At 33.2% G+C, this 282,857-nt stretch overlaps 29 protein-coding genes, 6 long non-coding RNA genes, 2 other non-coding genes and 4 pseudogenes across 74 annotated transcripts; 15 read left to right on the top strand and 26 right to left on the bottom strand.

The window, feature by feature from the left end:
* The first annotated feature begins 56 nt into the window (after positions 1-56).
* Positions 57-1,455, top strand: LOC129874723 (uncharacterized). The gene is made up of 2 exons (XR_008762948.1): positions 57-120; positions 1,295-1,455. It is a non-coding gene; the product is annotated as an uncharacterized LOC129874723 (long non-coding RNA).
* A 4,956-nt stretch (positions 1,456-6,411) lies between these two features.
* Positions 6,412-6,735, top strand: LOC129872794 (cyclin-dependent protein kinase inhibitor SMR6-like). The gene has a single exon (XM_055947676.1). It carries the CDS (start codon positions 6,412-6,414, stop codon positions 6,733-6,735), a length of 324 nt encoding a protein of 107 aa, XP_055803651.1.
* Positions 6,736-11,802: 5,067 nt separating this feature from the next.
* LOC129872793 (katanin p60 ATPase-containing subunit A1-like) lies at positions 11,803-17,183 on the bottom strand (annotated as a pseudogene).
* Positions 17,184-18,673: 1,490 nt separating this feature from the next.
* LOC129874693 (F-box/LRR-repeat protein 4) lies at positions 18,674-20,527 on the bottom strand. The gene has a single exon (XM_055950016.1). It carries the CDS (start codon positions 20,348-20,350, stop codon positions 18,974-18,976), a length of 1,377 nt encoding a protein of 458 aa, XP_055805991.1. The 5' UTR covers positions 20,351-20,527; the 3' UTR covers positions 18,674-18,973.
* A 5,792-nt stretch (positions 20,528-26,319) lies between these two features.
* Positions 26,320-32,539, bottom strand: LOC129875216 (uncharacterized). 10 transcript variants are annotated; one of them, XR_008763105.1, is made up of 6 exons: positions 31,548-32,539; positions 31,341-31,389; positions 31,035-31,189; positions 29,428-30,839; positions 29,004-29,043; positions 28,286-28,877 (listed from the first exon to the last, which is right to left on the bottom strand). It is a non-coding gene; the product is annotated as an uncharacterized LOC129875216 (long non-coding RNA). The 10 variants fall into 10 exon arrangements; XR_008763103.1 differs by adding an exon at positions 26,320-26,720 and having other exon boundaries at positions 28,817-28,877; positions 31,035-32,539; XR_008763099.1 differs by having other exon boundaries at positions 28,285-28,421; positions 28,817-28,877; positions 31,035-32,539.
* Positions 32,540-32,632: 93 nt separating this feature from the next.
* On the bottom strand, positions 32,633-37,008 carry LOC129874060 (uncharacterized). 5 transcript variants are annotated; one of them, XR_008762829.1, is made up of 6 exons: positions 36,829-37,008; positions 35,076-35,168; positions 34,078-34,262; positions 33,184-33,298; positions 32,949-33,008; positions 32,633-32,839 (listed from the first exon to the last, which is right to left on the bottom strand). It is a non-coding gene; the product is annotated as an uncharacterized LOC129874060 (long non-coding RNA). The 5 variants fall into 5 exon arrangements; XR_008762828.1 differs by lacking the exon at positions 36,829-37,008 and adding an exon at positions 36,270-36,810 and having other exon boundaries at positions 35,076-35,220; XR_008762831.1 differs by lacking the exon at positions 36,829-37,008 and adding an exon at positions 36,270-36,810.
* A 5,325-nt stretch (positions 37,009-42,333) lies between these two features.
* On the top strand, positions 42,334-45,951 carry LOC129873827 (heterogeneous nuclear ribonucleoprotein 1). The gene is made up of 6 exons (XM_055949016.1): positions 42,334-42,636; positions 43,669-43,709; positions 43,805-43,968; positions 44,093-44,195; positions 44,291-44,460; positions 45,237-45,951. The coding sequence occupies exons 1-6, from the start codon at positions 42,488-42,490 to the stop codon at positions 45,759-45,761; spliced, it is 1,152 nt and encodes a 383-aa protein (XP_055804991.1). The 5' UTR covers positions 42,334-42,487; the 3' UTR covers positions 45,762-45,951.
* A 6,461-nt stretch (positions 45,952-52,412) lies between these two features.
* On the bottom strand, positions 52,413-60,017 carry LOC129873180 (nuclear pore complex protein NUP98A-like). Of its 8 annotated transcripts, none has more exons than XM_055948217.1 (12): positions 59,915-60,017; positions 59,059-59,184; positions 57,662-57,883; positions 56,306-56,581; positions 55,927-56,139; positions 55,179-55,825; positions 54,933-55,020; positions 54,778-54,838; positions 54,408-54,543; positions 53,812-53,934; positions 53,454-53,589; positions 52,413-53,053 (listed from the first exon to the last, which is right to left on the bottom strand). In XM_055948217.1, the coding sequence occupies exons 1-12, from the start codon at positions 59,946-59,948 to the stop codon at positions 52,509-52,511; spliced, it is 2,607 nt and encodes an 868-aa protein (XP_055804192.1). In that variant the 5' UTR covers positions 59,949-60,017; the 3' UTR covers positions 52,413-52,508. The 8 variants fall into 8 exon arrangements, with proteins under 8 accessions (XP_055804192.1, XP_055804188.1, XP_055804190.1 ...); XM_055948213.1 differs by having other exon boundaries at positions 55,918-56,139; positions 59,915-60,016; XM_055948215.1 differs by having other exon boundaries at positions 53,812-53,928; positions 55,918-56,139; positions 59,915-60,016.
* A 12,498-nt stretch (positions 60,018-72,515) lies between these two features.
* On the bottom strand, positions 72,516-77,336 carry LOC129874425 (nuclear pore complex protein NUP98B-like; annotated as a pseudogene).
* A 14,615-nt stretch (positions 77,337-91,951) lies between these two features.
* On the bottom strand, positions 91,952-97,129 carry LOC129874423 (nuclear pore complex protein NUP98B-like; annotated as a pseudogene).
* A 96-nt stretch (positions 97,130-97,225) lies between these two features.
* LOC129874426 (uncharacterized) lies at positions 97,226-105,423 on the bottom strand. Its single transcript, XR_008762883.1, has 11 exons — positions 105,048-105,423; positions 103,298-103,474; positions 102,322-102,373; positions 102,168-102,215; positions 101,404-101,465; positions 100,673-100,776; positions 100,348-100,477; positions 98,966-99,311; positions 98,249-98,360; positions 97,787-98,151; positions 97,226-97,655 (listed from the first exon to the last, which is right to left on the bottom strand). It is a non-coding gene; the product is annotated as an uncharacterized LOC129874426 (long non-coding RNA).
* Positions 105,424-107,774: 2,351 nt separating this feature from the next.
* Positions 107,775-111,742, bottom strand: LOC129874427 (uncharacterized). 2 transcript variants are annotated; one of them, XR_008762885.1, is made up of 8 exons: positions 111,068-111,742; positions 110,820-110,987; positions 110,394-110,672; positions 110,041-110,317; positions 109,543-109,602; positions 109,100-109,318; positions 108,296-108,721; positions 107,775-108,028 (listed from the first exon to the last, which is right to left on the bottom strand). It is a non-coding gene; the product is annotated as an uncharacterized LOC129874427 (long non-coding RNA). The 2 variants fall into 2 exon arrangements; XR_008762884.1 differs by lacking the exons at positions 107,775-108,028; positions 108,296-108,721 and having other exon boundaries at positions 108,731-109,318; positions 111,068-111,740.
* A 2,494-nt stretch (positions 111,743-114,236) lies between these two features.
* Positions 114,237-115,313, bottom strand: LOC129872792 (nuclear pore complex protein NUP98A-like; annotated as a pseudogene).
* A 1,753-nt stretch (positions 115,314-117,066) lies between these two features.
* Positions 117,067-118,082, bottom strand: LOC129873036 (18.1 kDa class I heat shock protein-like). Its single transcript, XM_055948025.1, has 2 exons — positions 117,921-118,082; positions 117,067-117,367 (listed from the first exon to the last, which is right to left on the bottom strand). Exons 1-2 carry the CDS (start codon positions 118,042-118,044, stop codon positions 117,072-117,074), a joined length of 420 nt encoding a protein of 139 aa, XP_055804000.1. The 5' UTR covers positions 118,045-118,082; the 3' UTR covers positions 117,067-117,071.
* Positions 118,083-119,617: 1,535 nt separating this feature from the next.
* LOC129873035 (zinc finger protein CONSTANS-LIKE 7) lies at positions 119,618-123,066 on the bottom strand. The gene is made up of 4 exons (XM_055948024.1): positions 122,515-123,066; positions 121,958-122,279; positions 120,323-120,541; positions 119,618-120,018 (listed from the first exon to the last, which is right to left on the bottom strand). The coding sequence occupies exons 1-4, from the start codon at positions 122,937-122,939 to the stop codon at positions 119,995-119,997; spliced, it is 990 nt and encodes a 329-aa protein (XP_055803999.1). The 5' UTR covers positions 122,940-123,066; the 3' UTR covers positions 119,618-119,994.
* Positions 123,067-127,242: 4,176 nt separating this feature from the next.
* Positions 127,243-129,149, top strand: LOC129873034 (probable pectate lyase P18). Its single transcript, XM_055948023.1, has 4 exons — positions 127,243-127,381; positions 127,459-127,823; positions 127,917-128,437; positions 128,628-129,149. Exons 1-4 carry the CDS (start codon positions 127,284-127,286, stop codon positions 128,850-128,852), a joined length of 1,209 nt encoding a protein of 402 aa, XP_055803998.1. The 5' UTR covers positions 127,243-127,283; the 3' UTR covers positions 128,853-129,149.
* Positions 129,150-140,411: 11,262 nt separating this feature from the next.
* LOC129874802 (uncharacterized) lies at positions 140,412-141,339 on the bottom strand. Its single transcript, XM_055950162.1, has one exon. It carries the CDS (start codon positions 141,162-141,164, stop codon positions 140,742-140,744), a length of 423 nt encoding a protein of 140 aa, XP_055806137.1. The 5' UTR covers positions 141,165-141,339; the 3' UTR covers positions 140,412-140,741.
* Positions 141,266-141,337, bottom strand: TRNAT-UGU (transfer RNA threonine (anticodon UGU)). Its single transcript has one exon. It is a non-coding gene; the product is annotated as a tRNA-Thr (tRNA).
* A 532-nt stretch (positions 141,340-141,871) lies between the features above and the next one.
* Positions 141,872-143,564, bottom strand: LOC129873279 (uncharacterized). The gene is made up of 3 exons (XM_055948343.1): positions 143,170-143,564; positions 142,787-143,036; positions 141,872-142,321 (listed from the first exon to the last, which is right to left on the bottom strand). The coding sequence occupies exons 1-3, from the start codon at positions 143,463-143,465 to the stop codon at positions 141,998-142,000; spliced, it is 870 nt and encodes a 289-aa protein (XP_055804318.1). The 5' UTR covers positions 143,466-143,564; the 3' UTR covers positions 141,872-141,997.
* Positions 143,565-148,869: 5,305 nt separating this feature from the next.
* LOC129872791 (cytochrome P450 724B1) lies at positions 148,870-151,462 on the top strand. The gene is made up of 9 exons (XM_055947675.1): positions 148,870-148,970; positions 149,291-149,618; positions 149,734-149,886; positions 149,960-150,217; positions 150,310-150,396; positions 150,472-150,550; positions 150,808-150,916; positions 151,026-151,166; positions 151,363-151,462. Exons 1-9 carry the CDS (start codon positions 148,879-148,881, stop codon positions 151,460-151,462), a joined length of 1,347 nt encoding a protein of 448 aa, XP_055803650.1. The 5' UTR covers positions 148,870-148,878.
* Positions 151,463-152,047: 585 nt separating this feature from the next.
* LOC129872466 (ras-related protein RABB1b) lies at positions 152,048-157,170 on the top strand. Of its 2 annotated transcripts, XM_055947451.1 has the most exons (7): positions 152,048-152,131; positions 152,412-152,493; positions 152,598-152,737; positions 154,716-154,798; positions 156,139-156,343; positions 156,446-156,514; positions 156,860-157,170. In XM_055947451.1, exons 2-7 carry the CDS (start codon positions 152,448-152,450, stop codon positions 156,950-156,952), a joined length of 636 nt encoding a protein of 211 aa, XP_055803426.1. In that variant the 5' UTR covers positions 152,048-152,131; positions 152,412-152,447; the 3' UTR covers positions 156,953-157,170. The 2 variants fall into 2 exon arrangements, with proteins under 2 accessions (XP_055803426.1, XP_055803425.1); XM_055947450.1 differs by lacking the exon at positions 152,048-152,131 and having other exon boundaries at positions 152,198-152,493.
* A 2,810-nt stretch (positions 157,171-159,980) lies between these two features.
* LOC129873472 (uncharacterized) lies at positions 159,981-160,857 on the bottom strand. Of its 3 annotated transcripts, none has more exons than XM_055948575.1 (2): positions 160,606-160,857; positions 159,981-160,506 (listed from the first exon to the last, which is right to left on the bottom strand). In XM_055948575.1, the coding sequence occupies exon 2, from the start codon at positions 160,502-160,504 to the stop codon at positions 160,058-160,060; it is 447 nt and encodes a 148-aa protein (XP_055804550.1). In that variant the 5' UTR covers positions 160,505-160,506; positions 160,606-160,857; the 3' UTR covers positions 159,981-160,057. The 3 variants fall into 3 exon arrangements, with proteins under 3 accessions (XP_055804550.1, XP_055804548.1, XP_055804549.1); XM_055948573.1 differs by having other exon boundaries at positions 160,647-160,855; XM_055948574.1 differs by having other exon boundaries at positions 160,667-160,855.
* Positions 160,858-162,130: 1,273 nt separating this feature from the next.
* LOC129873529 (E3 ubiquitin-protein ligase RGLG2-like) lies at positions 162,131-166,637 on the bottom strand. Of its 2 annotated transcripts, XM_055948643.1 has the most exons (12): positions 166,389-166,637; positions 165,569-165,945; positions 164,549-164,633; positions 164,316-164,456; positions 164,100-164,213; positions 163,918-164,015; positions 163,651-163,730; positions 163,422-163,527; positions 163,201-163,328; positions 162,817-163,081; positions 162,636-162,692; positions 162,131-162,541 (listed from the first exon to the last, which is right to left on the bottom strand). In XM_055948643.1, exons 2-12 carry the CDS (start codon positions 165,863-165,865, stop codon positions 162,461-162,463), a joined length of 1,452 nt encoding a protein of 483 aa, XP_055804618.1. In that variant the 5' UTR covers positions 165,866-165,945; positions 166,389-166,637; the 3' UTR covers positions 162,131-162,460. The 2 variants fall into 2 exon arrangements, with proteins under 2 accessions (XP_055804618.1, XP_055804617.1); XM_055948642.1 differs by lacking the exon at positions 166,389-166,637 and having other exon boundaries at positions 165,569-166,243.
* Positions 166,638-170,919: 4,282 nt separating this feature from the next.
* Positions 170,920-173,820, bottom strand: LOC129874717 (uncharacterized). Its single transcript, XM_055950050.1, has 5 exons — positions 173,493-173,820; positions 172,641-172,738; positions 172,222-172,530; positions 171,450-171,498; positions 170,920-171,270 (listed from the first exon to the last, which is right to left on the bottom strand). The coding sequence occupies exons 1-5, from the start codon at positions 173,747-173,749 to the stop codon at positions 171,192-171,194; spliced, it is 792 nt and encodes a 263-aa protein (XP_055806025.1). The 5' UTR covers positions 173,750-173,820; the 3' UTR covers positions 170,920-171,191.
* A 5,225-nt stretch (positions 173,821-179,045) lies between these two features.
* LOC129873669 (GDSL esterase/lipase At5g14450) lies at positions 179,046-180,933 on the top strand. The gene is made up of 5 exons (XM_055948805.1): positions 179,046-179,500; positions 179,599-179,808; positions 179,874-180,031; positions 180,201-180,474; positions 180,592-180,933. The coding sequence occupies exons 1-5, from the start codon at positions 179,263-179,265 to the stop codon at positions 180,846-180,848; spliced, it is 1,137 nt and encodes a 378-aa protein (XP_055804780.1). The 5' UTR covers positions 179,046-179,262; the 3' UTR covers positions 180,849-180,933.
* Positions 180,934-181,066: 133 nt separating this feature from the next.
* On the bottom strand, positions 181,067-185,469 carry LOC129873670 (SAGA-associated factor 29 homolog A). 2 transcript variants are annotated; one of them, XM_055948806.1, is made up of 9 exons: positions 185,132-185,469; positions 184,169-184,262; positions 183,870-183,946; positions 183,145-183,254; positions 182,971-183,056; positions 182,822-182,875; positions 181,810-181,960; positions 181,654-181,667; positions 181,067-181,440 (listed from the first exon to the last, which is right to left on the bottom strand). In XM_055948806.1, the coding sequence occupies exons 1-9, from the start codon at positions 185,247-185,249 to the stop codon at positions 181,338-181,340; spliced, it is 807 nt and encodes a 268-aa protein (XP_055804781.1). In that variant the 5' UTR covers positions 185,250-185,469; the 3' UTR covers positions 181,067-181,337. The 2 variants fall into 2 exon arrangements, with proteins under 2 accessions (XP_055804781.1, XP_055804782.1); XM_055948807.1 differs by having other exon boundaries at positions 183,145-183,251.
* Positions 185,470-189,634: 4,165 nt separating this feature from the next.
* LOC129874400 (uncharacterized) lies at positions 189,635-194,699 on the top strand. 5 transcript variants are annotated; one of them, XM_055949686.1, is made up of 15 exons: positions 189,635-189,813; positions 190,008-190,141; positions 190,247-190,358; positions 190,598-190,750; positions 190,949-191,053; positions 191,814-191,897; positions 192,689-192,804; positions 192,890-192,991; positions 193,076-193,189; positions 193,288-193,344; positions 193,435-193,501; positions 193,696-193,749; positions 193,834-193,908; positions 193,976-194,024; positions 194,390-194,699. In XM_055949686.1, the coding sequence occupies exons 2-15, from the start codon at positions 190,122-190,124 to the stop codon at positions 194,404-194,406; spliced, it is 1,125 nt and encodes a 374-aa protein (XP_055805661.1). In that variant the 5' UTR covers positions 189,635-189,813; positions 190,008-190,121; the 3' UTR covers positions 194,407-194,699. The 5 variants fall into 5 exon arrangements, with proteins under 5 accessions (XP_055805661.1, XP_055805659.1, XP_055805658.1 ...); XM_055949683.1 differs by having other exon boundaries at positions 189,638-189,813; positions 193,468-193,501; positions 193,989-194,024; XM_055949685.1 differs by having other exon boundaries at positions 189,639-189,813; positions 190,655-190,750; positions 193,989-194,024.
* Positions 194,700-196,312: 1,613 nt separating this feature from the next.
* LOC129874848 (uncharacterized) lies at positions 196,313-201,285 on the top strand. 3 transcript variants are annotated; one of them, XM_055950221.1, is made up of 15 exons: positions 196,313-196,496; positions 196,776-196,893; positions 197,028-197,139; positions 197,262-197,402; positions 197,566-197,670; positions 198,355-198,438; positions 199,294-199,409; positions 199,499-199,600; positions 199,681-199,794; positions 199,898-199,954; positions 200,080-200,146; positions 200,353-200,406; positions 200,490-200,564; positions 200,653-200,688; positions 201,000-201,285. In XM_055950221.1, exons 2-15 carry the CDS (start codon positions 196,871-196,873, stop codon positions 201,135-201,137), a joined length of 1,224 nt encoding a protein of 407 aa, XP_055806196.1. In that variant the 5' UTR covers positions 196,313-196,496; positions 196,776-196,870; the 3' UTR covers positions 201,138-201,285. The 3 variants fall into 3 exon arrangements, with proteins under 3 accessions (XP_055806196.1, XP_055806197.1, XP_055806198.1); XM_055950222.1 differs by having other exon boundaries at positions 196,314-196,496; positions 201,024-201,285; XM_055950223.1 differs by lacking the exon at positions 196,313-196,496 and having other exon boundaries at positions 196,776-196,889.
* Positions 201,286-201,364: 79 nt separating this feature from the next.
* Positions 201,365-206,747, bottom strand: LOC129874847 (uncharacterized). Of its 2 annotated transcripts, XM_055950219.1 has the most exons (9): positions 205,665-206,747; positions 204,996-205,051; positions 204,135-204,217; positions 203,893-203,971; positions 203,532-203,642; positions 202,895-203,004; positions 202,322-202,405; positions 202,125-202,162; positions 201,365-201,770 (listed from the first exon to the last, which is right to left on the bottom strand). In XM_055950219.1, the coding sequence occupies exons 1-9, from the start codon at positions 206,647-206,649 to the stop codon at positions 201,700-201,702; spliced, it is 1,617 nt and encodes a 538-aa protein (XP_055806194.1). In that variant the 5' UTR covers positions 206,650-206,747; the 3' UTR covers positions 201,365-201,699. The 2 variants fall into 2 exon arrangements, with proteins under 2 accessions (XP_055806194.1, XP_055806195.1); XM_055950220.1 differs by lacking the exons at positions 201,365-201,770; positions 202,125-202,162; positions 202,322-202,405 and adding an exon at positions 202,514-202,641.
* A 1,900-nt stretch (positions 206,748-208,647) lies between these two features.
* LOC129872285 (uncharacterized) lies at positions 208,648-212,242 on the top strand. 3 transcript variants are annotated; one of them, XM_055947216.1, is made up of 3 exons: positions 208,648-209,153; positions 210,989-211,185; positions 211,991-212,242. In XM_055947216.1, exons 1-2 carry the CDS (start codon positions 208,788-208,790, stop codon positions 211,148-211,150), a joined length of 528 nt encoding a protein of 175 aa, XP_055803191.1. In that variant the 5' UTR covers positions 208,648-208,787; the 3' UTR covers positions 211,151-211,185; positions 211,991-212,242. The 3 variants fall into 3 exon arrangements, with proteins under 3 accessions (XP_055803191.1, XP_055803190.1, XP_055803189.1); XM_055947215.1 differs by having other exon boundaries at positions 211,982-212,242; XM_055947214.1 differs by having other exon boundaries at positions 211,914-212,242.
* A 104-nt stretch (positions 212,243-212,346) lies between these two features.
* On the bottom strand, positions 212,347-216,232 carry LOC129872284 (glucuronokinase 1). The gene is made up of 6 exons (XM_055947213.1): positions 215,849-216,232; positions 215,350-215,499; positions 213,945-214,133; positions 213,705-213,821; positions 213,124-213,284; positions 212,347-212,799 (listed from the first exon to the last, which is right to left on the bottom strand). Exons 1-6 carry the CDS (start codon positions 216,053-216,055, stop codon positions 212,553-212,555), a joined length of 1,071 nt encoding a protein of 356 aa, XP_055803188.1. The 5' UTR covers positions 216,056-216,232; the 3' UTR covers positions 212,347-212,552.
* Positions 216,233-225,825: 9,593 nt separating this feature from the next.
* LOC129873470 (uncharacterized) lies at positions 225,826-229,075 on the top strand. Of its 3 annotated transcripts, XR_008762722.1 has the most exons (3): positions 225,916-226,316; positions 226,860-228,048; positions 228,840-229,075. XR_008762722.1 is itself a non-coding variant. In XM_055948571.1 (2 exons), exons 1-2 carry the CDS (start codon positions 226,251-226,253, stop codon positions 227,958-227,960), a joined length of 1,164 nt encoding a protein of 387 aa, XP_055804546.1. In that variant the 5' UTR covers positions 225,826-226,250; the 3' UTR covers positions 227,961-228,312. The 3 variants fall into 3 exon arrangements, 2 of the variants coding, with proteins under 2 accessions (XP_055804546.1, XP_055804545.1); XM_055948571.1 differs by lacking the exon at positions 228,840-229,075 and having other exon boundaries at positions 225,826-226,316; positions 226,863-228,312; XM_055948570.1 differs by lacking the exon at positions 228,840-229,075 and having other exon boundaries at positions 226,860-228,312.
* A 773-nt stretch (positions 229,076-229,848) lies between these two features.
* On the bottom strand, positions 229,849-233,307 carry LOC129873333 (SUPPRESSOR OF GAMMA RESPONSE 1). Its single transcript, XM_055948410.1, has 6 exons — positions 232,996-233,307; positions 232,193-232,325; positions 231,803-231,989; positions 231,024-231,520; positions 230,541-230,843; positions 229,849-230,449 (listed from the first exon to the last, which is right to left on the bottom strand). The coding sequence occupies exons 1-6, from the start codon at positions 233,001-233,003 to the stop codon at positions 230,396-230,398; spliced, it is 1,182 nt and encodes a 393-aa protein (XP_055804385.1). The 5' UTR covers positions 233,004-233,307; the 3' UTR covers positions 229,849-230,395.
* Positions 233,308-234,574: 1,267 nt separating this feature from the next.
* On the top strand, positions 234,575-236,046 carry LOC129871964 (uncharacterized). Its single transcript, XR_008762363.1, has 3 exons — positions 234,575-234,633; positions 235,171-235,248; positions 235,992-236,046. It is a non-coding gene; the product is annotated as an uncharacterized LOC129871964 (long non-coding RNA).
* Positions 236,047-238,768: 2,722 nt separating this feature from the next.
* Positions 238,769-238,841, top strand: TRNAD-GUC (transfer RNA aspartic acid (anticodon GUC)). The gene has a single exon. It is a non-coding gene; the product is annotated as a tRNA-Asp (tRNA).
* A 678-nt stretch (positions 238,842-239,519) lies between these two features.
* LOC129873497 (serine/threonine-protein kinase STY13-like) lies at positions 239,520-244,061 on the bottom strand. The gene is made up of 6 exons (XM_055948605.1): positions 243,462-244,061; positions 242,814-242,946; positions 242,503-242,698; positions 241,097-241,221; positions 240,839-240,997; positions 239,520-240,243 (listed from the first exon to the last, which is right to left on the bottom strand). Exons 1-6 carry the CDS (start codon positions 243,593-243,595, stop codon positions 239,929-239,931), a joined length of 1,062 nt encoding a protein of 353 aa, XP_055804580.1. The 5' UTR covers positions 243,596-244,061; the 3' UTR covers positions 239,520-239,928.
* A 10,614-nt stretch (positions 244,062-254,675) lies between these two features.
* LOC129875146 (uncharacterized) lies at positions 254,676-263,062 on the top strand. The gene is made up of 21 exons (XM_055950583.1): positions 254,676-255,098; positions 255,175-255,236; positions 255,326-255,390; positions 255,574-255,617; positions 257,037-257,079; positions 257,908-257,968; positions 258,066-258,133; positions 258,586-258,637; positions 258,907-258,971; positions 259,067-259,133; positions 259,247-259,292; positions 259,366-259,424; positions 259,546-259,626; positions 259,714-259,825; positions 260,561-260,649; positions 260,741-260,797; positions 261,639-261,762; positions 261,993-262,159; positions 262,247-262,319; positions 262,405-262,528; positions 262,610-263,062. Exons 1-21 carry the CDS (start codon positions 254,828-254,830, stop codon positions 262,740-262,742), a joined length of 1,863 nt encoding a protein of 620 aa, XP_055806558.1. The 5' UTR covers positions 254,676-254,827; the 3' UTR covers positions 262,743-263,062.
* A 141-nt stretch (positions 263,063-263,203) lies between these two features.
* LOC129874984 (ribosomal RNA-processing protein 8) lies at positions 263,204-266,296 on the bottom strand. Its single transcript, XM_055950399.1, has 9 exons — positions 266,053-266,296; positions 265,905-265,966; positions 265,728-265,779; positions 264,451-264,565; positions 264,265-264,359; positions 264,033-264,139; positions 263,834-263,948; positions 263,714-263,758; positions 263,204-263,633 (listed from the first exon to the last, which is right to left on the bottom strand). Exons 1-9 carry the CDS (start codon positions 266,215-266,217, stop codon positions 263,562-263,564), a joined length of 828 nt encoding a protein of 275 aa, XP_055806374.1. The 5' UTR covers positions 266,218-266,296; the 3' UTR covers positions 263,204-263,561.
* A 557-nt stretch (positions 266,297-266,853) lies between these two features.
* On the top strand, positions 266,854-269,739 carry LOC129875287 (putative pentatricopeptide repeat-containing protein At3g01580). Its single transcript, XM_055950739.1, has one exon. The coding sequence runs from the start codon at positions 267,134-267,136 to the stop codon at positions 269,069-269,071; it is 1,938 nt and encodes a 645-aa protein (XP_055806714.1). The 5' UTR covers positions 266,854-267,133; the 3' UTR covers positions 269,072-269,739.
* An 866-nt stretch (positions 269,740-270,605) lies between these two features.
* On the bottom strand, positions 270,606-274,921 carry LOC129873165 (altered inheritance of mitochondria protein 32-like). The gene is made up of 5 exons (XM_055948199.1): positions 274,491-274,921; positions 274,150-274,235; positions 272,806-273,111; positions 272,266-272,349; positions 270,606-271,171 (listed from the first exon to the last, which is right to left on the bottom strand). Exons 1-5 carry the CDS (start codon positions 274,851-274,853, stop codon positions 270,850-270,852), a joined length of 1,161 nt encoding a protein of 386 aa, XP_055804174.1. The 5' UTR covers positions 274,854-274,921; the 3' UTR covers positions 270,606-270,849.
* A 725-nt stretch (positions 274,922-275,646) lies between these two features.
* On the bottom strand, positions 275,647-279,389 carry LOC129874178 (serine/threonine-protein kinase D6PK). Its single transcript, XM_055949424.1, has 3 exons — positions 279,020-279,389; positions 277,475-278,523; positions 275,647-276,723 (listed from the first exon to the last, which is right to left on the bottom strand). Exons 2-3 carry the CDS (start codon positions 278,500-278,502, stop codon positions 275,865-275,867), a joined length of 1,887 nt encoding a protein of 628 aa, XP_055805399.1. The 5' UTR covers positions 278,503-278,523; positions 279,020-279,389; the 3' UTR covers positions 275,647-275,864.
* Between the last annotated feature and the right edge of the window lie 3,468 nt (positions 279,390-282,857).

Here is a 282,857-nt window from a genome sequence, read left to right as displayed (position 1 = left end):
ATGCCCCTCTAGTATAGCTTTAGTCATCAAACAGTCAGATAATTGTTTCTTATGACTGTAGGGATTGTGCTGTTGACAAGGAGAAATTGGCAGAAGAATATACTTTTTACTTGATTCCAGGTATGGTTATAAACTAAGTTGCGCGGACTGTACACTTCCAATGCCGCACACACGTCAGATTCTCCAAAGTTACACTAGTTTTGGAGAACCGACATGCATCCGTTGACATTTTTAAAGAGTCCAAGCAACGTAGGTTACAAAGTCCTTTATTTAAAGGAGAGTAACATGCCTTCCTAACATTCCTTAGATAAGTGTTCCGTTATCAGATTGCTACATTTCACAGTGGCTCGAATTTCCTACAAATAGGTTCAGTTGATTTACTTGATCTTGGAAAACTTTGGCTTGAATTTTAATGCATATTACAAATGATCCTAAAAACAGTTAAGACCATTATTTTAGTGAGATAATTTTGGACTAAGATTGAGCTTAAATGGAGTAACATAAACTGGGGATTTGTATAGCCAGTCTCAACTTGCTTGAGACTGAGATGTAGTTGTGGTTGTATTTGAGCCTAGAACTGTGGTGTATCAAGTGAGTCTGTTGTCCTCAATCACACCTAATATAAATATATTGTTGAAAAGGTAAAAGGATAGAGGTGATGAGGAGTAAAAGAAACTAGGTAATAAAAGGGCTTAATCATTTCTAAAGGTAAAAAATGTCAGCTCTGGTAAAAAAAAGGCAAATTATATTTTCCTCCTGGTCTTGAGGTAAATTAAAAGGAAGCCTCTGTAATGTGATAAAAATAGTCAATAACTTTACAAGAAACCATAAGATGTAGCACAAAGGGAAAGGAAAGAGAAGGATTTAGGATTTTAAATTAATAGATGTAAAGTTTCATTGGAAGGTGCAATTTTAATATACAGCTCCAAGTCAAAAAGCAACAATATTGGGAGTTAAAATACCTGATGACTGAGTAAACAATAATCAGGAGCGGAGTCAAGTAAGAGCAAGGGGTTCAAATCAATTCAACAGAAAATTATATAGTATATTTAAGATTTAAATTATTTATATATATATAGTAAATATTAAATTTCCTTAATCATATTTGAACTTCCTTCGGCTCTGCCACCGATAAACATAATAAAAAATCAAAAGAGCAGGTTGATGAGATGTACGAAGAGGAAAGTCCCATGCTCCATGTCACTCATCGACGTGGAAAAATCTTTTTTTATCGTACATAACTACTACATAATCGAAAATTATTGATAATAAACTTTTAAAAAATTATGACTAGGATCAATGAATTGGCAAGGGATGCATCATGCATGTGTAGAGCTGGTGGGAAATTGCAAAAATAATTTGGTTTAAAACAAGGAGTTGTCCCAATCAAACCATTCAAAAACAAGATAGATGGTTTGTCTTTTTTTGCCGCCCCTTTTGGGTTGGATATAAAGGTAAGCAAATAGCAATATTTTAACTGTTTATATTTTATTCTATTTTCTTCCTTAAACATGCTGCAATAATGCATTTCAAGGACCAAAAAAGGAAAGTGAGAAAAGAAGAGACATTTCACCACTTTGATGAATCAAAGGTCGGATAAGCGCGAAAAATAATTGTATGGGATCTTAATATTTTAACCAATCGGTTAAAAATTGAACTGGACTTGTCATTGTCAGTGTTATCAAAAGCAAAAAATACAAAATAAATTATAGCTATTATTGTATGAATAAATAGTTAATTTTTGTTGGCTTTCTTAGACTGTTATAACTTGTATGGTGTAAAAAATCATAATAGTTGTAAAAATATATTTACTTTATTAGTCTATATATTTTAAATTTGATTGCATTTAATAAGTAGTGATTTGTATTTTTGTCATTTACGGCTTATTGATGCTACAATTAGCTGTTTCCGGTAGTGATGTCTTATTGATATTGAGCCCGTTTGGATAAGCTTAAAAAAAGTAACTTTTATGTATAAAGTGTTTTTAGAACTTTGAAGTGCTGAAAGTTATTTTTATAAATAAACAGTTGAGTGTTTGGATAAAAGTGCTTATGATGTGAATTTTAGGGTTAAAAGAATAAAAAAAGGGAGTTTGAGAATTTAGTTAAAATATAAAGGATATAAAAGTAATTTCCATGGTTAAAGAAAATGACTTTAAGCACTTTGGAAAAAAAAGTTAGAAATCCTAACTTTTTATTTCTGACTGACTTTAAGAACTTTATGGCTTAAAGTCAGCATTAGGCAAACACGTCCAAAAGCTAAAAAGGGGCTTTAAGTTGGTTTTGACCAACTTAAAGCCAATCCAAACGGGCTCATTATCTTCTGACGTTCCGGAATTTCGGACAAGGAGCTTGCACACCAAAGGTGGAAGATACAAGTTCGGTTCGAATTAAGTAATTTTTATTTTAAATTTTATATCTATTGTAAAAATTCTTTTAATATATATAAATTATTAAATTAAAATCTAATAACTTAAAATTGATAGAATTCAAAATGCATAAATTTTGAATCCTAAATTCACCTATGGACCATTTTATACTCTAAATAAATTGGTGAATAAAGGATTATGCATTTTTAGAAGAAAACCACAATCAACAAACACTTATCATAGAAGAAGAAAACTACAATGTCCCACCGCCCCTACCCAAAAATAGCCAGCTATATATCCAAAGTATATAAATAAATTCAGAAAAAGACGTTGGTGCCTAAGTGTCACGTTCAGTAGGCCATGAAGGTGTCCTCGTCATTCATCAATCTTGGATGGACGGCTCCCACTTGCTACTTGATATGATTTGGTTCTTGTTCCTTTCTACTTTTGAGTTTTTGTTTCAATCTAATGTTGGATATTAGAGTCAGATTCGGGATTTGAAATTTAAGAATTCGTATAGAACTTTCGAGTCAAGTCAGGAGAAATATTGTGTACACAACACTCGTTTTATAATTTATTTGTGAGATTACATTTGTTGTGGTAATATTAATCACATGAATTCGTAGATTGCACTCTAGATTTGCCCATGTTAGCCACATAGAAGGATTCAAGATACTGAACCCAATAATCATTGAGTTACTAGTTCAAAACTTAATACTATTTATATATATTTAGTAGATTTCTTAACACATAAAATTTGAATCAAATTTATTAGGTTTTATTTGTATTGTAACTAATACTATACATCGTCCTTAATTATTATTTTCTTCGTTTAAAAAAATGACTTACTTTTCTTTTTAGTCTATTTTTAAAAAAAATGACACTTTCTTTTGGCAATACTTTAATTTTAATTTTTCACGCCACAAGCTTAAATGACATTTTGATACATTTGGCATAACTTTAATTTAGGAACACATAATTAAAAAAAAAATCTTAAATTTTGTGTTAAGTTAAATTAGGTCATTGTTTTTTAAAAAAATGGAGGGAGTAATAACTTTTTACTAACATTTTAAAGCATTGCAAGGGTAGGAATTTCTTCTCAAATTTCATGGAGTGCATTGAAAAGGGTAAGAAATGGTGAGTCAATGAAATATTTAATTTGATATGGACTAAGGATAAGGAAAAAATGAGATGATATTGATGATTAATGAATCCATCTAACTTTATCCTGTGAGCAATTGTTGATGGGAATAAAAAGGGGCCCCAAAAAGAATCTTAAAGTCAATAACGTTGAGCTGGCGTAGTGTCATGCCATTGGGTGGTCCAAAGAAGGCCGCCTCACCGCCCATTGGACCCTGGCCCCCATCACGCTGCTCCAATAATATTTTCTGCAATGATAAAAATTTATATTTATATTAAATTATAAAAGTTCATTTATGTCCTTCGATAAAAGTTTGGCTCATTTATGTCATTATCGTTTGAAAAAAAACTCATTTATACCATTATTTTTTAACTCCGATTTTACAAAATCACCTCAACAACTTTTAACATTTTTCTATTAATTTGAATCACATGTACTTTTTTTGTTTCTTCTTCTTCTTCAAGAACACATGAATAACACCAAAAAATCAAATTTTCAACTTCTTCATTTTTTCACAAAATCACCTCAAATTTCAATATTAACATCCATCTGAGCTAGTTATCAAAATTCAATACCTTTTAACCTCAAATTCAACCTAACTCAATAAGACACACTTAAAATTTCTTCAAAGTTTTAAAACTTTAACCTCTTTTAATGATAGAATTTTCTCCACAACTCCAAATCACTTGAAATGTTGAACATAGATATAGTGAATTTTAAAATAGTATTTTTCGGGTCTACGTTCAAAATTTCAAGTAATTTGAAATTGTGGCGAAAATTCCATCATTAAAGAAAGTTAAAGTGTTGAAACTTTGAAAAAAAATTAAGTGTGTCTTTTGGATTATGTTTAATTCAAGCTTAAAAGAAATTGATTTTTGGTATCTAGCTCGAAGGGATGCTTCTATTGAAAATTTGAGGTGATTTCGCGAAAAATTGAAGAAGCTGAAAATTTGAATTTTTGATGTTTTTCATGTATTCTTGGAGAAGAAGAAGCAAAAAAATACATTTGATTCAGAAGTCCAATAGAAAAGTGTTAAAAGTTGTTTAGATAGTTTTGTAAAATCGGAGTTAAAAAATAATGGCATAGATAAGCCTTTTCTCAAACAGCAATAGCATAAATGAGCCTTTTGACGTATGACATAAATGAACCTTTTTCTCAAAGTTCGATGACATATTTAAGTCTTTTCCCAATTACAAATTAAGAAGATATGTAAATTGTTACCTATCTTTATGACAAATAGTAAAGTAAAAAAAATAGATGAGGTAAAAAAATAATCTAAGCCCATAATTTGCTTGTATTTTTAAAAAAATTAATTCTTTCACTGTTATTGAAGGTTTAAGGATTAATTTCTTTCATTAAATTCAATTTTATAGAACTTCAGTAAACTCAACGGTACAAATCAAACGACTTGACTATAATTTTTGTTTTGAAAATAAATACAAAGAATAGCTTTGAGGGGAGAAATAATTTCAGATTTCGATATTTCTCTATGTTGCCTTTTTTGGTGCAATCGAAAGCGTATCTTTTCTTTATTTCCATTCACATTATAAAAATCTCAACATAAATTAATTATAATTTAATAATAAGAGTAATAGTTGAAGTATTTGTCATTTATTCTTCAATTTTGGGTAAACACTATATGCGAGTAAGGCTTTAAAATGCCTACCGTCACAATTGAATATTAAAAATTTGAGTCAACATCATAATGAGATGGCATTACTATTTCAATTACAAGGCATTCATGTGTGTCATTTACGAGAAACGGATCGAATATTTAAAGTTTATAAATTATTATAACGATCTCATGTAAATTCATATATTACTAGCTAGATCCATCTCTATTAGTATTCAAAATCCAAAAAGAATTAATATTTTTTTTCATATATTGTTTCTATATTAATATATAAATTTATCTATTTATTGGTTTCTCATTTGGTGTCTAGACCTACATTGGAGCCCGACTAAATCCAGAGTTGTGCCGGAAAGTCCCATATTGAGAGTAAAATGCTTCCTCAAATCCAAGACCTCTGATTAAGGATGAGATTTAGAGCTCGTTTAGATTAGCTTATAAGCTGTTTTCAGTTTTTTTGAGTGTTTGACTGACCAACTTAAAGTCATTTTGGTACTTAAAATAAGCCCCAAAAAATAATTGAGTTTGTTTGACTTAACTTATCTAAAACAACTTATAAGCTGAAAATAACTTATAAGCTAAAAAAATAAGTTGGGTTACTCCAAAAAAATTTTAATTTAAAATAAACAGTTTTCAGCTTATTTTAATACTTGAGTTTGTTCCTACCAAAAGTCTTGTAAGAGGCTCCTTTCATTGGGCCTAAAATTGAAGGGCTTTTGGTTGAACAAGTTTGGGGCCTTCATTCAAATCCAAAAAAAAACAAAAATCAATGATTGGGGGAAGAGGGTTTAACTTGAAAAAACAAAATATAGGCGGGAAAGAAAGCCGTTGCCCCAAAAATACCAAATTATGGCGCCAAATTCTAAAATTTCGCTGCCCGTTGCCCGAAATTCTACGGGTATCCCAAAAATTCCATCATAATATTCTTATTCTTATATGATTATATATATACATATACATTAGTATGCAATTTTAATCTAATTAGGTTTTTTTTTTCTACCCTCTTCTATTTCCCTTATAAATCTGCCCTATATTTTTGCCGCCTTCTCTTCTTTTTCTTTCATTCAAAGTCTTTACATTTATACTCACCCTTTTCACTCTTCTTCCTTATAGTGTTAGAATCTTAGTTGGAAAAAAAAAACAAGAAAGACCCTTTTGGTTCATTCATTCGATACCCTCAATTTACACAGATTCTTGATAACCCAAAGGAGAAATCTTTACAAAGTTTGCATCTTTTTCAAAAACAGACAGATTTTTCTTTTGAGTTAGCGATGGGATTTTCAAAGAAACATCAATTAGTAGATGGAAGCAAAGAAGATAACAAAATGTGGGTAATTGCTGGAATAGCCTTTAGGCCTAATAAACTGAAATCAATATCAACAAAGCCAACAAGAGAAGAAGAAGAATATGAAGATCAAGTAGAAGAGATTTCAACAACTCCGACAACAAGAGATTCAAGGATACCGGAAAAACTTACCTGCCCACCGGCTCCGGCGAAACGCCGGTCAATATCAACATGTCATTATAATGGTGGTAGGGAGTTCTTTAATCCGCCAGATCTCGAGTCTGTATTTATTATGAGAGCAAATTATTAAACAAGAATTAGTATTGGGTCAAAAAAATATATGGAACCAAAAAGAGGCCCTTTTGCTCTTGTTCTGTTTTTTTTCTTCTTCTTAAGTTTATTAGTACTAGTTTTTTTTAAAAAAAGTAGTTTAGGCTTTTGAGATTTAGATAATGATAATGTAATATACAGAATACTAGATATTGTATCAGTAGATTAAGTTAGTTTAGTTCAGTTTCTATCTATAAAACTAAGAAAATTCTCAGTATTATTGGCCTGTGTTGGTCCTTGCTCTGTTTTTCTTCTTCTTATTTGAGTTAGTACATCCCGTTTGGCCATAATTTTTTTGACTTTATTTGAAAATCAACCTTTGATCGCGAAAATTACAGTTCTAATTTGGAAAACAACTTATAAGACTATAATATGTTTTAAAAGAATAACTTGTTTTTATGTAACAAATGAATTTTAAAATGCTCATTTCATCTTTAATGGCCTTATTTGTGGAATTTTATTAGGTATTTAATGAGATGATTTGTAATCACACAAACAAATTATACACCACGTATTTCTTTCTTAAACTTATATCAAGTCAAATAACGTTACATAAATTAAAATTAGGACTAAGGAAGTAGTAAATATGCGTTTAGTAGATTAGCTTCAATTTCTATCTATATAAAACTAAGAAAATTCTCAGTATTTGATGGTCTTCTGTTTTGCTCTTGTCCTATTTTTACTTTGGCTGTTTTTTTGTTTTGTTTTGTTTGTGTGTGTGCGTGTGCGTGGATGTAGATTGAGATTCTGATATTGATGATGTAATATACAGAATACTAGATATAGTTTCTGCAAATTAGTTAGTGTACTGCAATTCTTTAACTCAATGAAGCATATAAATCAAACTTTTACTTTCTGTTTTAACTGCTTTATTTTCTTACACTTGCTGTAATAATTTTCTATGGAGTGCATTTTTCATAAGAAAATAAGGAATTCAAAATGTTCAAATTCCAAAAGTGAATCCTAGCTAGTAGCTATCATTTAGTTTATCTCACAATTAAATTACAAAAATCACAAATTCAATTTCATCTTTTTTATTTAATAAAAAGGTTAAAAGTTAATTTAACCTTTTTTTTAAGTTGAAACAATTATTTTTGATGAGGCCCAGTAATACTAAATAAAACGAGTAATAAATAAACATATTAATAATATAAAATTTAAACCTTTCAAGATGGCTTAGATAGTTTGGCTTGGAACTTCCATATGAAGGTTTAAATTCGAAACCTCTTGTATGTGATAGCAAAACGTTGGCCTTCAGGGACTATATAAATTAATTCGAAACCTCTTGTATGTAATAGCAAGATGTTGACCTTCAGGGACTATATAAATTAATTATACTTTAAAATTTTGATTTGACTATTAATATTCTCATAATAAATTTTAAAAGATGATTCTTAATTTGTTAAAATAAATAAGTAAAAAGGAAAATTTTAATTTTTATTGGACTTGTTGATTAATAAAAAGAAACGCAGGAAGTAGAATGTGAGGAGGAGTTCTCCCTCAACCTAAAATAAAATTTTAACATAAAGTTTCCTAGGGATCAGCATAGTTTAGCAAATGAAAAAAAAATAAAAAAGATTGCATTAATAACAAAGTTTCACTAATTAAAAGGCAACAAAGTTCCACTAATTAGAAGGGCAGAGTTGAATTCAATACAATTTCATTGGATTCTTTGAAGTTACCCTTTTGGATAAGTGTGAATTTTTTCCCCCATTGTTACCTTCTAGGAAACAGCATATCCAGCAGCCGTAAGAATCTCTTTATACTGCACTTATTAAATAATATTTCATCCGTTCACTTTAATTATTCATTTAAAAAATATTATAATTTATGCAAATATTTTATCACAATACTTTTACTACTTTCAGTGAAAGTAATAAAATGAGATGAGTAATTCATACGAATTCTCCTATAATTAAATCTACTTATTATGGTTCGTACAATAAATGCTCCATTAGTGTGTTTAGACCTTACTCCCTTCGTTTCATATTATTTGTCATTTATACTAAATATAGTTATTTCAAAATAGTTGTTAATTTAAATAATTAAGAGAGAATTAATTATATTTTTTCAACTTTACCCTTAGCATTAATTATTCTAGACTTAAGAGAAACATAAATAGATAAAGATTAAAGAATTAATAAGGGGTATATTAGTCAAATAACAAATTTAATTAATATTTTTTAACAATTGTGCAAAAACTTATCACGATAATAAAAATGGGACGGAGGAAGTAGTTAATGCTAAAGTTTCTATCTCTCTCCAATAATATCTCTGCTACTACAAACACTTATCTTATGTATTTGTACTTCCTTTATTTTAAGTTATTTATCTTAATTCGATAGAATATAAAATATAAAAAAATAAAGAAGACTTAAATTTTATAATTTTCATTGAAACAAAAAAATTTGAGTGGAAATTGGAGATACATAATTTAAAATTTTAAGAACTTTTAATATATTATTTTGAAATTTTAAATTCTCTGTTTTATGTTAAATGAACAACAACAACGACCCAATGAAATCCCACAATGTGGGGTCTGGGGAGGATAAAGTGTATGCAGACCTGACTCCTATCAAGGTAGGATGACTATTTCCGAAAGACCCTCAAGGTGGAAAAATGAACCAAACTGATAAACTGATTTTTTATTTGAAAAAAAAATACACCAAATATTTGGAAAAAAGTTGTCTGTCTAGTCTAAAGAAGCTTATTTGAATTTTGAAGCATACAGATAGAACAAGTATCGGCTATAATTACTAAAAAATATTAATAGCCCTTTAATTAAATACATGAAAAAGAGTACAAGTCAAAAGTTCAAACGCCATTTATGGTGGAATTTAAACAAGCTAGTACTAGTAAGAAAAATGGTTTAAATTTTACTTTTATATATGTGCACTGTGAATGAAATTTGACTGCCTTTTCATGTGCACTATTGTCAATTGGAAATTTTGACTCAGGATTTGTTTGGTACACAGGAAAATGTAAGTAGTAGTTTTTTTTGCTCTTTTTTATTTTTTTATTTTTATGTTTGATAAGTAAATAAAAAATATTATCTGTGAAAGGTAGGGGTGTGGATGGGGTTATGGGGGTAGGTGAGGGTGTGGGATCATGTGTTAGAGGGTCGTGAAAAGATAATATTTTTTTAAAATCGATTAACCAAACATGAAAAAATTTAAAAATATCCTACAAATGTTCAGGCAAATTCAAACTCACTTCAAGTGCAAAATGAACAATATTGCCTACCAAACACTCTATAGTACACATCTCATATTTTCATAAAGTTAATTAGGATTAAACGTGAACTGATCAATAGTTTTTTTTCTCTATTCTTGTATTTATATCAAAAACAATTATTCAAGATCTATACAAATTTAATTAATATTATATATCAATTTAAAATTATTGTGTAAATTTCAAATTCAAAATCCATTGGATGGAGTCCATTATCAGCTGTTTGCTTGTGGGGACATTGAAGGAATCAAGAGTACTATTTCGTTCTTATTTGTTTTTAAAAAATCTTATTTACATATATAATATAATGATAAATATCTAAACAGTGAAGCTATCCTTAGTGTCCTCGAAGAAAGGAACATCATATCATATAATCTTATGACCTATGGAGAAAATAATGTAATTTGGTTGGATTATGACTAATATTAGGGATCGTTTGAGGTAAGAGATAAATATAAATAATTTTGAGAAAAAAAATAATTTAAGGATAAAATTTTAGTGTTTTGTTTGGTTGACAAGTTTGGGATAACGAAACGATCTCTTACAGTTTTGATTAATTTAAATTTATGTTGTTCAAATATATTCGTGCGCTTTGAACCAAAAAGTTTCTACATTCTAGACTCGAACTGAAAACGTACTTTCTAGAAATTGTTTTTATTATTTTCCATCCGTTTTTGGAGTTCGTGAAAATCTGATTAAATCTGATTAAGAAGGAAGCAGTCATACCACTGCACCACAATTCATATTTCTACGTTTTAGAACTGTGTTAATTACTCAAAACTTAAAGATTCTGTTCAGTTCTTTTTTCTTATTTGTACTAGCAGGCATTCTCTATTAGGTATTGAAAATTAATGAGTTCAAGTAAAGAAATTCAGAGATACAGTTCTAGAATTAGTTACTGGCAGTAATTAATACTAATTAATTAATGAACATATATATACATTGGATAAAGGAGAAGAAGAATCCAATGCAGTATATATATATATATATATGTATATATGCATGGAAAAATGTGAAAGAAATAATAGAAAAAGATAAACATGTACACATGGACCCTTCAAGGAATCCAATGGAACTTAATTAATTGGGTTCCTAACCCTTCATTTTGAATTGATAAATCATATACTCTATTATTTATTTATTTATTTATTTTGATAAATTTTAAATTTGAAAAAAGATTGTATAAAGTAACATAAATCACAAATTATAAAGTTTTTAAGAAATAAATAGAGATTTATAATACATAAAATGAATATATACGAACATTATTATTTTGCTCTAAAAAGAAATTTCAAACTCAAATTCTTTATTATAAATTTAAAATAATGAATAATGTTAAACGAACACTTATTTAGTTTGTCCTGCCCGAACTGCCCGATAGATAACTCGACTGGCGGGAACCTTAAAAAAATATTTTGGATTCGCGCCTATACTTTACGACTATTTGTTTTCCTTATGGTACTCCGCTTCGTGGATGTTTGCTTAAATTTATAATTCTCTCCTCTAATTTACGTGATATCGTTTGAATTGATAAAAAATTAAAATACGTGACCCCAAGCAAACAAATCAGAGGAAATACTAAGGCATTAGGTGAAGAAAGTAACGGCTTCATTAAATGTGTCAAATAAATAAATCGAATTAAATTTGAACGAATCAAAATGTATTAAGTTAATTAATAAGCAAAATTTGAACAGATTAAACAAATCATATTTGTATGAATTAATTTTGCCACACGTGACCCCATCAAACACTTGGACAACAAGATAATAAAGCAACAATAGATTATCAATAGAGTATCTTCTAGAGACGATCGCTTTTGATATGCTGTTCCAATCATTTTATAAAGAGTTTCATAAAGAAGATCAAAAGAAGGGGCAATAGGAAAATAGCTTTTACAATGACCTCAGCTTGAAAATGTTCAATCTGGAAGTAACTTTCAAAGTTATATCACCATAAGGTACATTTTGATTCACATAGACAAGTCCATAATTCTCCAACACATGGAATCAATTTCCAAAAGGAACACAAGTAGTATAAAAAACTGATGAAATAGTTCCTCAAACAATAGATACATATTATACTAAATACGATCATTCATTCAGCAATGAAACATATCATTTGTGCAACTAAAAAAATGGCAAAAAGTATTTTTCACTTCTTCTTCTCAACTCAATCACACCCAGAGATAAAAATGACCAAGTGTAAGCGCCACTGATATTAGACAACATCTAGACTAGGTTGCTCGGACTCATAAAAATGCGGTCAGTTGCATGTCGAATCCTCCAAAAAAATGTATTTTTAGAGAGTCCGAGCATCATAGCCCCTAGAACGCCAATATTTGAGACTTGACTTGCATCCCCAAGAAAGAGGAATTAATCATGGAAAAAATAGAGGAGGACTTACCAGAGTCTCGAAAAACATTCGGGCACATATTTTCCTATTTTTGCCTTGTAGAATTGTGTTTAAGCTGAGATCACCAGTCTCTTCTGAGCCTGGAGGTTACTGGTGACTGCCCTAGCAAAAATTGAGCCACGATTCTGCAATCATCATACCATTAAGAGACTATCCTGCAAATTTTACTAAAATTTTTTTTATTGAGTGCCACCTTGTTCAAAACTCTGGCGTTCCAACTTCAGCAGTACCTCGAAATCCTGCTTTAGCATATGGTAACACAAACTTCAGGTGCATGTTACATCAACAAAATCGGGAAATTTAAGATGCTACAGGCATAGAACATAAAATTGACCAACATTATCCGAAATAGAGGTTCTTAGCTCACCAATAGGAGTGTCGTCATCTTGATCAAGAAAACTCAGATCCTGCATCAGTATTTAGCCATCTATCAGATGAAAAACAGGTAAACTAAGTTTAAATGCCATTGTTGACTTAATAAATTTAATCAAGTCTTCATACTCTTTCACTCGCAAAAAAATTTAGGTTCTTCCCAACAGTAGCAAAATAGCAATGTTAAACAGGCTCTAATAAATTATTTTTTAACCAAGTAGTTTCAGGAAAAACTATTTTTTTAGCTTCTGAAAAACAACATCTTCAGCTCTCCAGAAGCATTTTTTTCTCCCAAAAAATTGGTCGAACACCTCGCCTTTTTAAAAATACGCACTTTTTTGAAGAAGAAAAATAAGCACTTTTAAGAAAAAAATAAGCTTAGCCAAACATGCTAGAAATCACGTGCAAATTGAAGCCATATGATGCCACATTAAAATTAGGGGGACAAAATCAGCCCAGTAAAATTACTGCCCGCAATCACATACTGAGCAGATCACGCTAATTGCTGGAATAACGTAAACACTTCCCCAAAAAAAAAACATATAAAGAAAGAAACAAAACAGAATGAAACATAAAAGAATTTATATGTGGCATACTGGCATCTGACCAATGTCACCATAGTTGTATATATCAGACCGAAAAAAAAAAAATTACTTAACCTACATTAGCAATTTTTAAGCGTTCTCATTTTAGTTATACCTGGATTTCTATGTTGATCCAAATTCTAAAAACCATTTCTGATGTCGTTCAATGTCCACTGCAGAAACTGTGGGTTGCATCTTATTTAAAGCTTCTATGAAGTCATCCGTCGTAACTGGAATTTCCAAAATCTCAGCCTCGGACATGTTCTTAATCTCATCTGGGGTTTTCCCTGATATCCTACCTCTCATGCCATCTAAAGAAGCATCTCTGCAGATATTTGTTAGATCGTCTCCACTATAACCTTCTGTTCTTCGTGCCAATTGGTCAATATCCAGGTCAGGAGCTAACTGTCATTCATGTCATAGATTATTAGTATCAACAAAATTTTCTGTTCAATCTCGAGGAGCAATAATAACTGGAGGCGAATCTAGGGCAGGTTTAATGGTTCACATTACTTTCAGCTCAAGTGTTGTATGCAATGTGAAAAAATTAAAACTTATAATGAATTCACCACTGATTTTGAACTCACCAACTCTAAATACTAGATTCTCCTTTGATGGTTAGCAGTTGTCCGTCATATTTCAAGAGCAGAGAAAATATTTGAGTAGAGACCTATGATGATAATATAGCAGATGAACTTCTTCTTACAAGACAATGAAGCACAGCATCTCCAAATTAAGAAACTAGTCAACAACAATAATGAGAGCTTACCGTGATTGATTTTAAGTTTATCTTTATAAGCTCCTTTCGGCTCTTAAAATCAGGAAACGGGATGTAAATCCTATTTTCTAGCCGCCTCCTACAGTAGAAACAGAGATGAAACAGAAGAAAAATCAGAGGGAAACAAAAGAAAGCTAATATTGATTAGGAATTTAAAGAGTAAACTTAACCTTAGTGCCTCATCACGACCCCAGGGAAAATTTGTTGCTGCCAAAACTGTCACTGATTTGCCTGCATTATTATTAGTGGAGTTGTTTAACCCATCGATCTGAACTAGAAGTTCAGACTTCACTCTTCGGGACACGTCATGCTGTCCAGAAGCCCTAAGAAAACGGTTCAGAGTTGATGAAACATTAATTGGTGACCTGATAAGATAATAACTAACACGCTATAGATATGATCTTAGCAAATATCAGTTTGAAGTCGCTGCGACCTCCAATTGCACTGCTCAGACGCGTTAATTGGAAGTTGAAAATCATATAAATGCCAGTATGTATGGATGACATTATCAGTTCAGTGCAGACTAAGCGGCTCAAGTGAAACTTAAGTGTGATTCAGTTTTGATAAAACATGCAGCCTCTAATTTCCTTCCGACTAGGTTTCTTCTAAGGTTTCAAATTAGTTTTAACCTTCTCTGCTCTCTGAAGCTCCTATGCAGAGCTTTGGACTAGTAGAGACACTTCACTTATTTACTCGTTAAAAAGCAAGAACAAATTGGTCATGAAACTAATATAGGGTTCATCACCAATCAAGTTCTAATAGATGATTGAAGTCTAGTTACTAGGACGTGTAGACCCGTACCATATATCTATGCCTAGATGTTTTATCACATATAGTGATGAAAACAAACCTTAACAACAGCAAGACAATGAGAAATATCCTCAGATGTCACGTCTATATGTAATGACTTTAGAAAGTAACAGATTACTTACCCTCTGGCACTGCAAAGAGAATCAATCTCATCAATGAAAATTGTACTTGGAGCCCGAGCAAGCACCGTACCAATCGTTCACTCTCACCGTACCATTTTGCACACAACAAAGAACAAGTAACACTCAGAAATGTTGTCCCACACTGTAGCAACAGCTTTGGCCAAGAGAGTTTTCCCAGTGCCAGGAGGACCAAACATAAGAACTCCTCACCAAGGTCTCCTGATTCCCTGCAAGTAACATCGAATATGCGAACTATATAGAAGTTTCATAATAAGTATTCGTTACACTTTTATCAATGTGCCATGTGGTTACAACTTGTGCATAGCTGCAACTCAAAAACTTATAAATCAGCAAGAAATTGCAACTTTTTATTGGATCAAATTGTATCCTCATTATGTGAGGACGAACATATGAGGTAATTAAGGTTTCAATAGGAAAAACTATTATCAGCTCATTCTCTTAACTATGTGTTGAGGAGCATATCCACCTCTGATGCACAGTTTGTTACGAGGCAAAAGAAATGAAAATATGACGCGCGTTTGGTATGGCAGAAGTCATTTTCCTCTGACGAAAATATTTTTTCAGGAAAACAGATTCCTAGAAAATGTTTTCGGTGTTTCATTTGATTTTCTCTAAAATATATACTAAATAGTAAGAGGAAAAATAATAATACTAGCGAATTCGGAAGTATTTTGATGAAAAATTGTAATTAGTAAGATTAAATAATAAAGTCTAAATGTTATTTGGAACGACTAATATGAAGTTAGAGTTAACATAGTTATAAAGAAAATGACATCATCCCCCTCCCCCCCCCCCCCCTCTTTGGGAACACAGAAACTAATGAAAGATATTTTCCTGAAATATAACTTCCGTAGTACCAAACACACACATCATTTTGTAGTATGCTTATATTCAGAATCAACTATCAGAAGTACCTGGAAATATTTAGGCATCCACAGTGGGAGAACAACTGCTTCCTCTAAAAGCTTCTTTGCCTCATTTAGTCCTGCAACATCATCCCATCTCACCCCTGGATTGGTATTCAAGATTTCCTTTTCAAGAGTAGCAGCCAGTTGAGGATCAGGCCCTTTATACTCTCCTGTTGACTTAACGCCTACTACAGCATTCTGATAGTTGTGAAGAAAGACGCTAAGAATATTATAAATAACTTAAAAGTCTCGGCTTCATAAAAATAAAGTAGAGATAAATTTAAGTAAACTATGAATTCAAAATCCAACGTCAGTACCAAAAGGTTATGTATAACCAGTATTTAAACTCAGCTTGATCCTCCCCACTGACTTTTTCTTGGATGCAGCTAAGTGAAGATGTGTTGTACACCATTGCTACAGTCAACTTCAGGTATGGTTGATGAATTTTATTTACTATAACAGTTAAGTCTACCACTTTTATATAAGATCTCATCTATAGTCAATTTGGCCAGGTAGAGCGAAGATTAAAGATCATTTACAATTGGAGTTTGGTAAAATATCTTGTCTTGTCATTTATGTCTCGATCAACATTATCAAAATGTTCTCGAATAGTATTAAAAGCACTTGAGGGTTTTTTACCACTTGTTGCACAGTGTTTCTGTAATTATTCACCTGCCCAGCAATGTTGATCCTTCCTCCATATAAAAATTTCATAGAAAGATCACCTTTTTTAACAAACAAAAAATACAATTCAAGTGAAGGTGAAAGATTTTTGAAGATTGGAGTTCCGCGAAAGACTTGCCTGAACTTGATGTGTCGTTTTCTTCTTCTCTATTGTCTTTGTGGGTGATAGACCAACCCTCTTTGAACACTACCACAAATATAAAGTAAGTGAATATTAATTTGGTGTGGAAGTAGAGTCTTGATCAAACGGCTAGAGACCCAAGGAATTATACCTGCTGGATTGCATAAGTTTTTTCTTGCTGGAATTGGAGGGTGTTGAAGTCACGATCAACGTCACGTTCTTTCTGCTGATAAATTAGGCTGAAGCCAGTGTAGCATAGGCCTCTATAACAAACTAGGTTGAAGGAGTAACTAAAGACGAGGTAGTCTGAAAGAAGGTCCAGATTCTCTGGAATGCTGTAATTCAAATTGGGTTCTACAGCCATGATCCAATTCAGCAGCTCCATCATGCTGAGATGGTCATCTTTGTTAGTGTCGAACTTGTCAAAGGTTTTCTTCGTCCTCTCCTCTCTGATGGGGCAATTAGATTGTAACTAGTCACATAAATGAAAATGGAACGGAAGGCTTAAAAGTACAAGCTTTGTGCAATATTGTCAGCATAGGAAAACTGTTCATCCCAAAATACGTTGTGATTTAAGTCTAGATGAAAGCAACATTATTCGAAATGCAAGCTAGCATTTGGCAATAGTTTTTGGACTCGCACTTATAAAACTTCTCAACTGCGGAATTGCATAAATATTTGTTTATTTAATTGTTGGAATTGGGTGAGGGTGTGTAAGTCACGATCAAGGTCACGTTTTTTTGTGCTTATAAATTAGCCTGAAGCCAATATAGCATAGGCCATGGGCACCATACATATTGACTTGGTGAGTGCGGATGTATTCTAAAAGGATGTCCGGAATCCTTTTAATATTGTTACTCAAATCGGGATCTACAGCCACTAACTCCGACAGCGAGAGATGATCGATCATCTTTATTAGTGTCAAACGTGTCGAAGATTTTCCTCCTCTGAGATGGCGATTGCCATTGCCACAAATCTTCTTCTTCAAACCAAGATAATAATCTTAAGCTTACTAGAACAAGGGTTCAGGTTCATTGAAGACGAAAAAGGCTCGCAACTTGCAGGCAGGAAAATTGGGGTCGCTCGGCTAAAATTTCACTATGTCACGTCGCTTTACACACAGTTAAATAAGTAAACTAGATATTGGCCGTGATACGGGTCCAATATGACCAATTACAAACTTAAGATCAATTTCATATCGAAAAATTTAAGTTGGGCAACTATTTTTTCTCACGCATTGGAATGAAGAAATGGATGATCAATAAAAAGTGAATCTTTAATGTAAAAGAAGAACCCTTTATCTCACAAAAGTCCCAACTGATATCAACATAGCAAGAATCAGATGATAACCACATCAAATTAGAAGAAGAAAAATAGGCATAAAAGGGCACAAATTAGAAAGAAAAAATAAAAAAGAAAATAAAAGAAAAGGAACCAATTTTAGAGAGTGTGTTCGTGGAAGAATAATGAGATTTCTTCAAGCTGTTCTGAAGGTTGGCTGCCAGCCATACTGTTGCTAATGGACCCTTCCCGTTTGGGCTTTCATCCCACGTTTCAATTGAACATCGACATTTACAGATTGGAGAGCGGACGGTTGATTTGCTTATATGACTTGGACAATCATTTTCTCATGCCTTAACTTTTAAAATTAAGTCACGGTCAGGTGTCATGTGTTTACAACAACGAATCACTCAAGTCATTTCTAGAAATTTGATTAGGAGTACTTTACAAAGTAACTTGCAAACTACTTAAATTCAACTGCACTACTACTCCATCTTAGCTGAAGTTTAGCATCTTAATACTTGTGAGTCCATAAAAACAGCAAAATAACAACTATTTGATGATCTATTTCTAGAACTAGTCTACGAATACGCATTCTCAATATCAATGAGTATATAATTTTTAAAAATTAACAAAATATTATCAAACACTATGTTTTAGTTGTGATCATCCATCTTACCAAAACAAAAAGTACCTAGTACTTTGTAATCATAACAAATTTAATTTGCTTGCATAGTGCAGGTAATGTTCTGTACAACAGTTTTATTTTTTGGCAGGGGAAACATGATTCCTCTCTGCTAACAATGTGATAAATATACAGTTTAGTATTCAAATGTTACCTTTTTCAGCAGCTGTTATGAACAATAAACAGCTTATCATTAGCTAAAACAATTTTCAAGCAACAACTTCAATGAATTTATTTGATGCCCATGTCCTGGCCACATCAGAAACCTTATTTTCCTCAACATGTAACAGCTTCAACTTTGGTGAATTCAACACAAATAACTCAACACCCTGTGCCTCAATCCCACAACAATACATTACATCAACAGTTTCTAATTTCTTGCAACACTTAGCCAGTGAAACCATGGATAAATTTGTCAACTTTTTGCAACCCCTAACCTTCAATTCATTCAGATTGTTGCAGGATACTAACATTGATATCAGTTCTTTATCAAGCAACATGTCATTAAAAGACAAGTCTAATTTCCTTAATCTTTTCAAATCCTGTCCTAATGTAGTCAACAAGCCAGATTCTCTTTCCACTACATCACAATTTATCAAAGCCAATTCTTCAAGCCCATCAGCCATAGCATTTCCAAGAATCTTTAACCCTTCACCCGTAACAAGACAGCAACTTTGTAACCTTAAACTCCTCAAACTCCCTAAATTTTCAGCAGCAGCTGTCAAATGATTGTTGTCAAGATCAAGAGGCAACCTTAAATCAAGATTCTGCAAATTACCACATTTGCTTTGGCTCAAGAAATGAAACAACCCCTCTTTACTACCACCATCATAGAGCAACAAAGAATTCAACATAGCACAATTCTCAGACAATTTCAACAAAACCCCATCAGCAATTGTCCTACAAGTTCTCAATTCCAATTCTTGAAGACCCTCCAAACACTTAAGAAATGCTAAAAAAGAACCTTGATCACCAACCCCTTCACAGCTTATCAACTTCAAAGTTCTCACCTTTTTGCAATTCCTCCATAAAAAACCAACACCCTTATCCCCTGATTGAATTCCAGTCAACAAAAGACTCTCCAAATTCAACTCACAGGAACCATAAAAGTCAACATAATCAAATTCCCCTGAATTCCCAGCTGAGTAAATTGAGAGTTCTTTAAGACACCCAAAAGGGGTCAGCCAGAGAAAAGAAAGAGGCCTAAAAAGAGTAACAGCAAGAGAAACAAGATTAGGGCAAGAAACAGAAAGAGAAAACAGAGATACAGGAGAAACAGAACCATTCAAGAATCGGAGATGCCGGAGATAAGGGCAAGAAGAAGCAACGGTATCAAGCAATTGATCGGAGGAATCTACTGTGGGTTTAATGGTAACAGAAAGAGTAGACAAATAAGGGTGAAAACTGAGAAAAGAGGAAAAAAGAGGGATAAAAGGGGGTTCAATAAAACAGATAGAAAGAGAAATAGTTGAGGAACGAAGAAGATGAAGCCACCGCTTACAGACTAAAGAAACAGCGGCGTGAGAGGGCGGAGGAAGGCGGCGGAATATTTCTTGAAGTAATTCATCACAGAGAATTGAATCCATATTCTGTACTGTGGAAGGAACGAGACACACAAGAAATAATCTTGAATTTTTTATTTATAGAGAGGGTCTTTATTTACCTACCACTCGTATTTTGCTTTCATTTTCTTCTCTATCTTCCCAATTTCCTTTTTATGTTTTAAAGACTTTAAAAAAGAAACAGAGGAAGGTAACTGAAGTGGAACACACGGCACAATGCCAAGTTATTACAGACTTACAGTGAGCAATGGAGAGATTCTCAGTTTCACTTTCTTGTGCCGCCTGTCACTCTCTTTTATCTCTTACCAATGAAAATGAGTATTCACGTTTGGATTTAATTTCATTACTTTCTCACTCGAGAATCTCACCAACCCAATAAATTCCTAAAATGTGTTACACAACTTAACTATCTATTAATCTTCGATTATAATTATCGATCTTCAAATTTTTCTATCTAGGATCAGTTAATTGGAGGTGAGCCATGTTCTATCAAATGCCATTATTTTTTTTCGATCTATCTTTATTTCTCCTAACACTCATTATAATCAATCTTTCATATCTCTTCACTGATTTATTAGTACATCTTCTCTACACATATCTGAACCATCTCAACCTAATTTCCTCGTTAAAAAAACATAAAAAATATTATTCTATCCATTGTTTTAGCTTAGACGTTGTAGTGCGCTTTTGCTTATTTATCACAGAGTTAGTATTTATAATTTTCTTTTCAATAAAGTAGTAAGTTATTTAATATGTAGAATATATAATAAGTAAAACCCTGTTCCTACTCATTTTATCACTTGGGACTAAAGTGTGTATTTTCAATAGCAAAAATAAATTGATACTTTGGAACACAAAAGTGAGAACAAAGTAAATTGTTAATTACTTAAATTCAAATGCACTACTACTCCATATTAACTGAAGTTTAGCATTTTTAGTACTCCATAAACAACAAAATAACAAACATGTAGCAACTAAATATATTCAAGCACTTTCTTAATAAATGAATGGAAAATTAAGCTGTATTATAGGAGAAAAAAAACTAGCAATCAAACATTGTTTATTTCTGAATGTAAAATAACTATTTGAAATCAATTTCCTAATAAATTGAATTATGTTTTTTTTTTATAAAAAAAATGATATTCCGTTGGATTGAGAGTAAAGTCATCTATTATAAATGTCTTTAAGAGTATTTTTTAGATACACCCCTAATAAATGAATAATTTAGTTGAAGTGTCTACCTATGAATGATGACAATTTAAGAAGACCGTTTATATAGTTTATATACTTACTGTTAATACAATTTAACTATTCAATGCATGTCGTACTATATTTTATAAATTATCATATTATATTTGTTATGAAAAATTATATTCTGTTATAAAACTCCTTAATTCGTCTGATAATATATGAATTTGAAAGTTTGTGCATAAAATTTAGCTGTTATTTAAATGAAAATTAAAATGTAAAAATTGTTTTATAGAGAATGCTATGAATATAAAGAACAATTTGTCCACGACTTAGGTTGTGCATATACTTCCTGCGTCTATTTTTAATTTTTTTCATGTTTGACTTGATACATCTCTTAAGAAGTATTTAATAAATAATAAATTTACTATATCATTCTTTAAATATAATAAATTTAATATTTTAAAAAATGATCATAATTAATTATAAATGTAAATTAAATATTTAAATAATAAATTATTTTTTAAATTTAATTAAAATAAAATTAACATATATTTTTTATATAATCGACAACTAAAAATGGACAAACATATATATTTTTTATAATCGACTTCTATAAAACTCACAAACGAAAAATAGAAATTGACATCCGATGACGGGAACCACACCATCTATACCTACTATCATTTGTTTGTATCGAATTCGTCTTGGCCTGTTGCACGTTTCTCGACCCTTCGTTTTCTTTGTATATCTTTGCTCCGTCTTAATTTATGTGACATTATTGACTGATAAAAATTTTAAGAATTTTTTTTTTCATTAACTGTAAAATAAAGATTTTTTAAATATAAAAACATAATCTTTTTTTTTGGAAATATACACATCATTTAAGGAAAAATATTCTTTTAAAAAATATAATTTAAAACTGTTTTAATTAAGCGTAAGATATCAAATAAATTGAAACACAAGAATGCATTTTTTTTTTCCTTTTGTATCATAAATTTCCTCCTTTCGTCACAAACCCAACTTATGCTCATAACCTTTTTTAGTTTTTTTTAAAAAAATGAGGGACATGGCAGAAGAAGGAGCAAGGAATTATATATCATGTGAATTTGAATTAATCGATCAAACTGAATTGGATAATTAAACTAAAAAAAAGTAGGAAAATTGAGTAGTTAGACTTGAACTTTGTGCTTTATCTATATTATATTAAAAGTATGAAGATCTTTTAAAATGTTGTTTGAACTTTTTATCCTTCATTAAAATACGACACTTTAGAGAAAATCGTCTTTTCCTCTTTTCTCAATTTATAATTATACAAAAGCACTAATAATATATATTTTGGAAAAATAAAAATTCTTTTTATTTCTGACAAATTAAACTGTCGTAGGAGTACTAATGAACTGCCATATTTTTGGCAAAACGAATACTATTGTAAAGAGTATTATTTTGGCAAACTAAAAAAGACCTGCCTTATTAGAAATACTAAACCTAGAAGGAAAATAAAATTAAAAATACTTAGATTATAATTCTATACGTAGAAGGAATTACTAAACCTAAAGCATAATCAATTGTTAAAAATAGAGCTGTTAATTATTATTTCCTTATATAATCAATCGTTAAGAAATAGAGTTGTTATTAAATATTATTTTCATATTTTGGTGAAAAATAAAATCCTATTAGGATTAGAAAAGTGCATATGTACATCTATAAAAGAATTTTAGTAATAGATGGGAAATAAAAACTTCTTGGATCTTGCTTGTGGCCTTCCTCATTATTAAGGCCTAATGATCAAAATCTCTATTAACTTAGAAGGTATTATATTTTATGAACTATAATTTTTACACGATCTTTTTCTTGCATGACTCTTTTTATTTCCCAAAGTTTTCATTGTCATCTTTTATCACTATTTTTATCAGTTATATGCATTACATACTTAAACCCTTGAATATAATTGAGGTAAAATTAGAGATGTTCGTGATGTTTGAATTTATGTTATTTATACATATATTTTTACATTTTTATTTCATCCATATCTGTATGATTGTGTTTTAGACAAAATCATTTTTTTATCATTTTCTTCAATTATTAATATTAATATATAGGAAGAAGTCTAAATTATATGAATATAATTAAATATTTATTTTTAATATTAGGAGAATTATTAATTTTCCTTTTAAGTGAAGATCTCATTAGATGTATAATTTTTTTATGCAATAATTATTTTTATACGGAATTATTTAGAGCCCGTTTGGATGGGCTTATAAAAAGTAACTTTTATGTATGAAGTGCTTTTAGAATTTTGAAGTGCTGAAAGTTATTTTTATAAATAAGCAGTTGAGTGTTTGGATAAAAGTGCTTATGATGTGAATTTTAGGATTAAAAGAATAAAAAAAGGTAGTTTGGGAATTTAGTTAAAATATAAGGGATATAAAAGTAATTTTCATGATCAAAGAAAATGACTTTAAGCACTTTGGAAAAAAAAGTTAGGAATCCTAACTTTTCATTTTTTGCTGACTTTAAGAACTTTTTATGGCTTAAAGTCAGCATTAGACAAACACGTCCAAAAGCTAAAAAGGGACTTTAAGTTGATTTTGACCAACTTAAAGCCAATCCAAACGAACTCTTATTTAGCTTTAGGGATCCCTTTAGAATTAGGCTCCGTTTAACTAATTAAAGAAATGTGATCTCTTTATTTAGGCTTTAGACCATTCTTCCAAAATTGTCATAGGGGGGTGGGCCGGGATTAGATTTAGGTTTAGAACCTTTCTTTGATTTTTGTATTTTTATCTCATAGACAATCAATAATTTAAAATTGACTTATTATAATTTTGTACAAATTACTTGGATGTTGCATTCTGCTACAAAAGAATGATTTGGTATTAGTCGTAGTTCAAATCAATTTTAAGATAATTGTTCACAATTTGTAACTGCATTGCTCGATGCAATTTCAGTGATTTGTTACTCGAAAGAGATAAAACACACGTGCAAAGTATGCACACTAAACTAGTAGTAGAATAAATATATATCAACCATCTTTTTTTATTTGAGCCAGACAATTTGTTTAATTTCACAAATATACATCCACTATCTTTGTTTTAGTTTAATATTAATTTGTTTTTTGACACTTTCAAGTCATCTAAAATGACATTATATTACAACTATCCGGTCATAAAAGTTGATAACCTAAGAGATAAGACAAACATGAGCTTACTAAAATAAAAAATTGTGCAAGAAGATTCTATATTATATCATTGTAAACAAGTTACATCATTTTTCTGCACAACATCAAAAATATTGTTGTTCGATTGACATGAGGCATCGCACTCACCTAAGCTTAATGACATATAATAATTTAAAATAATAATCTAGTCATCCAATATTGGTTCTGGTACCTCATCTGATTTCAACCCATCAACTCCATGGAAAATGTAAATATCATATTTGATATTATATTATTATAATTAAGTACAAGATTCTGAAAGTCACAAGAGAAAAGCTCATCATGGACTCAAGAAGGGGAAAGGAATTCTAGAACTTGGTCCTACAAGTAGGACTGCTTGGGAAAATGAGATGTACATAAACATTATTTCTTATTTTTGTTGGGGGTAAAAATGTTGTTTTTATAAAAATATGATTCAATAAGGAGAGTCTTGGAGTAACTGATAAAGTTGTGATCAGGAGGACACGGATTCAAGTTTTAAAAACAGTCTCCGACAGAAATGCAAGATAAGGCTGCGTACAATAAACTCTTATGGTCAAGCCCTTTTCCGGACCCTACGCATAGCGAGAGCTTAATGCACCGAATTGCCCCTTTTTTTCGATTCAAGAAAATCAATTTTCAAAATAGATTTGAAAGAAAAAAAAACTAGAGTAAACAAGCTATGATAAAAATATCAAAAAAATAATAATACAGACAGTAAAATAATAAAGACAGGCAAAACAAAAATAACAGCAATAATAGTAAATAACAACTCTTGTCGATTCTTGTAATGCCAAGAAAATAACGTGTGAAAATGGTAAAAATATTATCGATATTAAAATTAAACTCAATTTTATTTAAAGAATTCATAACTTTAAATTCATTAAATTTAAATTTTGAATTCACCTCGTTTATGTTACACTGTTCCATGCCAAAGAGAGTCGGACGGTTTCAAGAATTCATTGATTGCTACTTTATCAAAGCCTTATAGCCTTATAGGTTACCTTTACATCAGAGATGGATTCAGGATTTGAAGATTTTAAGTATCGTATTATTCAAAAAAAATAAACGGATCGATTTCTTCAATCATCGGTTAAGATTCGTGTTATATATCTTTTTCTATCTTTTTGACAAAATGATCGAATGTGCAAATTTAGTAATGTTTTCTTTTTGATATTATGAGATTCAAGATATCTAATTAGCAGACTATTTTTACTTTTAGGAATAAAAGGTCTTATCCTCTAAAAAATTTAAGAAAGAAAAGGATTTTTTCCCTTAAAAATTTGAACTTGTATAAATAATCTAATGTTGTTACCTTAATCTAATGCCGCAATAATATTTATACCGAACAAAACAAAGTGTTCTTCTTTTCACCTTATCTCACATGGAGTTATTATTTCTACTAAATATATAAAAAGACGATTGAACATTTCAAAAATAAAATTATGGACAAATCAATATTAAAAAATAGGCAAAAATTTGAGGAAAGATCAAAAGTGCACCAATATTGCAAATATAAGGAACTATTAGTGATTTATTTGAAAACTCAAGGATGACTTTAAGTCTTAATCCAAAGATAAGGGATTATATTAGTCTTTTTCTCTTCACGCACTTACCTAAACTGGTCTTCGTTTCCTGGTTAATCCTTAGTATTAAACAACAACAACATATTGCCTTCTTACAAGGGTTACTAGATTAAAAGTGGTATTTTCATATTTTGGTCAATTTGTATAATTAATACATTATTGTGATTTTGTAGACAAGGAAATGTAGGTCATTCGCCGTTGCCGCCACTCCAAATGTAGACCATCAACTGCCGCCTCCACCTGAGGTTCCCAGCCACAGCCCACAGCTGCCACCCCCCAAATGTAGGCCATCAACTGGCTCCGCCTGGGATTCCCCAGCCACATGCTCCGACGCATCCACCTAATGGCCAGCCTCCACCAAATTTCCCCCGCCACCACGTGTACATCACCCGAATAATATGCCGCATTTCACAATAGATTTCTTCGACATTATAGAAGGAGGTGTGACAACACATTTAGTGGACAGTATAAATATAGAAAGGAATAAACAAGTGTTGCTCTCAACTTTTTTTATTTTCTGAAATTCCTTCATAGGGATCTTCCTTTATACTTGTAGAAAGCTTATTGGTTTAGGGGTTTAAGGCTTTGTGATTTTGTTTCTTTTGAATGTATTAAAATTTTGTTTGAATTATTTTTTTCATATTTTTCCTTTTCTTTAATGAAGTTTGATATTTTTTAGAAAATAAATTACACTACTTACAAATTTGTATATATGATTTCAAAAAAGATAATAGCAAAAAATATGATTTAAATTATGTCCTTAAATGTTTTTTTAATAAGAGTGCGTAAACATATTACATACCGTTAATGACGTAGTTATGAAAAATAATAGCATCAACTTTTCTATTTGATATGTTGTTATTACTTGGTTCATGTTATATTTTATAATATAAGAAATTTCAAACTCAAATTCTTTATTTTAAAATTTGAAACAATGAATATATTTAAACGAACACTTCATTTAGTTTAGGATAATTCGAGTCCTTAAAAAGAATATTTTGGATTGGCGCCTAGAATGAGGCGTTGCTACACTACGACTCTATTCTTTTTCCTTATGGTACTCCTCCTCCTCGACAAATAAACGAGTCATTTTTGTATGGATTAATTTTCTCACCCTCAATCACACTTGGACAACAAGATAAAGTAGTTTTTTATATACTACTCCTATCATTTTATAAAGAGAATTTCATAAAAGAAGACTTAAGGTCCATTTTGCCATGTGATATGAAATCATGAAATGAAGTTGAAATTTTATTTGAACATGCAATTTGGACTTTTATGTTGTTTGTTTTCTCATAAACATAAAAACTCTTTAAGTTGTAAAATTGTTAAAACTAACTCAATTCTTTATGCAATCTTACTAAATAAGCAAAAGTTTATAAAATCGCATAATACACTATCACAAAGCTATTCTAAAAAATACAACATTTATTGATCAAACTTTAATTTAATAAGAAAATAAAACTAAATATAAATTGTAGTGTACTAGTCTTTAATATAATCCTTCATAAATTGTTAATTTTGAAATAAATGTTGAAGTTGTTAGCGACTAAGAAAATTATTTTTTTCAATTAATGCCAGTGGTCAGTTTTTTCCACTCAATATAATGATTGAAAATTATTTTTTTATTAAACATTGATTTGAATGAAGTAGTAATATTGGTTGGTAGACAGATTTAATTAAAAAAAATGAATTGGAGAATATAAATGGTAAAGTAGGAATTGATTTGAAGTAATAATAAATTTTATGTTGATGAGAATAATTATTATATGAGATATAAATGGTATAAAAATAAAAAGTAATGATATGAATTATAAATTTTATTTACATATGAAATAAATGGTTAATAAATATAAATGTGATTTTTTTTTACAAAATATAAACTTGTTGGTCAATTTTTTTGTATTTAAAAAATCTCAAATCATGCTTTTGGAGGATTTAGGATTTCATCTCATAAAATGAAATCACATGTCCAAAAGTTGATTTCAGATCACTACTAAGAAAAGGGCAATAAGAAAGCAGCTTTTTTGGAAGTAAATGAACATAGTTTTCATTTAAAATTTCTTGTGTCTAAGAAGCCAGGGTCATATATCTTCGTACGGCTTACTACGTCTGTACACTGCTGCATTTCAAAGAACAAGATTGCGTTTAAATTTTCTTTTTGATGATCGTGATATTCAGACCAATTTTTGTGGATCTAGACTAATTCCCTATGACCTCCCAATCAAGAAAAGTGTGTATGCTAAAGGCGCCAGATGGAAGCACCTATTCAAGAAACAATCCAAAATGCATATATATACGTTGTGTGTGTGTGCGCACATGATTCAGTTATTCCACGACTCTACCACCTAGTCAATTTTGTTCCACTTAATTCCTCTTTCATGGCCACAGTGCACTTTAGAAGCACAACATGACCGCTGTTGCAAAAATTGAACCACTTGCAATCATCATACCATTAAAAGACTATCCTAAAAAGTAAACCAATTTTACGAAAATAATTTGTGTTAAGAGTGCTACCTTGTTCTAATAGGAAATGTGTCGAACTCCAGTGTTCCAACTTCAGGAGTACCTCGAAATCCTGCTTTAGCATATGGTAACACAAACTTCAGGTGGATGTTACATCAACAAAGTCGAGAAATTTAGATGCTACAGGCATAGAACATAAAATTGACCAACATTATCCGAGTAGAGGTTCTCAGCTCACCAATAGGAGTGTTGTTATCTTGATCAAGTAAACTCAGATCCTGCATCAGTTTTTAGCAATCTATCAGATGAAAAAACAGGTAAGAACTATGTTTAATGTTAATGTTGGCTAGACAATTTAATCAAGCCTTGCTGAGAATGACCACTAGAACATTCAAATATGAAACATAAGCGTCCACTCACATCAAAAGTAGCAGGATATATGTCTACAACAAAAAATAAACAATGAAACTCGCAGCTAATGAGATAAGTCTAGAGAAAAAACAGTGTTTTCTGTAGAATCGATCTTTCATGCTATGTTACATTATGTGTTCTCTGTAACAACATTTTGCTATAGCAGCCAAAACATACCGGAAAAAACGATGCAGTTACAGAGAGGTTTGACTGTACTAGATAAAAAGAAAAGCTTTGTTAGATATACCCACCAGTTAGTAAAGGCTCAAAAAACATTCCATCTTTTCTACGTGTCTCTTGATTTGTTTCCATGTGACAAAGAGAAAGGATCCTTCTTTTACAGGCATTGCAATTCACTGGCATCTTTTCTAGATGTCTCGTTACATCTCTATTTGACCAAAGAGGAAGGATCCGTCTCTTCAAAGCATTTCCATTCACTGGTAGTAGTATGATGCATGAGTAGCATCTTCCAGAAGACCAACATTTGTAAACCAAAACCCATTCTAAGTTTCTGCAGTCTCCAAAAAAGAATTGAACTTGCTTTGAGTATATCCTGAACAACTCCAAGCAGAAGGTCACCATTCAATCACAGTGCAATGGGTAATTCTCGGAAACATGATGAGCTCTAGAAATAAATTTCAAACAATAAGCATCAGTATCATCGATCAACACTTAAAAAGAACTATAATAAGAATATCTATTCTACTGTATATATTTACGTAGAGCAACTTAAGTCACAACAACAGCAACCTATGAGTGGGAAAAAGCTTACAAAATATATCAGCGAGAAAAGTGACGAAAACATCCATATTCGGGCCCAAAAAGGTCAATCTTTAATGCAAAAGAATAACTCTTTAATATCATTAAAAGGTCCACATTGATATTAGTAATGCAAGTACAACAACAACAACAACATACTCAGTGAAATCCCACAAGTGTCCCACAATTGGGGTCTGGGGAGGGTAGAATGTACGTAAACCTTATCACTATCTCGTGGAGGTAGAGAGGCTATTTCCAAAAGACTCTCGGCTCAAGTTCAGCAAATCCAGGTACAAAGAAGAAGGAAACCGTGAAGAAAATATAGCAAATAACAAGGAAACAATGCAAATTCAGAAGAAACACCATGAATGGAAATTTAATTCCAAAATCTCATAGACCCACCTGACGTGCCAAGAAATACTTTTTCAGCTCGTGAGAAAACAAGTTTTATTGAACTTCCACGGAAGACAAAACCTCCACATCCTCATGGTTTATAAAACGGAGCAGAGAGTAATAAGAATAAGAAAAGAGGAAGGCCATGTGTGCAATTTCACGAAAAGGGTGGTTTGGTGCAGGGGAAAAGGAAACTGAACTTTACCAAGCCAAAACACGAATCAGCTCAAAAGCTTTGAAATCTGTCATGGCTGCAAGAACCAGTTAGTCTTATGAGTCAGAGAAGATGCACCATGAAATGAAACTTTGGAAGGTCATGTGTGCAATTTCACGAAAAGGATAGTTTGGTGAGGGGGGAAAGGAAACTAAACTTTACCAAGCCAAAACATGGATCAGCTTAAAAGCTTTGAAATCTGTCATGGCTGCAAGAACCAGTTAGCCTTATGAGACAGAGAAGATGCACCATGAAATGAAACTTTCTCCTGAATCTCATATACCCTCCTGAGGTGTCCTGCCAAGCAACAGTTTTTCAGCTCAAGAGAGAACATGTTAAATTGCTTTTTTGAGTTAAACCGGAGAGAGTAATAAGAACAAGAAAAGAAAAGGGTGATTTAGTGGCAAAAAATTGCTACAAAAGAAAGGGTGATAGGTAGTTTTATACCTATATTAATGGATACTACCCAACTAAAACTCAAAAGAACTTTACCTTAAAAACCTTACAATATCCATTTCGCCTCCCATGAGTTTTTGTAACAATTTCCTTCAAAGAAACATCAGAAATAGAGCTCAGATCCTCTCCTTTAACGCCAAAGCTTGCTGGGAAAGCATGCATATCATCTGAATGGTTGTATTTTGCTGTCACTGGTGTAAAGCAATCATACAAAACCATAGTTAAAATGGCCAGACAAGTTAGGAGGCACAACAGAAGATGAAGCACCCAAAAAAGAGAGGAGGGAGATACATATATATATATATATTGCAAATGGCAGAGACAAGCTCTAGAGAATGTTACGGCAAGAAGTTTGACAGATGTTGGTTGCTTGTGAATCAGATTTAAGTTCCTGCTTCAAGCAAAACATATAACTTCATGCTCAGAGTTAGGTTTAACTTTAATGAATGTTGCAAAATTTAGAGCAATGGAATTTCTGGTTAATGGCCGTTTTATCAAGTTCCATAGACTGGTTGTGTGATGAAAATCTAAACAAAGATTGTAACTTACCTCATAAATGATCTTGAAGCTTGAGAATGAGATCCAACCCCAGTTGTGTAATAATTGCTAACCAGTTTCAGGTATGACCGGCAAAAGCATGGTCAACGACTAAAAAAATCAATGTTACCTATTATAAAGAGTTTCAAATCTTCCCCACAAACCAAGCTGGACAAGACAAATCTATTTCACATTAGATGACCATAAACGTACCAGATACGACCTGATAATTCACTAAGCTACAGTTAGAGTAGTGTTCAGGTGTTCAAATTAAGCTGGTTCCTCTGAGATTTGGATTGTTTCTCATACAAGTTAGACCCTACTGGCAAGCAGCCTTAGTTCAAAAGTGTTAGCATATTTAATAGGTCAAAGCTGCATAGCCAACCTCCACAGCTGAAGAGTGAATATCAACCTAAATTTTCTGGTAGGGCTCAGTTATTTCTGAATAACAGAAAATTTTCTTGTGAATTAGATATCTCAGATTGACCAACAAGTTTGAAACTCCTGAGAATATGAGCCACCTCTCTACCCTGATCCCACTTAAATATCAGGATCATTGTCTAAAATAATTGATAGGGTTCAAAAACTTGTGACATGTTCACAATCCTGTTTTGAGTCCTCATCACTAACCAAAGCCCTGAGGCTAGTACAACCCAAAACTGATACTTAAGGAAACAATATACATCCCATGATTGTGAATAGACAAATATCTTCTTGTGGTGCAGTGGGAAAAATCTCACAAACTTATTAACAAGCATGCCCGATGTATGCAAAAAATTTCTGTTAGGAATTTCAAGAAAATCAGAGAGAAACAACAAATAACCATATCATTTCAAAAAATACTTGGTCAGAAATTAAAAATCCAATACACAGCTGGATGCCACCATCTCCTAAAGATAGTAAGGCTCCAAGAAGATTGATGTAGCAAATATCTGGATCTATGAAAATTGACGTAAATAGAAAAACTGCAAAATCCATTTAAAGGGAATCAGAAATGATTGGGTAAGCAAATTTGTATGGCTGCAAATTTGTAAATAGTAAGACCACAAAATAATTGTGTGCAGCCATACAAATTTGCCAAATTACAAGTAAGACCACAAAATAATACATAAAAGAGCATCTGTAAATAGACTCTAATGAACACAAACCGTCAAACAGTCCATCAGTTGAGAAATGCATACAATACTAAATTATGGACAGCAGCATCAATACAATAGAAAAAATGATGTCAGTCCAATATTTTGCAAAATGATTACCATATATTTCTCCCATAAGCACCAGCCCATCTCGTATGACACCAGATCCTTTAAAAGAAGGTACACAACTTCAGGTGATGAAGTAAAATAATTAGTTGAGCAGAACTTTCAACACAACAAAATGCATTAGATCAATGTCAAAGAAACTAAAACATACCACTGTCATCCATCTTAACATAGCGCAGGTTCCAATGCCAATAGCAACAGATACCTACAACTAAACCACTTAATTTTTTTAGAGTTGTGTGAGTGGAGCTCTCAAGAACAACGCCACATCTTTCCATCCAAAATACCTAGTAAAATCATAAAGAGTACTGAGACGTTGAAAAAGGTAAATGAGTACATTGGTAGCACCAGCATCGAGGCTGTTGAAAACCAACTCCTAAACTCACCTTGTGAAATCATACAAGATAACCCCCGACCAAATTGAGCTTCAAATAGCCTCAGGTATTCGCTTAAGCCTTCATGTGCCCCATCTCACCAAAAAGGTAAAAACAAATTCACACGCTGCAAGAATAACGACACAATTTTCTTAAAAAGATTTATTGAATTTCCTTTATATGTGCAATGCTAATATATTCTTAAAATATGCATTATAGAATACCAATGTAACTTCAAAAAACCAACAATTCTTGATTTTTTCTTGAAGAAAATGCAGCAAGACTTCCAAGAAAATCTGACAATATCGAGTTCTCGAACCAATTTTTCAGTTAAGCAGGGTAAAACAGGGGAAAACAAATTCTTGAACATCCTCAACATACACTGTGAGGATGACAACATGACTTAATTTTTTCAAAAGACTTGCTGAATTTCCTTGATATGTTCCATGAAAATAAATTCTTAAAAACTACAATTTTTTAAATATGCATTTAAGAATACCAATGTTACTTCAAAAAGTCAACAAGTTCTTGAACTTTTCATAAAAAATCAACATGCAGTATCGAGTTCTTGAAGTCCAACTTGGAAGAATTCCAAGATAATCTGAACATCGAGTTCTTGAATTTCTAACCAAAGCATAATGGTTGGAAATTGGATGCAGTTATCATACATCTTACTTAAAAACGTGTGGAAGTGACCTATATCAGAAAAAATATTCTTTATGTAAATGTCGAAAGGAGCTGAAAAGGATGACTAACAAGCAGCATATAAAACACAACACATGTGCAGTCAAGGATACAGGAGCAGAATGAAGATTCACCTGCTGGAGAACAAACATCGGAAAAAGCACTGGGGAAATCGATATTGATGACAGCAACAATGTTAATCATCAAAGTACTGAGACAAACCTCCAAGTAGAGGCCACTGAATCAAAGGGAGAATGTGTTGCGACGGAAAACAAGACTCCAATTAAAGAGGTCTGATTAAATTATGCACTTCTATTCCATTTTAATATTTTATCTGCATCATTTGATCCGTTTTACTCCCTCCTGTCTAGGAAGGACGTTGCTGATAGAAAATGATTGAACTGAAACTGCATGAAATATTCAGCACATAGGTTAATGACATACAGGCCAGCTGAAAATTATTTAACGAGAGGAAACAAAGTATTGATGTAAATTATTTACTTGAATCATATTAGTAAATTATTTGCTGGATACACACCATCTTAATATAAACAGATACTATATGAGAGTTCATAAAACTAATCTAGACAAGATCACTAAGATGAAACCCTCCTCAGCCACAGATGGCTAGGGAAAAGTCTATTGGAGCCAACTAATGTTCCTAGGAGTTAAAGACGGAAGAACCAAAAATTAAAAAAACAAAAAAGCAAAAAGATACAAGCAAAATATATTCCAATCTTTTCTTACTCCCCCCTTCCTCCCCCTTTTACTCACGCAACAATTCAATCAAGATTTCTGACAGCAAAATATGAACTCATAGGAGGACAAGAAGAAGATTTAAGAAAGAGCACTGGCGAAGATTCCTCAAACAACAACACAACTCAGGTGCAAAAAGAGGAGGGAACAACAATAAGTGAACCTGAAAGAGGAAGTTTGGAGCCTCTTTTGGATCAGAACAAAAAACAGCAACAGGTTCCAGAGAGATGATAACATGTGATTAAACAAAAGAAATACATAAAGAAGAAGAAAAAATTGAAAATGCTCCTAGTGCCCAAGAAGGACATGAACAAGAGAAAAAAACAAGGAATGAACAGGAAGAAATAACCGAACATGTCACGTCAATGAAATCCGTTAAGGTTTCTGAAAAGGAGATGGCAATGTATAACATGTTGAGCAATGAAAGCAATATACCTAAGCAGATACAAGAGCAAGCAGCATACCCTTTACTTGCATTGGAGAGGGAGGAAACTGTTGCAACAAGCAGCACTGATGCCAATGGTACGCCCAATGACAGTATTACCCCACAAGTGCAACTGGGCGCAGAGGCCAAAAGTGTCCAGTACATGCAGGAAAAATGCAAAACTTCTGAAACAGAACAGCATCAGGAAAATTACAAAAAAAAAGAAATTGAATGTGATTCAAAAGAAGCACCAGAGGAATCCATATCAAGAGAGACACAAGCTAAGGCCACACTATTTGCCTTGTGCATGTATCAACAAAAGAGACATCAAAAATGGAGGAAGACTCTGCTGAAGAAAGAGAAAACAATGACAGAGAAGAGGAAGGAATTCAAAAAACAAGAGAAGTGTCAAGTTATGAAGATCCAGTGATCATAGAAATCTCAAGAGATGCTGATATCAATGTTCCTCACAAAAAACATCAGAACGTATTGTCAGGAGTTGGATCAAAAGTCAATCACTCAATTGCAAAGGTGAAGAAAACCATCACTGGTAAGTCCTCTCAGACCAAGCAATTATCACCAAAGTAAGGAGGAGAAAAAGATCAAGATTTCACGTTATACAAAGTTGTAAGTACTCAAGAAAAACAAAGTGAAAAGCTTTTCAGCTACTCAAATTTTTAATAAAGTAGAAAAGTTTGTTCAGAATGTGTAAATCTTATTGTATTAGGAGTTCTATAGCTATTGTATACATACTAGCAACTTCTCAGCGACAACTCAATAACATCAACCAGTTCCACCACATACTAAGGACCCTTATCAGTATGTCCCCACCAAAAGCATATCTATAATTTATTTTATATAACCCACCGTTAACATTGAAAAGGAAGACTTGAAATGGGTTCTCCTACCAAGACAACTTTCCAAGTAGTTTCTCCTACCAAGACAACTTTCCAAGTCGGCTCTGTCATCGTTAAAAACTAACTACTACATTAAAAGGCGATGTTGAGTTTTCACTATACAGTGAACTATGCATCAATAGTGACAAATGCAGCCTTACCATTACTTCGCGGAGGTAGAGAGGTTGTTTCTAAAAGAACTTTGGCTCAAGTTCAACAAATCCAGGTACAAAGAAGAAAAAGACCATGAAGAAAATATAGCAGAGAACAAGGAAACGGTGCAAATTCAAAAGAAACACCATGAATGGAAATTTAATTCCAAAATCTCATAGACCCACCTGAGGTGCCGTGCCAAGCAACTGTTTTTCAGCTCGAGAGAAAACAAGTTTTGTTGAACTTCCACGGAAGACAAAACCTCCACATCCTCATGGTTTATAAAACGAGCAGAGAGAGTAATAAGAATAAAAAAAGAGGAAGGTCATGTGTCATTTCACAAAAAGGTGGTTTGGTGAGGGGGGGAAGGAAACTGAACTTTGCCGAGCCAAAACACGAATCAGCTCAAAAGCTTTGAAATCTGTCATGGCTGCAAGAATCAGTTAGCCTTATGACAGAGAAGATGCACCATGAAATGGAACTTTCTCCTAAATCTCATATACCCACCTGAGGTGTCATGCCAAGCAACAGTTTTTCAGCTCAAGAGAAAACATGTTAAATTGCTTTTTTGAGTTAAACTGGAGAGAGTAATAAGAACAATAAAAGTAGAAGGTTGTCTAGTTTCACCAAAAGGGTGATTTGGTGACAAAAAAAATGAACTTTGCGACAAAAAAGAAAGGGTGATAGGTAGTTTTATACCTATCCTAATGGAGACTACCAACTAAAAACTCAAAAGAACTTTACCTTCAAAACCTTAGCCTCCCGTGAGTTTTAGTGACAGAGAAACGTCAGAAGTAGAGCTCAGAGCCTCTCCTTTAAGGCCGAAGCTTGTTGGGAAAGCATGCATATCATCTGAATGGCAGTATTTTGATGTCGCTGGTGTAAAGCAAGCATACAAAACCATAGATAAAATGGCCAGACGAAAAGGAATCATAACAGAAGATGAAAGAAACAGACGCATATACTGCTTCCATAAGCTGGGCTATAAGTACCTAAGCATCAATATGTATGTTACAAAACTCAACTTCAGCTAGAATAAATAATCAAAACATACATAAGTAGTGATCAACAAAAAGTATATTTCATCTCCCCCTTCTTTTTTTGTTTTGGGGAGGCGATACAAGTAAAGAAAGTATTTTATTGCTAATGAAGCACCAGGAAGCCAATAGCAACAGATACCTGGTTAAGTTCAAACTAGGAGTACACTAATAAGAATAACAAACATAAAAAGAACGGTTCTATAAGGAAGTAAATCTCAGGGAAAACAAATTCCGGTTTTTCAGTTAAGCAGGGGAAAACAAACTCTTCAACATCCTTAACATACACTGCGAGGATGACAACATAACTTACTTTTTTAAAAAGACTTCTTGAATTTTCTTGATATGCTCCATGAAAATAAATTCTTAAAAACTACAATTTCTTAAATATGCATTTAAGAATACCCAATTACTTCAAGTTCTTGAACTTTTTATAAAAATTCAACATGCATTATCGAGTTCTTGAATTCCAACATGCAAGAATTCCAAGTTCTAAAATTTTCAAGATAATGGGAAGAGAAGTAGAATACCAATAGATGAATCGGCAAAAAAATCGATTTAGGGTTTTGATCGGACATCGCCACCGAAACAGTCAAGACTATCAAAAGGCGAACAAGTTCTTGAATTTTTCTTTAAAATCATGCAGGCAAGAATTCCCACATTGATTTCTGGGATTTTTCTGAATGAATGGAAGATAATGGGAAGGGCAGGCGGTCGGTGTATATAACGGCGGTGAGTTTTAAAATGCGCAGATATTATTTTATAATTTTGAAACACGCGGGAATGAAATTTTGAAAAATAAAAGAAACTTACTTAAAACACGCGGAAGAAAAAACTAGTTAATGCAAAATATATTACTTTAAAAATAAATTATTCTACTACTTATTTAATTTTTAATTAGAACAGTCTATTCTTATTTTGTTACAAATCCATTCAACTGTAGATGTTTTATTTAATTAACTCCCTGACATAATGTATCTATTTATTGTATTACTTAAATATTATACTAATGTATTTGTCAAAAGTTGTAAATGGATGATTTGTATATCATATAAAATGTATCTATTTATTGTATTACTTAAATATTGTACTAACGTATTTATCAAAAGTTATAAATGGATGATTTTGTATATCATATAAAATGGTAGGCTTTTTGGACAGTGCCACAATTTATACGATATTAATAAAAAAAACTATTTCTCTCATTTGATTATGAAAAAGACCTATGTTAATACAATATTCGATCGTACAAAATTATTTGAAGGTTCTGAAAAACGATCTTATCACTGATTAGAGGAGCAATACTAGTAATTGCTAATGCATTATATTGTAGTAAGTATTAAAGAAAATTGATAAGTTTAAAGGTTATTCATCAAAATGGTTATCATGTTGAAACTGCGACTGAATGAAAAGTTGAATATCTTTATATTATCTACAATAAATGTGAAGAAGAAAATTGTGCATAAAAAATTACATGTACTTTCTCCTAGATTGTACCATATAAATACTGGTATGATTGAATCACATGTCGCCGTAAACAAAATCGGCAAAATCCAAATAATATTGTGGTTAATAATGTTTTTTTTCTATAATATTGTTGTTGAAATAATGCAACAAGATGAAGATTTGGAACCAAAACCTTTCAATGAATGTAGACAGATAAATGATTGGCCAAAATGAAATAAAGCAATTTAGACAAAATTGATTTTACTTGAACAACGTGAAATTTTTGGATCAATAATCCGAACATCTAAAGGTATCAAATCAGTGGGTAAAAATTATTTTTTGTGCAAAAACACAATAAAAATGATAAAGTCATAAGATATAAAACACGACATGTTACACAAAAATTTTCGCAAAGGCCCAACATTATTACGAGGAGACATACTCTCACATGGTAGATGCAATTACCTCCAGGATCTAATAAATTTAATGGTTCATAAAAAACTTGAAATGCATCTAATGAATACGATCAAGGCCTATTTATATGGTCATTTGATCGTGATATTTTTATGAAAAAACTTGAAACACTCAAAGTGCACGAATCATACAAAAATTCAAAAAAAAAAATTGTTCGATAAAGTTTCAAAAATCCTTATATGGATTGAAACAATAAGTACAAATATGGTATACTCGTCTTAACGAATATTTGTTAAAGAAAGGATACAAAAATGACCCTATTTGTTATTGTATTTTTATACGAAGGTCGAAATCTGATAAATAAAGTCAAAGTACAAATAATAATGATAGTAATAATAATAATAACTTCATTGATATTTACAATACCCAGAGGTAGGGGTGGGCATTCGGTCGATTCGATTCGATTTATAAAAGTTTGGTTCGATTTTTCGGCTTTAAAAAAGTGACTCATTCTTTTAAATCATATTGATCTAAAGGAAAAAATATTTCAAGATCAATAAAAAAAAGTGATTCATTCTTGGATAACTAATTTTGATTATCTTTTTAAAAATCTAAACATTTGTTAAATTACGATAATATAGACTAAACTAATTCAATTGTTAGTAATAAGATTGATGTTGTAATAAATATAATTCAAGTTTGATTAAAAAATGGATAATCCCTTTGTTTAAAGAGCTTAACCTTTTATGTATAAATTTTGTCCTCAAAATATTTTAATTATTATGAAGTATCTAGAGAAATAAATTATGTATAACGAAAAGGTCTTTTTCTAAAGTATACTTTTCAAAATAATTTTTTTTAAAAAAGTGAAAGAGAAACTGTATATTTGTAAGAATGTAACATTTGTCGAGTAAACATTATTTTTTATTTGGTGAAATAAAAATTAGAACTAAAACGGAAAAAACTAAAATGTAAAACAATATATTTATCACTTGTTTAGTCCTCAAAATTTATACAATTAGCTTTGCACATATTCTACAAAATCTGAAGCTTTAACTAAATTAAAAAATACTTCATATTCTAACTAAAAGTTTAAACATAATATATAGAAGCAAATTTTGGCTTCAAACTTTTCGGTTTAACTAGATTTGTAATTTACGAAATCGAAAATCAAATCAAAATTTAAAATATTATAAATTTAAATTGAATACAATCGAATAATCGAATAAATCAAATCAAATAAATTGAACTTTTTAATTCGGTCAGTTCTATCGGCTTAAATCGAATTGTGCCACGACAACGTGTGAAAATATTAAAAAGTACTATAATATTAAATTTAATTTATTCAAAGAATTCATAACCTTAAACTCATTAAAATTAAAACTCTAAATTCACCTTGTTTATGTGCCACTATTTCATGCCAGTCATTTCAAAAATTCTTTAGTTGCCACTCTATCAAAATCTTATAATTCCCCCTTATATATACTGAAAAGTATTAAATGAAAAATAATAGATTTTAAAAAATAAGATCAAGGAGAAATTGGCGAGTACACAGCGTACCAAAGTATGTTCAAATATGTCAATTGAAATGCATTTTTTTTAAAAACCACTTAAATTACTTTCGAATTCTGCACATCTCTATAATTTTTTATTAATTTTTACGTAAATAAAATATAATTATTTTTTTTATAAATTAATTACTTTGACATATATTTAAAACTCCAAAAAAAATTAGAATACATGTACTATATGTATCGTTGATTGAGAATCCCAAGCTTTTTCTTAACAGTGCTATACATATAATAGGAGCAATTCCCTTTATGATAGATAAATTTATTTTACTGTGTGGGCTGTCAATGTTGGATCATAAAATTATTTTGGATTTATTGTGTGGTCTGTCAAAATGTTGTCCAAATATAGATAATTCGTTCATAATTTTATGGGTTGGACTTAAGATAATTTGAATTAGGTCAATTTTCAAATTCATTCCATTTTAAGATTCTTTATTTACATTAATACATTGTATGTTCCCATATCGAAATGTATGAATTACTATTTACTTTATATCTTCTAGCATTTATCTGTCAAATTCTTTTCATTTTCTATTTTTTTTTTCTTTATACAAGACATGTTGAGTGAGGCATCTTAAGTTTATTTTTATTTTGTTGGTGTAATGTTTGGTGACTTTCCATTTCAAAATCAAAAACTTATTTTTTTATTTTACTGAGTTGGAATTTAAATTATAGTTATAAAAGATAAAAAGTAATATGTTAAAATTTAATATATATATATATATATATATATATATATATATATATATATATATATCAAGTGGCTTTCACTCCTCCAGTTCTATCAAATCAAATTAGCCGAGTCATGATTCAACCTGTTTTTTAGCTCAATTAAATCCAACCCATTTGAACCTAAGTAAATTTAAATAATTCATGATCCAATTCAATTTTTAATTCAGTATATTCTAATCACTCTAATTTTATCCAATCCGCTTATTTAACAATCTTAATGTACATATATTCAAACACAAAACTTGCTTTGTTTGTACTAAAAGAAATAAAAAAAGAAAGTAGCACGTTGGCTAATAAGAGTATCTTGCTTTGTTTGTAAGTAATAGTCACCAAGTTAACTATTGAATCAGAAGGTCTGGCAATTTTTTTTTTGCTACAGAAAGAGAAATATTCTTAACTATATAAACCAGATCTTCTAGGCTCAGATCTTATAAAATCCGACTTGTCATAAACGTAAATAGTTTAGAGTGGATATTATATAGAAAATTTGAAACGTTGAAAGCTGATATTTAAAATTTAGGATTGTTTAGAGAAGATTTAAGGTGGTCGGAAAAATTAACTCGTTGAGGCTTGCTGCAATGTGTAAATATTATATATATATATATTTATATATATAATTATACATTATTTATATACTATCGATACATTGCATATACATGCAACCATTTCAGTTGAAAAAAATTGATCAAACTACCTAATTAGACATACATCACTATCATATATACTAATTTTACCTATAATTTTAAACAATTTCATATATTACCACAATACCTATACTGATTTTTTCTTTTTTCTATTTTCACAATGAACGAGCCAAAGCGTCTATTTAGTAGGAGTATCATATATACTTATTTTAAGCAACTTATAAGTTGAAAACTGCTTATAAGTTAAAAAAAAAAATAGATGCAGACCAATTTTTTTTTGAACTTATAAATTATTTTCAACTTATAAACGACTTAAAATAAATTTATTCAAATAAATTTAATTATTTATTGAGGCTTAAAATGCGTGTGTATAAAATGAAGCTTATTTTAGAGCAGATAATTAATTAAATCCAACTTTCTCCTATCAAACTATCTAGGGTTTGGGTATATAAAGACGCCGACAACATCCCGTGTTAGATCAGAACCACATATTTTTCCGGTGGAGGCCTCAGAGGACCGATTCCGACCTTTCTTGAAAAGCATCTCCGTGTTCTTCTTAATGGACGAACCAAATGGGGCTGTAAATGGTGTTAAAATCAAGCTGGAGGAAGAAGAAACTAACGAAGACCTAAGAACTACTTCCGACCATCAAAACGACGACGACGCCGGCGCTTCTCAGCCTCTTACCGGGGATGGTGCCAGTCCTGGGTACTTTTTCTTACTGTTTTGTCCTTCCCCCTCTAAGCTGTACCCCTTTTTCTTGTATCTAAGATCCACGCTATTTTTGTTTCTTTGAGCATTGTTATTAGGGCTTGCGTCTTGTAGGATATTAACTACCAGTGTTGTTTAAGGCGAGATGATTAAGCCCTGAAGCTAGGTATAACATAGCCTATAAGCTCCTTACTGAAGAGGGCGGACAAAAAACGATAATTATAGTTAGTAAAAATTGATGTATTAATTCTTAATTAAACAAGGTGAATAACTATCTTGATGATTTAGAGTTGAAATTTCTGAGTTAAAGATACTGTTTGGACTTGTTTTTAGTTTTTCAATTTCTTGGTCCCCATAACTTTTGATTGTGTTACATTTATATTTCTTACATTTTTGCTCTATACAGATTAGGGTGGAAGGTTAGTAGGTGGGAGTGCATTTTCGTGCTGTTCATCCATTTTAGTAGTTGTATATTACTCTTGTAGTTTCTTGTTACTATATTTTGTTTCTTGTACTTGGACTATCATATTGTTTTGTTATAGTACTGTTCTGTTACTATATGTTGTTTTTGTTACTATCCATTGTTTCTTGCACTTCAATTATTTCTTTTTGTGGACTGCTTTGGATGGTTTTTCTTGTGCTGAAGGTCTATATGAAGCAACCTCTCTACCTCAGAGGTAGGGGTAAGGTCTGTACACTCCACCCTCCCCAGACCTCACTTTGTAGGATTACACTTTGTATGTTGTTGTTTTTGTTTGGCTACAGTTTTCATTTTGACAACACTTTTAACTTACTGTCTGCAAGAGTTGGGAATACATCATTCATGTTTTCTTTTATTCTGATTTGTATTGGATGAAATTTTAACTCGATGACAATCTTCTATGCCTTTTTCGATTTCTTCCAATGTGAGGTTCTCCTCATAGGAGTTAGTTGTTGGTTGGGCATGCCTCACTGTTTTCGTAGAATGTTATCCTATTAATTAAGTTGCTCATGTTATTTTATTAATCAACGGATTTGGTGGCCATGCAGAAAGATTTTTATTGGGGGCTTGGCTAGAGAGACAACTTCAGGTTTGTTGATTATCATCCTCTGCTTTGCTCTTCCGCCAAATTGTTTTTTTCGTTAACTCTCTTTCCTGCCTCTAATGTTTCATGTATATCTGCAGCGCAATTTGTCAAGCACTTTGGTAAATATGGTGAAATCATTGATTCTGTGATTATGAAGGAAAGGCGAACAGGACAGCCACGTGGGTTTGGTTTTGTGACTTATGCTGACCCCTCCGTTGTGGATAAAGTCATCGAGGATGACCATGTTATAAATGGAAAGCAAGTAAGATTGCATCTGCATTTTTTATTTCATTTCATTCTTATAATTAGTAGTTTGTGATTTCATTTCTTCTATTTATTTTGGATGGAAGAATTGGGACCTCATGCTGATGTTCTGATTGTGTCAGGTGGAAATCAAGCGAACCATACCTAGAGGAGGAGGTTCCAGCTCAAAAGATTTCAAGACAAAGAAGATTTTTGTGGGTGGCATCCCAACAACAATTAGTGAAGGTTATATTTCTGTAGCTAGAAACTGATCCCTTTCTTACTAGTTGGATTCTTCTGAAACAAGTCTTTGAGGTATTAAGTTGCATTTTATATTGCAGATGAGTTCCGAGACTTCTTTTTAAAGTTTGGAGAGGTGAAAGAGCACCAAATCATGCGCGATCATTCTACTAGTCGTTCTCGTGGCTTTGGATTCATTACTTTTGACACAGAAAAATCGGTTGAGGATATCTTGGCTAATGGAAACAGGCTTGATTTTGCTGGAACGCAGGTCGGTATAGCCATAGTGTGTTCTAATTAAGATGTGATACTTTTTCTACATTGTTTTGTTAAACTTGTAATTTGTGAAGTTATCAAGCTTTTATGTCTTCTTTGAACATGATTTTGTTTCCCACGTTGCGCTCAAATATATGTGCTTATGATGTTTTTTCTTTATGTTCTAGGCCTCCAGACAAGTTGTTTTTCTCATTTCTTGAAAAGTTTGAATGAAACTGCCCAATGTAATACCAGTGCTACGTATTGGGCAGCGCAATGTTAATGCCTATGTTCATTGTGCCATGTACTTTTGTATCTTCTGTCAAACTTATCATTGCTGATGATGCTGAAGTTGACTTAACCGGATTGAGGCTCAAGAAGTTGAGAGGTGCTCGTGTATATCCATACAAGCTTAGGACTTCCATAATGGAGGTCTCAAGCTTGAACCCGCGACAACAGGGGTTGGCAATCTGGGCCTATCTCGTCGCATGGGGCTTGCCTAGTGTGCCTCTCCTGTGTGGTTTCTAAGCTATTGCACAGAAACGGGTTTACCCTGTGCGCACCCAAAGAGCGGCAGCTGCGGGTTACCTTGTCATAAAAAAATGTTCATACAAGCTTATAATTTCACTGATGATGCTTGAGTTGCCGCGATTGGTTAAAAAATAATTAATAATTGAAATGATTCTTGCTCATAGTAGTTGAACATTCATCTGATGCATGATCATGTTATTTTCAATAGCCTTGTGGCTTGGTTAAATCTAATTTCCTATCCTTTTACTATTTTGCTAATAGGTGGAAATCAAGAAGGCTGAGCCTAAGAGACCTAATGCACCACAACCAGCCCCATTCAGGCGCCAAGGTCATTCGAGAGCTGCATATGGTGGTGGATTTTCAGATTCTTATGGTGGATATGGAGACTCTGGTTTTGGTGCTGGTCCTTATAGGTCTGGTGGCGGCCCCTATGGTGGCAGATCCAGTGCATTTGGTGGATATAGTGGAGCCGGAATGGGTGGATATGGAGCATATGGTGGCAGTGGTGCTTATGGAGGAGGCTTCAGGGAGGAGGCTTCTTTTGGGTATTCTAGCCGTTATGGTGGTGGAGCCTTTGGTAGAGGCTACGATGTTGGTGGTGGGTATGGAGGACCAGCTGAAGGCTATGGAGGATATGCTGCTGGTGGTGAATATGGCAGTGGATATGGTGCTGCTGGTCTTGGCAGTGGGTATGGAGGAGATGCTACCGGAGGTTCAATGTATGGAAGTAGTAGGGGAAGCTATGGTGGTGCTGGTTCCGGCAGATATCACCCTTATGGGAGATAGAAAGTGAAATATGTTGAAGCAAATCTGAACTGTCTCTGGCTTGGTGATATTAAGCTTATGGCCAGAGATGTATACTCAATCAGGCAGTTGTTGAGAGCTAAATCTTGTTTTTTTTTCTCCTCGAATTTTGATTGAAAAATATTAGTTCTGTTAATCTACTTGCTCAATCTATATACTGGTGTCTTTGATATCGATTGGTTTATCAAGAAACGTGATTCATCCATCATCAGCTATCTGCAATTGAAAGTGCTGAGAATCCACAGCACATTGCCAAATTGATCTTTATTTTTTTTTAATGTGCCAAAATGTCTTTATCTTTTTATTCATTGAGCAAATTTGCTGGTTTTAAGCGAGTATTATTTGATTTGATGGATTCTAGTGACTGTCAAAACGAGCAAATGATAATTTTATGTTCTAATCTTCTGGTGTGTTTCTTTTGAATTATACTTCTTTGAGAAGAGAATTTTAAAAGGATTTAGTTTATATACCCACTAGTGTAAAGAATTGCAGTTGGTAATCTCACTTTTTAGACAAACATATAGGATGGGTTCAGTATGAAGAAAAAGAATTTTTCGTTATTGATTGGTCAAATATCTTGAAAAATATTTTTTCTAAGAAAACAAATTCAAAAATGAGTTGCACATGAAAGTTGGAAATCAATCAAGTTAATTAAGGATTATACTGTCGAGTGATGATTAGCCGAGAATAAGTTTTACTAATGGCATTTTATATTGATTGTGTGTTCTTCCACCATCAAACACACTCATTTTTTTTATCTCTATCCACCATAGTCCTCATCCCCACCATTCCACACTCCTCCCTCTCCACCCCTACTTTCCGTGTTTTCATAATATTTATCTAAAAATTCATACAAATTCATTTATTTCTAAAAAACATTTTTGATGAAAAATATTTTCGGTCGTGAGGAACACACCCATTTCAATCACGATATTTTCAATAGGAAAATCTTTCTTAATGAGATAAAACAAAAAAGGAATAATCCCTTAGCCACACAATTGGAATGGAAGGTCAAAACAAAGGCAAATTCACACATTCGTGTGGACCTTTTTTAACCTTATCAAAATTTGAGAACTGCTACTAATTCTTAGCCAATTATATAGTTTATAACCAACCAATTGTACGAAATTCAGAATTACTATGGACTTCTTTTAAAAGGATAATCAACAAAAATAAAAAAAACAAAATCAATATAATATTATAAGTAGGATTTAGGAAAAGTAAGATCTTACCTATTCTTATAGGATAAAAAAATTATTTTTTGATAAATCTTCGATTCGAGAGAAACATTATTCGGAACATATTTAAAAGATGTGCAAGAGTAAAAATTATGATAAAAATATTAAAGAAATAAAAAAACCAACCGTAAAATAGTAATAAAATTGTTGAATAAGATAATGCTAGCATAACTTCACCGAGTTCTCGAATTTTCCTTCTTTCTTTTTTAATGGATGGGAAGAACAGTAGCATTACTTAATCGCCGGAAAAATTGATTACCAACAAGTTTTTTCTGGAAAACTGCAGACAGATCAGCGGAAGACTTAAGCAGGGTTTTGGGTTTTCATCGGACATCGTCACCGAGGCAGTTAAGATATGCATTCCGGTGGCGTACTCTAAGATGCGCCGGTAGCGTATATGATAAGCGGGCTTCTGTAATATGATGGTGATGAGTTCTGAAAAAATTCTTGTTGTCAAGAATCATGGATATGGAGAGACCCCAACATGCAAGATTCCAGAGAAGCTCAAGATTCAGTTATCAAGAAAATTACTTGAAAAAAACCAGAAACACAAGACAATATTAAAGGCATAAGGGATGAATATTTACTTACTTGGAGCGGGCGGTAAATATCGACATTTTTTGAGACAACAAAGAAGAACAGACGTCGGTGTTATTGTAAATAAATGGCAATGTGGTGGTATATAAATAAGCTATGCTTCCAAATTAAATTCCTCCCCAAAATTTTTATTTTATTTAATACCTTTTCCAAATTATTTCTTTTTTATTTTTTTTGTTTCTTCTAATACAAAAAATATATTATATTTAGATTATTAATACTTTATTTATAGAATAAAATTTACAAATGTACTTAGCTAATTTGAAGAATCAATCAAAAGTGAATTAATTTAAAATGAAATAAATATATCCTAAAAGCTGACGCGACACAGAAAGTGTGCACACTCTTATTAAGGCAAGTGATGAGTGACACGTCATTTTTTAATCGGTAACTTTATAATTAGTTAGTACACATAATTATTTATATTAAAACTTATATATATATTTAATTATTTTCATTTCTTTCAATGTAAAATATTTATTTAATTTCTTCTCCACTTTAATTTTTTTCTTTCATTATTTCTTATTTTTTCACCATTAATTTTTTTAAAAAACTTATGTGATTTTTTTAAAATAAAATAATTAAAAAGTATCCTATATTTTTAACATTTTAATTTTTTTATGTTTTATTTGAAATTTTCCACTTATTTCGAAATTAACCTATTTTAAATACAAGGCATTTGAAATTAAATTTGAAATCAAATCAAAAGGCAAGACAAAGAAAATAAAATCAATAAAAAAAATAAAAAAGTTTAAATACAAGGAAAAAGAAATTTATTTTTTTTACGTGTATTATCTTCAAGATAAAGAAAATAAGAAAATTTTAAAAAATTTTAAAAATTTTAATTCTAATTTATATATATATATATATATTTGATGACATGGCAAGCACGTGTGTACAAACACATCCAACTTACTTAGTTGAAGGTGCCACATCAGCGCAAAAGGTGCACGAAAATAAAAAAAAATGAGCTCAGCAAGCCACAATGCAGAAAGCCATAAAATTCAAAACAACGCAAAATAAATCAAGAAATCAAATGAACATAAGAGAAATGTATGTTTTTTTATCAAAATTATTTAGAATGGGTCATTTTATGTTTTACTATATTTTTTGTTCAAAATATTTCTATCGTTAGATTTTTAGCTCAAAAAGACTCTTCAACTAATAAAATAGATATAAAAAACGGAAAAGGGCCAAAATTACCCCTGAACTTCAAAAAATAGTTCATTCATGCCCTTCGTTATACTTTAGGGCCAATTATACCCTTACCGTTATAATTTGGGCCAAATATGCCCTTGAGTATAATAGAGTGCCACGTGTCGGTTTCTTAGTGGCCAACTTATTTCCCCTCTTATTTTTTCATCCGAATCAAATAATATTAGATTCGACCCAATCAATTTAGTATCCGACCCATCAATAATATATCATACCCAAATAAACCTAAACCTAACCCATCAACAACGCTACTCTCTCTATGTTCTCTCTCTAAAAAAATGCATACCACCTCTCTCTATCGTCTTCAACCTCCATTGATGAAGACTCTTCAACCTCAGTTGAGGAAGATGATGAAGACCCTTTTCTAAGGCCCATAGTGATTTCTGAATTTTCCACAAGACTTCAAATGAGGCAGAAAACGCAAGAACCAACAGGTAGAAGGGCAATAAGCTTTAGAGGTGACGACAATGGTGTTAGTGAGGCAACCAATCTTCCAGTCTCATTAACAAGATTAACTTGGCAAGGGAATGATGCAATTACTACCAGCAAGTTGGAGGCTAAAGCTCAAGAGAGGATTGGAAAATTGAATCCAAGAAGGGGACCTAACAATTGATTTAGCTTTATGAAATGTTATTGTTTTTTGTGAATTATGGTGATGTATTTACTGCTTAAGACTTGTGGTGTATTAGTTTTTGAAATGTCCAGTTATTTTGTCGAATTCAATTATGTTTAGTTTTACTGAAATATTGATGAATGTATAGTTGTGTTGTTCAGTTGAAATATGCAGTTGTAATGTGCAAAAACTGCAGTTGTGCAGTTGAAATGTGTATGGAGTGTAGTAAATTGAGATTTATCAGAAGCAGTAAAGTTTGATACATGAGAATATGATACATAAACTTTCATCTTATATTCGAGTTTGATACATGAGAATAACTGATACATAAGTTGTAGCTGATACATAAGTTGACTTAATACATAAGTTGTAGCTGATACATAGCTAATACATAAGTTATAGATGTATCAGAAGCAATAAGTTGATATATAAGTTGTAGCTGACATATAAGTTGACTTGATACATAAGTTATAGTTGATACATAAGTTGACTTGATACATAAGTTGTAGTTGTTATATAAGTTGGCTTGATACATAAGTTGTAGCTGATACATAAGTTGACTTGATACATAAGTTGTAGCTTATACATAAGTTGCAGCTGATACATAAGTTGACTTGATACATAAGTTGCAGATGATATATAAGTTGTAGCTTATACATAAGTTGCAGTTGATACATAAGTTGTAGATGTATCAGAAGTAGTAAGTTGATACATAAGTTGTAGCTGATACATAAGTTGACTTGATACATAAGTTGCAGCTGATACATAAGCTGTAGTTGATACATAAGTTGACTTGATACATAAGTTGACTTGATTCATAAGTTGTAGCTGATACATAAGTTGACATAATACATAAGTTGTAGCTGATACATAAGGTGTAGCTGATATATAAGTTGCAGTTGATACATAAGTTGTAGATATATTAGAAGTAGTAAGTTGATACATAAGTTGTAGCTGATACATAAGTTGGCTTGATACATAAGTTGTAGCTGATACATAAGTTGACTTGATACATAAGTTGCAGATGATACATAAGTTGTAGCTTATACATAAGTTACAGCTGATACATAAGTTGACTTGATACATAAGTTGACTTGATACATAAGTTTCAGATGATACATACGTTTCAGATGATACATAAGTTGTAGCTTATATATAAGTTGCAGCTGATACATAAGTTGTAGATGTATCAAAAGCAGTAAGTTGATACATAAGTTGTAGATGTATCAGAAGCAGTAAGTTGATACATAAGTTGTAGCTGATACATAAGTTAAGTTGATACATAAGTTGCAGCTGATACATAAGTTGTAGCTGATACATAAGTTGCAGCTGATACATAAGTTGTAGCTGATACATAAGTTGCAGCTGATACATAAGTTGACTTGATACATAAATTGCAGATGATACATAAGTTGACTTGATACATAAGTTGCAGCTGATACATAAGTTGTAGATGTATCAGAAGCAGTAAGTTGATACATAAGTTGTAGCTGATACATAAGTTGACTTGATACATAAGTTGCAGTTGATATATAAGCTGTAGCTGATATATAAGTTGCAGCTGATACATAAGTTGTAGCTGATACATAAGTTGACTTGATACATATGTATCAGCTACAACTTATGTATCAAGTCAACTTATGTATCAACTTACTGCTTCTAATACATCTACAACTTAGTATCAGCTATTCTCATGTATCAAACTCGAATATACGATGAAAGTTTATGTATCATATTCTCATGTATCAAACTTTACTGCTTAAAGTTTATGTATCATATTATCATGTATCAAACTTGTAGCTCAAAAATTCCAAGAATTCATCCATAAATGGTTTCTTCAACACATAAAACTCAACTCTGTGTCCATCAAACACCGGCTAACACAGTGTCTGCAGTTTCTGCACATCTCAATTTACTATACTTCATAACCTGTTGTTCTGCTCTTTTCCTCAAATTGGGTATTCAAAAATGTCCGACTTCAAGAAAACTACAAACCCACTTCGTTCTTCAAATTCATATAATTTCCTTTATTGCCCTTCTACCTGTTGGTTCTTGCGCTTTCTGCCTCATTTGAAGTCTTGTGGAAAATTCAGAAATCACTATGGGCCTTAGAAAAGGGTCTTCATCATCTTCCTCAACTGAGGTTGAAGAGTCTTCATCTTCATCAATGGAGGTTGAAGACGATAGAGAGAGGTGGTATGCATTTTTTTAGAGAGAGAACAGAGAGAGAGTAGCGTTGTTGATGGGTTAGGTTTAGGTTTATTTGGGTATGATATATTATTGATGGGTCGGATACTAAATTGATTGGGTCGAATCTAATATTATTTGATCCGGATGAAAAAATAAGAGGGGAAATAAGTTGGCCACTAAGAAACCGACACGTGGCACTCTATTATACTCAAGGGCATATTTGGCCCAAATTATAACGGTAAGGGTATAATTGGCCCTAAAGTATAACGAAGGGCATGGATGAACTATTTTTCGAAGTTCAAGGGTAATTTTGGCCCTTTTCCGTATAAAAAATGCCCTTTTTATGAATGATTTTTAAAATAGGTTAACATTATTTGAGTTTCTTATTTTTATTTCACTATTTTGTTCATATTAAAAATAATTATTTTCCAACAATAAAACTTATTACATCATTTGAGATATTAATTCAGAACCACTTTAAAATATTAATTCAGAACCACACAACATCCTATAAATTTATATTTTATAGAAAAAAAATGGCCCAAAATTTTAAATTTTACAAAACAGAACGAAAAGATTATCACTATCATATAAAAAGAAATATAATATATATTAAAAATACTAATTACTAATTAATTGGACTGAACGCATCCTTATAAAATTATTTGAAAGTTTAATGGTTCCCACCCTAATATTTATCATGTTCATGGACGAGGAGAAGGTGGAAGACTACTACTAAGACAGAATAAGCACAAAATAAGTAAATGGGAAGACTCAAAGTGAGCAAATTGTAAAAATATATCAGTTGGAGGATATCTTTACAATTCAAACATTTGGTTATGCCACAAAATCAACCAAGAAAATTTGAACTCACAATTAGAAGTGTGACACCCTAAATTTCCACTTCCCTTCCACTGGATCATAAGAAACAAATACTGCATCTTGCTCTACCGTTTTCTTAATGAGCATATCTCTGTACTTATTGACCATTGGTCCATCTCTATACTCCTTTCCAGTCGATTTGTTGATGCATCTGACATTAAGAAGAGTTATCTCAGCTGGCTTGTTGAGGCCTTGTCCAACTGGAGGTTTCTTGCTCTCATCCATATAGATTATCACCTCACGACGGTTGAAATTGACAGTAGAATCAAGATCAAGCTTCTGGACATCGGTTTCTCCCAAGAACTTGATGCTTCCATACCCATGTCTTCCTACCACAAAGTCCTTCACGTGGCAACAAAAACCAGCTTCTTCCTTCTCCTTTGATATCAACTCCTCCATAGGAGGAACTGTGTAGTAATCAACACGTTGGAGCTTCGGCATTATGCCATCAACATCCTTATCATCGCCACAATTAACAAGATGCATTTCTTCAGCCTCTAACTTGGGCTTATCACCAGCTTTGTCTCTGTCATGCATCCCTACATTTTAAACAGAAAACGGAATTATTACGCAATTAAATAGCAAACTTGGTTAGTTTGGTTCATAATTCTTGGAACTTGTAAAATAGCAAGTCAACTTTTATATCCTTGGATATACTTAAATAGATAACAGATGATAATTTTTCTAGTGTCCAAAGTCTTGCAAAGAATCACCAATCCATGAAGCTAATTGGTTTTAATTTGATAATTTGAACTATTAGAGATTCCCAGCATTGAGCTTTAAGGAAATGGGATCTTGATGGAGCAGGCATAAAGTGATACTAGATATTAAGTAATCCATTAAAACATTACACGTAACTATGATAAGTGACTTATGCATCTATTAGAAACCAACTGAACCAATCAACGAAAGGAACGCTTGTTAAAAAAGAAAGCTTACCGTTCATAGATGAATCAGCTCCCAGTAGAAATTCTGAGGTAGGACGAACCCAGTCCCTTGGATTTTCCCTTGGAATGATGATGACTTCTGTCCTTAGTACACCAGAAGTGTTTTCTTTATCCATGAAAAAGGGTACCTACGTAAACAAATATTATAGTCTTGTTAAATTTTCCAGTGTTTCACTTGGATTAGAGGAAAATATGGACTATCCTGTAATTTTTTCACCAAAAGAATACTCCTACTTGCAATCTTTGCATATGATCTGTATTTTATCTTATTTGACTTAAACTTTGGGTCCATCAAACAAAGCATGCCCACTAACTACTAAACATGTCTCACATAAAATTATACTTCTCACCTTTGGTTTATCACTTGTAGGTTTGTATTTCTGAGGTGGCAACCTATGCTGACTTAGAGATGAATGCCGAATTATCAACGCAGATCTTCGTCTGACCGGAGCAGGGTTGTTAGAAACCTGCAACTTACAACAGGAGAATCTTTCATAATAGCCTACAACCTTTGTATTCACCTTAAACATAACCAATATGAGTTTAAAAATCATAGTGAAGCTATAAAAACATAATCATGCCTGATACTTTGAAGAGTTTGTTTGGAACTTGGACAACTATATTGATGTTTATATCTTATTGGAGAAATACTGGAATTAATTGATATAAACCTACTTGATGCAGTAAAACCGAACAAATATAAAGCCAAAGGCCAGCAACTAGACGCAGTTACATCTACCTTGACAGGAAAGCATCACTAATTACAACACAATAAAGGTAATAAATAAATCTGTCATTCAAGGTGCATAACATTTATAGCAATAGTAATGAGACATCCCAGTAACATCATGTAATTGCTAGTGAGTATGATACTTGGTTTGGGACCAGTGAACACATCCAGCAGCAACATTAATTATAATTAGTTGTTCAGAAATGTGAAACTTACAGGTAAACTAGAAATTCCATACTGGATGGATGTTGCCAAATTTGGGTGCTCAACCGAGATTTGGACTGAAGGTTGTCTTTTAGCAGGAGGCATAATTGGTGACGCATTCACTTCCATGATTCTCGGAAAGTAAGACCTGAAAATATGTTAAGGTATTGCTACTGCATGAGAAAGTACAAATAAAAGGATCACAGAGGCAAAAAAAAAGAGACAGAAGAAGAATAAAACGATCAGGTTAAAACGAGACTCTGGAGTAATAATTGAGGCAGCGGAAATAAATAGAATGTCAGGAAAGTCTAGAAGTCAAAATTAGGCAATTAATAACATACGAAGTAAAGTAAAACAATAGATGGTTAAGTTTGATACTCACTGTTGGTCATTGATACTTGGCTGACAAATTCCTTGTCCAATTTCTGAGCAACTAGCACCTTCTTAAAAAAACAGGTGCTGGGAGGATTAGTTACATGGATTACAATCCAACATACTAACAACTTCAAAAAGAGCAAGACATACTGCATTAAGTACCTGTTGATGGGTGAGAAGCGTTGGTTGTTGGAAGTGTTGCTCCAACTTTAGGAGTCATTTCTGGCTGCAGAGGCCCAAAGAACAGAGGCTGCAAGAGTAGCAACAACTTAGATGTACAACATCACAATAGAAGTCCTTTACCGATTTTATAGACTACAAGGTGCCTTTTATATTATTTATGACAGAAAGCAAATGGCAGAGATATATAAATGAGATCTAATTGCATATACGTTGAGAAACACTTACAGTATTTTGACTCACAGCAAGTGGAGTGCTTGAAACATTACAAAGTCCTGGTGGAGTAGGCTGAGACTGCTTTAGGCAATTCAAGCATAATGTGGATTGTGGAGCACCTCCTGTAGTTAAAACAGGAGTGGGAGAAAAAGAGTTCTTTTGACCAAAAACATGGGCAGATGATTTTGCTAACAAAGGATATGTGGAAGGTGAGACTGAACATGGAGATAGAGGGACAGATGTTGATAAAGACCATGGATTCCTTAATGGAGAAAAGGTGGAGGTAGTGGAAGAATTGGAAGATGGATTTAAAGGTGCAAACGGCCTTGAATGGATCCACAGAGAAAAAGAAACATCTGAGGCAGTAGATTCCACTCTACTTCCAGTGCCACAAGAGTTTAACAATGATGTATTGGGGGGAAATATATGGGAAATGGACTGTGACTTCGGAAATGGGGTAGATGCAGTTGCTGTAGAAATTTCATCTGATAGAGAGTCAACCTCTGCTCTTTCCACTACAAATGTACTTGGAAAAAGGGAATAAAAAAGTTGATCAACAGTTGCTTGGTTAAATACTGGTGATATGAAAGGCCGTGTGTTGTCGATGATACCAAATCCCTGTGTACCGGAAATACCACATGAAGAACCACATTTCTGACCTGCAAATTCATCCATGAAGTATCAAAAAAGTTGATGAAATACAAGGTAAGTTTCTTTGTTAGCTACCAATAAGAAAACAAGTTAAGGATACCTTTATCACCTAACTGGTAGTCCTCAAACCTCAACTCCTCCTGGCTTTTATCTTTATAAGTCTGCATTCCACAAATGGATTGAATTTTTGCACCATCAGGTATTGTGCAATCTATATCTGGAGTTGCAATGTATGATGCTGTTCTGCTTCCTTTCTGATTAATACCAAATGCGGACTTTACAAAACCAGAGCTCTTGAGCAAAGGTGCTGTACTTTCTTTTCCTGGTTTGCAAATTTGATCTAAAGATTAAACACTTAGGATATCCAAAAATATGAAGTAGGAATAAATAGTACTTGGTACTAATATTTAACAAAAGATCAACATGGATTTCAAAGCAATGTAGAGCATATGGTAATGCACATTGAACGGACATAAAGTAAAGTAAACCTTTGCTCCCTGATATGGATACTGCTGGTTGGCCGAAGGAATAGGAATCAAATCTTGGGGTGGCAGAGTGTGAGTTGCTTGGAACACCAAATGCAGGAGCTCTTGGATATCCAAGAATGGAGGAGTCTGAGACATTGGCATCCCTCATCAGAGATTCCTTGGCCACGCTGTTAACGTCATATTTCTTTCCAAATGTTTGTAAAGTGGATGAGCCCAGAGATATGCTTTGTGTTTGACTAGATGTAGCATTCATTGCTGCATTAAAGGCTAATGTCCCTGCAGTTAGGTACACATATTGCATTTATTTGCTAATCACTAATTAAAGACAACTACAAGGCATCAATAGTTGGCACAAGAAATCCCACTGAGATATTGCAGTTATTACCAATATTTATGGAGAAAAGTACAGCTCAATGTTCATAGCTACTTTCACAAGGAGCAGATTTAGCTTTTCAGCCAATTCCAAAGCCGCCTCGCTGTTCTAGAAAAGTAAATATGATCTCCCCTTTCATGAAATTGGCAGTATTGGGTGTAGCATCTATATATCTCAATCCTCACCTGGACCACAGGCGATAAAGAAAGCTGTACTGAATCCACATAAGATGAATAAATACCGTGACAATAGGTAGTCAAATTTTTAATCAAGTTACTAGCACTTCGAAAGATTGCACCAAGCTTTAAAATTTTTAAAGTCTGAGGATAGTTTTTTTCAAAGGGCAGTTTAATAAGAATACTACTAGTATTCCAGAGTAATACGAGTGCACACTATCTATCTGTCCACCTGGTCATTTATGGTAGTCTATGAACTTCTTCCGTTTTAATTTGTTTGTCTTACTTTTCTTTTTAGTCCGTTTAAAAGAGAATGTTTCTTTCCTGTTTTGGCAACTCTATAATTCCAACTTTTACATGGCATGATTAAGACCAAAAGATTAAAGGACATTTCGGTATATTCTACATATCTTTATTTCAAGACCACAAGATTCAAAAATATTCCTTACTTTCTTAAACTCCAGCAAGTCAAAACCGGACAAAAAAATTGAAAAGGAGAGTGTAATACCAAGAACTCTTCGCGATAATAAACATGAAAAATTGCTGAAAGTAAAAAGTGTTCTCAATATATAGAAGCAGATCTTCGTGTTCTCAAGTATATATCATGGATATGGAGAAGAATAAATAAAACCACATAAACTATATATCAACTAATTTGAACCAACATATGAGACCCACAAAGAAGCATAAACACATTACCAAAAAAAGAAGAATACGAAAGGAACATGCCCAGATTCAGTTATCAAGAATGCACAAGTGGAGAAATTAAAAAGCATGTTGTTAATATATGAGAACAGTTAAGGATACCTTTATCACCTAACTGGTAGTCCTCAAACCTCAACTCGTCGTGGCTTTTATCTTGATAAGTCTGCATTCCACAAATGGATTGAATGTTTGCACCACCGGGTCTTGTACTATCTATCTCTGGAGTTGCAATGTATGATGTTGTTCTACTTCCTTCGTGATTAATACCAAATGCAGACTTTCCAAAACCAGAGCTCTTGAGCAAAGGAGTTGTACTTTCATTTCCTATTTTGCAAATTTGATCTAAGATTAAACACTTAGGATATCCAAAACTATAAAATAAGAACAAATAGTACTTGGTACTAATATTATATTCAACAAAAGAGCAATGTGGATTTCAGATCAATGTAAGGCATATAGTAATGCACGTAGAACAGTATATAATCTTATATCGTCTGCTCCAATACATGAGAAAATGGACAATAGAGTAAGCCTTTGCTCCCTGACATGGATACTGCTGGTTGGCCAAAGGAATAGGAATCAAATCTTGGGGGGGGTAAAGTATGAGTTGCTTGGAACACCAAATGCAGAAGCTCTTGGATATCCAAGAATGGAGGAGTCTGAGGCATTGACATTCCTGGACCACACGAGAGATTCATTGGCCACACTATTAACGTCATATTTCTTTCCAAATGTCGGTAAAGTGGACGAGCCCGGAAATATGTTTTGTGTTTGACCAGATGTAGCATTCGTTGCTGCATTAAAGGCTAATGGTCCTGCAGCTGGAAAAGCAGATTGAATTGATTTTCTAATCACTAATTAAAGACAACAACAAGCATCAATAGCTGGCTCAAGATCGGGTTCAGAAATAGTAAGCAATAACACTACCCACCACAAGAAATCCCACTGAGGTATTGCAGTTATTACTTTTAACATTTTTGGAGAAGAGTACAGCTCAATGTGCACAGCTACTTTCACAAGGAGCAGATTCAGCTTTTCAACCAATTCCAAAGCTGCCTAGCTGCTCTAGGAAAGTAAGTGTTATATCTCTTCTTTCATGAAATTGGCAGTATTAAGTGTAGTATCTATATTATATTCCAATCCTCACCTGGACCACAGGCGAAAAAAGAAAGCTGTACTTAATCCATTTGGCAGAGAAATCATGGGAACAACATATCAAATAGCGTGTATAGGTTATTCCCACGAAATAGCTCAAGTGGCTTTTCTTCTGAGCGTGTATAGAAAGAGATGAGAGAGCATTTTATGGAAAATTCAATTGATAAGACATATTAATGTTTCAAAATCCAGCTAGAAACAGAGGCAGTTTTTCACTGCAGAAAGTTGCACAAAGAAAATATGTTGATGATAGTGATTTTTTTTTTCTGAGAAAATTGCACACTATTCTTTTTAGTTTGGATGTGATCATGCAAGCTTAAAAATGTTATAACAAAAGTCTTTACCGCCAAAAGATGTTGAGCTTCCAAAAGGAGATGAGGTTATTGTTCCAAACACACCGGAGTTGCTAGTCTGTTGAATTCCGGATGTAGAACCAAATAGGTTCATGTTGCTAAATGACGGGCTTGAAGCTGTCAAAAGATCGTCAAAACACAGTCAATCGCTATATTAATTATGTAACCAAAGAATTTGTTTAGTCAACTTACTTACAGGAATCAAGAAGACAACTACTATGTGCATATCGTCGTAGCAATTACATATTTGAAGAAGCAGAATTTGAATCCACATAAGATGAATAAATTAAATACCATGATCATAGGTTATCAAATTTTTAATTAGGTCAAAATTAAAGGACTCCAAGCTTTAAAACTTTAATTGCTAACAGTCTAAGGCCAGTTTCTCTTCTTTTTTTCTCAAGAACAGTTTAATAAAGAATACTACTAGTATTCCGGAGTAATCCGAGTGCACCCAATTAATACCAAGAACATGGAAAATTGCTGAAAGTAAGAAGTGTTGGCAATATATAGAAATAGATAAGAAGGAGAAATTAAGCCACATAAACAATACACCAACTAACTAGAACCAATATGCAAGACCCACAAAGAAAGCATAAACACGGAACCAAGAAAAAAAGAAAGAGAGGAACATGCCCAGATTCAGTTATCAAGAATATGCAAGAATGCAAGAAAGTGGATAAACTAAATTCTCATATATAGAACCAACATGCAAGATTCCAGAGACCACATAAATTAAACTATGTATCAAGTAAATAGAACCAACATGCAAGATTCCATGAAAAATTACTTACATTGAGAAAACACAGGACAATATAAAAGGCATAAGGAATGAATATTTACTTACTTGGAGCGGTATTATTCAAGGAAAATATCGACATTTTTCGAGACAGAGAAAGCAAAGAAGAACAGCAGTATTAATTGTAAATAAATGGAAATTTACTCGTATAAATAGAGAAGAAGAGATTGAGAGATGCCGCGGCTTTAGCCGCAAGCGTGTAGCTTACCGTTTAAGCTAATCGCTTCCCAGATTAAAAAGCACGTTTCTTTTCTACTCAAAATTTTTATTTAATTTGATACTGTTTTCAAATTATGTCTTTTGATATACGAGTAAATATATTTAATTTTTTTTTTGACTTTAATACAGAAAATGTATTATATTTAGATTATTTAAAAATTATACCTCAATTATAGAATAACATTTATAAATGTTCATAGCTAAATTGAAGAATCACTAACAAAAAATATTATAAGTGATTTAATTAAAGATTAAATAATTTAACATTAATTAGATATTACAAAACTATAAATCGATAAATGTAGGCAACATAGAAATATATAAGGAGCTCACCAAGCCACAATACGAAAAGCCCAAAAATTCAAAATAACGAAAAAAACAAATTAAGAAATCAGATGATAATAAGAGATATATATATTTTTTATTAGAATTATTTTAAATGGGTTATTTTATACTCTACTATATTTATCAAAATATTTATGTCATTAGATTTTTAGCTCAAAAGGACTCTCCAACTAATAAGACAGTTTTCATTAAAAAACAAACAAACTAATAAGACAGTGTTATAAAATATTATAGTGTGGATGTCCACTACATTAAAAAGTTACTCTCACCAATTTTCTTTATTACTTCTCTCTATTGTGAAGATAATCTCCATCTTTATGCCCATTATCCTTATAACCTTACACCTCCATAACCTCCTCCATTATATTTATGATTTAATATTATGTTTATGACTAACATTTTGTATGCTTCTACGTAGCACTATAAATATAAGCTAAGGATCATATTATATACACTTGAACAATTGAAAGAATAAGAAAGTTCTCATCTCTTGTCTCTCTTTTCTATTTCTTATCTTTAATATTATTATTTTATTGCTTTAATTTTACAACACATTATCAGCACGATTCTCCAATTTTTTTCAAGTTAAGTTTGAACTTGATTTTTTCCACTCATGATAAGGTATGTAATTATATTGAAATTTTCATGATGACTTTGATAAGTGTACTTTGCATTCTTTTGGTATATACTGCTCCAAAAAGCTGAATTGGATTTAATTTCTCCTCCAAAATGTTATAGGTAAACAATAAAGGTAACTTAGGTAAGATATGTAATTTCTCCAAGTTAGTTGCTTGCTGGAAAAAAGTTAGTTATTGAGTTTATGTATCACATACATATTGATTGGATAATCATTATTGGTTACTTTTGTACTTCTTTATTTTTCATTATCTTATTTTGTGGTTATTTTAAAATGATTAGTAAATTATGTTAATCTTCGTAACAACATGGAGAAGGACTGTTAAAATGTTTTAATTTATTTTAACTTGAAACTCTTATATGGTTCCAACATGTTATAATTAATTAATTTCGTTCATTTTTCTTTCGTTTTAAGTCAAATTCAGATTATAGTTATGATATTTGATATTTTATTGTGTGATGTATTTGATTTATTAAGACATTCATTGAGGGTAAAACGGTGAATTCAAATTTCACCACATCAAGTGGATACAACATTGGGTTAAAGTCTCGATGTATCATGATAATAATAATTTAGATTCAAATCCCATTAATTTATGAGCTAAGACTTCTTTATATGGATAAGACGTCGGTCGGATTTAAGTCCTAATGCGCTATGCAGATGATATGATGATGATTGAGGCAAATAACATATTTTGACTAAAAATCATGAAATCCGCCCAATTGATTTGCTCTATTCTCATATATAAATGTAGTAGCAGTACATGATATGTTCGAAAAATGACAATAATATTGTGATTGTGCAAATGAACATGAGCATGACAAAAGATAAAATAATAAGGATCATTATTGTGGTAATTAAAAGGAAGAACATCATGGGTTCTTAAGATGGTCCTTCAAATGTGAATGTAATTTTTACTTTTAAAGTGATATGAAAGGTTATTGAGCACGTGGTTGTCGATGCAATTCAATTTAAAAAGTTTTGTAAATCATTCATCAAAATACCCATTAATTAAGGGAAGATATGTACATATAAAGGTAGCAATAACATATTTGAAGAAACAGAATCTGAATCCACATAAGATGAATAAATACCGTGACAATAGGTTGTCAAATTTTTAATTAAGTTACTAAGACTTCGAAAGATTGCACCAAGCTTTAAAACTTCTCTTGTTAGAAGTCTAGGATAGTTTTTTCCCAAAGCCAATACTACTAGTATTCCAGAATAATACGAGTGCACACTATCTATCTGTCCACCAGGTCATTTATGATTGTCTATGTACCTCTTCCGTTTTTGGGGTGCCAAAGTGTGAATTGTTTGGAACACCAAATGCAGTCTTGGATATCCAAGAATGGAGGAGTCTGAAACATTGACGTCCCTGGACCACACGAGAGGTTCATTGGCCACACTATTAACGTCATATTTCTTTCCAAATTAGATGGCATGTGGCCGTGCTTAGCATGGGCCCAACACTGCAACTTACATTTATACAATTATACAAAACTAACTTTCACAATAGCCACAGAGCAAAAGGAAATTGAATTAATTTAATCCAACGACATCTAATTCATCTATAAAGATGAAAAGCATTCTGCAACTCTACCTTATTTAAGTCGCCCAAAAATAGAATACATCAATTGATTTTGCAGATTCTCCGCCGCCTACTGTTTTTTTCACTTCTACTTAGGCAAATATTGATCTGACAAATATACTAATGCATACACATTTGTTAATAAATGTTTAAGTTCACATATACTTTGGATCTAAAGTACAGGTTTTACTTATACTAATCAATATTATGTGCAACTTAAAACAAGTTTTTGAAGCTTCTCATGTTCTGACAGCCTATTTCCACCTTGGTAACTCTTTTACGTGCTTCAGCTTACCGCAAGACAACAACTTCTGATTCTATACATTGAAGAATGACACAGGCCCGTTCTTTTGAGAGCTGAAAAATTCGAAGCTTTCCACCTAAATATATCACACAGCCAATTGAACAAACTGAATAATAATAAAGTAGAACACACATTAATCAAGATACAATTTTTCAGAAGGTAAAATCACAAACCATAGCTCTTCAACCACAACAACACAATCTGTGGGTTTCTTCTGGTGTTGCAACTTCTGCATGCTCTTTAGATTTAGATAGACCACAGTGAGGATTTTAATCGTCTTCTAATCTTTGAACACATTAGCGAGTCCAGTCGCAAGCAAAACGAGGAAAAAAGACATAAATTAGCTATCAGGACAGTGGTATTGAATATTTAGCTATAACACAAAATGCCAATATAAGGATGACAGTCTCAGAATAGCTCTTATCGGGTGTTTGCAACTCATCAAGGGCATAATTCTAATGTGTATGATATAATTTGTAAGATTTGAAACTATTAATCATTTTAGCTTCTACTTATTCCATTTCTTCTAAATGTGTTTGGTATTGTATAACAACCCAATGGAGTTAGATTTGAGTAAGGTATATGTCACACCTCTTGAAACATCACACCATAAGACATTAGAAGAAGACATGAAATGTTTCATTGGTAGCGACCTGTAATATGAGTCCGACGTACCAAAAAAACAGAGAATGGAACTTTGTATTTCAAATCTTTGTTCACCATAGCTAAAGAAAGAAGGGAATAGAGGTAGTCCGAGATAAAAGTTATTAGAGCCAATGCAAGGAAAATCGTATTGATGTAACAGGGATTGTCCCCAGACAACTTTTGATCATTCTAGTAGGCCACATCATTGCTAATCTGGATCTCCATATTAATGAAAAGAAAACCTACCTCGAAGATGTTGCACATCAGTTGTTTGGATGGTAGAATATTAGATACACCAACTTCTAAGAATGTAACTCCTGTAATGCAAAAAATAGCTAAGAACAATCATGGGGGCATTCTTATTATAATGTGGAAAGATAGAAGAACACATGCCAAAAAATATTCAAATCTTTGTATAGTTTACAGAAACTGTGATACAACCACTTGCTGCTAATCCCGGATCAGATTTTTAAGCATGCCACATGTGTCCAAAAGAGAAATATCTTGAGACTACAGACTTTCTCCAATCCAAGAATACCTTGGGGATCAAATTCAAAAAGTAGTCATGAATATAAGATACAAAAGCATCACCAATTTACCAGTCACATGAGTGTTCACTTAAAACTTGTACAAATATGATATTAGTGAAGTAAATCAACCAAGCAGATTGCAAGTAAAGGAATGAGAAATGGAAGTAATTTAGAGAAAGGGAGCAAAACATTTTCTGGGAATTTTAGCAACATAGCCACCGTCTGTAAAAATAACAAAGAACATAGCCACTGCACAATTGGTTGCATATGAAAATTAACAGGTACTCATGAAATTCAAAAAAGATACAGAACTGAACTTGCTAGAAATCTGGAATCACGAAGCTCACTGGAACTACCTTTGTTTTTTCAGCCGTTCATGTGTTTCAGAATAGATTTTGCCACATCTTGAATTTTGGGAAGTTTTCTACTTGATTTCTGAAGTGCATGTCGGTGTTTTATTGCTAATTTGGTCATGAATTTGATTTCACATTAATTGGTTGATTGGAAATACCTGTGGGTGGAACCTGATTCAGCTCCCATAAGTTGTTGATTTTTAGACAACAGTTGACCAATACATTGATACCTTAAAATTAAGTTTATTTTTAACATTCAATCTCCAAGGTTGTTTATTAGAGAGTCTCCAACAATTCTTTCACGCAATATCGCATATACAACAAAACAGAAGAACGGACAATAAACAGAAAGGTGTATATGACACATAAGTTTATAAGTAATTGAGATTTCATAGAGTTGGGGAGGGGGAGTTTGAAAATACAGCAAGTCTGAAGTTTTTGAGTTCAAATCACTCATTCAAATCCTAAGGCTATATCCAGTGTCCTTTTGATATTTCACTCTTTTAGCTAGAAAACAATAATAAGGAATGGGGATCAGTAAGCTGAGAAGATGATATTCTCAACATGTACATGGGGTTTTTGGAGGATATTTGACCCAAATTTGGCATTTAGGTCAGTTGGTCAATCCGTCAGATTTCACAAAAGTCTATCTTATATCCGTTCACCATTTTTTTTGGTAAAAGGCACTTACATATGTTTACACTGGCAGAGTTTTGATTTGCCAAAGGTGAATTGGCACTCCTAATGCACAACCACGTCCTTTCCTCTTCAGATTCAAGTTGTGAGGCAGTTGGTACATGCCAGTATCCTTTGTCCGACTCCTGGAGACATAAGGAACACAATTACATTTAAAGGTTTTGTTAAATGATAACACGTACAACATTGTTTTTATATGTGCTCAATCTCGAGTACACATTTTGTATTGGAAGGCAGAGCTCATCTATATTTGTATTTTGGTTTCATGAGCATATTACTTATTGTATAGCAGAGCATATCGATTAGAAGGTACTACTGACCTGAATTACAATAAAACATGGAGGCGGCGTGTGAAACACTGGACCTGTTAATGCACCTTTTGTCAATGTCTCCATAAGCTGGGCTAGAAGTACCTAAGAACCAATATGTATGTTCCAGCTCAACTTCAGCTAGAATAAATAATCAAAACATCTCTAGATACAATAGTGATCAATAAAAAATATATTTCATCTCTCCCCCCTCCCCCCCCAAAGCTGCTCCTTTTCTTTTGGGGAGGCGGTACAGGTAAAGAAAGTATTTTATTGTAAATGAAGCACCAGGAAAGAGATGTACATGAACATTTTATAATAAAAGCAAAACCAAAATGTAAGCATCAATATTTTGTGTTGTGTACAGTCGTACAAGTTTTGCCCAATTACAAGTAAAACCACAAACAACACATAAAAGAACATTGGCGGAAAAAAAATCTAATGAACACAAACCGTCAAACAGCTTATCAGTTGAGTAATGCATGAAATCCTATAGACTACAACAACTAGTCCAAGTTATGAACATCATAGTTGTCGGGCAAAAGAAATTATGTACAACAACATCAGTACAATAGAAAATTTGATGGTAGTCCAACATTTTGCAAAAAGATTATCATATTTTTCTCCTATCAGCACCATTCCACATGAGAAAGATTAGAGTTAATTAAATGAAGGAGTGAAGTATGAGAGCTAGTTAGTGTAGATGGACTAACCTGTTGAAGCAATTCTAAAAGATCAACATCAGTTAGATTGACGCACAAAAATAACATGGAACCTGTAGTATCAAGAAAACAATTATTTTCTTATGAAACATGTGCAAGAGAATCTTGTTAGCTAGCGGAGTATTTCCTAAAACATGAATGATATCATGAATAGCTTTCCAAATTAAGTTGGCAGCTATTCAAGCTTCAAGGCCTTATAATTCAAAAAGAGAGAACCTCTAGCATTGTCATGTTACTAATGGTATTAGGACAAAAAAGCTCTTCCCTTATAAGTTACATTTCATAATTCACTTTGTATAATCAACCCACTTAAAACATAAAAAGGACCTTAAGAGACAGTGAGCACAAATGACACTTGAAAACATTAAATCCTCAATAATCATTCTTGCTTTTAACAAAATGGTGCACTGAACTGATATAAACTGTAATTGATTCCTCAGAATGGAATAACTAGTCTGAGAAAAAGTGCTTGTCATGCTTTGTTTCCACATTTAGACAGGCATATATCCTTTAGAGGGAGGAATATGATTATTGAAGAGAATAAGCTATAAAGTGTAGTAAAAGGTTTGAGAATGTGGGTGAACAACAAACTGTCAAACAGCTTATCAGATGAGTAATGCATGCAATCCTATAGACTAGAACAATCAGTCCAAGTTATGAACATCATAGCTGTCAGGCAAAAGAAATTATGTTCAGCAACATCATCAATACTATAAAAAAGTTGATGGCAGTCCAACATTTTAAAAAACTAAACTCAAGAACAATGTTGTAGTGGTAATGATTCTTTAGGCGAAATCAAATTAAAAACACTCAACTATAGGATGACAATTCTTCACTCCGGAAGGAGAGGTTCATCTACTCCTAAGTGTTTGTAAAGCTCATAAAAAATCCAAACAATGACATCACACAAATGGATACCCAATATACCCTTCAGAAAGCAATGTAATCAATCCAATCACAAGAAATAACTTAAATTTTACAGCATTTCGGTAAACATAGTACTAAAAATCCGAATTAGAGATTGTAAAGCAAAACTCAAGAACAACATTCCATTGTTATTGATTCTATGGAGCACCTCAGTGCCTGTAAAGAGTTTCACACCAACAAATTGGTGCATCCAGAGGTCAATGAAATATATGACCAAACCATCTCAAGCAACCTTCTATCATGAGGTAATTACACCTGTTGTCGAATGTTGTCATATTTTATCTGTCTAATCTTTCATGACCACACATCCATCTTTGCATCTACATCTCTGTGCACTCATCTTGTAGATGTCTTGGACTTCAATGGCCAAATATTCACTCACATACAACATTGATTTACACCCCCACATAACATTGATTGGTCTTATAACTGTTCTATTGAACGTACTTATCAGAACAAAAAATGCCTAAGCATCTTCGTGGCATTAATTCAAACCAACAAAAATATATATTTTAGGTATCTCTATTGTGCGGTCTCATTAATCAGATAATTGTTGTTGAAGTAACTCACCAAAAGCAAAATGAAATTGAGTACATGCTCCACAAAAATATGACAAAATTGACTTAAATTGATAAACTGGATCAAATTCAACTCCAAAATAAAAGTTGTACGTGATACAACACACTTTTTTCCAGCAATATGAAGTAGAGAGGCTATCGATCACACCAACAAAGCAATGAACATAAAAAAGATTACACCAAATAACTTTTCAAAATAAAGAGCTCAGACCAGACAGAAATACTCAAATAGAATAAAAATGGAGAAAGTCAGTTTGAAAAAGTTAATATTGAAGGAAAAACCTACCAGAACTGAGAGCTCAGTTTGAGAGAGTAAAGAACGAAGAGAATAGAATGCCTTGTCCACATTATCCGTCACATTTTCCACTGCTTTTGCCACCTTTCCATCGTCTTTGCTGCAAAACTTGCCATGTTAACAAACGACAGGGGTCCTTTGTTATGTACCTTTGTTGGTTGTCCAATGGTAGATGATGATCTTGAAGTTACAAAAGACCTACAAGAAAAGAAAGAAAAAGTATTCAGAACTTTTTACGAAGATGGTGAAGCATCTTTGCTGCATCCAATATATATTCAATAACCAAAATGATACATGTTACACTAATTAAAAAACTAAAACAAAAGACATACAAAGAGATTACAAATCATACTGTAGTTGCATAAAATATAACTGAATGCAGATACTGATTTTTAGATTTTAAGCTTTGAAATTGCAAATAACTAAATCCTATTATTAGGAGAGTATATCAATTGCCGCGGTGTCAAACTAACGTAATGATTAAGAATTGGAGTTATTGGACAAAGAAAAAGGGCAATAAACTCAATAATATTGTTCTCTTAATGATAGGCCTGACAAAATGTTGACTTGGAATGTTACTATCGCCAATTCATCACTAACTGCCAATGTCAAATGAAATTTGATCAGTAATATTGTTACTTAATGTAAATGAATGAAAGTCAGGACCAAAGAGACAAATATTTATCTTGGGGAAATAGGTTTTCTAGAGTGAAAGACATCAAATATTCTATAAAGGTAAATGTCTTGTCTAGATTATGTAGCAACTTTCAAACAAAGAGAAAGATTGAAGGATCAAAAATACACCTAAAGAACTCGATTTTTTGAGTTTCCCGCTTGAACTATCATCAACTATGTATCAAAACGCACCTCAACTACAAGTTGTTCCCTTTTCCTACTTGAAATATCCCATTGTTCAGGTGTGTTATGGGAACAATGGATAATTGAAGTGTGTTTTGATAAATAGTTGGTGATAGATTATATATGAAACTCGAAAACGGAGACACTTTAAGTATGTTTTTGGCCCTTCACTCAAAAAAACATAATCATCAAAACAATCAAAATATAATTTTGATCATAAACAGGCCATGGAACTCTTGCAGAATGTTATTTGTATAAACTTGGATGAGAATCTTCCAAGTAAACAACATTGAGGGAAAGCATATTTTACAATGGCAATAATGCATGATTTGAGTTTTTCAGATCAGCAAATGTTGGTTCATTAGACTTCTAAGGTAACAATAAAATCTACAACCTGCTAATAAGATTCCTTCAAATGCAGACATCTTCCGAAATGATTTCCCAGAAGATACTTCTCATCTTTGGTTTATCACTTGTAGGTTTGTATTTCTGAGGTGGCAACCTATGCTGACTTAGAGATGAATGCCGAATTATCAACGCAGATCTTCGTCTGACCGGAGCAGGGTTGTTAGAAACCTGCAACTTACAACAGGAGAATCTTTCATAATAGCCTACAACCTTTGCATTCACCTTAAACATAACCAATATGAGTTTTAAAAATCATAGTGAAGCTATAAAAACATAATCATGCCTGATACTTTGAAGAGTTTGTTTGGAACTTGGACAACTATATTGATGTTTATATCTTATTGGAGAAATACTGGAATTAATTGATATAAACCTACTTGATGCAGTAAAACCGAACAAATATAAAGTCAAAGGCCAGCAACTAGACGCAGTTACATCTACCTTGACAGGAAAGCATCAGTAATTACAACACAATAAAGGTAATAAATAAATCTGTCATTCAAGGTGCATAACATTTATAGCAATAGTAATGAGACATCCCAGTAACATCATGTAATTGCTAGTGAGTATGATACTTGGTTTGGGACCAGTGAACACATCCAGCAGCAACATTAATTATAATTAGTTGTTCAGAAATGTGAAACTTACAGGTAAACTAGAAATTCCATACTGGATGGATGTTGCCAAATTCGGGTGCTCAACCGAGATTTGGACTGAAGGTTGTGTTTCAGCAGGAGGCATAATTGGTGACGCATTCACTTCCATGATTCTCGGAAAGTAAGACCTGAAAATATGTTAAGGTATTGCTACTGCATGAGAAAGTACAAATAAAAGGATCACAGAGGCAAAAAAAAGAAGAAGAGACAGAAGAAGTATAAAACGATCAGGTTAAAACGAGACTCTGGAGTAATAACTGAGGCAGCGGAAATAAAAAGAATGTCAGGAAAGTCTAGAAGTCAAAATTAGGCAATTAATGTAACGCCTTGAAAATTTTCATGTCAAGACCCGAACCATTCTTCATAGGCGTATAGGCTTGAACCCGACGACTTCTAATTTCATATATGAGTTAGGATAAATTCCTAAGTGTTTGAAGTGTGCTGGATGTGTTTAGGGGTCGTAAGGGATCTCTAACACCAAGCCAAGTCCAAAGAATTCCCATCGACTAAGTTTCCGAATGAGCTCGTATAAGGGTCAACTTCAAATGACCATGTCTCCTAAAATAGCATGAATTGGATGGCCCATGACCTATCAAATTAAAGGTCTTTGAGTCTTCTTTCCAACGCCGCCAAGATTGTAAATTTTGGAGTTCGTAGTCAAAAGTTATGACCATCCTAGGACAGACTAGTACTGTCGGAGTTTTCAGGCCTAGGCTGTGACTGCAGGAAGCCTGGGCTTGGCGCCGCAGTGGCGCGACGCGCCATTATCGCGCCAGGAACAAGCCTCAGTAGTTTGGTCCCTGGCGCGGCGCGCTACTAGGAGATGTGCAGGGTTTTTAAGCCTATTTCCCAGAACCCAGAAAACTTAGGCTTGGCGCTGTAAGGGCGCGACGCGCCACTATAGCGCCATAAAACAGCCTCAGTAGTTTGGTCCTTGGCGCGACGCGCCACTATCAGATGTGCAGGTTTTAAGCCTATTTTGTCTTGGTGCTGCAGTGGCGTGACGCGCCACTATAGCGCCAGCAGAGTTTTAGCCCATTTTCCTGATTTTAAGGGCATTTTAGTCTTCTCTTGTGTTACAACCAAAAGTGAGGTCGTTTTGTTGGTGTATTTCACCTATTAAAGAGGCCTCTAAGTCTCCTTCACTCTTTTCACTCTCACTCCCACTCTAAGAACAAAAAGCCCTACCCTCCCAAGTGTTCTCAAAGTCTCCTTCCTCCATCTCCAAGAAGATCAAGTCTCCATTTCCTTTCAAGTTTTTCACGCAAGAGTTGACTCCTCAAGGTATGTGAGTTTTCATCCATGGGTTCTTCCACCCATGGAGCCCAATTATTTTCTCAACTTGATATTTCAATTCTAATGATGAACCTTCATGGGCTTTTACACAATGACTCTAAATGCATATATTATGATATATATCTTAAGTTTCTTTACATATATTGATGTATATTGACTCTTAATTTCATCAAGTGAATGACTTGCAAAAAAAATGTCTATATGAAAGTTTGAAAAAGTGTTAAAGGCACATATGGTGGGTTGTTTTAAGATGTGTATTTTGATGCATTTTCATCACCCTTATGCATACAAGTATCCTTTAAATGTAGTTGGAGGTCTTTATGAATTGAACCCACCTAGTCTTCTTATATGGAATGATGATGTAAGGGCTTTTAGTCAAAGAAAGGATTCAATGTGAAAGGACAATTCTCACATACTTGAATCAAATGAAATGTTTTAATGAGCTATCCCACCGATGAAGATGTTATGTCTAAAATTATACAATGCCTATGTCATTATGATACTCAAATGTTATTCCGTGGGATTGACCTAGCACCGAATGTAGCATGTAGATGGGGACTCGACCTAAGGGGTCCTTAATTAAAGTCTCATGTTACATTAACTATGCGCCAACATAGGAGCCCTTGAAGGTTATTTAGGCTAGTGGATCCACAATTAGCCAATAAAGTTAAAGTTATAGAACGTTAAAGTTGACGGAGTCCTACCCGACAAGTAGACTCCCCGTGCCAACGTAGGGGGTTACGTTGGATTCCATGTAATAGCTCTCATGGTCTTAAATGTCGGTTAGGGTCACTTCCCCACAAAAATGAATATTTTAAAGTTTCCTATGATCATGTCTAATGCATGCATTCACTTATGCATATTGCTTACTCATGTCTTTCTTATGTTCTTCATTTCATAGCATACTCACATACTTAGTACATTCAAAGTACTAATGCATACTTTTGCCTACATGATATCACCATGTAGGAACCGACGTCGCTCCTCGATCTCCTCCACGTGGCTAACTCGTATTAGTTTGAAGATTTGCTAGTGGTGAGTTCCCATGTTTCGGGAACATCTTTTTTATTCTAAGCTTTTGTTATGTAGAATAGTAAGACTTTTATTAAGGCATTTCGTGACACTTATATTGAGGGTGAGCTAGGGACATGTCTTAGCCCCGCCAAGTCTATTAGTAGAGGTATGTTTGGACATAAATGGATAAATGTTTTTATTTCCGCTTATTATTGTTTACCATTACCAATGAAATGCTTAGTGAATGCTAAGAGGCTTGGGTGAGGTACCTTCGGGTGTCTCATTCGCCGTGTCGCGTCTAGGCCCTAGGCTTGGGTCGTGACAATTAATAACAAACGCAGTAAAGTAAAATAATAGATGGTTAAGTTTGTCATTGATACTTGGCTGACAAATTCCACGTCCAATTTCTGAGCAACTAGCACCTTCTTAAAAAAAACAAGTGCTGGGAGGATTAGTTACATAGATTACAATCCAACATACTAACAACTTCAAAAAGAGCAAGACATACTGCATTAAGTACCTGTTGATGGTGAGAAGCTTTGGTTGTTGGAAGTGTTGCTCCAACTTTAGGAGTCATTTCTGGCTGCAGAGGACAAAAGAACAGAGGCTGCAAGAGTAGCAACAACTTAGATGTACAACATCACAATAGAAGTCCTTTACCGATTTTATAGACTACAAGGTGCCTTTTATATTTTTTATGAAAGAAAGCAAATGGCAGAGATATATAAATGAGATCTAATTGCATATACGTTGAGAAACACTTACAGTATTTTGACTCACAGCAAGTGGAGTGCTTGAAACATTACAAAGTCCTGGTGGAGTAGGCTGAGACTGCTTTAGGCAATTCAAGCATAATGTGGATTGTGGAGCGCCTCCTGTAGTTAAAACAGGAGTGGGAGAAAAAGTGTTCTTTTGACCAAAAACATGGGCAGATGATTTTGCTAACAAAGGATATGTGGAAGGTGAGACTGAACATGGAGATAGAGGGGCAGATGTTGATAAAGACCATGGATTCCTTAATGGAGAAAAGGTGGAGGTAGTGGAAGAATTGGAAGATGGATTTAAAGGTGCAAACGGCCTTGAATGGATCCACAGAGAAAAACAAACATCTGAGGCAGTAGATTCCACTCTACTTCCAGTGCCACAAGAGTTTAACAATGATGTATTGGGGGGAAATATATGGGAAATGGACTGTGACTTCGGAAATGGGGTAGATGCAGTTGCTGTAGAAATTTCATTTGATAGAGAGTCAACCTCTGCTCTTTCCACTACAAATGTACTTGGAAAAAGGGAATAAAAAAGTTGATCAACAGTTGCTTGGTTAAATACTGGTGATATGAAAGGCCGTGTGTTGTCGATGATACCAAATCCCTGTGTACCGGAAATACCACATGAAGAACCACATTTCTGACCTGAAAATTCATCCATGAAGTATCAAAAAAGTTGATGAAATACAAGGTAAGTTTCTTTGTTAGCTACAGATAAGAAAACAAGTTAAGGATACCTTTATCACCTAACTGGTAGTCCTCAAACCTCAACTCCTCCTGGCTTTTATCTTTAAAAGTCTGCATTCCACAAATGGATTGAATTTTTGCACCATCAGGTAATGTGCAATCTATATCTGGAGTTGCAATGTATGATGCTGTTCTGCTTCCTTTCTGATTAATACCAAATGCGGACTTTACAAAGCCAGAGCTCTTGAGCAAAGGTGCTGTACTTTCTTTTCCTGGTTTGCAAATTTGATCTAAAGATTAAACACTTAGGACATCCAAAAATATGAAGTAGGAATAAATAGTACTTAGTACTAATATTTAACAAAAGATCAACGTGGATTTCAAATCAATGTAGAGCATATGGTAATGCACATTGAACGGACATAAAGTAAAGTAAACCTTTGCTCCCTGATATGGATACTGCTGGTTGGCCGAAGGAATAGGAATCAAATCTTGGGGTGGCAAAGTGTGAGTTGCTTGGAACACCAAATGCAGGAGCTCTTGGATATCCAAGAATGGAGGAGTCTGAGACATTGGCATCCCTCATCAGAGATTCCTTGGCCACGCTGTTAACGTCATATTTCTTTCCAAATGTTTGTAAAGTGGATGAGCCCGGAGATATGCTTTGTGTTTGATTAGATGTAGCATTCATTGCTGCATTAAAGGCTAATGTCCCTGCAGTTAGGTAAACAGATTGCATTTATTTGCTAATCACTAATTAAAGACAACTACAAGGCATCCATAGTTGGCACAAGAAATCCCACTGAGATATTGCAGTTATTACCGACATTTATGGAGAAAAGTACAGCTCAATGTTCATAGCTACTTTCACAAGGAGCAGATTTAGCTTTTCAGCCAATTCCAAAGCCGCCTCGCTGCTCTAGAAAAGTAAATATGATCTCCCCTTTCATGAAATTGGCAGTATTGGGTGTAGCATCTACATATCTCAATCCTCACCTGGACCACAGGCGATAAGGAAAGCTGTACATATCAATTGGCAGAGAAATCATGGGAATAACATATTCAACGAGTGTATGTAGATCATTCCTATGCAACAGCTTAATTGGTCTTTCTTCTGAGTGTATTTGGACAGAGCCAAAGAATTCGTTTAATCAACTTAATTAAAGGAAGATATGCACATATAAAGGTAGCAATAACATATTTGAAGAAGCAGAATCTGAATCCACATAAGATGAATAAATACCGTGACAATAGGTAGTCAAATTTTTAATTAAGTTACTAGCACTTCGAAAGATTGCACCAAGCTTTAAAATTTTTAAAGTCTTAAGGATAGTTTTTTTCAAAGGGCAGTTTAATAAGAATACTACTAGTATTCCAGAGTAATACGAGTGCACACTATCTATCTGTCCACCTGGTCATTTATGGTAGTCTATGAACTTCTTCCGTTTTAATTTGTTTGTCTTACTTTTCTTTTTAGTCCGTTTAAAAGAGAATGTTTCTTTCCTGTTTTGGCAGCTCAATAGTTCCAGCTTTCACATGGCATGATTAAGACCAAAAGATTAAGGGACATTTCGGTATATTCTACATATCTTTATTTCAAGACCGCAAGATTCAAAAGTATTCCTTACTTTCTTAAACTCCAGCAAGTCAAAACCGGACAAAAAAATTGAAAAGGAGAGAGTGTAATACCAAGAACTCTTCGCGATAATAAACATGAAAAATTGCTGGAAGTAAAAAGTGTTCTCAATATATAGAAGCAGATCTTCGTGTTCTCAAGTATATATCATGGATATGGAGAAGAATAAATACAACCACATAAACTATATATCAACTAATTTGAACCAACATATGAGACCCACAAAGAAGCATAAACACATTACCAAAAAAGAAGAATACGAAAGGAACATGCCCAGATTCAGTTATCAAGAATGCACAAGTGGAGAAATTAAAAAGCATGTTGTTAATATATGAGAACAGTTAAGGATACCTTTATCACCTAACTGGTAGTCCTCAAACCTCAACTAGTCATGGCTTTTATCTTGATAAGTCTGCATTCCACAAATGGATTGAATGTTTGCACCACCGGGTCTTGTGCTATATTTCTCTGGAGTTGCAATGTATGATGCTGTTCTACTTTCCTTTCTGATTAACCAAATGCAGACTTTCCAAAACCAGAGCTCTTGAGCAAAGGTGTTGTACTTTCATTTCCTATTTTGCAAATTTGACCTTAGATTAAGCACTTAGGATATCCAACAATATAAAATAAGAACATGTAGTACTTGGTACTAATATTATGTTTAACAAAAGAGCAACGTGGATTTCAGATCAATGTAAGGCATATAGTAATGCACGTTGAACAGTATATAATCTTATATCATCTGCTCCAATACATGAGAAAATGGACAATAAAGTAAACCTTTGCTCCCTGACATGGATACTGCTGGTTGGCCAAAGGAATAGGAATCAAATCTTGGGGGGGTGAAGTGTGAGTTGCTTGGAACACCAAATGCAGAAGCTCTTGGATATCCAAGAATGGAGGAGTCTGCGACATTGACATTCCTGGACCACACGAGAGATTCATTGGCCACACTATAAACGTCATATTTCTTTCCAAATGTCGGTAAAGTGGACGAGCCCGGAAATATGTTTTGTGTTTGACCAGATGTAGCATTCGTTGCTGCATTAAAGGCTAATGGTCCTGCAGCTGGAAAAGCAGATTGAATTGATTTTCTAATCACTAATTAAAGACAACAACAAGCATCAATAGCTGTCTCAAGATCGGGTACAGAAATAGTAAGCAATAACACTACCCACCATAAGAAATCCCACTGAGGTATTGCAGTTATTACTTTTAACATTTTTGGAGAAGAGTACAGCTCAATGTGCACAGCTACTTTCACAAGGAGCAGATTTAGCTTTTCAACCAATTCCAAAGCTGCCTCGCTGCTCTAGGAAAGTAAGTGTTATATCTCTTCTTTCATGAAATTGGAAGTATTAAGTGTAGTATCCATATTATATGCCAATCCTCACCTGGAACACAGGCGAAAAAAGAAAGCTGTACTTAATCCATTTGGCAGAGAAATCATGGGAACAACATATCAAATAGTGTCTATAGGTTATTCCCACGAAATAGCTCAAGTGGCTTTTCTTCTGAGCGTGTTTAGAAAGAGACGAGAGAGCATTTTATGGAAAATTTAATTGATAAGACATATTAATGTTTCAAAATCCAGCTAGAAACAGAGGCAGTTTTTAACTGCAGAAAGTTGCACAAAGAAAATATGTTGATGATAGTGATTTTTTTTTTCTGAGAAAATTGCACACTATTCTTTTTAGTTTGGATGTGATCATGCAAGCTTAAAAATGTTATAAAAAAAGTCTTCACCGCCAAAAGATGTTGAGCTTCCAAAAGGAGATGAGGTTATTGTTCCAAACACACTGGAGTTGCTAGTCTGTTGAATTCCGGATGTAGAACCAAATAGGTTCATGTTGCTAAATGACGGGCTTTAAGCTGTCAAAAGATCGTCAAAACACAGTCAATCGCTATATTAATTATGTAACCAAAGAATTTGGTTAGTCAACTTACTTACAGGAATGAAGAAGACAACTACTATGTGCATATTGTCGTAGCAATTACATATTTGAAGAATCAGAATTTGAATCCACATAAGATGAATAAATTAAATACGGTGATCATAGGTTATCAATTTTTTAATTAGGTCAAAATTAAAGGACTTCAAAAGATTGCACCAAGCTTTAAAACTTTAATTGGTAACAGTCTAAGGATAGTTTCTCTTCTTTTTTTCTCAAGAACAGTTTAATAAAGAATACTACTAGTATTCCGGAGTAATCTGAGTGCACCCTTCAGAGGGAGGAATATGAATATTGAAGAGAATAAGCTATAAAGTGTAGTAAAAGGTTTGAGAATGTGGGTGAACAACAAACTGTCAAATAGCTTATCAGATGAGTAATGCATGCAATCCTATAGACCACAACAATCAGTCCAAGTTATGAACATCATAGCTGTCAGGCAGAAGAAATTATGTTCAGCAACATCATCAATACTATAAAAAAGTTGATGGCAGTCGAACATTTTGCAAAAAGATTACAATACTTTTCTCCCATCAGCACCAGTCCATCTCGTGAAACACCAGATCCTTCAAAAGAAAGTACAACTTCAGATGATGAATTAAATAATAAATTGAACAAAACTTTCTGCACATCAAAATATATTAGATCAATGTCAAAGAAACTAAAACTTAACATCGTCATCCACCTTCACATAGAAGGTCCCAATGCCTATAGCAACAGATACCTGATGGAAAGTGGGATAAGTTCAAACTAGGAGTAACTACTTATAAGAATAACAAACATAAAAAGAACAGTCCCATAAATCTCATGGAAAAAAGTAATAGAGTTGTGATATACGAACGGAACAGCATACTACAAGGAGAAAAGGTATATCAATTTTCATATAAAGGATATGACATCGTCATCAGAAGTAGGAAACAAAGGAACATAAGAACTCATTGAAGAGCCCCACCGTTCACTGCCTTTTGTGAGACTAGTCTAAGTGATTAAATCTGCATATAAGCACGACTTGCCATATTCTCATCAGCCCACCTCTATCGATCCTCAACACATCAAAAAAATCAGAAAACATGCAATTCCCCATTCTCTTACCTGGCACAAAATCAAAAAATCTAGACCATGTTAAAAAATAAAAAACTCTAGACCATACAAGGAAAATGGCCACTGAGGGCATTTACGAAAGTCTGTCCAATTGACTGTCTTCATTCAAAATACACAAATCACAACTTTTTATAATTGAACTACCAAAACAACTCCACAAATTTCCATTCATTACCTAGTAAATCATAAGAAGTATTGAAACATCCAGGCTGTTCAAAAAGTAAAAAACAAATTCTTGACACACACTGCGAGACTAACAACATAATTTTCTTCAAAAGATTTCTTGATAGGTGCAATGCCAATATATTATTGAAAACTACAATTTCTTTAATTTCCTTAAAATATGTATTTAAGAATATTCTTGAAAACTACAAGTTCTTGATTTTTTTTCTTAAAAAGAATGCATGCAAGAATTCCAAGTTAATCAAGGTCTCGAATTCCAAGATAATCTGATTTAGGGTTCCAAGAATACCCATGTATAACTTCACCGAGTTCTCGAATTTTCCTTCTTTCTTTTTTAATGGATGGGAAGAACAGTAGCATTACCTGGTCGCCGGAAAAATTGATTACCAACAAGTTCTTTCTGGAAAACTGCAGACAGATCAGCGGAAGACTTAAGCAGGGTTTTGGGTTTTCATCGGACATCGTCACCGAGGCAGTTAAGATCAGCATTCCGGTGGCGTACTCTAAGATGCGCCGGTAGCGTATATGATAAGCGGGCTTCTGTAATATGATGGTGATGAGTTCTAAAATGCGTAGGTGGTGTCTCTTTTATAGCTTTCGAACTAGTTAATACCCGCGGAAAAGAAACTCATTAACACCAAATATATTATTTTTAGTGGTTTTTTTATCGTAGTACTCATTTATTTTTTCAAATAAGAGTACTCTATTCCATCACATATAATTCAAATTATTTAATTTATTCAATTTTCATAGGTCGATTTAGATTATGATTCGAAATTTTAATCCTAAGTTATGAGATTATAAATTAATATTTATATATAAAAAATAGATTTCTTAAAAATTAAATATAGAATTTAGCTCAAGTAACTCTATTTCAAATTCGCGATTGATTTGTGCATCTATCTCTAACAATGTTATACTAATAAGAAAACTAAAACAAAAGGCATATAAAGATATTACAAAGCATACTGTAGTTGCATAAAATACAACTGAATGCAGACACTGATTTTTAGATTTTAAGCTTTGAAATTGCAAATAACTAGATCCTATTATTAGGAGAGTATATCAGTTGCCGCTCTATCAAACTAACGTAATGATTAAGAATTGGAGTTATTGGACAGAGAAAAAGGGCAATAAACTCAATAATATTGTTCTCTTAATGATAGGCCTGACAAAATGTTGACTTGGAATGTTACTATCGCCAATTCATCACTATCTGCCAATGTCAAATGAAATTTGATCAGTAATATTGTTACTTAATGTAAATGAATGAAAGTCAGGACCAAAGAGACAAATATTTATCTTGGGGAAATAGTTTTTCTAGAGTGAAAGACATCAAATATTCTATAAAGGTAAATGTCTTGTCTAGATTATGTAGCAACTTTCAAACAAAGAGAAAGATTGAAGGATCAAAAACACACCTAAAGAACTCGATTTTTTGAGTTTCCCGCTTGAACTATCATTAACTATGTATCAAAACGCACCTCAACTACAAGTTGTTCCCTTTTCCTACTTGAAATATCCCATTGTTCAGGTGTTATGTGGGAACAATGGCTAATTGAAGTGTGTTTTGATAAATAGTTGGTGATAGATTAGATATGAAACTCGAAAAACTGAGATACTTTAAGTATGTTTTTGACCTTTCACTCAAAAAAACATAATCATCAAGACAATTAAAATATAATTCTGATCATAAATAGGCCATGGAACTCTTGCAGAATGTTATTTGTATAAACTTGGATGGGTATCTCTTCCAAGTAAACAACATTGAGGGAAAGCATATTTTACGATGGCAATAATGCATGATTTGAGTTTTCAGATCTGTTGGTTCATTAGACTTCTAAGGTAACATTTTAAGCCTCAATACATTTTTGGTTAGGAGAGTATACAAACCAAGAAGGATCTCTTAGTATTTTGGTGATAACATGATACAATAACGACTAAATGAATTTTTGCAGCTATCTACAGCACAAGGAATAAAAAGAAGAAGTTAATTGAAGTATAAAATATAACAACGAAGAGAAGACCTAAAATATGAGAAAGTTTAGCCATTCAAAGTCAATACCATTTTGATGCCACAAAACTACCAAAACATGTTGAGAGGAGAATAACATCTACAACCTGCTAATAAGATTCCTTCAAATGCAGACATCTTCCGAAATGATTTCCAAGGAGATAGAAAATGGTTCAAAAAAGACAGCTCTATTCTCAGGCTATACATGTCATCTTCCAAAAACACTCTTGCAAATGCAAGGATCTCTTAGGTATTTGCTACATGCCTCAAGCTCGTGATGAATCATTTGAATACCAGATAACTTATATTGGTTCCTACTTCATATGTTTTCAAAGGGATGAGCGAGTTGATGTTCATCCCGAAATTGTTTATATACAACAAGAAGATAAGGTAATAACCCGGTTGTCAAAGTTACTATGTCTAAATTAGTGTATGAGAATCAAAAGGCAATAAGAAACTTCACAACTATTTAGGATATATTCAAATTTCATCTTAACATTCTTATCTTGTGCAATTAATAGCAAAAGTAATGAAGAGCACTAACCACAATAATTTTCTTAATGTAAAGGAGAATATCAAAAAACAAATTTGTGAGTTCACATAATTTTTTGAGCTAGGTTTTAGTGCGTGAGATCAATGTTGTGATTTTGCTTTCATTAAGTCAAATGTTTATCAGAAACAAACTCACCATCTAACAATTTAGAGTTGAGGTCCGTGTACACTCTACCTCCATAAATCCCACTTGTGGAACTATACTGGGTATGTTGTTATTTTTTTGTCGTTGTTAGATTTTAGTTCATGAGATCTCCACAGAGCGAGTAGAAGAAGAGCCCTCAATTCGATTTCAATCTAATTAAAAGGGAATATCACTATAGAACTAACAATTGTCTATTTACTCCCGGAAGAAATTTCGATATCATAGACATTTATACAGAGAAGGAGTGACACAAAGAGAATGAAGAGCTAGAGTACGGAGTAACTGGATCCAGACTACAATGTTGGATAGCCTTTAGGAATCGATATGGGAATACTTGATGTTAAGAAAAACGGTTCAATTCCAGAAAGTGTGGACTCGAACTAGTCAGTAATTTGTTATTTTCTTATATAAACCTTCACACCAACCATGAATTTCAGCCATAAAACGGTTCAATTCCAGAAAGTGTGGACTCGAATCAGTCAGTAATTTGTTATTTTCTTATATAAACCTTCACATCAACCATGAATTTTAGCCATAAAATTGGGAAAGAGAATTAAACAGAATAAAGAAGACATCAGCCCAAAAATTGAGTCGTAAAATTCAAGTTGGTAGAAAACTGAAGGAATTTTGTAGAAAAATTTGAAGAAAATATACCTGAAATTATGAAGAATTGTGAAAAATCTATATGTTTCGTTGTTGTTGGAACAACAAGAGAGACGGAAAAACTGAAGACCGATAGTTTAGAGTGGGTTAAATATCTTGCGTCGGATGGTTCTAGAGTTATGCAGAGAGTGCATTTGTTTGCGTAAAATTACCTTATTGTCCTTGGTCTTTCTTTGTATCACTCTTCTATATAGTAGAAAAATTTATTGCAAACAGAGACATTTCTACTATTCACCACATGCATAAATCATCTCTGCCTCGTTTTTTGCATCTTGTCCATCATGAAAGCTATTATCCTAATTTTATCACTTCTAATATGGCACACATTCATTTAAACATTCTCTATTAAATTCATTTTGTGAACGTGTGATATTTTAATTGACCAACACTCTATCCATACAACAAAGTCCATCTAACCATACTCAATAATAAAAAAATATTTTTCCTTTTTTTAGGTGAATGGAGGGAAAATAATGAGGAAGAAACTGAGAAAATTGAGTTGTAAGTGACAAATTGACCTAGTCCAAGTCAAAATACTTTTAATTAGGTGATTAGGTTAAATGGGGTAAAATATAATTTTTAAAACTTGTTAATCTTTTTTAAAATATAATAGTCCCAAACTCTTTTTTCAAATATATTCAACTTCTTGTCAGTTGGGACTTTTCTTCTCTTCTCCAACTTCTTCGATCCTCGCATCTCTGCACTCTCTCAAAACTATTTTCTCTTCTTAATCTCTATTTCTTTCTAGTTTTTCTTCTCTTTTCATCTCTGTCAATCTTGTCGCCGTCATTGTCCTCCCTTATCACTGTTAGGGTTTCAATTTTTAAAGGTAAATTCTCTTATTTTCTCTTCATTGTTAGGGTTTTTTGTTTTTAAAGTGAAAATGATTATTTAGGTTTAAATAGAAGAAGAACCTAAATTTCAAATATTTATGCGTCTGAAAGTTCCTTTGGCTTCAACCTGAAGGATAGATGGAGAACTTTCGTATTCATCCGACCAAGTAGTCTGGGAAAAAAATTGGAAAAGAAAAGGGAAATAGTTTCCAAAGAGAAAAAACTGAAAAACTGACAACTGCTTTACGGAACTGAAGAGATTATAATATTCTATGGACTTACTCTAATAACAATTGAATGGAAGCAAGTTAAAGATTAAAGAACAATTAACTTGAAATGTTAACGTGGCTGTCTTAGAGATCAATGTAGTTCATAAAAATAGAATTTGGAACTTACATTCCTCTCATGCATAAGTTGCAATAAATTCATCTTGGAATGAAAAATTACAACAGAACAAGACAAATGAAGAGCTACCAAAGCTAATCAAGAACCCGACTTTGATAATGCAGATGCAACTGAAGAGTTATTTCGAGAAGATCTTCAGTTTTTCAATAGAGAAATTGCTAACTCCAATAGCTCTAGTTTTCCCAAAATCATAAAGTTCTTCTGTTACTTACCATGTGCTAAGTATATCTGTTGGAATCAAGTTTTCAGGTTTAAAGATAGTGACAACATTTTTCATCAGAAAAGGCCAGTGAATCTTTTAAAAAAAAAGATAAACCTATGGAAAATAAAAATGTAAGATAAGCACAAGTTTAACAACTCATTGAATGCCCATTTTGATGAGTACTTATTTTTAAGACATATTAATTGAAAGTAATAGCGCCAATTAATAGAGCTTCAGGGAGCACTTCTACAGGTATAAGATCTAATATTTTTCAGGTATCTATATGAAGTCAATTATCACAAACAGTAGCATATGCAAATCTCTGTACACTATTCACAACATAAAGATCAAATGTAGTCAAGTTGCAACTTTGTTAAATTCCATTGGTACATCTTCAGAATCATGATCAATGCACCTACACAAATTCATACATCATAATCATGAATATCTTTAAACCCAAAGAATGATAAAAGTTATTGGTGAAAGAACCAGATATCACCAACATAGCAACTGTTTGAATGCATGTCATTTGAGTCAACTATGACACATAAGCATAAGAATAATGCCAAGTTTAATTAGATTAAAGCAACAACCCTTCATTTTGGACCAAATTGATGCTAGAACAGCAAAGTTTTCACCATAATAACCAATGCAAACAGTTGCTACAAAGGAATGAACTTACCTGAGTGGTCAACAAATCTATAGCAAAATGGTGTTCAAACACATATCTATTAGGATCCTTAACATCTGCCTCTAATAGGGCCCTTTCTATCTCTCTGCCTATCATATCAGCAGCATAGACAATTCGGTGATGGGAGTGGCCCCCTTCCCTGGCTAGATGCAGATTGCCATCTTCCCCATGATCGAACGAAGCACCCATAGCACCCAGTTCTCTAATTTTTCTCAGGTCCTTCAGTACACAACCTGGAGAACGGAGATGCACTTTAAAAGAATGGAAAATTTAGAAGAGTAAACTAAAAACACTATTTTGGAGTAATAAATCAGTCATCTTGTAAGTTTCATTTAGAACATTAGTTGTATAAGAAGCACAACTATATGGACCAAGTTTTTCCCAACTGAGAAGAAGATATCAGTTGTGATGTCCTACCTGCCACCAATCAAGCACAACATAAAACTTCCTTGAAGTCAGTATATATTTAACGAGGTAAACAAAGATAGAATAGAGCAAAGTAATTGGTGACCCTTAAAAAAGTGGTGCTGATTTAGGGAGTGCTAATGATACCTTTGTGTATTCTCATTTTAAAAAAAAACAGTACTATGGTACAAACTAAATGAAATCCCACTATCAAACCGAAAAAGACACAGGTTTATTTCCAATTTTATTCTTATTTCTTCCTTCTTGCATGTCATCTTCACACTCTCTTCTCCAAATGTTCAAATACATAAGTAAATGATCTGAACCCTGAGGAATAGGGGTTTCACAGTTCTTCAACTTTCTTCAGTTTCAACTTTTAAGCACTTACATCAGAAGTTAGGAATAGGCATAGAGCCTTTCTTGTAGTATTGCTTTCTGGCACTTCAGCTTCAAATTGAAAACAAGCCTAACTGCCCCCATTTCTTTTACACTTTTCCGATTTTTGGGAGTTCTACATCCTGCAGCAAAAGCCGTCTAAACAGAAAGTTCCTTTGGCTTCAACCTGAAGGATAGATCGAGAACTTTCGTATTCATCCAACCAAGTAGTCTGGGAAAAAAATTGGAAAAGAAAAGGGAAATAGTTTCCAAAGAGAAAAAGCTGAAAAACTGGCAACTGCTTTACGGAACTGAAGAGACTATAATATTCTGTGGACTTACTCTAATAACAATTGAATGGAAGCAAGTTAAAGATTAAAGAACAATTCACTTGAAATGTTAACGGGGCTGTCTTAGAGATCAATGTAGTTCATAAAAATAGAATTTGGAACTTACATTCCTCTCATGCATCGCCAAATCTCCATCAGCATCACACCTTTTTGCAGAAAATTCTCCCTACAAAAATTTACTTATCATTATTAAGTTATGGTTTCAAGCTAAATACATTTCAAGAAATAAACTTCTAAAGGGAGGAATCTATAAACTACAACATTGAAAAGAAGAATTAGAAAAGGGGAATGGGATTAATCAAAAAAATCATTTTATGCTCCTCAATTCTCACTAACTCTCCAGCTCCGCCTAATTTCACGTCCTTCGAGGGAAGGGATGATCGACCAAAAGGAGAAATAGAAAGAATTATAAGTATTGTCCTGGTTCATCTCTTCCCTTTTTAAGTACAGTATGCCCATTGCACATGTTAAGCACAGTACTGCAAGCTTTGAGAAGCCCCGTCAAATTAGTACACTTATACTATTATTAGTTTATTATAAAAACACTAAGTGCATCTAGTATAATCACTCGCAAACTTATGCATAGTGAAATTAGTGTACCTTAAAAAGTAAATCGCTTGCTACTTAATGGAGAAGCTTCGCGTCGGAAACATTGAGAACTTGACCACCAATATATCCTTTTTCCAAGATGAACCTTGCACCGTACCAGATTGCCAAAGCATAGCTGGAGTACATAATAGCAAAATGTTTATGTAGCAAAACGCGACCCAAGACCTAATCCACTTGTCAGCCCTTCATTTGAACCTGAATGGTAATCTTTAATTAGGGACTCGTTATAGCTGGCCACAACTTGCTTCTCCCCTGTAAAAGATGCAGCCTGAGGAGGAAACAAGATACATCTCATCTACTGGTGGTTATTTTCTGTAAAGAAAGTGAAACAAAGATTGTTTTACCCCCAATATAAATTTCATCAGAGCATGGGCATCACAATAATTTAAACTTATGACATACCATTTTAAAGGAGCCAATTGTCTGTTCAACCACCGTTGCTGCCTTGGCATAAGCATCTTGTCCACGGGACACCATCCTAGATAGGATGAAGGACATCACTCCACCAAAGATGACAAGTAGAGGAATGATGGATAACATAACAAGTGTGAGAAGCCAGCCTTTGGTAAATGCAATGACAAAGCCCGCAAGGAATGTTGATGTCAGCTATACAAATTTCCCTACCACCACAGTTAAGGAAATAATATCAAGAATAGAAAGAGCAATCATATCCTCACAAAGGATCTTTTATGTAGAAAGCAAATTAGTATGTAGTGGTTTCACAAAGAAGGGCTTAGTAGAGTAACTTTTCAGCATGAGTACCTACTCACCCATGGCGTCTTGTATAAGAAGAGCAACACCAGACATCCACCCCACCACCTCTCCCATATTGGTTTCCTTATCACAGAAAGCTAAATCTTGCCGCAAAATAGTTTTCAGATAGAGACTCCTTATTCGAGAAGGTTGTCTTTCACAAGAGATCATCCAACAAGGGACCTCTAAACAGCACTCATATTAATTTAACTTCAATAATGATTCAAAATTGCCTATGCTTAGTAAAGGCGGAATGAGAACTTACAAAAAAATGCAGCTGGCCACCATCCCAAAGCTAAGTAGACAAATCTCAATGAAACCTATATGAAATTACACAGATAATTAGAAGATCTCATTTTCAGGAGGGAACTACTCAATCAACAATAGATAAAATAAGGACTTAGAATATTTAAAAAATGTTCAAAGCATAACCCTGGAGACTACCCCAAGCACATCTTTGTTATTTTGATTATGTCTGAAGGAGTCGGTCCATTATCCAAAAAGACTTCTCATAATGGGCAGGGACAATCCCCATTGCCGATAGTTGCAATAGTTTCAACGATCATCAAAACTATATCAGTGGAATCAACAAAGGAGAAGAGCTAGTAAAAGGTAACTGTCTCTGTTTGTTTGGTCTTGTCGGCATTCTGTTGTCCTGAATTGATTTCAGCCAGATTTGCCCTCCTGATTATGAGGAGGCTTCATTGAGTCTTGTATTTCCCTTCAAACCGTTCCCTTCGGTCATAATTGTGCCATTGTTAAAGAGTAATTTTTTTTTTGTCACAAAACCAATTTACACCTGCCGTGGCAGGCTAATACTCAGACCTGATTTATTCAGTAATTAGTAATAAGTCTCTGATTTATTCAGCTTGATGAAAGCAGAGTGAAAAAATAATCATGAACAAACCAACTCCAATCCCCTTTAAAGTTGGTATCAACGAAGGAAACCATCATAATACAATGAATTTAGTTGTTTCTAAATAGGTTCTTAAATTTCAAATTTTACCTAATAGATTATGATTTTTCTAGCTAAGACATTTTCTCAAACACCTGGTGAACGTCAGATATCTTTAAACAGGAAAACCACACAAGAACGTACTTCTTCGCGATACTAAAACATGGGAAATTGGTGAAAGTAAAAAGTGGTGTCAATATATAGAAACAGATTAGAAGGAGAAATTAAGCCGCATAAACAATATATCAACTAACTAGAACCATATATGCAAGACCCACAAAGAAAGCATAAACACGGAAACAAGAAAAATAAAAAGAGAGGAACATGCCCAGATTCAGTTATCAAGAATATGCAAGAATGCAAGAAAGTGGATAAATTAAAAAGTGTGTTTTTCAATATATGAGAAAAAATTCTTGTTGTCAAGAATCATGGATATGGAGAGACCCCAACATGCAAGATTCCAGAGAAGCTCAAGATTCAGTTATCAAGAAAATTAAAAAACCCAGAAACACAAGACAATATTAAAGGCATAAGGGATGAATATTTACTTACTTGGAGCGGGCGGTAAATATCGACATTTTTTGAGACAACAAAGAAGAACGAACAGACGTCGGTGTTATTGTAAATAAATGGCAATGTGGTGGTATATAAATAAGCTATGCTTCCAAATTAAATTCCTCCCCAAAATTTTTATTTTATTTAATACCTTTTCCAAATTATTTCTTTTTTATTTTTTTCGTTTCTTCTAATACAAAAAATATATTATATTTAGATTATTAATACTTTATTTATAGAATAACATTTATAAATGTACGTAGCTAAGTTGAAAAATCAATCAAAAGTGAATTAATTTAAAAATTAAATAATTTATGTAATGACCCGTTTGGTCATTTTGAGAATGAGTCATCTCTCTTCCATAAAATACTCTATCCAAAAAAAAAATAAAAAAAAATAATAATAATAATAAAAAAAAAAAAAAAATTAAATTATAAATTTGGACTATTCGATAACTATGGTTAATTAGTTGAGGGTAACTTTAAATAATTAATTTGATTGATGGGCTAAACTGTTAATTTATTTATATATCATTATGACTTAGCCTATATATTAAAATAGGCTAGTGAAAGTTTGTCATTTTTAATACTTAATTTAGAAGAAAAGAAAAGAAAGAAGGGAAGAAGCCTACCTATTGCGGCGAAGACAGTGCAAAGAACAACCGCGTTCTTTAGGTAAGATTTTGTAGTTGGTTTTTTTTTATGTATCCACGTAGTGATTTTCACGTGAATAAGTAATATATATGTATAATATTCAGTGAAGGAGAATGAAGAATTGTGGGGTGGATTGAGAAAAGTTTTTATGAGATAATTGGTGGAATTGGTATTTGGATAATATAATATATCAACTCAATAGGCTTGGTTGAAAAGTTAGATAGAAGTGATGTAGTTATTAAGTAGCAATCATATTAATGCCCAATTATTGATAAGATATGGATTAGTTCCTGCAAATTGCCCTCTTGCAACGTTATTAAGTTCACTTTCATTTTAACTTATGCCGTTAATTATCATAATATATTTCATATTTTAATATATTGAGATACGTAATCAAATATTAGGTTTATTGTATTAAACGAATATCATTAGATTTATGTTATTGACAGAAATTAAGGCTTAATCTAGGTATGAAATTTAAGAAATACGGGAGTTGACATGTTAAGTGACATCAAGATTAGGAACATGTTTATAGATTTGGATAGGTTTTGAGTCTAGGCTAGACATATAATAATATGAGTGCTGTTAGTTTCGAAATTTTATTGTGGTTATTTATTATATTAGATTATACTTATTTGGAGGCCCAACGAAAAGGAAAGACTCAAGTCTCGGAGTAATTGCTTGATTATTTGAGGCAAGTGAATTTTTAAATCTCAGTTTAAGTTTATAGATGCTTGTATTTCTGTGTTATGTGTACTAGAGAATAATGAGAATTAGACTGGATTATTGACTATATGATTGACCTTAAAAAAATGGAGATGAGGGGTAGAAAATGGTGATCTAATGACATGTATTGGTGGAATTGATATGTTATGATTGTGGATTTATTTTGGACATGTGAAATGACTATGTTGATGTGAGATAGGAAAAATTATGGTTGTTGTCATATTATTATCGTGAATTATATGAACATGAATTGATTGCATTGGTTCTGACATATTGTGTTGAGATTGAAAATGATATGAAATAAAAAGGGTCGGGCCACACGCTCCGTGGCAGGTATTATGAAACAAAGGGGTCGGGCCACACGCTCCGTGGCAGAATATATATATTGAGGGGACGGGCCACACGCTCCGTGGCAGGTTACATGGACAGAAATGTCCCCCATGGGTTCCGGACTGTGATTCAGCGGATGCGTACCAATAGGACAGACATGCATCATTTCATTGCATTGCATCACATTTTGTTGATATTTGTAAATTTGTGTTTATCTCCATATTGCTCTGTGTGTGCTGAACTCGACTTGGTATGATTCATTGACGAGACTATTGATGAGTATTTGTGGACTGTATTACTGTTATTATTGTACAAGTATAGAGTTGGACTGATTTTATGCAGGTTGTAGTTAAGGAGGTTCGGTTGGGAGGACAGGAGTACTTGTATCTATTAAGCTTTGCTTAGTTTTAGTTATCCACTTGCTGAGTACCGTGTTGTTTGGTACTCACCCCTTGCTTCCAGACTTGTGTAGGTTGTGAGCCCGGACCTGTTTGATCTTCTAGCATTTTCTACTACATCCGAGGCTATTATTCCGAGTGTCGAGGTAGCTGTTACATCTATCTAGCGGTCACCTCTTGCTCTTTTCTTATGTTTTAGTCATATTCTAGAGACAAAGACATTGTAACTGTATTTCTTTTCGTACTTCAATAATAAATTAGTGGCTTGTACACGTGACAACCAATCTTGGGGGGATGTTGAGCTTCTTTTATGTGTTTTCGCTTAAGTTAAATTTTGATCCTTTTCTTTTTCTTCCGCATTTACTTTTCGTTGGGTATTAGGCTGACTCATCTCGGTGGATTGAGATGAGTGTCATCACACCCGGATTCGGGTCGTGATAATTTAACATTAATTAGTTATTACAAAACTATAAATCGATAAATATAGGTAACATAAAAATATATGTAGAAGAAAAAGGAGGTCATCAAGCCACAATACGGAAAGCCGAAATTTCAGCGATACACTTTAACTTAATCAGGGTCTTATTACCCCTTAAAATATTTTAAAATAAAATAAATACATCCTAAAAGCTGACGCGGCACAAAAAGTGTGCACACTCTTATTAAGGCAAGTGATGAATGATACGTCATTTTTTAATTGGTAACTTTATAATTAGTTAGTACACATAATTATTTATATTAAAACTTATATATATATATTTAATTATTTTCATTTCTTTCAATGTAAAATATTTATTTTAATTTCTTCTCCACTTTCATTTTTTTCTTTCATTATTTCTTATTTTTTCACCATTAATTTTTTAAAAAAATTTATGTGATTTTTTAAAAATAAAATAATTAAAAAGTATCCTTTATTTTAACATTTTATTTTTTTTATGTTTTATTTGAATTTTTTCACTTATTTTGATAGTCATAAGAAATTAACCTATTTTAAATACAAGACATTTGGAGTTAAATTTGAAATCAAATCAAAAGGCAAGACAAAGAAAATAAAATCAATAAAAAAAAATTAAAAAGTTTAAATACTAGGAAAAAGATTATTTTTTTACGTGTATTAACTTCAAGATAAAGAAAATAAGAAGATTTAAAAAGAATTAAAAAAATTAATTCTAAATAAATTTATATATATATATATTTATTTGCTGACGTGGCAAGCACGTGTGTACAAACATATCCAACTTATTTAGTTGAAGGTGCCACATCAGCAACAAAGGTGCACGAAAATGAAAAAAAAAAATGAGCTCACCAAGCCACAATGTAGAAAGCCAGAAAATTCAAAACAACGAAAAACAAATCAAGAAATCAAATGAACATAAGAGAAATATATGTTTTTTATCAGAATTATTTAGAATGGGTCATTTTATATTTTACTATATTTTTTGTTCAAAATATTTCTATCGTTAGATTTTTAGCTCAAAAAGACTTTTCAACTAATAAAATAGATACAAAAAATGCCCTTTTTATTAATGATTTTTAAAATAGGTTAACATTATTTGAGTTTCTTATTCTTATTTCACTATTTTGTTCATATTAAAAATAATTATTTTCCAGCAATAAAACTTATCACATCATTTGAGATATTAATTCAGAACCACACAACATCCTATAAATTTATATTTTATATAAAAAAAATGGCCCAAAATTTTAAATTTTACAAAACAGAACGAAAAGATTATATCTCTATCATATAAAAAAATATAATATAAATTAAAAATACTAATTACTAATTAATTGGACTGAACACATCTTTATAAAATTATCTGAAAGTTTAATGTTCCCACCCTAATATTTATCATGTTCATGGACGAGGAGAAGGTGGAAGACTACTACTAAGACAGAATAAGCACAAAAGAAGTAAATGGGACAGACTCAAAGTGAGCAAATTGTAAAAATATATCAGTTGGACTTATCACCACAATTAACAAGATGCATCTCTTCAGCCTCTAAATTGGGCTTATCACCTTTGTCTCTGTCATGCATCCCTACATTTTAAACAGAAAAGGGAATTATTACGCAATTAAATAGCAAACTTGGTTAGTTTGGTTCATAATTCTTGAAACTTGTAAAATAGCAAGTCAACTTTTATATCCTCGGATATACTCAAATAGATAACATACGATAATTTTTCTAGTGTCCAAAGTCTTGCAAAGAATCACCAATCCATGAAGCTAATTGGTTTTAATTTGATAATTTGAACTATTAGAGATTCCCTGCATTGAGCTTTAAGGAAATGGGATCTTGATGGAGCAGGCATAAAGTGATACTAGATATTAAGTAATCCATTAAAACATTACACGTAACTATGATAAGTGACTTATGCATTTAATAGAAACCACCTGAACCAATCAACGAAAGGAATGCTTGTTAAAAAAGAAAGCTTACTATTCATAGATGAATCAACCCCCAGTGAAAATTCTGAGGTAGGACGAACCCAGTCCCTTGGATTATCCCTTGGAATAATGATGAATTCTGTCCTTAGTACACCAGAAATGTTTTCGTTATCCATTAAAAAGAGTACCTACATAAACAAATATTATAGTCCTGTTAAATTTTCCAGTGTTTCACTTGGATTAGAGGAAAATATGGACTGTCCTGTCATTTTTCACCAAAAGAATACCCCTACTTGCAATCTTTGCATATGATCTGTGTTTTATCTTATTTGACTTAAACTTTTGGTCCATCAAACAAAGCATGCCCACTAACTACTAAACATGTTTCACATAAAATTATACTTCTCACCTTTGGTTTATCACTTGTAGGTTTGTATTTCTGAGGTGGCAACCTATGCTGACTTAGAGATGAATGCCGAATTATCAACGCAGATCTTCGTCTGACCGGAGCAGGGTTGTTAGAAACCTGCAACTTACAAAAGGAGAATCTTTCATAATAGCCTATAACCTTTGTATTCACCTTAAACATAACCAATATGAGTTTAAAAATCAAAGTGAAGCTATAAAAACATAATCATGCCTGATACTTTGAAGAGTTTGTTTGGAACTTATATTGATGTTTATATCTTATTGGAGAAATACTGGAATTAATTGATATAAACCTACTTGATGCAGTAAAATCGAACAAATATAAAGCCAAAGGCCAGCAACTAGACGCAGTTACATCTACCTTGACAAGAAAGCATCAGTAATTACAACACAATAAAGGTAATAAATAAATCTGTCATTCAAGGTGCATAACATTTATAGCAATAGTAATGAGACATCCCAGTAACATCATGTAACTGCTAGTGAGTATGATACTTGGTTTGGGACCAGTGAACACATCAAGCAGCAACATTAATTATAATTAGTTGTTCAGAAATGTGAAACTTACAGGTAAACTAGAAATTCCATACAGGATGGATGTTGCCAAATTCGGGTGCTCAACCGAGATTTGGACTGAAGGTTGTATTTCAGCAGGAGGCCTAATTGGTGACGCATTCACTTCCATGATTCTCGAAAAGTAAGACCTGAAAATATGTTAAGGTATTGCTACTGCATGAGAAAGTACAAATAAAAGGATCGCAGAGGCAAAAAAAAGAAGAGACAAAAGAAGAATAAAACGATCAGGTTAAAACGAGACTCTGAAGTAATAACTGAGGCAACTGAAATAAAAAGAATGTCGGGAAAGTCTAGAAGTCAAAATTAGGCAATTAATAACACACGCAGTAAAGTAAAACAATAGATGGTTAAGTTTGTCATTGATACTTGGCTGACAAATTCCACGTCCAATTTCTGAGCAATTAGCACCTTCTTAAAAAAAACAGGTGCTGGGAGGATTAGTTACATGGATTACAATCCAACATACTAACAACTTCAAAAAGAGCAAGACATACTGCATTAAGTACCTGTTGATGGTGAGAAGCTTTGGTTGTTGGAAGTGTTGCTCCAACTTTAGGAGTCATTTCTGGCTGCAGAGGACCAAAGAACAGAGGCTGCAAGAGTAGCAACAACTTAGATGTACAACATCACAATAGAAGTCCTTTACCGATTTTATAGACTACAAGGTGCCTTTTATATTATTTATGACAGAAAGCAAATGGCAGAGATATATAAATGAGATCTAATTGCATATACGTTGAGAAACACTTACAGTATTTTGACTCACAGCAAGTGGAGTACTTGAAACATTACAAAGTCCTGGTGGAGTAGGCTGAGACTACTTTAGGCAATTCAAGCATAATGTGGATTGTGGAGCGCCTCCTGTAGTTAAAACAGGAGTGGGAGAAAAAGTGTTCTTTTGACCAAAAACATGGGCAGATGATTTTGCTAACAAAGGATATGTGGAAGGTGAGACTGAACATGGAGATAGAGGGACAGATGTTGATAAAGACCATGGATTCCTTAATGGAGAAAAGGTGGAGGTAGTGGAAGAATTGGAAGATGGATTTAAAGGTGCAAACGGCCTTGAATGGATCCACGGAGAAAAAGAAACATCTGAGGCAGTAGATTCCACTCTACTTCCAGTGCCACAAGAGTTTAACAATGATGTATTGGGGGGAAATATATGGGAAATGGACTGTGACTTCGGAAATGGGGTAGATGCAGTTGCTGTAGAAATTTCATCTGATAGAGAGTCAACCTCTGCTCTTTCCACTACAAATGTACTTGGAAAAAGGGAATAAAAAAGTTGATCAACAGTTGCTTGGTTAAATACTGGTGATATGAAAGGCCGTGTGTTGTCGATGATACCAAATCCCTGTGTACCGGAAATACCACATGAAGAACCACATCTCTGACCTGCAAAGTCATCCATGAAGTATCAAAAAAGTTAATCAAATACAAGGTAAATTTCTTTGTTAGCTACAGATAAGAAAACAAGTTAAGGATACCTTTATCACCTAACTGGTAGTCCTCAAACCTCAACTCCTCCTGGCTTTTATCTTTATAAGTCTGCATTCCACAAATGGATTGAATTTTTGCACCATCAGGTATTGTGCAATCTATATCTGGAGTTGCAATGTATGATGCTGTTCTGCTTCCTTTCTGATTAATACCAAATGCGGACTTTACAAAACCAGAGCTCTTGAGCAAAGGTGCTGTACTTTCTTTTCCTGGTTTGCAAATTTGATCTAAAGATTAAACACTTAAGATATCCAAAAATATGAAGTAGGAATAAATAGTACTTGGTACTAATATTTAACAAAAGATCAACATGGATTTCAAATCAATGTAGAGCATATGGTAATGCACATTGAACGGACATAAAGTAAAGTAAACCTTTGCTCCCTGATATGGATACTGCTGGTTGGCCGAAGGAATAGGAATCAAATCTTGGGGTGGCAAAGTGTGAGTTGCTTGGAACACCAAATGCAGGAGCTCTTGGATATCCAAGAATGGAGGAGTCTGAGACATTGGCATCCCTCATCAGAGATTCCTTGGCCACGCTGTTAACGTCATATTTCTTTCCAAATGTTTGTAAAGTGGATGAGCCCGGAGATATGCTTTGTGTTTGATTAGATGTAGCATTCATTGCTGCATTAAAGGCTAATGTCCCTGCAGTTAGGTAAACAGATTGCATTTATTTGCTAATCACTAATTAAAGACAACTACAAGGCATCCATAGTTGGCACAAGAAATCCCACTGAGATATTGCAGTTATTACCGACATTTATGGAGAAAAGTACAGCTCAATGTTCATAGCTACTTTCACAAGGAGCAGATTTAGCTTTTCAGCCAATTCCAAAGCCGCCTCGCTGCTCTAGAAAAGTAAATATGATCTCCCCTTTCATGAAATTGGCAGTATTGGGTGTAGCATCTACATATCTCAATCCTCACCTGGACCACAGGCGATAAGGAAAGCTGTACATATCAATTGGCAGAGAAATCATGGGAATAACATATTCAACGAGTGTATGTAGATCATTCCTATGCAACAGCGGTCTTTCTTCTGAGTGTATTTGGACAGAGCCAAAGAATTCGTTTAATCAACTTAATTACAGGAAGATATGCACACATAAAGGTAGAAATAAAATATTTGAAGAAGCAGAATCTGAATCCATATAAGATGAATAAATACCGTGACAATAGGTAGTCAAATTTTTAATTAAGTTACTAGCACTTCGAAAGATTGCACCAAGCTTTAAAATTTTTAAAGTCTTAAGGATAGTTTTTTTCAAAGGGCAGTTTAATAAGAATACTACTAGTATTCCAGAGTAATACGAGGGCACACTATCTATCTGTCCACCTGGTCATTTATGGTAGTCTATGAACTTCTTCCGTTTTAATTTGTTTGTCTTACTTTTCTTTTTAGTCCATTTAAAAGAGAATGTTTCTTTCCTGTATTGGCAACTCTATAATTCCAACTTTCACATGGCATGATTAAGACCAAAAGATTAAAGGACATTTCGGTATATTCTACATATCTTTATTTCAAATCCACAAGATTCAAAAGTATTCCTTACTTTCTTAAATTCCAGCAAGTCAAAACCGGACAAAAAAATTGAAAAGGAGAGAGTGTAATACCAAGAACTCTTCGCGATAATAAACATGAAAAATTGCTGGAAGTAAAAAGTGTTCTCAATATATAGAAGCAGATCTTCATGTTCTCAAGTATATATCATGGATATGGAGAAGAATAAATGAAACCACATAAACTATATATCAACTAATTTGAACCAACATATGAGACCCACAAAGAAGCATAAACACATTACCGAAAAAGAAGAAGACGAAAGTAACATGCCCAGATTCAGTTATCAAGAATGCACAAGTGGAGAAATTAAAAAGCATGTTGTTAATATATGAGAACATTTAAGGATACCTTTAGCACCTAACTGGTAGTCCTCAAACCTCAACTCGTCATGGCTTTTATCTTGATAAGTCTGCATTCCACAAATGGATTGAATGTTTGCACCACCGGGTCTATCTTTCTCTGGAGTTGCAATGTATTATGTTGTTCTACTTTCCTTTCTGATTAACCAAATGCAGACTTTCCAAAATCAGAGCTCTTGAGCAAAGGTGTTGTACTTCCGTTACCTGGTTTGCAAATTTGATCTTAGATTAAGCACTTAGGATATCCAACAATATAAAATAAGAACAAATAGTACTTGGTACTAATAATTAACAAAAGAGCAACATGGATTTCAGATCAATGTAGAGCATATAGTAATGCACATTGAACATTATATAATCTTATAGCATCTGCTCCAATACATGAGAAAAAGGACACTAATGTAAGCCTTTGCTCTCTGACATGGATACTGCTGGTTGGCCAAAGGAATAGGAATCAAATCTTGGGGTGCCAAAGTGTGAATTGTTTGGAACACCAAATGCAGTCTTGGATATCCAAGAATGGAGGAGTCTGAAACATTGACATCCCTGGACCACACGAGAGGTTCATTGGCCACACTATTAACGTCATATTTCTTTCCAAATTAGATGGCATGTGGCCGTGCTTAGCATGGGCCCAACACTGCAACTTACATTTATACAATTATACAAAACTAACTTTCACAATAGCCACAGAGCAAAAGGAAATTGAATTAATTTAATCCAACGACATCCAATTCAACTATAAAGATGAAAAGCCTTCTGCAACTCTACCTTATTTAAGTCGCCCAAAAATAGCATACATCAATTGATTTTGCAGATTCTCCGCCTACTGTTTTTTTCACTTCTACTTAGGCAAATATTGATCTGACAAATATACTAATGCATACACATTTGTTAATAAATGTTTAAGTTCACATATACTTTGGATCTAAAGTATAGGTTTTACTTATACTAATCAATATTATGTGCAACTTAAAACAAGTTTTTGAAGCTTCTCATGTTCTGACAGCCTATTTCCACCTTGGTAACTCTTTTACGTGCTTCAGCTTACCGCAAGACAACAACTTCTGATTCTATACATTGAAGAATGACACAGGCCCGTTCTTTTGAGAGCTGAAAAATTCGAAGCTTTCCACCTAAATATATCACACAACCAATTGAACAAACTGAATAATAATAAAGTAGAACACACATTAATCAACATACAATTTTTCAAAAGGTAAAATCACAAACCATAGCTCTTCAACCACAACAACACAATCTGTGGGTTTCTTCTGGTGTTGCAACTTCTGCATGCTCTTTAGATTTAGATAGACCACAATGAGGATTTTAATCGTCTTCTAATCTTTGAACACATTAGCGAGTCCAATCGCAAGCAAAACGAGGAAAAAGACATAAATTAGCTATCAGGACAGTGGTATTGGATATTTAGCTATAACACAAAATGCCAATATAAGGATGACAGTCTCAGAATAGCTTTTATCGGGTGTTTGCAACTCATCAAGGGCATAATTCTAATGTGTATGATATAATTTGTAAGATTTGAAAGTATTAATCATTTTAGCTTCTACTTATTCCATTTCTTCTAAATGTGTTTGGTATTGTATAACAGCCCAATGGAGTTAGATTTGAGTAAGGTATATGTCACACCTCTGGAAACATCACACCATAAGACATTAGAAGAAGACATGAAATGTTTCATTGGTAGCGACCTGTAATATGAGTCCGACGTACCAAAAAAACAGAGAATGGAACTTTGTATTTCAAATCTTTGTTCACCATAGCTAAAGAAAGAAGGGAATAGAGGTAGTCCGAGATAAAAGTTATTAGAGCCAATGCAAGGAAACTCGTATTGATGTAACAGGGATTGTCCCCAGACAACTTTTGATCATTCTAGTAGGCCACATCATTGCTAATCTGGATCTCCATATTAATGACAAGAGAACCTACCTCGAAGACGTTGCACATCAGTTGTTTGGATGGTAGAATATTAGATACACCAACTTCTAAGAATGTAACTCCTGTAATGCAAAAAATAGCTAAGAACAATCACGGGGGCATTCTTATTATAATGTGAAAAGATAGAAGAACACATGCCAAAAAATATTCAAATCTTTGTATAGTTTACAGAAACTATGATACTCAGCTATAACACTTCAATTAATTGCTCGCAATCAGAACTCTAATTCTCAATATAACCACTTGCTGCTAATCCCGGATCAGATTTTTAAGCATGCCACATGTGTCCAAAAGAGAAATATCTTGAGACTACAGACTTTCTCCAATCCAAGCATACCTTGGGGATCAAATTCAAAAAGTAGTCATTAATATAAGATACAAAAGCATCACCAATTTACCAGTCACATGAGTGTTCACTTAAAACTTGTACAAAGATGAGATTAGTGAAGTAAATCAACCAAGCAGATTGCAAGTAAAGGAATGAGAAATGGAAGTAATTTAGAGAAAGGGAGCAAAACATTTTCTGGGAATTTGAGCAACATAGCCACCGTCTGTAAAAATAACAAAGAACATAGCCACTGCACAATTGGTTGCATATGAAAATTAACAGGTACTCATGAAATTCAAAAAAGATACAGAACTGAACTTGCTAGAAATCTGGAATCACGAAGCTCACTGGAACTACCTTTGTTTTTTCAGCCGTTCATGTGTTTCAGAATAGATTTTGCCACATCTTGAATTTTGGGAAGTTTTCTACTTGATTTCTGAAGTGCATGTCGGTGTTTTATTGCTAATTTGGTCATGAATTTGATTTCACATTAATTGGTTGATTGGAAATACCTGTGGGTGGAACCTGATTCAGCTCCCATAAGTTGTTGATTTTTAGACAACAGTTGACCAATACATTGATACCTTAAAATTAAGTTTATTTTTAACATTCAATCTCCAAGGTTGTTTATTAGAGAGTCTCCAATAATTCTTTCACGCAATATTGCATATACAACAAAACAGAAGAACGGACAACAAACAGAAAGGTGTATATGACACATAAATTTATAAGTAATTGAGATTTCATAGACTTGGGGAGGGGAAGTTTGAAAATACAGCAAGTCCGAAGTTTTTGAGTTCAAATCATTCATTCAAATCCTAAGGCTATATCCAGTGTCCTTTTGATATTTCACTCTTTTAGCTAGAAAACAATAATAAGGAATGGGGATCAGTAAGTTGAGAAGATGATATTCTCAACATGTACATGGGATTTTTGGAGGATATTTGACCCAAATTTGGCATTTAGGTCAGTTGGTCAATCCGTCAGACTTCACAAAACACTATCTTATATCGGTTCACCATTTTTTTTGGTAAAAGGCACTTACATATGTTTACACTGGCAGAGTTTTGATTTGCCAAAGGTGAATTGGCATGCCTAATGCACAACCACGTCCTTTCCTCTTCAGATTCAAGTTGTGAGGCAGTTGGTACATGCCAGTATCCTTTGTCTGACTCCTGGAGACATAGGGAAAACAATTACATTTAAAGATTTTATTAAATGATATCACGTACAACATTGTTTTTATATGTGCTCAATCTCCAGTACACATTTTGTATTGGAAGGCAGAGCTCATCTATAGTTGTATTTTGGTTTCATGAGCATATTACTTATTGTATAGCAGAGCAGATCGATTAGAAGGTACTACTGACCTGAATTACAATAAAACATGGAGGCGGCGTGTGAAACACTGGACCTGTTTCAGCGAAACTGAAATGCACAAGGTCAATGTCTCCATAAGCTGGGCTAGAAGTACCTAAGAACCAATATGTATGTTCCAGCTCAACTTCAGCTAGAATAAATAATCAAAACATCTCTAGATACAGTAGTGATCAATAAAAAATATATTTATAAAAAATATATTTCATCTCCCCCCCCCCCCTTCCCTCCCAAAGCTGCTCCTTTTCTTTTGGGGAGGCGGTACAGGTAAAGAAAGTATTTTATTGTAAATGAAGCACCAGGAAAGAGATGTACATGAACATTTTATAATAAAAGCAAAACCAAAATGTAAGCATCAATATTTTGTGTTGTGTACAGTCGTACAAGTTTTGCCCAATTACAAGTAAAACCACAAACAACACATAAAAGAACATTGGCGGAAAAAAAATCTAATGAACACAAACCGTCAAACAGCTTATCAGTTGAGTAATGCATGAAATCCTATAGACTACAACAACTAGTCCAAGTTATGAACATCATAGTTGTCGGGCAAAAGAAATTATGTACAACAACATCAGTACAATAGAAAATTTGATGGTAGTCCAACATTTTGCAAAAAGATTATCATATTTTTCTCCTATCAGCACCATTCCACATGAGAAAGATTAGAGTTAATTAAATGAAGGAGTGAAGTATGAGAGCTAGTTAGTGTAGATGGACTAACCTGTTGAAGCAATTCTAAAAGATCAACATCAGTTAGATTGACGCACAAAAATAACATGGAACCTGTAGTATCAAGAAAACAATTATTTTCTTATGAAACATGTGCAAGAGAATCTTGTTAGCTAGCGGAGTATTTCCTAAAACATGAATGATATCATGAATAGCTTTCCAAATTAAGTTGGCAGCTATTCAAGCTTCAAGGCCTTATAATTCAAAAAGAGAGAACCTCTAGCATTGTCATGTTACTAATGGTATTAGGACAAAAAAGCTCTTCCCTTATAAGTTACATTTCATAATTCACTTTGTATAATCAACCCACTTAAAACATAAAAAGGACCTTAAGAGACAGTGAGCACAAATGACACTTGAAAACATTAAATCCTCAATAATCATTCTTGCTTTTAACAAAATGGTGCACTGAACTGATATAAACTGTAATTGATTCCTCAGAATGGAATAACTAGTCTGAGAAGAAGTGCTTGTCATGCTTTGTTTCCACATTTAGACAGGCATATATCCTTTAGAGGGAGGAATAAGATTATTGAAGAGAATAAGCTATAAAGTGTAGTAAAAGGTTTGAGAATGTGGGTGAACAACAAACTGTCAAACAGCTTATCAGATGAGTAATGCATGCAATCCTATAGACTAGAACAGTCAGTCCAAGTTATGAACATCATAGCTGTCAGGCAAAAGAAATTATGTTCAGCAACATCATCAATACTATAAAAAAGTTGATGGCAGTCCAACATTTTGCAAAAAGATTACCATACTTTTCTCCCATCAGCACCAGTCCATCTCGTGAAACACCACATCCTTCAAAAGAAAGTACAACTTCAGATGATGAATTAAATAATAAATTGAACAGAACTTTCTGCACATCAAAATATATTAGATCAATGTCAAAGAAACTAAAACTTACCATCGTCATCCACCTTCACATAGAAGGTCCCAATGCCTATAGCAACAGATACCTGATGGAAAGTGGGATAAGTTCAAACTAGGAGTAACTACTTATAAGAATAACAAACATAAAAAGAACAGTCCCATAAATCTCATGGAAAAAAGTAATAGAGTTGTGATATACGAACGGAACAGCATACTACAAGGAGAAAAGGTATATCAATTTTCATATAAAGGATATGACATCGTCATCAGAAGTAGCAAACAAAGGAACATAAGAACTCATTGAAGAGCCCCACCGTTCACTGCCTTTTGTGAGACTCGTCTAAGTGATTAAATCTGCATATAAGCACGACTTGCCATATTCTCAGCAGCCCACCTCTATCGATCCTCAACACATCAAAAAAATCAGAAAACATGCAATTCCCCATTCTCTTACCTGGCACAAAATCAAAAAATCTAGACCATGTTAAAAAATAAAAAACTCTAGACCATACAAAGGAAAATGGCCACTGAGGGCATTTACGAAAGTCTGTCCAATTGACTGTCTTCATTCAAAATACACAAATCACAACTTTTTATAATTGAACTACCAAAACAACTCCACAAATTTCCATTCATTACCTAGTAAATCATAAGAAGTATTGAAACATCCAGGCTGTTCAAAAAGTAAAAAACAAATTCTTGACACACACTGCGAGACTAACAACATAATTTTCTTCAAAAGATTTCTTGATAGGTGCAATGCCAATATATTATTGAAAACTACAATTTCTTTGATTTCCTTAAAATATGCATTTAAGAATATTCTTGAAAACTACAAGTTCTTGATTTTTTTTCTTAAAAAGAATGCATGCAAGAATTCCAAGTTAATCAAGGTCTCGAATTCCAAGATAATCTGATTTAGGGTTCCAAGAATACCCATGTATAACTTCACCGAGTTCTCGAATTTTCCTTCTTTCTTTTTTAATGGATGGGAAGAACAGTAGCATTACCTGGTCGCCGGAAAAATTGATTACCAACAAGTTCTTTCTGGAAAACTGCAGACAGATCAGCGGAAGACTTAAGCAGGGTTTTGGGTTTTCATCGGACATCGTCACCGAGGCAGTTAAGATCAGCATTCCGGTGGCGTACTCTAAGATGCGCCGGTAGCGTATATGATAGGCGGGCTTCTGTAATATGATGGTGATGAGTTCTAAAATGTGTAGGTGGTGTCTCTTTTATAGCTTTCGAACTAGTTAATACCCGCGGAAAAGAAACTCATTAACACCAAATATATTATTTTTAGTGTTTTTTATCGTAGTACTTATGTATTTTTTCAAATAAGAGTACTCTATTCCATTGATATTATTTAATTTATTCAATTTTCATAGGTCGATTTAGATTATGATTCGAAATTTTAATCCTAAGCTATGAGATTATAAATTAATATTTTATACATAAAAAATAGATTTCTTAAAAATTAAATATAGAATTTAGCTCAAGTAACTCTATTTCAAATTCGCGATTGATTTGTGCATCTATCTCTAACAATGTTATACTAATAAGAAAACTAAAACAAAAGGCATACAAAGAGATTACAAAGCATACTGTAGTTGCATAAAATACAACTGAATGCAGATACTGATTTTTAGATTTTAAGCTTTGAAATTGCAAATAACTAAATCCTATTATTAGGAGAGTATATCAGTTGCCGCTCTATCAAACTAACGTAATGATTAAGAAATGGAGTTATTGGACAGAGAAAAAGGGCAATAAACTCAACAATATTGTTCTCTTAATGAAAGACCTGACAAAATGTTGACTTGGAATGTTACTATCGCCAATTCATCACTATCTGCCAATGTCAAATGATAAATGGAAAATTTGATCAGTAATATTGTTACTTAATGTAAATGAATGAAAGTCACGACCAAAGAGATAAATATTTATCTTGGAGAAATAGGTTTTCTAGAGTGAAAAACATCAAATATTCTATAAAGGTAAATGTCTTTTCTAGATTATGTAGCAACCTTCAAACAAAGAGAAAGATTGAAGGATCAAAAACACACCTAAAGAACTCGATTTTTTGAGTTTCCCGCCTGAACTATCATCAACTATGTATCAAAACGCACCTCAACTACAAGTTGTTCCCTTTTCCTACTTGAAATATCCCATTGTTCAGGTGTTATATGGGAACAATGGATAATTGAAGTGTGTTTTGATAAATAGTTGGTGATAGATTAGTTATGAAACTCGAAAAACCGAAATACTCTAAGTATGTTTTTGACCCTTCACTCAAAAAAACATAATCATCAAGACAATCAAAATATAATTCTGATCATAAACAAGCCGTGGAACTCTTGCAGAATGTTATTTGTATAAACTTGGATGGGAATCTTCCAAGTAAACAACATTGAGGGAAAGCATATTTTACAATGGCAATAATGCATGATTTGAGTTTTCAGATTTATTGGTTCATTAGACTTCTAAGGTAACATCTTAAGCCTCAATACATTTTTGGTTAGGAGAGTATACAAATGAAGAAGGATCTCTTAGTATTTTGGTGATAACATGATACAATAACGACTAAATGAATTTTTGCAGCTATCTATAGCACAAGGATAAAAAGAAGTTAATTGAAGTATAAAATATAACAACGAAGAGAGGACCTAAAATATGAGAAAGTTTAGCCATTCAAAGTCAATACCATTTTGATGCCGCAAAATTACCAAAACATGTTGAGAGGAGAATAAAATCTACAACCTGCTAATAAGATTCCTTCAAATGCAGACATCTTCCGAAATGATTTCCAAGGAAATAAGAAAATGGTTCAAAAAAGACAGCTCTATTCTCAGGCTGTACATGTCATCTTCCAAAAACACTTTTGTCAATGCAAGGATCTCTTAGGTATTTGCTACATGCCTCAAGCTCGTGATGAATCATTTGAATACCACATAACTTATATTGGTTCCTGCTTCATATGTTTTCAAAGGGATGAGCGAGTTGATGTTCATCCCAAAATTGTTTATATACAACAAGAAGATAAGGTAATAACCCGGTTGTCAAAGTTACTATGTCTAAATTAGTGTATGAGAATCAAAAAGCAATAAGAAACTTCACAACTATTTAGGATATATTCAAATTTCATCTTAACAATCTTATCTTGTGCAATTAATAGCAAAAGTAATGAAGAGCACTAACCACAATAATTTTCTTACTGTAAAGGAGAATATTAAAAAATAAATTTGTGAGTTCACATAATTTTTTGAGCTAGGTTTTAGTGCGTGAGATTAATGTTGTGATTTTGCTTTCATTAAATCAAATGTTTATCAGAAACAAACTCACCATATAACAATTTAGAGTTAAGGTCTGTGTACATTCTACCTCCATAAATTTCACTTGTGGAACTATACTAGGTATGTTGTTGTTGTTTTGTCGTTGTTAGATTTTAGTTCATGAGATCTCCACAGAGCGAGTAGAAGAAGAGCCCTCAATTCGATTTCAATCTAGTTGAAAGGGCATATCACTATAGACCTAACAATTGTCTATTCACTCCCAGAAGAAATTTTGATATCATAGACATTTATACAGAGAAGGAGTGACACAAAGAGAATGAAGAGCTAGAGTACAGAGTAACTGAATCTCGACTACAATGTTGGATAGCCTTTAGGAATCGATATGGGCATACTTAATGATAAGAAAAACGGTTTAATTCCAGAAAGTGTGAACTCGAACCAGTCAGTAATTTGTTATTTTCTTATATAAACCTTCACATCAACCATGAATTTCAGCCATAAAATTGGAAAAGAGAATTAAACAGAATAACGAAGACATCAACCCAAAATTTGAGTCGTAAAATTCAAGTCGGTAGAAAACTGAAAGAATTTTGTAGAAAAATTTCAAAGAAAATATACCTGAATTTATGAAGAATTGTGAAAAATCTATATGTTTCGATGTTGTTGGAATAACAAGAGGGACGGAAAAACTGAAGACCGATGGTTTAGAGTGGGTTAAATATCTTGCGTCGGATGGTTCTAGAGTTATGCAGAGAGTGCATTTGTTTGCGTAAAATTACCTTATTGTCCTTGTTCTTTCTTTGTATCACTCTTCTATATAGTAGAAAAATTTATTGCAAACAGAGACATTTCTACTATTCGCCACATGCATAAATCATCTCTGCCTCATTTTTCGCATCTCGTCCATCATGAAATCTATTATCCTAATTTTAACACTTCTAATATGGCACACATTCATTTAAACATTCTCTATTAAATTCATTTTGTGAACGTGTGATATTTTAATTGACCAACACTCTATCCATACAACAAAGTCCATCTAACCATACTCAATAATCAAAAATCATTTTCCCTTTTTTAAGGTGAATGAAGGGAAAATAATGAGGAAGAAACTGAGAAAATTGAGTTGTAGGTGACAAATTGACCTAGTCCAAGTCAAAATACTTTTAATTAGGTGATTAGGTTAAATGGGGTAAAATGTAATTTTTAAAACTTGTTAATCTTTTTTAAAATATAATAGTCTCAAACTCTTTTTTCAAATATATTCAACTTCTTGTCAGTTGGGACTTTTCTTCTCTTCTCCAACTTCTTCTTCAATCCTCGCATCTCTGCACTCTCTCAAAACTATTTTCTCTTCTTAATGTCTATTTCTTTCTAGTTTTTCTTCTCCTTTCATCTCTGTCAATCTTGTCGCCGTCATTGTCCTCCCCTATCACTGTTAGGGTTTCAATTTTTAAAGGTAAATTCTCTTATTTTCTCTTTATTGTTAGGGTTTTTTGTTTTTAAAGTGAAAATGGTTATTTAGGTTTAAATAGAAGAAGAGCCTAAATTTCAAATATTTATGCGTCTGAAAGTTCCTTTGGCTTCAACCTGAAGGATAGATCGAGAATTTTCCTATTCATCCAACCAAGTAGTCTGGAAAAAAAATTGGAAAAGAAAAGGAAAATAGTTTCCAAAGAGAAAAAGCTGAAAAACTAGCAACTGCTTTACGGAACTGAAGAGATTATAATATTCTGTGGACTTACTCTAATAACAATTGAATGGAAGCAAGTTAAAGATTAAAGAACAATTCACTTGAAATGTTAACGTGGCTGTCTTAGAGATCAATGTAGTTCATAAAAATAGAATTTGGAACTTACATTCCTCTCATGAATAAGTTGCAATAAATTCATCTTGGAATGGAAAATTACAACAGAACAAGACAAATGAAGAGCTACCAAAGCTAATCAAGAACTCGACTTTGATAATGCAGATGCAACTGAAGAGTTAATTCGAGAAGATCTTCAGTTTTTCAATAGAGAAATTGCTAACTCCAATAACTCTAGTTTCCCAAAAATCATAAAGTTCTTTTGTTACTTACCATGTGCTAAGTATATCTGTTGGACTCAAGTTTTCAGGTTTAAAGTTAGTGACAATATTTTTCAAACCTATGGAAAATAAAAATGTAAGAAAAGCACAAGTTTAACAACTCATTGAATGCCCATTGTGATGAGTACTTATTTTTAAGACATATTAATTGAAAGTAATAGCGCCAATTAATAGAGCTTCAGGGAGCACTTCTACAGGTGTAAGATCTAATATTTTATAGGTATCTACATGAAGTCAATTATCACAAACAGTAGCATATGCAAATCTCTGTACACTATTCACAACATAAAGATCAAATGTAGTCAAGTTGCAACTTTGTTAAATTCCATTGGTACATCTTCAGAATCATGATCAATGCACCTACACAAATTCATACATCATAATCATGAATATCTTTAAACCCAAAGAACGATAAAAGTTATTGGTGAAAGAACCAGATATCACCAACAAAGCAACTGTTTGAATGCATGTCATTTGAGTCAACTATGACACATAAGCATAAGAAGAATGCCAAGTTTAATTAGATTAAAGCAACAACCCTTCATTTTGGACCAAATTGATGCTAGAACAGCAAAGTTTTCACCATAATAACCAATGCAAACAGTTGCTACAAAGGAATAAACTTACCTGAGTGGTCAACAAATCTATAGCAAAATGGTGTTCAAACACATATCTATTAGGATCCTTAACATCTGCCTCTAATAGGGTCCTTTCTATCTTTCTGCCTATCATATCAGCAGCATACACAATTCGGTGATGGGAGTGGCCCCCTTCCCTGGCTAGATGCAGATTGCCATCCTCCCCATGATCGAACGAAGCACCCATAGCACCCAGTTCTCTAATTTTTCTCAGATCCTTCAGTACATAACCCGGAGAACGGAAATGCACTTTAAAAGAATGGAAAATTTAGAAGAGTAAACTAAAAACACTATTTTGGAGTAATAAATCAGTCATCTTGTAAGTTTCATTTAGAACATTAGTTGCATAAGAAGCACAACTATATGGACCAAGTTTTTCCCAACTGAGAAGAAGATATCAGTTGTGATGTCCTACCTACCACCAATCAAGCACAACATAAAACTTCCTTGAAGTCAGTATATATTTAACGAGGTAAACAAAGATAGAATAGAGCAAAGTAATTGGTGACCCTTAAAAAAGTGGTGCTGATTTAGGGAGTGCTAATGATACCTTTGTGTATTCTCATTTTAAAAAAAAAAACAGTACTATGGTACAAACTAAATGAAATCCCACTATCAAACCGAAAAAGACACAGGCTTATTTCCAGTTTTATTCTTATTTCTTCCTTCTTGCATGTCATCTTCACACTCTCTTCTCCAAATGTTCAAATACATAAGTAAATGATCTGAACCCTGAAGAATAGGGGTTTCACAGTTCTTCAACTTTCTTCAGTTTCAACTTTTAAGCACTTACATCAGAAGTTAGGAATAGGCATAGAGCCTTTCTTGTAGTATTGCTTTCTGGCACTTCAGCTTCAAATTGAAAACAAGCCTAACTGCCCCCATTGCTTTTACACTTTTCCGATTTTTGGGAGTTCTACATCCTGCAGCAAAAGCCGTCTAAACAGAAAGTTCCTTTGGCTTCAACCTGAAGGATAGATCGAGAACTTTCCTATTCATCCAACCAAGTAGTCTGGGAAAAAAATTGGAAAAGAAAAGGGAAATAGTTTCCAAAGAGAAAAAGCTGAAAAACTGGCAACTGCTTTACGGAACTGAAGACACTATAATATTCTGTGGACTTACTCTAATAACAATTGAATGGAAGCAAGTTAAAGATTAAAGAACAATTCACTTGAAATGTTAACGGGGCTGTCTTAGAGATCAATGTAGTTCATAAAAATAGAATTTGGAACTTACATTCCTCTCATGCATCGCCAATTCACCACCAGCATCACACCTTTTTGCAGAAAATTCTCCCTATAAAAATTTACTTATCATAATTTTTTAAGTTATGGTTTCAAGCTAAATACATTTCAAGAAATAAACTTCTAAAAGGAGAAATCTGTAAACTACAACGTTGAAAAGAAGAATTAGAAAAGGGGGATGGGATTAATCAAAAAAATCATTTTATGCTCCTCAATTCTCACTAACTCTCCAGCTCCGCCTATTTTCACGTCCTTAGAGGGAAGGGATGATCGACCAAAAGGAGAAATAGAAAGAATTATAAGTATTGTCCTGGTTCATCTCTTCCCTTTTTAAGTACAGTATCCCCATTGCACATGTTAAGCACAGTACTGCAAGCTTTGAGAAGCCCCGTCAAATTAGTACACTTATACTACTATTAGTTTATTATAAAAACACTAAGTGCATCTAGTATAATCACTCGCAAACTTATGCATAGTGAAATTAGGGTACCTTAAAAAGTAAATCGCTTGCTACTTAATGGAGAAGCTTCGCGTCGGAAACATTGAGAACTTGACCACCAATATATCCTTTTTCCAAGATGAACCTTGCACCGTACCAGATTGCCAAAGCATAGCTGGAGTACATAATAGCAAAATGTTTATGTAGCAAAATGCGACCCAAGACCTAATCTACTTGCCAGCCCTTCATTTGAACCTGAATGGTAATCTTTAATTAGGGACTCGTTATAGCTGGCCACAACTTGCTTCTCCCCTGTAAAAGATGCAGCCTGAGGAGGAAACAAGATACATCTCATCTACTGGTGGTTATTTTCTGAAAAGAAAGTGAAACAAAGATTGTTTTACCCCAATATAAATTTCATCAGAGCATGGGCATCACAATAATTTAAACTTATGACATGCCATTTTAAAGGAGCCAATTGTCTGTTCAACCACCGTTGCTGCCTTGGCATAAGCATCTTGTCCACGGGACACCATCCTAGATAGGATGAAGGACATCACTCCACCAAAGATGACAAGTAGAGGAATGATGGATAACATAACAAGTGTGAGAAGCCAGCCTTTGGTAAATGCAATGACAAAGCCCGCAAGGAATGTTGATGTCAGCTATACAAATTTCCCTACCTGCCACAGTTAAGGAAATAATATCAAGAATAGAAAGAGCAATCATATCCTCACAAAGGATCTTTTATGTAGAAAGTAAATTACTATGTAGTGGTTTCACAAAGAAGGGCTTAGTAGAGTAGCTTTTCAGCATGAGTACCTACTCACCCATGGCGTCTTGTATAAGAAGAGCATCACCAGACATCCGCCCCACCACCTCTCCCATATTGGTTTCCTTATCACAGAAAGCTAAATCTTGCCGCAAAATAGTTTTCAGATAGAGACTCCTTATTCGAGAAGGTTGTCTTTCACAAGAGATCATCCAACAAGGGACCTCTAAACAGCACTCATATTAATTTAACTTCAATAATAATTCAAAATTGCCTATGCTTAGTAAAGGCGGAATGAGAACTTACAAAAAAATGCAGCTGGCCACCATCCCAAAGCTAAGTAGACAAATCTCAATGAAACCTATATGAAATTACACAGATAATTAGAAGATCTCATTTTCAGGAGGGAACTACTCAATCAACAATAGATAAAATAAGGACTTAGAATATTTAAAAAATGTTCAAAGCATAACCCTGGAGACTACCCCAAGCACATCTTTGTTATTTTGATTTTGTCTGAAGGAGTCGGTCCATTATCCAAAAAGACTTGTCATAATGGGCAGGGACAATCCCCATTGCCGATAGTTGCAATAGTTTCAACGATCATCAAAACTAAATCAGTGGAATCAACAAAGGAGAAGAGCTAGTAAAAGGTAACTGTCTCTGTTTGTTTGGTCTTGTCCGCATCCTGTTGTCCTGAATTGTTTTCAGCCAGAATTTTCCCTCCTGATTATGAGGAGGTTTCATTGAGTCTTTTATTTCCCTTCAAACCGTTCCCTTCGGTCATAATTGTGCCATTGTTAAAGAGTAATTTTTTTTTGTCACAAAACCAATTTACACCTGCCGTGGCAGGCTAATACTCAGACCTGATTTATTCAGTAATTAGTAATAAGTCTCTGATTTATTCAGCTTGATGAAAGCAGAGTGAAAAAATAATCATGAACAAACCAACACCAATCCCCTTTAAAGTTGGTATCAACGAAGGAAACTATCATAATACAATGAATTTAGTTGTTTCTAAATAGGTTCATAAATTTCAAATTTTACCTAATAGATTATGATTTTTCTAGCTAAGACATTTTCTCAAACACCTGGTGAACGTCAGATATCTTTAAACAGGAAAACCTCACAAGAACGTACTTCTTCGCGATACTAAAACATGGGAAATTGGTGAAAGTAAAAAGTGGTGTCAATATATAGAAACAGATTAGAAGGAGAAATTAAGCCGCATAAACAATATATCAACTAACTAGAACCATATATGCAAGACCCACAAAGAAAGCATAAACACGGAAACAAGAAAAATAAAAAAAGAAGAAGAAGAGAGTTATCAAGAATATGCAAGAATGCAAGAAAGTGGATAAATTAAAAAGTGTGTTTTTCAATATATGAGAAAAAATTCTTGTTGTCAAGAATCATGGATATGGAGAGACCCCAACATGCAAGATTCCAGAGAAGCTCAAGATTCAGTTATCAAGAAAATTACTTGAAAAAACCCAGAAACACAAGACAATATTAAAGGCATAAGGGATGAATATTTACTTACTTGGAGCGGGCGGTATTATTCAAGGAAAATATCGACATTTTTTGAGACAACAAAGAAGAACAGACGTCGGTGTTATTGTAAATAAATGGCAATGTGGTGGTATATAAATAAGCTATGCTTCCAAATTAAATTCCTCCCCAAAATTTTTATTTTATTTAATACCTTTTCCAAATTATTTCTTTTTTATTTTTTTCGTTTCTTCTAATACAAAAAATATATTATATTTAGATTATTAATACTTTATTTATAGAATAACATTTACAAATGTACGTAGCTAAGTTGAAGAATCAATCAAAAGTGAATTAATTTAAAAATTAAATAATTTAACATTAATTAGATATTACAAAACTATAAATCGATAAATATAGGTAACATAGAAATATATGTAGAAGAAAAAGGAGCTCATCAAGCCACAATACGAAAAGCCGAAATTTCAACGATACAATTTAACTTAATCAGGGTCTTATTACCCCTTAAACTATTTTAAAATGAAATAAATACATCATAAAGGCTGACGCGGCACAGAGAGTGTGCACACTCCTATTAAGGCAAGTGATGAGTGACACATCATTTTTTAATTAGTAACTTTATATTTAGTTGGTACACATAATTATTGATATTATAACTTATATATATATATTTAATTATTTTCATTTTTTTTAATGTAAAATATTTATTTTAATTTCTTCTCCACTTTAATTTTTTTCTTTCATTATTTCTTATTTTTTTCACCTTTAATTTTTTTAAAAAACTTATGTGATTTTTTAAAAATAAAATAATTAAAAAGTATCCTTTATTTTTAACATTTTAATTTTTTTTATGTTTTATTTGAACTTTTTCTCTTATTTTGATATTCATACGAAATTAACCTATTTTAAATACAAGGCATTTGGAGTTAAATTTGAAATCAAATCAAAAGGCAAGACAAAAAAAATAAAATCAATAAAAAAAAAAGTTTAAATATAAGGAAAAAGATTATTTTTTTTACGTGTATTAACTTCAAGATAAAGAAAATAAGAAGATTTAAAAAGAATTAAAAAAATTTTAAAAAAATTAATTCTAAATTTATATATATATTTGCTGATGTGGCAAGCACATGTGTACAAATACATCCAACTTACTTAGTTGAAGGAGCCAAATCAGCACCAAAGGTGCACGAAAATAAAAAAAAAATGAGCTCACCAAGCCACAATGCAGAAAGCCAGAAAATTCAAAATAACGAAAAACAAATCAAGAAATCAAATGAATATAAGAGAAATGTATGCTTTTATTAGACTTATTTAGAATGTGTCATTTTATGTTTTACTATATTTTTTGTTCAAAATATTTCTGTCGTTAGATTTTTAGCTCAAAAAAACTCTTCAACTAATAAAATAGATATAAAAATGCCCTTTTTATTAATGATTTTTAAAATAGGTTAACATTATTTGAGTTTTTTATTCTTATTTCACTATTTTGTTCATATTAAAAATAATTATTTTCCAGCAATAAAACTTATTACATCATTTGAGATATTAATTCAGAACCATTTTGAAATATTAATTCAGAACCACACAACATCCTATAAGTTTATATTTTATATAAAAAAAATGGCCCAAAATTTTAATTTTTACAAAACAGAACGAAAAGATTATCTCTATCATATAAAAAGAAATATAATATATATTAAAAATACTAATTACTAATTAATTGGACTGAACGCATCTTTATAAAATTATTTGAAAGTTTAATGGTTCCCACCCTAATATTTATCATGTTCATGGTCGAGGAGAAGGTGGAAGACTACTATTAAGACAGAATAAGCACAAAAGAAGTAATGGGACAGATTCAAAGTGAGCAAAATGTAAAATTATATCAGTTGGAGGACATCTTTACAATTCAAACATTTGGTTATGCCACAAAATCAATCAAGAAAATTTGAACTCACAATTAGAAGTGTGACACCCTAAATTTCCACTTTCCTTCCACTGGATCATAAGAAACAAATTTTGCATCTTGCTCTACTATTTTCTTAATAAGCATATCTCTGTACTTTTTGACCATTGGTCCATCTCTGTACTCCTTTTCAGTCGATTTGTTGATGCATCTGACATTAAGAAAAGTTATCTCAGCTGGCTTGTTGAGGCCTTGTCCAACTGGATGTTTCTTGCTCTCATCCTTTTAGATTATCACCTCACAACAGTTGAAATTGACAGCAGAATCAAGATCAAGCTTCTGGACATCTGTTTCTCCCAATAACTTGATGCTTCCATACCCATGTCTTCCTACCACAAAGTGCTTCACGTGGCAACAAAAATCAGCTTCTTCCTTCTTCTTTGATATCAACTCCTCCATAGGAGGAACTGTGTAGTAATCAGCACGTTGGAGCTTTAGCATTATGCCATCAACATCCTTATCATCGCCACAATTAACAGGATGCATCTCTTCAGCCTCTAACTTGGGCTTATCACCAGCTTTGTCTCTGTCATGCATTCCTACATTTTAAATAGAAAAGAAAATTATTACGCAATTATATAGCAAACTTGGTTAGTTTGGTTCATAATTCTTGGAACTTGTAAAATAGCAAGTCAACTTTTATATCCTTGGATATACTCAAATAGATAACAGATGATAATTTTTCTAGTGTCCAAAGTCTTGCAAAGAATCACCAATCCATGAAGTTAATTGATTTTAATTTGATAATTTGAACTATTAGAGATTCCCTGCATTGAGCTTTAAGGAAATGGGATCTTGATGGAGCAGGCATAAAGTGATACTAGATATTAAGTAATCCATTAAAACATTACACGTAACTATGATAAGTGACTTATGCATTTATTAGAAACCACCTGAACCAATCAACGAAAGGAATGCTTGTTAAAAAAGAAAGCTTACTATTCATAGATGAATCAACCCCCAGTGAAAATTCTGAGGTAGGACGAACCCAGTCCCTTGGATTATCCCTTGGAATAATGATGAATTCTGTCCTTAGTACACCAGAAATGTTTTCGTTATCCATTAAAAAGAGTACCTACATAAACAAATATTATAGTCCTGTTAAATTTTCCAGTGTTTCACTTGGATTAGAGGAAAATATGGACTGTCCTGTCATTTTTCACCAAAAGAATACCCCTACTTGCAATCTTTGCATATGATCTGTGTTTTATCTTATTTGACTTAAACTTTTGATCCATCAAACAAAGCATGCCCACTAACTACTAAACATGTCTCACATAAAATATAAAAAATGGTTCAAAAAAGACAGCTGTATTCGTAACCTATACATGTCATCTTCAAAAAACACTCTTGTCAATACAAAGATCTCTTAGATATTTGCTACGTACCTCAAGCTCATGATGAATCATTTGAATACCAGATAACAAATTGTTTATATACAACAAGAAGATAAGGTAATAACCCGGTTGTCAAAGTTACTATGTCTAAATTAGTGTATGAGAATCAAAAAGCAATAAGAAACTTCACAATTATTTAGGATATATTCAAATTTCATCTTAACATTCTTATCTTGTGCAATTAAGAGCAAAAGTAATGAAGAGCACTAACCACAATAAATTTCTTACTGTAAAGGAGAATATCAAAAAACAAATTATAATTTTCTTACCGTAAAGAAAAATATCAAAAAACAAATTTGTGAGTTTATATAATTTTTATTTTTTGAGCTAGATTTTAGCGCGTGAGAGTAATGTTGTGATTTTTCTTTCATTAAGTCGAATATTTATCAGAAACAAACTCACCATCTAACAATTTAGAGTTAAAGATCCATGTACACTCTTATACTGGGTATGTTATTTTTTTGTCGTTGTTAAATTTTAGTTCCTGAGATCTCCACAGAGCGAGCAGAAGAGCTAGAGTGCAGAGTTACTGAATCCAGACTACAATGTTGAATAACCTTTAGCAATCGGTATGGGCATACTTAATGATAAGAAAAACGATTCAATTCCAGAAAGTGTGAACTCAAAGCAGTCAGTAATCTGTTATTTTTTTTACATAAATCTTCACATCACCCATGAATTTCAGCCATAAAATTGAAAAAGAGAATTAAATAGAATAACGAAGACATCAATTGAGTCGTAAAATTCAAATCGATAGAAAACTAAAAGAATTTTGTAGCAAAATTTTAAAAAAAATATACCTGAAATTCTGAAAAATTGTGAAAAATCTATATGTTTCGTTGTTGTTGGAACAATAAGAGGGACGGAAAAACTGAAGACCGATGGTTTAGAGTGGATTAAATATCTTGCGTCGGATGGTTCTAGAGTTATGCAGAGAGTGCATTTGTCTGCGTATATCGTCCTTTGTATCACTTTTCTATATAGTAGAAAATTAAGGCTGAATAAAAAGACAAGCTATTGAATAGCAGGCTAATTTAACCCCCTTTATGAATAGACCCGACCCAATAAATATGAATGAATCCAACCCAATAAATATGAATGGACCCGACCCAATAGACATTTGCATTGGATTCAAATAGCAAATTTGATCCAATATACGGAGAGAGAATTTTGAAACATATCCACTGATTAAGATTGTTCATTATTTTTACTATCAGGTTTTTTGGCAACAATTGAAAAAAAGAGAAGGAAGTCCATTAGAAAGTAAGGATAAACACATGAAATTCAGATGATAATATTCATTTATTAATCACAATTCAGAAGGGATGATGGAACGGCACTCACAATATAATAACCTTACAAAGTACACATGCATACAATTTATTATGTAATCCACTCTATTTAGTTATTACTTATTACTTAAAAAGTGTGTTTATTTTTCTTCAATTTCAATTAGTTTGGAGAAAGGTTTTTTCACGTCTTCTTTTGGGACAGTGACAATAAGCACACCATTTTCCATAGATGCTTTCACTTGATCTGCCTTTATATTTTGTGGAAGCCTAAATTTCCTGCAGAATTCCCCTCTGTTACGTTCCACTATATGCCACTTCATGCCTAAATTCTTCTTCTCCTTTTCATCAATCAATTCTTCTTCTGCTTTCCACTTTCCACTAATTTGAAGTACTCTTCCCTTGTCCACTTCCACTTTCACATCCTCTTTGTTAAGCCCTGTTACCAACACATACATACACAATATAATCAACTAATTAAATATTTGCTATTTCTAACAATCTCCTTATTATATTATACTTAAATGAATTTAATTTCAAAATTAGCCAATGCAACAACAACACCTACAAGTTGAGGCTGGTTACGTATACATATTTTTATTTCACTGTCCCCTAAAATTATTAAAGATCTAATTTCAATTTTCACCAACACCACCACTAAGTTGAGGTTGGTTATATATAAAAAAAAAATCAAATTTTACTGTTGCGCTAAATTAAAAAGAATATGTGAAAAGGCATGTTAAGACATAATTTAGTTACACAAATTAAAAATAGATGTGACCAAATAAGCTCACGACCCGCTCAAACCATCCAAATTTGGATTGTTTATTAATCTCCACTCATTTATTATATAACCTGCATTTTAAGCTAATTTAAGCCTAACTAATCCATTTCATTTTGGGAGAATTAAAAACCTAGGCCAATATATTTTGACCCATCTAAATCAACTCAACTAAGTCTCTAATTAATCTGAGAAGAGTTTAGTTCAATACCTGGAAGGTCAGCAAAGAAGCAATGAGCTTCAGGTGTTTCTTTCCAGTCAATTGGTGTACTCAAAACTGGACACATATTCATCATGGAAACCATTGGGTCGCTGCTGCTCAATAAGCTCCACATTTTTGATATTTGTTTTTCCCACTTAAACCAACTAATTGTATTTCTGAGTCTGATTGAGCAAGTGAAACTTTGCACAAGTTTATATAGTATGGATTCTGGGTAAAAAAAAATAAAATTAGTCTTGAAACTTCCTGGATCTTCTTAAGGTGGAATAAAAAAAAAAAACATCTAGCATGTTCATTATTAAAAAAAATAAAATACTTCAATTCAATAGGTTGCTAGCACTATTTGGATCATTCTACAAGCTTCGTTATTCTACTAGTACTCTAGTTTTACAAGGCACTTCCACTTTCATCTTATTTATCCATTAAACTGCCACGTGTACAAGTTCTAAGGAGTTGGTTCTTTAACAAATTAAATAAGTAATTTTTTTTTGAAAAAAAGAGTCATTCGAAAAAGGACATGTTTTATTTTTCTTTCAATTGGTATAGATTTTCCTTCAAAAATCTATAAGTTGAAGTATATAGCACAATAAGAAAGGCTCATTAAAAATATTTAAACATTAGCTTATTAGTTCCAGATCATTGATCAGAAAATTAAATATGACAGAGTCATTTACATGCTTAAATATGTTTCTTTCTTTTTATGATTTGAATTATTTATAGTAGAAATACCAATGAGAAATCAAATCTAGATCCTTGATTTTAACATATGAATGTTAAAGGAGCCTCGATGTTTGATGTTTTAGTATATAAATCAAATTAATTATATGTAATTTTATTTCTATCTTATAAAGATATAAAAGCCATTTCTACTGGACTGTTATCGAAAAAAAATGGTGTAGGGTGAAAATTAGGAAGTTTTAAAAGTTTAAGGGGGTGAATCCTACTCTATCAAGATATTGATAAGAAAATAAAATTGAGAAAATGAACGGAGTATAGGTGAAAGCTTAATTACATAAAAACAAATGCTTGCAAATGGTTCTGGACTTCTTCTGCCATTAATTAGTTTTTTCAAGAAATACGATACAATTAAGTACAATGTACCCATTCCATTTCATATTATTTGGTAGGCCTTTCCTTATTTTCAGACCAAGAACAGGGAAGAGCGAATTCAGAAAAAAGAACGAAATTTGTAAAATTTGTATTCAATGCAATTGATCCTAATGAGACAAAATCGGAAAAAAAATCGATTGGAATAAACGAAATAAGTAAAAAAGTACCTCGATCTGACTATTTAAGAAAAATTTATTTAGATGTGTAATTTAATGATGTTATAGCACGGCTACTATTACTTTGATAGTTATTTGATACTACCTCTGTAGGATTAAGTGAATTGTTGGGATATAACACACTTCTTATAAAAAAATACTCAAGAACATAAATCAAAAGCCATTTTTCACTATTAATTAAATGAATAGTAAATAAAAGAAAAAAATCCAATATTTCTCTTGAACTTTGAACGATTCACTTGTTTTGAATTATAAAAAAAGTCTCACAATTTCACTTAATATAAACTAGAAGGAGTATGAAATACTAAAGATAATATGAAAAAAGGATATAATAAAACTCTCTTGATTTACTAAAACAGAGTAAGTAAAATTGAAACTTGAGCGAAAAATGGAAAGGAGGAATAATTTTGAAATGGTCACTTTCACCTGCAAATAGTATAAATCATATAGTGCAATAAACGGAGGCCATCATCCATTAATTTTAGTGTTAATGACTAAACGGTCAAGGACTTTTTGCTATTTTAACTCTTGACAGAACATTATATGTGAACAAAATGAACTCTTACATATCTCTGCATTTTCCCATTTATGTGCCCTAATAATGCTTGCAATTTGGTAGAGCTTGTACAATTTTATTCATTGATTTGACAAGAGTTCCTTTGTGCATGCTTCTCCTTTTTGACAGTATATATCAAAGATATATGACAACTACAATAACCAAATACTTCTTTCCATTCGCAACACATTTAACTTCTTCAATTAAGGTAAAAGAACACACTTCAATCCCTCTTAACAAATCTCCCCTGCAAATAAGCAAAATACAGAAAAGTTTAAAATGACAACATTAATTATTAGAATATCCGATGTCAAGACCTTGACACCTATATACGGAAAAAGGGTCAAACTTGTTCATGTAAAATCTGAAAATTTAGCAATTTTGACCTGGATAGAAAAAAGTCGTGTTTTTGTTCTTGGATATATATCCAAAGAGTAATTCTAAACTATAATTTAATTTTTAAGTTAAGGTGACTTATTTTTTTCTTGAATAATTATGAAGACAATTTGCTAACGACAAGAGAGGAATTGACTAAAAGTTTATGTATGTACCTTAACGCGAGGGCGTTTTTCAGCGTTGAGCTTGCGAACTTGATATCGGATAGTTTTAGAGAAGAGCCTGTTCAGTCTCTTCTCTTTGTACCTCATTACACTGGCTTCTCTTCGCCCCGCCTTCATCTCCTCCTCCTCCTCCACCTCCTCTATTTCTCTTTGTTCATTTCCAATTACTTCTGGCACTCTAAACACAGCTGCACTGCTACTCATTTTCCCCTATACAAATTCACACTACCAAGAATCAAAACAAAATACCAACGTTGTCAATTGTCATGTTTCAACTCGGAATTAGCTATTTCATTTTGTCATGTTTGATACAATCACGAAACAGCATAATAGTACTGTCACTCTACTACCATAGGGATGTGCATCTACCTTATGACACATCATATATACGTCGTGTTCTTACTACTAGCCCAAAATTATGGAAATTCATTGTTTCATTATTACATAAATTTTGGAAAATAATAAAGTTTAAGGTCTCATTCGTATATATTTTTAACTTTAAGCCACTAATTTTATTGAGTTACCCTAATTCGGAGGACTAGCTAAAAGTTGTGCCTAACTAGTGCTCCAAGAGACAATTATGGAGCTGTGAGACAAAAAATCGCATGTTTTTAATTATGTTTTCATGACGGAGAGCTACGGTTCCTTTCTGAATGGTTCATGGGGGCCTAACCTACAACTTGCAGACAAATAAAGACAGGAAAAGTTTCAGCTAATTAAGTAAAAGCTAAATTAAGAGGGCCCCCCCCACAAGGCTCAGGACAATTGAAGGGCTCAGCACTAAATATAGTCAGTCCTATACACTCTTTCAACATTAACATCTATCGACCCACCACTTTCACCTAAGATTTAACCATGACTCTCCTATCACATTTACTGGACTCCTTTTGTAAATAATTTCTAATGTGATTTATTTTTTTACAAAGACTCTCTTGCGATATCTAAGGATTTGACCAAACCCTTAATAAAACAATGGAAAAGAATAAAAAATATCTTTAATTTGAAAAAAATAATTTGATCTAAAAATAAGTAGCATATGAGAGTGTTCAGTGTACGTAAAAGCTACTGTACACAAAGAACAAAAATGAAAAAGAACTTAATATCTAGCTGGCGAAAATTTCACCCAATTATTATCTCTTTTGCAAAATTAAAGTTTGCAATGGAACATTTTTCTATGTCAAATTAATCTCTTCTAATAAACATATAAAAGATATGCATATATTCGTACTCCCCCCAACCCAATATTTTTTGTAGGTCAAATTAAAGCATTTCCTATATTAGACTGGTATATATCAATGGATTTAAGTTATTAACCCTAAATCAGCCTAATTTCACACTCTATATCACAGCAGGTTAGATATCAATACTATCTTAAATTAATTATCACTCAATGCTTATTAAATAAATTATCGGCAATTTTATTTTTGTGTGTATTAGATTGTGAAAATATCAATATTTCTTGAATAGATTCAAGTCACACAGTAAAACATTTCATTTAGTTCCTCATCTTTATCTTTTTATTACTAATTATAAGATTTTAAAAAAATGCAACATTAATATTATTTGTAATTATCGTTTAAACTACCTAATAGCATAAATTTAAAAGTAAGGTAAGAAAAAACTAACATGTAGTGAGAAAGGCGCTTCGTAGGTGAGAAAATCGTCATGGATATCCGGAACGATCTGAGGGGACTCAGGTTGAAGGTAAAGAGGACCCTTATCGGACCAAGCATTCAATATTACATCATAATCAAGCTTTAGTGACAATTGTTGTTGTTGTTGTTGATGTTTGATCCTCGGACAACTACTTACTTCCTCATCCTTCCTCGTCGTCTCACTATGTTGATCGAAATCAACAACATCGGAGTAAACAACCCACTTCTCTTCTTCCCTGTGCTCCCTCTCTTTGTTCCTCAGAGCTGTCCGTACAAGCTCACCTTGTTGTCCCCTATAAAAACAATATTAACTTTTAATTTAGTAATTCGTTTAATTATTGGGTTCTTAACTTAACGAATTAAATCTGAAACGACTCATCAAACTATTGGGTCTTATATTATAAATCGACAGCTCAAAATGCAACACAAAATTAAAATTTCAAATTATGTGAATTCCGTTGAACCATCCTTATTGAATCTATTTTAATAATAATAAACTTTAATACTATAAAACTTTGATACCTCTACCTGTAAGTGTCGGCAAATGTCAGGCTCGCCTCCTCCGACGAAACCGTCATGTAATTCGGAACACTAGTACTTATATTGCTGTCAATTTCATCCTTGGAAGAAACGAGAAGCTCGTTGAGAGTTGTGGCGCTGTTTTCAGCGCCAGCAAAGAAGAGAGCTACGTTCTCATCTTGGGCAGTACTAGTACTGTCTTTATCATAAACTAAATTCTCTGGATGCAGTGGGAAGAGATTGAGCTGATGATGATCATGAGTGCTACCGTTGGATGATGATACGATCATATCACCCGACGGTTGAGATTTTTTCTCCGATAGCTCGAGACTTAAGCTTAGGAATTTCGGTTTTCTGCGCTTCTGCTTGTTTTTGATTTTCGATTTTCGATTTTCCGGTGAGACGGAAGGGCACCGGGCATCGGACATACGCATAATAACAATAATAATAATCAGATCACTTCACTGTATTGGTTTTTTAGAATAGTTCTTTAACAAAATGAGTGACAAAAAGTGTAATTAATATTTGTGGGGGAGACTTTTGAAAGTTTTGATGATGCTTTTGGTGATTGATCAAGAATAGAAAGGTCAGCGTCGATATCATGTTGCACTTTTTGATACGTGGGTATCGTTGATTGGATGGGAATGGGGATTGGGTTGTTATCTGGATTGCCTTTAGATATTTTTTTTTCTTGGAGATGTAAATAATGGAGTAACAATTAGGACTATTCTCGTGATTGAATTTAACACCAACACCTAATCAGTGCTGGGAACTCTTAAATTTGGTCTTTAAGATACCATTGAATATCAGTGATCAATTGTATAATTATGCCGTAAATGACATTTTTTATTTTTATTTTTTTTAATAATTTATTTATTTTTTAGACCACCATCAAAAGGAATAGAAAATTTTAAAATCTTATGAAAAAATAATAACGATGGTGTATACTTTTATTTTTAAATTGTACACCATAGTCAAATATTTTGTCAGTAAGTTTGAGAACAAACATTAGACAAATAATCTTTACTTTGTTTAAGAATTATATTTGTACAACTTCCCTAATAGAGACAAAATTTGAATTATAAAGTTAAAAAGGGGTATTTGTGTAAATCAGCCAAGTAGTTGATTCTGGTTTCCAGCCCAAAACTTTAGAAACCCATATGGGAATCATAGGGCTATAGATCCCAATGACCAGGCCCAGATATTGGCTCTGTTTTTTAGCCCATAACAATAGAAAACTCATGCCTCAAATTTTAAAAATTACATTTCACCTTTCTCTTCTTTTTGTCTTTTTCTTTTTTCATTTAGGTCCTCGAATTTCTGAATCAGATTTGCTTTAGCTTGTCTACGATAGACTATTATATTATGTTTGGCCAAACTTTTAAAATTAATTTATATTGAAAAATCTTGTTATAAAAAAAGATTAGTTGGGAACACTTATTTTCTTTCAAAAATTTGGTCAAACACCTCATTTTTTGAAATAAGCTTTTTTGAAAGGAAAAAAAAGAAGGCATTTTTAGTCTCCAAAAAAATTGGACAAACAGGCTATTAGTATGCAACTTGATAAGGTTTAGACACCTTATCATTTGTACCAACACTAGGATTAGGGTAACACCCTAGTGATTGCCTTCGCGGTTTAAACGCTTTACAAGGCTATGATAAAATAGTATTTGAGTTTGTGTTGATGGAGAGAGTAGAATGACTACTTTCCGTGTTTTTTCCTCTTCAAATTTGATGATCATGAAAATATTATGTTGATCTAATTCAATTTAGCTCAAAAATGATTTAACTGTCTCTTAATAAGCAATAAATACCATATAAATTGAATTTGACGAGGTACGAAGATATGATAAGAAAATCTTACAATACCTAAATTACGTTTAACGTCTAGAAAAGAGTGTCAGGACACTACATATGCATAGAAACAGTATCTAATTACAAATCTATTTTGTACTCTGTACATAGTAATATAAGCTCCAAGTCAACATCTTCCCCGTGGCCTGTTGTGGGGGAAATGAACACCTACACTAAAAATTGGTTATTTTTCCAATTCCGCTTAAGAAAGTTTTGTTCGTCTGTATCTTTTTATGCCTTTCTGAATTTACCAAAAGACACATTGGGGCAAGAATTTGGGACTACACTTTTGGTTTTATGGCCAATTTTTTTTTAAAAAAATAGTTTTACGTTAAACTTATTGAAAAAAAAACATTTTTATATATACAAGAGATCTGAAAATAAAATATATATGGTATTTTTATATTTAAATTGTAAAGGATTATATATAGATTGGATTGAGAAGGTTCTACAGAAAATCCAATCCCTTCCGTCTAGGAACTTCTACTTACGAGTTTCATGACATTGTCCTAATATACCATTAGTAGCGTCAAATTTAGTCCATAGCAATAGAAATATAATTTTCAATTCGTTCAAGTTAAGACAGATTGGATTTGAAATAGGTTTATTCCTAATTAAAAATGTGGATCAATTTGAATCCTCTAAATAGTCTAAATCAACTTGACTTATCAAAAAAAAAAAAAAAACTTTGTTTGAAAATAAGTAATAGTGAAAGTATATGTGGGCCATGAGCTTGTAGAATTGGTGCATGTCAACCAACCGATAATTTTGACTTACGCTGTTACTTTAAGTTCAAACGGTACTAACTATCATACTGTCCGTATTTTAGATAACAAAAAAATACTTATTTTTTACCTTTGGAAAAATTTGGCTGAAAAGAAATTAGCAAAACATAACCCTCCAATATTCAAAAAAAAAAAAAAGTACACGAAAACTTATCATGTTGTCGTTAATATTTGACCATAGATAACTTACTTTTGTTTTTATGTGGGATTATTTGATGATTAAAAGACCATAATGTTTTCTGAATAACAATTGTTCATTAAAATGTTTTTGTTTGCCGAATCAATTAACTATAGAGAAAAACTAAGTAAAGTGCAAAAGCGTTTGCACAAGTGTTAAAAACAGAGCAAAATAAAGCAGTCAATAATCGCAACAAATAAATTTTTCTTTTGTCTTGAATTTGGTTCTATAGCACCATTCCTTAATTTATGGGGCCAATGCCACTTATTTCGGTCCCCCAAGGGTTCAAAAATGTACTTTGAAAAAATAAAAGAGTTACTGTTCTATTTTGACTTAATGTTTTGTAAGGAAAATATATGTAGTGGATTCATAATATATGTTGACAAATGTTTGGACCCTGTCACAAAGTACAGAATATTAATACATATTGTGTTTCCACATTTTTTTTAAGTAATTGAGAAATCACTTCATCATCTAATTAATGTCACAATGATAAGAGCATGGCAGCTGACTCTATTGGCATTTAATTTCTAGGACCAAATCGACCGACTTCTTATTTCTTATTCCCTCTTAATGTTAACAGCACTGTACTTATTTTACTCGAAAATGAAACTACATGAATTTTGACCAATTTTTTAATATATATTTTCACTATTTAAAAAATAGAGTTAACCTAATCCAATTTAATTTTAAAAATTAAATTGATTCTTAGAAAAAGAAATGTGGCTAATATTATAACGTGTAAATCGGTTAAATCACATCTCGTGTGTAGAAAATTATAACGTGATAGTGGCTAGACCTTATATTAATAAGATAAAGAGTATGTATACAATATTAAAATGCTGAAGAAATTAATTATTGTTAATTAATGCCATGAGCTTAAAACAAAGCACGCCGCTTAAACAAGCTTCTCGTTTACCAATTACCATTATGGTCGCCGTAATCACATGCAGTGTTGTTTCTACTTTCTCCTATTAATCTTTTACTTCTGTGCATGTATCCATTTTTTTCAACGGGGTGGGAAGCCAACCATTGTTTATCACATTTAGACTTGACACATTATTAAGAAAATAATCATTGATATAACTATTTTACCACATCTTTTATTACTCTATTCGTTTTTATTTGACTTGGCACATTCATTAAGATATATTCAATGATAAGGCAAAACATGAAGAAAAAAAAATTGTCTTCTCATGATATATCAAAAGTGACAAAAAAATTATTTTGTGAATAAGTAACAAGTAACAGTGAACAGAGGGAGTATTAGATCTAGGAAAAAATGAAGAATAAATAATTAATGATAAGAAAAAAACATTAAAAAAAAATAATTATCTTATCTAGATATGTTAAAAGTGACAAATAAAAATAAAAATCTTTTTTAAAAATATTGGACAAGTAAAAGTAAACATAGGGAGTATTAGGTAATTTCATTTAAGAGAACAAAAAATATACTATACATCTATTCAAATTTTGGTAGAAAATTTACACGGTGTACCCACATAGATTGGTGATAGCAAATATCCCGAACACCTTGATTATTAAAAAAAAATAAAAAATACTTCCCATCTTAAATTAGTTGTCCTGTGTCGTTTTTTAAGAATCAAATTATATATAAATATTGATCAATATTTTAAAATATATCTTTTCATTAAATTGACATGAGAAAAAATTATAACTTGTAGTACATATAATTATTGATTATATAAATTTTAATTATAAAATATTGAGTTAATCAATAAATTTAAGGCGAGAGGGAGTACATTAATACAAACTAAAAACTACCAAGTGGGAATCCAAAGGAACATCATCCGAAATTATGAATCAAGTGAGGCCCACCTCTAGTTTAATCACGCCATTCATCCCGCATACTTTCCTACATTATAAAGCCCCTGCCCCATTTCTTCATCATTTACACAATATTCTTTACTACTCTTTCCTTTCAAAGCCCCATTAAAAAAATGTCAAGTCTTTTCTTCACATTTATCCTTCTTCTTCTGACACCACTACTTGTAAGTTCAATACAAGATCCAGAACTTGTCGTACAAGACGTTCATAGGTAACACAAAAGCCCCTATAGTGACCTGAATTTATTAGTTTGTTTGCTTATTAATTAAATTTTGTTATTTTGAATAGGAGCATCAATGCGTCATTGACGAGGAGGAATTTAGGCTATTTATCGTGCGGAACAGGGAATCCTATTGATGATTGCTGGCGATGCGACTCCAATTGGGAGAACAATCGCCAGCGATTAGCTGATTGCGCCATTGGCTTTGGAAAAAATGCTATTGGAGGGAAAAATGGGCGAATTTACGTGGTCACCGACTCCGGGGACGATGACCCCGTGAATCCCAAACCCGGAACCCTTAGACATGCCGTTATACAAGACGAGCCTTTATGGATCATTTTCAAAAGGGACATGGTCATTCAGCTCAAACAAGAGCTCGTCATGAACTCTTACAAGACCATAGATGGTCGTGGCACTAGTGTTCACATTTCAGGTTAGAGGCAGATTCAGAATTAAAGTTTAATTATTTTCTAAAATTCATATTGACTGACTGTATGTTATATTTGCGACGACTATTGTATTTCAGGTGGTCCGTGCATTACAATCCATCAGGCCAATAACATTATAATACACGGGATTAATATACACGATTGTAAACAGAGTGGTAACGGTAACATTAGGGACTCACCACACCACTCCGGATGGTGGGATGTTTCTGACGGAGACGGTATTTCAATTTTCGGAGGGAAGAATATTTGGGTGGACCATTGTTCTTTGTCTAATTGCCACGATGGTTTAATTGATGCAATTCACGGATCTACAGCAATCACGATTTCCAACAACTATTTTACTCATCATGATAAGGTCATGTTATTGGGACACAGCGATTCTTATACACAAGACCAAGGCATGCAAGTCACAGTTGCTTTTAATCATTTTGGTGAAGGGTTGGTGCAAAGGATGCCAAGGTGTAGACATGGTTATTTCCATGTGGTGAATAATGACTATACTCACTGGGAAATGTATGCCATTGGTGGTAGTGCTGCACCTACTATTAATAGCCAAGGCAACAGGTTTCTTGCTCCCAATGAAAAATACCGCAAAGAGGTATTTCAATTTCATCAGTGAACACTTAATTAATTACTTTATGTGATACTATTTCTAGTTATTAGGTAAAGAGTCAAATAATTTTCCTTTGACCACGATTTTTTAACAAAAAAATGGTTAGTTGAAAAGTATACTGTAAAATAAATAAACAAGAAAATCGTTACTTATTTAGTATTTGAAAATTTTATAGGTGACAAAACATGAGGATGCACCAGAAAGTCAGTGGAAAAGCTGGAACTGGAGGTCAGAAGGTGATTTGATGTTAAATGGAGCCTATTTCAGGCAAACAGGGGCAGGTGCATCATCATCTACTTATGCCAGAGCTTCAAGCTTAAGCGCTAGGCCATCTAGTTTGGTTGGAACAATGACCACAAATGCCGGTCCTATAAGCTGCAAAAAAGGCTCCCGCTGCTAGTAAATTTAAATCTAGTGGCCGAGCGAGTGAGAGCGCGCGGCCACTACATTTATTTTACAAGGGAGAATTACGATTTCTAGATGACGATAGTGAAAGAAGTAGTGTTTTAATTAAGCTGAAAATGGTACGGAGTTTCAAAGTATATGGAGTATCATTTAGCAAAACTTATATTTCGTCGTTTTCTTATCTGAAGTTTTCGAGGACAAACTATTACTGCTAATTATTGTCCTTTGTAAGTTTGTTCCTTGAAATAGTGACTATCTTGGTTTGTTCCTAATGTTTTACTACTTTCGTCTATTTTTATTTGTCTACTATACTTTAAAATAGATGTTCACTTTTACTTGTTGAATTTAACAAAAATCAAATAGAATTTATCATTTAATTCCTAATTTATCTTATTATTATGGGACAGAGGTATTATTAAATCTATTATATTCAAAAATAATTAATTGATGACTAGATCTACGGAGGAAATGGTTAAAACAGCAACTAAATGGTAATATCACGATTTTTAGCATGCTTAACGACTTTTGATATATAGTCTTTGACAAATGCATGATCGATACAAATGCTGATCCTGAATTCATATTTAATGAGTTTAACCTTTATAGGAGTAGTCTTAATTCTGTTCAACACATTATATTTTTAAGATTATCAGTTCAAATTTTATTCTTTTCCAACATTCTAGTAATTCTACATATAAATTTATATTAGTCTGATATATTCTATTCAATTTAAATATACGTCGCATCCGCCTATGGATCGAAATGCATAGGAAAGTCTTGTCAATCTTAAACCGCAGAAAATGCATATAAAAAAAAAGTTATACAAACTCTTGAAATACAGCAAAATTAGTATAAACTGCAAAAACATACGCCTCCAAATATAAGTTACCCACTAAATATTGTTTTTCTTAATGGAGATGTTGAAAGAATCAAAATGTTTAAAGCTTGTTTTAAGAATTATTTTTTTATATCACAAATATAAGAGTCATTTTTGTCATTTTACCATGCCACTAAAGCAATTACTTGGCCCAATTTTTTTAGAGCCCCCACTTTTTTCCATATGTATATGTATATATATTATTAAAAAAATCTTATGTACTGATAAATTCAAAAAGAACTTTTTGGGTAGAAAATATAATAATATTTTATCTCATTTCAATATAAGGACTTTTATAATAATTCAGAATGAAATAGTATTAGTTAATTGTAGCATTGTTTCTTATGTGACTGTCTATTTTGTTTCCTTATTTATATTCTGCCGATTATCATGAAAAAATATTATTATTCTTATATTTAACTCTTTTTTCCTCTTTCACTATTTTTATTCTCTCATTATTGAATATTCTAAAGTCTTTCAAATGGTCAAAACCTTCTACATTATGCAAAATCTATCACTATGTGTTTATAAAGAGATCAAATTTATTTTTTTTGATATTTTCTTCAAATTTCAAGCACTAGAACTAATCAACACTATTTAATATCATTATATCAACTTGCCAACTTCAGCACAACATTATTTCGATATTATTATATAAATTTTTTAAATTTTCGAGTAAGGTTTTATTATTCTAACTTTATATGTATTTTTCTCATTGAAAATTTAAATTGTTTATATTATTACTTCATAATGTCTACGTATATCCTACCTCTCCAGACCTTATTTGTAGAATTACACTGATTATGTTATAATTATTTAATTTATATATATCAACTAAAATAAATAAAGTCTTTTTATGAAGTTTGATTTTAGGCCCTCAGACCTAGACATGTTAAAGACGTCCTGTTTTCTCGGTATTTAGGTATGATCCGATGTTTAATGTGAACATACATGGGATTTTTACGGCTGCTTAGTGGACCGAAAAGGGTGGCAAATTAAAAGAAATTGGTTGGTCTGAAGTCACTAGAGGAAATTTATTCCCACATATATCAACCATTTCAATACACTTTTTTTTCCTCACTTCTTAGGAGCTTTTCCCGTCAATCATGGAAATGACCCTACGCTCCAAATTAAGGGAATCACTTTCCACATTATTGATAATTCCATCTTTTGACAATTACAACTACTCGCATCAAATTAGTTAATTAGTTAAGTGAATGAACTGCTATCTTAATAAAGTACAGTATTTATTATGGGTCGCACCTTCGATCAATGTCAATCTTCTGGGTGAGCTGACACTCGTAAATCGTCATACTTAAATATTAAGGTTTCGGTTAAATCAATTTTAAACTTTTTTCTAAAAGAAGAAGAAGAAGAAAACACTCTTCAACTCTTCATATTTATTTTTTTATGTTTATATTGTTTACTTTCACTCTCCAATGATGGGGACGCCATTTCATCCTCCAATTAGGCAAATACTTGGAGATTTTCTTTATTCTCAATATAAAATTCTCTAAATTTAATCGGATCAAATACGTGATATAGAGTAAAACAATAAAAATGCAAATGAAATATTTATTCAAACAGTCAGATCTTTTCATTTGATCATTTTATTAAAGCTAATTTAAATATAAAAAAAATATACATGATGGATGAACAAGGAAGTTACAACAAGTACATGTCACTAAATCAACAAATTGGTTAGCTCTTCTCTCTTTGTTTAATTTCACAGAATTAAGAATTTAAAAAATTAGTAGTATTAATTAATCAATAAATTAGAAGAGCGATGGCAGCAGCAAAAACAGAGGAGACAGCCTTCAATGTGGCGGCGGCACTGGCGTCGGCGGCGGGTGCCTCAGCAGGTGTTGCAGCGTTGGGAGCCGCAGAGGTAGTGGGTGAGGTAGAAGCGTCGCTGTCGGGAGATGGCGGTGATGCGGGTTCCTCTTCAGGAGTTTCCGCACTTGAAGTTGGAGAAGAGGAGAAAGGAACAGAGCCGGAATTTGAAGATTTAGGAGATGATGATGGGGATGATGACGACGACGATGATGATGATGATGATGATGGGGATGATGCTGTTGGTGTACTTGTAGGAGAAGAGGCAGAGGATGATGGGGTGGTGGCCGCGGCAGTGGGTGCATTGGCACTATTGCCGTTTGGTGAAGCTGCTGCTGGAGTGGATGTGGATGGTGATGATGCGGATGATGTTGCCGATGTTGATGGTGATGTTGCTGGGGATGTTGATGGCGATGTTGCTGATGGGGTTGAGGAAGGGGATGCAGCAGGGGAGCTGCTTGGGGAATTATCCGCCGTAGCAAATCCAGCAACGGCGACAAATAAGAGAGCCAAAACAATAATTTGACGAGCCATTTTTACTTTTTTTGGGTATTTTTTTTTCCTTTTTAGTTTTTTCAACGGAGAAAGTTTGAGTGAATAATGATCCTTTGAGATTTGCAGTAGTTTTTTTAAGAGAAAAAACTGTGCAAATTAGTAAGGATGAGGACAATGAAGGAGTGGAAAGGGAATGAGTTATATAGGACACAATGAATTACAGGTGTTAGGCCAATTTCCATCTGCAAAGAAAAATAACGAATGGTAAACTGTAAAACTATTGACCAACCACCACAAGAATTCATGGGTGCAATTTATGTGCTCCTCCGTTTTCCATGCCAACTCATCAATTCAATGTTGTGGCCTTTTTCGGCTCTGTGATCCTCACACATTTTTCATTTTGAAAATTATGTAATATTGGTATTTTTCATTTTGTGCGATGTGCTCCAAGAATTTAAAGTATATTCTACGTATCTTTATTATGTAAATAAAAAATAAAAATATCTTTTCATTTTTTTATACTTCGTATCAAAAGTCATATGTTGGAACGATTTACTTGTCTATATATTGTTCCATTCGATCATTTAGGTTCCGACTTTACCTCGATAGATAGGCCATCACGCTCTTAGAGTCTATACGCGATAGATAGACTCCTGAAATCATGACTTATTTGCTTACTTGAACATAATTTCTTTCCACAAAAAGAAGAGAAATGGTTCATTTTATTATATTGAAACAACCAATAAAATCCTATGTCCAGTTAAGCATTGGTGTGGACTAGTTAGATATTTAAATTAATTTCCCCCCCTCATTTTTTCACGTGATTCTGAACTATAAATCTCAGTAAATTGGGGGAGGTAATTCTCGTGTCTAAGTGTCTCAAAGAGCTTGTTTAAAGTATTGCACGCAACTTGTTCGACAAATTGTCTGTGAGATGAATTGTGATGCTATTTGATGGTTGACGGATTTGGTAAATTAACTTTTTCCCCCTTTTATTTATGACGTATTTATATTAACATACTTTGTTTTTCATTTCTAGCTTCTTTATTTTTATATTAGCAATATCCTTGGCTTTTCTTTGTAGCCATGAATTTTTTCCTAAGGATGCTAATATTCTTTTGAATCGGGTGTTTTAGTTGAATTTTTGGTGACTTGGATAGCGTAACAAGTTCTTTTAAGCGAATTAATCTTGTTAGGTGTAGTTTAGCTAGTTTAGTAGAAAAAGTGGTATTGGGATGTGATTTTTGCTGGTCTATTTGTGAACTTATGTTTTTCAGCATAATTTGAGCCTTGAGATTAATTACTTTGGCCTTCAGACACACTTTGTGTTATTGGTTATATGTCTATTTCAAATAGTTTTTGGGAAAAATTTGAAAAATTCTTATTTGGCCATATTGGCAATATCTCTAGTTCCCAAGTTATTAGGAACTAGAAAAATTTTAAAAATTACCCAAACTTTTATATTTTATAAAAATACCTATCATTTATTGTCGAAAATAGTTTGTTCGTAGAATGTGCGAATATTTTATTAAAAAATAATTTGTTATTACCTCATCCGAAAAAGAATAGTTTGAGTGATAAGATTGAAAAAAAAGAATAATTTATTTTTAATTCGATTAATATATTACTCTTGCCCATATTGTTATTTTGTTATTGTTGATTGTTATCAATTATGTTATAAGTTTTTATTAGCGGAATATGTTCATTATAAAATAATAACACAAACTTATGAGTATTTTTAATAATTTTTAGAACTTACGGATATAAAATAATATTTTTTGAAACAGTGAAATATTCTTGAAAAATTTTATAGCCAAACACATGACCCAAAAATTACTTCCCAAGAATATTTAGAAACTTGGGGCCAAACACTAACTTAAATTCAATACTTTAATGTCGTCATAATTTTACTTTGTCGTAGACATTTCGAAATGAAAAAATCTGATATACTATCGCTAGAAATATAAATAGTAACCCACAAATGTATAGAGAGAATAGAATACATTAAAATGGAAACACAATCAAATATATTTTCTTGCAATTTTATGAAACGATTGCGGAGGGTAAATAATAAAAAGATGAAATTCCAAAATATTCCCCCATTTCATTAGAAGAAAATATCAATCACTACATTTAGAGCAATAAGATATCAATCATTAGAAGATATATTTATCTTAATTTTTTTAATTACTTATGCTTTTGCAAAAACAACAAGCATAAGATTACACGTCTTTTTCATATATTTTACTGAACATTCTTCCCAGCAACTCCTTCATTAGCTTCGAATCTGCATAAAATTAATCAAAATGTATGCCATAAATTAAGTGATATTAACATAAAAAGTTATAAAGTAAGGAAATTTAGTGAAATTAAATTATACCTTCTTTAAATTTAGGGCATCTTCAGGAGAAATTTGATCCTTACAATGTTTCATACAGTCGTCATAGCAATCCCAAGTTATTCCAGGAGACTTGGGTTTACTTGCGATACAATGAATTATGCATTTTGCTTTGCAAGACATTTTTTCCTCACCAACAGCTTCAACATTTGTTAAAACACTCATCACAAAAACTATCAATAAAATTTTTGTGAAGTTCATCATTTGTAATATTATATATGCACTTCTTCTCCTCAATTGAATATTTTTTTCTTTGAAAAATAGTGTTATTTATAACAAAAAATTTAACTATAATTTATGACTATTAAATTATAATTTAATCAAATAAAACAATTAGATTATAGTCAACATTATAGTTTGACTATAATATAGACTATATCTAAATATAAATATATAATTTATTATTTATGTTATATATTTTGACTGTCATATTATGTAAATTTAATTAACAACTCATTAAAATTAATGTCTTAGTCATCTTTATCACAACTGAACGATAAAGTTATTTATGTATAATAACTGCAATTATTATAAAAAGTTATTAAAATTGAGATGGCAGGGATTATAAAAAGAATTTCAACATAAGCTAGATAATACAATATATAGTTTGTTAGTTGAATTAAAAAAGAGACTTCTATCTTAACTAATACTAGTTTAATTGATCATATCCTCTTATTATATAATTGAGAGTTGAGCAGCTAAAGCAGGAAAGGATATTTTTGGGGAAAAAATTTAAAAGTATTTTTTTTCTTCCACTTTAATTTAATTCAGGTACATTTTTTTCGAAATTATAGGACTCACTTAAGCTTCGCCCTGTAGTTCTAAAATTATACAATTTAGTTATAAGTTTATTTTTGAATGTCGCTAGTTTTTGTTTTTTTTAAATTTTATAACTACTTTGAGTAAAAAACTGACAATCGATGAAGAAAAATATTTCAATTATGGACCTCACAAGGCGCCACTTCCATTAGGTTGTCCAGAAAAAAGAATGAGACTATTTACTACCACACAAATATATAAAACTCATTATAGACCAAAAAATTAAAATCATTTAATCAACACCATTAAAAATTTAATCAATACTAATTATATATTTATAATGTATTCATTTTATTGTTAATGGGATGATTTACTACCACATACATATACATAATTCATTTTTTTTTAAAAAGCAAAAATAATTTAATTAACACCACTTAAAAAAATTAATAAAATAAATATTGGACCCGTATATAACACTAGCTTTTCCTCACTAGTAAAAATATAAATCCAACTAAGTTTGTAGTAGAAAATATAAAACAATACATGTATGTGATATGAATAATACGAGAATATGCGAAATACTTTGTGGTAAAAGATGTGAACACTATTTGTAATAGTGATGAAAATTCTGTGCTTTTTACGGGCTTAATATGTGTTATTTTTTTCTCTTTGATGTTATGTATAAAATTTGGAGTCAATAAATTTTAATATATTTTAAATTGTTAATTATTATGATTTATAATATTATTTTATGTAATTCTCAAATAATATATATTACTCTCTTTGTTCAGTTTATGCGGCACTAATAGAATTTCGATAGTCAATCAAACTTTTATATATCTTTTAAATATTTGAAGTAGTTAATTTATTATGATTTGTAATACTCTTTATGTATTTTTAAATAATATATTTTACCCCCTCTATCCCATTTTATGTGGCACTTATAAAATTTTAAGACTCAACCAATTTTATACATATCTTTTAAATATTTTTAATTATTAATTATCGTAATTTAAAGTATTTTTTTATAATTTTTAAATATATAAAAACTAAAAAAAATAAGAGAAAAAAATTAAAATGAAAAAGGCATTTTTTTTTTATCAAACTACCCATGAAATGCGCGCACACACTCACTATGACATAGATGCAAGTATTAAAAGAATAAAATATTTATAGTAATGAGCATAACAATTCATCTATTAAAGTTCAATTTGGTATTATGCAGTATAATAAATTATAATTATTGTTTGTCTGACTTCGACTTACATACACTAATGTAATAGAGAATTGTGATTAAATTTTTTAAGAAACATCTCAATTATATTATGAATTCTTCAAGAAACGTCTCAATCATATTATACGAACATCTTATACATGTAAAAATATTCAAAAGAATGTACAAAATAATTCTCTTTGTTAGTCAATTACATAAAAAAAGTCATTTCAATCAAGATAGAATAATCAAAGTTTCAACATTCTAAAATCTAAATAATTAGTTTTGTACTATTAATACTATTTTATATATTTATTGGTATTATAATAAAATATACATGAATTATATACGTAATAACATAATTCGATACCATATTTGATATTTCAATAATTTTTTTTTATAAATATCGAATTTCATTTTTTTAGAAGGCATCCCAATACCTATTTATATCAAAATCATAGTATCAAAAGAATCGATTATGATTTAGTAATTGGTTATCTATCGTAATATGGTAGCCCCTAGTTCAAACATGTTAAGTGCTCCTGACCCGATCATTACGTGTTGAGTTCTTACTACTAGATCAAAGTCCAGGATGCAATGCAACACATGAATAATTCTTCCCTACACTAACTGTGAACTAAATAGCCCTACTTGTTTTCTTACATCATTAAACTGTTGATAGAGAATGCTTTGTTTGGCACATAACACAGAATAGCAAACCAAAGGACTAAAAGGCTATTGACATCAGAACAAGAAATAAAGCCAGACAAACAGAATGGTGCCATAAGGACACCAACCCAGCCTTTGGGGTCACATATTGCAACACGATATGACCTCTCTGAAGACTCATATCCAGAAAGATGGAAAACAGAACTAAATGCACATCTGGTTTTCAATCAAATTACTGGAATTTATGCATACAACTAGATAAACTAGGATTTCCATTCCCACTCCAATCTTTGGGAACAGTTGGGAGATGATGACGAGGATGATGGTGATAAGATATGTTTAGGTCCAATACATAGAAACCATAAACACTTTGAAATGAAACGAAGAAAGAAAAACGAACGGATGCCACCAAGGCAGAAAAAAAGAAGAAGGAAAGAGAACATCATTCTAACTTCTTACTTCTCGGTATTTTCCTAATCAAATATGTAGTAGTAGATGTAAGAAGCACATGAGAAGTTCCTCACTCATTTTCACAAAAGCAGTAAGCAAAGAAGTGAGGAGGAGAAAACTGTGATGACTACACATACAAAATATGGAAATATCATCAATTGCCAAGCTCATTCACACAGATTTATAACAACTTCCATTAATGAGCTAAATCATCCACTATTGATAGGATAACTGAATCCATTAACATAACCGCATAAGAAACAAGCTCTGCCTTTTCTCGGATCTCTAACACTCCAAGTGCAAAGGTAAAAGATTTGGAACCAAAACCAACCTCGGATTGGCAATGATCAAGTTAAACTAAATAAAGCACAGATCTTCAATTTGAGGATGACCATGCAAGCATACAAAAAAAAAAAACAAGAACAGCTGAAAAGCTTCAACATGGAATATCAGGAATCTATCCAAGCCGAGACACTAATAAATTCAGAACAAAGCAAGGAGGTCCTTGATTTTTTCAAAACTATATTTTTCTAGATAGTATTCCATATTAATAAAGTTCCAATTGGCTAGAACAGATTTCTTCATTATATCATACTACAGTCCTAAATGTTGATGTCATCAACCAACTTTCCAAATTTGACTCGCAAGAAAATCACTCTGGGTAGGAGAGGATGGTAAGGAAAAGAGGGTCCATCCAATATCACAATCAGAATGAGTGTTGTGCTACATCGCTCTAAGAAAAAAGATTATCAGCAAGACAACAATGACAAAAGGGTTTTAAAATTTATATTGTCACAATAAGGGGTCGTTTGGTAGCTGCTAAAGTTATGCAAATATTAGTAATGTAAGGATTAGTTACTACGAAATCAATATAATATTTTATGTTAAGTTTAGTTAATAATATAATAGTTATTCCATCTTCTATCCTGCATAAAATAATGTATAGATTCCCTCATAACTTATATATATTAGTTATGTGGGTTTTTAAATTGCAAACCAAACACTGTATTAATTTTATACATAGTTAAAGAATGCTACCAAACAAAGTATTACTTATGCAACATTTAATACATGAATAACTTACCTAATACCAGCTACCAAACGACCCCTAAGGAAAGAAAACATAAGTAAGAGGGATTGCATAAAAGGCTATCCTTTTGGGACAGCACTTCAGGTACACGGGAATATGGCCCAGAGACAACCATTATAAAATAAATAAACTATTCTTCGTGTACATCAAGCAATTGTGTTAGTTGGAAATTGAGAAAAATATAGTTGTATTATATGGGTAAATGTGGAATCTCCAATATAGTTGTATCCTACGTGACCAAGTAGGCCAAGGTCTATAACAGAGAACAAGCATTACAACATCCTCAAGGAGATTGAGGTCTTGGAGGGATCTTTTTTTTTATATCCTCTCCGGCCTAGACTGAACGTCACAATAATTTAAGTCGGAGGGCACTGATCATGCTGAACCAAGTAGCCCTGATACCTCTGAGACATAGGCCATTTTAAGCATATCAAGCCTCAATGCATTCAACAATCTCAACGCCGTCGGTTCTGAACTGGCTCCATGAAATGCCGATTATAAGTTGAAATATGAGTCAAGGAAACCAGGAACTATGGGTGAAATGAATCTGATCAACTTAAGAAAAATAGATGCCCTCTAACAAGTCCAAAATATGGTTGGCAACTCAATCAGCCAACCTACTTAACGCACAATGCATACCACAGGACTAGCTCAAGCAACCTAGGTCTAGATTAAGGTGAAAAAATCTCACGAAACTTGTGTGAAGAAAATTATAGCTATGCACGGGAAAGTAGCTCTTCTCTCACAGTAAGATTTCCTAGGATACAAGGGAGTCATAGGTAAAGGCACAAGAATCTTATCAAGCAAACAGAGGGCACAAATAAAGCATCAAGATCAAATCAGGGTAGTATAAAGAGTTCAAGTGCCTTAATCTATTTCTGCTCCTCACAGTAGTTTCGCCTAGTTTTTATCTCATTGTTTCAATAATTGAATTAATTGGAACACGGAAGGACTGACATCTAAGCCACTCTTCTTCTTTCTCTCTTTTTTGCTATACCTTTGCCCACAACCCAAGCAAAGTTGGCCCCCAGTTAAGATTTCAATCCATGTTAAAATAGCAAGACCCAAGTGGCCTATCTATATCTCTCAATCAAAAAAAATAAAAATTTCACATAAATGGCACATAAAATTCACGAACACGTCAAATATTATATGGAGTGCCTATATCTTCCGCACTGTACACGTACCGGTAACTCTGTCCACCAAGGCTTTAGGATAGGAAGAAACTGACTAGCTTTTTTTATCTACTGGGATTTGAAGCATGATCTTCCAGAATTTTATTCTAACTTCATCAACGTTAGATCACACTCTTGGGTATGCAAATTATCTTTACTGGTTATATCAACTACACAGACATGCTCTTAGAGATTCAATTTGGAAATATTATTGGAAGTTGGGAGATGGAGTAGTGCACACACATACTTTACAGCCGTAAAACATAAAATCCATAAAGTAATTTACCAAGGCAAACTCTCGACACATTACTACAATGAAGAAGATTGGAACATGAAGCATATAAAAGAACAGAAATTAAAAGGCTGAAATCAACCAAAAGCAATTTAGTTTCTTCAAACTGAATGACATGAAGCTCTTCACTCACCAAAGAAAGAGGTGAGATGTGGAGGCAACAGAGAAAGTGTCAAAGCAAATTATAAACCCCCGCAAAATAAATTATTAATCAACTGTAGTTTTTTTTTTGACCTATTAGCATCCGTTCTTTAGAGTTCAAATCATTGTAAATAACAGCAAAAACTAGCTATTGATCCGTTCTTCAGAGTTCAAATCATTGTAAATAACAGCAACAACTAGCTATAGATGTGGAAGAGATTTCTCAAGAGTTCTTCAGCGTAGCCCTAAAACCTCCTAAGATGATGGCTTATCTAGGTTAGACTGCAACACTTTCACAAAGCCTGATCAATAAATCCCAAACATACCTCTCTACTCGGGAGGATAAAAGGTTCATTATTCCTAAAACATGATTTAGCAGTCGAAATTGAGCAATATTTTCAACACAAAATGATGATGGACATGGGAGAAAGGACTATCATTCAGTCAGAAACAATTAACATTATGCCGGAAAGGGACATGAAATTTCACCTATGTCTTTGTCTTCCTCCTCAAGCTCTTCCTAAGCTTCTTCAACTTATGCTTGTTCATTTTCTTCTTCCTCTTTTTTTTCACACTATCCGCCCATATCTTCAGTGAATCATCTTCTAAGACGACACCTCCATCATTCTCAGATTTAATTCCCCCAATTTGAGAAATGGGGTTTAGGAAAAGCCCGAAAGAGAAACCTGGGTAAACCAGTGAGCAAGGGGAAACATTCAGATTTGAATCCTCTGTTTCGCCTTGAAGGCAAAAGGGTATTTGATATCTTCTGCTGCAACAAGACTGAGCCAAGATTGGTGGCTGAGGTGTAGAACTGAGGATTGCCGGTTCGGATTTATTAAGATTAGTGATGATTCTTGCTGTGGCAGATTGAAATTGGTTCCTCAGAGCTTTCCGCAGAATTGAAGCCATTTGGAGTAACAATTCAAAAAGAGCAAGAAAAAATAACAGAGAATTGCATCAGCTAGGGTTTGCCAAAAAGGAAGACGTCAAGTTTCAAAAAAATAAATGTTTGCTCCCATACAGGATCGAACGACAGACCTTCAGTTTACAAGACTGATGCTCTACCACTGAGCTATAGGGGCTGTGTTCTTCGCAATCAAAAAAGAATAAATTATCCAATTAAATAAAAATGGTTCATCTTATGTCGTGTTAAAGTGATTAAAACTATAAAAAATCATTAGTCGGTGGGGGTAAAGATAGTCATTTCGGGCTATCTCATGAGATTATGTTATCGTGTTTGGTAATATATATTATTTAGTCCTAGGATTAATAAAATGTTGGGGATATGAGTTATCTTATATAAAAAGGTGAGATATAATAATTTCAAATAATATTCTTATCTATCTCATTCCACCAATCAGAAACTCTTTAAAGGGATAAAGAAAATACTCAAAGTCATATTCACTATGAATTAAGTTTATCCACTTCTGATATTTAATTACACCGAACAACATAATTTGATATATTTAGATAATAAATTAAGGTTAGATGCATATTAATTAACATAGTTAATTAAGTGATACTAAAAGTGCTTGTACACACGATTTTCTTCCTGTATAAGCATAAATACATAAGACGATTTGTTATGGCTTGAAATTAAAAAAGAAAAAAAAATATGGCCTGTAATTAAGCCAGACTATGAAGTGAAGGTAACAGAATTTCAGCATATGATTTGTGGTTACTGATTACAAATTGGGCTATACACACCAAATTAAAATGTCACACAATAATATAATACAAATTTATTCATGCACTGGTTTGAAGTTTCTATAAGCTACAACTGCATAAAAAGGATCAGATGAAGCTGAAAACAACCCTATAAACTGCATTATTTTATTCAGAGGTGATTTATTTTCTTGATCATCATCATCAATTGGTAATTTACGAATCACTTCTGGCTGTGTAAATCCCTCAATACATTGGAAATATTGTACCACAAGTTGCACTCTCCCGTACCCTGTACCGTCCCTCCATGCACTAATTGCTTTCTCGTAGAACAATCTGTTACTGAAGCTTGCAATAAACACTCCTCCAGGTCTTAGAACTCGAAATACTTCTGCGAAAACCTGCAATTTAATAACACAATTATATATATATTCTTTTAGTTCGTGAACGAGTTGTATACATAGGAATTCTGATGTAAGGACTATAACAAATGATCATCGAAATGGTGTTTTTTAACAAATAATTCAATATAATATAAAATGCTAATATGCAAGTAGGCAACATAATTAAACATTGTGTTCTTAATGTAAAATTTAGTACCAATTAACTTCATCACTATATCTTTGGAACTTGTGTGGCTTATATTCAACCACACATTTTGCAACAACGTCTATGTGGTTGTGGTGACACTTGATTCTATCCTTCTCTTCCAAATCATCAAATATTCTTTGTCATCTAATTAAGGGATCATTTAGGCTAATCAATTAATTAATACATCAGTAGACACCATAAGACTCAAGATTTCCAAAAAGAAAAGATGAATCACCATCTAATTAAGGGATCATTAATTTAGGCTAATTACTGACCTTCTCAGGCTGTTGAAGATACTGCACACTGACAGTACATAAAACAGCATCAAAGCTACAATTTTCAAACTCAAGTTTCTCATCTTTATTCAAATCCTTCACAAAGAAATAATCCAACTTGGGATTTTTTGCTAGCTCTTGGGCATTAAGTCCATGACCTACCACCCTTTTGTACTTCACTTCTTGTGGTAAATGACTCACCCATGAGCTCATAAGGTCAAGAATCTCAAATTCAGGCCTCAAACATTTCCTATAAAAACAGAGGCAGGGCGAGTTAAATTGGACTGAATTAATCTATAATGTATGTCTAAACTAACACGTTCAAATTTAAACGTGTTATATTTTTATATATGGACTTAATTTGACACCCCTACTGTACGTACCTGTAAAGATTTGTTAAATTGGAAATGAAACGATCATCGACGTGTGTGACAAATCTTGGGTAGGCATAAAATTCCCTGTCTGGTAAAACGTTTAGTTTGGTTCTTCCTTCTTGACTAAGTACCATGCGTTTGATTTTTCCTGCTGTTGAATTGTTATCTTCATTATTAAAGGCTTTTGGAATTATTATTGAAGGCTGTGTTTTGATGTTTGATGGAATAGGAAAGGAGTGTGATTTTGAGGAATTGGTGGATTCCCATGTTTTGGGATGAGAATTTGGAGCTATGGTGAGAAACATGACTAAATGGCTTAGATGAACAAAGAGATCAATTTATCATTTTTTTTCTTTGGCCCATAGGGAATTCGACTTCAACTCAACTATTTGCCATTAGGCCCACATACATCCTATAGATATTCCAGCAGCTTCGAAAATACTTTCGATATTGCATTGAAAAATGGAAAAATTACACTCCTTTTGTTTTTCAAAAAAATATCCATCACGTTTTATCTTACCAAAGAAAGGGACAATGGCCACTCGGCTAAACAAATGGGCCTTCGGCCATTTGCTTTCTTATTTAAAAATATATAAAAAAAATTGTTGTGCTATTTAAAAAAAAATCATTGATTTAATTTTTTTTTTTTTATGATTGTTTCACTTTTTTTTTGGAAAAAATTAATATTTATGTCGTTTTATTTTTTTGTTTATTCTTTTATTTATTAAGGTGGGAATGCATGATAGTCAAATAAATATCGATACATTTCATATACACAACATAACTATTTATACAACATCGATACATTACATATACACTACATAAATATTTATAAAAAATCAATACATTACATATACACTAAATAACTATTTATAAAAAATTAATACATTACATATACACTACATAATTATTTGTACATTATATATATACATGTTTTTACACCATTTATACCATATTGATAGATGAAAAAAAATTCATGAAAAAAGTTTTGAAAAAAAAGAGTATTTTTTTTAAAAAAAAGCAAAATAATTTTTATTTTTTAAAAAAAAATTAACACTGTAATTTTTTGCTGCGTTGGGCAAATTACATTGTCAATATTAACTTGCTGCATTAGATCCAAACCAATTTTGTGCTGCGTTAGACCCAAAGCAATTTTTTTATGTAAACTTTACCTAAATCCCATAATGGAAAAGTCTAATTACTATACATTCCTCATTGTATCAAAATTATCCGATATTCCCTTTTTTTCAACTTTTTTGATACAATAGTTTTGTATCTGATACATCAATTATCTAATGAGTAATTAATGAAGATCATCTATTTATGGATAATATCTTAATATAAGGGATGATTGGTTCTTTAAATCAATTACTAATCTAATTAATGAGATTAATTTGGTTAAAAAAATAACGGTTGTGAAGTTGAAGATTCAAGCCAAAAAAACAGAGCATAAATTCAAACCAACTTCGATTTCAATTTTTTTCCAGTTTTGGTGATACATAAGTTATGTATCTGATACATCAATTGTTAAAAAAATCAATTGTTATGTCCATGAAGATTCAAGCCAAAAAACAGAGCGTCGTCTCGAATGGAAAAAACAGAGCATCAATTCATACCGAATTTGATTTCAGTTATTTTTTCACTTTTGCTGATACATAAGTTATGTATCTGATACATAACTTTAGTTATAGAATAGTTAATGCACATCAGCTATTTATGGATAAAAGATTGGCTATTTATATCAATTACTGATCTATTAAAGAAGGCGACAGTTATGTACGTGAATTTTAAAAATTAATGTATCGGAATCATTAAATATTGAGAAATGAGAATCTGATACATGTGCATGATGTATCATAATAAATAAAACTTGATTCATGTATCAGAATTCACAAAATGTGACACTTATGAATATTATACTCGATACAAGTTTGATACAGTAGAAATATAAAACATAAACTTTGATTTTATATTCGATTTTGACACCAGAGAAAAACATAGTAAATCTGATGCATGGAAATATTAAAACATATTAAATCTGATACATTACAGTTTATGTATCAGATACATTAAAAGAATCAGAATCACCTAAAATGTTTACTATCAAAAAAAATTACTGGACATCAATCAGTTCTCCTTGGTTTGGAGAGATGTTTCTCCTAGTTTTTTTGGATCGTCGTTATCGCTAACACAACCATCCATGGCTTTCTGACAACAATATCTCCACCTATTGATGATTCAAAATCATCAAGAAAATTAGCCCTATATGCCGTTTCGAATCTCAATGGGTGGGACGGGATTTTCTTGATGACGTATTTCATTCCCTGCATTGACATGAAAATGGTTAAATACAACTTGAACTTTATACATAAATACGATGTATCATATGCATTAAAATATTTGATGCATGAGATAAGAATCTGATACATACAGAAGATGTATCAGAAATAATTATATATTATATTCTGATACATAAATGTAGAAGTATCAGAATCATTAAAACTTGAAACATCATGACACTTACACATGATGTATCAGAAATAGTAAATCTTCAAAAAATTGCATTTGAAAAAAACATTATGTATCTGATACATAAATGTATATGTATCAGAATCATTAAAACTTGAAAATAACAAATACTGAGGCTTAAAGATGATGTATCAGAAATAATAATTCTCAAAAAATTGCATATGAAACAGACATTATGTATCTAATACATAAATGTAGATGTATCAGAATCATTAAACTTGAAATAACAGAAACTGAGACTTAAACATAATGTATCAGAAATAGTAAATCTCAAATAATTGCATTTGAAAAAGACATTATGTATCTGATACATAAATGATATGTATCAGCTTCGTTAAAACTTGAAACAACAGAAACTGACACTTAAACATGATGTATCAGAAATAGAAAATCTCCAAAAAAATACATTTGAAAAAGACATTATGTATCTGATACATAAATGTATATGTATCAGAATCATTAAAAATTAAAACAACAGAAACTGACACTTAAACATGATGTATCAGAAATATAAAATCTCCAAAAAAAATTCCTTTTAAAAATACATTATGAATCTGATACATAAATGATATGTATCAGAATCATTAAAACCTTCACAAAATTTTCATTCTAAAACAAAAAACTTAATTGAACACATACCTTTGGGAGATTATGGCGTGTTGTAACCCCTTCAATCTTGTTGTCTATTTCTTTGGGTGCATGTTTAACTGTAGCTTTCGACTTCAATTTCTCACGTAGCTTATTCATCACTGTTGGATCGTTACGATGTTTGGATCTAACTTCGTCGTAACCTTCCCAAGACGAATCAGAACCAGGAGAAACAAGAATTCGTTGATTTTTATGGACTATTTGAGACCATGAACGAATTCCATTGAAGGAATGAGAAACAAAAACAGAAAGATTTACATAAGAAAACAAATGATAAAAATTTAGAAGATTTTTCAAAGATTTTCAGAAGAAATCAAAATATACAAATTTTAGGAGAAATCAGATTGAATGAGAATGAAGTAAAATTCCATATAAGGAAATATTGAAATATACCTTATTTGGAACCTTGAAATTGATTAACAGTTGAAGAGTAACAAATTAACTAGAGCAAATTAGGGCAAGAATAAAGGAATAGGCGGATGTATCAGAGAGGTATAGAGAGAGAAAGGAAAAAGAGGGAATTTGGAAATTTTTTGGTGTATATGGGAATAAAAGTAAATATATTAGGGGAATATGTGTAAAAGGGTAATTTTACCATTTTTTATTGCGTTAGGCTCAAAGCAAAAAAAAGCCTAATGGCCTTGGGACAAATTGAGCCTTATAGTGTTCAGCCTATGACCTCTTTTTGGTTATTTTTTGTGTAAATGGAAACATGATTATATTTTTTATAAATTAATAAATTTTTGGTATATATATGATATTATCCCTAGAAAAATTTCAGCATCTAGCCACAAGTAAGAAGATGATCCCATTAGGAGGTGGGTTGCGGTTGTGTATTTATATAAATATATGTATTTATAACCAATACTTTATATAAATATGGTTAAAGTCTTTAGCGACTCTGAATGTAATGACATTTTATCAATTGCCAATAAATGTTTTTGCAGTAAAAAAATCTATTGACACTAAATATTTCTTTTGTTATAGTGCATACAGCTAGCCGCCATGAAATACACACTTTTTTTTGGTTTACGACATATTTTGAGGATTTTAAGAGTCAAATGAATTTTTCTTTAACCATAACTTTTCCTTTTAGTTTCTCTATTTTTTTTTCAATTTTTGTTGATTGTTATGTTGTCGATCTTTCCACCCTTACGGACCACCTCAATGAATAACTTTTATTTCTTTTCATCGATTAAGATTAGAAGTTCATTCCATATCGGATCAGGCTAGAATAGGGTTACATACATTCTCAAAATGAGAAGGGGCCATTTAGGCCTATCTAAATAGATACTATGTTTACATATGAATTTCTACATCGTTACATTCCATTTAGGATTAGGAATACGTGTAATCGGATCTGCTTTTTACATATCTCTATTGGGACACTATTCACCTCTTTGAGTGAATCGAAAATTAGGTACAATATTTTTCTTTAGTTAGGCAGTTCTCCCGAGCGTAACACCATTTATGAGTAAGGTTAATCGAAGGTCGAAAAAAGTTTATTGTCAAGAAGAAACCATTTCTCACCCAGCCCTACCTACCTTATGTATTTGAGGGAGATGCTAGAATCGAAAAAGATCGAGTTCCACACATATTAGACAGGCAAGAGATATGGAATGAGTAATTTCTTGAAAAGCGAACTTAATCCTATAATTATCTTCTTTGTTCGAAAAATGCATAGTAAAAAAGATGCTAATCGACTCGGCAAAATTATAGCCCCAAAAAATTCAAAAGTAATTCCTCACCTGACCTATCTGAGGATAACTGATTGTGAAATATTTTCAATTAAAAATGATATTTCGTACTAAGTAATCAGTTTTGAACTTTTGTTTTTTTAGCCTTTAGCACTTTTTCAAGAGAGTCAGGAGCACACTATCGATGCCATGTCATCATTCAAGGGTGCAATAATACCATTTGAAATTTTTTAGGAAGATAATAATTATAAGATTCTTGCAAAGGTTAAATGTAAAACTGAAAATTTAATCATATCTTCCCCTATTATTTAATGCGGAATAGAATACAATTTTCTCAAGGATTTTTCTGAAATGTGAACAAGAGATTATATAAATATGAATCTCCAATACTTCGCAACTACAAAATAAAAAGTCATTAATGTCTTAATTATCCAGAGTTGGATTACTAAGGAAAAGGAATAATTATATTAAATTCAATGATCACAAAAGGCCGATTATTTAATAATATTGTGTGAATAAATAATTGCCTTCTCTGGTAAATTGATAATTGTCCAATAAAAAAAAAGTCCAAATAAAGTCAAGTCAAGATATATTACATTTTTTGAAATACAATCATATAATTTCTCCAACTTAATTTTGATGGATTATATATAAATGGTTCACAGGAATGATAACCCCATACTCTAAACTAAATCGTTAGTACTAAATATTTCTTGTTTATCAATTCATCATCATGATTTTGCTCCTTCCTGTGATATTTGGTACTGTAATTTTGGTCTTCATGTTTCACCATTTCTTTTTATTAGCTTATAAACATGATCCTAAAAGCTTACCTAGTGGGAAAATGGGATTTCCCTTTGTTGGAGAGGCATTTGGCTTTTTTACCCCTCATAAATCATTCTCCATTGGTAACTTCTTGCAACAACATCGCTCGAGGTATATTTACTTTTATGCAAAATTTTCAGTTTAAATTCTCTTATGTTGTCAATTTGATTTGTTCTGATGTGAAGGATCAAATTTAATTGAGATGGGCAGGGTTAATTAAAACGGATCAAATCAATTAGTAGTCATGATCCAACGTGTCTGAGGTGTGCTTGAGTCAAGATAGATCAAATAACGGAATAACCGAACTTACATAAACTTATCTCCCCTCCTTTAATTTTTCTAATTTTTGAAATAATAATAGCTAGCTTTACGTATTTTACCACCTCTATGACTATGCTCAAAATATATACGTTTTCTTGGTTGTATTTCAGATATGGAGAAGTATTCAAATCCTATATTTTTGGGTCTCCAACTATAATTTCATGTGACTTAGAGCTCAACAAATTTGTCCTTCAGAAAGAAGGAAAACTGTTCCAAAGCAGCTACCCAAAACCAATTAGAGACATTCTTGGTAAGCACTCTTTGATGATTGTCACTGATGTTGAACTTCACAAAAAGTTGCGACGCATTGAAGTTGGCCTCATCAACAAATTCAGCTGCACATCGAATTTTCTAGGTGACATTGATAAATTGTGTGTCTCGTTAATCGAGTCGTGGAAAGGAAATCCACTTATTCACTTCTCAAAACAAGCTAAACAGGTCCGTTCGTAATCAAAAAATAACTTTCGTCTTACCAAACACATCCTAAGGGATAACATTATTAAAGTGGTAGACCTTTAATTTTTTTTTTTCCAATTTGAATTTGTATTTGCAGTTTAGCTTTAATCTGATGTTGATGAATTTGTTGGACATGAAACCGGATGAGCCACTTGGTTTGCAATTATTAGAAGATTTCCTCACATTTATGAAAGGCTTTGTCTCCATTCCAATTAACCTTCCGTGGACACCCTATGCCAAGGCGGTCAAGGTACTTTTTCTTACACTATCTGACACTTTTCACCTTTAATCAAAATTCTTGTTGACATTCTTTTTGCTAGCAGGCTCGTACGAGGATTTCATCCACGTTGAAACATATACTAAAAGAATGGGAAAATAGAAAAGACGTGGAAGTACTAAATGGGCAAAAAAAAGGAGACCCTTTTGATGAGATTTTAGTGAAAGAAGACTTAATTAGTGATGCGGAGAAAGTAAGCATTTTACTAGACCTTTTGTTGGCAGGTTATGAAACAACCTCAGGACTTTTGTCCCTACTAGTCTATTTTCTTGCCCAATCACCACGAGCTCTTCAAACTTTGAAGGTAAAAAAAATAAAATTATATCCTATAGATAGTTCTCTTTTATCTTCAAACTAATTAGACATTTCTAGATTAATTATTTATCATATGATCAGGATGAACACCGTGCAATAAGGAGAAAGAAAAAGGAGGAGGAACCCCTAAACTGGGAAGATTATAAGCAAATGGAATTCACCATTATGGTATATATTATTTATCAAAACATTTTTTTTTAAATATCCGTAGTATATAAAAAGCTTACTATTATTTTTATTCAGGTTATAAATGAGACTCTACGTTGTGGCAACTTGGTGAAGTTCGTTCACAGGGAAGCTATCAAGGATGTAAAATTCAAAGGTTTGTAAACAAGAAATCATCAAAGAGCTTATATTGTTTTTCAACCCTAGTTTACTATTTAAAACAATTCATATTGTTCATATGTACAATTATTTGGAGATTCTGAATATTGTTACAAGAAAAAGAAAACGTCATGTCATTTAATGGTGATAGACTTGTTTGTCATAAAAATGTGATTTTTATTTTTATAGAAAATTGTAGTGTAGATTAAGTATACATAATGTAATTTTCTTTTTATTATTGTGCTCGAATTTTAGGATATCATATTCCAGCGGGTTGGAAAATACTTCCTATTTTGTCTGCAGTACATCTTGAGCCGTCGCTGCATGAAAATCCATCGCAGTTTAACCCTTGGAGATGGACCGTAAGTTTTCCTACATGAAGCATATTAATTTCAATGAAGAATCACAACGGTTCTTAGAAAATATTTTTTAATTTTTCCCAAACAAATTTTCCTAAACCACTTTTGACCCTATTTTGCATTGAAAAAAATTCAGGATCCAGCTACAAGCAAGAAGGTGATCCCATTCGGAGGTGGATCACGGTTGTGTCCCGGGTCGGAGCTTGGTAAATTAGAAGCATCTTTCTTCCTACACTATCTTGTCCTCAATTACAGGTACTATTTAATACGACAAATCCCTTTATTAATTTTATTCTTTAAACATGTCTCTCGTTATACTATTTATCTTCATTTTGTTTTTACCGCTAGGCAAAAGTTCTAGATTTGCCCTTATATTTACAAGTTAGATATATGTAGAGTTTATTATCATTAATTTGATCATCTGATAAAACATTAATTATTTATTGTGTAGGTGGACAATGAAAGAAGAAGATTATCCAATGTTGCACCCATATATGGACTTTCCAGGAGGATTGCTAATAGCTTTGGAGGCAGAAACAGTCGAAATTTAATTAAGGATAGGATTTGTTTAAGGACAAAATTGTTGAGTTAATTAGATTCATAGATGGTTGTTTGAATCAAATTAAACATATGTGATGTTCATATCTTCAATGTTTTGACGACTTTATGAAATTCCTTTTTTGGGGTAATGTTTGGTTAACAATATTAAATAATAAATGTATTCAATATTAAATAATATATGCTTTTTCTTACCTTATAGTAATTAGAGCTACCAACCTCTCGTACTTTCCCTTCTCATTTGGGAGAACCTATGATTTTAAGACACGTGTCGAGGGAATAATATCTGTCGGAGGAAAGGAAATAGAAGGAAATTTGTTAGTTTCTTGCTTAAATGAGATAAGTATTTGCCAGATGCACTCTTTAGCTCAGATTCCAGAGTCCACACGCAATTATGGACCTGTTTAAAGAGAAGTGGGCCATGGGCCCATGATTCCCTTCCGAGGCCCATGAACCTAAGAAACTGAAACATCTGGCAATTTTTTTTTATTTTTATTAAGTAGGATAAGAAAAACAGATGAAGATCTTTTACTTTGCTGATTAAGGTTCTTATGAGAATCAAAATGCATCAAATCAAACATTTTTACTTTACTAATGAATTAAGTATTTAAATAGTGGAAGATTATCCTGTGAAACCTATGAGTTAAAGTTAGAAACTTGAAGTAAGTTCAGTATTTTCTTTCATTTTTACTTATTTACTATTTGAAAAATAGATTCTCCATTTGTTTAAGGGAAGGGAAGGGGAACGGGGATGTTCCGGAAAGATACTTCGCTTATATACGTCTCCTCCGCAAATCTCAAAACAAAATTTAGACGTCACCCTTACTTTAAATTACTTTATTATCCATTTCCCCGTTTCTCTGTATTTCTGCGTTCTTCCTTTCTTCATACTTACGTTGCTCCTCTTTGACCCTTTTCCAACTGTCTTAACTTCTCCGACAGCATAACTCAGTTCCGGCGGTTCTCTTCATCAGAAAAATGTCTTACGACTATCTCTTCAAGTACATAATCATAGGAGATACAGGTTAAACTCTCTTTCATCTTTTCATTTTTTATGGTCTAGTTTACTCTGCTTTTTTGTCTTATTTGAAACCCTAATTGACCGTACGGATTACTTTATTTGAACAGGAGTGGGAAAATCGTGTCTGCTGCTGCAATTCACAGACAAGAGGTTTCAGCCGGTGCATGATCTCACCATTGGAGTCGAGTTTGGGGCTCGTATGGTCACCATTGACGGCAGGCCAATTAAACTTCAAATTTGGGACACTGTAATTTACTTTTCCACTTGTTCAGCTTTAATTTTGACTGTTTCCGCTGTTTGATTGCTTTCTCCGCCTCGCATTGAATAATTGGTCGTTGTACACGTATGTGGTTGCGGTTTCGGGTATCACATAGTGGAAATCGGTAAAAAATTAGAAATTATATGCCATTAAGTGCAATAAAAATTGAGAACAGTAGCCTCAAAATATCAATTACACTGATCAGAAGTCTCTATTTAACTTGGTGCTGCTCTGGTTACTATTCTTCAGCTTCCCATTCGATCTTGTTCTCCTCTGCAATCACCAAGGATTGGATTGCTATCAGTTTTCCTAGCCTTTCCTCAAAGTAAATAGACAAAGGGAAAACTAATTGTATACTGAACATCAATCCTTTTAGGAAAATTGTATAGGTATGTAAACCGAATTAGGTACAGTATTTTTAATTCTTCTAACAATAGTAGAAGGGTCAACAAACTTGCTGACCATGTCTCTTGGTCCCTACTCTGAATAAAACTTTGACATCAACTCTCTCTATCTTTGCTCCCGGTCAAACTTAGTGAAAAATGCACCATCATTGACACTTTAATGCCAAAATTTTAAGGACAACAGTTTGAACTATCTGAAAAATGGAATGGTAGGTGCTAGGTGATGCACGATTGCATGAGTGCCAGTCTCTGCACCCAATGTTTCTAGTGACACCTTCTTCATCACTTAGTTTGAAAATGATGCTAGTTCAAACATTTTAAGGCTGAATGGCTACTTTGCAATTGTGTACATCTTTAAAAAAATTGGAGTTATGTAATATCCAATGTTTATTTGTGTTCATCAATGAATAGTAGTTATAGATCATCCTATGTAGAGTTAATTACATTTCCTTCATTTAATCTGGACTTGAGTATCTATTGGCCTAGTCCTGCATAGTTTTTGGGGAAAGTGCTAGGTAAAATTCACAGGTTGTTTGGTCCTTTTTCTTTATGAGTAGGAAGATATGTTTCGAGATGATTATTTGTTAGTGACCTAGTTTTTATTTCACATGTCCATAACGTTTTCTGATAAGGATGTTTCCATAGTGTTCCACACATTCTGTTTAGGTGATAACAAGTTAGAATCCATTCCCAACTCATGATCTTAAAAAAGTTACACAATCAGACCAAGGAGGGGACTCTCAATCTGCGAATATAGAGTTGGGGTTTGAGTCACCGAGGGGACAAAGTGCGAAAGAGCCATATGTACTTTGGGGTTGGAATTTTTTCTTGAGTACGAGGGGCAGTTGGGGGGGATTGGAGGGGGGGGGGGATGGGGAAATTTTACTTTGTCAATATGTGGGCGTGATCAAATTTAAGTATGATGCTACACATTTCCTCGTCTAACCTGCTTTGTAAATTGTTCGTTGTTCAAACAATCAACTTAATATATACTGATGTTAAACTAACTGGTTATCTCTATTTTAAAAGACAACCTATTTGATACTTTAACTTCTGGAGTTTTTCACTTTTTGATGGTCAAGTTGATGATCCTAGGGTCTATCGGAGACAAACTCTCTACCCCACAAAGGTAGGGATAAGGTCTGCGTACACTTCACCTTCCCCAGACCCCACTTGTGGAATTACACCGAGTTGTTGTTGATGATCAAGTTGATCAACTTTTGGACTTAAATTGGATATAAGCTAATCTGCTCTTTGAATTTGGATTTAAGAAACTATGTGTATGTATTATGAGGTGTTTCCTCTTTAAAATATCGTCATATTACATTAAACTCTTGGTCAAATATTGCTTTTTCCAACTCTTGGATTGTGGAAGAAAGGGACAAACGTTATGCAATGAAGGGATATATACATATTAAATAATTGTGGAACACATTGTATCTTTTTTATTCAAATTCATTTCTTCATCTATCAGCATTATATTTGGACTTTGATCTAGTAATTCAATTACAGTGATCTATAACTCTCTCTCTCCTTCCCTCCATGGAGCTTTCTTTCTCTAGGCTGGGCAGGAATCTTTCAGATCCATCACCAGGTCATATTACAGAGGAGCAGCTGGCGCACTTCTGGTTTATGACATCACCAGGTATCCCATTGCTGTTTGCATTTGTACACATATGGCCTATGATAGCTCACACGTAAACTTGCATTTGCTTCTTTGAATAATCTGGTCATTATCCATGGAGAAACTTGTTGTAAGAGAAGATTTTGCTTTTTCCCTTTTTATAGGGCCCTGTTGCCTTTTTAATTGTCAAGTCCTCTTCCGCAGAAGCCTTTCTGTAGAGGCAAAAGTAGTCTTAGGTGTCAAGCAGGTCTCTGATCGTATGAAACACTAATTGAGGATTCCTGTAGACATTCCACTTCCCTTCAAGTCATTAATGTGCAGAAATCAGATATTTAAAACCCTAACTTAGGGTGTGTATGGTATGGAGGAAAACATTTTCCATCTAAGAAACTTGTTTTCCTTGAAAAATACAACAACAACAACATACCCAGTGAAATCCCACAAGTGGGGTTTTTCATTGAAAAATGTTATCCAAAAATTTTGACCAACCGAACATGGAAAAATTGGAAAACATTTCCATAGAGAACACACCCAAATTGTTTTTTTTCAGTTTTCCATGTTTGGTTGGTCAAAATTCTGGAAAATATTCTCTAGGGAAAAAGTTCTTTAAAAATGAGGAAAATGACTTCCACGATGGAAGTGGCATTCCACACTAATTGACTCCTGCCCACCCTCCAACATGCCCCACCCCTATAGTCCCCCATCCCCTACCCGTCTACCCCACCGCTTATAGCATTTCCCTAGATAATATACAAAATGTTTTTGGGATAATATTTATTTGCATATATACCAAATGCAAGAAAATAAGTAAGGAACCTCACTTACTTTCCATGGAAAACATTCCTTTCCTACCAAACACACCCTTATCCTAGTACATCTTGTGGACTAAATGGGGAATACTTTTGTTGTTGCAACATTGGTTGATGAACTTTCTTGTTAAGGCAAATCATCCCAATTGGCTGTAGTTTACCCGAAAGTGACACAAATAACTTTAGAATTTTTTAGGTGGACATGGAAATTATGAGTAGTAAGTATATTAATTGTATGAACTCATGAAGTGTGTGCATCATTGGTGTATCTTGTGCATATTTTAGCAGATTGTAATAAGAGAAGTATGTTTGGGATTTCTCGTACTGAATATTGGATTGTTGGATTAAAATTATACTAACAAGTTGAATAAATTGGAAACTGGTAACTTGGCAGGAAGAACTAGCTCAGTTGTATCAGTTCCTATATGATCACATTTACACGTCTTGCCGAATGATTGTCTCCAATGGTTCTAGTATTTCATTCTGATATTGATTTCTAGTATGATTTTTCATTAGCATTTTGTTAAAGCTAGTAATCGTTCTGTTGTCTAGGAGAGAGACATTTAATCACCTAGCCAGCTGGCTTGAAGATGCTAGGCAGCATGCAAATCCAAATATGACTATAATGCTAGTAGGAAATAAGAGTGATCTGTCACATCGAAGAGCTGTCAGTAAAGAGGAGGGAGAACAATTTGCAAAAGAAAATGGGCTTTTGTTTCTTGAGGCATCTGCTAGAACTGCTCAAAGTGTTGAGGAGGTACACATATTAGCCAGATCCCATGGCATCTCTTATCTACAATGTCGCTTTTATCAAATTCCATTGAAGCTAGTTTCTTAAAGTAATGCAATGAATTCACAGGCCTTTATACAGACTGCTGCGAAGATACTTCAAAAGATCCAAGAAGGTGTTTTTGATGTCTCCAACGAGGTAAACAATTAGTTTTCCACAGAAATGTATGATGAGGCATTTTCATCATTGCTAATTGTTCTGCTTTCACGAGCATCTCGTTTTAGAATCTGTGTGAATAACTGAAATAGGATAAATCTTTTGTTTGCAAGCTGTGGATATGGCCAGCTTAGATGGGTGAAATCGTTGTTTAGTTGGTTGATAACTTCCTATAAATGGAAGGATAAGTTTTGGTGGTCCTGATTTTTTGGGTGTCCTAACTAAGGAGTTGTTTTCGATCTCACACAGTTATCCTCTTCTTTTTTTCCCCTTGGGATGAACGTTATCATTGGTGCATTTTCTAACATTACCTTCCTACTCTTGCAGTCATCTGGAATCAAGGTTGGTTATGGGCGTACGCAAGGTCCAGCTGGTCCAAGGGATGGAGCGGTTGCTCAAAGAGGTGGATGCTGCGGCTAGTGTACGGCTAGGTCCAAATTGTAATGATACTCATAAACTTGCTTTGGTCCTCACTCTACTAAGTGACTAGACTTGTACAGCTCAAATTCAGTTCGCCATTTGTGACTCAATTTACTCATATTATTCAGAGTAAAATAGGTTCTTGAGGAGCTGTTAATTTCAGTACACGTGGTGTTGGGTTGCATTCTATGTTAATATAGTAAATGGATTGATTTTGAGCTCCATGTGTTTTGATAAGAGCATCTCGTCATCTCCTCCGACAAGGTTCATATCTCCATTTCACATTGCTTTTAACTTAATATTACCAAACCACCAGAAGCTTAAATGAGGTATCTAATGATGTTGCTATTAATTATATCTGAGAGGCAATCTTTTCTTCCAAGCCATGGAAAATTGGCGGTTACAGAGCTTGGCTAACTTGAGAAGTGTTGAAATCCAAAATTGCCAGATAAAAAGCATTGCTTTTCTTCCAAGCCATGAAAATTGCGGGATAAAAGCGTAGATAAGCTCAATACTTGTCGGAGACTGCGCAATCGTATTGTCTAGGCAATTTAAGAGCCGTTGCTACTGTGATTCATATGACATCTACAATCAACCGCAAAATAAAGATAAAATTTTGCCCTACAAGTTTTTTGAAGGTTAAAAAACAGGGGTGGGGTGGGAGGGGGTCCTTGAAAAAAAATTCTGAAACGTTTGCACGTCATTGACCACCAAATACCTATAAAAAGAACATTAGCAAGTCCTCCTCTTTTCCTATTTTGGGAACTTACTCCGGCCAAAATGTCCTTAGACAGCCTAGGCTTGATTTTCCCAGCTTCATCTGCCCCAGGTTTTTTCGGGGGAAATTGCCATACCACCTTTGGCGCAAACTGTTCAGTTGGGAAATCATAAATTTCCCTAGATTCATGTTGCACCTTTTGCTTCTGAAGAGATGGAACAGTTAAAAAGTATTGGGTTATATTTCTCAATTCTGAAAGATAAGACTATTGCATAAGGCAGATGAAATTAAGTGATCAAATACGTGCACAAAAACTGGAACATAAGGTTATAATACATTACCAAGTAATAATTCCGGGGCAAGAGAGGGTAACACAATTCACCACTCTATTTCAGACACAGAGTATTTAATATTTTTATTTTTTGCTAAAAGAGAGTTTTTCTAACATCAAATGATATATTAGCAATCTACATCAGAAGATGTCGATGAAAAACTATTTTAGGACTCACATTGTGGCTGCCTCGTGCTATAGCAACTATTTAAGAATGAAAAGTCAAAATGATAAGTAAGAAACTCAATTGAGGGAGGTCAAAACAACTGCTGTTTAACAACTATACTTCCACGCTAAAGCTAGTTTCTGCTCACGGACTGCATGTCTTTGTGCTGCAAAATGTTTGTAAAAGCATCAATTAAGCTATGAATGGAGACGGGAAGAATGCAATAAAAGTAGCAGCATACCAATTTCATCAGTAACATCATCCCATTTGATTTTAAACAAGCTAAGTACTTAACATTCCAAATGTAATAATAGAATGATGACCTTTTCCTTCCACTTAGAAATTTTATATGGTTAAGTGGATAACCTCTGTAGGTCACTGAAAATAAAAGAAAAACACAAGTTGAAAGCTGAATCTGAAGAATATAAGCAAGGACAGTCAAAATGTTATATTGTTATGACACAAATGCAGCAAAACCATGTTACTCTACTCGTAATAGAAGCCAAATCTTTGGCTAATATCTGAATAATTGGTGTTTCCCCTCATAAATGTTTAATAAGCACCACCAATTGTAGATTTTTGGATCCATGAAAAAAGATTATGAAAAAGAAGCAAAAATGCCGGATAACTTTCCTTAATTTAGTAACGGCTCATATCAAACTTGAAGTAGTCAAGTGCGTAAAAAAGGGGCATTTTTTTATTTCTTAAATAACATAAGGATATTTCTGAACCAAATTATTAACATCGGGTATTTTAAAATTAATCACGAATATTTTTACTTAATTTCACCTAATTCAAGATCATTTTTTACCCTTTTCTGATTTCTAATAGATGAAGTCACGTAAGTAATAGGTTAGCATTATGACAAACTTTTTGTTTTATCAATTTGACTATTAATACGGGATGTGTTTAAATTCTTTATTTTAAAGGTCTAATTACTACATTACTTTTTTTCCCCAATATATTGAAATATATTAAATCAAATCTACTATTAAATGAATACAATATGCCTGTAAATTAAATGTACATCGTAACCATAACGTCCCCAAAATCAAGTAGTTGTCCTTCTTCCCCACTAGATAGAGACAATTCAAAAATAAAAATAAAAATAAAAATAAAAAGTTGGTTGGTGTTTAATTTGGAATTACATATGTTGTTGTTGTTATACCGTTGATACTGATTTTAATATGGCTATTTCCATATGATAATAGAAATAATACCGCCTGGTAGTCTTGGAGTTTTGTATGCATGCATGTATTTTGTTGTTATAATTATTTATTCAACTGATGTATTTTTTGCGGTTAAGCATTCAGAAAATCGCTTCATAGTGAAAGACGATGAAAATGCCAATTCACGGAGTTCGATCACACAAATGAAAAGAATGGAAGAATAATGAAATTAATATCAATTCAAAAGATTGCCAGTCGTTCGTAGCTAGCTATATTTAACTCATCAGAGTTTTGTTGATGTCAGCACAACAGTTTGTACATCTTAAATTCTTGGCAAGCTTACAGTATTGTAATTACTTTTGCCAACTCCCTAAACCTACCTCTGGTCTGCCGCTTGCTTTAATTATCAAATCCAAAAACTTGTAATTACCCTTAGCAATCATCATCTGATTAACTGTGATTCTATATCCTTAGATTTTGTCACGCCTCGATATAAATGATTAGCTAATAACGAGAATATAAATGACACCTCACTGTAAAATTAATATATATTTCTCAAGGTAGAAAGGTCTAGATATATATCACCGATTACATTTGCTGGGTTTGTTAGTTTGTTGGAGTAGAGATCAGGCAAATTCCAGAGTTGTACCATAAAATCTAATTAATCTGCCGATTTAAAGATAGTTGAAGAACAAAACGCATGCAAGTTAATTAATGGATGCTAAAACGAATTATAATACCTAGCAGAACCTACAGATGAGAATCCACTATGGAGGTAATCAGCTCTGGCGACGGTTTTCAAATAGGGAGATTTGGGATTTTGGGCACAAATTTTCAATGGAGTCGGAGAGACCTGTGTAAACATGTAATTCCCAGCAAAAAGATCCCCAAAATGTGACTGGCTTTCCTTCAACCTCTTCAAAATTTTATCCAATGCCGCCACAATCAATCTTGATTTTCTCCTTAAGAATTTCTTCAAGCTGGGTACCTTAATCCTCAATCGCTTCCTCAGATGAACTTTTCTGAACTTGATGTTCCAGAACGAAGAGGGCTTTCTCCTAATTTTCCCAATTACCTTTTCTCTCAGGTCGATATCTTCATCTTCCAAGTAACTGCTTTCTTGTTTGAGTTTTTTGTAGGGAATTTGCTTGATAGCGATGGATGCCATTTCTGAGAGATGAAAAAAACAGAGTACTGAGAATGTTAGAAGAAAGTGTTTAATTAATAAACTAAGTCATCCGCCATAACAAGTTAAAAATATAATCTCACATCAAAAGGTGCAATGAGATGAATGGAATTCTAGACTTAACTAGAAATTTCGAATTTAAACCTGACACAGTTGAGCTTCTTCACATAGAGATCGTTTCTTCTTATAATGAGTCTTGCTTGTTGCGAAGCCCTCTAAATGGAAAAACTCCTTACTGGGAATGATTTTCCTTTTACTATGCGTTTGCGAGTGTTTATATCAAGAAAAAATGTTAATGAGATTAATAATTGTAAATAAAATTAATATTTACGTTATTGGTGTATATCGAACCACAAATATAGTGATACAGCGTGTGGGGATTGTCTTTGTCGTAAATAGATGATGTATGTTTGTCATTAACGCACAACTACATTGTGGGGTTGTAGGTGTGAAGTTTGTTGCGTGCATTGAATGCAATTGAAACACCACCTAAAAACGGACCTTGTGGATAAGTGAGTCAATTACCCAACCTTATCAAAATTTCAAACATAATTTGAAGTTTTTGGTCGTGCTTTGTAGTTAATATTAGTATCTTTTTTGGGTTAGCACTAGTGGGGATACAATTTTTTTTATAACTATAAATCTATGATTATTCGTATTTAAAGTCACGGTATGGTCGGGTTTGATTGCATCACCCTTCATAAACGGCGAGTAGTAATCCTTTTAATATCAGTCATAAATGTGATGGGCAAATCACATACCTATAAAAAGAATCAAGAAAATCCTATCCAACTTCAATTATGAAAAGAGGTTGTGGGGAAGCTATTCAGTAATGGAAGAATTGTTGAAAGGGAAATTTTAATTCTTGAAATATAAACCAGACACATGATATACCGTAGTAGTTTGTAGTACTTGTGGAATTACCCACTACCATTTAGTGCAAATTAATCCTTAATGCATAGTGCACACTCATATGCCTCTCCTTCCCACAAAAGTAAGGGATAAAATTTCCATCTATTATTTTTGTGCTGCACTTGATTTTTTTGATAGTTTTTACCCCTAGACGTTGATACACTTTCTATAGATATGCGGGGATGTGCAGACTATTGATAGTTAAGTTCAAGGAGTACTTACGACTATTGATAATTTAAGATCTAAATAAAACGAGTCTTTAGGTATTCTATCTATTTTGACCAACCAAAAGAAACTCTACTTGAACATCTATTTATTTGTTTATCAGACTTATTGCCAATTTCTTTGCTCCTTTTTATCTTTTATATAATCATAATGTATTATCCTATTTGCGCGCTAATTGTGTCCACTTAAGACTTAAACAGATAGAGAAAATCACTTGGAGTAATATTTTTGTCTCCGTTGAAATTAAACCTAAGAACAGATAGCTCTCCCCACTTCATCAATCACTAGGCCACACCTTTAGATGTGGATAATTTCATGAAATATTTGCTACCTCTCATATCCAACAACCAACAGGTACCAAGTAACTATGTCCACCAAAACTTAAGAATGATGGGAAAAAATCACCTTCTTGCTCTTTCTTATATTCTTGTTCCTAAATCACATTTATTTTCTTCGTTTTTGCACATACTCTGGTGGAACAACAGTCGGTACAGCATATTTTGAAACTGTATTTGGTCTAGTAGAAGCACACGACTCTTTAAAAGGAGACTGCACAATAAATAGTTGATTTACACATATTTTGATACTAGGGATCTTACGCTTCTGTTGTTGGAAGTAAATTTGGCAAAAGTAACGTACAAACAAGAACCAAACCATGTACAGAAGAAATCGCATCGGCAAAATGCCAAAGCCATATCCAACAAATAAAAAAATCAGCTTCATCACCATGTTTCACATCCTAACTGATCAAAAAGAATTGCAGGTTGGAGCAGCAAAAGGAATCAGGGCAGAAGAAGTAGCTCAATAGAGCTTTATTCTTGTTTGAATTGTACTTCGACATATTGGGCAATTCTCAAGCGCTCTCCCACACTCGCAACATGTCTGCATCAAGAACACGATATTGTTAAGTCACGGCTGGGTTTAATTTCCTCAAAACATCTGCTTTTGAAAGAATGGGAGCGGAAAAAAGAGGTACCTGATGCCCACAACCAAAGGCCATGTCTTTTGGGTTAGTAAGGCAAATGGGGCAAACCTGCACAATGACGGAAAACAGTCATTCCAGACAACTCGTGTCGTTTATTTATAAAACCAGCTACAAAAGATCAAAAGAAATTGAAATGCAGCAGTACAAAGCAAATGTGAGTTTTCTGGTTTACCTGATTGTCATATGTAGAACTGGGAGCAATGTAGGGAGAGCTCGGAGCAGATGGAGCAGTGTCAACTGGGTGAGCACGGTCATAATAAGAACTTGAAGTCGGCTGAAAATGTGGAGCTGCATCTGCAGGGCTTCCATAACCATAATAAGAACTTGCAGGCTGCTGAAAACTTGGTGCACGTGAGGTCTTTGAACCACTGACAGAACTTGCCCCATACATAGGAGGAGGAAGAGCTACCCTACTGGGAGATTTTCCACTTTGTCCACTGCAATTAAGAAATTAGAAAACGTCATCACCTATAACTTGACAGGGAAGGTCAGGAGAGACGTATATCAGATTGAAAACAGACAAATACATGAACAAATAGGCAGAGTGAAATCTGACCCCAGTAAGTTAAGTTCCATCGTCGCTTTATATTGTGAAGGGACTTCCATCAATGCTGAAAGAGCAAACTCCGTCTCCTTTCGACTTTGAGGCACATTTTTGGCCATGATCTCCGTGAAATTGACAAACTAGCAAAAGAAATTAGCAATTAAACCACATAAAAGGAAAATGTTCCTAGATAAGCAATAAGAGATGCCACAATCTAGACCACCACCACCAACCTGGAAATTATCAAAGTCCCTAGCAGGAATATTATCATCAAATTCCTTCATCATATCCCAGGGTCCATCGCCAACCCCAACCAGTATAATTGACAAGGGAAACTTGCTGCACGAAATAATACAATGCACTCCAGAATTTGAGCATAAGTATGAAAAGCAGCATGTAATGGAACCAAAAGATTTTACTAATACAAATGGCAGTCAGCACAAGGATACTAGAGGCAAGTACCTTGCTTGTACGATTGCATCCACAGTTTTCTGCTCCTGCGGACTTAATTGTCCACGGCCAGTATCAACACTTTTAGTTACCTGACCAGACATAGAAATACAAATTATAATATATAATTTTAATACACTCAGATATGACAACCAACAAGGAAATCCAACTAACTCATGCACTATGAAACTAAAGCTAAGTTAAGCTGTGTCAGTGTGCTATTCGTTATTGTTCTTGTCTTGTATTTGGACAGAGATGTAGATTGATAAAACATATTACCTGCCCATCTGCAATGATTAATAGAACATGGTACTGGCCTCCACTCTGCTCAACTATTGTCATGGCCATATCAATGACCGGGGCAAATGATGTTGGTCCTGCAACAAAATGAAAAGGTATCTAAGTAAACTCAATCAATTACTGAGTCTAAGGCAGTAAATTGGCTGTAGTAGAATTTAAACCTGCAAGCTTCAGCTGGGGGACAATTTCTCTGTAACGAGACAGAACTTCCTCAAAACCATTACAAAATCTTTCATCGGGAAAGAAACTGAATACATCTTGATCATGAGTTGATGCTGTCAAAAAATTATCCACATGGAACAAAATATTAATCTCGTACTGAGCAAATCCAAAAGAAAAACTTCTATGGATTAAAAAAAGAAGGCTCATAGAGTTACCATCTCCGAATCCGAAACACGGAATCAAGTTATCCTCATCAAATGCCGCTAAGGTTTTTCCAATTATAGAAATTGCTTGCTCATATGGGTTCAAATTCTGCCCAATGTGATGTAGGCTCCGACTACCAAAAGACCTCTTACCTAAAGAGCGAGCATATGTCAACTTTAGAATATTGAAAAATATAGCATGCAACTAATCAGAGAGAGGCAGGAAAGGAAGAACAAAGCTTAACCTGTCCATTCATTGCTCTTGGTGAAATCAATACCCACAATTAGATTCGAAGACTCCAAGCCAGCTCGTGCAAGGGCTTCAGTCACCTGATTAAAAATAAATTGCAATTTTATCATACATAGTTCTAATTTTAAAAAAAAATTATCATATATAAAAGGTGAGAAGGGGAGCCTTGGAGTAACTGGTAAAGTTGCTGCCATGTGACCAGGAGGTCACGGGTTCAAGCCTTGGAAACAGCCTCTGACAGAAATGCAAGGTAAGGCTGCGTACAACAGACCCTTGTGGTCGGGCCCTTCCCCGGACCCTGCGCATAGCGGGAGCTTTAAGTGCACCGGGCTGCCCTTTTTTATATATAAAAGGTGAAAAAGCATGAGCCAATGTCCTTATAAGGGAACCCCCTAAAATTACAAAATTCTATGGTTCTTATAGCATTCACTTTTTCTTGATCTGTTAAATAATCATCTGATATTAAGATCTGCAGTTATCTGGTCCATCATCATTCACTCTCTTTCACTTTCTATTTCCATATGCAGTCTTATTTTCAGCATCCCCTTGAAAACAGCTTCTATGAAGTTTTAGTGCTTGCACACGCGTAGAAAATTATGATAAGAAAAACTCCATGAATCCCATATTTGTAATCCTACTCCTAAATAGCTTTTCTTGATTCAGTTGTCAGACCCACCTTCATAGCTTATTGGATGAATGCAAAGGCATTCAGCATAATATATAGGTGCTAGAAGTACAACAACACCAACAACATTCTCACTGTAATCCCACAAGTAGGGTCGCAAACCTTACCCTACAAACTACAAAGAGGCTATTTTTGATAGACCCACAGCTCAAGTGCCACATCTCAAAGCAGATTTAAAAAAGGAATATGGCTATGAAAGCAGTAGCTAGGTAGGGAAACATAATGCGATAACTGAAGCAATGAAAACATGTGCTAGAAGTACCAAATTCTGAATTTATAATGGAGTATAGAACTGTTAAAAAAACTCAAATTGCTTAATCTAATTCATACCTCGTCCAGGGAATTATAATTGTCTGCAATCCTCGAGTATCTCCGGTCAAGCCTCGGTCGTGTAGCATGAGGCCGAGCTTCATGGTCGTGAGAAGCATAACTCTGCTGTGGCTGTGGAGGATAATTCTGTTGGGACGATGGTGGAGGTGGTGCATAAGAAGGAACAGCCGCCTGCTGGGTTGAATATCTATAACTATCTTGAGGATAAGCAGTTTGAGGATAATCATATTGATTCCAAGAAGATCGAGTCGATGAAGCTTGCCTCCAACTATCCTCCCTTGAACTCTTGCCACCCATCAAAGTCAACTTATCTACAAAATTCTCAGCAAAAAAAGAGAATTTTTTCTTTGTTCCACAACACAATCAATCAAAAAGGCCTGTCAAAATCAATCAAAAAAGAAAACCCAATTGATACACCAAGGATCTGAATCTGTTTCTATATGGCTTCTGAATCTTGATTCTTGAATATGTCTACTTGACGCGGCAGGGTTAAGAAGAGAAAGACGGCTATCAAATTGAGACTTGTAATCATACAAAACCGACTCAATATAGACTTTGACTCTTCTACATTATCCTTTTACCGGCAAACAAACCTACGCAATTACGACAGCACGATGACAGTAGGAAACAAGAGAGAAGAAACGTAAATACTAAAATAATACAAACCCAAGACGTAAAATCATCTAATAACTTCCATTAAAAGTAAAAACCCAGAAAATCATAGTCAATTTAGGCAACGGGTTTCACATTATTCAACAAAAATTGAACAGTCAAAAAGGGTAAATTGACAGAGAGAGTTTGAGAGAGACAAACAACATACCTTAAAAATACATTGGAAAATAGAGGATGTGTAGCAATTGGAGTTGTGGGGTTTAAAAACTTGTGATTATTGGATTCTAATGGTGGATCGAATCGAATCGAATCGAATCTGTTTGGGAAAAAAAATGGAGTATCAGAGGGAAAAAAAAGATTAATCAGAAAGAGATTACACCTTTTTTGGATAATTAAAATACTATTTGAGTAACTTTTTGAAGTTTGTTTGGGCTCTTGGGGAGCACATGGAAGTTTCGTCGTTAGGTCACGGGTGAAAATTGGGTATTATTTTATTAGTGGAAAAATGATTAAAAATTTAGGTCACTTTACTTTATATAAATTCATCATTATCAATTACTAGATTAGCAAGATAGGGTCTAATCGCCCTAGGGCCTCGTATGCTTTCTTTTCTTTTTCTTGTGCCATCTCATCATATTTTTCATACAAGTAATCGCAGTCGTAATCGTAGATTTACTCTTACGTCATTTGATTGAGAATAAATTATTCATTCTATTTTATATTAATTAAATTTATAAAGTAATGTATATTTATTAAAGAAAAAATTAGGATATAAATTAAATATTATTTTTTTATTTTTATCTTTTTATTACTATCTCCATTCTATATTAGATGGGTACTTTTAATTTTATACGATGATTAAGAAATTATTAATAAATTTTACCATTTTGTTTTTTGTTTATATCAATGCAATATACATAGAATATAAAAATAATTAAAATTGTGAATTGTTTATATTTAAAAGACCATATTAATTGTAAGGATAAAATAAAAAAAATTAATTAATTCTATCTCGTCAAGTAATATTGACAAATATTTTTAATAAGATTGACATCTAATATGGGACAGAGATAGTAATTATTAAGCTATTCTTGAAACCAGAAATAATTCAAAGTAAAATCATAAATATGAATAATTAACTCTCTTGAACTTATCACCTACAAAATGTAAATGAAAGGCAAGAATAGAAAAAAATTCACATATTTATCTTGAATTTTGAACAATTCACTTATTTTGAACTATGAAAAAAATCCGCAAAAATTCAATTTACATGGGAATAAAGAGAGTATTTCATAATTAATTTTTTTTGAAATTATTTATATCAACATTATTATTTTATTTTTTAATATAAAATAAAAATAATACTACAATTCGAGATAACTAATTATGAGATAAGTTATTCCATAATTTTATCTCAATCAAACATGTGTGTATTAATGGGTGTGGTTGTGCCGTCACATCAGGAATCCCAGACTACTTGTGGTGGAAAATGGTTGAAAAATAGTTAGATGGGAAATATATTAAATCATGTGGACTAAATAAATGCGAGAAGTAAGTAATTTATTGGTCAAACTAATCTTACATGAAAAGATATTTCTAAGACAATAATTAGATGGTCAAAGTGATCTTAAATCTGAAAATATTGAAGGTATGTCTGTCTTTAAAAAGTCAAACCCCTATTTGCCATGAAATGCTAATTAGTTTCTTTTTTTTAATTACAATAATGTCCACGCCGTGTAGCAAATATCTTGATAAAAAATAAGAATGTTCATGTTAATTTGCACACGCATCAATTATTTTATTAAATATATGATCCTTGCAATTAACAATTTAATTTAATCTCTTAAAAAAATTACTACATTAATCACTAGTCGCGGAACTAATTAGTCGCAGTGCCTTATTTATAAACGGACTTTTTCTTTTTGGCTCTTGGATCATTCTTTAAAGAAAAAAAGTCAAAAAATATTCTTAAACTATTTATAATGAACAAAAAATATCCTTCATTTATAATTTGGTTCAAAAATATCCTTACCGTTTATACTTTGATCCAAAAATACCCTTATAAATAGAGGACATTTTTGTTCATTTCAAATAGTTTAAAGGCATTTTTAACCCTTTTCCCTTCTTTAAATATTTTTATTCCTTTTTGAATTAATTTGAAGTTGCTTAGACTTTGTAAATAGTGGGAAAATTTAGTATAGAAAATGAAAAAGTAGATTAAATTATGCTACTTAACTACATATTGTTGTAACAACAAAAGGTAGTTCATTCTCCCCTGCCTTTCTTTTTTTGTCTTCATCTTTAAAATATGCCGTGAATTGCTCCAGCCACATTCATAAAGTTTAAGATTAAAACGTGCAATTTATGTTCTTTTTTCCTTTTGTAATAATTATGTAAATATTTAATTACGTGTTCAACTTATAGAGATTAAAAAAGGTTATTGTCTTTTATGAATCATTTGCACTTGGACAAGAGGGAGTTACTTTCAACTTCGTGAGTTTGAGTCACTAGAAAAGTGAAAACTGAGAATAAAATATATTTGAAGAAAATAATTGGTCAAAAACTCAAAACTAATATAAATGCAAAAACACTTGAAGTAATGTTCCAATAAGTCATTGCACCTTATCCATAATGAGAAAAACAAATGCGACAGCTCTAACTCACGTAACTCTTCTCCTTTTGTTGTTTAACGATAGAAGTTATTGATCGTTAATTTATTTTTAAGTTCTCAAAATTATAACTCTCATTAATTGTTAGGCAAAACATATCCTGCTATAATAGGTTTAAAAATAATATACATTTTTATTAGCGATGTATATAAATTACATCCTTGTAATTTGTAGGAGTAAAAGTCCGTTTGGATTGATTTATAAGTTGTTTTCAGCTTTTTTGAGTGTTTGGATGACCAACTTAAAGTCATTTTGTGCGTAAAATAAGCTCAAAAAAATAATTTGGTCTGTTTGATTTAGCTTATTTAAGGCAGCTTATAAGCCAAAAAAAATAAGTTGCGCTACCCTAACTTTTTATTTTTTAAGTGTATAAGCTATTTTAATTTATAAAATGCTTAAAATAAGTTAAGTCAAACAGACGCTAAATCATTCACACTTTGTTTATTTTCGTGGCAATAACAAGAAAAATTGCTCATCTTTTTCCTACCCCTTTTCTTTTGATTGCCTTTCCATATTTTTCTCCTTGCAAGTCAAAAAAAAAAGGAAAGATGCTTTACTGTATTATTGTATACGATATGACTTTCCATCTCAAAGTTGTGTGAAAGAGCAGACAAATAAAACAGTTGTTTATGATTCTCCCCAATCATTTCCTCTTCTTTTTTTTTTCATAGCTTAAAACCCGCCATCATCCAAGGAATAAAAGCACCAAATGTTGTTGCGGATCCACCTCTCCAGCAACGATCCATCTTAATCCAATAATTTTGATACGAAATTTATGTGAAAGTAAAGTAGAGACTCGTAATTTATAAAGTAAAATAAATTTAGCCGTAAGAACCTTAAAAGTCGGACTATTAATAATTCAAATTTTGAATTCTCCTCCTATTTTTTTTATGTATAGGCAAGACCTTTCCGTCTATTCATATTAATAATATCTACATGGTTGTCATCCTTTCTAGGACAATATCATGGTTTTGTTACGATTTTTTCAGAAAAAAAATACAGTACTTCATATCATCATACTAATAATAATAACTTCAAAGTTTTACAAAATATTCCCTTTTAAATAGTAACTTGCTAGCTACGTCTCTCAGTAATCTTGTAATTATAAAGAACATATTATCTTGCCATGCACATGATACTAATAATATGTGATCTTTCAGAGAAGGTGCTAAGCACTTTAAAAAGCGGATGTACGTAGAGGTTCATGGTTTGGTTTGAATCAATCAAATCGACTGTATATGTCAATTTGTCAAATACATAATACTAAATCAAACTAACATATTGAAGTAAATGTTGTTGAAACTTCTGGGGGGAAAACATACTCCCTCCGTTTCAAAAAAAATAACCTAATTTGACTTAATTCTAAATTAAAGTTATATCAAATGTACCAAAATACCCTTGAGGCGATTAGAACTTCTAGAATATGAGAAAAAGTTCCCTACGCTGAAGATGTTGATTCTCCCTCTCCTTCTCCTACCATATGAATGAAAATCCAATTGTTCCATTTTCCTTCTTGTTCATCAATCGGGAAATCAAGACAAACCGGGCACTACGGTAAGACGTGAAAACACCCGATCCCATTCCGACCTCGATATGTGGAATCGTCTTGGAAGGGATATAAGCACTGGATCTAGTTGTTTTTTCTATTGATTCAGTCCCATAAGCAATAGCAGGGATGGCAGCAGAGTTATCTTAATCTTGTGATCTTAAACATATCACATGAAAAATTAAAATTAAAATTTTATCAAAAAAGAAAAAGGGTCATTCTTTTTTAAACAGATTAAAAAGAAAAGGAGATCATTTTTTTTTAAATAGAGGGAGTACTTTGTTATGTTTCATTTTTAAATTAGACCAGGCAACATTATTTATTTGTTTTTTGACACAACTTATTCAAATCTATACTGGGAGACTTGATCCAGTTGATTATGATTCTTGTGTCTCTCGAAAAAAACGAATAAGAGAAGACATGTGAATAGAACCCATGCTAATGTCATGTGAATTGTTTTTCTGAACTCTTCCTATTAAAGTTTCTTCTTTTGGGGGACGACAATATCACAGTTATAGCATGACTCACTCCAAAAATAATATTTTTCAAGTATTCTACCATATTGTTACTTACCTGATGGTTGTTTCAATGTCTCAAAATAATAGTCCAAAAGTAACGTACAAATATAACAAAAGACGCTCTATTTGCTGCAATGACCTATACTGAAAGCAGAAATGTTTTCCTTCAGTAACATAATAATAAGCAAAATAAAGATGCTAAAATGAAGCAACCAAGCAGTATATAACGAAACCCAAGATGATAACAAAATTTGTAATGCTTTTATGGAGGACAAATATCATGTAACACTGGTCTTCTTCTTTTTCTTCCTTGAGGCAAAGCTACTGGGTCCAATCTCAAGGGACATGCGTTTTGCCCTGCCACCAAACAAATATTTGATGTTCACATGTAAAAATGTAAATGCCCATTGCCACACTTGGCCAAGCTTCTGCATATAAAATTTTGAGAAATGGTGCAAAAATAGAGGGGAAGGGCATTCTTATCAATACAAAACGTGTAGCAGAAGGAATCAAAAATTTGACAAAAATAGCCATACCGCTTAGAAAGCTCTCCAGCGTCATGGTTATTCTCTTCAGTTCCTCCATCTGATGACAGAAAATATAGTACGGTTTTTCATGCATTCACCAACTACAAATTCAATAGGCACTTACACTGACAAACACACACACCCCAAGTCGCCTTAAGCTGTTAAGTGAAACCTCAATACCATTTATATGCTTCTTGAATTCACAGAGCTCTATATCATATGCACTATGGTCTTATATATTTTGTTGTATAACAATTGGCTTTAGAAAAGAAAACAGAATAATTTCTTCATGAAATATATTTACGAGAAGGAAAAAAAAGGAATAACTTTGACCATATAGCTAGTTTCTCACATTGGAAAGCAAATATTAATCGAAAACCTCTGAAAGTAGGTAATACAGTTAATGTTGAGCTCCATCAGATTTATGATTATCATATTCAAGTAGCATGAGTTGCAATTCACTAGCCATGCAGTATGAAACGAATATATCTAGCACAGAAAAAGAAGAGACAGATAGCACATTCAATTCAAAGGTTTGATTGTGCAAGAACAGCGTTAAGCTTCTGCCCTACCATCGCCAAATTTGCATGCAGTGTAGGAATTTATGAATCTATCCTACATACAACCTAAGGTAGGGATAAGACTGCATAAACGCCACCCTCCCTAAACCCACTTGTGGGATTACATTAGGTATGTTGTTGTTATCTTACATACAAAGATATACGTGGGATTTTGGTAATTTCCACCCTATTCCCTTTTTAAGATTAATGATAATCCATACCTTCCCCAATAGCATCATCTTCTTCCTCTTCTGATTCGGAACCAGATCCCCATCGATCACCTCCATCATCATTGTCCCAGCGAGCACCAACTGGAGGCATCCAAAACTCGTCATCTTCTTCTGAGCCACTGTTCTTTCCAGAAGAATCCCTTATTTCGGATATAACCTTGCTAGCATCTTCTATTTCTTCCTTTTTGTTTTTCTTTTTGTCCCGACGACTAGCTTTGCTATTGATCTTCTTAGCCGCTTCATTATCTCCTTCCTTTTCTAGCCCTCCATTTTCCATTTCAGTTTCAGTTTCCTTTTTCTCTGTTCAAATTAGTGCATGTATCATTAGTGGTAGTCAGTAGAATGCACAAGAACATAATATACATACACAGCCCTCCTAATAAACAAGTAACTGGGGGCTCATAACAAACCTAACATTCTGAGAAACCGTTTCCCACTCATATGCTTCCATATGTGCTCCTCCGACTTATTAACTGTATCTCCTGTTAATTTACATATCAATTTTGACCTGCAAGAATTGCATACTGAATTACACTACAGATTAGATCTACCAGAAGAACAATAGGAAAGTACACATTTATCTGAATTTCTCCATAATTTCCAACAGATTTTGCTCCCAGCATGCAACAAATGACCAATTTCTGTGCTGTACATCAAAAGTATTCCAGCAGATTGCTACAGCTTTTAACAATTCAAATGAACATGTCATACTAAGGTCTTAAGCTGAATTTATGCTTTAAATTGAATATCCAATGTTCAAGCTGTATATCCCATTATGTTAATAGTAATGATGAACCACCCTGATATATCCCTGTTGTTTTTTCAGGCAAAAGGGAATAAAAGTGCAGCTCAATGCACCAAACTCCCGCTGTGTTACTTTATATTTATAAACTCCTCTCCCTCGCCTGAGAGAGCAATATATTGTTATAATGACAAAGGTTGAAAGCTCGCGACGAAGGAGCAGGAACAACAAACTGTAGCTGCTTATAGTGCAATCTTATTCAATAGGTCCAATTTCTCCAGTTCCGAATTAACTATACTTTTCCTGTATCATAGAGAAATTCACTCATTCTATAAGTTCCTACAAAAGTTCAATTATTACCAGAGTGCCATACGTCAAATTCGGAGGATATAATCCCAACTACAGTACTACTTCAAAAGAATCATTGAGGATAAATTGACTCTACCAGTGAATTAGCTGAAAGCACTTATATATAAAACCCTAGTAGAACAATTAAGGAAGGAGGAAATAGTTCAATTACCGATTCAGAGGATCTTGGTTAAACATATTGAGAGGAGGTTTATTCTTAGAAAGAGCAGCATCAATTAGACCCAATCGGCAGTGCTTGCTCTGGGCATACGAGTCTTTAGCGTGTTCCGGCAGCTCATGCCCTGTTTGAACGCATTTGAAGCGGCCATTCTCCAATTTTTTGAAAGTCGGATTTCCCAGCAGCTTGTAACCTTCTTTTCCAGTGGATCCATCGCCTTCTTCTCCTACTCCACTTGCTTTCTTCCCCATAGCTTTTTTAGCTTGTAGAGGAGTTGAGTTTCCGTTAGGGCAAACCAGACGGTTTAACTATACCTAAATTCTTTTTGAACCCCCACTAGAAGAGGAAATAGGAAATTAAGTCCGTATTATTTTCTAAATTCTTTTTGAATCCCCATAGAAGAGGAAGTAGGAAATCAAGTCCCTATTATTTCTCAAGTTTTTTTTGAAACCCCACTAGAAGAGGAAATAGGAAATCAAGTCCCTCTGTTTTAAGGGAATAGGCGATTAATGGACTTTCGGATATTCTCTTTTGGTTTTTTCTGCATAGAAGAACAAGGAGACAGTTTCTTCTTTTCTTTTGGCAACAAAAGCTTTATATATAGCTGGTTCCATTTTATAAGATCCACTTTACTTTTTTCGTTTATTTTTAAAAATATATATTTTCTTTTTATTATCAGGTGGTTGGAAAGATAAATTATAGTGGAATGAAATAGAGCTCTATCCAATGATGTTCACGTTCTTTCGAATAGTAGACTTATCGTAATTTCAAAATTAGGTTAACTTTCTTTAATTTTTTGTTATGAAAGTGATAGCCATTTCATTTAGATGAATCGCTTCGCATCTCAAAGTGTTTACACCCCTCAATTGTCGAAGTTCTATCCAAATATCTCATTCGAGAACTTGTACAGAAAAGATTTTTTGCGGCATATCAGTTCTTCTATACCAACTTAGTTGTTTGGTGTTATTATTAATATAACAATCAGTACAATATAGGTTTGCTCGAGTCAATCTTGACCATATGTGTATATTGAAATAATATGATATGTTTAATTCCACAAGATTCTAAGATAATTTTTAATAGGCCATGTATCAAATAACTATCATTGTTTATCAATTTCATATCCAGTCAAATACTCATATACTAAATGATGATTATAGAAACTGGATGATGTTGAATCCATGAAAAAGCTCTGCCATGAACATTTTTCGTGAAAGTTATATATAGGGGTGTGCAAAAATTGAACCGACGAATAAATCGAACCGAAAAAATGTTATTGGGCTATTGCTATTGGGTTAACGAATTTTTATTGGTTTTATAAAAAAATTATCGGGTTATTGATTCAGTATCGATTTTTAGTATTGAGTTATTGGGTAAACCGATAACCATTAAGACGATAGTAATGTATTACTTTACCCTTCATAAATATTAAATATTGATAATAATTGAACATAACTAGACACTATATCAGTACGCTACTTCTACTTCTCACTAGGCCTCTTTAATCTTTACTCAAAAACTAAAGATTAAAGTAAGAACTAAGAATTGTTCAAGATTGTCTTGTTGGAGTGCTTGGTTTTAATTTTAGTTTTACTTGTAATTATAGCTTTTGCAAGTTCGTCAAAATCTGTAATTTGATTAACATCAGAAATTCCATATTATGTTTTGGTTGTAGCATGTAATTGTAGCCTCCGTACTACATCTGTTCTTATTGATGCAATTTCTCATAATCTTTCTTATTTTAATATATCAAAACATTTACAGGCTTACAATCGATTTGCTTGTTTTACTGTATCGCGCCAAATTGTTAGAGAAGAAAAGTCATATAATTATTTTACGAGCATTTTCTTATTGGGTAAATTGAAAATCGAAACGTTAACAATAAAAAACCGATAAATCAAAAATCAATAAAAAAAACATCTTATTGATTTGTTATTGATTTAGCGTATTTAAAAATCAAAAACCAATAAACCAAATCGATAATACATAAAATCGAATATAACCGACCGATGCACATCCTTAGTTATTGACGATTCTAGTCTCTATTTGGTCAAACTTATAAAATCAACTTATTTTGAAAAGTATTAAAATGACAGCTCGGTGCACTAAAGCTCCCGCTATGCGCAGATTCGGGGAAGGGCCCGACCACAAAGGTCTATTGTACGCAGCCTTACCTTGCATTTCTACTAGAGACTGTTTCCAAGCATTTTGATGAGAATTAGTTTGTATTTGACTAATAAATTTAAAAAATACTTTTGAGTAGCAATTAGTGTTTGATCAAGCTTTTTAAAAGTGATTTAAAATGTATTTTTTTCAAAAATACTTTTTTTAAAAGTACTTTCAGGGAAAGCTACTCTTTTATTTTATGAAAAACAACTTCTTCTGTTTTCCTAAAACACTTTTTTCTCTCAAAAGAATTTTTGTGTGGCACATAGTTGTATATATCAGACCAAAAAAAAAGGTACTTAACCTACTTTAGCAATTTTTAAGCGTTTTAATTTTAGTTATCTACCTGATTTTCTATGTTGATTCAAATTCTGAAAATCCTTTCTGATGTGGTTCAATTTCCCCTGCAGAAATTGCGAGTTATATCTTATTTAAAGCTTCTAGGAAGTCATCCATCATAACTTGAATTTCAAAATCTCTCAAATACTCCCTTCATTGTAAAATAAATGGTGTTTTCATTTTTTAATTTTATTTCAAAATAAATGATGAAATGGATAATTTATTCATTACTAAACTAAACAAACTAAACAGAACTATTAAAACCCTTGACAATATCCCATTGGGATCGTAGAAGCAAAGGTATTACTACTAGTGCCGTTGTTATTACACAATTGAACATCAAGAGCCTATTAATTGGATGGGTTTATAACTTGTATAGTTATAAGTTACGGATTTCTAATTTATGGTTTTTGATTTACTAGTTCTGTGTACGTGCTTTACACGTGTATTTGACGTCAATTAATAAAATTATATATATTAAAAATAAAATTATTTAAGAAAAAACAATTGATGTTAAAATAAATATTATCTCCATCTAATAAATAAGAAGAATTTCATGTAGGAAGATTAAAAAGTTATTTTAAAAAATGGGAACCTCTTTCTTTAATATTTTTAATATTTTGTTTATTTATATTATTTACCATAATTTAAATATAAAATCTAAGTAAGGTAAAAATGTTAATTTTATAGTTTTAAAGGTTATTACTTTTAATATATTTCAAATAAGAAAAGATTCTTCTTTTTTTTCAATCAAAAGTCCAAGAAGGTGCTTTGTGTGGGTTTAGGCATTGACCTCAACCTGTAGAAAAAAATACGTACATGGAGGAGGACATAGACCATAGCCTCCTGAACAAGGAAAACGATGAGGTAGACCATCTCTTTGCTCATATTTGACAAAAATATCCGCTTAAAGAGCATGACGAGATTACCACATATACAAGTGGATGTTATGCACAAAGACAATATCAATATACAACTATCCAAGGCCAACATCATTAGTCACAAAATGGTTATTCCTTTGTTTGAACCTAAAGTTAGGAATTTCTTGTTGATCAACACTCAACAAAGCTCTGATAGTAGCAGGTTGCAAACTAAGATTTTTTATTAGTAGCTTCTCCCAAATTTGCCAAGTGATCAGCTACCATATTTCCCTCTCAGTAAGTATGCACAAAAATAAAATTCTTCCCATTGGAGAGCTGGTTGATCTGATCAATAACATGAAAAATCTGTCAAGAAATCTTCGTTTTGTGATTAATCATGTTGATAATCAATTGGGAGTCAGTTTCTACAAACACATTGATGATACCCTTTACAGTGCAGATTTTCACACCTCGAAGAATAACCTTTGCTTCCGCTATATTATTGTTACACACTCCATAGTTTTCTATATAGGCAAGCATGAAACTTCCATCACTGTTTCTGATGATTCCACCTCCTCCTTCACTATCTGGATTTTCTTTGCTGCAGCCATTTGTGTTGAGTTTGTGCCAGCCATTAGCTGATTTCTGCCATATAACCATCTTGATATTGATTACTTGCTTAGCTTTTTCAATAATTCTACAGAGTTCGTGTTGTTCAATAATGCTTAGCTTTTTCAATAATGAGACAAGTCTTTATGTTGTTGATCGACAATAGATTTTTTTTTGTTATCTGATTTTTGTATTTGCAGATCGAAATTGGAGGATACTTTGGGTTGATTTTGAGGGAGTTGTGTTTTGGGATTGTTTGTAGGCTTGTGTGAGTCATTATCCCCCGTCGAATTGTTGTCAGTATTGGGTTCTCCAGTAGAAATTGAAAGAGGAGAGGTGTGAATAGTAGTTATTTTGCTCAGGTGAGCTGGTGGGTTGTGGTTGAGAAAGGGGTTGCTGTCAAGTTTCTGTTGGGTGCAGCAGGTGGATCGGGGGTAGGGGTTGAGGTTCCCCTGTTTGCATAGTTACCGTTGGTGTGAAGAGTTTTAGAGAGAGAAAAAAGTTGTGAATATTCTTTACTTTTTAAATAAGCAAAATTTTAATGTCTTAAATATTAGGATTTCTTACTAATTATATATAAGTAAAAATTTAACAATTATAACTTGAACTAATTTTAAAGTGCAGAATATTAGGATAACAACTAAATAAAAATTATACGTGCAAGCTTAGCGATTATTATTAACGGAAGAAAAAATAATAATATTGTACATTCACTGCGCATTACCAACTTGAAAATACATTTTTTAAAGATGGAAAGAAAAATCAATACATCATCAATTTTGATTTAATTACTTGAAAACACAATTCGAGCAAGTACACTGATAGATGTGATGATTATTTCTTAAAATCAACTCTTAAATCATGCTAACAAAGAAGAACAAAAAATCAAATAAAATAAATATTTGAACTTTACAAACCTCATGACCACGAGCATCCATGATTTGATTGGAGGCCAACAACTTTAACTTATACAGTACATATAATTGTTTACATGCTAGATTTTAATTTGGATTAAACCATAAATAATTCCATAAATTAAGATTCCCCCCCCCCCCCACTAATACACGTAGGGATCCAAAATTATTATATCCTCTCTTTTTTTTTAATTAAATGGTTAGATCATTGAGAAATTCTTTCTGTCTGTGGGGAATTAGTATCCTTATTCCTTAATTTCTTAATTTATTTAAGAAAAAATAAAATAAAACAAAGAGGTCTTTTTAGTTTGAGAAAATAATAATTAGAAGTCTTTTTCTAATTATAGAATATTAAAGAATATTTATTATAGTTAATATTAAAAAATATTTATTATAGTTAATATCATTAAAAGGAAAGAAAAATGGCGAAAAAACAATTTTGTCTAAAACGGAGTCTTTTAATGAAGGGCAAAAAATTTAATCAACATTTTTAAGTTTTAGCATATATATATTAATATTATTGTTATTTTTAGCTTAAAAAGAAGTAGTAAAAGTACTTTTTACCCTTATCCAAACACTATAAAAGCACTTTTTTCTTTAAATCTTACATGAACATTACAAAAATGCTTATAAACACATAAAATAAGCAAAGCCATTTTTTGTTTGTTTACTACGGATACTACTGGGTTTAGCCTGATGGTACGGTTGTTTTTATCAGTAAAAGCAATTCAACAGGGCTTTTTCTAGTTTGAATAGGTTACAACAGAAAAAAACAAAAGAGCAGTAACGAGATTAATGCCACTGCGCATTTTTCCCCAAATACTTCAAAAATTTACACCACAGAGCACATTGTTGGCCAGTGTCCATTGAGCAATAATGGAATGTGCAACAGTAATGTTATCACTAGTACTACTACTGGCCCCGTTGAAGAAGATCACTAGTACTGCAATAGCACCATGCGATTTTCCGGCAATATACAATTTCGGGGACTCAAATTCGGACACCGGTGGTATCTCTGCTGCATTTGAACCAATACAAGCACCTTATGGTCAGAGCTTCTTCCATGGACCTGCCGGAAGGTTTTCAGATGGCAGACTTCTCATTGACTTCATCGGTAACATTACTTCGATCCAGATCAATATCATTACTCATACTGAAAAATAGGGGTACGTAGTTGATTGATTTACTGTGGATGTTAATTCTTCTCTGCAGCTGAACACATGAGATTACCTTACTTGAGTGCCTATCTAGATTCCATTGGCTCGAATTTCAGGCACGGAGCTAATTTTGCAACAGGAGGATCCACCATTAGGAGGCAAAACGAAACTATATTCCAAAGTGGTATAAGCCCCTTCTCCCTGGATGTTCAAATCGTGCATTTCCATCGTTTCGAATCCAGAACTGAAGAGCTCTATAGACAAGGTAAACATAACTAACCCAACCCTATCATTTCCATCGTTTTAAGCTGATTTCACACAATGTCTCAGATAAGAACAAACTCCCAAGACCTCACGATCTTTCAAAATCTCTCTACACAATTGACATAGGTCAAACTGATTTAGCTGTTGGCTTCCGCGAGATGAGTCATATACAACTTCGAAGAGCCATACCAGACATAATAAACCAGTTTTCTGCAGCAGTAACGGTAGTATATCCAACTTTCAACAATTTTATCATGAGTTTAACTTGTATATGCTATCAATATAATTACATGCATCTCATTTCTATAATAAGTGTAATTGTTACTTAGAAAATAAAAGGCAAACACCTGCTACAACTAGTTCAATCTATGTCTCGTAAATTTTGTTTGACAGCGTTTATATCATCAAGGAGCGAGGGCATTTTGGATACATAACACGGGTCCAATCGGTTGCTTACCAATAGCCACATTATACCTCAGAAATCCAAAACCAGGTGTTCTTGATAACTATGGATGCTTAAAGAGCCATAATAAGATGGCCTTAGAGTTCAATAGACAGCTGAAATCCAGGGTAAGAACATTAAGGGCAGAGCTTGGGCATGCTGCTATAACATATGTAGATGTCTATGCTGCCAAGTACGAATTGATCAGCAATGTCAAGAGCCAAGGTATATGTTAGTACACAAACACAACAATAATTTTACCATACACTACTTGTTTCGTACCAAGACTTAGACAGATGAAAAGAAATCATTTACTCTGTTGGCTTTAAAATATTGAAACAGATTTCGTGGAATCCCACAAAATATGTTGTGGGTTACACAAGGGGAACACGCATGTATGGTGTGGGCAGAAAGGAATAGTGAGAGGTGCAGAAGTATTTGGAGGGGCTTGTGTCAATCCTTCAGATTACATAAGCTGGGATGGAGTACATTACTCACAAGCTGCTAATCAATGGATTGCCAATCATATACTAAATGGCAGTTTCTCTGATCCTCCCATTCCCATCACTCATGCTTGTCATAAACATCTTCACTACTAGAAATCTTGTATTATAAATATGCATCTTAACTAGTGGTTTTATATCTATGTCAAGAAAAATCTTGTTCTTTTCCTTTACTTACACATTATTCATACTTACTGTAGAAAAGAAACTAGTTTCTAGTATAAAGTCGATGACAAGCTCCCTTGTTAAGAAATTGGTTAGCAAGGGAGAGAAATTCCCGACAAACTCAGGGACCTTAATAAACACAGTACAAATTTACAACTCAAAATACTCAGATTTTATTTTCATGATTTTCATGTCCAACTACTGTACACCAAGAACACTAGAAAAAATCGTACAACAGAGATTTTTTGATAAATACATTGTACGACATAGATAATGTTTTCTTTTTCTGGATAATTAGCAATGCCACGAATTAAATGTGAATAGGTTCACAGCTCACCCTTATAAGACTACTAGATACATACAGCAGATAGTCCAAATTTAGCCACTCTGGACGTGTAAAGAGTCATAAATAACTATATTTCACTGGCGATGTCCATCTGGAAGAGCAACAACCTGGTTACAGGGCACCATGCGTTTAGGTAGAGACCCATCTTCCTCATCATCATCAAACTCCAATGTGTAACTGCAAAAGGGAAAACATAATGCTTTAAATCCATGAAAAAAATATCAGGAGTCAAAAATTTGGAAATGCAACAGTCAATTTCAAGAAAGAAGCCATTGATTCCAGTTTTCCGTTTAATCAAAAGTCATTGCTCAATTACTGAGTAATATAGAATCTTAAGCTCATTGCTGATCTAAGAGGCCTGGTAAGGAAATGAAAAGGAACATCACTTACTCGTCGTTCTTCCTCTGGAAATTGTTTTAACATTTGGACCATCACATGCAAATGTAAGTCGAAAACCAATCAGTTCCTCAATACTTATGATATTTTTAATATCTCAATAAAGAAAATCCAGACAAACTACGACAAAGGAAAACTAGATATTGATACCTTGCGGGCCTGGACTACTGTGGCTTTGTACAGGGCTGTGGTTCCTGGATAAACTGCCAAAACTTGTTTGCCAGGAGGGAATTCTGGCACGATTGAAAGATCAGTTACCTTGGGAAAAGGTATAATATGTGACCAGGGTAGCTTGTACTTTCTGTAATTGGCAAAAGAATAGAACCAGTAATTCTAGTAAGAAGGTGAATAATCATTTAGTAAGCAAAGCAGTTGCTGAAAAAAAAGCCACGTAGATATCAATGAACAAGCTGAACAGCAGCCTCTCAAAATACAAAGAGTGAAAAGCCACAGTTATGCTGTAATCGGTTATCAGTCATCAAATTCTTCAGTAGAAATATTAAGCTTACAGGAAATGAGATAGCGCAGAATCTTAATCACAAATATCCACAAGAAGGTGCTGACGACAGATATGTGTACAGCAACTTGTCAGACAGCTGAGAGTATCTTATGGACTACTTACTTGAGGATTGCAGTCAACAACAAATCGCAAAAAAGGACAAAATTCAATTGATCTGTATCATCCATCAAAAGTACTAAAAGAGGGGAAAAAATAAGTCACCAAAGTTCCTCAATTAGTTGTTCAAGTTGGAAGCTCAAAAAGTGAGGTCAATTTTTTTGTGTAAGGAGGTCACATCATCAGACAAGATATTAACTTTTTGATTTTCTAGTTTTCTCCAATTGAAGCATATGATTTGTTAGTCTCATGGGAAACTACAATAGAGTTTTAGCGAGGTCCTAGAAGGAGCTAGAAAATCTCTTTAGTGTCCCATTCTTTTACCTTATATTCCCAAGTCTTTGTAATTCTTGCACAGCTTCTTAGTTATGGAAAGCATTCAATAATACTTGGACAAGGAAGTTACTGAAGTCTCTTCATCACTCTTTCTCCCCCATCCCCACACCCCCAAGATAAAATGCACAAACAATCAAAGGAAAGTACACAAGCAAAATGTAAATAGGCAAAAACAATCAAAAAATATCGAAAGATCAATTGTAAGGCTACCTCTGGCCACCACCTTCCTCATCATCGCCTGGCTCCTCATCTAAAACTTCAAATCTGTACAGGGAGATAGAATGTTAATACAAAATATATGTAAGTGAATCCAGTATAGATCAATTTTTTTTAACTTGAAGCTATGTCACAGAACTTACTCCTTTGATTCTTTATCATAATGAGTAACTTTAACAATAACCCACTCATCCTTTTCACCATCTTCTTGTGCAACTCTAGCAGCCACCTAGTGGTAAAGAATTAATTTACTTTAGTTGAACGATATTATGAGACATTGAAAAGGAATGATTCACTTCCATGTAATCGATCCATACTTGTTCACCCTTCAGGCTAGCAAAGAACTCCTGTTGATTTCGCATGGAAGGAGAGAGCCTAGGAATGTCAGAATCAACTTTCATCCTCTTCTTTTTCTGCTCGTTGCCTTCTGTCATCCATGCAAGTCCAAATGCATTAACCAAGGTGAAGCAATTAAAATTGAAGATCAAAAATAGAATTGAGTCTATTAATAGTTTAAGCAAAGAGCACAAGTCTTTTTTTAAAAATTTCATAGAATAGGTATTTGATGCATTATGCTCAAAGATAATTTTGTTTTTCAAGATTTTCCTTTTCTAATTTTGTTTTTCAAGATTTTCCTTTTCTCTTTCTCCGTGTTTTGGAACCATTTTTTTCCTTAAAAGGAAAAGAAGTTAACAACACCACAAGACAAAAAGTTCCGTTATCAAATTAACAACCAAGATAATTTTTTGTATTTTCCTCAATATCCCAAATTATTGTGCCTTTATTGTCCTTTCTAAAGCTCGATTTATCATAGACCTCAAGTTAAGGATACTCAAATTAACGTATAAGTACTATTCAAGTTCTTTAGAGGAGGCAGACACATATACAACTTAAAAGTATACAGGTACAGTTAGTGTACCACAAGTAACAAGAAGCAATAACCAACATCCAAAAATCACATACTATATTGTAAGCCAAGAATTAATTTAGAGCGTAAAACAAGAAGTTTAATGATTGTTATGTTAATCAATTGTAAACACACCTATCCTTCTTCGTTGTTGCCCAGCACCTCCAGCGGGGACCATTGCATCCAGTTGGCCCAACAACTGGTTGGAGATACTACAATCGAAGGGCCAGGAGGGAGAAAGAAATTAATTTCATTGAAAATGAAAATACAACACGTATCACTATGAAACATGACTTGTAAGAACAAACATTTCGAGTTGCATAAAACTAACACCACGTAGCTCAATTTGGAAAACATAGAAAGTTGTGAGTCAAAAATCACCACACCCACCCTTAACCATCCTCTAAGCAAAGAAATAGTGCAAAGATAAATACCTCATCTCACTTTCGGAAAGCTCTTTAGCTTGAGTGTATAACATCTTAAGTTTTGACAGGGAATTGTCACCTGGTTTCTCAACCGCTTCTGGAGCTGCAGAAGGAATAGGGAAGTGCCCAAATGTTAAGTGGTCATAATATTTACACTAAATGTAGGTAAATACATGTCACATGCAAGTTTTCTACTTCAAATAAGTCAATGATCTTCGCCAATAAAACTAGTGCTTAATTTTATTATTTGTTTTTTGACTTTTGGGAAATCACGCAAACTAGAATTTATTAGAACTTTCCAATTCTTTGTTGGACATGATATTCTGTGGATTCAATCCTAAAAAACATTAGAATCTATTAAATTCACTTTACGGTTTATAATGGTGATTGCAATTACTTTCTCAACTTGGAACAAGGGAGGAACTTGAACTTATCAGAGAAAAGATGTAAAATTCAAACGAACTCTGTAGATTCCTAATACCAAAAAAGGGGAGTCACGAATGCCTAAATTACTTAGTAACTAATCATATAGAAGCAAAAACACAATCAAAAATCAGTTGGATAACCCCATAAACCAGTGGCATTAGAACCTAGAACCTCTCACTCTACTAGGATATGATGTACACAACCTACCCTAATGCAAGCATTAGTAGCTGCTTCCCCGATTCGAACTTGTGACCTATAAAAACTATCAATACAAGACCAATACACATCAAATTATCACTTAAAAGATTCTACTTTTTTCACAAAGTATGGTAAATACAAAGGATTTAAGCAGGTCATTAATTACTGTCTATCATAGAATTTGCCTGTTATAAATTACCTGATTGTATAAATGTTTATTTTCAGTGCATTCAACTTCTAACCACTTTCTTCACTAACTCTAATTTAGCCAGCCACATATATAATTTGTGATCAGACAAGTAAAAATTAACAACAATAATAATAATAATTTAAAGTTGAAATACTGACTGTTTTGAAGCTTTTTGTGCATCTTATTGATTTCAAGGAGGACTTCCTCTTGCTCTTTCCTTAAACGATCAAGCTCCTTCGATTTTTCCAACATTTCGGCAATGTCCGGTGACGACATCTTACTTTCTTTTCCGATGAGATCGGAAATTCCAGAAGATTCGGTACCTAACCCAGAAGGAGGAGAGATTATTAGAGCTCCAGCTAAATCATCGTCGTCTTAGGTTGTCGGAGAAGACCGCACTGCAGTTCTAATTGGGAGAAAACTTCGCCTGAGAGTTGCTTGATTTCTGATGAGAAAAGTCCTCTTTGCCCCTTTGATATTTTGCTTTTCACTATTACTATCGGAGACGAGTATTGAAAATGTCCTAAAACTTATTGCAAATTATTAATTTTATTTCTAAAATATTGATAATTTTAAAAAAAAAATTATCTATTTAATTAACTGAATTTAATTATGTTTTTACGTTGCAATATGAGTGAATAATACCTTTAAATTTTCTTCAAATTTAAAAATGTTTCAACATTTTTTTTAATTTTTATTAAAAGTCTCACACTTCTATAAAAATTTGAATCTACTGATTATTTCATATGTCGATCAAATACTTCTCTCTTTCTGCTACTTAACATAAGAATAACAAATAAAAATAGCAAAAAACATGTGATGGAATATTCTTCCTCTTGCCAATACTTATGGGTCGTTCCTTAGGATTAGTGAGATTATTTTATACTCCATGTGTCACAAAAAAATTATATCTATAAAAATATTAATAAACAAAATATGTATAGAGGAAGAACATAGAGTATTGGCAATTAAAAAGGATGAAGAACATACTATATACAGTATAAAAATATAATGAAAAAAAATATATTAATTTTTGTCTTGAATTTTTAAGGTAACACTTATTTTGAAATATTTTTTTTTTCTGAGATAATACTTATTTTGTGGCAAAGGGAGTATTGGTTTGATGATTTTTCATATATTAATAGGTGTAATTTTGAGATTATTCATACTATAATTAATAAGTAGAGGATCACATTTATAATTAATAGGAAAAAGGATCACATTTATCCTTCTATTATGTGAAACAGATGATTTTACCCTCTTGTTTTATTATTGATGTAAAAATACGTTTGTGTTATAAAATAAACCAACTTAGCAAAGTAATGAGAAGGAGAGAGAGTAAGAGGAAGAAAAAGAGTTGAGAGATTTCGATATTAGTGTATTTTTGTATAACACTCCCCCTTGGTTGTTTATGTATAAAAGAAATATATATATAAATATATATATAATTACTTGTAATACACATTATTTGCCCCCTCATTACTTTTATGATGAAGATCATAATTACATCCTCTATGCTTAAGTTACTTGCAGGTTGCCTTCTTGATTGGAGTCCATCAAATGATAATGTACCTCGTTAACACCTTATTAGAAAAAATTCAGTGAAAAAAAACTTAATGAAGGAAAAAGAGTACACACATCTGATAATACGCCTTGAGTGTTGCCTCATTAAAAACCTTATCAAGAAAATTCAGTGGGACAAAACTTTGGTTAAAAAAAAAAGAGTACAACGCATATTTTACTCCCCCTGATGAAAATGCAATTCGTCTCATCATTATTAATTCAGAATGACCTACTCGCTCATGCCATAGAAAAAATGTATTTAGATCAGTAAACTTTTGGTTTACGATCAAATGTGCTTCAATTGCACTAATTTTTGCATAATATAGGCCAGACGACAAAGTTGATAATTTTTTCAAAATATATTTCTGGCCTGAGACACTCTTGGTTATACCAATATATTCAATATTCATTTCATTTAGTGTCTCAACATGATATCCATTTCTGCGGATATCTTTAAAACTTAACAAGTTTCTTGGGGATTTAGAAGAGAATAGTGCATTTTCTATAATAATTTTTATCCTCTTAGGCAGAATTATAATAACTCTTACGGAGCCTTTAATCATTTTTGAATTATCAGAAATTGTAGTAGCATTTGCTTTCCTTCTAAGTAAGTTGGAAAAATATTTCTCATCTTTAAAAATAGCATGAGTTGTTCCACTATCAATTACATAAATATCCTTGTAATTGATTATTGATCCAAACAAAATTTGAGGCATATTCATATTTTTCTTCAAAAAGAAATAAGGTAGACGTTATAATTAAAATATGACTCATTATACAAATTTTATTTATTTACATGAATTAAAATATATATATATATTATTTAGTATAGACAAATAAAAAGAAAACTATTTAGATGCATATGCTCAATATTATCTTTAGAGATAAAGTTTATCTTTGGATTATTTTTTGCTCTCTTTAAAAATGTCTGATATAGCTAAACCAGACGTTTTGACGATTGGCAAGTCCGTGACCAATGCCCATACCTCTACATCTATGACATATACTTTCTGAATTTTTCTTTGGTATAGCTTCTTGCTTTTCACTCTTCTTTTTATGTTGCTGATCATTTCTCGGTGCCAGACGAGCATCATGATTATAATTTCTTTTTTCGACAACGATCAAGACTGGGGCCATGACCTTTTGCTCGTTGGTTAAAGTTTGCCTGATTTACTTTAGGGAGTGACAAAGAACCAACAGACCGACTATCATGACTTTTTCATTAACAGTTCCTTATGGCGTTAACAATAAGAATATGATAAAGTAATTCAAAATATTTTTTAAAACTTTTTTCGCGATATTGCTGCTGCAGGAGCATATTTGCAGGTGGAAATGTGAAATATATTTTTTCAAGTTTGTCTTGCTCAGTGATTTCTTCTCCGCATAAATTTAACTGTGCTATAATTCTAAACAAGACAGAATTATATTTAGTTATATTTTTAAAATTCATTAATCTCAAATTGAGTCAATCATGGCGTGTCTGTGGAAGGATGACCAACTTCAGGTGGTCATATCTTTCTTTTAGATTCTTCCACAGTTTAAGAGGGTCTTTTAATGTGAGGTACTATAATTTTAACCCCTCGTCAAGATGGTGACGGAGAAATATCATGGTTTTGGCATGTTCTTAACTAGATGTCATATTGTCATCTTTGATGGTGTCTGCCAAACCAATCGATTCTAGGTGTATTTCAGCATCTAGTGCCCATGATGAATAACATTTTCCAGATATATCAAGAGTAACAAATTCAATTATAGAGATATTAGACATTTTAAATAAATAAAATTCTTACCCTTTTGTTACCTTTTAAAATTAGCTCAAAGTGATGGAGGCTCGTGGTGATAACGTGATAAAATAAACTAACTTAGCAAATTAATAAGAAGGAGAAGGAGTAAGAGAAAGAAAAAGAGTTGAGAGATTTCAGTGTTGATGTGTTTTTGTATTGCAAATGCGGTGCCTTTTATAGGATAGTACAAGACGCATGAACATAAAAATACTATTCATTACATTAAAAATGACCACATATACATCCACTTTTTGATTTCTTTTATAACACTTTGCAAATATACCACTATCTATTAGTTTAAAAATGGGCAGAGGAATAGTGTCTAGAAAGGAATTCCGAAAAAGTAAGACGTAAACTTCCATTAAAGAATTTCACGATCCCCATTTGTTTTTACTGTATTTAAAACTATTAAATTGCTTGTGCTTCACACACGACATTACGTCGTGATTTGTTTAGAAAAATTTAGCCGTGACTAAAAAAATTATCATACCACCAGGCACCAACAATAATTAAAGAAAAACTTAAGGCATACTTTCTTCTGTAATCTTATACTAACGGGTTTTCGAGGAATAGTTATCAATTGAGAAGAGACTGTTCATGATTTTCTCTAAAAATAGATGGTAAAAAAAAAGAATTACTTGAGACAACCAAAGAAGAAAGGCAACATTTAAAGCTTTCACAAATACCGTCTTTATTAGAATGTGATTAATTTTGATGTGGGATTTTTTTCTCACAAATTTAAACTTAATCAAATTTCAATATAAATATTAAATATAAGTGAAAAGAAAACTTTTGACAAATTAAATGATGTTGAGTATATGTCATAATGAGACCGGGGAAGAAAAACTAACCTTTGTAAGTGCCTGCCCTTTGGCTATAGGGAAAGCTTTTCCGTCGGTTACCCTCTCTGTCACTGTATCCGTAGTTAATACGGAATATTAGGAAAACTTTCATAAACGATGCGACGTTCTTTCTTTCAAATGATGCCAGTGTGTCACATCACTGCTAACTTTTGGTTAGTTTTTTTTAATTTTATTCTTTTGGTTTATGCGTACATTTGGTATTTATGTTGAAATTCAATTAATTCAGATTATGCATTATAAGACCAATTTTAAGGGATAATGCTAATATGATCTTTTCTGTTTTTATTAAAGGAAAAAAATTACAATCACCCATGACCTCATTTTATATATAAATCCCACTTAATTTGGGATACAATTTAAATTTCCCGCTCATAAGACGTGCTGGAACATGTCACCGACAATGGTTGACTTGACACTAATTTTTACCAAAGAACAATTAAAGTTCCAAGTTTTTGAGCGTTCTATTTGACAATTCAAACGCTATATTTTCACCTATAATTACCTAAATTAATTGTGTTGATTGATTGATTGATATAAATAAACTTTTAGGATTTCCAAAAGCAAAGATTGAGTTTCTGATAGCTTTGCAACTCTCTGGCTTTCGTTAATCCTTCGGATTAGCCACTTCAGGTATATCTACGGAACATTTAGAAATTTCTGCATAATTTTTAAGTCAATTATCCTCTTGTCTGACAAATTTATGGAGCAATGTGAAGTTTGAATTGATTAGTGCGATCCAAGTAATCTAATTTGCTCAATTGCCTTTGGGATAAGGGAACCGAAATTGATTTGTAACTGTAAAGGAATCATTTTTGATGTTTTAGGGTTGACCATAATGCAATACAGTTTTGGCGTTTCTGTTGTGAGTCACTGAAGTCAACTCTTTGCGGCTTCTCCTTTGGTGATTCTGAAACTGCTCCGAGGAGATCGCGAACAGAATGGGTTCACCTACGCGCAGGTTTTTAATTTTAAAGTGATTTATGGGTCCTTTATTGCCTTTTCTTGAGAGAATATTTAACGTCGAAGAAGGTATCAAGTTTTTAACTTAGACCTTCTGTGACAGCTCAAACACCAGAAGAGGAAATGAAATGATGAGGCTTCTTGTGACAACCATTGCTGGAGTTGTGATTGGTATTTTCTTAGGCGTATCATTTCCTACACTTACATTGACCAAGGCAAGGAAGTTACTTTGGTTATTGAATTTGATAAGATATGTAAAAAAATTATCCGGGGTGAATTTAAGATGTACATTCAATGGGTTCTACATTCTAACTGTCTACATATGTGAAGAACACACTCACTGCTTACTAAAAAACTTAAGTGCTCCCCTGATTTAATGCCTCATTTTTTTCTCTTAAGAGTCATTTGTATAAGAGCTGATAAGATAATCTGCTTGTATATTTCAATATTCCAGCTGAACTTACCTTCTAATCTTTTTGGAATAATTAATCTCACTTGCATTGAGGAGAAGTATTCAGGCCTCTCAACCCAAGATCTATTAAATGTATTGTCTTCCCTTAGGAGCCACAGAGGCCATTCACACAACCAAGGGCATTCCGACACAAAGGTAATAACATTTGTTGCTTATATCGGCTCCAAGCAGCTTCTCCTGAGACTTTGGTGCAACAAAGTTTCTGATTCTCATTTTATTATTACATTCAGATATTGAGGGTCAATTTTAGTTATATACAGATAAGATTGTATTTTGTCTCTTGGAAATTTATACCGCCTTTCAAGACTTATGCTATTTGCACAAATATTTCAGATTTGGGTTCCATCAAACCCTCGAGGTGCTGAGAGTCTACCAGCGGATATCGTTGCATCTGAATCTGATCTTTATCCTCGAAGGTTGTGGGGCCTACCCCGTGAGGTCTGTATTCTTCAAATTTGACAACTGCTTTATGCAAATCAATGTATAGAGTGAGGTTTAGAATGCAACGAAAACATCCATGTGTTAACACGTTGCTAAAAAAGCCCTTTCCATAAATAATGGCATGCTCAGTTCACGGTACTAACATATCTTGAAGTTGATTTCAAGGGGAGGTTTAGAATGCAAAGAAAATGATCCATGTGTTAACACATTACCAAAAGGTTTCTTTCCATGAATAATGGCATGCTCAGTTCACATACTAACATTTCTTGAAGTTGATTTCAGGGATATTGGTTGAGTCACGAATAGTCTATAAGTCAAAGAAATTGCACAGAGTTCATATAAAACTAATAATTACTTGTGATACACCCTTTCAACTTTATGCCCTCCTAACAATCTTTAAAGTAGTTAGCTTCAAGATTTTCGGATGGATAGGAAACCAAGAATGCCTGATTGGAAACAACGTACTTGCTGAAGTGAGCTATTGCCATTCTTGCCTCCTCTTGGTTTTGTAGGGCTTTGAAGAAACATTATGCCTTAGCAGTCAATATAGTTTCAACATATAACTTTATATAATCCACTGTGATAATTGACGAGAATCGTTGTATAGCCAGCTGAAACATGATTTTAGTATAAGATTAATAAGTTAACGTCATCAACGATTCTTCTATCTCACTTGCTTTCCTTTTTGGGATAGAGAAACATAATGACTACACATTATATCACTCAATCTGAATCAGTTTCATCAATTGATCTGCAGGACTTGATTATCAAACCTAGGTATCTTGTTTGCTTTACAGTTGGCTTCGAGCAGAAAAATAACATTGATGCGGCAGTGAAAAAGGTTAGGCTCAACAGTTCTCTAGCTCTATTCCCTTCTACTCACTCCTTTGAGCCCTGGACTTGTCCTTTCAGGAGATCATTTGATTGTGAATAAGGGACTAGATAAGGCCTAACCTTAGTTTTGTTTGCCAGATATTTTAACATATAACTTTTGCCTGCAACTGCAATCATGTTTTAGGTTGCCAAATGCTTTAGAAAAGTCATGTTGGAGATCCAAAACTGTACTCACAATTCTCAAAAGGGGCAAAAAATAAAAAGCTGTGGACAGCAAAAAGTTTCCAGAAACATTGATCTTTTGACAAAAGGAAATTTGAAGATTTTCCATTTTCTAATGTTTGTTTTCTTGAGTTAACTGTTTGATATTTTCTACTCAATTTTACTTCAGTACAATGCATAAAAGCACAAAATATTTGGTTTTTAATGCTAAACTAAGCATTAACTATTTCAATCGATACAAAATCTGTTTACGTGATTATAGATACTAGTAACTAACAAAACCTTGTTTATTGTTTTTTTAACTTCACCAAAAAGATGTTATATCTTTTTCCCTTATGGAGTTTATGTTGCTTGACTTGTGTACACTTAAACATAGCTCGTGGTTATTAATATTTTCAATAGTCATGATGTTTCTTCCCTTCCATTTTGTCAGGTATGTGCCCCTAAATAAGACACTTCCTGCGATAGTCCCAGCATGTTCCTCAGTGGGATTATAGTTTCCCATAATTTTGTCCACAAACCAACCATACCTTCATCTCTTGTGGCTGTGCATGCTTACAGTTGCATTTTTAACAGTTTTCAGAGAATTTTACCTTTCTGTTGTTTCACTATGATGGTCGAACAAGTGAATGGGATGACCTTGAGTGGTCAAAGTGGGCTATCCATGTTAGTACACGAAAACAAACTAAATGGTAACTGTTTTTGCAACTTCCTTTGTAACTAAGTGTTTCAGCACATTTTGATGTATTTGTCAAAGTTCATTCATTGTGTTGAAAGGTGGTACGCAAAACGCTTTCTGCATCCGGACATTGTAGCACCCTATGACTATATATTTATCTGGGATGAAGACTTGGGCCTTGAGAATTTTGATGCAGAGGAGTAAGAATGATTTTTCACACGTTCTTGTGTATCAATACGTTGAATTTTATGAACTCTAATGTTTTATTACAATTACAACTTCAGATATATAAAGTTGGTGAGGCAACATGGGTTGGATATTTCACAGCCTGGTGTAGCATCAAACAGTGTGTTGTCATGGTGGATGACAAAAAGACGAAATGACACTGACGTCCACAAGTAGGGACACGTGCATTACTATCTATAACTGCAGACTAAAGCATCCCATGCACACATAGCACTTGATCTCATATACAGTCTACTGTTTGTGCTTGCAGGGAAACACAGGAAAGACCTGGCTGGTGCACTGATCCGCACTTGCCACCATGTGCAGGGTATGTTAATGCATGATATTTATTTTCTACGAACTACCTTCTCGCTTGATGGTGGTATCAGTAGTTTTTCTTATTGTTATCTGCAATCAGATTTGTTGAGATCATGGCACCTGTTTTCTCTAGGGATGCATGGCGGTGTGTTTGGTATATGATCCAGGTATAAACTATGTTTTATCCTTTTTTGACATTTCTTGCAGCTAACCCCCCCTCCTACAATCTGGAAAAACAACCCTGCAAAAGTGAGAAATATAGAGTAAAATGAAAATGAATATTGCACATAAGAGGTGTCAGGGTTGGAGGATAAGTAACCATTTCGTTAACACAAATATGAGTTCTTATTTGTCATTGCAGAATGACTTGGTCCATGGATGGGGTCTCGATTTAGCTCTCAGGAAATGTGTGGAAGTAATCCACCATATGCTGTGTGGTAAAATTCTCATGTATTCTTATTCAACTGGCCTTATCTTAATAATGCTTTTGGACGAGCAGCCAGCCCATGAAAAGATAGGAGTGGTAGATTCTCAGTGGATTGTGCATCAAACTGTCCCTTCACTCGGGAACCAGGTATATCCCCGCTTCAGCCTTGTTTTTTTGCCGTACTAGGTTATAAGTTGGCAGTAAATATGGTTAGCTTCTTTCAACAGGGACAAGCAGAGAAAGGCAAAGCACCATGGGAAGGGGTATGTTGCAATATCTGATCCTCCACTAGATTGAAATTTGACCAAGAAAGTCGGATGTTAAAGAAATATGAAAAACCAATAACCAAAAAACAATATCATCACATTTTGAATTTGCAAATGAACTTTTAGACTGAGTTCAAATCTTTTGGGTTTATGAACGAAATTATGCGTGTCCTTTTCATTGAATCACACAATATTAAATTGTTCTATCTGAACTTCCTGATGATGCATTATTTGGAGAAACCTTCTCCATGAATATTTCTATATAACACATTTCACCGATGAAGTGTTTTCTTGATCTTGTTACAAAGAATTATGCTGATCATTGATTATATTGTCTAAGTTCAGCTTTCATTTTGGCGTAGGTAAGAGAAAGGTGTAAAAGAGAGTGGACAATGTTCAAGGAGCGTTTGGCTGCTGCAGAGAAAGATTATTACTACAAGGGCAAAGGGAATTGATCCCCTTAATTCTGAATCTCATTAGGCAAAATGTCATCTGATTAGGATGCCAAACACTTCTTTATGGATTTAAGTTATATACATCGACGTATATATTGTTTTACACCATCAAAAGCAGTTAGTTACCAATTAATGCGTATCACATAGATTTACTTGTAATTAACTATTAATAACCTGATTATTTTGTGCACTGTCAATGCAAGTAAGTTTAAAATTATCTGTTGACTAACTTACAGGAGAAAGGGTTTATGCATTCTCCTAGTTTTTTTGTTTTGTTTTGTTAAAAGTAATATTTCATTTTTTTTGTTAGCACCTAATCACTTGGTGTAATATTTGATGTTCGAAAAACAAGTTTAGGACATTATTTTCCTTGCTTCATCTGTTGCTATCCATTTGTTTCTTCCTCAATGCATTTTCTGGCATTGCTGCCGTCTGAGTTTAGACTATTTGTCTCCAACGTTGTATAATTTCTTAGTTAATGTCAATTTGACCTTTGTGTTATAAATATTTAATTTAAATGGGTATCTCTCTTGATGAATAGTCGATAAAGCCTGGTATTATCAGGGTTAAAAAGCACTCGCCCTTAATAGCCACGAGGTAGGGGCAATGTTTGAGTACACTTTATCCTTCTTAAATTCATAAGTGGGATTATACTGAGAATGTTGGTTAATTATAAATTGTGGTGAAAATGTTTATTAATAAGATTTCAGAAGACACAATAATTTTTTTAAAATAATTTTTACAGGTATTTAACCATTGTCTTCTAAATTTATCTGTACAGGTGCAATCTATTGCTGGAAATATACTATATACATTTGAGTGACCTGTTGAAAGTACATTATCATGCAACAATGATTTTGTAACGGCAGATTTAATTTTGTAATTTCTTACAAATTTGTTTTAAATTTTATGTCCTTTTTTTAATAGGAGTTTTTTTAAAATTTTTTTTTACACGTAGGAGATCTGAAAATGTAATTTTCTTTCGTTCAATTTGTAAGTGATCATAAAAGATCATTTCCTCCTTCATAATAATCTAAAAATAGTAAATGAAATAAAAAGGTAATGATGTATGTGAATTATGCGAGTTAAACATAGTAATTACTAACTGCTTTCTTTGATTCTCTAATTTTAGTGTTTTAGCTAACCTTATTATTATACTCTTGTTTGATGCATACAAGAAGGTGTGGTTTTAACAATTTCAAATATAGTTAATTAGACAAAATTATACATGTGGGTCCGTTGTTGCTAATTTTGCTTTTGGCGTAAACGAAGCTTTCCAAATCTGTAGCCACACACATACATTCAACTGAAAAGCCAAATCCCATGTTCTCTGAATTGTAACAATAGTTAGGAACTTTTTTTTTTTTTCAATCGATTTGACGTGTTCGAATTGAAATTTAATTAAATTTAGATTTGTTTTATTTGATTATTTTTATTTGTTGTAGCAGATAATTATTTTATTTTTGAAGTCACAAACTCATTTTTTTTAAAATAAAAGTTACTTATTGATATTCATTTTTTTAAGACATCTTCAAAGTAAAATATCATATGATTAGAGTGACCAAATAACTTTTTCTTGATCAAACTAATTTTGTATTTATTAAATTTATTTATTTTTCTTTACTAGCATTTATACGAATAACACATATTTTTGAATCTTGATATTCAAGATTTATGTTCACTTCAGTGAATTGACCAGGGTGCATTAGTAGGAAAAATTTCCATCTGTTGGTTCTGTTAATTTCAATTTCCATTTTTTCTTTATCTAGTATAGACCTTTTTATTTCAAAATCAAATAGGAGTAGTTATTTAATACTCCACTAATTTAGTACATAAACTAAAAAAAAAAAAGACTGGAGTATCTGTGCTCCCTTTTGACAATTCCAAGGTTGGATATTTTCCTATATCAAAGATTCCGAAGAAACATTGAACTTCCAACATTCCAAATTTTTGATTTTGGTGAAGCATAGATTCTTACTTTCCTAATCCTTCAGATCAGCAACTTCAACTTCAGGTTCGATTCAAGATTTCAACTTTACTCTTCAGATATATGTTTTTAGAACATTTCAAGAAAATTTTCTGCTTCTTTTTTAGGCTAATATTTGAGTACTGTTATGACCAAGATTGCAATTATTTGTCTTTTAGGAATATTTGAACTGACTAGTATATACCAAGTTAAGTAATTAATAAATCTTTGTTAACATTTGAGATATAATGAATCGAAAAATGGGAACTTTACTCAAAAGTGTTTAGTAATTGCAAAGTACTGATCTTTTTTGCTTTCTGGTTTTAGGGGAATTTTTCACTGGAATCTCCCAACTCATATTTGGGCTAAGCAGATGTTAGTCCTTTCCTGATTCTGAAAAGGATTGTGAGCTTGTGACTAAGATGGGGACGCCAATGAAACGCAGGTTTTTAAATTCATATAGGCATCCCAACTGGTTTGGGATTTAGGCGTAATTGGTTGATTGATCCATTTATTTATTTTTCTCCATTTAATGTTAAAAAGTGATATTGAGCTTAGTTTACTGCTGAATTGCCACAGCTCAAACTCGAGAAGACGGAATGAAAAGATGAGGCTTTTTGTGACTACTTTTATTGGAGTTGTATTCGGGTTTTTCCTAGGTGTAACCTTTCCTACAATTTCATTGTCCAAGGCAAGGGAGCTTCTTCTGATTTTGATCTTAATATAAACATATTTAATGGGGACATTTTATTTTTAAGTCTCAGTTGAATAAGAGTTAATAAGGTAATGTGCTTGTGGACTTCAATTTTGCAGTTGCCCTTACCTACTAATCTTATCCCATCGATTGATCTACCTGACATGGAAAAGTCAGGCCTCTCAACTCAAGCTCTATTAAATGTTTTGAAATCCTTGAAGGATCGCGTTGGCAGTTCACACAAGAATAATGCCCCAAAGGTATTTTACTTGTCACTCATATAGGCTCCATCAGCTTCTCGTTACTTGTCACTGTTTGCTATAGCAGATACTTCTATAAGATTGCACTTCCATGATTCCAGATCTTGGAAGTTTATATACCAATTGCTGTTCGATATTTATGCTATTTGGGGCAATCTTGCAGATTTGGGTTTCGTCAAATCCCAGAGGTGCCGAGAGGCTACCCCCGGGTATTGTAACATCTGAATCTGATCTTTATACTCGAAGGCTGTGGGGCCTGCCAAGTGAGGTCTGTCAATTTTGCACGTATGCCTATTGAAGTACTCTGCTGATTCTTCTTTTTATTTGTCAACAATTACTAGTTCATGCTATGTCAATTGATGGCATAATTTGTGGCTTAAAATGCAAAAAAAATAAAAATCCACGTGTTAATGCATTGCTGATACTCTCTTTGTTCCATGATTCCACTCATGGGATTAACCATTTCTTGAAGTTTATTTCTGGATATTAGTTGATTTTCCAATAGTTGCTAAGTTTAATTGGAAGGAGGGTGTTCATATCAGACACATGTTAAAAGGATTGGTTGCTAGTACACCCTTTTACCTTATTGCCCCTGGTTTATAATCTTACAACCAGACACATTTTATCAGAAACAAAAGTATGTTTGCTACAGAAGTTAGATGGATAGGGAAATAGCATCTGAAATATATTGAGGGAACTGCTGAAGTGGACTGATAGATACGTACTTACATTCGTCTGGTTTCTAGTTCTCAAACAAACATTTTTCTATAATGATTAATGAGAACCAATTCAAGGGCAGATAAAATATGATTTTATGATGCCATTGTGCGTTAAAACTGAACAATGTTCGTGTCTCTCTCTCCTTTCCTTCCCTTGAGTTTTGGGATGAGAAAACATAATGATTATGTATTATGTCCCTCTATCATAAACAGCTCCATTAATTGATATGCAGGACTTGATCATCAAGCCAAGGTACCTTGTGACCTTCACAGTTGGCCTCCAGCAGAAGAGTAACATTGATGCAGCAGTAAAAAAGGTTATGCCCAAGTCTCTCTAGCTCCTTTTTCTCATACTCCCTCTTTTAAGCACCGCTCTGTCCTTTTTAGGGGTTATTTTGTTCATGGATAAGGGACCAAAGTGTAACTGATGTATTACTCCCTCCATTTGAATTTTGACACGGAGTTTAAAAAAGTAAAGAAAACTTTTGAATCTTGTGGTCTTAAACTAAAGATATGTAGAATGTACCAAAATCTTCCTATCATCTTGTGGTCTTAAACATGCCATCTAGAATGTTGAAATTAAAGAGTTGCCAAAAAATGAAAGAGACATTTTTTTCCAACGGACTAAAAAGGAAAGTAAGACAAACAAATTGAAACGGATGGAGTATTATTATTTGCTGTTTTTTTTCTTTTCAGCATAAAATCTTGCTTTGTTTTATGTGCAATACCTTGGTTGTTCTTATCTATAATGTTTCCCTTAGTTCCTGTTGCATGTATGTAAATTTATTGATGAATCTCCGCAAATCATTAAGAATCAATCTTATCGCCAATTCCACATTTAATCTCATTACAGAATTAAAGTTACCAGTGATGGGCGCTCATTGTGGGGTGGGTAGCACCACATGTGGAGGTCTTCATTATACCGTTTCCCAGTATTGCTACCCATCTAAGTCTTGGTTTCTTGTTTCTTTGAAAGTCTTAAAGTTTTTCTGTTATTGTCAAGGCCCTCTATTAGTTGTTGGATTGTTTGCCATTCGTGATTTACATTTCAAAATGGAAAACTTGTAGAAAGTAAATGTAGGTTAAGGGTGGGTATGCTGCCAACTTATGAAGATTCAAGTCCAAAGTTTTACTTATGTATCTTTACATTCTTATTCTTGTATTGTAAACAGTTTTCAAAGAACTTTACGATTATGCTGTTTCACTATGATGGCCGAACCACTGAATGGGATGACCTTGAGTGGTCAGCGCGGGCTATCCATGTCAGTTCACCAAAACAGACTAAATGGTACCTTTCTTGTGAATTCTTTCTATCCTCAATTCTTCAACATATTTTGATGGATATGTAAGTGCAAAGTTCATTCATTTTGTTGAAAGGTGGTACGCAAAACGTTTTCTACATCCTGACATTGTAGCACTGTATGACTATATATTCATCTGGGATGAAGACTTGGGGCTTGAAAATTTTAACGCGGAGGAGTAAGTGATTCTTATTAGATCCATGTGAATCAACAAATATATTGAATTATGTAGACTCTTAAGGCTTAATGCAACTGCAGATATATAAAGTTGGTGATGAAACATGGTTTGGATATTTCACAGCCTGGTTTAGAACCAAACAGTGGGTTGACATGGCAGATGACAAAAGGGAGAAATGATACTGAAGTTCACAAGTAGGGAACGTAGTACTTTCATTATACCTACAACTGCTTTGATTAAAGCATATCATGCACACAGAGCTTGATCTCATATATAGTTTATTGTGTCTGCTTACAGGGAAACAGAAGAAAGACCTGGCTGGTGCGCTGATCCACATTTGCCACCTTGTGCTGCGTATGTAATGCATAATATTAACCAATAACAACTCTCTTCTCTTAATGTTTGGTCTCAATATTATTTGTCAAAAATGAAAAAGGAGGGCTGGTGTCTATGTTAACTATTATTTTGTTTGCAATCAGATTTGTTGAGATCATGGCACCGGTTTTCTCTCGAGAGGCGTGGCGTTGTGTTTGGCATATGATCCAGGTATCAATTATTAAAGATCTTTCATGCTTTTCTATTCATTGCAGCAGCTTCCCCCACCCCTAACCCCTCTCCCACAAACTTAAAAGTAGAGCCGGCAAAGAAAAAAATGTAGAGTAAAATGAAAAGCAATATTGAGCAAAGGGGGGAGGAAAATTGGTAGTTTGGTACCTACATAGATCATCTGAATTGTTGATTCTTTATTGCAGAATGACTTGGTCCATGGATGGGGTCTTGATTTTGCGCTTAGGAGATGCGTGGAGGTTGGTTGTTGTGCTGTGCGGACAAATTCCCTTATGTTCCATTTGAAATGACCTTTATCCTAATAGTTCCTTTTGATGAGCAGCCCGCTCATGAAAAGATAGGAGTTGTAGATGCTCAGTGGATTGTACATCAAACTGTTCCATCTCTTGGAAGCCAGGTATATCCAACTTTCAGATGCAGTTGGAGTATATGGGACTAGTACGAAAATTGGCTATAACGATTATCTTCTTTTCTTATTTCAACAGGGTAAATCGGAGAATGGAAAGGCACCATGGGAAGGGGTATGTTAGCTATATTTCATTCTCCTTTATACTGAAATTTGACCATGAATGACCGATGATTAAGGGAAGTATGAAATTAATAAAAACTAATAGTAACAGCTTAATCACATTTTGACTATGCATATGGATATGCCAAACCACATTCAAACTTTTGCGTTCGTAGATGAAATTTAAGGTGCTTGTTCTTTTCATTATATCATACCAAGATATCTGTTAATGTATGTGAACTCAAACCCGTACTCCTATGATGCATATTATTCTGCAAGTGTTTGTGTAGTCGGAGTATGTTGATCTCTGATTATATGTCGAAGGTCCAACATTTAATATTGGCTCAGGTTAGAGAAAGGTGTCGAAGAGAATGGACAATGTTTCAGGATCGCATGGCTACTGCAGAGATGGCCTATTACAAGGCAATGGGAATGGATCCCCCTAATTCCACAACTAATTAGGTGGACACTCACTAGTTTATAAAATGCTTGTAGAATTTCAGACTTTTTGTGTGCAAATATCTAATATTGGTTTAGAGTTCCAAGTGTGGGTAGAAAGAAATATATGTACTCCTTATATTAATATAATACATCTTTTGTTTATTATCAACCTCCTGACTGCGTTAACAGAAGTGATCTGATAACAGATAAAAATATCTATTTTTCGCGGCATTTGACACTTTGAAAGGTGGCGTTGTAAAGATTGTAACATTAACAAGAATAATTGATACCAGCAATGGTTGAATACAAAGATAATATTACAATTCATCCTAATCTATAAGTTATAAAGTTCGCCCAGAAACGAAGCAAAATAGGGGGACAAGGAAAGAGGTAGCTAGACAGAAGATAAATACATATAGATCTTCAATTGCCACCAAAAGTGTAGAATTTCCGAGAACTGTTTCTTCTTTGATGGTGGTGTCCAAGCCAGCTTGTGGGCTCCTTGACTGTTCCGCTGATACCTGCAGCTTCTCACCAACACATGTACCGGATAACTCTGCCCCATGGAATCTCAAAAAAAATCTTACAAATATCCTTTGGTGATTGCCTCTTCCAATTCTTGAAATTCCCAAGCATCATCCGCTGTATACTCTCCTGTGAGGTAAAGAGAGCACAATTAGCTTGTGAACAAGTACTTGAAGGAATTAGGATTGCTTTGGCTTGTGGAATTCAAGACCGCCTCAGATGAAAGGCATATATGGTGTTCTCTGCCATGATAATAGGTGCAAAAGATTCAGGCAACATTCTCTAATACTACAATAGCATTGTTATTAACCCTGACTACGATCTACTCACAGCAATAAAAAAAATATAACGAAGACCTCTCTTATCTCTTGATGTTCTAGATACAGGGAACCCCTTTCCGCAACTATTTTCAGATGTAAACAACACAAGCAAGACTTTCGGGACTTTCTATAAATAACCGAATTTAAAATAATGACGTCTTACCAATTGAATCTCGTCGTAGAGCTGTCAAGTGAGCGCAACTGCAAGTAAAAAGTTCAGCTTGGATTTGAATCAACTTAGAAGAACATTAAGAATTAAAAAGTAATTATGCATCACTCAAAGATTTGTCATTTATCATCATCTATCACAAAAGGAGAACCTCCTTTAGTATTAAAACAAATGTTATCTTTATATGGTACCTGCCAAGAGCTTTCCCGAAGTCTGCACAAAGTGATCGGACATAGGTGCCTTTTGAGCATCTTACACGGAAAATCACATTCTGTCTGCCAATTCAAAAAAGGGGAAAAAAGGGAAAAGAAGTATATTCAATATGATCTCACAAAGTGATAAGCCAACTGTAGTGGAGTGACAACTTTCAGCAACAAAAGTACTTGCTCACATCAAGAAGTGTAAATTATAAGCATTTCTGTCCCAAATATGTCTTATTCTCCTTCACATGAAAGAATGTCTGGCATATAGACATTCACGTGCTGAATTACTCAGTTTCCCTCAAGAGTATCTGGATGAAATATAAAATGCTTCACATTATAGACATGCTTCAGTGTACATCTAGCACTAAAGTATTCAATGCAGTATAGAGGGATGGTAAGACACATTGGGAGCACCCAAGGAGGCAAGGAATGTTACACTTTAAGAGAACCTTGGCTAGGGCTTTTAACTCATACACAGACACTAAACGCACAGATATGCGTTTTCAAGGGTTGAACATCGATATGGCACAAGATTAGCACTAGAAAATTTCAACAAATAACCTGTCATCTAAACTCCGCTTCACGTCAAATTCAAAAATTGAAATCCTCCTCGGTGAAAGTTCGATGCTTTCTCCTCTTCTTGCTTTATCATACATCTTTTCACCACCAACCTACCATAAGTAAACGGATTCTAATAAGCAAAAGTGTAAAACACTATACTGAATCCCATTTATGCCTTGGTCACCCAAGAGAAATTCTGCTGAAGCTGACAAAAATTGGAAGAGCTTAAGAATCCATTAAAGAAAAGATAAAATACCACTCAAACGATTAAAGACTACAGAAGTAGCACCAATCTTTTCTGAATCAGCATGCTCTTTGATTTAAGCTTATGTTCAATCACAATTAGTATTGGCAGCAATAATCTCTACATGGACTTCAGATATAGCTGAAGTTGATTCAACACACTTTCTATTCATGAGATCGATAAACAACATGACTTCAACAAATTTAAGCATGTTGAAAATACTAAGAATGAATTGTTTTAGGAAGTGCTAATTTGGTACCAATAATTTCATTGCTCCGGGGTAAGAAAGTGTTGTAATAATTCAGTACATTATCAAATATGCAGAGGAACAGTTTATATTCAGCAAAATAAAAAATTGGAGGATCAGAAGTGCTGCAACAAAAACTAACATACTTTGATCGCTGAGAACATCGGAGGGACTTGCCATATCTCTCCAAAAAAGGATGCTGCCGTTTTCTTTATGTCCTCATCCTTGATATGCTCCCATGGCTCTCGTTGAATAACCTGAATATTACAAAATCCAAACTTCATAGGTATGATGAAACCTGGGGTAAACAAATAACTAGATCCTGTTCATGTAACATCAACTAGTGCGAGTATGTAGACTTTATTCATGATGACGTTATCACGATATTTCTAATCTTGCCATCTTAATTTGTGTCACTGATGATTGATGAGACTTTCGTGGGGTGAACTAAGCCACATGGTCTAGATTTATCTGAACAGTTTTAACTTCAAAAAAACAAATAAATACCGGGGAATCTGCATCCCAGGTAGAGGTGGCTTCTCCCAAACGGAAGATTCCACTGTAGCCCTTCATCATACCCTGATAGCTGCCAAGAAAAAATCAACTTCAAGAAGATTTATCACATAACTGTCCATAGACATGGATAAGTTCTCTTAAGACAGAGGGAAATTAACAGGAACCGGAAACTCTGATGAAATTTTAGGAACCCCTGAAATCTCCCTCAGTTTAATCATCTAAAACCTTATTACCTGGCAACGATCTTCGTAGCTTTACCAACACATACAATCAATAAGCCAGTTGCCATAGGATCAAGTGTTCCAGCATGGCCAACCTGCAAAAGATTTATTTGAAGGAGAAGGTGTTAAACATGAAATGCCTCAGTTCAGTTTGTATTCAGTTAGAAAGTGAAAAATGTTCCCTACCACGTGAATATAAGCATAAAACTCCCTCAAATCAAATATATCCTGATAGAGTGGCACAATTACTATATTTAGAAACAGAAGTTTGTTGGGGGTCTTCAATTTAAAATGAAAATTCGGGGGAGGAGGTAACAAAATGATTAGACATGTTACCCTAATTTTCTCAAAATTTACTACATACTCTTTTTTCTCTCGCCCACATCTTCTTTAGCCCATACTCCACAGCTCTAACTTTACTGAACAAAGTCTTCTGGCTAGCAGACTAGATCTAATGGAGCGTCCAACACCAAAAAGAATAAAGAAAACTTGATGAGGGGAATTGATATTCATGTTAAAATTCTAAGACTTCACAGTATCTTACATTAGGAAGGGATATCTTAAAAGAAAGTCAAAATAGTAAATCTACACAAAAATCAAAACCATATTCAAGCTCCTATTTTATAATGTAAGAGTTCTATTAATCAGCATAGATATAATCAAAGTACAGGCTCAAATCTTTTAAAGTGAAAACACTCATCCAAATAGTTTTTGAACTTGCGTTCTTCTTTCTAAGACTGACATGCTAATGCACCTTCAAATACAAAAGATTACCATAAAAAGTTTATCTTGAGATATTCTAAAGCAAGTTTGCATACTACTTCTCCGAGACCATATCATATACCCCCTAGATTGTGGTTAGGAGAGATGTACCTTTTTCACTTTTGTTAGGCGACGCAACTTTCCACAAACAGTAAAAGAAGTCCAACCTGTAAGGCAATTCAGACTACTAGTAACAAAACAAAGAAGAAAACCAAGCTTTTATAACAAAATTTCCCAAAATTCAAGAGCATCCAAATCTTTGTTTGGCTTTATGATGTTAGATCATAAAAGACAATCACAACAACAACATATCGAGTGTGATGCTAACTCACAAATAATATTCATGGCATTTGATACTAAATTCTGTTTTTATGTATGCCTAAGAATATAGAAGTACTTTTAGTGAGCTTTCTGATGCACAACACTATAACAAATGAGTTTCTTGAGCAGTTTTCATTAATTACCCATACACTGCTTGCATTCATTATGTACACTCCCAAACAAGTTTTAATTATTTCTGACTTTAAGACTCCCTGAGTGTACACCTCCCATTTTAATAATTAAACAACCAAATGTACTCAAATTTCTCAAGCATTGTTCAGAATCTATACTTGTAATGCTTCTTGTTCAATTAGATACCCCAAACACCTAACATTGACTTCACATGAGAATTTACAACTTCTACATCAATTCTTTCAGAAACACATCAACATCTAAAAAATGAACATTCTTTGCAAGAATAAATCCCAAGTGTTGTGACAATTAGGAGCTCAAACTCACCTTTTGGTTTGTTCACTAATACCACCGTTCCACCCGGACTATCCCATTTAGGAGGAAGCCCTGTACTCCTTGTCGCTAGAAATGGCTCGGCACTGGCAACAACACCATTTTCCTTATTTGGAACTTTCTTCAAACACTTGAAGAACTCTTCCACTTTCTTTTCCGATACATCAACTTTAGCTTCCTCCTTAGTTTCACAGCTCATACCTTTTTCTTCCTCCTCGAAAAAGATCAAACCCTTACCATCCCCACCATCACTATTTTTTTCTATTATATTTTCCCTCTTCCCTAATTTCTTTTTACTCCTCTTTACACTCTCATTCGACTGCCCAGGTTCAAGAAAAGCCTTATCAAAACACTGATCTGGAAAATACTTCTTCTCCAATTGATATACCATCTTATAATGCTTATCCTTCTCCCAAGGATAAGCAAAATTGTCATAAAAGTACAACTCTTCTTCCTTCTTGTGCAATGTACGTAGCTCTACAACTTCCTGCGTCAACTCAACAACCTCATTATCCTTGTCCCTGCTATCCTCATCCTCCGAATCCGACCCACCAAACATTCTTTTCCTTCTCTTATTGTAGTATTTCCTTTTCCCTTTATCCATTTTCATAATACCCGAATTGGGTTCTTCAGGCTCCGGTCCGGCTTGCGGAGAAAATGATTTCGAATTCAATTTGCTATCGACCCAATCGTCGAACCCAAGTTCTGAACCGGGTTCGGGTTCGGAATCAGTAGGTTTTGAATTGGGAAGGAAGCGTTGTTGGCGGGATTTTTGGATTTGTGAAGGTGGGTTTGCAGGGCGGGAGATTATCATTTCGTATTGAAGTGGGTATGGAGTTGAAGTTGTAGAGAAAAAGTGAAGGGAATGGGAATTGAGCTTTGAGGGAAAGAAGATGGCGCGAGATTGAGAGAATGAAGACATGGTTTTGGAGCGGAGGAAGATGAGAGACATGCGAGGAATTACTACTGACTTCGCCATTTTTGGTGTTTGTTGGCGAGCTGCAGTGACAGTTTTCTTCCACTTTTGTATGCTCTTTCTTGGTAAAATCTTCAACCACTCCACTTATACTTTCTCCCAATTTTTGTGCACTTTTATATTCTTTAAACTTTAAAAATACTACATTTTCATTTCGCCACAAAACATAATTAGAAAAACTTAAAAATTAGTGTCTGCTAATATAACTTATTATTACTTAATAAATATATTTGAAAAACATATCAAATTCCTAAATTTTACATAAAATTAGAATTTGGACTAAATTTTAGTATTTGGATTTATTTTTTAAAATTATATAAAAAGTTATATTTTATAAAAATACTCATCATCTGTTAATCTCAATTAATATCTATCTATCAAATTCATTAAAAAGAACAACTTGTTTTTAATGGGTTATAATCTAACCTAAATCACTAATAAGTTTGAGTATGTGGTTATTATATCACTCTTGCCCATTTTGTTATTTTTGTTGTTGTTGATTGTCATCAATTATATTATAAGGTTTTTTTTAACATAACATATTCATTATAAAATGATAATATAAATTTATAAATAATTTTAATATTTTTTTATAATTTATGGGTATAAATTATAGTTTTTTAAAAGTCAAATATTTATCTCAAAATTCATGATCAAATACATGGTGAAACTTCATCCAAAAATAACTTGCCAGAAATACTTGAGTATTTGTGACCAAACATTAGCTAAATTTTACACCCATAATGTTGACCGGTTAAGAATTTTCTAAATAATTGTATGAGATAGTGTTGAGATGAGGATATGGAGATTGTAAATTAATGTGAGTGAAATGAGGATATGGAGATTGTAAATTAAGGTGAGTTCGGTAGATAGTTGAGTATTGTCTCACTTTTTAGGTGCCCCATACTTGTATCTCCTTAATTCTAGTAGTATTAACAGTTTTTGTGTAGTTTTTTGCTCCTGCAGTTTATGTTGCCACCGATTATTTCTTGTGCTTTGATTATATTTATTATTATTATTATTATTATTATTATTATTATTATTATTATTATTATTATTATTATTATTATTATTATTATTATTATTATTTTCCTATGTAATCCTCTAGTACTTGTTATATGCGTTATTTGAATCGATTTTTTTTTATTAAAAAAAATAACTTTTTTATCTCTCTAAGATCGGGAGAAGATCAATGTATATTATCCTTTTTAGATTTTGTGTATAAAATTACATTAGATATATTATTTAAAATTAAATTAAATTAATAATTTAAAAATTCAAACACCTTTTTTAAAAATTAGATAGATCAAGGAAATATATGATTATATATCCAAAATGGTACAAATCGGACACAAATTAAATAACGACCTCAATAACAATTATTTATGGACTTCGCCCAATAAAACTTTGAGTTAATAATTAAAATCACTCTTAAACTTGGCACACTTTATCAAATGCATATTTGAAATATGAAAAGTCTTAATTACCTCATCAAACATGATTTTTTGGAACTATCAGCCCCTTTAATTACTAGTTTTCTTTTTAAGTAAATTCCAAAAAGAATAACACATTTCTATATTTAATAAAAAAATTATTTTTGTTGTTATTTATATAATGTAGTTCGATTCGAAATGAAGTTTAAGAAAGATGTGGCCTAAAATAAGTTATAAATATTTGTGTGGCAATAATTATTTCATTATGGATAAAATAAAAATTTTAAAGTTAATTTTTTACTAAATATAAAAATGTGAGATTTACTTCAAAAAAGTAAGTCATATAAATTGAAACAGAGTAACTTTTTAAAATTATTTTGTGGCATATTAAGGGGTAGATAATTTAAAAAATTCAAATAGTTTGGGGGTTCAAAAATCTTTATTTAAGATGATAATTAAGACAAATGTCCATTTAATAAAATATACCATGTGATTTTAACTATTAACTCTAAAACTTTTCCCAAGATTTGTACTCAGCAACATTAAAAATTTGGTAGGCTGATAGTATTTGGCCCTTTTTATCCAATTGATGGATGAAATTGCTAAACTATACTCCTACTCCAGTAATTAGGGTCTTCTTTTAACTCTTTCAAAAAGGAGCGCAACTGCTATTGCATTTTTGTTTTGAATTACGATCATCTTCAGTCAATGGCCTCGGGAGGGAATTGGGGAAACGAAGAGGAGTTGGAGCTGGTTAACGAGGATGGCTTCGTCTACAAGCGTCGGAAGAAGTTTCAACTTGACCCAACCACCTCCGCTGCTCCCAAGCTCAAAGATCCGGCAATTGAGGAGAAGAATCGACTGCAAAGGAAGAAAACGGCGCTCATCAAAATCAAAGACAGATACCAAAACGAGATCAACCAATGGGAACTTTTATCAACAACATTGACTGAAATGCAGCAAAATCAGCCAAAACTTCACGAAAGGGACACTGTATCATTCGACTCCCGTGATCCGCCGGCCATGTCATCGGATCCCACTTGCCAACCCCTTGTTGATCAGCTCCTTACTCAGGTATCGTTCGCAGTTTAGCTCAAACAGTAAATTCAATTTGATTCCATAGTAATTCGTGATTACAGCAACAACGACAATTTAGGGCAAGAAAAATTGAGAAGAGAGATAGTGAAAGAAAGAGAGCATGAGAGAGAGATAGGGAAGTTGCTTCCTCCCCTTCTATTGTGTGTTCCTCAGCAGTGAAGGAGATTCCATTGCTTATCCTTGCAAACATGGCCGGGATGGTACCTTTCTCCACATCTTCAATAAACCCCTGGTGTTTCCTGCATCCTGGCCTTTTCAACCCCTTGTCAGCTCCTTCCACTCTCTTCATTCCACCAGTGCACTGATGGTCCCCTTATCCATAGTTATAAGGCCCCTTGCTGTTTACCCTTCGATACCTCCTTGCAATGGCCTCCACCATCTTCTCTTGCCTTTTGGCAAACTATGCTGTTTGTAATAGTGAAGTAGGTGTCAGGTTTTTCACCCCTTCCTTGATCTCTTCCTTTAATCCACCAATGGAACTTGACAGTAAGTGTTCCTCTGGCACATTTGGGTTACCAATCAGCACCTTAGACCCGAGGTCCCCAAATTTCTCCACGAAGGCCTCTACAATGGTCGTCTGATTTTACTTCTCTTCTCTACTGTAGAGTCGAGTTATTCATCCTCAAATCTCCTGATCACTTCTCTACAAAACTCAAGCCATCTAATGTTGCAGCGAGGGAGTGTGTACTAGAAATACCAAGCCTCAGCCCTTCCTTCCAAATGCAGGGTCACAGCTTCCAATTTTTGATCACCATCTTCAATACTAAAGGAGCTAAAGTACCTCTGACACCTCCTTAGGCACACTCTACGATCCTTACCCTCGAAGACTGGAAACTAAAATCTATGTGAAAATTGTGAGTCACCTCCTCTGCCGTGGGACATAATCATAGGGACTCTCATCAATCGCGATCCCCCTTGGCCTTGGCAGTATTTCATCACCTCTGCTAGTAGCTCCCTCCTCTGCTTGAGCCTTCTCCAGATTTGCTTGATACCCACTGATCCTTTCACTCATCCTTGCCGACGAGGTATGGGAGTCCTCAATCATCATCGTCAGCTCCTCCATTTTCGAGTCAGTTGCTCCCATGTAGTTCTGAAGCTGACTCTCCAGTTCCCTGAGATTCTCCTCCTGTTGCTTCAATCATGTACCCTAAGCCTCCGTCATTGATACACAGGTTGATATCGATGGTCTGATACAAAATTTACTGAGCTCAAATTCACGATAAGGCTCAAACAGTATATTCAATTTGATTCCACAGTCAATCGGGATTACAGCAACAACGACAATACTAAATTAAGTTTGGAATGATATGCGACTAACTATTACAATCAATTTAGTAATAGAAAACTCTACTATACGGCTTCAATCACCCTCGATTATCACCATTGAATTACCTGCGATTTGGGAAATTGTATTTAGGGCAAGAAGAATAGAGAAGAGAGATATAGAATGAAAGAGAGAGAGAGAGAGATGAAATTTACCAGAATTCGTTATGCTTCCCTCCCCTTGCTGAGACTCCTTATCCTTTCCTTGAACTTTGTTTTTTGGGTCAAATATATTTTCGTTGAACTAATCAGAGCCCTTAGATGATAATTAATCACAGCCATCCATTTATCCCCTTAACCAACAGTGACTTGGCCGTTATAAGAGAAATTTGGAATTGTCCAGCTAACCAAAATGACAACATCTACTAACTCCCTTTTTATTGTTTACTTTTCTACCCTTGTGATACTTCTGTGATCAAAGCAAGTCATTGCCTTTAGGCATCGTTTAAAGTGCTAAATCAATTTTTATCATGAATTACTTGGTACAGGTTGAAGCACAGGAGGCTGTAATTGGCAACATATCAAAACTTTGCGATGTTGTTGAAGCTGTCTGGACTGCACAAGAAGAAAAAATGAAACAGTCAGTTTTGGACCTTCCAATCTGGGCACACACACCTGGTGAACTTATTTCTTCCCTATGTGCAGATTGAGTTCTGCAAGAGAATTTTACCAGAGAAAAAATACGGTGATGTGTCTTCTGGTTTGTTGTCTTTATGCAGTTTCTTAGTTTGTGCTTGTTTTGTATATATCCTTCTTGAGTGAGATGTAGTTGTGGAACATGAGTGAGTGAATGCTTTTTCTGCTATGAATGAATGACCTCTCCACTTATTTTCAAGCTTGCTCTTCAAACCGGCTAACATCTTTCTAATGTTTAACATCTTTTCCTCGATCACCTGAGTATTTTTGACAGCCTTGTTCACTTTTTTGAAGTACGTAAAGGTGGATTAGGCTGATTGTTGCTTGGAAAGTGCTGAATCTTTCAAAATACTTCTTAGCCAAATTAGAAATCCTACTGGTTAGTGCAGAATCTACTGTGTTATCCCAAGTTTAGTTCTGACCATTCAGCTTTGAGTTTCTCACTTGCTAATTATTGTGATTGAGGTTATAGTATTCAATAACACTTTTATTGCTTATCCAGATATACTTTTTCGTTTTCATATTGGAAAAGGAATTAGAATGAGAGGTGCTAAGCTTTTTAGTGTATTCTACTACTATATGTTAAAGAGGAGTTAGCTTTCTTGCTGATTTAGATTTAATAACTTCCGGGTATATCTTCCCTTTGTTGTTTGCTCATAATTTTTCTATTCGCCTTTAGTAACTTCTTCGGCTTTCGCGATGATTTGCCGTACTTGCTTTCGTGACTTAATAGTTTCCCTTTTACATTTTCTGATAGTGTTTTATTTTATGTTACAGTTTCTGTGGTGAACTTGCCGACCATATAATTTTAAGTTACTAAATTAACCTGTGTTGATTGTACAAAGTGACTCCAGGACAAGAAGTACTGAAGATCAGCTATGACACTGGGTTGCCTCAATTCTTTTTTCCAGAGAAAAGATTATCTAACTCATGTTAATATGGATAGGCAAAACGATATGCCATTTTACTCTATAGTTTTGTTCTTTCATGTAGATCATCTTTATGGTTGTCAAACGTCATTTTTAAGGGACGTATGTTGATCCTAGATATGTTGCCCTTAATGATGAGCTGATATTTAAGAATGAAAAGTGAGTGAGAATCAACCAGTAAGGGTGTCTCGTCTGCGAAGGAAAAATAATGTCTGCATAGAACATGATTTTGCTTGAGGGCCTTGTTATTTTTATTTCAAAATAATGTGCAAAGTAAGCGCTTCTTGGAATGGATTTAGCGGCCATTATAATGGCGGCAAAACAATTGTCATTAAAGCCCATGACTTTTAGTGGCTATAAAAAAATATCTTTAATAGCACTTCTTTGAATGGTCGCTACATGCTTCGTGACAAGCTTAGCATATACCAATGGAAGATGAAAGGAATGTAGAATAAATGACTCCATATTTGAAAGCAGGTCATTGTTTTCACTTTGATCCCAGAGTTTGAAGATCAATTTCGTTTAGAAACGAAGGCATAACTTTAATTGGTTGCAAAGTGAAACCAGCACTGTGGCATGCATCCTCCAGCTGCTTCACTTGTGAAGGTCCAGCCGGACAAAACACAACCACAGCCCCACCACTTCCTGTGAACTTGGACGCAGCACCTACCCTTCGAGCAATTTCAACCATCTCTATATTCATGGCTCCAAGGGCATCATCTCCAAACATACGCCTGCATAGTCCACGCACAACATTTAAGCATTCGATTGGCATATCATATTACCCGCTTTATCTAATTGCAAATCTAGCAATATTTGAGTAAGTCATAACTATGAAAAATAAGATGCAAAATGGCATATGATAACCACTTTGGATGAACTGAGTAACCTGTCAATCACTTGGATTTATTCTTTGTCCAGAACCAAAAGTTTATATGGTCAAAGACAGTCTTTGCTAGTTTACGAATGCCAAAACAGGTTTTGGGACGCCACTAAGAACATAAAAGATATTTTAAAATGTCCTCCTGATCAATCTAACCAGGTTGCACATATTTTACCTTCTCAGGTCAAAATTATGATTCATGAGGGCTGCCAGCTTACTGTAGTCCTTCTCAAGAAGAGCTTTCCGTCCCTCCACAGCTACGTTTGCAACCTCTTCAATGGTTGATCTTATAAATTTATCACCATCTAACCATCTTTGTCGAACTGTACTATGTACCTGCATTGGGAAAAAGTATCATCTATATTTTGTAACTAATGTCAACAAAGTAATTTTTAGTGACAAAAGTTAATCCGGACACTGATATTCACATTTCCTTGAGAACCTGCTACAATCGTTATGTCTTCCATTGTCTGGAGAAATATTCAATAAAATACTGGAAATATAAAGAAGTACCTTGTTAAAAAATGCTGAAAATAAAGGGCCTGCCTCATGGACTACAAGCCTATGTCAATACTCAATGTCTAATTCTTTTCACTTCCTTCTTTGTGCGAAGTGAAAACCAAAACGTAATATCCTAACCCATTGCATGGCTAAGCAAATGACATAACCCAGTAAAATTTAGTCACTTAGTCTAAAGAATCTTTGGCCAGACAATAGAAAGATTTTTCACTCATATTCTGCACATTAAATACTCACCTTTCCAGAATCACTGGGATTTTCTGCATAGATCACATGAAGAGGTGGGAGAAGATCAACATCCATGGGTGTATATATGCCATGACCCAATTCATCCATGTGATTCTTGCCAAAATCCTGCAAAATAAAGTTTAAAAGATGAATATGCAATATTAACTTTTCATCTATGGCAAGCTTAGTTCTGCCAAGTATCATGCTGATACTTGTCAAGGAAAAACAAGAAGTATCACACATACACACCATATATACAACGCCTCCATACACCTGGGCAACTCTATCTTGAAGACCTGCAACAATTCCAAGTTCCTTCTCTGCATTAAGGACGAGGTTCGGCCTTACCTCAACTTTGATGAGATGTCTGACTTTGTAGAAGTCAAGAAGGCAACTCAGTGCAGCACTTACAATTGCACTAGAACCTGAAAGCCCTGTCTGAGATGTGGAAAGTATTTGATATATTAATCAAACTTTTTCACAACATAAGATAAATCAAATCTTTTAGTTATCTTATTTCTCACATAGCAATGACATTCAGATCATGGTCATTGAAGTAGTGTGATGTAACTTCAGTTATGATTGAAACAAGCATGTGTGCCACTCCTAATTTATTTGCATAGCTTAAATCCAGAAGGTAGTATGTAAAGTTTTATGCTAGGTCAACGTCCAAGGTGTAGGTTTTGATTGTGCCTGATTGAAATTAAAGATATGTTTTACTCGACTTAGATATTTCAGATAAACTCTAAACCTAGGAAAAGAGATTTCCAACACTAAACATAGGACCATATAAACAGAAGAACTCACTCTAAATTAAAGCTGTTTCCTCTTGTATTTTAAACTGAGTGTACTGGAACTCAAGCAAAACTATCAGAGAGATGGATAATTAAACCACCTCCAAAATCTATACGCATGGAGCCTGAGCTGCTCATGAATTGGCAGATTGACCCAGTTGAAGCTTCTTTGAGATTTATTAGGTAAACAATCAACAAAAGCTTGACCACACTTTTTAGTCTTAGTACAATAATGAGGCTAGCTCAAGTCAATTGGATAACCGATTTGGAATATACAGAGAAAAACAAAGTCGTTAGCCAGTTCAGTTGAACTTTGTGTGGATTGTAAGAATCCTCTGTTCAGGAAACTTGACCTAGAATCAAACTCACTAGAAAATATATCTTTTTTCAGCTCAACTGACTTATTTATGCCTGATATATAGAGGTGAGGATCATTATGATCACTTCCAAGATGTTCCGCTCAAAATCTAAACAATGAGCAGTTGAGCACAACAGATTCACTTTTCACTTCTGAAATTATAAATCATAATGCAAGGACTAACCCGACTGCTCAAGAAAATAAAAATAAAACCATTTGCTCTTAATGCTATTTACAGAAAACATAGATGCTTGCAACTGATTATCTATTATCTTTAATCTAGATTCAATCCTTTTGTTTAAAATTAAACTTCACATTGCTTGGCTTTTTCTCTTGATACAAAAGCTGTAACATGTTTTCCGATACAAACTAGCAAAAAGTTTCAAGTCAAAGAACATTTAATAGCAGAATAAAGAGTTAACCAACAATTAACTAGCATGACTCCAAACCACATTAATTGAACCATCTAAGGACAGATAAATCTTGCAATGTTTGGTTCTACCTGGCGGGGAATGTTAGTTTCATACGAGAGAGTGAAATTCCCATCATGTAAGGTGATGTTGTTCTCCTTGCAATAGTTATGAAATATTTTAACGATTGCCATAAGTAAACGCACCCCTCCATAGTATCCCTCACTCTGCAACCTGTTCACCTGTCAGACAACAAGTACGTGCATAATAAGATGTTCGGTCAAACTTCTAAAATCAGTTTATTTTGAAAAGTGCTTTTCAATTTCTCTAAAAAGGAGGGGAAAAAAAGCACTTTTTGAGCTAAACTTGTCATCCTAATTAAGAAAACACCGATATTTCATATCAGAATTGGAGAATCATGTATAATTCATCCCAATCTAGCAATTAGGATAACCAAGTAAACCCAAAACCAAATCAATCATCTACAACTCAATCCCAAAGTACTAACGCATTGGCATGTTGAACGCCAGTATAAATATAGTTCTAATATATCCTCTAAACCGGAAGCAATAAAAGTATTAGATAGGGTACCAGGTGAGAAATTGAATTGAACTGAACGAGATCATGAGAAGGGTGAGGAACAATGACGAGATCTATAGAAGGCTCCAAACGAACGGAAGCCCAAAAGTTTCCGAGGCTGAAAGAGATTGTGTTCCCAAAATAAACGTCGCTAGGGTTTCCAAGCAGTCCAACTCTCGCGTAAGACTTGTGCTCGATCACTGCCGACTGTTTCTCCATTGTTGCTTCAAATTGCTTATTTTCCCTACTGTCAATGCAGAAATTGTAACAGAATTTGCATCAGTGGAATCGATAGATCTAATGGCGGGATTGACTTTTTACTGTAATTTGGATGAGGAAGACGATCTACTGATTTACTTTTTTAATTAAAAAAATACCTATCCAATTTAAAGATTAAATATTACTATTCATTTTTCAATAATATCCTAAAACTATTCTTCTATTTAGTGTTTCTTAGAAATTGTGTTAAATCAAATATGCACAAATAAAGGTGGATAGAGAAAATATAAAAAAGGCTTAATAAATGATTAGCGGTATAAACTTGTCACATATTTCACTAAAACATTCCAATCTCCGTTTTAGTTAAGTGCTTCAATTCTTTATTTAAATTTAATAAGAAAAAGAATATTCATGTTCTCATTCGTTTTAACATTTGTCTATTTAAGTAATTAAGTTATTCATATGCAATTTTAGCTGAGATAATTTGTGGTCAATACAAACTTAACTTTATGTTGTGAATATTTTTTGTAAGTGAATGCCATTTTTCTAAAAAAGATTAAAATAAACGGGATGAAAACTTCAAGACCATATATTATGGAAAATCACCGGCTACAAATCACCTGGACTTGTTGGACGGGAAAAGGGCTTTTCTAGCGAAATTATAGGCCCACTATATCATTTCTCGAGGCTATTGTCCAACTTCCCCTGATTCCTTGGCCCATTGGACGGTCAGAAAAATTCAACTTGGATTACAAAATACAGCAATCTCAATAAGACGATTTAACACATCAAGCTGTGACAGTACAAATGAAAAAAAACATATCTAAATGTTTGAGACATTTATTGTTTAATTTTCTAATGGATAAAATTTGCATGACGTTGAATAATATTAAAGTCATAATTTAAGATTATTGTTCTTGATTCCTAGTCTTTGATGTCGCTAGCAAAGATGACAGAAGCCAAAAAGCTTGGGGACATAAAGGCATGAGCTTGGGGATGGATGCGCCGATTGCATTTTTTGCCACAAAGATATTTCACTTTTTAGCCTTGTCTCTTTCTATATGTTTTTTTGTTTTGGGCAAAAAAAAAAAAAGATTTGTTTAGCTTGTGTATATATCATTCCTTTATAACTTTCTATACATTAGTTGAAAAGTTGAAATAGGAACATATAATATAAGATATGCAGGCTTTTCGTTTTGTGAAGGTAAACAAAAGAAGCTTTCAAAAAAGGTTATTTTTTTTGTTAATTGTACTTAGTTAAGCAGCTTTTGAAAGTTATAGAGAACTAGCAACACTTTTAGTTAGAACCAATTGTCTGTCATTCCTTTTCACGTTTCTCTTTTCTTTTTCTTGGTTTTTTTAATCTCAACATTCGTGTTCAATTGAGAATAATTTAAAATTGATGACTTTAATTTTTAAATATTTTTTTAACACTGAATGCATTGTACATTTTAAAATTATATGTTCATCTTTAATGTTTTCTAAAAAGAAAAAAATAGTAGCATTTTATATACAATCATTGCTAGTCAGTCGAAGAAGTTTTGGAAAGAGCTGATTAAACATGACATGACATAACATATTTGTAGTTTACCAAAGACATAACTTCATATATGAAGAAGGCATGGAGATCGAGGATTAGGGTAGAAGATTAGTAGTTAGTCGAGCGTTGTCTAGTTCTCCACAATATCTGTTGTTTCCTTTGCTTCGACTATCATATTATTTGTTGTTGTTACTTGTTCCCTTCTTAGTTGTTTTATTTTGTAGTTGCTTTACATACTTGACTTATGATATGCTTACTCGAGGGTCGATCAAAAAATCATTTGCTCCAGGATTTTTACTAAGGGGTTGTCAAAAATTTAAAATGTAGTGCTTTGGATTTGAACTTGAAACCTCAAGATAAATTTTGAACCCCTAAAACTAACCCAACCTCTAGTCTAATCTTTAAAAAATTCGTAATTTATAGATATACACTAATAAAAAGTTTCTTATATATACTGTGTAATTAATTCGTCAAGAAAGTTCGGGTGAACACTCTACCTCCTCCTAGATCTGCTCTTACTTGTGGCATTACACTAAGTATATTATTATAATTTTATTGCTTTTATAACACATACAGTACTATATCAGTAATGAGATTATTTTTTAAACTAACTTTTACGTGGTGTTAACATTATATTGCAAGTATATATTTTTTATATATCATTTCACTACGATATTCAAAAAATATCCAAATAAACAGTGTCGATATAAAGAGGTTTGATCATATATAATTATGATCCTCATTTTAACTAAACCCCATCTACACAAAACTTTAGATTTGTCTCTATCAACAATTAATATATAGTTACTTACTTGTTAATAAATGAAACGTGGTGACTTAGGTGAGCTGTGACTGAAAAAGGTGTTTGTGCAAGTAGACAAAAGAATCGATCCAAACTAGGTAGATGACATTTATATAAATCCAACGCTGTGTGATGAACAAATCTATCTAATATCGACACCCCCTAATTCAATAGCAGGCCAATTACCAAAAAAAGTAAAAACAAAATAGCAGGCCTTCACATGGGATTAATTCCACATAATATCATTCAACTTATCCTATAATTAGCAATGACATTATTGAATTTCTCTTGGAAATCTTTATTGGACCATAATAGCCAACTAAAATTTAATGGGGTTGAAGCATTATCTTGACTCATACATATGAGAAATTGAATAAAAGGTTATTAAATTAGCGTTATTTTCATATTTTTTTATCGTTCATTCAAAGTTATACATGTATCTAATGTTCGTATAAAAAAAGTGAAAAAGTCAAGACTCCTTCCACAAACACAAGATTCAAACAAATTAATAATTTTATTTTTTTAAGAGAAAAAGAAAGCATTTTCAAATTTCAATTTTTTTTTCTACTATAAAAGCCTTCAATATCATTATTGTGTGGATCATGTCAGATCATGAGTGAAGAGGGATAAAAACTGTACATAATTGTTTGAACTGAAATACTTGGAATGATTTATCACTTCCACTAAAAATAGTCTTTTCAGTGTTAAATGTAAGTTAATATCTTTTGTCCAACCTCAAAAGGTCCTAATATTTCAAATCGTGTGATTATAATAAGTGGTGTACAATTTGAAGACGAAGAAAATGGATTATCTAACTAGAGCCTCAAAAATTGCCATGTGAGTATTTGTGAGTCAACCTTTTTCCAATTGTCATCTTCCATTACGAAACTTAAAGATCACCATGTTTTGTCCATTTCCTTGCCAATATTAGCAGTATAATTTTCAAGTTGGAAAAAGAAAAAGTATGATTGGGTTTAAGTGAAGTTTAAGTGAAGTGTGAATGAGAAATAAAAATTGAAAAATGGGGGGGAATCAAATAAAGAAAAAATGAAGAGTCATTTCTCCCTCATTAATAAAAGAAAGGAAAAGCATTGTCCTTATATTAGGAAGACTTTCTTTAACTCATAGGGTTAAGTAGAGGGTGCCCCTCGCGTTGTCGTCGTCGCTCGCTTGGTTTTGACAAATGATTAATTGATAATTTTTTAGACAAAATTTATTTATTAATCTCATTATTTGATTTCCTTTTTCTGAATATTAATTCAGAATTATTGATTATTAATTAATTAATTCGCTAATTAGTTTGAATTAATTAAATTCGCAGATTAATTTGAAAGGACCTGTTCCTTCCAAAAAGACATTTCTTTCTCAAAATACACTATGCCTATTGTGAACAGATGAGACTGTTCTGAGCAGGCATATTCTAACCCATTGTTGGTTATAAATAGAGAGGTCTCCTCTCAGTTTTCGACATTGAAATTTCTCCCTCTTCTGCATATATTTTCTTACAAATAAAGTTGTGCCTTTGTGTGATCATGTTGATGCTATATGAGTTCGCTGAAATTGAAGAAGTTTGAGGTACCGCTACTTCTTTAATGTTCTATTTGTTTTATCCTGGGAGAAAATAATCCATAATCTAGGATACAGTGAGGGGATTAAATTCCTTAAGGACACACAGTGAATTATGTAGATTCGGATACTATTTTTTCTTTACATCTTTATTTTTTCTGATTTACTAACTTTAATACAGGATATAACAAGTATTACCCAAATATTTTAGTTTTGCTTGTGCCTATGAAAGGCTAAAAGTATGTGCGCTCTTAAAAATAGTTTAGGGGTTCTATATATTCTATTGATAATCTATTTTAAAAATAGTGTCCGATGATAAGAGTATTTTGATTATAAATTTATATTCGAGTTTTGGACTCTCAAAACCTTCATTTTAACGAAGTATGGGAGCTCTACTTATAGATTTCAAAAAAGCTTTGCGTTTATTGAATACCTTAGCATGCCAATATCGCTATATTTAATAATTTCAGACATGTTCATATAAAATTTATTTATGAAATTTGAACCTGTCCCTTCAATTATTCATTACTCCTTTTGATAATGAAATTATTCTGCAAATTTTGTGGACCAAATCATACACAACTACTAAAGATTTAATTACTCCTACTTGGAGCAGTTGCTTATTTATTTAATTTGAAAATTGAATTGTATATGTGTATTTAATTTGAAAATTGCATCATTTCTCATGATCAAAAGTATAGTCTTTCTTTTTTTGGTCAAGGTTGACTTAGTTTATGGAGTCAACGCACGAAAATTCCCAGAGAATGTGGTGATCAAATTAAATAACCAATAAAAAAAAAATCCAAAAGCTGCAATTTCCTTTTCTGCCTTATGCGTAGCTCCAAAGTTAGAAGTCGTTAAAGTCAAATCACTCATTAACGATATTATTTGATTGTATATTTTTAAATTTGTTATAAAGAGATTTGATTGTATTTTTTTAAAATCGGCGAGTCTTATTTTTATGTTAGATTATTTCTCAAAGAATGTCATTTTTTATATTTTAAATTTTACCTAAATTTCATAGTGATTTTTCTCAATACACTTTATTCCTATTCTTTTAAAAATTATCCGAAATCCCTTCTTTTTGGTCACTTTCAAATATATCACGTACGTCCTGATACATCGTGTAAAGTGATGCATCCGACATTCAGATATATCACGTATTCGATTAATATATCACGTAAAATGGTGTATCCGACTTCTCGATACATCACGTAAAGTGATGTATGATGTATCAGAGAATAGGAGAGAGTAAGAATTTTTGTAATTTTTTCAAATGGTGGAAATTTTAAAGAATATGGTAAAATAAGTTGTGTATTTAGATAATTTTTTCATATTTTATACTCCCTCTATTCATTTTTACTTGCACATAATCGATTTTGCATTTCGCTTAAAAAACTACTTTCTTATTCTAAAATAAGTGTCATTTTAACAATAATTACATTCATTAGTAAATAAATAAATAAATACAATTTGTAGTTTACTAGACTATTTCTATTTAATAAATGTCTCGTGAAAATTGAATAATATTTGAAGTTGAAGTTAAGGGTATAATTGAAAAAACATATTAGTTTTTGTCTTGAATTCCTAAGATAACATTTATTTTGAGATAAAATATTTTTGCTAATGTGACATTTATTTTAGGACAGAAATAAAGTACCTAGTTTATCACAATACTTAGGACTATTATCATTTCAAAAGTCTTGGGAAAATGATTTTGAAAAACGAATAGTTAGTTAATATTAAGAGTTAATAAGGGAAAAGTTTAGTTTTCTCTTGTCATTCTAAAATAGATAAGTAAAAATGAAATTTTATTTTTTAGCATAATATACAAGTAAAATTAAATGGGGAAGAAACTTTTTGTTTCAAACCTCTCACATAACATGTTTAAGATCATAAAATTTAAATATCTTTTTTATTTTTAAAAAAGTTATGACACATAAAATAAAATAAAAGTGAAAGGATAATATCAGAAGATTTTCCCAAGTTGCAATTCTAGTTTAGTCACATATGTAGATGTCATTCTTGTTTTTTTGGTTTTCTGGTCCCTATTGTGATTAGTCCACTTTCTAAGAAGTTGCCTGGAAGCAAACCTCTCTTTCACAAATTTGGCTAAATTGTGCATATTATTCCAAAATTTTAAAATATGTATAACATCTATATGTCCAAAGAAATACTTACACTTTCAAATATCATTCTCAAGTAGTCATTACATTTTTTGCATCGATAAAATTTGCTCTGTTAACCATTATTTTTATAGTGTTTTTCAACGTTATACAAGTTATTAGCGCATCAATAATGATTACTGCCAACAAATTAAAATGGGATATCGAAACCTTAATGCAGACTACTACAATAACTATCCGTAGCTGTCACTCCAATTAGAGAAATTTTTTTTGATCGTGTTAGATTATACATCCCCCATTCTACTAAAGTAAACGGGAAGACTCTAAGCCAAAATTTTGCACATGGGTTTGTGTGTCCAATATTTTGTTTCTTTGGATAAAAAAGGAAAATAATATTATTATTTTTTCCACAGTTATGGTGTGTTTGGACTTTGGTACGTATATAACTTTCAAAAATAATAAAGATTTGAAATATAATTATGTTTCTTATCTACAATTTATTTAATTACGTTTTATAGCTATAGTTTCAGTTGTTATGTTAATTTTCGTTTGTATATATCGCTGCATTATACAAATTGACGTTTTTCCATTTGTATATTATATAAATTGGGCTTTTAAAGAGATTGTATATATTTGCTTCTAGATTTGTATATTCGCTTCCAGATTTGCTTTAAAAAATTGTATATTCGCTTCTAGATTTGTATATGACCCCCCAAATTTGTATAATAACAAACTTCATTAAACTGTAGTCAATTCGCGTAATTAATTGAAATTATACCACTATCGCATAATATAGTAATAATGTTTGTTAATCCGCTTAATTTTCCCTATTTTTTATATGCTTAATTGGTCAAAAAAAACTAAAAAATATTTTCGTTAGAAATCAAGTTTCCTTTAAGAAAAGTAATTTCTCTAATAAATTTAAAAAAATAAAATTTAACAAATAGCATTTCATTGATTTATCCTCTCCGTTCTCGAATATATCTCATCTTCATCCACCATTCATTTCCTCCACACCAACTCCGAAAATATATATCTTAACAATAAACACCTTTAGAATAATATTACGTATATAAAAAATACACTTATTTTTCTTCGGATTACACACGCCCTTAGATTCTTTCTTTTTCCTTTGAACGAGGAAAAACAAAAGAAAATTACAAAATGTCTCTTTTATAAAGAAAAAAAAGGAAGACTCTGTATGAAAACGTAGAATTATGAAGGAGACAGGCAATACCACATCTATCGATTAAAAAAAAAAAAGTGGATTATTACGAATTACTTCCTCCATTTCAAATTATTTATCATAATTTATAAAAATAATTATTATTTTTTATTAAAATTTTAAGACAAAATTAACCAGCTAGTTTTTTTAATTTACCTCAATTATGAGAAATAACACGTTAATAAAATAAAATTCTCTCAATAAATATTTATTAAGAAAAATAAGAGAGATAATTTAATACGAAAGAGTAATATTTAGTCCTTCATTTATTAAAGTTTTTAGGAAAAACATTTAGCACACGGCAGTGTTTTGGCATGGTCAATATTGTCTTGGTCGTTGGACTAAACTCATCCTCCAATTTTTTCTTTTACACTTTAAGATAAATATAAAAGTAAAGTAGGAAAATGTCAAAGTATATGACATTTGGCATAAAAATACTGGGTCATCTTACTCGATGACACACCTTAATAATCCCGTCTTTACTCCTAATTTATTTTGAATTTAAGTTATATATTGATGGTGCATGTATACGCTATTAGTGTTTGCTAATTTAGAATTTGAAGTTTATATAATTTTACGGTAGTCTTTACAAAACTTAGGTGTTCCCATTAATTGTCATTAGATTTTAACATGTTAATTATCATTTTTAGCATATTATTAACTAATATTTATCATGAATCTAATCAATTATAATTGCTTAATAAGTGATCTAATAGTGTACAAAAAATTTTATACTTAATTTTTTATACTTTCATGTTAATTATGTGAAATAGATTTGATTAATTAAAATAATTATTGCAGGAAATATTCTCTTGCTGGTTGTTTAATAGTAGTAGAGTATGCCTTTGAACTATTTGCCTCAATAATATCTTGTTCGAAACAAAAGCATACGTCTTATGATAAATGAATGTCATTTTTGTGGATGTCAATTGTATGTGTGACTCACTTAAAGTGGAGAAGTTGCTAACTTGTTATTTCACTAGTCTTGTGGCTATAAAATGGCCCTTCTCAGTGTAAAAATGAAAATACACAAAGATATAGCAATTTCCTCTCTTTCTAATTAATTTGCAAAGTTAATTTATTTTATAATATGTTATCAGCACGAGTCTTCATCGCTTTGAGCTATAAAAATATATTTTAAAAATATTAGACAAGTAAAAGTAAACAGAATGAATATTAAGGAAAGCATGGGAAAAAGTAGCTTTGTTAATTTGTTAAAATAGACAAATAAAATAAAGCATGTATTTTTAGTATAGATACCAAATAAAATGAAACAGAGTAATTGACAATTAAAATATCCTATTGAATTGACTGTGGGAATTACAATGCATATGCTAAACTGAACATTGTGTTCTTAGCCATTTGAGTGAATACAAACATTAATTTTGCTTGAGCTGAGCTGGAATTTTTGTACCTTGCTTTCTTTGTTTGTGAAACAATGCATATCCACTTTGGAGCATATGATTTTTTTTGAAGATAATTCTTGTTTATAACATATTATATGCATTAGGAATATCATTTAATACATGTCAACTTGATAGTTATTAGTGCTTAGGAAATGAAAGGAGAAGAGATCCTCCTCCCCATGTCAATAAAAAATAAATGATAATTAAGTAATCCCTAGGAATAAGTAATTAAAAAGCCTTTAAATTAACAAATGAAATTATGACTTGTTAATAAAACCACTTGTTATCCTAGTAATCAATGTCCACTTGTTTCCATGTCACTTATTACAAGAAACAACACCTCAAACTAATACTAGGCTTCAACTTCTACTAGACTTGGTCCAAGTCTCCAACCATTATTATTGACACATTTTTACTCCTTTTAATTTATTTTTTTGATAATTTAGAGCATTGATAGAAATGCAAGTAGGAGAAGAGAGTTTCAATATCTGCTTTGAAACTCCATCAATTTGAACTTGTACCGAGAAGTTTTTATATTAAGAATAAATCGCTCACAATCAAAAGAAATTTTATATTCATGATTCAAATTCAAAGCTTTTAATTAAAAATAAATAAATAATATTACTTTATCATAACCTTTTGTGATTAAAGTCATACGTATATTTTAGTGATGCAATATGTTTATCTCTCTCATTTTTTTATTATTATTTTTTTCCACATGCATTCCCAATTTACATTTTAAAAAGAAGAAGAGTAAATGAGAATAATAAATTTGTACATAATATCTTTTTCATTAAATTCACATTTTCTTTTTTTCATTCCTAAAAAGAAAATTCAAAAAAAGTGGATAAATGGTACTTTGTAAATATCAGGAATATGCCATGGAGATCTCCCCACGCAAAATATTAATCTATTAAAATTCAATTTTGACTTAAAAAAAATAATGACGGAAGCAATCCTATCTGGAGTAGAATTTATATGATAGGATTAAGTTTTTAAATTAGGAATATTTGTTATTCTTTTTCCAGTTAGATCAGGATTTTTTTATTTTTTTTTAAAAAAAAACAGACATCATTTTTTTCCACCTGCATTATAGAATTTCCATAGGTGAACGAGGAGATACGCGACGGGGTGGGTGGGGGTGGGGGTGCATTGTGTATGTCTCTATATATAGTCATCTGTAGAAAGAGTGTTGAATTATACCAGAAAAGAAGAAGAACCCAACAAACGGCTATAATTTAGCGTCTTCTTAAGTAGAAAATCCAAAAAAAAAAAAAAAAAATTGGAAAATTACCTTCCCCTTCTCATTGATAATGGCAATTCCATTGCTGTAAATTTGGGAGGGAGGGGGTTGCTTTTTTTTTTTCCTTTAAACAATCTCTCTTTTGATAATTTGTTATCTTCTGAATTTTACAGAAGGTGATAAAAATTCTTGAAAAAGAGAGGAAAAAAATAAAAAATTGGAAGAAGCCAAAGTTTCATTGGCCATTTTAGGAGGAGGGTTTTGAATAAAATATCTTGGTAGTGCTCATGGTGTCTGATATTTATTACCCTTCAAAAAAGAGCGACGATTTATGTGAAGACGTTTGTGGCGAGGTACCTTTTTCCCCAATTGATTTTTTTTAATTTTTATATGCTCATTTGTTTGGAATTTTGGCAAATATCGTTTTTTTCGTTTTGGGTTTCTGGGGAATAATGAAATATGTATTTTTTTCATTCTGGTATTGACATGAATTGCATGTAAACCCTAAAATCTTGAATTGGGGTGATGTGGGGTTGCTCCCAATGAGCATTTTTTTTATTGAAAATATGCAATTTGGTTGTTTTTTCATATCTGTATTGTTATGAGCTTCTGGAAATTTATGGGTGTGTTGTAGTTTTGGGAAAATCCATGATTTTAGTTATCCATTTGCATATTATCTAAATTGATGGAAGCTTCAAATTCTATTGGTTCTCAGAAGTGGCTAAAAAGTTTTGAAACCAAAAATTAATATGTTGTTCTCCCTTTGGAAGATATTTGGGAAATTTGTTATTATCTGTAATTCGTGGTTCAATAAACTTATGTGTGAATATTTGATTGTTTCAAAGGTTTGCTGCTATTTGCATCTTGTTAAAGTTGTTAATGTTTTTGATATGCAGCAGTCTACCCCTGGAATAGTAAGCATGTCAAGACTACGGTGTATGCTTGGAGGATTGGATTTAAAGGCTATTGTCTTTTTGGTTGTTTTTGTGCCAATGTGTATAGTTGGTATATACTTTCATGGACAGAAGATTACCTACTTCCTACGCCCAATATGGCAATCTCCTCCGAAGCCCTTTATTGAAGTTACCCACTATTATCATGAGAATGTCTCAATGGAGAACCTTTGCAAGCAACATGGATGGGGAATTCGTGAATATCCTAGGCGTGTCTATGATGCTGTTTTGTTTAGTAATGAAGTGGACATGCTTACTATCAGATGGAAAGAATTGTATCCTTACATCACGCAGTTTGTTCTTCTTGAGTCAAACTCCACGTTTACTGGATTGCCCAAGCCATTTACTTTTGCTATTAATCGGGACCAATTTAAGTTTGTTGAACCTCGATTGACTTATGGAACCATTGGAGGAAGATTCAGAAAAGGTGAAAATCCGTTTGTTGAAGAGGCATATCAGAGAGTAGCACTCGACCAGCTTTTGAGAATAGCTGGAATAGAGGATGATGATTTGCTGATAATGTCCGATGTTGATGAAATTCCTAGCAGGCACACCATCAATCTGTTAAGATGGTGTGACGACATTCCTCCAATTCTTCACCTTCATTTTAGGAATTACTTGTACTCTTTTGAATTTGAGCTTAAGCACAGAAGTTGGAGAGCTTCAGTCCACAGGTATCAGAGTGGCAAGACTCGATACGTACACTATCGTCAGACTGATTACCTTTTGGCGGATTCAGGTTGGCATTGTAGCTTTTGTTTTCGCCACATCTCTGACTTCATATTCAAAATGAAAGCTTACAGCCACACTGATAGAGTGAGGTTCTTGCATTATTTGAACCCTCGAAGAATACAAGATATCATTTGTCAAGGGGCTGATTTATACGACATGCTTCCTGAGGAGTACACATTCAAGGATATCATTGGTAACATGGGACCTACACCTCATTCTTACTCAGCCGTGCATCTTCCTGCGCATCTGCTGGATAATCCCGAGAAGTATAAGTATCTCTTGCCTGGGAACTGCAAAAGAGAAAGTGGCTAAGTTGTTACCACAAAGTTGGGTGCATTTTCGTAACATAGGAGGTGTTCATGTGCCGATTTTATGTTGCACCATGAGGGACTCTTATCAGGTAAATTGATGATGGTCGTGTGGCAGTGCTATATACAGTTAAACCTTATATGCAACAAACTGTAGGTAAAAAAGTATTCCGGGAAGCGGCCGGGTGAATATTGTCTTTTTGGGTTCATTTGAGGTATCAATACATTCATTTGCCAAGTAAAAAATTAATATAGGGTTTATGTGAAATCTTGGGTAAACTTGAGTGTTTCCTCTTTGTATTGCATAACCCTGAGATAGGACTCTTTGAATGACAATGCTCTTTTTGATTGTAGAATTGATTTTCTTATTCGTTTGCTCCTGTTAGAACATTTATATCCAATTTATAATTCTTGTTTTCCCAAATTTGTTGCATAGAAAGGCATGTGGAAAAGAATTGAGCTCAGCTAGAAGCCAAGTTATTGTGGTTTTTGAGATTTTGTAAGGTTTAATAGTTTCATATCAGGAAAAGGTATAAGTACGCCCAACCTATGACCGACTTTGAAACAAATGCATGTTTAGTTAGCCATGTTAATTGAGCAAGTGGTTCCAGTCACTCAGAGCAAAAGATATGCTGGTAAAAGTGAATATGTTTTTGGGTAGTGCATTTGGGACGGTTTGAGTTTCTTGTTGGTAAATTGGTATTTATGCAGTTTGATTCCTATGAAACAGTTGTTAGTTTTATAGGTTGTATATCTTCTTGCAGACAAATGCCCCATTTCCATTTGTCAAACAATTGTTTCCATGTTCAAAATTTCTGAAGCAAGTAGTCAATTTCTTTCTAAGATTGAAGCAAGTGTTGATATACTTTTTTTTTCCCTCTAGTTTTTGCAGGAATTGAATTTCATCCTTGAATCAAGAAGTCATTTTCTGCCTTTGCCTTTTTAAGATGAAAACTTTGATATTGTTGTTCACTACTTAATCAAGATGTTTCTTTCACCTCAAAGGTGACTCATGACAGTAACTTTTTTCTTTAACCACAAATGTGACTCATGGCAGTACTTTTTTTTGAACTATGTGAAGTTATCTTCCAAACTTGAATTAACAAGTAATTAATCATACCCCTTGTTTTAGATTGTATATGAAGCCTGAAGTTCTCTGGAAGGCTTTTTTGTCAATACCAAATATCACCACTTCTGAACTTTGTAGTACAAGAATTCTATACACCCAACATAATTCATCTGACAAACATGGTGAGAGACTTAAATATGTATTATTATTATTATGCATGCTTAAACGTATAGATGCAAAGCAATCCATATAAAAGAAGTAAGGGTCATTTGCCAGGATATATAAGAATAATGTTAAATAAAGTGTATTAGCTATGCTTGCATTATTTATGCTTAGATTATTTCTTATGCATTGTTTGGTTTGGTATATTAAAAATAACATGCATTGCATAAATTTTTTTTAAAAAAATAGTTATTTACAAAAATACCTCCACAAATATGGCGGAAAGATGTAAAAAAATAAATTTTGAAGGACAATTGAATATTTAATCATGCTAATGCATGTATTAAAACCACTGGCATTACTAATACAGTGGAAAATTGGCAATACACAATAGAGTATATAACTAATACAAAGTGTGAACAAGGTACTACTAATGCACGCATTATTTCTTCTGAAACACTCTACCGAACGACCCTACCAGACCCTTGTGATCTGGTCCGTGCATACTGCCACCCATCTGTTGTCAAAACAGTAAAAAATTGTAGCTTGAATCTCTGCCCTTCATGGAAAAAAGCACGAACTTGGGAGCATATACTCCAATAATGTAAAAAAAAAATCACCTATACAAAATTAGCAAAAACACAAGCATTTACCTTAAAAAAAATCCTGATGTCTTACATATCACAATGCATGGAATCAGACACAACGAAAGAGGCATTAGAAAGAAATAGAATCCACACTTCTAGTAAAAATAAATTAGTACAAGCTAGAAACTTTCCAATGTATTTGAGGGTCAGAACATGCTGAACAGAACACAAAGGATATAAGAAAGTCTTAACATGAGATATCAGAACATTAAATCAAAATTTGAGCCAATTCAGTAAGCTAAGCTTTAAAAGTTCCAACTCCGAAATACTGATCCTTGGTAGATTATAGTAGGTTCTTGCAACAACTCCTTCAACTCGTATATCTTCCAGCATTGTAGATATAACAACCAATATTTCTGTTTTTTCTTTTCTTCTGGGGCTGTAGGACTGGTGGGAAAATGAACATTTTTTTTTATAAGGATATGCTGAAACCACAAAAACTGAAATTGAAGAAAGATTCCTGTAGCCTTTCAAGAGCACAATCTTGTTGAAATATATTATCCATCCCAGAATGCATAACGCATTATCTCATTGCCATTAACAACAAAGTATTTGTCATCTCTATAGTCGGTCCAACCAGCTAAAGATATTCTCTTGAGAACCAAACGGCAAATCCTGTTAGAACACAACATCAGATTCAACTATAACTGCTATTATGCATATAAAACAAAAATATCATTAGCAACTCCAAGGATGGGAAACTTACCGCAAGTTGGAAGTCTGGAGGAGTATCCAATTCCAAGTTATCCAACTCTGAAATTCCACAGGTTGTGTTACCATTTCCTTGTGGTAAATGGCAAGTGTTATGAGTGTAGTACGCAGAAGGGCCAGGATTAGGTCCAAAACAATCAAGAAATGAATAATCATTATGTTCATCACACAACAGAGAATTATCAGCATCATATGCATCAGGTGCTTGTGATTCTCCAGCCAAGCATGGGGAGTACTCCATTTCACACTTAATTTTAACATCACAAGGCTGCCCTGGTTCTTTGGCAAGTTCCACTTCCTAAACAGCAAAACGAATATCAGTGTTTGGAAAAGTTCTGGCAAAATGCATATATATAGTAGGTAATAGAATTACTTGAAATATGTATTCGTGATCGTGAGTCAAATTCATGCAATTTTGCAAACAGAAATAATGTACAAAATAGTCAATGATGCAACTGCATCATCAAATTGTTTCTACCTGATCAGGTGAGAAGGGTAAAGAGTCATCCACAATATCATTATAGGAAGGTGTTTCCCCATCTCGAGGGGGATTGGGTGTAACTGTCTTTGGAGTTGTAGGCCCAGTTTGATTCGCTCCCACACTGGCTTCTTCATTGTCACAAGAATCATTTGCCTTGGCGGATTGCTTCTGCTGCTGGTAAAAGATTTTTGAAACCACATATTCACCTTCTTTTTCATCTTCATCAGGGCCCAGATGGTACTGATGCATTACCCAATTAGTCTTTTCCTGCTTCGACCCCTTCTTAGTAGTTTGATAGAGAACCATGACCTTCTTACATCCTCTTTGGAGCCCATTCTCCATAACAACCTTGGTCTTTCCTGTCTTGTGCCAGCGGACATGTTCTTTCATCAAATTATTTTCATCATGAATCTTTCTACGCTTCCGTTTACCAGTTGCATATGCATTAGTAATGCGATAAAAGAAGTGAATGCTACTTCCATCCTTTTTGGCACCTGAAACAAAATAAGAGATTGAGGAATGAAAATCTGCCATAACATATTGATGATTGTCAGGTTTCAACTGGAAAAATGGAAAGATGAAAACCAACGCCCTAAATTTCGGAATGAGCAACTTGTTACAACAACCAACTTTTGCTACATTTTCATTTAAAAAGGTAAAAGCATCCGCCGTTCCTGAAATAGCCTTCCATCTGTTTATTTCCCCAGCATAGTGTATTGACTTGATTAATGCAGTTAAGAGCAAAAGCATATTGAAGAATTGGCTGTGTTACAAACCAGGAAGATTTTCAGGATGGGTATAGCAAATTCCTTCGTTAACCTCAAGGGTCGGGATGAACTCATCAATGAATTTGTGTTGCTCAGAATTCCCCATCCCGCACTTTGCTTCTAAATGCTCCACGAGCTCTGCATCAGATGGATCAAATTTCACACCAACAGGTAGACCAGGCCATTCATGAGAAACCTGAATCAGAAAGCAGCAAAATATTGAAGCAAGGCTTTGAGCAACTAATTTATAATACAACTATTTGTTGGCCTAATCTTGAACCAGGGGAAAAAAGAATTTTCTTTACCAGAGAAATTTTCAACTAGACTCAACAGTTTGACAGAGCTGTTAAGAAAACTATAAGAGGTGAGTAAATTATGCATGGACACTTATCAGCTTACATCATTGTTATCAATACAGTAATTGCAGTTTGGGCATTGCCTCTTTGCCCCGCAATCTTTGATTTGATGTGCAGCAGGGACATTAGCATTTTTAACTTTACTCGCAAGTCCTCTGCCATCAATAAGCCAAGATCTGGATCAATAAAAAGGAAACAGATTAGACCTATCAAAAACTTTCCATGCACCCTTAAAGGAAAGATTTTTACCGATTAACATATTACATAATTACAACAACAATAATATACCCGGTGTAATTCCACAAGTGTGGTTTGGAATACTTAACAATTAACGATAAGTTCACTAAACACTCTGGATAAATTCAATAATTCATCAGTTTTCACTAACTTATTGAACAGGTAAACAAACAAATTTCAACATGATGTAATGATATGACTCATCACAAGCAAAATTTGAACCCTCAATCCAGCAAGGGGAAGAAAATATTGGGCAGATGATTAAGAACATGAGACCATCAAACACAAAAAGCGCTCTGAATTTTTTTTCAAGTATGTTAAACAATCTGATGAAGAATAACTCAAATGCCTTTCACATTCCAAAACTAAGAATAAATCAAAACCCAGATAACCCAAAATCCTTAATGAACTACAGTACCTATTCAGCATTATCCCCAGGAGCAAACACAAATCTTACAACGGAAGCTACCGAAAAGATAGAAAATAAATTCTAGCATTCTTTAAAGATTCAATTTTTAGACCATCTTTGATCATACCGAATAAAAGCCAGATCATTTTTTTTCCTAAAAACACGAACTTTAAAGTTTCATTACAAAAATTCATCCTCACCTTCCCATATGGATCGATAAAATTACAAGATTTTTCAATAAAATTCGCTTAATCTGAGTTTCAATGCATCTATTAAACACATTCGAAGAAAGAGAAACTCTGGTTTTATGGTGCCTCAACTTTGCCCCCTTTCTCCACTGGACTAAGCAAGCTGGACTGTAGGAGTGTGAATGAGCGGGAAATTTTATCTTCTGAGGTTTGGAATCCGAGCCTCAGGTCCGGATGAGCATTACGTTCAACGATGTTTCCGAACCAAAGGTTTGAGGTGGGGCCCACTGTTGACCGAACCTAGGGTCTTGCGAGTGACTTAGCTTTGGAAGTGAGATGTCCTCCTAGAAAAATGGGTAATGATGTTAAAACGGTAAATTTATCTGACCCGAATTCCTTGCTCCCCAAGCTATAAATGGAAATGTTTTTATGTTCTCTGATTTTGTCTTTTCTGAAATATTTCAATTTCATAGTATTAATAGGGAAATCGTATTATTAATATACAATAATGATTGATGCGTCAAAACTATGAAACAATAATACTATTTTTTTTGTTTTAATTTAGTGGTATGGAGTTGATGCAGATAATAAAATTTTTTAAATCTTATGATTTTAAACTAAATATATTATTAAATATTTTAAAATGACATTTAATCTTGTGATATTGAACGAGAATTTTTATTTTACGAGTTGTATAACCAACATTAGTTGTGTGAGACTATTTTATTTCTTGACAAGTGGACACTTGCTTGTTTCAAATGAAGAGCTTGCGAGCTAGGTAAATTTTCATTTACATACTCCTTCTATCTCAATTTATTTGATATCCTTTTTATTTTAGTCATCCCAAAAAAATATCATCTTACTATGATTAGAAATAAGGAAAAGTTATATAAATACATAACTTATTTTATCATATTCTTTAAAATTTTCTACCATTTTAAAAAATTACAAAAATCTCTACTCTCTCGTATTCTCTAATATATCACTTTACGTACCTGATATATCAGGACGTACATGATGCATCCGAAAGTGACCAAAAAGAAAGAATTTTGGGTAATTTTTAAAAGAGTAAGGATAGAATGTAATTGGGAAGAATCAATATGGGATTTAGGTAAAATTTACTAGGAATAATTTAATTTTAAAATTCTTTTTTTATCCTTAATGAAATGATTTGAAATCACACAAATATTTAAGGATTGTTTAGACCACAAATTTTAAAATTTTTCATTTTTTTCTTAAATATTGTCCCAAATCAAACGATGCGACATAAAATGGGACTGACAGAGTACTATTTCCCCCCTCTTTCTTTGTTATTTCATCTACTTAAATGTTATTATCAAGATATTGTAACGACCCATTAGGTCGTTTTGAGTACTAGGGCTTTTTATTTCATAAAAAACTCATTCTGTAAATTTTTAATGGATATTTTGGACTATTCGATAACTATGTTTATTTAATTGAAGGGTGAATTTAGAGAACTTATTTAATTAATGGGGTAAAGTGGTAATATATTTAATACCATGTACCACTTATTCCATATTTATTAAAATAGTTAGTAATCCTATCCCTTTTAGTACTTAATTGATTAGAAAAGAGAAAAAAAAGAGAAAAGGAACCAAGCGAGAACACTTACCTGCGGCGGACGATTAGGTAAGCATTACCTCTATTTCGAAATTGGTTAGCAGTAATTATGGTATGTATATGTGATAAGAGGTAGTAGTATATTAATACGAATTAAAGAGTGGAGGGTGAGTTTTGGAACGTGACAGTAATTAATGTTAAGGGTTTAGGTTTTGGTAGGGACAAAGTTTGAAGTTTTTTTTATTAACTAATGATTATTAAATGATAAAAAGGTATAAGTGGGTAATGATGTGCTAGTGCTGCATACTGTTAACTCATAAATGGATACCATTGGTTTTTGATTGTGGTTCCGATATTTGAAATTTATTTCAGGTTATCACATTATAATTCAAGTTCTGATATATTAAAATAGATAATTAAATAATAGGCATTATATTATATGAATACCATTAGACTTATGATATTAGATGAATTGAGGCTTAACCTTAGGCTTGAGTTTTAGGGAATTGATTATAGAGTTGGGTGAGTTGGTGGGCCTAGGTTAAATATACATATAATATGGGTCTCTACGGACTCGCTTGCTTACGAATATTATTTACTTGATAGATTGGAAACATTCCAAGGCGTCGAAGAAAGAAAAAGCATTGGTAAATTAACTTGTTTGGCTTCGGCTCTCTGGTTGAGGTAGGTTATGATTTATTCTATATCATAGATAGACTTTTAATAGCGATTGATAGTTATTGAGTAATGTGTGAAGTTTACTATGCATTTAATTGTTGTGGTTTGGATGGTTGGTATGTTGTTGTGATTGGTCTGAAATCCCAAGACCGTGAAATCCATAATCTTGAACTTGCCATATCAAAAATGGTGTCTTGAATAAAGAAGGCTCGATGAAATATTGTTAATGAAGTGGAATTTAATAATAAAGAATGATAAATTAATTATATTTGGATCGGGTGTCACGAACCGACACGGTATGTTTGGATCGAGTGTCACATTCCAGCACGGTATGTTTGGATCGAGTGTCACATTCCGACACAGTATATTTGGATCGGGTGTTACGTTCCGACACGGTATATTTGGATCAGGTATCACGTAACGGCAAGGTAACATTAAAGGAAAATAAATTAAAATGATTTAGTGCTACCCAATCTCCAATAACTCATTTCCCAGAAGGGCGTGATGTAGAGGCTTGAGTCCTCGTGTGTGATCTTAATATTGTTGATTGGTTATGTAATTGTTCACTGTGTTTTCACTTGATCTTGATCTTGTTGATTGTCACATGTTAAGTGTTATGGTTGATTTTCCGCTATTACTTTATGCATATTGGTTTCTATTTTGAGTCGGTCGATGATGCCTACTCAGTACATGTTGTCCCGTACTGACCCCTATTTGTATTTTTTTTTGTTTTATTTTGTGGAGTGTAGCGAGTGTTCCATCGACTTCCACTCGACCTCAGCGTTAGCCAGTGTCCAGCACATCAAGTTACAGGGTGAGCTATTCATTCTAGCTCGTACTGAATTTTCTCGGATATGGCATATTGTCCTTAGTTTTCGAACACATTAAGTTATTTATTTATTATGGTGTTTGATATTTTCAGACTTAGTATTTTAGAATTAGATGTCCTTGAAGTGATGACTTTCAGGTTTTTGGAAGACGTATCTAATAGACGTTAGTGATTTTATTATCTCTTACTCTCATAAATTGAACTTCTGCGTTATTGTCATATTTTATAAGTTGGGGTTTGTATCGTTGGTTCTCCACCTAGAAGGTTAAGTGTGGGTGCCACTCATGCCCCATTTTGGATCGTAACGGATATAGTAGGATGTTATGTTAATTTCCATGTTATTATATGATATTTCGTATTTTTGTTGTCATGAATTCATTATTATTAGGACGAGTATCTATTGTAAACAGTATTTTTACTTCTGAATTAGAGATAAATTATGTGTACATATTTTACTTTTTCCAGATTTCTTTTTATGGAACTACTTTGGATATATTATTATGTTTGGGTACAATGTTACGTTGGTTGAGCGTAAAGTTCAGACAGTTGCAAGGTTGTAATTAATATTCATATATCACCATGTTTTAAAAGAAAAAAAGAACTTTCTTGCAGTGTATAGTTGCACTAACTAATCATTTTATTTTAATTTATTTGTTTTATTCTGATTTGGCATGAAGTTTTAAAAAAAAATATTTGAATTTTGTGGTTTAAAATTAAAAATATGTCAAATCATATATCAAAAATTTCTTTAATCTATTCTTTTAATCTTAAACATGTTATGTACAATATTAAAATTAAAGAGTTCTTTAAAAGTGAAAGAGATATTTTTTTTAAACATATTACTATTAAAAATATTAAGACAAAGAATTATTTTTTTAAAAAAAAGATGTAATATTCAGCACATTATAAAATCTCACTTGAATTTTTTTGAGAAACTTCCTGGTTTCGGGTTACAAGAAATTCCAACAGTAGAATGTTTTTGTTCCTGTCGATGTTTGACACGTGGAATCATCACCAATATTATCAGTATCTATTTGCTAAATACTTCCTAGTTCCTACAAAATGATGGAAGACAGGTTTTGTATATTTAAATGAGGCTGGTATATGATTTAATTATTTTTTTTATATTGGTTCAACCCTTGGGTTTCTTAGAATTTATTAAAATTTTGAATTTTTGGGTTTAATTCACTATTTGTTGTGTTTTTAATTCACTATACGTTGGTCAGCATTATTTATACTCTACAAAATTAGTGAGTAATGTGTTGGGCGTCAGGGGTCATGTGAATCCATGTTTTTCTCCCGAGATCATATATAGTAGTATTATATTTTTAAAAAAATATTAAAATATATATGTGTGAATCCATATTCGGAATATCATATAATGCGATGAAAATTGAATGCACCTCTCTAAATAATGTTAGAAATTTAAAATCTTATATCTATCTTGTTTTATTTTTTTTTATAAAATCAGGCAACACCTTTCTCAAAATCCTAAATACGCCCTTGTTAGGCGTGTGTGACTAAAATTCCAAATGTAAAGTAGGATAAAAAAGTTACTTAATTATAAGGAATTGAATGCTCTTAATGGTGGCCCTCGGAAGAAAAATGTATGGAGTTGATTCAAACCAGACAATATTACAATATGTTAAAAATACCCTTAGTTATTTTTGCGAGACTTGAGAAAATCTCCATTCTCACCCTTTTAATATTGGATTTTTTTTTCATAAGTAGTGCTATTAGTGCCCATTTTATTTTATTTTGCAAAATACAGCGAAATTTTAATTTTAATTTTTTTTTAGCAAAATATATAGTATCCGCGCACATACTAAATCTAATTCTAATTGAAATTGGACCCAATCCAATGTGTGGATAAAATATTTGATTGTAAGGGTATATTATATGTATATTTTCAAAGAGGAAGTCGATCAATGTATGTGTAACCAACTTTGTGATGGTTAATCTCCAACGAAACAACATTGATGGAAAATAATGGCTAGAGTTTTTAGATATACAAATACTCCCTCTGTCCCTATTTACTTGTCAATTATTTATTAATTTGATTTTTCTTTTTACTTGACAATTTTGACAAATCAAGAAAGAATAATTTTTTTCTTCCTATTATACCCTTAATTTATTAACATTGAGTTAATGTCTTTGAAAAATATAGTGAGTAAATGCGTTTAAAACTTTATCAATTAATAGGAATAAAATGATAAACTTACCATATCAATTATTGCTTTCTTAATAGGCGTGTCATGTCAAATTTTGATAAGTAAAAACGAATGGAGGGAGTATATGTGTAACTAGAATCATATTTTTTGAACTCACTAAAATCAAATACAATAAAACACTTATAAAAGGTCTCGAAAAAGCAAGAGGACTTTAATTTGCTTGATGCAAAAGTTAAACCAGCGCAAAGGCAAATGCTCTCCTCTTTAACATGTTCCTTGAAAGTTGAAAACTGATGCACACAGACTGTTTTATATTAATTGCCCACCCATTTTGTCAAACACCATTTCTTATTACTAGTATAATCCTTTTCGTACAATCACTAAACTTTTTCGAAAACATTCACTATCAGAAGTTTGTATTTTCACTCATAAAGGATGCTTAGCTTAAAGCGAAAGTGTACATTTTCTTACTTTTTAAGAATTAGATGGATAAAATTTCTTTTTTTGAGACTACTATATCAACCTAGTCGTTGTAGTATAGTGGTAAGTATTCCCGCCTGTCACGCGGGGGACCCCGGGTTCGATCCCCGGCAACGGCGTTTTTAATTTTAATTTTCCTTTTTGTGCCGTACGGCCGACAGGCGGGTTCCTGATTGTTTAAATAATTGCTTCCTTGGTCCTCCGAAATTTTGTTCCTATTGAGTAATTTCACTGTGTGGACCAAACATCATTAACTTTCACTCTCTGCCCAAAAGATCCAACACCTAATTATTTCTTGCCAACCTCTACTGTCCTTTTCCTTGAAATATCCATCAATCTTTTATTTTATTTTTTCGGTTAAAAATATAGGATTTTTAGTCATTGTTAAAAGGTGGTAAATGAACGGGTTGCATCAAATTTGGCCAGTCAAATCAATAAATGAGAGATAATTGTATCAACCAAAATGAATTGGATCAAGATGGATCAGGTTAACGAGCCATAACCTACTCTCTCCGCTTCTTTATTTTGTTAGTAATGGTATTTTTGTTAAATTATTACTACCTTTAAGTTCTTCAAAATTTCATATTTGTCAAATATATTATATTTTGACTCATTTTTACCCAATAGTTTGATGGATGGGTCATTTTGAGTCCAACTTAATGGGGAATTATAACCCAGCCTGTTTACACTCCACGACATGTTAGCAAGTTCCTAACTTACTGCAGGGAAGTGATAGATTAGTTCATTCTCAAATATAGGCGGAGTTGGCAAAGGAAGAGGTACAATATACGCAAGTATAAGTGCCAAAATGACAAGAGTCAATTGAAGTTTAACAAAAGATTGGAGTACAGATCTTTGGATGGACCTTATTTTTACAACTATAATATACATCACAGCAACCCAACTCCAGCATCTAGAAACTCCTCACAATTAAGTCAGAACACGTTCCCGCGTGTTAAACGAGTCTAGATCATGCATCTTCCTGCAGCAACTTCACCTTTGAATTACATGGCTGGTTTTACTATAGCAGCTAAATTTCTAAAGAGTACCTTTTTATCTTGTGTGGGGGCAGAGGAAGAAAGACCAAAAGCTAAGTTATCTAGTGACGACATATTATCTGTGGACTAAACATTTTGTGAGCTTACTAAAAGATAGCTGAACTTGGAGTGTATCTTCTAGGTAATTAACAAACTTTTCCCTTGGGGATCAGTAGCATTGGTTAAAACAGAAGAAGAATCCTCTTGGCTGATTCTCCATTGGTGTTTTAGGGGTCTCACCCGAGTCGTCATGCTTGGCCATTAAGGAACTGGTACCTGGAGACTCTGGTGGCAAGACATGATTCTCTGAAGTGAAAATCCTAGCTGGTATTACTGGTTCCGGTGGTGAAACTGAAGAGAGAAAATGTAGAAGCATCTGTATTATCTGAGAGAAGTTAGGACGAGTGTTTGGATCCTCTTTCCAACACGAAGTTACAATTACAGCCAAATCCTCTGGAAGATCATCTGCACTTGGTCTCACATTCTGCAAAACACAAGAGGTATAAACTTGGTTTAGCAAAACCAAACAGCTACTAATTGTTATACTAACTTTCTTGCTGGACAAAGTTAAGACCAGACATTGTTTTCCAATTGTGATAGAACCCAAGCATGGGCCCCAAGTTAATCTTTTTTATTTTATTTTCTGGTGATGCACGGTTCAGAACTCGGTGAATGATGGACCGACCCTCTACCATTTTCTTAAATATAGGCTTTCGTCGGCCAAATCCCTGGGACACTGGGTCCCAAGTTTCTGCATGGTAATTATCCACGTATTCGTGTTCTTCAGTCAAAAGTTAGGTTCTTTTAGACAAAAACAACTCTTTTTAAGTCTTCAATTGTGGGACAAACATTTGTAAATTAAAGTCCATTCAGCCAAAGTTGTACAAGTGTCCCAGTGGTCCAATTTAGTCTTTGATGTGCCCTTTGTAAAGGAGGCAGTGTGATGTGAACCTACTAAATGCTATCACATATTAACCTCTCTCATCCTTTTAGTTCAGGAAAACTATAATGATGATCTCAACAAAAGAATTATTGAGATAACTAGATGACAAAGACCAATAAGGAGAGAAGATATTTACCTTGAAAGCAGCTGCATAAGCAGCCTGCAAATTAGACATGCCCTCGAATGGTAATTTGTTATGTACGAGTTCCCACAGGACTATTGCAAAACTATAGGCATCAACTTTGTGATTATAATGCTTCTTCTCGCCATGTCTTAAAGTGACCGTGCTGTAGAGCTGCCACCAAAAGGAGAGTGATAAGTCAGTTGTAGAGCCATAGGACAAGAGAAAAGGTACGGAAAATATATTAATAAGCACAGGTGTTCAAGAATCAACCTCTGGAGCCATCCAGCGATAAGTTCCAGTTTCAGCAGTCATCATCTCTGTCAATGATTCTTCTCTTGCCAAACCAAAATCCGCAAGTTTGATAGTTTTATGGTCCGCTGTCAAAAGCAAGTTCTCTGGAAGTAAATGTAAACAGAACCCAAATCAGAAAAGGTTAGAAAGAAGAAAAAAAAATGATACTAACAACATTGTAATTTTTAAAGGAATAGCAATATCAATAAATGCTGTCAACACCGTCGATTAGCAGAGAAGACTTGTAAAGTTTGAAATCATTACTAAGCCTAGACAAGTATAAGTTACACTACTAGGCCAAAGAAGGACAACAATCATAATTGCTCAGACTTATTGTAATTTTGCATCTTCCTGATGCCTTTGTAATATAATTCAGAACTTCATCCAAAAAAAAAAATCTAAAAAATGTTATGCATCTCATTTTTGTAGTAAAAACTAATATGATCTAGACATTTTATTTAGGAACTCAAAGAAATTATTTTTCTAACCTTGGAAGAAGAAAACAAAAGAAAGTAAAATTTCAATTTTCTCGAAACACTTTATTAAAAAGGATGATAAGTAAGCATCTTCTTCTGCAGCACTTTCAGGGGAATTTATTCCAGTTAAAGTTTCTTATGTATTCAGCTGCTCCTACCGCCCGTGTGCTGGTAATATCGTCAAGAATCTAGTTCCTCAAGATGACACCAATGAGAGCATCTTAAGATTACTATCAATTATTCCCTTATCTGTTGTACTAACCCACAGACAAAAATAGGAATAGTGAATAGCAAAGCCAATGGAGGCTTGAAAAACAACTTTTCTTTGTTCTTATAAGCAGAACAGTTAGCAAAAGAAAGTGCACAACACGAAGCAGAGGACACAAGAAAGAATTTTAGTGCTTATTAGTGATCTGGAACCATATGCCATATGAAATTACTAAACCAGTAATGCTTTTACCATATAGGGGCTATTGAAGTGTGTAATCATCTCATCTAAAAGCTTAAGTTGTTATAGAGAGCAATCATATTCTAAACATGTCCTTTCACGTGCGGGCTTGATTCTTTTTTCATGGGCCAAGCACGTGGAAATTCTTTTTGATAAAGGGTGGCGGTGAGGTTCCATCCCAAGATCTTTGCCTGCTCTAGTACCAAATTGAAGCATGTGACCATCGAAACACATTACTAGAGATCAAGACCACATAAAGGTTAGAAGATCAGTGGCGATTTCAGACCAGATTGAAATGGATGAGGACCTCTATTCATGTCTCAACTTATTTGTTAAAATGAGCAGTTTGAGACATGGTTCACACTTTTGAGTGTGTCGAAAAGTCAACAAGCACCGCTTGTCAGTTGAATAGTCTGAATATAATAATAAATAAATAATCCAGAGAGAGATGTATTAGTTACCAGGTTTTAAGTCACGATGAATGATACCATGAGAGTGCAAGCACTCCATTGCACGAGCTATATCAAGGGCAAATCTAATTGCAACAGCAGTATCCAAGCACCTCGGCCTCATGTTCAGCAAGTATTTCCTCAGCGTCCCACCTAGAAGAAGTTCAGTTACAATGACCATGACAGGCTCCTTGCAAGCTCCTATGAACTGTAAATGAAAAATCAAATGAAAACCGATAACCAATGTCAGCAATTCAATTAGCTGTATTAACCGCTCATCAAATAGATCATATCCAAACGCAAGTTTGGGACTTAAAAGCAACCTTCACTAAGTTCTTGTGCTGAACTCTGGATAACATTGCAACCTCCCTTCCAAAACGAGACTCCCTCTTGGCGATCTCCTCGGGCGTCTCCCCTTTATGCACAATCTTTATCGCTACATTCTGGTTTTTGTATCTGAGAAGAACCAAACCAAGAAAGGTAATTAAAAGAGCACAAAACTGCACACTTTTAATACTTTTAGAAACATAGGCATTACTAATTTAACGAACTAGCCCATACTTTAAATCGCTCTTAACTTCAGAATTAAGGACAATATCTTGTAGCAAAACATTTTGGGGATTTTTTTCACAAATAGCTGGTCGAATTCACTGTTTACTTTCCGAGACGTATACATAGACACATTATAAATCAAACAGAAATTTTTAGTTTAAGCAGTTAGGAGCGGCTTATTCAGCTTAATTCTTCAAACATTTTCCTAAGATTAAACCATTGAACTACGTGAATTAAATCAAACAGTAATGCCATAGCAACGGAATCTAGCAGTATTAGTTCAAAATTCAAATAAAACAAACAGCACTTGCAAATCAGTACAACAAAAACAACAACATAGCCAGTGTGATCCCACAAGCGGAGACCGGCTCTTACAGATCAGTCAAAAACATAATTACTAGCAGAGAAAGTAAACTTACTTTCCCTCATACACCTTGGCATGAGCACCCTCTCCAATCTTAGGACCAACAAACAGAAGCTTCGGATCAATTAACCATTTCGCCTCCAAATTGAACTCTTCTTCTCCAGAGTAGAACCCATTAGCAGATCCCATTTCCCAGACCCCAAATACTCTCCCCTTATAATAACTTCAAGAATGAACTAGTAGCACATCTATTTGACTACCAAAATCGAAACACTTAACAACAATTCACCAAGCATTTGAAGCAAACCCATTACAAAAGCAAAAAGTTCAAAACTTTATGACCAAGAACCAGAAAACTTAGTGACCCACAAACCAGAAACGAATCTACAACATTCCTCTGTGTTTAGAACAACAGAAAAATGAACCCCACAAACAAGAAATTCCTGATGGTTCACTTGAAAAATCAAAAACAAACAGTTTACTAAGTAGTAGATCAGCTGGTTTGGTTGGTGGATCAATTGGGGCTAGAAGAAGAGGAAGAAAAAAAAGGAGAGAGATAAATAGGGTGAAGAGTGAGTAGAATAAGGAGAAAGATAGAGATAGATGTTAAGCAATTAGGAGACTTTAGTTAGTGGTAATACTTTTTATTTATAAGTTGCTCTGGTTCTTGATCTACAAAGAAAAAGAAGAAGGTGATGTGTATGATAAAAAAAAAATGTGGGGGCCGGGGGGCGTAGCGGTGCGTGGGTGTGAGTGGGGTTTGATTGGGGGAGGGGGGGATTTTTTTAACCTTTTGAATTATTTTGAGGAGACAATGGAAATTATTTAACAACAGAATGGAGACAAGGAAGGGTGGAATGGGAAAATAACAACATGCCATCGAAAAGGATATTATATTTATATTGAGATTTTAATTTAAAGATAAAAAAATTGGAATTGGCACATGGAAGATGGAAGAAGAAGAGGAAGCAGCAAGGACGATCCTCTTATTATTATTATTATTTTTTTTTGGTGAGATGGAATATTGAAAAAGAAAAAGAAAAGATTAGGGATCATTCGTTTGGAGTGCTTGGGAGAAAAATAATTTGAGCATAAAATTGTGTATAATCAAATTTAAATAAAAGATTATTAACTAGAGTGAGGTGATGATCAAGATGAAAAAATGAAACCAAACTTTAATAAAAGAAAAACACATAGTCTATCATATTTTACTTATAAATTCAACTTCAACTAATTTCAAAAGTAAAATAGCATTAACCCAATTTAGTAGCGGAGTTCTATTTATCATATAATAATAGTATGTAATTCAAGATAAAATGCAATAATAACACACTAATCATAAAGTATAAATTTGTCATCGTCTATCAATATAAGTTATGGTAAAATGATTGAGATCCTTTCATTTTAACTAGAGATTTTGAATTATAATCAATAAAAATAATTTTAAAATTTGTATTATTAATAATATTCTCTAAAAATTATGATTTTAAATTTTAATCAAATTTTAATATAAATATAAAGGAAAAGTTGTTCCTATCCTTTCTCAGTCCCAAGGAGTAGTACCAGAAAACAAGTGATGAAAATCAGGTACCACTACTAGTACGTATTCTATATTGTCCTAATATCTTTTATGGGTTTTAGTTGCATATAGTATAAATAACATTTTATGTTGATTCTCCCCTCAACCTTAATACAATCACTATTTACGTGTTTATTTTATATAAATTCAATCTATATTGGTTTAATGAAATGAAGTGGAAATATGAATAGAGTAATTATAGTTAAGTGCTAGAAATAAAATACCCATCTATTGATTGATATAAACATCTAATAAGAATAAAATTATCTACTCCTCGCACCTCCCACACCACTGATGGATTCAGGATTTCAATTTAGGGGGTTCAAAAAATATATAAAGTAAAGATGCGAAAATTACAGGATAACTAAAGAGAGTGTGGCTGTGAAAGATATTACCGATTTTAACCTACTAAATTTTAACTCGCCTAATCCTTTCGTGTTTAACATTTTTACTACTTTTTCCCGTTACATTGAGCCCTTTCTAAAATTTATCATGCTTTCTTTTTTCTTTCACTTTGCAATGTTCTATTTTTTCTCAATTAATGTCCTTTTTATCATATATTATCTTTGAAATCATAACTTTCTTCAAAAACAATTTTGGAATCTTTGTCAAGCACAAATAAAAATCTAATATTAATAAATAAATCAAATTGATTAGTCAAACACAAATTGTTAATATACAAAAATACTTTGATAAAAAGTACTTTTCATTATAACAATTTTTTGAACTTTAGTCAATCAAGTTATTAGTTTTGTTATTTTCGCTTTTAAACATATTTATTAATAGTACCCTTTGTTATTCCATATTATATCTTCATAAAATAATATAGAATTTTGCACATAATTATGCAAATATTGTTTATGAATTTTTTTTTAAAAAACAATCAAATGTTATGTTAATTAATTATCATCAAATTTCAACCCAATTTCCTATAAATTTTTGTGATATGGATATTAAAGGTTAACTGGCCCAAGTACGACATAATTATGAACCCCTAGACCACTTAGCTTAAGTTTCTTAATTGTGTTGACGGGGTTCATTTTATCATATATATTTATAAATATCGAATTTAATTTTATAAATACAGTGTAATTTTTTCAACGAGGAGGTTCGAGTGAATCCCCTCCCACCCACTTAGATCCGCCCCTGCCCCACACCCCTCCTACTCCACTCTTAATATCTACCCTATCCTCACACATCTCACCTTTATAATATGCTTATTATTGTGAGAGTTGAAATTTTCATCAAGTAAATATTGGGATTAGGACCAGGAGGTCACGGGTTCAAGCCTTGAAAACAGCCTCTGGCAGAAATGTAAGGTAAGGCTGCGTACAACAGACCCTTGTGATCGGGCCCTTCTCCGGACCCTGCGCATAGCGAAAGCTTAAGTGCATCGGGGCTGCACTTTTTTTAAATATTGGGATTGGGGCAGGGTAAAGTTCATTAGAGAAAGGTGAATTATTTTTTCTTTTCTTTTTATTTTTAACGGTTGAATAATTGATTTCATAAAAAGAAATATATATATATATATATTCATATTGCTTCAAACTATTTTAATAGGATAATAACCAAACAATGACTATATTAATGGATGTGTACAACATGCTGCTTTCAATCTAATGGCGTTACACTGTCTCGCTTTTTTTAAAATCTATTGGACGAAATCAACTTATTTAGAAGTCAAAAGTTTTGGACTTTTCTGCTTGCATTAAAATTTTAAGTAATTTTTATTCTTAAATACCAATATGCAGATCATATTTCCAATAGTTTAATTGCCTAAAATGCCTTCAAATTCTCCTGCTAAGATGTTATTTAGAGTAAGCACAAGGAGAAGAAGGTTGACTTTTAGTAAGGGTCAGACAGAGAACCATTTTGACAATAGCACAAAATGATAGATTATTGTTTGTTAGAAAAAACTTATTATTATTAAAATAAAAAAAAGAACAATTTGTTCAGACTAACACGCATATACCTACTATCTTTTTATGAAATTCAAGTACTCCCTCCGTTCAATACTATTTATTCACTATTGATTTTGCACAATTTTTAAGAAATTATAAATAAAAAAGTAATTTTATCATATCACTCTTTGAATATAATAAATATTGTGTTTAAAAAATATAATAAAGAAATGACTACTAATCAATGATAAGGTTAAATTAGGGACTAAGTTAAAATTATCTCTTGATTTTGATAAATTGGACAAGTATTGTTGAACATTTATTTTTAGTATAGTGGACAACTAAAGATGGATAGAGGAAATATACATACTCCTTCCATTCAATTTTAGTTGTCATGTTGCGTTTTTCAAAACTCAATTTGACTAATTTTTAAAATTAATTTTATTACTTTAACTCAATATTATAAAGTAAAAAAATTAAATATTCAAAAACTATAAGAAAAGTACTATAAGTTACAATTTTTTCATATCAATATGATAAAAAAATATATCTTAAAATGTTAGTTAAAATTTATATAGTTTGACTCTCAAAAAGTAAATCATGACTAACTAAAATGGAACGGAGAAAATATATTGGAAACTTACACCCTTTTCCTTTTCAAACTTAAAATATATAAACCCTATATCAACACATTAAAATAACCATGTCAAACCGATCAAGTCTCACGCCTTGCATTGAATCATAAAAGATCATGAGCACGAAAAAATTCTAATAGAATGTGCTTTGACTAATTGATTGGCCTTATGCAATGTGATTTTGGATTCGTCCGAATTTTTCAGTGCAGAGGAGAATAATACTGGATGAAAAATAAAAATATGTCTTTTTTATAAAAGTAGAACGCTATAAATTTCGTATGATACTTTATTATTATACATACTTAAAACATACACTTAAAAATCATAAAGAGTTTCAATTATCATGTAAATATATATATGCTGTCAAGTACTTCTAATACTACATAGGAAACTCCAAATAAATTAATTATTACATGTCGAAATATCAAATTTGTAACCACCGTTTTGTGTATTTAACAAAATAGAATGTTTTTTGGCATCTAGTAAGTAGTTGAATGAAAAAGATTTCAACGACTTTGAAAACCAACGTGATTTGCTCAAATAATTCAAAGTATCGATTTTACACCATTTTTCATACATTAAAAAAATATGTCGGTGTGAAAATTGGAGAGAAAGAAAGAGTCAAAAAGATTGAAAATGTCATAAAATCATTATAGTAAAAGACAGTTTGTTATTTTGTTTGTCTAACTAATTGGGTTTTGGTTTTGACTTTGGGGTAAGTTCTTTGGTTTTTCTGTTTGGCTCTAACCCTGTCCCACGTCAAACAAAATGTTAAATTTCAACACTATAGAATTCTAATTTTAAATAATTCAAATATTTTCTTGCACATTTAAAATCACGTAGTGGAAATAATTTTTATGACCGTTTATGCAAATTAATCAAGAAAAATAGTCTTATGTTTCTAATATACAAAAAAATAAAGATCTTTAGTACATAATTAATTCTCCATATTTTGGTCTGATGACTTTGTATATCATGCTATTGTAGATAAATGATCTGATGGTGTCGAATAAAATGACCGTCACTTAACGATAAAAGTTATTCTTACTACATATTTTTAAAAATAATGAATCTTATTTTCAAGAAACTGGATTAAATGGTAAAAAGTGTCCCAAGTCACGTCCTCTTTTTCATTTCATTGTCCAACAATTGCTTTTTAGCCTTTTATTAAATGTAATCACGTTATTAGTCGTAAGTCACAAGTCATAATTAATATTTCTGATTATTTTCAAATGATTTTCTTTAACATTCTTAATGTCACTGTCCATTATATATGTACACATCTTTTGTCTCTTCCCAAGATCTTTATTTAATTTGTTGATACTCCATCCGTGCTAATAAATTAAACTATACCACGTAAAGAGGTGATTAAAATAAGTTGGTAAGATCTAGTAATACTTAATTAATACTATAACCAATCAACTTATTATAAGTTTATAATGTACAAAATTGCTTAATGATGTTTCCTAATTATTCCACTGGCCTTTGTTGGAAAGTGCGCTTTAAAATCATGGGCCCTTGACCGAACTTAGAATTAATTCGAATTTGCTGAGGGTAAACCTAACATATTTCCACTAAGGCCTAATATAAATACACATATTTCATCTATAGTAGTTATCTATAAGTTGATAAATATGCATTTTGTGTTATGAAATAGAAAGGCGTGGATGCTCCATTAGTTTCGTAATGGCAAAATTAAGTTATGTGACTCAATCTTTTTTCATTAAAGTTAAATAGTCATATGTTCTCTGTGGAATTATACACACAGGGAACAATTCTCTCAACTCTTTTCACTTTCTGTCTTTCTTTCTTGTCTTTTACTTATTTTTCTTATAATTTTATTATTTTTACAATACGTTATCAGCGTGACGCTCTAATTTTCTCCAGACAAATTAACTTATATATTAGAATATGAAAATTTTTCAGTCATCAGTTGGATTCAAAATCAATTATGATGATATGTGTCTTATTGATAGTGCCACAACACACACTATTTTAAGAGATAAAAAATATTTCTCTTATTTGATCATGAAAGAAGTTAATGTTAATACAATATTTGGTAGTACAAGATTAAATGAAGGATCCGAAAAGGCTAAAGTTGTACTTATCGGATGAACAAATTTAACAATTAATGAAGCATTGTATTGTAGTAAGTCTCAAAAAATTTTATTAAGTTTCAAAGACATTCGTCAAAATGGCTATCATATTGAGACTACAAATGATGAAAATAATGAATATCTTTACAATACTATAATGATGTCGGCCAAGAGGTTTATATTTAAAAAGTTACCCACTCTTTCATTTGACTTATACTTCACAAGTATTAGCATGGTTGAAACACATGTCATAGTAAACCTTTGGTTTACTAACTCAAATGATTTTATTATTTGGCATGACCGGTTGGGCCATCCCAATTCTAAAGAAACTTATTGAGTTTCAAAGACATTCGTCAAAATGGCTATCATATTGAAACTACAAATGATGAAAAGAATGAATATCTTTACAATACTATAATGATGTCGGCCAAGAGGTTTATATTTGAAAAGTTACTCGCTCTTTCATCCGGCTTAAACTTCACAAGTATTAGCGTGGTTGAAATACATGTCATAGTAAACCTTTGGTTTACTAACTCAAATGATTTTATTATTTGGCATGATCAGTTGGGCCATTTCGGTTCTAATAGGATTCGCAAAATAATTGAAAGTTCACATGGACACTTTTTGAAGAACCAAAAGATTTTTTAATTTAAAGAATTCTCTTATGCTGCATATTCTCAAGGCAAATTGATTACTAGACCATCAGTAATCAAAGTGAAATTGAATCCCCAACCTTTTTTGAGCGTATAGAGGGTGATATATGTGGGCACATTCACCCATCATGTAGGACATTTAAATATTATATGATTTTAATAGATGCATCTACAAAATGGTCATATGCGTGCTTATTATCAACTCTTAATATGACATTTGCGAGATTATTTGCTCAAATAATTAAGTTAAGATCACAATTTTCAGATTATGCAATAAAGACAATTCGTCATGATAATGTTGGTGAGTTCACATCTCAGACATTTAATGAGTATTGTTTGTCCACTGGGATAACAATTGAGTATCCAGTTGCTCATGTTCATACTCAAAATGATCTAGCAAAATCATTGATTAAACGTCTCCAATTAATTGCTAGACCAATGCTTATGAGAACAAAATTTTCCATTTCATTATGGGGTCATGCTATTTTGCATGCAGCATGTCTTGTGCGGATCAGACCCACAAGTTATCATAAAGTCTCTCCATTACAATTGACTTTTGGTCACGAGCCGAACATTTCTCATCTTAAAATATTTGGATGTGCGGTATCTGTTCCAATTGCTCCACCACAACGTACAAAGATGGGTCCCCAAATAAGGTAGGGGATATATGTTAGGTATGAATCTCCTTCTATCATAAAATATTTGGAACCTATGATTGGAGATTTATTTACTGCAAGATTTGTTGATTGCCATTTTGATGAATCAGTATACCCAGCATTAGGGGGAGAAAATAAGCAACTGAAAAAGAAAATAAATTAGAATGCATTATCGCTATCTCATTTAGATCCTCGTACAAATAAATGTGAACTGGAAGTTCAAAAGATAATTCATTTGCAAAATATTGCAAATCAACTGTCAAATGCATTCATTGACCTATCAAGAGTTACTAAATCTCATATTTCAGCTGCTAATGCTCCAATTCGAATTGATGCCCCAGTAGAATAATTAATTAATACAAATGAGTCTAAACCACACTTAAAATGTGGTAGACCGATCAATTGCAAATATATAAATCCTCAAAAAAGAAAATGAGCAAACAATCAAGATAGTCATGATATGAAAGAACCTGGTCAAGAAGAGCGAGAAGACATAACAATTGATAAAACCTTGGAAGACGTTAAGGTGCTTGAAAATGATGAAGAAATTTTAATAAATTATGTCTCGTCAGGAAAAATATAAAACCAAAATAATGTCATTGTCGATAATAATTTTGCTTATAACGTTGCTATTGAAATAATGCAACAAAATGGGGATATTGAACCAAAATTTATCGATGAATGTAGATAGAAAAATGATTGGCCAAAATAGAAAAATGTAATTCAAGTTGAATTAGCTTCGCTTGAAAAATGCGAAGTTTTCGGACTGATAGTCCGAACACCTGAAGGTATAAAATCAATGGGATACAAATGGGTCTTTGTGCAAAAACGAAATAAGATAAATGAAGTCGTAAGATATAAAGTACAACTTGTGGCTTAAGGATTTTTGCAAAGACCTAACATTGATTATATGAAAACATATTCTCTTGTGATGGATACAATCTCTTTCAGGTATCTTATATATATGACAGTTCATGAAAAACTTGGCATGCATTTGATGGATATCTTTACAGCCTATTTATATGGCTCTTTAGATAACGATATTTTTATGAAATTTTTTGAAGAATTTAAAATGCCTGAAATATATAAAGATTCACGGGAAACTTGTTCAATAAAACTTTAAAAATCTTTATATGGGCTGAAACAATTAGGTCGAATGTGGTACAATCGTCTTAACGAATATTTGCTAAAAGAAAGATATAAAAATGATCCAATTTGCCCTTGTGTCTTTATGAAAAGATCTGAATTTGTCATAATAGCCGTATATATTGATGATTTGAATATTATCGGAACTCCTAAAGAACTTTCAAAGTCAGTAAAATGTCTGAAAAGGGAATTTGAAATGAAAGACCTCGGAAAGCACACCCACTGAGTACCCCAATGGTTGTGAGATCTCTTGATATTAATAAAGATTCATTTCGACCTCATAAAAATGATGAAGAGCTAGTTAGTGCTGAAATACCATATCTTAGTGCAATTGGTGCATTAATGTATCTTGCCAACAATTCTAGATCAAATATAGCTTTCTCTATAAACTTGCTAGCAAGATTTAGTTCGTCCTCAACGCGAAGACACTGAAATGAAATTAAGCATATATTCAGATACCTCTGAGGGACCACCGATATGAGGTTGTTTCACTCAAATGAATCCACGTCAGAATTGATTGTTATATACAGATGCAAGATATTTATTTGATCTCCATAAAGGTCGATCGCAGACAAGCTACTTATTTACATGTGGTGATACAGCTATATCATAGCGTTCAACAAAACAAATTATGGTTGCCACTACTTCAAATCATGCAGAGATAATAACCATTCATAAAGCAAGTCGAGAATGTGTTTGGTTAAGATCAATAACTCAACACATTCGAGAAACATGTGACCTCTCTTTGAAAAGAGACGTTCCAATAATATTGTATGAAGACAATGTTGCATGTATAACTCAACTGAAGGGGGATACATCAAAGGAGAAAGAACAAAACATATTTTACCAAAAATCTTTTTTACTCATGATCTTCAAAAGAAAGGTGAAATAGATGTACAACAAGTTCGTTCGAGTGATAATCTTGCAGATTTATTCACAAAGGCATTACCAACATCAACTTTTGAGAAGCTAAGATATAAGATTGGAATGTGTCGTCTCCAAAATATCAAATGAAGTTTTCATCAGAGGGAGTGAAATACGCGATGTACTCTTTTTTTCTTAACCAAAGTTTTGTCCTACTTGGTTTTTCTAGTAATGTATTTAATGAGGCAGTACTCAAGGAGTATTATCAGATATGTGTACTTTTTTTCCTTCACTGGGCTTTTTTTCCACTGGATTTTTCCTAGTAAGATTTTAACGAGTCACAACATCTATAAGTGTTCAGGATAACTATGTATATTGTTTCTTGTAAAGTTTTTTTATGAGGCATATTACACATGGATATCCAAGGGGGAGTGTTATGAATTAGAGAGAAGTGGATGCTCCATTAGTAATGGGGCCCACATAATGGCAAAATTAGGTTATGTGACTCTTTTTTTTTTAATGAAAATTTGGCTATAAATAACCATATGTTCTCTGTGGGATTATACACACAGAAAACAATTCTCTCAACCCTTTCCGCTTTTTGTCTTTCTTTCTTATCTTTTACTTATTTTTCTTATAATTTTATTACTTTTATAATATTTTGAAATAAGTTGATTTTTCATCTGAAAAAAGGATAAGATAAATTTTTTATTAATATACGCGTCTAGTGTTCGTTATAAGAAAATTTAGTAAAGTGACAAAGAAAATAAATTCAGGATGATCTTATTTTAACATTACTACTATTTAACTTGCATCAAATTTTGTAGAAAGTTTTGCATATTTATTTACTTCGGAATAACTTCAGATATGTGGTGTTAAAAATTATGTATGACTAAAGTTTAGATATTTCCATATGAAATTAAAGTTAAAATGATTAAATTTTTTGTCATTTATGCATAAACTTTAGACAAAGTGACTGAGTTCAAGCAAATTTTGTTGAACCCGCAAATTTAAAATTATTTCGAAATGGCTAGACTTGTAAATTTTTATGCATTGCAAATATAGCTTCTGGGCTTCAAATCAGCCCAATGTAAATGAAAAACTATACAAAATAGACCTTTTAAACAAATTATTTATCATCCAAACCCCACCCCAAAATAATTACTTCCAGTATCATATATCGATAGAGTATCACAGAGGATTAAGCTAAATGCTATACAATATCGATATGGTATCAATATACCAACGGAATATCAGAAAGAATATATTTACTAATTCGTTTAATAAATAAGATTGTGATTTTAATAATTTTCTCTTAATTGTTTTATTTTTATTTCTTAAAAAAAGAGCTCAATTCTATATGATATCGATAAGGTATCAATATATTGTTATGGTATCATTGAAGATTTTAAAAGTGTTTCATCAAGGATTTTAAATATCATGATAATATGCGAATATACTGTGGTAGTATTATTTATGTAATATCGAATGACTTAGAAAAACCTTTATGATACCATCACAGTATATATATACTATTATGGTATTATTCAACATTTATATGAAACGATTCTTAATGATTATATGAAACGATCGATACCATGCCAGTATATGATGATTTCATGGAAATGCAGCTAAAGAATTAAAGTAGACATTAATTATACCATTACAGTATATAGATATATTATTATATTATCATTAAGGAATGATACTAGGATGTTATCTTGGTCACCAATCTCATACTTTGGGATATGACTTGTAAATGAGTATTTATTTGTAATTAGTTTTTTCAAATATAAATTGAATTGGCCCAAGAGCTTTACCGGCAAGATTCGACCCTTCTAATTTGGCGCCAACGCAGCTCCCGCGGCCTCCGTCGATTTTGCCGCCGGAAATGTATACAACCGTCCACCATACTACCGTAGTTGACTACAGTCAACGTCATTCGCGGTCGCCAATTTACAAATTGTCCTTGCAACTTATTCACTCGCGCAGAATTGTTTCCATTTCTCTTTTCGCTAAAAATCATCACCTTCCCAATAGATTCCGGCGAATCCGAACCATATCCGGCAGACACATATCTTGTCATACATCGGAATCTTCGAGCGACTATGAAAATCTGTTTAGTTGTGATTCAACTCACAATGACTCTGTACTGCCGCCAGGTCCGTCATTTACAAACCTATATCCATCTTTATACATGTGTATGTTAATCCTTTATTCTTAGTTAATTTCATGTAGGCAAGCTGCTGTTCAAAAATGTAACATGGATTGGTGTTGCCACCATTACTAGCAAAATTCTGGTGATTATTTCCTAATGTTTTTTCAAATGTACTTACTGTTAAACCTTTAAGTTCTTCCCTCAATAGTTTTGTTGTTTTCGGTTACTTAGGGGTTATTGAGGGAAATTGTTATAGCTTCAGCTTTTGGCATTGGTCCTGTAGTAACTGCCTTCAGGTATGCCGTTTACATGACTTGAATTTTTTTCATCCTCCTCTGGTTATTTCTCCCCTTTCTCATAGGAGAACAAGAGAGTGTTCTATGTTTCCTAAAAAGTTTCTTACTTTGTCAAACTTCATAATAATTTAGTTGTTACTCTCCTCACCATTTTAGTCTAATTGAATGGTGCTGTAATTACAGGTATGCTTCAGTGCTACCCGGTTTTGCTGCATCAGTTCTTGGTGGTGAGTGGAGAATAAAATGAAATAGCTGATTTATCTTTCCATAAGAGTATTGAGATATTAAACATAATAGCATGCTCTTTAGAGTTTGGGTTCACTTTGTTTGTGTATGATGGTTGTAGCTGATTCTCTTTAGTCATAACTTGGTTAAAACTACAAGTAACAGCCATCTTTTTCTATAAGCAATGTGTTGTTACCAGCTGCACACTATCAACTCATATAAAAACAAAAGTAAAGGGAACTATAGAGGGGTAGGTTGTGGGGGAAAACTACTTTTAATAAAGGTTTTCAAAAGTTTGGAAGTATAATAGAATGAAAAAGCATGAAAGCTACTCTCTTAAGTCTGCACTGTTGTCTACCATTATTTTTCTATACGTACCAAGTCTCTTATGTTAAAAATAAACCAAATTTCTTCCTTTTTCCCCCTCTCCTCTTTCCAAGATTTCTTTACATTTTTGTTTTGCATTAATTTCTCACTGGAGGTTTGACATTTCTCACATCCACCCGACAACTTTGATCCAACTTGTTCTCTAGCAGTTCACGTTCAACCCAAGAGCCTATGAATTTCAGAAGCTCAATTGTATCATTTGCATGCTCTTTGAAACATAGTACAATGTATGCAATATACCCATACGTCAATGCATATGAAGAGTTTGCGTAAAAAAAAGTCGCATGCTGCTTCTTTTGTTAATTTGGATTAACATAAAGATGTACATCGAAGCTAAAACTTCCCATTGTATGATAAGGGGAACAATTTTTATGGAAGTAGGAAAATAGGAAAATAGACACCATATAGGAATGAAATATAGCATTTAATGAACTTAAACTTAAGTACTTCATGAAAATCCGGCTACAAACTGTGGATAGGGTAATCAGAATAATACGTTGCAAATTGAAAGATGCTAGGAGGACAAAAATAAAGAATTTTCATCGAAGCAAGAGTGCTCAATTACAGTTGAGCTCTTTTGGTTAGTTTGTAGATGGAATTTTTGGGTCTAAAAGAAAGCTTAAATCCAATACTTGCTCACAGACATAAAACAATCAATCCTAATTTATAGAGCTAAGAGATGGGCTCAACCCTATGTTAGACCAAGTCCAAGTTGCAAGGTAGCTTTGAACTTGCAGTCTTGCGGATGTATAGCTCTAAAGCCCATATAACCTTACAATTCTTCGGCAGAATGATGAACTAGACATACTAAAGGGAGAAGCCACATTTTTTTAATGTAAAATTCCAATATCCAGATAAAAGCCACCATGTCCTGGGAATTTTTACAATAAATTTAGAGTTTACGAGATTTCTTTCCATTGTCACTATCTTCCTTTGCATGTGAGTGCATCCTGTTGTTGACTTGTTAAATACTAGGATTTATGTGTAGGAGATGATAGGGATCTTTTTGATCACCGGTTCCTTACTTTATGCAGGTGTTAATGGTCCCATTCACATCACAATGACAGCTACATTAAGGCTAGTTGATATCTCTGTATCTGCTACTTTCTTGATTTCTAATGCTGAATTCATAGTGTTTGGCACTCTTACTGCTACAGAATTATATGTACGAGGAGCCAAAGGCATTGTATCCCTGTTGTTGCCATCTTCATCTAAAGCAGCGGGAAGCTTGAGATACTTGAGTTTAATGTGTCGCTACATGTGATAACCCAAGTTTCATTGTCCTGCAGCACCCACATAACATGACAAATTACGTAACATAGAGTAAATCCTCTGATCATTTGCCTTCTTTTCTTCTTCTGGATTAGACATTGGAGACCAACTGGGTTAGTTAGATAAAGACCTGTATATCCAAATTTTAGTCCTCTTCATACATAAAACTTAGCTTCTTTGTCGACGGGCCTGTTTAATGCTTACATAACTCGCCAATGAGTGATTCTGCGGGTGGATGCTTATCTCCAGATATAAGTGCAGGTGTAGACAATGATATCTTTTTTTTTTCTCTTGATAACTAAATCTACATGATATTAAGTATGAGTAGTGTAGTGACATGTTCTGGACAGGGGGGGGGGGGGGGAGCTATATGGTGACTTTTGCATTGTCCCTTTTTTCTCCTTTCTTTTAGGTGACCGTCATTCTTCATTGCAACCTGAAGTTCTTATAAAATTTTGAAGCAACTTCAAAGACTTTGAGCTAGTTTCTCAGTAGTTAAGCTTTTCCACTTCACCTTGTTGATTGTCTTGTGAATGCATTTCTTACTTCTGACTTGTGGAAAAAAAAGCCTACTTCTGATTTATATAAAAAAACATTTCTTACTTCTGACTTATCACGACTGATGATCTTCAGTAAGCTTCCAGAGGATCGTCAGAAGAAGCTATTTAAGCATGCAAATATCCTCATGATCCTGGTATGTGTATTCTCACTGTTTTCTTAGTTCCTTTTTAACTCATTTATCACAGCTAAAAGATGTGTTAGCATTTAGCAACAAAATGAATTTCATGCAGGTAGGAGGTTTGATAGCTGCCCTAGTGTTCATATTTTCCGAGTCTATAATTCATATATATGCACCAGGGTAAGAAGGTCTAAATCCGATTAATTTTTGTGCTATGCAACTCACAAAGTAATAGAATGTAAATGACCTGGTCTCCTAAACTGTACTTGTGCATTTTGCCTCACTTATATTTTGCGATCAATTAAATGGAGGTTTTGTCTCAATAAAGTATGACAAACATCTCAAGATGAACTGCCTGTCACAGGCTTTAGTTTCTTCTATGTTTTGACCTTTGTAGGTTCGTTTTCTATTGTCAAATATCTCTAGTGCCTTCTTCCAACATTTGATTCTTCATTTCCCTGCTCATGCCAAGTTGCAGGATCTTTATTTTGCCTTTGCTTCTCACTGAAGGTTGTTCTGCCAGTATTTCTTCATTAACGTAAACCAGAGAACTCATTTGCTGACAATGACATTATTAGAATCTATATGCTTGTGATTCTCTTACTGATTTCACTTCATTGATTCATTCTCAGTTTGTGGACCTCGGCTGAAGGCCAGATAACAAGCCGAATAGCTATCCAACAGGTACTGAGTTTACTTTTCAGCAAAATTCAGCTTGATGTTCTTCCTACCGTTACTTATCTGGCCATGATTGTTTAGTCAATTCTTTGTCTATTATCTCAGTTTTCTCTGGCCTAAAAGTAAGTCCTTTTTGTACGTGTACTTCTCTTACTTTGTATCAACATGCCAATTGGATCATATATTACTGTTCATCTTTGTTTCTGCAATGAGTACTTTCTCCTTTCAGATTTAGAAATCTTTACTAGTTTAACTAAATTTCACTTATTTTTCAGTTGAAAATAATGACTTCTTGCATAGTTTTTGCTGGCCCTGTTGGGCTTGGGTTTGGTTATATGAGGTAAGATGCTATTTAGTGTTTTCTATATCCTTTTCCTATTATTAGTTGTTCTTTGAGTGCCTAACATAATATATTTTTATTTTTTTTAACTCTAGTGCAAAAGGAGAAAATGTCTTTCCGGCGATTAGCCCCACCTTGTCTAGTTTGCTCCTGATTGCCTGTGTAAATTTCTAACTTGTCATAGCCCTAGTATTATATCATTAAAAGTAGTTCTTCTATATCTCGTAGTAGATTCTTCTAGACTCTGACATATATACAGTTTTAATTTGTCACAGTGCCTCTTTTACTCCTTTAGCAGACAATCGGATGTCTTTTGTTCTGGTAAAGTACTCTTATCAGTTACTTTAGTGATGTTACTTGAGAATGATATTTAAGTTTTAGATTCTTTGAATAGGTGGCATTCTTCTGTCTTGCGGAGCTTCACTTGGTGCAGTCATTCAATGGATTATCCAGGTTGCCATTGCTCACCTCTGACTCTTTCATTCCCAGTTTCTATTGTTTAGGGTTAAAAGACAACCTTTCCATGTTTTTCATATACTTGATTCTTACATATACATTTTGTGCTTGAGTTTAGGTTCTATTGCTAAGAGGAACATGGCATGAAGTTATTTCAGAATCATGGATTGACGAATTGAAGAACGGGGATATTTATGACGTACATCTCTTTGATCTTCCACTTTGTTTTACATTCATTTCAATCAGTTTATTGCATTGATCACTTCTCCTCTCTTTTTTTTCACAGCTTTTCTCGATTCTAGTACCAGCAATTTTCAATTCAGGCTTGGCACAAATAGCATCATTTACTGACCTCTGTTTCGCATCTCATTTTCATGGTGCAGCTGCAGGTCTTTCATGTAAGTGAAAGCGATTTTTTATCGTCCATGCACAACTTTTAGACCTTTGTAATTCTTTGTAATGAGAAGAAGGCCCAATAATTCCTCTTTGTTGAGGATATATACAACAACAGCAACAACAACTATGCCTAAGTCCTAAATAAGTTGGGGTTGGCTATATGAATCCTCATTTTGTCATTTAAGCACATATCATATCATCATCATAATAAATAAAATAAAAATGAAAAAATAACCACTTTCTAATCTGACCTATTGAGACCAAAACATCATCATTATGACATGTTTGAACAGTATACTTGACAACACAGATGATCAATATAACCTGTGTTTGTGAAAGGATTGTACTATAACTAATTGTCAAGTGGTGATGGTATTATGCAATTAAATGTCAAGCAGTATTATTAACTTCTCTTTTGTCTGAAAGAATAACTTTCTAAATAGTGGAACAACCTTTTGAATCTTTTATCAATCTATGTGGAAGAATATCAGACCTTAGTGAGTGACAGTGAGAAGTTTTTTAATGTGAGACAATACTGCCAGAGTAGCATAATGCAAAACATAAGGTATCATTCAGATAATTGCAATTAAAGCCTCCATGCAGGGCACTGATTTTTTCCATCCTTTTTACTGCATCGGAGTGTTGTTATACTCTTTTCCCTTTTCCCATTTTCCAGTTGGTTCTGCTTTGTGGATGCCCTAATTCTCATTTCATCATTGATATGGTCAAAATTTCAGATGCTTTTCTTTTGGTCATGGCACCTTTGGGTTTGCTTTCAAGCATCGTTGTACTGCCTCTTTTACCCACATTTTCGGCACTGATAAAGGTGCTCATATTTTGACTTTGTGATGATCAGTAACGTTATGTCGTTTTTCTTTCATTTGTATTTGTCTTCTAACTCCAGATTGTTTTGGCAGGCAGAGTCATGGCCAAACCTAGTACAGAAGATATACAGAGGCGTCCTGCTTTGCATGGTTAGGGCTTTTATCTTAGATAACATGTTCATCTTGAATGTTATGGGACGGATCAAAATACGTGCATCTTTGATAGAACTGTGAAGGAATGGACAATTATTTTTCTGGTCTCGAGCTGTACTCTGCCATTCCTTTAACCAACTTCTCTTTTTGGAGTATCCCAAATTGTCGCCCCTTTCTGTGCTTCAAGGTTACAGATTTATTTAAGTCAATAATATGATCACATTCTAACTTGATACTGTATCTCTGAGTCTCACATTTTCACACTTCCACTAATTGTTATATCGTTCTGAAAAGATTTCTAAACTCAATCTCAGAATAACTAGTTCTTCGTCCTTCCTCAATCTCCGAGCCTGTTGGAGTAGATAGAAACAGAAGTGAATGAGTTGTATATTGTTTTACAATTATTAAGGATATCATTTTCCTCTTTTAACTTGGACAGCCTGCTGGTTGGTATTTCATTATCTTAGGTTTGCTTTAGCAGGTTCCTCAAAGTTGTCCCTAGGACTTATGTCGTCCAAATTTATTTTGTTTGGACTCTCCAAAATTGATGCCGTATCCGTGTCGGATCCTCCAAAAATGCACTAATCTTGGAGAATCCGACACGCACCCATTGATATTTTTGAAGAGTCTGAGCAACTTAGATCCAAGGTCCAAATGCAGTTTTTCTCAAAAGATTTAGAGGATGCAGTTGGAGTCGCTTAATACGGACTGATTTGGTGAATAGATTTGTATTGAACTCTATCAAAAGCCCCAACTGTGCAGAAAAATTGATATTAATACCTAGTTAACAAATGTACTTGGTTTCTGATTGTCTGACCGTTTTCCTGTTTTGATGCAGGTGGTTCTCTTGCCGATTATTTCCGTCATGATTAGCTTAGCTGATCCAATCATCCGTGTCTTGTTTGAGCGATATGCATTTGATTCTTCAGCAAGTGCTTTAGTTTGTTCTCTTTTCCTTTTCTGTAAGTATTGGTAACTAGTCAAATTAGGATGTCTGAATGGCAAGTTTACACTTTTTGAGTATTCTGGATGAGGGGCTTATAAAATAGAGCACAGTTGTACTCGTGAGAGCTGAATCTATGTCTAGACATCAGATGGGAGCTGGAAACGACAATAACAATGTACTAGTCAAAGAGAGAACTTTTTTGAGTAAAAGTATAGTTTCTTGATATATTTTCTTTTTTTGGTATAGATTCTCTTGGGTCACCATTCTTGATTGTCAGAGAATTGCTAGTTGCAGTGTTTTATGCCTTTGGAGATGGACTGAGGCCTTTCCTGGTTAGTATTGGAGCCATTGTGCTAAATGCTATCTTGGATTGGTTCTTTGTTCACAGATTACATATTGGAGTGCAAGGATTGGTTAGTTACTTTACCCATTTTCTTGCAGTAAATAGTAGATATTATTCATGCTTAAACAAAATCTCATAGCTAATTGTACTGATGAAGGCACTTTCAACATCACTCACAGCTGCCTTGTCTCTCATTACTCTGATCCATCTTCTTCGGAGGAAGATTGGAGGTAAAACGTAGAAGTATGACTATGTCAGTCCAGCAAAGCAGTTTTCTCTTAACTCTGTTTATGTAATTTTGGTTGTTCTTTGCAGGGCTTTTCCTTCTTCATGAATTGATAAGTCCTGGTTTGCTTCTATGCTTCTGTTGTGTCATCTCAAGCTTTGTTACGTCCTTCAGTTATGAAAATATCTCCAAAATTTTCCTTTCTATCACAAGGTTTGCCCTTTTTGCTTGGACCTATAATATATGCCATGTATATAATCATAATTTTGGTTATTCGTTCATATTGTAATCCAGGTTACCTAGGATCCAAGAACTCTACTGCATAGTATCAGCTGCTGGTCTTGGAATTATTGGCTTCTTTGCTCCTCTTCTGTTAGTATTATATTTTTCTAGATATAAGTTGGAGCGTAATAATAACTTCAAATGAAAGAAATGTTAATGCACTGTTCCTAAACTACTTGTGGTACATGCCCTGTTCTATTCATTGAAGATTGAAGAATTCAAACAATTCAGAATGAAGCTTTGGATGCTCTTTGGAATATCATACCACTTTTAATTGGCTGAGCTGGAGACAACCTCCCGATACTTCGCGAATAGTTTCAAACATTCAAAGATTTAACAAATCTGGCAATGCTCGTTGCATTGCCTGATTTTGTGGCACTAGAATTAGCCGTTTAGTTAATTAATATGTGCAGACGCTTGATTCCTTGAATTTCTGGTGTTATATACTTTGCACACATTTTCTCATTGTTCAATCCTGTGATTTAGCAAAAAGCATAAAAACACAATTAGATCCACAAAGACGAGACGTGAAAAGCGCATTGAATCATTATTGAAGTTTGGCACACGACTTAAAGAAAAGATTTTTATTTTTTTAAAAAAAATCTACAAAAAATTATATTAATTTGAAACTATAATCTTCAAACAAATAAAATTACTACAATTTCAAAATCCAATATACGATAATGCCAATACAAAAGAATTTTCTCAAAGTTGAGATTCAAAGAATAAGCTACTTCTCGTAGGATCAATTTGAAGTGCAAACTTCTTTAAAACGATGCTTCTAATAACACTGATCTTTCCACAAGGCACATAGGACGTTCTCATTCCTTGCTTTAGAAAGTAGCAAAATTGAGCAGAACACTTTCCTTTTTGGCAGCACGGGTTGAAACTAGCAACAAGTTTAAACTCATCTCCGGAATCAACAGGGACTACACTAAAATCTTAGACCATATTGTGGCCAAGCTTAGCGCCGCTTATATATACAAGGCTTGAGCTCAGGCCAATTAATCTCCCTGTCTACTGAATCCTGTTCGTCCTGTTGATAGAGGGACAGACAATAAGCACATCTTTCTTAGTCATAGAAGAATCATAACAAAATTATGCATCAAATCTAACCTTTTTCTTTAAGTAGAACAACACAAACATTTTGTTAGAGAAATCCTGCAGAAAAATAGACAAGCTTTAGAAGTTGATCGGAGATTACATCAACTCATAATGAAAAGAACTGCAAGAGACCTTTGACCCGATGGTAAACCCAAGCTCACAAATAGCCTTCATAAATTTGTTTGGGTCTGCTCCTCCAGTGTTTGGATCAAGCCTGCTTTTAACTTCTGCTATCAAAAGCCACCCCCTGGAAACAACCATCCAACTCAGTTCATAAACTAAGCTGACGAAGATACGTATCTTACAACTTAAGCAAGTACTGCATGCCAACCTGGGTTTAAGAACTCTGTGCGCTTCCTTAAGGAAGCTTGGATAATCGGTTCCCATCAATGAAAGGCAAAAGACGGCCACATCAACTGACGAGGACTCTAGAGGGGTCTGCCAAAAGAGCAGCATTAATTTAGAACAATGTTCTTAATCATTAATGTATTCAATATACTAAACTTATAGGCAATTCACACAGCAAGAAACTCTATTAGTAAGACTCCAAGCGAGGCTCACACATTTGACATGTCACAAGCAATTACTGAGGGATCATGTGCGACAAGATCCAAGGACCAAACTTTGTTCTTCACACTCCTTGCCAGCCGTGCATCTCCTGAAGTAAGTTGGACAATCAATGAGTCACGCAACTGCAAAAATGATTAATGCATGAAATTTGTTGCTTCCTGATAATTTGAGACCCATACCGCAGCCAAAGTCAGCAACAATTAATGAAGGGCTATGATCCTTTAGCCATTTTGTGATTATAGTAACAGGTTGTTCTGGCCAATGTAACATTTGCTCCTGATACCCTGCATGGTACTGACAAGCTAAGTAAGAACAAGAAGTTCACAACAGGGTGAGGGATGCTTAACAAGAAATACTCCAGGATATTTCATAAATTGCAAAGCAACCTGAAGTTGAATCAGACTCAGAAGTTGCAGTCATACAATTCTAGAAGGGGATATAAACCAGTCATCACACAGGGGTAATTGTGGAAGACAGTAAAAATCTTATTACGAGTGATTAGTCTGTCGTTACAAAATGTGGTCAGGGAGAAATGGAGTAATTGTTCTTACAAGCCATGCTTGGCAACAAACTTAGTCTTCCGAACAGCCTGCATGTGGGCCTATGTCTATGAATTTTTTTTCCCTCTCAAAATATTAACACCTTCATTTCTATACAACTTTCAGGAATTCAACTTCATTAAATATGCCAAACTTTTATTTTTCATATGATACTGTCTCTAAACTATAACTATCATAATATGTAAGTCAAATTAACATCTTAAACTTCATGTTCAGTCAAATACCAATAAGACTAGACAGACGAAGTACAATATAAGAGGCCAAGAGTCCTTATTGAACAAAGTAATATTGGATATAGGGGGTGCAATAATCCTTTGTTTTAACTTCTCATCCTCTTTTAGTCCTTACCAAGCAAATGCAAAACCCTTACTTCTACTCATCCAAAGCCACCTCCTTCCATTTTTGATGAAACATTATATACATTAGGGATCTTAGTCTAATTCAGAGGTAAGGCTAATTCACATGCATTTGGGCCAGCTATATCAAGTACTTCATAAGACCCAACGAATCGAGGACTAAGTTTATCCTTTCTGAACAAATCTCATAATTTTCTTCCCCAGAGAAACCTTTAAAAATACCATATCACCCACTTGATGTTCAATTTCACGCCTCTTAATATCAGCATAGGACAATTTGTGTATCTGAAGGCCTTGATAACTTTTACCTTGTTTTCAACTTGTTGCACGATTTCAGGACCTAAAAGTAATTTTTCCACTAACTCTCTCGCAATCAAGTTCAGTCCAAAGAAATCTCAATTCGAACCAACTCTAAGAAACTTGAGTTATCACGTACAAGTAGAGGTGCAAAATATTGGAGAAACATCTAACTGACGAAAATCGTACAAGTAGAGGTGCAAAATATTGCAGAAACATCTAACTGGCGAAAATGATTCTTACCACATTAAAAAGTTCCGGATTTTCTTTGAAATAATTGAGCGCCTCATCTCCACTGGATTTTAAAAAACAAAAACAAAAACAAAGCAATTAAATCAATATTCAACAGCGACACACAATTCAGAACATATTATTCAGTAAAAATATTGCAGCAACTTGGGAAGAAGAAGGTAGACGTACGAGCAAGTGTAGAGCTTTTCATTAAGCATACGGAAGTGGCCTCCTGATAATCTCGCCTTCATCTGCGTAAACTCCACAAGTATTAAAAACTAATTGTACAAATATGAACATATATATATATATACACACGGAGAAATATAACTACAACCTTATCGAGAAAAGACGAAGGTTTCTTAGCTTTTGAAATCGCCATATGCGAAACCGAACATTGATTCCCGCTGAAGAGATTAGAAGGATCGTCTACGGCCGGCGTAGACGATTTTCTGTGAACCTTTCCTCTCTTCCGTTTACGATTCCGCCTTTCTTCTTTCATCTCCTCTGAAGATTCTCTCTTCTGCTTGTTACTGTTTGAGTTTAGGGATAGGTACTACAGAGTAATGAGTATCGAACTGACCAAAGACGGATCAGCTCAATGGGCTTAAATTTATTTTGGGCCGGTTCAGCCCAAATTAGTACTTATTATAACAATAAAATTACTAAAACTTTTATCTGTTGTATTAATATAACGACAAAACCTATCCATCGACTATCTAGGTGATGTTACTATTATAATGGATAAAAATCAGTTAGTATTCATTTAATATGATAAGAAACTGTTTAGCGACTTTATTATATACTCCATTATATACTGTGAATAAAGCTCAATGAGGAAGTGGAAAGTGAACTACTCTTAGAGCCACAACTTATGCCCCTGTAAACTGTTTTGTTATATATGCTATCTAATCCTTCCGACCACCAAAAAAAAAAGATATAATATGACTACTTGTTAATTTCATTTTTTAAACTTTTACCAACAATTAGTGTGTGATTAGAAGCCATTCTCTTCACGTATTCCCGATTGTTATTAATCAACTACTGTCTGCAGTCAGGAGATGACAACCTGTGGAAGAATAACAACCCATTATCATTTTTTCAGAATCGTTTATAGGTAAGGATTTTTTTTTTCGCCTCAATTAAATTTGAATTCACGTAAAAAGTTTTCCATCACGTAGAAGTAAAGCCTTCCCTGACTAACAAAGTCAATTCTTATTGCAGAGTTCAAATTCAAAATCTCTCATTGAAAATAATAGAGTATTTAACCTTTTATAGATATAACTGACTATAGAAGTGATAGAAACTTAATCACAATTAAGTCCATCAAAAACTTTTTTAGAGTCTAACTGCAACTGCAACGTTGTAACTTTCCACGTGAAATGTAATTTGATTGAACGGTTTATCTTTTGGGACTTATGAGATCACTGGAAATTGTGTTGAAGCTTGTCGGAGTATGCACAACAACCAAATTGCATTCTTTAACTATCAGAACTTACGACACTCACTTGGCTGCAAAACTGACCGAGTTAAATTTCGAGTTGTTACCTCTTCAAACTGCGCGTAAGCTGTTTGGTGAAATTCCTCACCCAAATGTATACACCTGCAATCGCATTCTGCAACACTTCTGTGGAAAGAAACGATATGAGGAAGTACTATCTCTCTTTTCGTCTATGTTTTCATTCTCAAAGCTTGATCATTTCACTCTACTTTTTGCATTAAAGGCGTGTTCAACATTAACAGCACTAAATTTTGGCAAAACAATTCATGGGTTGGGGAAGAAACATGGTAACATTCATTCAAACATGTTTCTTGGATCAGGCCTCATTGATATGTACTCAAAATGTGGAAATATGGACGATGCTTTTCGAGTCTTTGAGGAATATTCAAACCCGGATCTTGTTTTATGGACTACTCTGGTTACTGGCTATCAGAAGAACTATAAGCCTGATGAAGCACTAGCTGTTTTTACTCGAATGGTGATGGCATGTTGCATTAGTCCAGACCCAATAACTCTTGTCACTGTTGTCTCTGCTTGTACTCAGTTGCTGAATTTGAAAGCTGGAAAAAGTGTTCATGCACTTGTGTTTCGAATGGGTTATGAAAGTCCCCTGTCTTTATCAAACGCTCTGCTGAACTTATATGCGAAAACTGGAGCCACATTTTATGCAGGAAATTTGTTTAGGGTGATGGAGGAGAAAGATGTAATCTCATGGAGTTGTATGATCTCCTGTTGTGCTCATAATGATGCTACTGATAGAGCAATAACTCTTTTTGATGAGATGATATATACAGGAGTTGAACCCAACTCTGTAAGTGTAATCAGTGCTTTGCAAGCGTGTGAAGCTTGTTGTAATTTCGACAAAGGCAGGCAAATACATGAATTTGCTTTCCAGAAAGGTTTTGAACTTGATATATTGGTCTCCACTGCTTTGATTGATATGTACATGAGCTGCTGTTCACCTCAGGAAGCGATTATTGTATTTGACAGGATGCCCAGCAAAGATCCAGTTTCTTGGTTTGCTCTGTTATGTGGATGTGTTCAAAATGGAATGGCCAACAAGTCCATGCAAATATTTTGTGATATGATGACCAGCGATATCCGACCTGATGCTACTGTGATGGTTAAAATTCTTGGAGCTTGTTCTGAGTTGGGAGTTCTTCAATTGACTTCTTGTCTTCATAGTTATGTAATTAGATGTGGGTTCATCAGCAATTCGTTCGTTGGGGCTTCACTTATTGACTGTTATGCAAAATGTGGTAGCTTGGAGGAGGCTATCAAGGTTTTTGAGAGATTGACAGATAAAGATGTTGTTACTTGGAGCTCCATGTTTGCAGGCTACGGAATTCATGGGCAAGCTAGAGAATCAATTAAGTTATTTCATCGTATGGTTACAGATTCCACGGTGTGTCCTAACAAAGTTACCTTCCTTTCAATTTTAGCAGCTTGTAGTCATGCAGGTTTTGTTGAGGAAGGAATTGAATTCTTTAACATAATGTTAAATGAGTACCAACTGATGCCAGAATCAAAGCATTATGCGATCATTGTTGATCTACTTGGACGAACCGGAGAATTGGACAAGGCTATGTGCTTCATTAACCAAATGCAGTCACGGGTTGGAGCACACGTATGGGGCGCCTTACTTGGTGCTTGCAGGATTCATCAGAATACAGAGATTGGAGAAATCGCTGCCAGAAATCTTCTCCGGTTAGGTCCAGATCATGCAGGATATTATATCCTGTTATCAAATGTGTATGCTGTTGATGGGAAGTGGGATGATGCAGCTGAACTTAGAGGTTCAATTAAAGAGAAAGAATTGCAATTGATAACTGGCCAAAGTGTTGTTAGACTTTAGGAATGAGGTCCATGTCTTTTTAGCCAACGGAGGATATCAGAGGGACGTAAGAGCATATCTATGGTCCCAATTTAAACATTCTGCTGCATCATGCTGAAGAGATATAGTTCTGAAGTTTGAGACATAGACATATGTGCAAGAGTGTTGTCCTAAGGCACGTTGACGTTGGGGGAATTTTCTAAAAGGTTTAAAACTGAGAAATCAACTGAAGAGACGTAAAGAAAAGATCACTTAGTCTTCAAATAACAATCATATGTCAACAAGTATTCGCTCAAGTCAGAGCTCAGACAGTGGGTATATCCTTCTATCCTTAATCACATGTCTCAAGTTTGAACCTAGGATGGAGAAAGTCCTGATGGGAAGCTTTTTCCCTTTGGTGTGAACCCTGCAGACACAAATCCGGATTAATCAGGCAAGTGAATTTCACCTACCGGTTAGTTATAAGAAAAAGTACTTGCTCGAGTACATAAGATTAACCTCACTTCTCAGTAAAATTCCTCTTTTTATTCCTCCGGTGATACTTGTGTAATGGATACCAGGAGTTAAGTGGAGCAGAAAAGGAATTGTGTTGTGCGCTAATATCCGTAACGCATGTTATGGCTTGCAATTAGATTGTATTGCACATTATTGGGGAAGTAAATTAGATTGTTCCTGTTTGCGTTGTTTCACATGTTCATGTTTACCGCAAAATGTTTCTTTAGGACTAGAATGACCAAAAATCATACTCCCCCTTTTCAAAATAAGTGGTATGTTTATTGTTTTGCTTCAGAATAAATAGCGTCTCACATAATCAAGAAGACATTAATGAAACGTTCTTCTAATTTGGAAGTTTTATATTATCAAGAAACTAGTAAAGAGCTACATCTTTTTCAAAGTATTTATTAAAAAATAGTAAAAATATATCTTACTTTCTAAGAATGAGTAGTTTTCTTAAGTGGTATGCCCAAACTAAAAGCACCACTTATTTTGAACAAACATTCTTCAATTATTTTGTCAAATTCCCCATCAGTTACTTCAACAAAAGTACATGAGAAGAGGAAGAATTTTATCATTTCAAGTTCCCCCAAAAGTTGGGAAATGGATATGAAAAACATGCTCAAGGTTTACTATATCTACTAAGCCTCGGGTAAACGCACTTGTAATTTATAACATTCAACAAACTGTCAGAAGACAAAATCTATGCCAAATATTTCTTAGGTTACGTCAACTAAGTAAAGACAACAGACATCACTATTGTTTGATAGCTCTTCATCAAGACGCATTCTCTGACTTGTTTCCATGGTGGTCTAAGTGAGTGGGCTGAAAAGACAATTACATCACCCAGTTTGACAACAAGAAAAGAGCCAAAATTGCCCATAACAAGTCAGAAGCTGCACCCCAACCATCCTCCAGGAATTAATGAATCTACCAACTTAAAATAGAGAACTTAATAAACCATGTTGATCTTATTCACCGTTGAATCGAAGCAAGCAGAAGTAAAAACTATCATTCTAAAAAGGCATCTGGAATTTAAAGAATCTATGTGTGACGTTACTTAAAAGTACCTGTAGCAATCAGTTGGCAATTTATATTTATCCGCCCTTCTAGTTCTTGTTGGGAACGAGCAAAGGAGCTCATCTACATAGTCGAATTACACATCGCACTTGATTTTCACTCTTAATATACCAAATATGTATGCATTTTCAGTGTTCGAGATAATCTCGAACATTATTACCTTTCTACAAAACCTAGATGCCCGTAAACTCTTGAGCACAAAGTCTGTGCCAAGATAACATGTTTCACCGTGACTTCTTGTAAAAGCCATAAGCCACAGCAACAACAGCAACTGCTCCAACCAAGCCCACGGCTGTGAGTATTTCACGCTGCTCCCATTTGCCGAACCAGTTTGAAACTGTTCCCTGCCCCTTCTTGTTCTCTTTCTGCTCAGCACTTGCATCTCTACAACAAGAAACTCCTTCAGCACCTTGGCAACAGCTGAAACCAGTTACACTACTCTCCTGATTTCCATTTTCTAGAAGCTTCATTTCTTCTTTGGTTACTTCCGGAACCTTCTGTTCATCCACTTTATCAGTTACCTTCTCATATTGTCCCATTTGGCCCCTACAGTAGACCAGAGTAGAGTTGTATCACATGTGTGATTACAGCAATTTAAGAATAGTGACCACATTGAGGCAATTAAGCCTAATAAAGGGGTATGGCTCCCCCAAGCCGTCCTCATAGAAACTGGTCCAAAAATATCGAAGACACATCCAGAAAATGGAACTGACTAAGATGATATAGCCTCATACAAGGACTAGTTGACTGTTTAAACATGATGACTTCTTACTAAGAGACAAACAATTAAGAATTAACAAGTCTCCCTCCTGAACAAACAAAGATGATGAGATGCAGAGAAAGGAATAAGCTCTGTGTTTCTGAAATTTAGTGGCCCATTGTATGGGATATATAATATAATACTTTCAACATACAGCATCCAAGTGATTTTTTTACAAGGTAAATTTTATTAATAATGGAAAAATCTCCCCACACAATTTCCAACTGATAACACTCTTAACCCAAGAATATCTCCTTTCTGCAATGGGAGGGAATCACTTTGCCACTAGACCAAATAGTATGGAAAGAAATAAACTCTGCCACGCTATGAGATAATCAGATAGCAAAAGTAAATGAATTTTTTTAAACAATAGACCAGCTAACTCTCTACCTGTCTTAAAATCAATGCTAAGCATAGGCACACAACAGCAACCAAATAACTAGGGACAAACAAACACAGATCCCGATAACAAGGGACCCATCATCTTCTGACAACCATTTATTTATCCTAATTTGATAAGAGAACCTTCTGTTAATTAGTAGTAAGAGGAGTAAGTGACTGATACTAAAGTAGTTAAGTATAAGTGTATAACATTGTTCCCATCCTCCACCTGTAAGGAAAAGGAAGCAACTGTTGCTGCCTCAAAATGAAAGGATGGACAAAATTGGCATAGGAAAAAGCACAATCGCACAGTTAAAGAGTACGTTGAGCATAATCTCATAGTTGAATACATACATACATACATATATATATATATATACCTAGAGTTAAAACCATGGAAAACATCAAGATATTTTTTCAAGATTAAGCTTGTGCCGTGTAGCAAAACAGCACTGAAGCATGCAAAAGAGAAACAAAGGAGAGGACAACCGATACAAACCTCCAAAGTCGTTCAATGACTTTTCCCTCTCCAATATGCTCATCAAGCAAAACAGGTACATCATTTGGTGTAACATAACCATACCTGCATAACAACAACATAGAGGACATATTACATGTATGTAATGGACAATCTAAGGCAAAGCTTCTTTATTGATCTTTGACATGCTGCTTGGAATGTGTGTTTTTCTTTGCAAAATCATTTTCCAGGTTAGCTTAAATTGTTCAACATCTCCTCACAACGGAAATGTTTTGCACCGAATGGAGAAAATTGACCATTTCCTCTAACATAACACAACTCTTACTTTATTTTACTTGCTTCAACCAATATTTAGCACTCGAAAATATCACCCACCCACATGCCCCATCTCTCACCTTCCATCTCCTTTATCAGTATAATAGTTTGCAAGGTAAGAGATTTTAAAAATAAATTTATATTCATGAAAATAGCATTTTGTATCATACTACTGTTGTTAGATTACAAATTGATCTGGAAGCTAATGGTGAGATTCCAGATTTTCCTTCGAAGAATATGACTTACCAGTGGCCAACAATTTCCCCATCCTTTCCTGAACTGAAGATTATAACATTACCAGCATACTTGTGGCCACCAATATGGGAACAAGCTGTCACACGAACTTTGTCTTTCAAGCCCTTGGACTCAATCACCTTGCTAAATTCCTCAATTAGAATTGGTCCGCAAACACCACATCTTCGATCACGGAGATTATGGGCACAGACAAATACATAAGAACCACGCAGCGACTCCTGCAATCCAGAGCTCCAAGGATTGCCATTGACAAGCACATCATCAACAAATGCATCCACATCTGACTCCTTCAAATCCCTTCATCATAGAAACAAGGCTTGAATGCAGACCATGAGACCCAACAGATCCGGATAAATCCGACAATGCATACACGTTTAGATCGACATTTTGATGCTACCAAAAAGAAAGCATGTAAATTAAGAAAGCAGCTTCACCGTGGTATCTACAAACAGTTTTCTTCTGAATAGCAGAAAGCTTGGATCCAGCTAACAGAATCAAGTAAAATTACAACAACAACAACGAACCCAGTGTGATCCCACCATGTGGGGTCTGGGGAGGGTAGAGTGTACGCAGACCTAACCCCCACCTTAAAAGGTAGGGCGGCTGTTTCCGAAAGACCCTCGGCTTAAGAGAGAAGAAACAAGGGAGGAAAAACAAGGAAAAACAAGACATAGGTCAGTAAAGCCAGGCATATAACAGACAATATAAAGATATGAATAATGAGAGCGATAAAGCGATAAAGTCAGGGTAGGAAAGATCGGGGATAAAGGAGCATTAACTACTATAGATAAAATAGGATACCCAAAGTAGACTGTGCCAACTAATATAAGCAGTAATCCCATGCAAAATCATATGTTAAGACAGATGAGCGCGACTACGACAACTATGGAGAACCGATCGGCCACCTAGCCCACTATCTTAGTCCGAGTCCTCCATAGCCTCCTATCTAAGGTCATGTCCTCGGAGAGCTGCAACTGTGCCATATCATGTCTAATGACCTCTTCCCAATATTTCTTCGGCCTCCCTTTGCCCCTCCTGAAACCGTCCATAGCCAACCTCTCGCACCTCCGCACTGGAGCATCTGTGTCTCTCCTCTTCACATGCCCAAACCATCTCAGTCTCGCTTCCCGCATCTTGTCCTCCACCGATGCCACTCCCACCTTGTCTCGGATATCTTCATTCCTAATTCTATCCATCAAGTAAAATTAATGAATCTTATTTGTCATTTTCTTGTTTAAAATTGAGTTATTTTGTCAGCCCCCGCAATGCATGGAATATCAGCTTTCTACCGCTCAATGCCAAATTTTAGAATAAATGAATAAACAAATAAACTACCTGTATTTGATCATTTCGGGAAAAATCAGAATATCTCCATCTGATACTTCCATGTCATCACGTACTTCGCATATCGTCAAAAGAGTCTACAGCAAACAATCACCGGAAAAAATCAATCACTATCAACCAACCAACTAAACCTCAATATCAAATCAGTTGGAGTGACTCTACAAATAATTACAAAAGCAGAAAATTATTCCAGTGACCCTTAGAAAGCTAACAATGTCAACCTATTACCTTTAATTCGTTGTAGACATTAGCACATAAGGACGCAGTAATCACAACAATGAAGTTTCTCCTAGCACCGACTGACAAAAGAAATCAGTTATAGAAAACCTAACCTTGATTTTGATATCATCCTTGCGAGCTTTAAGAGCAGCAGAGAGTAACTTAGGAAGCAGATCGGAGTCAGAGGCTTCAAGGCGAGCAGGCCAAGTCTCGTGAGACTTGTAACAGAGGAACAGATGACGATCATAGGAGGTAGCAGTACCTGCAAGTTTAGTCTGATACATCTCCGAACGCTGAAACCCAAACTTGACATCGTCGTCGGCGTTGGCAACGTCGGCAGTAGCGTCGGTGGTGAAGTTCTCCGGTGTTCCGGCCATGGCTTTAGCTAGGGCTCGCGCAGATAAGCGAGCGAAGGGTTTTTGAGAGAAGTGCAAGCAAAATGTGATGGAGGAGGAGAGAGAATGATTAAAACGCATGGGAAGCCTAACAATACACACCCGCCACTGACTTGGGAGTTGGGGGTAATGGTATCTTTGACAACGACTAATTTTCCAGAAAAATTGCAAAATAATAAAATATATATTTACGCCAATACAAGGTAAGACTGCGTATCATAGACTCTTGTGGTCGGGCTCTTTTCTGAATTCTGCGCACAGCGAGAGTTTTAATGCATCGGACTAAATGTACAAAATATTGATACTTTTGGTCTAGAAAATTAATGGGATAGGTGAAAAAAAACTCCATTTCTAAAAATGTAAAAGGTGAGTTATATTCACCATAATAGTTGAAAATTGACTCGTCGTTAAGGATTTTCCAATTGAAAATCCATGGAAAATATTTCGACAGATTGAAAATTCATTTTTCTTAGTAATGAACTGTTTAACATTTAACAAAATCAGTCGAGGTTCGTTTGATTTAATCAAACTTACTATTATTTTGTAAACTTAAAGAGCCATATAGTTCATTGTTGGGCAATACTCCAAGAATGAAAATGGTCCAACTGTAAACTTTGGGGACCATAGGTGCCAAATTCATTAGCTTTAAAAAACTTTCTTTCAGTTATGTTAATCTAAATCAAAGTAGACATTATCTTTAAATTCATCTAAAAGATCATATACCCGACTAAACATGTTTAGGATTGAAGCGTAGTTGATGATGTTATGCGTTTGCAGTTCCATCTAATACTCTCAATTGCCATCAACTTTTTAAATGACTGGATTATGGCACATCAACTTTTGATACTTAAATTGAAAATTTTAAAACATCACATCCAGTAATGCCTAGCTTTATAGCCAGATCAAGGCCTTCTTCATTAATATCAACAACATACTTATACAAGGAAAATTGCCTTCAACATCTAATTCCTATGCATCTTGCATTTCAACAAAGTATGCACTTTACATTATAGCATAAAGGAACACGGAAACAGTGTTTCCTCAACGTTGAGCTCTTCGTATAAGGGCATTGCTGCCAAGGAAAAGAATTCCTCAGAAGAAATCAATCTCAAAATAATTACCTGAAGGCTTCACATCAACTCCAGGGGCCTTTCCTGCTGGTGGTGTTCGGGGCATATCATATGTCATGGACGGCTTTGGTACATCTGGAGGACTGGTACATCGTATAAGTGCCCAGTTCACATTCTGAAAGAAAGGATGTTGTTTTATTTCAGTAGCCCCTCGCCTATATGCAAGGCGATGTTGTGGCTCCTTCACAAGTAGGCCTCTTATCAAGTCCCTTGCAGCAAAACTAACACTAGGTGTTTCAGGAAATCGCAAGGGCTGACCAACAACGTTAAATAACGTTGCCCTGTTGCCTGCTCCTTTGAAAGGAGTTTGTCCAAATAAGAGTTCATAGAGAAAGATCCCAAATGTCCACCAATCTACAGCACTGCCATGTCCTTCACCTTTTATAATTTCTGGAGCCAGGTACTCATGTGTCCCCACAAAAGACATCGATCGAGCACTCGTTGGTTCAGCAAGGAGTTCTGGAAGAGGGCGGTTCACTTGGTTATACGTTTCAGTCTTTTGTTTGGACTTCTTTTCTTTCTTGGTCTTGCTTAGAAAACGTGGTGTAAAACATGAAGGTTGGATACATGCGGGCTGTACAATACAAGATGGCTTGATACAAGCAGGTTGGACGCAGTATGATGAGCTCTTGGACTCTAAGCTTGAATTTGAGGATCTAACAAGAGTTGGGCTCACGGCACACCTCAAGGAGAGGTCAAAATCAGAAAGCATTATATGGCCATCTTCTCGAACCAAAACATTCTCTGGTTTAAGGTCTCTGTAAATGATTCCAAGCATGTGCAGATACTCTAGAGCAAGAAGAACTTCAGCCACGTAAAACCTATACTCCAAATATAAAAAAATCAACAGTAAGAATCGTAATGGAACTCAAACATAACTACGTAACTCCAACCTAGGTGTACTATCATTGATCAGAGTATATTTTCTCAAGGCTTTCATCTGAATGAACTTATCTTTGGTTAATAAGAAAAAAACTACTCGGTTATATTCAACTCCATCTCTGCCCCAGTAAATAAAATTTTAGCACCTTCCACCACCCAGTTTCCTTTTTAAACTAAATGACAGGATGATGAATATGAACATGCAACTGGAAAACAATATTTGCTACTGAACTGCACACAGCAGGAAAGGTCTGAACCTAACGTTGAGAAAAATTACGAATGGCTAGGGAAATAAGCAATGTGTTTTAAGTGAAGAGATATCAAGGCACACATACAAATATGGATCTAGTATACAACAGGAGAAAGTAAAGTCAACAGCTATAAGCACAGTGCGGTATATCTCACTCATCATGGCTCGAGCGCAAGGCCTATAGAGATGAGAAAATTAGCAGAAGACACATATACACAGGGCCTTTCTGCAGTTGATACAGAATCTTCCTTACATAATAGATTAAAGTCATTTCCATGTTAACAGACCTTTAAGACACTTAAAGCATAATTATGATGGTAACAGATTGGTTTATCCAGGAAGCAATGTTAAATGTTCTTTAATCATTAAGATTGCAGCAATAGTTGGATATCTTGAACACAAAGCAAAGAGGTGAATAAGATACGGGAACAAACAATAACCTGGCAGCATGCTCCGGAAAAAATTTTCCTGGCTGTTTTTGCCTAAGTGCATGCAAATCTCCACCAGGGCAGAATTCCATCACCAAGCAGGAAAATTTGTCTGTTTCAAAGTGTGAATACAGTGTTGGTAGAAAGGGATGATCCAGAGACTGCAGTATCTCTCTTTCCGTCTGAGCTCTCACAAGTTTCTTGCGACTTTCTAGAGCTGCCTTGTCCATCACTTTCATGGCAAAGAAACATCTTGTGCCAATCAACTCTGCTAGAAAAACACTTCCTATATCACCACATCCCAATCTCTTCAAAAGTCTGAAGTGGTTAAAACCCAATGTTCCCTCACGGGCTCTAATAGCTTGAATTGCATCCCACCTTGTATCATTTGCCTTATGCGGTTTATATACTGTGCTATTGAAACTACTAGAGCTGCTTTCATCACTAACGTCACTACCTGTGCTGCCTCTGTAGAAGCTTGTTTTTCTGCTCTCAACAATATCGCATGAGTTGCTAACATCACCACTTTCACCAGACTTGTCCACAGTGTTGCTAGCGCATTCACTGACTTCTGTGTTGGAAAAACTTTGTTTGGCTTCTGTGTACTGTGTAGCAGAATAAAAACTGTTTTGAGGACTAGGACAATAGGTGATTCCTGACTCAGATGGCAATCCTTTGGCAGCAGCATTCAAATCATCGCTTGAAGTACTATTGTTCGAGCCATTATGGAAATCCTTGATAGATGATTTAGTTTCCAAGGCCAAAACCTGCTCTCCTGAACAACCTTCTGCTAATTGATCGACAGTATTTTCATTTGCTTCAAAATGCTTTGAACTAGTCACCGATCCAGTTGGAGTATGAGCTACGTTGGAGCCAAGGTTCATCGCTATTGGATATGAGGTAGATGACTCTTTGTATTCGGATTGTTTCATCGAAGGAGGATGACTTATCTTGGAGGCCAAAGATGTATTGCACTCAACAGCAGCGAAAGAATTGTGACCGTTTGGCAAGGAACTGATTCCATCAACAAGAGACTCCATTGTGTTTCTTTGGTGTAAACACTGCCATTACACAATTAAAAGTGAAGAAAAATTAGCTACTTAAGTGGCCGTTTGGCGAGAATACTTTTCACTTTTTTCCGGCGTTGAATTCTGGAAATCATTCTTTGCCATAACATTTGGAAAAAACACCAAAAAAAGTTGGTTTCCCTTTTTCCACTCCAAATTAGTCACAAAAATTCAAAAACAAGTCCAATTTATATCATGAATTCCATTTTGAAAACAAAAAACTACTTTTTTTCAAATTTCATAATTTTCATGGCCAATCATTTCAACTGAAGTTTAATAATTTTTCACATGAATTGATTCCATCGTCTCATAATGCAGCATTGATTACAGAGCTTCACATACAATAACAGTAAAGTCACAGAAGTATTCAAATAAAATAATCATACAACAAATCTTAGGATTCTTCCAAAGGATCAACAGAAAGTTGTATATTCACAAATAAATCAACAAAAGCAAAAAAAAAAAAAAAGTAATAGGTTGTTGAAATCACCTGATTATCAAATGCAGAAAAATAAATGATGTGTCATGATTATTGAGACCCTTTCCGCATAAAAAGCGAAACAGCTTTGCACCTTTTTCTTTCTGAGTCCTTTTTCAGATCCGATCGAAACAATAAAAAGAGTCTAATAGATGTGACTGTGTTAGAAATCTAATAATTTAGGCTAAAAGATGAATATTTATTTAAATTGATACATAAACTTTAGTGAAGCAAAACTTTCTATTTCAAAACTCCCAACAAGCAAAGCAAAAGAGAAATGAAACAGAGCAAAGTTTAGTGAAGAAATTAATACATGAAATTTCTCTTTCTATTTCACTCTGTTTTCTCCTTCATATTCACCTTTTCTTGTTTCTGTAAACGCTTATATTATAATCCTACACAATGTTTTTTTCTTCTCCTTAAACTACGAAAAGAAAAAATAAAATATTATTTTAATTTAGTTGGCTTACTTACTACTTATACGGTCAAAGAATATATATTTTTTTACCATTTTTCTTTCAAATATCTACCTATTTTAACTTATTATATTTTTATAGTATGTTTAAATACATAAATTTTATTTATAAAAAAAGTAGTCTCAATACTCATCTCAAAATCAAGTCAAACAAATTAAAATAAAGAAAATATAATAATTTTCAAGAGAAGTAGTATGTTAAAAATAGACCTTTGTAAAATAATTTTTTTTTACCTCTATCAGATATTTACTATTTAATTAAAATGGCGAAAATAGAAAATATTGACAAGAACTTACATTTGAAAGTACATTTTTACATTTTGATCTATTTCAAGGGTGATGCAACTTTTTTTAGTCCATTTTTGTGTTTGGTATAGCCTTTTAAATTGCGAGTTTCGTGATTTTAAAAATTTTTCTAGTGTTTCTAATTAAATGTATTCTTAAAATTTAATAATCAAAATTAGATAAGAGTATTAATTAAGATCAAAAGTGTTTATTTTTACAAATTTAAAGGACCCAAATTATTCGAATACTAGTACTTAAAGGCTCTGAATTTCATGCAAGTGAAAAGCATGTTTTCATTAAATATGTTTCGGTTTTTAAAATTCAAAATTCCAATTTGAAATATGGAATAAATTTCAGGTACGTTACCCAATTCAAACCATGGGTGCCAGAGGAAAAAATAGAATCACTTCAATTATTGTTATCAATCAATAGTATGATAAGATAAGATGAGCAAAAGAAACTTTAAAATATATATGTACAAAAAACTATAAAGATCTATCACAAGATTAGTTGTTTATCATAATTTTGCACATTGCTCCAAGTTTTGACATTATATGAGATATTTTTTGTGAAACTAAGTTCTAGTAAAATCTATTTTAAAAGTGATATAATATAAATATTAAATGAAATAATACACGATCAGAATTTTTAATATAATATACGTCATTTTTAAAAAAGTAAGAGAAATTCTGGTGAATGAAGCTATTATTTCTTCAAATTGAAATTTTGTATTCCTTACGTCAACTTTTAGTTATCCATTAATTATATTAAAAATAAATATTTATTTTTATTTATTCAGTTTTAAAAATTTTAAAATAATAATTTATTATTTTATATCTATTTTACTTTTATTATTAAGTACTTCAATTTATTTTTCAAATATGAAAAGATGTATCAAATTAAACATGAATGGATGAGTTCGTTTGGTATGCTAAATAAGGTAAAGTATATCGGGATAAATTTATACAGTTAACTAAATTTAGTATAGACTTTATTCCATCAAATTTAAGATAATGTTATCACACCTCTTAAGTAAAATAAATTAACTTAAAAATTTTAATTCGTAAACAATTCAGTCCATGTACCTCTTAGTAATGACGTGTTTGACTTGTGTTGCTTGTAGGTCAAAGGAAGCTACTTGGTTGTGCATATTTCCAAGCTACGAATGACGAATGACGTGTGTAAAGAAGCGACTAAGGGAGTAACATTTATTGGCGTCCGGGAAGGTTCAAATATTTTGGTGATTTAAAGCCAAAAATAAATTAGAGGCTTTAAATTTTTAAATAATATTTAATATTTTTTATTGGAAGTCTATTTTTGATTTTTTTTAAAATGTAAAGTTATTGATATATTTCATAAAAGTATATTTTGAGATGCAAAATTATTTCATACTTTTTATATGAAAATTTACTTTCTATAAATAATATTTCTTCTGTTTTAATTTATTTGTGTGATTTTAACATCACATAAAATTTATTTATTTTAAAAAAAAGTAAACGTACAGTACAATTTTGTTTCATTTTTTAAAAATATACCTATAATAATTTTATTATTCTAAAAAATGAAGTTTCTCAAATTTAGGCCTATAGCGGCCCCTGGACTTAATATACTTTTTCAACTTTAATAATCCATAACTATCACCTTTTTCTCTTATTTGAAATTTCAGTATATTTGAAGGAAAACCTTTTAGATTATGGTTTAATTTCTACAGTTGATTTGATTGGAATTAAGGTCCAATTATATAATTTGTGATAATTTGACGGCGCAAATTGCTTTTACGTTTACCAAACATTAAGTTCGTGATCATGCTATTATCTCGCAAAATTGAAATTAAACTCTACTAATTGTAATTTAATCGCATATCACTTAAGTGTAAAGTTTCAATTTCGAAAAGAAAAAAGCTTTTACATTCCTCCCAAATGCCAACTATAGATTTTCAAACATGGTAAATTCCATTTTTATGAGATGATATTTATTGGTTGACCTTTAACTATTATTATAATATAAGTACTTTTCCTATTATACTTTACTTCTCTTTCGAAAATTGCACATTATTGCCTTGTCATATCAGCATAAAAATACTTTATAGTAGCATTTTATATACAACTAAAAACATTTATCTTTAACTAACTATTGAAAACATTAATTCACCATATGTAACACATGCGAGAGAAACTATAAATTTACGATAGAGATGAAAAAAATATGTATAGACTTATATGTATATATTTTTATTCTCACTTATTCAATTCAAAATTTATGTCTTAATTCTGAATTCGGAGCTAAAATTATAACAAATTAAAAAAATATATTTAATTATCCTCCTTCTGATAGGTGTTTCGGGAATGTGTAAGTTGTTAATGGAAAAGTTGAAATTTGACATATAGTAATAGTACTACTTATGAATGGCGCATTAGATTACAATTCTGCACTCAATTTAGTGAAGTAATACTATATAATAATAATTATTATTATTATTATTATATCACATGATGAGAGGCCCCAAAGTTGAACCGGGACATGGAAAGGGGTATTACATGTGCATGCACGTGAACCGGAACCGTTGCATGTGGACCTCCTGTCGTGTTCCTTTAATTATTATTATATTCTTTTGTTTTTTAATAAAAGATAACCATTAATGTATACGCCAAAAGTACTTAATGCATAAACTAAGAACAAAAATATTGTTACAGATAAATTGCTCTATTTAGAAATTAAATTTCTTATAACAGCATAGGTCAATGGCAATGCATCCTTCATTTGCGGAATAATAATCACTCCGAACAAATTCTCTAATCTTCTGATCCAGAAAACCCCGACACTGTATAATTGTTTTTATTTTTCCTTTTTCTATTAAAATTAAGCTTGAACCGCTTGCCTACATTTCAACTATTTCATCAAGTTGCTTATAGATGAGAAGAAATCACTCAATGTGACGTTTCTACTTATGTTGATAGGTCTAATAGTACTAATAAGTCTCATGATGCAACCACCAAATCCAAATCGGACATCTGCCCATGGCATCCCACAAAAATTGGATTACTTTGCATAATCATCATGATTTCAACACGTTAAGATAGAATTAGAAGT

The sequence above is a fragment of the Solanum dulcamara genome, chromosome 11 (genome assembly GCF_947179165.1).
Source record: "Solanum dulcamara chromosome 11, daSolDulc1.2, whole genome shotgun sequence".
Taxonomy (NCBI): Eukaryota; Viridiplantae; Streptophyta; class Magnoliopsida; order Solanales; family Solanaceae; genus Solanum; species Solanum dulcamara.
The sequence above is the reverse complement of the archived record's forward strand: the minus strand, read 5'-3'. Positions and strand labels throughout refer to the sequence as shown.

Bases quoted from the DNA above. Each gene is read 5' to 3' on its own strand.
- LOC129872794 (XM_055947676.1), top strand. From the start codon at position 6,412: ATGGGATTTTCAAAGAAACATCAATTAGTAGATGGAAGCAAAGAAGAT.
- LOC129874693 (XM_055950016.1), bottom strand. From the start codon at position 20,350: ATGGATTCAATTCTCTGTGATGAATTACTTCAAGAAATATTCCGCCGC.
- LOC129873827 (XM_055949016.1), top strand. From the start codon at position 42,488: ATGGACGAACCAAATGGGGCTGTAAATGGTGTTAAAATCAAGCTGGAG. The intron at 42,637-43,668 runs GTACTTTTTCTT...GTGGCCATGCAG, and splicing joins GGGGATGGTGCCAGTCCTGG to AAAGATTTTTATTGGGGGCT. The intron at 43,969-44,092 runs GTAAGATTGCAT...TGATTGTGTCAG, and splicing joins ATGTTATAAATGGAAAGCAA to GTGGAAATCAAGCGAACCAT.
- LOC129873180 (XM_055948213.1), bottom strand. From the start codon at position 59,948: ATGTCGATATTTTCCTTGAATAATACCGCTCCAA. The intron at 55,826-55,917 runs GTATCCTTAACT...ATGAATTTGCAG, and splicing joins CTACCAGTTAGGTGATAAAG to GTCAGAAATGTGGTTCTTCA. The intron at 54,839-54,932 runs GTACTTAATGCA...TGTTTTTTTAAG, and splicing joins CGCTTCTCACCCATCAACAG to AAGGTGCTAGTTGCTCAGAA.
- LOC129873036 (XM_055948025.1), bottom strand. From the start codon at position 118,044: ATGTGGAGCTTATTGAGCAGCAGCGACCCAATGGTTTCCATGATGAAT. The intron at 117,368-117,920 runs GTATTGAACTAA...TGTTGGTAACAG, and splicing joins CTTCTTTGCTGACCTTCCAG to GGCTTAACAAAGAGGATGTG.
- LOC129873035 (XM_055948024.1), bottom strand. From the start codon at position 122,939: ATGCGTATGTCCGATGCCCGGTGCCCTTCCGTCTCACCGGAAAATCGA. The intron at 122,280-122,514 runs GTAGAGGTATCA...TTGTTTTTATAG, and splicing joins ACATTTGCCGACACTTACAG to GGGACAACAAGGTGAGCTTG. The intron at 120,542-121,957 runs GTTAGTTTTTTC...GAATTTGTATAG, and splicing joins AAGCGCCTTTCTCACTACAT to GGGAAAATGAGTAGCAGTGC.
- LOC129873034 (XM_055948023.1), top strand. From the start codon at position 127,284: ATGTCAAGTCTTTTCTTCACATTTATCCTTCTTCTTCTGACACCACTA. The intron at 127,382-127,458 runs GTAACACAAAAG...TATTTTGAATAG, and splicing joins GTCGTACAAGACGTTCATAG to GAGCATCAATGCGTCATTGA. The intron at 128,438-128,627 runs GTATTTCAATTT...AAAATTTTATAG, and splicing joins ATGAAAAATACCGCAAAGAG to GTGACAAAACATGAGGATGC.
- LOC129874802 (XM_055950162.1), bottom strand. From the start codon at position 141,164: ATGGCTTCAATTCTGCGGAAAGCTCTGAGGAACCAATTTCAATCTGCC.
- LOC129873279 (XM_055948343.1), bottom strand. From the start codon at position 143,465: ATGTTTCTCACCATAGCTCCAAATTCTCATCCCAAAACATGGGAATCC. The intron at 143,037-143,169 runs GTACGTACAGTA...CTGTTTTTATAG, and splicing joins AATTTAACAAATCTTTACAG to GAAATGTTTGAGGCCTGAAT. The intron at 142,322-142,786 runs GTCAGTAATTAG...ATTAAATTGCAG, and splicing joins ATCTTCAACAGCCTGAGAAG to GTTTTCGCAGAAGTATTTCG.
- LOC129872791 (XM_055947675.1), top strand. From the start codon at position 148,879: ATGGGATTTCCCTTTGTTGGAGAGGCATTTGGCTTTTTTACCCCTCAT. The intron at 148,971-149,290 runs GTATATTTACTT...GTTGTATTTCAG, and splicing joins TTGCAACAACATCGCTCGAG to ATATGGAGAAGTATTCAAAT. The intron at 150,551-150,807 runs GTTTGTAAACAA...CTCGAATTTTAG, and splicing joins CAAGGATGTAAAATTCAAAG to GATATCATATTCCAGCGGGT.
- LOC129872466 (XM_055947451.1), top strand. From the start codon at position 152,448: ATGTCTTACGACTATCTCTTCAAGTACATAATCATAGGAGATACAG. The intron at 152,738-154,715 runs GTAATTTACTTT...TTCTTTCTCTAG, and splicing joins AACTTCAAATTTGGGACACT to GCTGGGCAGGAATCTTTCAG. The intron at 154,799-156,138 runs GTATCCCATTGC...TCTGTTGTCTAG, and splicing joins CTGGTTTATGACATCACCAG to GAGAGAGACATTTAATCACC.
- LOC129873472 (XM_055948575.1), bottom strand. From the start codon at position 160,504: ATGGCATCCATCGCTATCAAGCAAATTCCCTACAAAAAACTCAAACAA.
- LOC129873529 (XM_055948643.1), bottom strand. From the start codon at position 165,865: ATGGGTGGCAAGAGTTCAAGGGAGGATAGTTGGAGGCAAGCTTCATCG. The intron at 163,082-163,200 runs GTCAGATTTCAC...TCTTAATTGCAG, and splicing joins ATGGAACTTAACTTACTGGG to TGGACAAAGTGGAAAATCTC. The intron at 162,542-162,635 runs GTACCTCTTTTT...TTCTTGATGCAG, and splicing joins CCTTTGGTTGTGGGCATCAG to ACATGTTGCGAGTGTGGGAG.
- LOC129874717 (XM_055950050.1), bottom strand. From the start codon at position 173,749: ATGGGGAAGAAAGCAAGTGGAGTAGGAGAAGAAGGCGATGGATCCACT. The intron at 172,531-172,640 runs GTTTGTTATGAG...TAATTTGAACAG, and splicing joins ACGGTTTCTCAGAATGTTAG to AGAAAAAGGAAACTGAAACT. The intron at 171,499-172,221 runs GTATGGATTATC...TTCTGTCATCAG, and splicing joins AGATGATGCTATTGGGGAAG to ATGGAGGAACTGAAGAGAAT.
- LOC129873669 (XM_055948805.1), top strand. From the start codon at position 179,263: ATGGAATGTGCAACAGTAATGTTATCACTAGTACTACTACTGGCCCCG. The intron at 179,501-179,598 runs GTAACATTACTT...TCTTCTCTGCAG, and splicing joins ACTTCTCATTGACTTCATCG to CTGAACACATGAGATTACCT. The intron at 180,032-180,200 runs GTAGTATATCCA...TTTGTTTGACAG, and splicing joins AGTTTTCTGCAGCAGTAACG to CGTTTATATCATCAAGGAGC.
- LOC129873670 (XM_055948806.1), bottom strand. From the start codon at position 185,249: ATGTCGTCACCGGACATTGCCGAAATGTTGGAAAAATCGAAGGAGCTT. The intron at 182,876-182,970 runs GTAAGTTCTGTG...CTCCCTGTACAG, and splicing joins TATGATAAAGAATCAAAGGA to ATTTGAAGTTTTAGATGAGG. The intron at 181,961-182,821 runs GTAGCCTTACAA...TGCCAATTACAG, and splicing joins GAGGAAGGTGGTGGCCAGAG to AAAGTACAAGCTACCCTGGT.
- LOC129874400 (XM_055949682.1), top strand. From the start codon at position 190,122: ATGGGTTCACCTACGCGCAG. The intron at 190,142-190,246 runs GTTTTTAATTTT...CTTCTGTGACAG, and splicing joins ATGGGTTCACCTACGCGCAG to CTCAAACACCAGAAGAGGAA. The intron at 192,805-192,889 runs GTAACTGTTTTT...TTGTGTTGAAAG, and splicing joins ACACGAAAACAAACTAAATG to GTGGTACGCAAAACGCTTTC.
- LOC129874848 (XM_055950221.1), top strand. From the start codon at position 196,871: ATGGGGACGCCAATGAAACGCAG. The intron at 197,140-197,261 runs GCAAGGGAGCTT...TCAATTTTGCAG, and splicing joins CTACAATTTCATTGTCCAAG to TTGCCCTTACCTACTAATCT. The intron at 200,565-200,652 runs GTATATCCAACT...TTATTTCAACAG, and splicing joins TTCCATCTCTTGGAAGCCAG to GGTAAATCGGAGAATGGAAA.
- LOC129874847 (XM_055950219.1), bottom strand. From the start codon at position 206,649: ATGGCGAAGTCAGTAGTAATTCCTCGCATGTCTCTCATCTTCCTCCGC. The intron at 203,972-204,134 runs GTAATAAGGTTT...TTTTCTTGGCAG, and splicing joins GCTACGAAGATCGTTGCCAG to CTATCAGGGTATGATGAAGG. The intron at 202,406-202,894 runs GTTATTTGTTGA...TTGAATTGGCAG, and splicing joins AAGCGGAGTTTAGATGACAG to ACAGAATGTGATTTTCCGTG.
- LOC129872285 (XM_055947216.1), top strand. From the start codon at position 208,788: ATGGCCTCGGGAGGGAATTGGGGAAACGAAGAGGAGTTGGAGCTGGTT. The intron at 209,154-210,988 runs GTATCGTTCGCA...TACTTGGTACAG, and splicing joins TTGATCAGCTCCTTACTCAG to GTTGAAGCACAGGAGGCTGT.
- LOC129872284 (XM_055947213.1), bottom strand. From the start codon at position 216,055: ATGGAGAAACAGTCGGCAGTGATCGAGCACAAGTCTTACGCGAGAGTT. The intron at 213,285-213,704 runs GTGAGTATTTAA...TTCCCAATGCAG, and splicing joins ATCCCAGTGATTCTGGAAAG to GTACATAGTACAGTTCGACA. The intron at 212,800-213,123 runs GTAAAATATGTG...TGGACTATGCAG, and splicing joins CATAATTTTGACCTGAGAAG to GCGTATGTTTGGAGATGATG.
- LOC129873470 (XM_055948570.1), top strand. From the start codon at position 226,251: ATGGTGTCTGATATTTATTACCCTTCAAAAAAGAGCGACGATTTATGT. The intron at 226,317-226,859 runs GTACCTTTTTCC...TTTGATATGCAG, and splicing joins GTGAAGACGTTTGTGGCGAG to CAGTCTACCCCTGGAATAGT.
- LOC129873333 (XM_055948410.1), bottom strand. The intron at 231,990-232,192 runs GTAAGCTGATAA...TTTCTGATTCAG, and splicing joins ACTGTATTGATAACAATGAT to GTTTCTCATGAATGGCCTGG. The intron at 231,521-231,802 runs GTTTGTAACACA...ATTTTGTTTCAG, and splicing joins CCATCCTGAAAATCTTCCTG to GTGCCAAAAAGGATGGAAGT.
- LOC129873497 (XM_055948605.1), bottom strand. From the start codon at position 243,595: ATGGGATCTGCTAATGGGTTCTACTCTGGAGAAGAAGAGTTCAATTTG. The intron at 242,699-242,813 runs GTTGCTTTTAAG...TTTCATTTACAG, and splicing joins AGCACAAGAACTTAGTGAAG to TTCATAGGAGCTTGCAAGGA. The intron at 241,222-242,502 runs GTAACTAATACA...ATTTACTTCCAG, and splicing joins TCATCGTGACTTAAAACCTG to AGAACTTGCTTTTGACAGCG.
- LOC129875146 (XM_055950583.1), top strand. From the start codon at position 254,828: ATGTATACAACCGTCCACCATACTACCGTAGTTGACTACAGTCAACGT. The intron at 255,391-255,573 runs GTATGCCGTTTA...CTGTAATTACAG, and splicing joins CCTGTAGTAACTGCCTTCAG to GTATGCTTCAGTGCTACCCG. The intron at 262,320-262,404 runs GTAAAACGTAGA...TGTTCTTTGCAG, and splicing joins TCTTCGGAGGAAGATTGGAG to GGCTTTTCCTTCTTCATGAA.
- LOC129874984 (XM_055950399.1), bottom strand. From the start codon at position 266,217: ATGAAAGAAGAAAGGCGGAATCGTAAACGGAAGAGAGGAAAGGTTCAC. The intron at 264,566-265,727 runs GTAAGAATCATT...TTAGCTTGTCAG, and splicing joins ATCCGGAACTTTTTAATGTG to TACCATGCAGGGTATCAGGA. The intron at 263,949-264,032 runs GTTGGCATGCAG...GGTTGTTTCCAG, and splicing joins CACAGAGTTCTTAAACCCAG to GGGGTGGCTTTTGATAGCAG.
- LOC129875287 (XM_055950739.1), top strand. From the start codon at position 267,134: ATGAGATCACTGGAAATTGTGTTGAAGCTTGTCGGAGTATGCACAACA.
- LOC129873165 (XM_055948199.1), bottom strand. From the start codon at position 274,853: ATGCGTTTTAATCATTCTCTCTCCTCCTCCATCACATTTTGCTTGCAC. The intron at 274,236-274,490 runs GTTAGGTTTTCT...TGTTTGCTGTAG, and splicing joins AGGATGATATCAAAATCAAG to ACTCTTTTGACGATATGCGA. The intron at 271,172-272,265 runs GTTTGTATCGGT...GGTCTACTGTAG, and splicing joins GTCATTGAACGACTTTGGAG to GGGCCAAATGGGACAATATG.
- LOC129874178 (XM_055949424.1), bottom strand. From the start codon at position 278,502: ATGGAGTCTCTTGTTGATGGAATCAGTTCCTTGCCAAACGGTCACAAT. The intron at 276,724-277,474 runs GTTATTGTTTGT...TTTGGAGTATAG, and splicing joins TTTCCGGAGCATGCTGCCAG to GTTTTACGTGGCTGAAGTTC.